Below are 288358 nucleotides of genomic sequence, written 5' to 3' on the forward strand. Positions count from 1 at the left end.
GCGCAAATGCAATACGAGAACTTTGCGAGTGAACTACGAGTTAGTAGAAAAATACGAGATTATTAGTGTTTCGCAATAGTATTCTTCTTTTTATTACTAAGGACATTGTTCAGTAATTATGTAAGTTTATTACAGAACCTTTTCTTTCGAAATTTTACATATAATTCTAATTTCTTCATTCTAAAAAAATGAATTTTGTACTTCATTGATAATGGTATTCAGGGAATATAAATCAAACATTACTGCTGCCACTTTCATGATTATTTAAACAATTTATGAACTAAAACAATATCATGATCTCCTTGTTCGTTTATAAATACAGCAAATTAATATGAAAACAATTTTACTCACAATTGCAAACATTGTCACAATATGTATTTTTTGGTAATCTTAACTCACAAATTTACTTCTACCTGTGCGTGTTTTCATACATCTTTTGTAATCTTTTTGAATATTAATCTGATTACATTCATCTTATGTTTAAAACTTTCCAGGTAAGTATTTAATGCGAAAATGCAATCACTAATTTGTTTAATAATCATTTTATAAATTAACATACCAGATATATAATCGTAAAAACTCGTATTTATTCGTGGTAATATCGTGTGTCAATCGTACAATTTCATACTCATTCGTAAGAGTATCGTATAAAAATCGTCTTCCATCTTACCTGCTCGTAAGAAGATCTCAAAACGTTTGTTACTTAATCGCCGAAATTTGTACATGAATCGCCACAACACGTCCTGCTATCGCTCAAACATCGTACATAGTCGAGCAGACATCGTAGTCGAGTCGTACTAGATTTGAAAAAAGCACCGTCTGTAGAATAATCGCAAGACTGACCTGGCGAATACTGGCGATTTTTAACTTTTAGAAATTCGTAGGCAATCGTAGTATAAATCGTGACAGTGTGACATGGGCTTTATTACTTTCCAATCTATCATATTTCTGTACTTTGTTGAATATTTAATTAAAATTATCAGCTAAACAAAATCCTGTAGATCTATAAGAGAGGTTGTTATTGCTATTGGAATGAGGATTTGTTGATTCTTTCATCTTCTTAAGCCTTGTTGAAGATTTTTTAAATCATTGCTTAATTTTAATTGGGCCAGACTTCAATTTGGTAGACATGAGAGTCTTTTTGTTAAAATTATGCTCAGGCCTTCTTAGAATTCAAAACAGTTTGTTTATCATATGACATTTTCATATATCATAAAATGTGTTAATTAATGAGCATTGACCCTCGCTGATGACATTGGGGATCCACAAATGAATGCACTGTATGAGAGAATGAGACCGGCCAGAAAAATAATAGATAGAAGGGGGGTTGATTCTTCCATCTTTTTTCAAGTGTTTTTTAAGTTTTTAATGATCATTGCTGAGTTAAGGACCAAATTTCAATTTCTTAGACCAGAACATCTTTCAAAATTATGATCCGGTACTCTTACAATTCAAAACATTTTGTTTGATAAATAACATTGTTAAAAACATCTTAATATGATAACAAGTGTTTACTGGAGAATGACTGTGATAATTAATGGGCGTTGACTTTACAATGATGAGAGCATTGATTTAAATGTAAGTACATGTATCTTATCAAACTTCAATGCACTGTAGTAAAATACAACGCAGGTTAGGTGTCGTACTCAACATTGTCAACGCTTCTACTGAATAATGGGATTAGTCAAAGCATTGCCCACCGAGTCATCTCTCTCCATGAGTCAACATTACATCAGCATAAACATTTCATATTTGAACAGCGTCAAATACCTGTTTGTACAAAAAGAGCGAAGGGAGAAAGGTTTTGAAACTAAACAAACACTTTTTTCTGTTTTTCATTTCAAATTTCTAATACATCGTTATACAAGAACCAAGCTATCAAAAGACTAAATCCAAAATTGTATAGTGTTAGGGTGAAAGACTTTTAACATTTTAAATTGGTTGTGCGATTAGCCAAGGGTTAGATGGGCATTATCATGACGTAGGTAATATACCTGAAAAATTTTTGAAAAGGGGTAAAATCAAAGAGTAATGTCATGAAACGAAATTCCGTATGAAGACATTTATTGCCTTAAGTCCTTGGCAATCACAGATTCAATGCGCAAGCAGAAAATAAATCAAAGTACTTAAAGTACTGGAAAGCGCTAAGCCGGGAAGAAAGTGTTAAATCATAGACAGTCTCTTCTGCGGTATATTTTAGGGTATATCATTAAATTTAATGAAGTCTTTAGCTCACATCTTATCATACGTAAAAAGTAGCGTGTTCCAACATAATTTAATTTAATTTAAAGGGTGTTGTCATGGACGCCGAAAAATGATTTCCGATTTTTCCTTCGAATTTGGGCCATTTCCACCTGCGACAAGGGATAATCTTTTATGCAATGAAAAAGCATGTGTAAGGTGTCTGACGATCCAAGTTTTGTAATAATGTAAGATCATTTGAATTTTTTTTGCATGTTTTTTTTTTAAGGGAAAGAAGGTTGAAAAGTTCTTGACTTATGGTCTTGTGCTTTTTAAGCTCACGTGTAACTTCGACGTAACAAACTCTCACGCCTTAATGAGTGCACATGTGTTTTTGCTAAATTATTCCACAATTCACAAATAAATGCATTTTTTCCCCAAAAATTATAATTGGAAAGAAATCATCATCATGAATGTGATATCTTTAGGAGCACCCATATCCGATATATAATAGTAATATTCATTAATTGAATTTATTCCCAATTTAATACTGATAGAACAAATGTATTTGCATGCAGGATAACTTGAAGAAATGTTTTCCGTACTGCATAGTTATGAGTTCTCCCGAGTACGACTTCTCCAGGGTACGACTTCTCTAGCATCCGCCAGTAGGTGGCGGTATTTCGGAAATGCAAAATCGAAAGTGGAAGTAGGATCAGAAATCTGGCGACAAAAAAGCGCTGCAGCTATGCTTAGCGCTTTAAAAAGGCAATGGCCACACGCTCACGAAACTACATTTCTTAGTACTGTAATAAATACAAAATATTTTCCATATACTTTTAAAGGACCTAATTGGAAATTAGTTTTCGAGTTTTCATGGGTTATCCTGGTACCATATTTATTATTAAAATAGTATGTCTTTCAAATTATTACCATTATTGATGCGTTCAATGTACAATATGTATGTTAAATGTCTATATGTCTAAATCTATCTTTAAACTTGTATCAGTATATCATATGTATTTGATACGCAATGAAAAAATAGACTGTATTCTTTCGCACTGTCACTCTCTTACAGATACATAATCATTTTTTTTAGTAGTTTGCAATCATTCAACCAATAAATACAATTCTGGGGTTATTAGATACTAGTTATTCATAATATGACTGTTACTACAATGAAAATAAATCTTAACCAACTTAAATAAGACTGAGTTTCCAAACCTAAATAGCCTTGACCTGAGACCGCGGGGCAAAGGTTGGACTAGTAATTAAACGGATTTTTGTTTTCCTGTATACCTCCAGATTTTGTCAATGGGATTTCAGGCGGACATGAACTTTAACCGTAATTTATGTTGAAGCCAAATTTTTTGCTTCGAGCATACAATAGAAGATTTTGTTATACTTTCATGTTAAATACTGAAATCTGATTGGTTAAGACGCAGTTAATAATATTTACTATTACCCTCAGCGTTAGCAACGCACTTGGCAACGGGTAACATTAAAAAAATGTTACATGCGCGAAAATTATGCGCATACGGTTCGCTGTAGAATTCACGTTATTCCTATATAAAAGCAGTAAAATTTTCTTAAAAATTTTAAAAAAGACATTCAGTATAACAAAATAAATAGTGCCTGTTTGGGAGGATAACAGTTGAAATTGACACCCCTCGAAAACCATTGTCAACCTCCATTTCGCGTTGGTTGACAATGGTTTTCTCGGGGTGTCAATTTCAACTGTTACCCTCCCAAACAGGCACTATTTATATAATAGTCCTCGCTATTCTTTGAAACTCGATAAAGAATATAGAATATAACACTGGTAAATAACATATACATTGTAGATGCTTCTTTTTTTTACAATTCTATTTGAGAGGGCTTGATGGTCGTGGTCATATTTAGACTATATAAATTTCCTTTAAAAGAAGAGCTTTATACAAAGAAATAGAAAAACATTCATATTTCAAAGTTAAAATAAATTGATTTTTTTCTTTACAAAGTAACAGTTAATAGCTAAACACGCCATTATTTTTAAAAAAAATAGGTAGATCTGATATGTAATTTCTTGACCACCTAGCCTCCTTAACGAGATTAAGAGATTAAGAGTAAATGAAATCATATCTTCATCCCTAGGACTGACATCTTTTATCCCTTCCATGAGCTGACATTATATATATATATCTCCAATTAGAATTAGAATTCTTCTTGCATTAAAGCCTTTATTAAAAAAAATCTGAATCCGCTCCTAATAGCATATATATCTCTCATCTGAATTCGTGACATATCTTTACTAAGATTGTGATCACAAATTTAAATAGTCAATGTCTCGGAGTCATGCATATATGTGTGTGTGTATGACTGTTAATATTTAAGGGACCCATTGGTGATTAAATTATTCTGTACCAGGGCCGAATAAACTGACTGATTTATGTGGACTGTTCATTTACTCAAGTCACACTAACAGGAAAAGAACGCAACATTGATTTCGCTAATGTTTGAATTAGACTTCAACTTGTATGCTTACACACTTGATTCGGAAATCATGTATTTGAATCGACACTCGAGTCCTAGATTTCTTGACTTCGATGATTTTGCGATGCAAACCAAGTAGGAAAAACGGTGACAACTGTTTCTGAAATTCATGGCAATTTATGTTGTATAATGTTTTAATTAAATTAAATATTGTTTGTTGTTAATTTTTACAACAAAACGTACTCTAAGAGAGTAAATGGTTTTTAGTTTTATTTTCATATTTGAAACTCAAATTTGCAACCAATTTTGTAACATATATAGGCAATGTCTATAAAAATTGATAATGGAAATAAATGCCTTTTATTACGCAGTACAATAGCATTACATACGTGAATTTATAAACCAGAGAATGGGATGATGTTTTGTATAACGACACCGGGATTGATTTGTCAGGTGCATGCATTATTGATGTGCGGACCGTTTCTCAAGGTATCTGTACATGCATACTTGCGCACACACACACACGCACACACCTGTTAATGCGAAAAGAAGAAAAAAATCAGACATAAACTTGCTGATTCATATAACCGTGAATTTTATTAAATATAGATAAATAAATAAATGTATCTTAGTTCTGTCTGTTCACTGTATCATAGACTCGGCCCTGGATTCCTGGAGGCTGTAGTCGGTCCGGGATTCCCGCCTTGAATCTCTTCGTCCGTCTGCTCGTGTCTCCGCTCGCGTGCTGACGCTCATCCGTGAAGATCGCGGGGCTTGGCGCGAGGACAGCGACGCCGCTTCGCTCTCCTCCAGAATCACGCTGGGAGCCACGGTGTTGACGGCGCGCCTGACGTTCGCTAGAAGCGTCTGCTGGCCGTACAGGAGTTTGTTGAAAGCTTCCTCGTACTCTCTGAGCAGTTCATCACACTCTGTCTGTTGCTTCATCTTTTTACATAAACTCTCGTTCACTCTCGCGAGTTGACCAGTCAGATGAGTAACGTCATACTCCAGTTTATGCTGTTCCTCAGAAAGCGTTAAAATATCCCTGTGAACCTCGTCTCTTTTTAATTTCATATCGTCGATACATTTTAGTAATTCCACATTATATCTCTGAAGAAAAGCATCTTCTTTTCGAGGTTGAACTGCCTTTTCACTTTTCTTTCTTCTGGACGATGTAGCCATCTTCAAAAAAACTGGAATAACGATTTATCCTTCCCAATAAATAAGATCCACGAAATATACGCACTATAAACACCGTTATCGCAGAATGGTCGCCTTAGCATCTGTCTGGAAGTTACCCATTGTGGTTATTGATGCATTGTGCTTTTGAACATCTCTTATCTACACCATGTTTAAGGTTCAGTTCTTATCACCGTATATAACAATTTAAGTTGACAAACTAAACACCCTCAGAGACGGAAAGATACAATCTCCATTCAGCTCCTTAAACCCCCCTTTTCAAGTTGCTTGGGACGGTTAAAAGCTACAGGTCTCAAGCACCAAACAAACAAATCCATTGTGATTGCTTTATTAAGGAACGTTGATTTTTTCAGCACTGGGTTTTAATTGTATCCTCCTCGGCACTCTAGATCAAATATTTGAACAACTTCTGTACAATCGTCAAAATATGAGTATTTGTTCTATATATCCAGGTGTCAACGTAATTGAAATTTTAGAGCTTACTTTTATACGTGTGTGTTCTCTCGGGAAGAGAGAGAGAGAGAGAGAGAGAGAGAGAGAGAGAGAGAGAGAGAGAGAGAGAGAGAGAGAGAGAGAGAGAGAGAGAGAGAGAGAGAGACAGACAGACAGAGAGACAGAGAGAGAGACAGAGAGAGAGAGAGAGGGATTTTTATTATATTACATGTACTAGTGGAGCCTTAAAGTTTTATTCGAATTAAATCTTTTTCTTCTTTACGTTAAAAGATTAAAAATAATATTGACAGATATTTTTAATTTTATCTTGAGATACGTTAGAAGCAGTTATCAAAATTGATTTATAGCTCTGATTAGAATACACTGCTAATCCAGGTGGTACTAAAATAGAAGAAAACGGTGACAGCCGCTTTTATGAGTCTACGTACTTCTAATACTCCAAATGTTTTATCGATTTTAAATGAAATCTTGTGTATAAAAACATCGCAATAAATTGTCATTAGTGGGGACTCGAATTTTGTTAGTTTGTAATAAAAAAAATCACTTTTAAAGCCCAGAATATATACTTCCTTGTACTTTTGGTTAATGACATTCATTCTTTATATGCACAAGAGAAACATCTTTTGGCATAGGTTGTTACACATAATTAAGATACAATATTGCAGTAATGGTATGGTTTATGTACATATATAAAGTACATTGACAATGTAAATTTATATGATAATTTTTTACTAACAGGTGAAAGATAACAACAAAAACCAAAAACAGAGATTTTTTCTTAATTATCATGATTTTTAAAAGCTTAGTGGAGATACTGTCTTAGATTATACAGTTCTTTAAAGTTTTCCGCACTTAAAAATTGTATAGATTTGTATGTTATACAGAAGGGTTTTTTGTCAATAATACTTCTTTATATATTATACTGTCGACATATCAAAACAAAATGGAATTCATCTTCAATAATGGTTGTACTAGTATTAGAAACGGAGATCTAGATCGCTGTTCACCCGTTATGACCATAACGATGATCAATTTTAAGAATTACCTTTAGACTGTATTGGTATGACTTGGCTTAAATTTTCATTTATTATGTATTAAATTATCTTGGCATGAATTTTTTCATCAATATTTATGAGTAAGATTCGTCTGATATCACAAGTTTGTAAATAAACAAAGTAATATTTTGAATACACCACAGATTTTAATATTCGTCAATTATGGCATGACTAGATATCTTTTTTTTTTTACGAAAATTGATTGTAATTCATAAATGCATGACAAAACCGAAATCTAGCTATCCAAAGCACGATCTAGCTGTAGACGTGAGAATTTACGCATTCTTCTAACTTTCCAAAACTGTTATAGACGCATTGTTTAGCTTTTAAAATGTCAACTTTTATTCAAGTAGCTACAATTTTTCCATTGTGCATTGATGTCTTCTTTATACTTTTGATGCTTACTTTCGGAATTATTTCTTGATTGATCGAAAATAATGCTGCAATGAGAACACGAGCTCCTCGAACCTCAGCAAGTAGACTGTAGTAACCATGGCAACCTTCACATGTATGGAAAATTGGTTGTTCCTTCTTTGCAAATTTTAGATCGCCAATAATAATGATTTACGTACTTTTACTAACTTATTATGAATAGCTGATTAAATATTCAAAAGTAGATGTAAATATAAACAATAAATGCTTTTCTATGGAGCTTTATTCTTGATATGAAGGTAGCTAGCATCGTAAAAAAAAATTTATCATAACCCGCTAACGCGATGCTAGCTACCAACATACCAGCATGAAATTAAAAAGAAAGCAAATGCATTTTATTGTTTAAATGACTCTCGAAACTTACAAGATCATATCGATATGATAAAAAGAACAATTTTGTATTTTTTTTTTCGAGCCTTTTGACTGATACAGATCGGAGTTAGTTTTGTAGTTGCGTACAACAAAAATATATCTTCAAGCCACTTGGTGTAGAATTTAAAATGCCAGTATTTTTTTTAAAACATTTACTAAGTAATAATTAATCTTGAAAAATCATAACAATGCAATTAAATGTGATTTAATTAGTAGTAAATGTTGTTTATTTTTGTAAGAAATTAATGAGCAATACAATCTTAATTGCATTCATTTGAAATAACAAGCTACCGTACCCCTTAGATAAAAGATACATGTAATATGGTTAACAATGTTGCCTACAACTTCACGTTATTTTTGGTACTCGTATCTAGTCTTGCATATAGTTATTAAACAAGATTACTTTATGTTTTATATCTGTAACATAAATCTTTGTTATAAAACGAAAATATTTTTATCAACCTATAAAAAGTATGTCATTTTTTTTAATGTCAAATGTCTTCGGTACCTGCGTGTTAATGATGAAGTAAACTTGAACTTCTGCCAATAAACTAGGACTGGTTTGTTGCTTTAGGTAAAATCAGGAAGTCTCTGAACAGTTATCAAACGATGAGGTATACAAATTATATCATAACTGAGGTATACATTATATAAATAGTGCCTGTTTGGGTCGCGTCGGTTGACAATGGTTGTCTCGGGGTGTCAATTTCAACAGTTATCCTCCCAAACAGGCACTATTTATTTTATTATACTGAATGTCTTAATTTTAAAGAAAATTTTACTGCTTTTATATAGAAACGTAGTGAATTATACGGCAAACCCTACGCACATAATTTACGCGCATGTATCAATTCGTTTTGTTATACTTTCATGTTAAATACTGAAATCTGATTGGTTAAGACGCAGTTAATAATATTTTCTATTACCCTCAGCGTTAGTAACGCACTTAGCAACGGGTAACATTAAAAAATGTTACATGCGCGAAAATTATGCGCGTACGGTTCGCTGTAGAATTCACGTTATTCCTATATAAAAGCAGTAAAATTTTCTTAAAAATTAAGACATTCAGTATAACAAAATAAATAGTGCCTGTTTGGGAGGATAACAGTTGGAATTGACACCCCTCGAAAACCATTGTCAACCTCCGCTTCGCGTCGGTTGACAATGGTTTTCGAGGGGTGTCAATTTCAACTGTTACCCTCCCAAACAGGCACTATTTATATAGTGTTACCCGTTGCCAAGTGTGTTGCTAACGCTGAGGGTAATAGTATACAATTATTTAATCCTTGAGCAGTCAATAGACCAGAATATTTTTCCCGATGTGCAGGGAACAGCTCAGTATGATCTATTGCCCAAGGCCAACGGCCGAGGGCAATAGATCATAATGAGCTGTTCCCTGCACCAAGGGAAAAAAATTCTGGTCTATTGACTGTTCAAGCATTAAATAATTGTTTTATTACTTAATTGCTTTTTTAGTTTTCTGGGTTTACAATTTGCTTATTGCAGATGGTTTTCGTGCCATTATGCAATATACTAAGATTTTTTTTCCCATCTTTTACATGCACCAAACCTGTTCCATGCATTACAACATCTCAATTTAGTTTACACAAAAAGGAGAAGTCTTCAACCCAATAGATTTTAGATAGCTTTTTACCTTATATGAGGCTTTATTTGATACTCCATTTTGATAACATTAAATTTGGTTTCACCACGTACTGAAAATAGCGTCTATGTAAAGGAATATACATTCCCTGAGAAAGGATGTAACATTATAACATACACGCGTTCTGATATACGTTGCCGGTCCAATAGATCACAGTCTATTGACCGGCGGTCCAATAGATCGCAGTCTATTGACCGGCAGTTCAAAATAGACGCAAATATATAATTTGTAATAAAACAACAAAATCCCTTAGATTAGGTAATAAAACGGATTACCAACTGCGTCTAAACCAATCAGATTTCAGTATTTAACATGAAAGTATAATAAATCTATTTATACCGTATAAGACAGAAAACTGTATGATGCCATTGGAGGTACGTGTAAATTATTCTACTATTCAATCGATAAGTTTATTTCAAATAAAAATTTCAAATCTGATCCGTGTCTGTTGTTGTCGACAGTGACGATTACTTGTACTTTTGACTTTTCACCTTCTTCTATGTAACCAAGAAGCCAAACATGTAGCATTTGTCAAAGACTTTCGAGTTACTCAGTTGTAAAGTCAGATGGCATGCAAACTACAGCAGATATTTAATTCAAAATAGAAGTAAGATTGGCTGAAATGGTCCTGGGGCCTGGTATTCTAAACCATGATAATCCTAATGTAAGGAGAATAAGCCATATTCATATCCTTTACCTTAGAAAGTTATAATTATTATACGCCTGTATTGTATTTTCTATTGTGACCGATGTCTGCAAACTATAGGCCTACTTGTATCCTTGACCCAATAAGTACACGATTGGAAATAAACTCTATTTCATTCTGCATTTTCATTATACATGTTCAGGTGTATAGTGCGTGCTGTTAATCAATGATGACGTTATTTTGATGACAACAACAGATATAACTTACGAAAACCTTGTAGCTAGCTTATCGCTGCAACGGAACTACATCGATGCTGATAGACTCAACTCAGGACAAAAATGATTTATTAAATTAAAAACAAAAAAAATGAACTTTTCATAAGATGTTGTTTTCAGTTATTTCTGTACGTTTCCGTTTAATGCATCCTATATCTATACCTCTTGGGGAATATAAAATTATGCAACATGCATATGGCGTCCATCACGCTTTAGGAACCACGAACTCGGCATTGTCGTCTAGGTGTTCTAGAGTCATTTGCAGTATTCTTTCCCCATAGTAATTCCGAATAGAGTAATTACACTTTACTAAAATGATTTTGAATAAGGCTCCGTTGTAAACATAAAACAGAATGCGAAGCCTTTTAGATATCAGGCACTTACGGGTGTCATTATGCTGTCCAGGTTCTCATGACTTCTTTCATCTGACATTTCTCTGACCCCCAGTCCTAGAGGACGCCAATTTCATGCGGGAAGCAGTTTTTGTACGTAATAATGATTTTAATCTTTTCGACTTTAAAAACAATGGTCGTAAACACACAGACTTTTTGAGTCGTTTTAGCTCACCTGAGCCGAAGAATTAAGTATTAGTCAGCCTTTCTGATAAAAATTTGACTAGCGACAACTGTACTACTTAACTGGCATCTCGGCAATCACATCTCTTGAAAGCTATAATTTCTGAAATTAGAACCATTTTAACAAGACGTTGGACTGTCAGTAGGACGTAGCTATCTAATTCTTGCGTCAAAACAAGTTGAAAATGACGCGGTTTCAAGCGAAATATGCACCGATAGCGTAGTCTTAGCTCAAAATCCAGACAAACCTTGTTGATTTCAGAGAGCCCTGCTGACAATGAAATAGACAGGCCTACGTCATATTGCTGTTTGACACAGCTACTTAAAGTGCAAGCTCTTTTTAAAATGGTTCTAATAGTCTGAAGACATTGAGTACCATGAATTTTGGACCATATAGAGAGCCTTGCAAACGGGTTCTGTAATGATACACCGACATTTATTATGCTAAAGTTTATCGTAAGGGTAAATTTAGATGTTCCCTTCATATTAAATCTTGGCAATGGAAGAAAAAGACGTACCTTAAATAACAAATGAATTTTAGATAGATAGTTAAAATAGGCGCGAATCTAGAAAAAAATGAAAAGGTTAGGGGGGTTGGCGGGGAGGGTGGAACAACGTATGTACCATGACTGAATAGGAATCATATAAATCTGAATGAATAAAAAAAACTCTCACTTCTTGTATGCAGAAATTGATGCCAGTTAATTTACATAGGAAGAGAATATTATTCATTGGTTTATTATCAGTTAATTTGATAAGTGAATTTAAACAGTTTGAATTCTCCCACTCCTTAAATCCGCGATTGCATGCAACATCCTATTTGGACATTTCTAACAACAATGTTGTTCCTGTTACAACAGGTTTAAGAAGAATATTTATATATCAAACAAATACAAATTTCACAAATTCCAAAACTTCGAATTTAGAATTGAACAAAAGAAACAGAATACTTAATAGATGATTCTGTGTGAGCTTGAAATCGATCTTTATTGTAATCATAATCAAAATGTATTTGCAGCGATTTGCAACAAATTGCAAAGTAATACATGTAATGACACTAGAAAGGCCTTTACATGTAGTATTGACTTCGAATACAACCGCAGTACTTGTTAATGACATTTAAAATTTTGCAATCCGCGGTACTTATAAATAACATTTGAATCTAGCATTTAATACAGGCATATATTCTGACATAACTTTAAACTTTCCTTTGATTTAATAATAATAATTAATAATATATAAATGTAAGTGTCCAAGGGATTCATACTCATTTTTAGCAGTTTCTAAGAGTAGAAAAAACAGCGGTTATTTTATTAATGATCTCTTAACTGATTATTAATAAAGTGTACCATTTATTGAGATATGTTTGTTGATAAAATATGAATTCATCATCAACGTGTTGCATACTGCATACGGAAAGTCGGAAAGGAAAGTCCTTTACAGCATTACATTGTATTTGGCGGTTCGATACAGATCAGATTAATTCTCAAGTTTATTTGAGAGAAATAGATATGCAGAATGTAGAATCTTTAATGATTTAAAGAATATTTTATTATGTAAAATATAACATGTACATAGTCTAATTTAATGTCATTTGTGAATCACTGCAACATTGCATCTTCCAATAACTTAATTCATCGATGCAGTTAACCATTACCTTTTGATTAAAGTAGAGTTTCTTGCATATGTTGTTTGTATATTTAGGAAACAATTTATCTCCTGGGGGGGGGGGGGGGGGACTTTTATATCAGAATTTGAATAAAACAATTAAACCATTTTGCAACCTTTCGTGTTGGTTAGATTAAACAAATTGATCCCTAGGGGGGGGGGGGGGGGGGGGGGGGGGTTCTCGAACAAATATTTGATATAGGTATTGTCTGATCCTGAGAGCAGTTTGAGTTAAGTACATGTACTAGTGCATTGAAAAAAACAATGGCAGCATTACATTCTTAAATTACTTTGTAATCTAAACGCAGACTTGATCAAAATCTATTAGAATCAATCACTTATATCTGTAGTCATAAACTTGGTCAGCAGAACTATCACTAAAAGACTCTTAAAGCCATCTAGCCAAATTTGAGACCAAAAGTCCTCATTCACAAAAAGTGAATGTGTACCTGTAACATAAGTCTGTCTGTATACGATGTTTTGTTTGGTTGTCTAAAAGCGAAGGGGACCATGTTGCAAGCTGACGAGTACTTTAAGTTAAACAAAGACATAGCTGTTTTCAAACTGATGCTATATACAGGGTAAAACTGGACGTCATCAATATCTTATATGCTTTCCCTGCCCCCCCCCCTTCCCCCTCGCCAAACATGAATGCTACACATCTCACCTCTCATTTCAATAATTTCTATGTAGTTTATAAGCAAGGTCAAATTCCATGAGGGTCAGTTTTCAACGTGTGTGTGTGGTGGGGGGGGGGGGGGGGTCGTATAGAATTGTTTTCTACTCTAAGAAAAGGACCCTACTTGATATAGAATACTGACCCTGGGTTAGTTTTCTCCGTAGAAAATTTTGACCCCCGGATCAATATTCTACGTCGTTACACCGCCTTGAACAAGGACAATTTTATTCTCACTCATTAGTCTTGGCTAGATCTATACATCTCTGATTAAAATATTTTGTTTGTTTCAGCATGCGCTCTACGTGTATGTTTTCTGAAAGAAAAACTGCTTGCAAACAAAGCCATTGCAAACAATGGCAGGAAAAGGTTATCTTTACGATGCCATGTTTCTAAATTATAGGCACTTAAATTAAAATGATAATTATGAGGGGAAAAAACCATTACGTATATATCTGTTTAAAGAAAACAAAGAATTACAGTAAAATAATGATGTTCATTTTACGGGGACAATTTTAGGCACACATCATGTATAGTTTGTTGAACGATCTATGACTTGGGTCAAAGAGCAAATGTATATAATTACGTTGATTGTAACCATTTTGGTTTTTTAGCTCACCTGAGCTGAAAGCTCAAGTGAGCTATTCTGATCACATTTTGTCCGTCGTCCGTCTGTCTGTCCGTCCGTCCGTCTGTAAACTTTTTTACATTTTGAACTTCTTCTCTAAAACCGCTTATCCAATTTCAACCAAATTTGGCACAAAGCATCCTTATGGGATGGCGAATATAAATTGCAGAAATAAAAGTACGATCTGTATTCAAAGCGGAGAAAACCTTGAAACTGTAGAAAAAGGGGGATGCATTTTTAAAAATCTTCTTCTCAAGAACTACCGAGGCAAATTCAACGTAGTTTAGCATAAATTATCCTTATGGGAAGGAAAATATAAATTGCAAAAATTAAGGTCTAATTCAGTTTCAAATCTGAGTTATTACGAAAATAATGATAAAGGAAAGGCGTGTTTCAGCTTCGGTTCGGTTCGGCATCCGGTAAAATGGGTAGGCAAGACTTGGCCTGGTCAAAACAAAAGATTGGCAGTTATTAATCTGCCAATCTCATTAAAATTTCAGGATATTTGATGGACCAGTTATATTTGTATTCGCTGTAAATATTGCCGCAAAATAATGCGTATTTGGAATTGACGATTGCCGATCTACCCCGGCTTTTATTTTGCCACGGCCCGGGTTTGCATACCCATTTTACCAAGACTCATATCCTATACTCTTTGTTTAAAGCAGCCATGACATTATACGAAAAAGGGTCGATCTGACTATGATGAATTTGCTTGTTTATGCAACAGTTCGTGTATGAAGGGAAATTTTTGAAACATGCAAAATATATTGGTGCCGATTTTGTGAAGTAAATTGAGGCTAAATATTTCAATGCGTTGACAGATTTCACACATGACGTTGGTGTTAGCTTGTACTGATTTTCGTTTCGTATTCATTATTTATGCTTTGTAATTTAACCTGGGAACTCTCGTATTTCGTGATTTTTACATATCAATTCAAACAGAGACTTCGGTAGATCAAACAGTTAACTCTTTACCTGCGCAAATTAAGCAAAATCTGATGTATCAAAAAAGTACTGAAATACAATTCATTCTATCGGTAATTCGGCATTATCTTTTGCGTAATGGTAGATTAATGCAATAGGTTTTGTTGAGATCGATGCTCGGCATTTTCTCGAGTTTATTCAGTTTGAATAGAGTTTGATATCGCTGAAGGAAATATGTAAGTATATATACATGTATATATATGATTCATTTCGAAAAAATAAATTGTGTTCTTTATTTGTTATAGTGCATGCATGTTTCTTGTGTTTAATTGTTTACAATTTCTATTTACTAACCATATTTGAGTGTTAAGCTTCGAATTATAAGCAATTAAGATACAGAGATTTGCTCACAATTCTATGTTTGTACACAGATCTTAAAAACTAAAGATTAAAAAAGTAAAAAATTTGTCAATATTTATTAAGAAAATTTATCAAAGTCTGTTCTTCCAGAAACCAATTTTAACAACTTATTGTATTGTAAACTTAACCTTTTTTCGTCATTATTACTCCTACTGTACATGTGATCCTTGACTGTGTTTGTGTACATTTGTATAAACTGATTTTGAACCTTAAATACCAATTAATGAACTGGTCTTGAGTGAATAAAAGAATTGAAAATCTTAGGCCATTCTTTTTTTTCCATTTTAAATGCTGAATAGGAAATACCAAGTTAAAAATCTTAAGCTGAATGTAATAAAGTCATGTCAACAAAATATGACTCAAACCTAGGGAAACTGTGAGCTCTGTATCTTGCTTATATTCTACGATTGATGCTGAAATTTTGGTTGAACATTAGAAATTCTATATGAATTAGAGTATGTTAAATACTTGTACAAAAAAAATAAAAGAATGATATTCTGTATATACCTACTCTCTGGGGTCCCCTCATTATACAATAAATAATGTGAAATCTACATCAATTTTGATAGTTTTTCAGACACGAGTAAATAAAACGACATCTTTAAAACAGTTTCCATAGTTTTGACACATTTCTGTTATGGGGATAAAATAATTATCGCTATTCCTAAGAAAATATCACAGTGGAAAATTATCCTGGTTTGTACGCGAGGTAAATAACAGTCATTTAATTATAATGGAAAACAAATTAAATTTTTGAATGTTTTAATTTGAGGAATTGAACACATTGAGGTACAATTTTCTTCTTCACATCTATACATGAAGGATTTTTTAAATAAAATACAATAACTATTATATATTTTTTTTTAAATACAATAACAAGTAAGTAGTTGATGAGACAAATGTACCTATATGCTCTCATATATTTTGATCGCTTTACAAAGTGTGTGTGTGTGGGGGGGGGGGGGCAGAACGAAAATATAGGGAATTGGAAGTTAACAACTTAACAGTGTACCCCTACCAAATGTTTAGTTTTATATCTTGCGTAGGATTTTCTTATTCTGGTAAAAAATAGTATTTCATGAAGGTACAATGTCAAAGATTACGTGTATGCAAAAATAATTGTAAAATTCGAATACTTGACAATATTTATTTTTTGTTATTCTACCGAGGGACCATATGGCACAATATCTTTTGAACGCCAATTGTTGCTCAGGTGAGCGATGTGGCCCCATGGGCCTCTTGTTTTTTACCATATTGCCTTTAGTTGAAAGCTGTAATTATGCTGTGATTTTATTTTTATTTATTTCATTTGTTATTCGGTATATACGTGCCTTTTAACAATGTACTAGTTTAATGCGCAACGAGTCGCTTGGATTTTCTGTTACAACTTATATATACATGTATTTACATATAGTATGGATGCTTAGGTGTGGTTTTAATCAAATGCAGTTTCGTTTAATTTGTCACCCATATACCAGATCAAACTAAGGTTTGATCGGAGTTCTTTAAGTTTATTTATAATAATTATTTCGCATTTTCTTTAGAAATTCAGGTGTACATGTATGTAGTCTTGCGACTAACTTAAGTTTTCTTACAAGAGCTATGCTAAGGTGTATTACCGCGTTTTTTATAAGTTCGTGTTTAGAAGACAAAACCACTGAACCATGATGATTACGTTTCCGCTTGGCGGGTTTGGGACGCTTCCCATTAATATAGATTAGTTTATGTATAATCCGGAAATGATTATCTGAATAATTTACGGAGGACAAAATAATCAGTGTGCCAAAGAGAAGGGGATTTGTAGACTAGCATTTTGAAGGCTGATGTCAGCCATCTGCATTGATACAATAGAAAAGGAAAAACGGGAATTTGTAAATTATAATGACTGCTTACTTATGTTTACATAATATAAGTTCATTCAATAATGCGTTGCGTTTTTCTTTTGTTTTTTGTTTCGTTTTGTTTTATTTTGTTTCTGTTTTGTTTTCTTTTGTTTTGGTTTGTTCGGTATTTTTTTTTCCTTTTGCTACCACTGCCCTTTGTTTAGTTAAATATATATATAGTTAATAAATTGCGTTCATACGGGCCCAATATTATTGAGAAAAAATAATTTTAAAAATTAATTTTCCCATATCAAACATCGAGCTTTCTTTTAAACACTGTGCGTCATCTATTCAAATACAGAACAGGTAATGGTTATTGTATAGTTAAAACAGTATTAATTTGTAATGGGCCTTAAGTTTTGTATAAAATTAAGTTCATTCATAAATGGCAATAAAGTCGTTCTCCGCAGATCGTTCATTGTGGTTTAATGCAACTAGCATTGTGACTCGAGAAAACGTTGTCGAAAAAACATTATTGCAAATACTGTTATAGTTTTAGTTATATGTTTCATTTTAAACGATGAAATGCTTTCTTAGGTGCTTCATGTGAGTATGAAAGTAGCTAACATTGCAGTATTGTGATTTTTTTTCTGCATTATACTGCTTATATTTACATGTAGCTTTTTTTAAAAATCATTTGATTATTTCAATCCGTAAAATTTGGATAAAATGTGTTGCGTAAATTATCATCATTGTTGATAAGAACGTTACACAAAAGGAACAGACAATTTTCCATGAATGTGAATGTTACAATGGTACATGTAACAGCAGCTACTCGGAAGTCTGATGTCATTACGTGCAAGTCTGTCGAGTTAGTGCTCTCATGTAGCTTTAGTTTCGATCGATCAAGACATAATCCTCGCAAAGTCAACAGCAAATTAAAAGTACAAAGAATACATCAATGATTATTGACAATGAATTGTTTTATAAAAGGCTTAACAATGCAAAATTTTACTGAATCGCGTAGAAATTCTGTCTTGTTATGCATGTATGAATTACAATCGATTCTCCTAAAAATATTGGGAAAAATACTAAGTGGGTGTGAATACATTATTTTTAATGGGGTCTTTTTGGATATATATTTTGAAATACCGTCTTATATCTTAGTGACGGGAAATATCCTAGTGATAACAGACAATCTGTGTTCCGCCATCAGTATGAATCCGAGGATTACAGTTACGGTACTGTGCCAGTTACCCAGTGATATCCAGATCATGAGTGTTTGATTAAGTATAATCATCTAATAAATAACTTCTTTGAATTGAAAGTGTATGATTATCAGCAATTAAATTTTATAAAATGTAAGTAAGAGTATGCATGAACTAGTGATATTTTACATTGATAATGACAAAGAAAATTTTGTTTTCAACAGAATTGAAAACCGATACTACATACATGTTGTTATACCTGAAGTTCATTGGCCAAGACATTTTATTTATCTTTCCGTGCATGTCAAGCTACACTGAATGGGGTTGGAGGGCAAGGACCTAACGACACACTCCCACTCCCTATAGAAATACAACTTCCGGATAATCTAAAGCCATTGCTCTCTTTTGTCGATATTTAGTACAGTAGGTGACTGCCCCCATCTTTTTCTGTAAGTATACATTTGTCAGCTTTTATACCTAATATTAGTTTTTAATTATTTACTTTTTCTTTAAAAAATTCTCTATTTGCTTTGTTTTATTCTACGTACAAAATAAAATGTTTTTGAAAGCGACATTGTAACATTATGCTCAGGTGACCGTTACAGCCTATGAACCTCTTGCTTTGATTTGCGGGGCATTGTAATCCTTATGTAAAAATTATCAAAGGGGAGGGGTCCACACCCCTGATGAATTAACAAGAAAACTCATTAAAATACACGAAAATACATGCATTAGATAGATACAAGAATTAATACATAGTCATATAGAATGGTTCAAATGTCAATTTTTATTTTATCGTATATGATAAATATGGATTACTTTGACCGTGATATCATCAAATGTGTGCTGTATTGAAAGTGATATTTCAAATCTGAAGTGGGTCTTCATTCCAGGCTTTTGATAATTGTTTTGTTTTTTCTCTCGGTAAACTTAAATTACACAGGGACAAAAATATGAAGTACAGAACCACTTCTAAGAATTATGGAATTAAAAAAAATTGATACACTACTCCAGCGATATTTTGCTATATAAACACTGATCAATGAGAACGAATATTTGAGGAAATGTAAGATATATATTTTTGGTATTTTTTTTCCCAGTCTCTTATTTGTCCAACATTATGGTACTAGTATCACTGTCATGTTGTAAATTTTGAGAAAAAAAATTACAACATGTGTCATCAATAAGTTTTTCTAATACAAAAGATTGGAGCTTTGTATCTTAATATCTGCATCATATAAACTTATCTATACCGTTATATCATTTGATTCGGAGACCATGGTCGGCACACACTATTGATAAGAGAGCTACAATATTTATGTAAGATACGGTTAGACGCTAAATAGCTCAATTGATAGAGCACCCCACTGGAGATTTAGGGCTAATGGTGGTGTGGCAATAGCAATAAAATTACACCTTCTGAATGTCTACGATAGGAAACTGTAAAAGAAAAAAACAATACATGTAACTTGCGTTAAAAAACTCTCTAAGGTATAAAAGTATACAGTACATACAGTACAAAACCAATATATGGAGTTCCATAACTTTTTTTTTCTAATGGAGAGGGGGATACGAGGAAGAACTTTGTTTGCCAGGGAGGGGGTCAATGGCCTACTTCCGGTAACTTCACTTCTTCAATTCAAAAAAGTTTGAATTTCCTAAAAGAAAGGGGTAACATCCTGACCCCCCCCCCCTTCCGCCTTTAGATCTGAACAAAAGAGTAATAACATGTACATGCATACACATTAGTGTGTGGTTGATGTATGTGAAAACTGCTAAAAGGATTATATGCATGGTAATTCCAACCCTTTTACAAATTCCTGGATCCCTCCCCTTTAAAGCAACATTTGACCTTATTTATTCATGACAGAAATCCTAAATGTCAAAAACTGTGGTTTACAATTTTCTGTTGGTTATGTTAAAAAAGAGATAGTTGGAGCCTTGGATGGACATCAAATCCGTATTACAGAATATTGGTTTCCTATGTGTATTCGCCAGTACAGAAATATTTCTTATGATATTGGAAAAATAACGATTTGATTTAATTTATTAATCATAATAGATTTAGGTTACAAAAAACACCATAATAGCACGTTTTTACAAAAAATTGAATTTTAATGAACTACAACTCGTGTTGCTTCAAATTTAAATTGCATCACGCACAACTTTTGAATTACTGTTTAACTAATCATTGGTAAGTTGTGTCATTAAAACCGACACAGCTAATTTTCAAAATATGCAGTTTTGTAAGAATAACCTTGAATTTTTGTTGTCGGTTGAAAAAGAAATGGGCATCAGGTGCGGCAGTAAACTGGGTTATTTGGGATTTATAATATCCGTGCAGCGCCATGACGAATTATTGGTGATATGCACACAGCATTTAATACGATAAGTGTTGCCTGATTCCTGAATTTTTATAATGCACTATCGAATGCAGAATGGAATTTTTTTTAATTCTATCGTATTTCTTCTCTAAATATTTGCAACACGCTGTCGCTGTAGATTTGCGATATAGTGCCGAGGTGTAGTTTTTGCGTGTGAACGTGCAGTTAGGACAGTAAGCATCTTAGCCCAAAGGTACCCTGGGGAGATGCAAAAAAACACTGATGCATTCATATATCTAAAGTAGTAGATTCCTTATTGAGATAAATCCATATTGTGCAATAACGAGAGTTAATGGTAGTAGACAATCAAATCTAAAAGACATATGCTTAAACTTTGGAAAGATTACTTGTCAGTGATCACATTTAAAAGACGAAGGGGGTCGACGCCGATCCAGCAATGAAAGGGGAGGGGTTGTAATATTTAGTCTGCACTGTATTTTGGAATGAAGAAGACAATGCAAAGAAGCTAAACTCTCTCTCTCTCTCTCTCTCTCTCTCTCTCTCTCTCTCTCTCTCTCTCTCTCTCGTTTCATCGTTCGTTCCTTCGTTCGAAATATAAGAGTATAGTTTTTATGTTTGAGTTTAAGAGAAGAAGAAGGTTACATGGGGCTCTCCAATGTCTAATTCCGCTCTTTTATAACTCCGCTGCTCAAACAAATAAAAGCACCGACCAATCCTTAAACTTGATATCAACAAAATTAATTTACAAGAAACTTGATTCTGACACCTTAATTTTTTTTTTAAAATTCAACGTAAAAGGCAGAAGAAGAAAATTGGCAGGTGTACATGAATGTTTGTGAAGTTTACAGAGGACATTAGATTCCCATGTAATATTAGCTGTCGACATACTGGTTGTACAATGGAATTTGCGTTTCAATTCCAGATATCTTTTTCTTCTCCTTTGGATGATGAGTACAAAAATACGGTATGTTTTAAAGATGCATTCATCTTTTAGTTTCGTGTGCATATAGATAGCGATTATAATGTTAAAGAGAGTAAATACGAAAACAAAAAATTGAATTCAAGTCGTGACTGTGAATAGAAACGGCCCCATGAAATATTCATCTAAGACATGATCCTGAAGGTTACTTAGACCCGTATAAATTTTGTTTTATTTGATGGGAACAAAACTTTTAAAAGCCACCTTTCATGTATATGCACTATTTGACACCCGCACTTTCGCAAAAAATATAACCCTATTCAAATTTTTCGTTTCTTTGTTATTAATTATTTTTTTGAAATTTCTATAATTGTCATTTACTACATTCATACGCTTTGTTTCTTGAACTGCACCTATAATCAATTCCATGCGCGGATCCAGAAAATTTTTCCAGGGGGGGTCCGAAGGATAATTGTGTTTGCCAGGGGGGGGGGGGGGTCCGAGGCATATTTTCGCGATAATTTTACTATGTAAATTTAATAAATTTTCATTTTCCAGGGGGGGTCGGGACCCCCCCGACCCCCCCCCCCCCCCCTCTAGATCCGCGCATGAATTCTTTTAAAGGAGTGGTATAATTCTCTCATCGAGCAATATTCAGGTTTCAAATTTGTCCTTTGAAAACACTAGATACTAAGTATTACTATAACATATGTCTGTTAAATAAAGTAACATGTCGGGTATTACACTATTTGTACGGCCCTTGATTGCGAATTTTTCTCGTTAACTCTAATTTTAAATTATTGAAGAATAAATTATTTTGAAGGTAATTTATCATATTTTTAGAAATCATAAAAAAAAGACGGAAAAGCGTCTTTATTAATGAACACGCGAGTAAACGTTGAGATTTTGCACCTGTCAGAGGATTTTTATTTTATTTTTAAATAGGAAATCGCTCAGTCGCTCAGGTCGGTGATATCCCATCTACGCCATGTTGCAGGCCTGTCAGCAGCAAATTAAGTTATATTTAGATGCAAGGTGAAATTGATAATCTTCACATGTGCAAGATAAAAAACAAGTTTCTCTGAGTCCGATTACTGAAGGTTTTCGGGGAAATTCGTACTTCGCGAACTTGGGGCCAATGTTAGCCAATCAAAATGAGGCTTACATATTTACGTTACCTACTGAGGCTATTAAGTTCGTACATATGAGTTCATTACTTCAGATGCTCCATGTAAAACTAATATGGTTGCTAATTTCAAACCTATAGAGACGGAAAGTAGCTTGCATGGGTTGTGGATTCCGCCAATAACAGGTAAATAGGAGTTTTTTGTAATTAATCAATGATACTGTTACTTTTATTTTAATTATCCCATGCACTGGTCTGTGTGTACGCATATCTGACAGGTAATAACAAACTGCTTGATGTATCATATAAATGATTGCATTACATAAAATTTGTTACAATTAATTTTTTCTATCTTATATACAATTTAAACTTTTTGGTACCATTCTCGCTTGCATTATTCTATTGAAGTATACACAATTTAGTTGATGAAATAACGGGAGCACAACAAAACATTATATGACAGATGACAGTAGAATCATGGGAAGCAGGTTACGGTGTCGCATGGTGAGAATTGCAGTTAAATGCAGGGTAGTATTTTTGAAATTAAATATTAATGCTGAGAATGTCTCAAAAACTCGGCCAAAACAACAACAACAAAAAGCTGTGCGTCAGACAGGCCACATATATAATGCGGCGGGTTGTTTATACAAACTGGACGGCGATCAATGCCATGTTCAGGGGGCATGCAAGGTTTGTGAACTCTGTCCGAAGCCGCTCATACAATTTGAATAACTGGCCGATTAAAAGCAATCTGCCATTGTTGCAAGGAGGAAATGAACGTCTAGGGAAATTAGACGTTTGGAGGGGAAAAGAAAAATGGGCGTTTAAAACAAAAATTTAATTACCAGGCCCGCTTATTGAGAAAGTGACAATGATTTATTGTGTAATTCGCTCCATAATGTCGGCCGTCCCATTTTCTCCATAAATATGTACAAGGGTCGTCGATTTCAATTAAGAGGAAAGTTTTGTAACCTCGGATTATGTAAGCGGGCCTCTATTTATGTACCTGGGATCGTTTTTATCGCCTCCCAGTGTATCCAGTCATGTTGCGACATCCAGACAGATCAGTCAGCGGATCCCGACTGATGATGTTTTAATTCATACTTACATAATTAAGACTCGAGCCGACAACGTAGAAGGGACCGAATGTTACACAAGTGGTGTATGTATGTTATTTATACTTATTTACTGGCTTAATTGGATACAACGAGGCAACGGTACCACTCCACCAATTTTTAAACCTACTTATTTGTTAAAATTCCTATATTCCAACCACGCGTAAAATTTACTTTACACAGAAATCAAAGGAGTCGAGTACAAAAAAAAATTCTCTCTCTCTCTCTCTCTCTCTCTCTCTCTTTGTGTGTTATGGAAATGAAATTACAAAGAATCATTTCAACAGAATGTTTCTGTCTGATTGCCTAAATAAATATTTCATTTGACACCTTATCTATCGGATTTGGCCTATTGACTTCACTTTTCGCCCCATGGCTAAAGCTTTTGTGGTGTAATTTCTCCGACGATTGTGTGTTATGGCATCATTTAAATCAAAGTCGAAAAATTATCAAGGTAATTACGGTTCAAAACAGTGATGGGATATGTTGCCTAAGAATAGTAATTCCATCAATTGATATTGATTGTAGCATTAGTGACTATCCAAATTATTCTGATCAAAGCGTAGGAGGCTGAAATGTATATGTTCTGCACGTTGGCGCTCATTGAGATCTCTGCATTCTGATTTATTTCCGAAGATATTTTTACTTTCAATCTCTCAATAATTACCCACAGATAATGGCAGGTCTTCGGGACAAAAGTCTAGAATGTGATCGCAGGATAGAGATTACACACGAATATAAAAGAGAAACTTCTCGTGGATCTGCATAAATTGGTTTCCGTTGTTCTTATTTAGGATGATAAATGAATTTGACAGAAAGTGGAACGAGAGGCATCAAGTACAGCATACTGCAAACAGATATATCTAGATCGCTTTCTCGTGTACCTTACAGGCATTGTTGTTACACGGAGTTACTCAGTCTTTGCCTGACTTACCAACATGTAAAAATGTCAAACCTCCTCGATAGAGATATAATGGTATGGTGCTTTCGTATAAGTATTTGAACGGAAAACCTTAAATAAGAGCTCTTGACACCATTTCTCTCATGCTATGGAGTTATTGTCCATGCAATACGTTCGCATTTCTAAATTTAGAACATTACTGATGAACAGAAAATCGAAAACCACGGTTGAAAACTCGAAATCACAAACTGAAACGTCATATTCACATTATTGTGCTGTCTTAACGATGCTCAACTAAGAAGGAAGTAATATGAAGATGCGTTAACGATACGTTTACGTAGATGGGTACTTGGATTTGTGAGGTGTTTGGTGGGATCAATTTTTGAATTACTTACATTGCGCCATATTTACATATCAATTTTAAAAAAATAATTCTAATAAACGCATATAGATATACTATTAATAGAGCGATGTGTTTAAAAATGATAAATAATTTAAAAAAAAAAAAAAAGGACATGCAGTACCCAAATTTTGTTGTTAGGATTCAACCGAGGCTTATGGCTAATAGACTGGATGGTAGAATATTTTGGGGGTGCTACTTTACAAATCTCTCTCTCTCTCTCTCTCTCTCTCTCTCTCTCTCTCTCTCTCTCTCTCTCTCTCTCTCTCTCTCTCTTTTTGAAGTGATTTGTAATGTTATCGTTTGTAATTATTCTAACAAAGATAGAGCACGGCTATAAAATCTATTATGGAATATTGTTAGATAGAGGTCACACAAAAATGTGTCTTTGGTGTGTGTGTGGTGGGGGGGGGGGGGGGGTACAGCAGAAACTCGGTTCCGAAAAAAATTGGTTCCGGTTCGTTCAAGATGTTTCGAAAGAAGTGAGGGGAGTATGGGATCTCCGGGTCCTTATGCTACGTCCTTGGCTGAAAGTTTTTAAACTTTGTCGCTATCCTCTACTGTAAAATACAATCAACTTTGTATAAATATTTACAATATCATGGATTGTCCCTTCGCAGACAGATATTTTATTTAAAATCTTTAAAATTTTGCACCATTTTCAATTGAATGATGACTTAGTTTAGTCTTAGTAAGTTGAAAAAATTACCTAGATTTTGAAAAATATCAATTATTAATTTAGATTTAAATGCTAATAGATGTCACAATTTTTCTAAGATTACGCCTGCGTGGTTTTTACACAGTCAGTTTGTGAGAAGTTCCTCTTAAAGATACTTGGTTTAATTCTAGAGTACATCAGGTGTAGAGATCCATGGAATTAATTGTAAGCCCTCTTCGTTGACACAAAAACAAATAAGTAGATCTTAGAGCAGTCTAGTTGTTATCGATTTTTTCTGGTTTCAATGCAAGGTGAACCCAATCAGGGTTTTGTTATTGTCAGCTGCATCCAACAATTTAGTCACCAGACATCTTTTCCTCCGAAAGGTGTCCGCTGCTAACAGCTTATATATAGATCGAATCAGTTGCATCGTATGGATCAACAAGTGTGCTAGGCTAGTTTCTACGCTCCTCGGTTGGATCCCCCCATGTATAGGTTGGATCCCCGATATTCGGACCGTTTGAAGAATATATATCGACAGCATCACCGTAAGTATCCAACGCAGGCTTCACTGGAGCTAGAGAGAAAACATGTCGGGGCGACATGACTTTTTTCTATTGATTTTTTCCCGTTTGAAGCTAGGACTTGTAAAAAGGGATTGTCTTCTGTCAAGTATTTTAGGGATAATGAAATTCATTTCTTGCGAATCTTGCCGATTTATCATAAAAATATTATATTCGTTCGCAATTCATTAACTTTGCGCCAATTTCTCGTTTAATTAGTTAAAATCATTTGTATTCAACTATCTACTAATTTAATGATTTAGTATGGTAACATTTGCATATGTATCATACATGTACTTTTTTCCCATACATAAATTGATTTTCTGTTGATTTGGTTAAAATCATTCATTTAGGTATATTTAATAAAGTCGGCAATTTAAATTAAAGTTCACCGTTTATTTTTGTGTATTATTCCGAAGATTGCCTTAGATTTCAATGAAGAAATATCTACAGCTTACAAGACATAATGTTTAGTGGGGGAATATTAATGTTATATAAGATTATATACTGAGTATAAAACTCTCAAAATAATAACTTATGATTATTGTTTTATTTTTTTTATCTACGTTCTTAAAAAAATCCAAAATGACTTGGTCTAACGCTAAATGTAGACAACAATGCACCTTCCTGTTTTGAAAACAATATAATAACTGCGATGATATAAATAAATATAAATATATATAAATAAATATGATTTATAATATAAAGAATAAATATTATTATAATATAATTAAACTGTGTGTGAATTTGTGTAATTTTGTAGTCATTGTTCTTTATGATCATGATATACATATACATTGTCCGTTCCCAGGATATCCGGAAAGAAAATATTTGCAGAAATGACCAATATTGTTTATATATACATCGCCAACATATTTTTAGCATTTTCTCGTGTAGAAAAGGGGCTGTGGTAACTAAATATTAAGTATTTGTTATTATATGGAGCACGCAAAAGTATGTGTTCCTGTATCGCTCTTTCGTAACTAATGCCGGATTTGACTGCAGTATATGGCCAAATTCCTAAAATAAGATTTGTCGGACTTGACTACATCGTGTCTTGAACTAGGTACCAAAGATATATACATGTTAACGTATAGTTATGATATCTTTATGGCGATTTCAATCTTTAATGGTATAGTTATATAATTCTCAATTTAATTTATATATATTAAGCTTCCTAATTCATATAACTTGTATTATCCTACATTGAAAAAGAGCAAACATTTTTTTCTTTACCCCCCTCCCCAATTTTCCTGCGTGTCTCTAAAAGATATTTTGTAATATGAAAATAGATCTTATGGGAAAAATAACACATTCATTTATTAATATAGTTTATATAAAATTGATGAAATTATTGTGAACATCTTTACATTTTTTATATAAAAACATCAGCTGAGTGTTCACATAAAATGACAATATTTTCATGTTTTTGCAAAATTGCAGGAATTGTGTCAACTAGGTGACGTCATAGATAAACAACGAATGAGTAATGATGACTAAAATCAAAAATAAAAGTGATTGGCATCCTCTGTACACTGATTTATTGAGATTTGATTTTTATACGACACTATTTTAAAATTGGGGCCAGAAATTAAACCATACCAAATATAGTCCTTTCTCTAAAATTAAAAAAAAATTGGATGCTACAAGTTTTTCATCATGATGTCAGTCTTACCATCTGCCTCCATTAATAAGATCAGGGTCATATGCTTCATGTTTATATTTACTATCACTAAGGTAGTTTTATATCATCAATCTAATTAAAACTAGAGCTGTTCGCTCCTCTACGATTCGCTTTACTTGTATAACACAGGGAGGTAGATATATACGTCCTTCTATAGCATATCGTAGGTCTAGGGGCGGACTTAAATGTCCAATTTTAATAAGAGTGTATATCTCTTCTAGTATATTACACAAATAATAATTAATAAGTGTTGTCTAATTTATTATATAATTCTATATATATCAATTCAATTCATTTATTGACAATTACAGTCATGAATATGAGTTAACGTTACATAAAACAAAACATTCAACATAGCATGCAAAAGATATGTGTACATATATCAATATTTACACATCGTTTTGACGTTCTCGGAGTTAAAAATGTGTCCAACAAAATTGCAGTACCTGTATGCACATTTTTTTTAAATTAATTAGAATTACGTGTATGTTACAAATTATTCCACAATACCCACACTTCGCACATTTACATATACGTGCACTGGTCAGAAACAATCGGATCAATATCGCTAAAAAAAAAATGTATGGAATATCATAAAATATGATACTACTTAAATTAATGAATTAGATTAATTGATATGTTTATTTATCATGGTAACTTAAATTACAAAACATGTACGGATCTGAGGGATGATTGTGTCTGTCAGGGTGGTGTGGCGCGAAGCATATTTTTGATAATTTAACTATGTGAATTAGATAAATTTTAGTTTTACAGATCTGCGCAAGCATCAGACACGTAGCATCGATTTTAAAAGTGGGGGGGGGGGTAGACTCTTCAAAAAAAAAAGGGGGGGGGGGGTCGCAAATCATAAAAATCTTACCGGGGGAGGGGGTATACCTAACCTATCCAACTATCCCATAACTTCTCTTTCACTGTTTATTTTCTTATCATAACTTTAAACATGCTCCCAAAAATTTGGGGGTGGGGCAACTCCATGATAATTCATTTTTATTATAAATAAATATAGGAAAACTGATGCCCCCCCCCCCCACCAATTCTCCCTGATGCAGCGTGTAACATGCGCGGATCGGGTCGGGTAAAAAAAAAAGAAGGTATATCCCACCACCCGGGGGTCCTTGATTGCCCCCCTCCCCCCCAACCAAAAAAAAATCGTCCGATTGGATTTTTCGTTTACGAAGTGCGTTAGGCTAATTGCATTGTTTGAGAGTGGCTTGTCCTATGTGAATAAAGTAAATTATTTGCAGCTAATTTGTTGTAAACATGCTAAGTGCTCAGCGGATTTGCCCAGGTAACTGACTTCTCCGAGCAATGGCTCCCAAGTGTTTACGTCACCTCGTATAAACCTTGACCCCGTGTATCGTGGCTGATACCACTTTCAGAAAATGTTATTAATCTGAGCTATGAATTAATAAATGCATAATCTTATTAAAGAGAAATGTTTGCAGCCGAAACTGAATGCTTTTGCCTGTTTAACATAAGCCCTTTTTCTTGGTAACTTACATGAATGAATTTCAGCCCCATTGCATTGTGGGAAATTCCGAATCTCCCATTTTGTGGTAAAGTAGGTCAGATAAATTTCAGTGTAATGAGGTCTACGGATATGTTGCAAAACGATTGATTTATTTCTCTATTCTGGTTATTATCTGAAGCTATAAACAAAGGCATGGACCCATCAGAAATGGGTGAGTATATATTGAGAAAATATTACTTTTCTGATGAATGTCAATTGCATATCGCATGATAACGTAGCTCGTCCACGAAATAAACATTGGCAGAGTCGCCGCCATTTTGTAGCATTTGGGGTTGAGCGTACCTGTAGATGGGTTCACCGGGAACATTTTCATGCCCGATCTCCGGTTGTATATATAGGACGATTGGATGGCTGAAAATTATGTTTCAGTTCGCTTATTTAACTTGGGAAGGGGTAATTCGATTGAAATAAAACTAAGAGAGGGCTAGGTCAATGTGTCTTGCGTGGTCTGCCCTCTGGATGAACCTTTGGGTGCCATACTACATTATAAATAACGAGGTACCATGCCAAATAACGATTTTTGCAACAAGTCTAGATGCGAATTTTTAAAATTTCTTATTCAATTAACATTTTTGGTCAGCTTACAAGAACAGATTTGTAGAAAATATTTTTTAAAGGGATTTGACAATTTTTTAAATCATGTTTTAGGCCTACTCTATGCAATAACTAATTATTTTAAATGAAATGATTCACAAATAAGCTTACGTCAACATATTATAATGCACTATGTCAATTAAGGATATATGATTATGTCAGCTTATGTCTAGTTGTTTGTATACTATATATATGACATTTATTGAGTCATTGAGATTGAGAAGCAGTTTATTTTGATAATTCAACAAGGATACACATGCATGACTATATCAGTATGCTTTAAGATATAAAGTTAGATTCTGTGAAAATGAATAATAGTTGGGATATAAATTATACTTCAACATGTTCAAGTACATGGATACAACTATGAGATATTTTTCAAGTATATTTTCAAGAAATCTAAAATTCCTAAATGTGATCGGAATCTTGAACTACAAAAAAGTCAATTTTTTCATTTTTCCTTGTTTTAGATTCTCTGGATGGGGTAAGCAGCAACTCCAACATGTCAACTACTGCTAATATGGGGATGGGAATGTCTCCATCCATGGGAATCAGCTCAATGGCACAGATGGGATCTCCTCCAGACATTAAACCAGATATCAACTCTCTAGTGTCCCAGTCATTTTATCCTTATGGAATACAGCACCCTATGTCCCAGTCACAGGCGTCCCCTGGGTCTCAACCGATGATGTCACCAGGTCTTCACTCACCCTCCTCCTCAGTAACATCCCCTTCCATGATGTCCATCGGTTCCCCTGGCTCAGCATCCTCACCCCCGGGGTCCAATCCTCACATGCCACACAGTAATCTCAATAGCAAACATATCTGTGCTATTTGTGGTGACAGAGCCTCTGGGAAGCACTATGGAGTTTACAGGTATACCTTTAAAACCATTTATTGCATAAGATGTTATGCAATAATTCTCATTTTCCAGACAACAATTTCGCATTTTGATGAATTGTTTTTGTAACATGTTGAAACCAATTCACCAAATGGAGGGGATAAAGTACTGAAGATAACTAGTGTATGGCTTTATTTGATTCATGAAATTGATACAAATATAAATCTAAACAAAGATGGGAGAAAATAGCACAAGGAAAATTAGCTGATCATTACTAATGACATTAGTCATACTCATATGACATAATATTTAGTATGTTATTAATAACATTTGGCATTTATTCCATGAAACTACCTTGTGACGTCCTAAATGTTAGCTATAGAATTAAAAGTTAGAAGTTCAAGTTAGAATTTATGAGTTTAATAAAAGTAAAGTAATAAACTTTATATTATATGCACATGTTGTATATACCAAATTTTGAGATGTAGTCATTTTCTCTACTCTATATAATCACGTAGGGTTATGGTTTAATATTTAACAGGACATGAATTCTACAGTTTGACATTCCTTTATTTACTCACATTACAGTTGTGAAGGTTGTAAAGGATTTTTCAAAAGAACAGTTCGTAAGGACTTGACGTATGCCTGTCGAGATGACCGCAACTGTATCATTGACAAAAGGCAGAGGAACAGATGTCAGTACTGCCGATACATGAAGTGTCTAAACATGGGGATGAAGAGAGAAGGTACGTTGATTTCTGTGTGGTTCTGTGGAGTGGGGCAGACACGTCGTCTTGTAAAGCTTAGATTTTCACTACGAGCTTGTATTTATATTGTTTCATTTCTGAAGCCACAGGTTCATTAATGCATGCAGTTTATATATATGTTGCTATATTAATATTGTATATTGGTAGTTGAGTCCCAAATCTGAAACGAATGGGAAGTTACACAATGCATTGTATTTTATAGATTATTAGAAGACATTTTATAAATCTGGCTTGATTTAACGACCCTAACATTTTAAAATCATGTCAATGACTTTGCTTTATATAAATAAATGAATTAGAATAGAAAACTGAGATTTACTTGTATAAATCTGAGACGGTGTAACTTATGTAAACAGATGTTCAGCAACACATAAATATAATATCCATTTACAGAAACTTTAACTTGGTTTTAATATTTTCCAATAAATTGAGGAAGTTAAGTAGCATCATATATTTTTTGTTTTGTTAAATGCTTAATGATAAATTCAAGGATCGAGTTTACAGTTTAGAACAAGTCATTGCATGTTTTGTCATTTAAAGTCATCAATTTGAATATCCTAAAAATCATTTTAAAGGGTGGGAATGATGCGTAAAGGAAGAATTATTCCGTGGTTTATATTTTTCTTCATTTGATCATTTTGTAAATGCTGGTTTCCATGTTTTGTTCTGTTTATGGCTTCTGTGCAGTAAGTTGAAGGACGGGGGACAGTTACGCAACTACTAATGACATATGACCACCCCACAGACTGTGTGAGGTCTGTGTTGGGTTTATATGTTATTTCACATGTGCTTCATGTTGATATTACAGATGTTAAATGCAGCACCGATGCAGGGCGCCAAGGATCATGTACGTAGGAGTGGTAAATAGGTTAGAAGGGAGGGGAGAAACAAAGACAAATGATACCAAATGTGTTTGGCATTAAAATATCTCCATTGCTCTGCATTCAATTTTAAAATCCTCTCTTGAGATGTCTTATCACTGAAAGTGAAAACAGTGTTTCTCAAAGACAGCACATTATAGAGCTTTCAAACACTTTGAGAATGCCAGCTTAAGCTTTGCTTTTAGAGCATCTGAAAGATGTCAAATAAAGTATTTGTTCCCTATCTTCTGCCTATTCATCAGTATTTTAATTAAGATATAAACAAACAAAAACAAAACAAAAAATGTTAGGAAAAAAAGTGACTGTAATTAAGGGGGAATAACTTTGAATATGTAATTTAGGGCATGTATTGCCAAGCATATATTTACATGTTCTCGTACTAAACTGTAGTAGTGACAATTCTCTGTGTGGAAGGGTTACTTAATACACTATTATCTGTTAACTTTTTTTCCAGTGACTTTAGAATTGGTGTTCCCTGATTGGTTCATTCAAATCTTTTTCCGGGCTGTGATCGGTCTAATTTTACCTATTTACCACTTCTGCATGCCTGATTGAAAATATGTGTTACATGTCTATAGATTTAATGATAGGAATTTTAAGAAGGATCAGATGGTTATTTACTTGTTTGTAAAATGTCAGTAGGAAAAAAAATCATTTGTCACTGACAGTCACTACTATGGCTGTATTGTAAACATTAAGTTTCCATATTGCTTGCTAGTGCATGATTTCTTATACCTTCTTACGTATGAAACATATAACAGCTAGTTATTACTTCAATCATTAACAAAGGAAACATAATGGTATGAAAACTGCTACCACATTCGGCATGACATTTTGTAGACTAAACATGTTGCTGTAGTTTTAAGTTCTTAACAGCATGTGTCATACTGCAATATAAGGCCTAAACCAAATGTTTGTTTTTGTTGGATGTATTGTGCATAATTGGTATGGATTTTTGAATTGCTATGCACACTACCTGAAGAGTGATTTCTTAGAGAGCTATTAGAAAATCACAAGGTTTGATAAGATGATATCAACTATCTTAACAACTAGGGGGTGGGGGGGGATACACAGAAAATTGTTTTTGAATATTTAATAGTGCCAGGTTTTTTTTGAAGTGACGTATGTAATTAACAAATTTTAAAGGCTTGATGACATGTTCAAATTTTCAGAAATGCATGGCACTGCACTTAGGTTTGAGAAATCTTCATCGAATAATTTTCAGCAGAAGATACTCAACTTAGTTTTAATGTATAGATGTTTATGTGTTTGGTGGGATGCTGTGGCAACTGTTCTTGGTTTATGTGAATTTTTATTTGACAGCTGTACAAGAGGAAAGACAGCGAGTGAAGGAGAAGGGAGAGGGGGAGGTTGAGAGCACCAGCACTGCCAACTCAGACATGCCAGTAGAGAAAATCCTGGAGGCTGAACTAGCTGTGGAACCCAAGACAGACACCTACATAGATGCTCAGGTAAAGCTAGGCTCTTGATAGGAAGATTTATATAAGGCTTAGGTGTATCTGTAGTCATGACTTGATGGACACTTAATTAGATAGTTGGGTATATTATATTCTGAAAGACATATTTACAGATGCACAGCAGTTTGATTTAAATAAACAATTGTTAAAGATACTTAAGTTTATCAGATTCTAATAAACACATGCTTTTAGGTGTTTGGATCAGGGAGAAATAGACTAATGTAAAAAAAATTCTTATCCCCCAGATTGTCCAGTCTAAAAGATTTTTTAAAAAATTTGTTTGAAAATTAGCAATTCACCTTATACCCAGCACCAACATATCGTCCATAGAATATGGTGTAGATCAATTCTTTGACAGTTATCTAGTGATTAACAGGAAGTGTGTCCCATTGTTCATTCTATTCGCCCTAACATCAATAGTAATGCCAGTGTCTCTTTAGAGAAAAGATAACCCTTTATCTGAAATAAAGCCATGTTAAATTGACATGAAGACTCAGAAGAGTGGGGGACAGATTCAGTGGTATGTTTATCGCAAGATAACAATGTCAACATTGCCATCCAAATTTATGCAACAGACATTCATTGGTTACTAGTGAAATATAGACATCACCCATTTTATCCAACTGACCCACATCCTATCATTTAAACATTCCTTTAAAATTTTATTTGTATTTCCTATTAGATATGATTTTATTAAAATCATAAAGCTTTGCAACAGCCTGTACCTGTCTTTATAGATATGACAAATTGAAAAAAACCCGTATTTTGCTTTTTGCAATATTATATTTCATCCAGATATTGATGTATATTTCTAAAAATTACCAATTTTAAAAACTGAAGACCAAATGTTACAGTATTGATAGTTTCATTTAAATTGGAGTACTGGTAAATTTAACAATGCCATGTAGATTTGTTTTCTTTTGTCTTAGATCTATTTTTGGTGTATTTTTCTCGTTCCTTTGTTCATGGACTATTTTTATACAACTACGGTAAATGTTATACAGCTCTGACTTACAAGTACTGGTTAAAGTTATTTACAGAAATCTTGATATGATGAAAAACTCTGTTTTAAGGAAATTACACTTTTTCCCAATACCCAGTCAGAGCTGTGGAAAAATGCAGGCAAGACCGCCTTAATTTAGCAAAGACCGACATAAATTGGTTAAATGTCGGACCGGCTGACCGATGTTGTTTGCCCCGTCAGCATAAGGCAAAATTAAAAAATTGCAAAATGTGATCGCTGTAAATGTGTCGTTTCTTGATGCATCGGTATTCCTCAGACAACGAGTACCCATTATTGCCGAAAAATACATAAGTTTTCTTTTTTACTCTCTTCATGTAAGCTGTCATTTAAAAATTTCTAGGCAAATCACTGCACTGTTCATTTATTTAATTTGAGGAATCATTTTTATTTTATTCTCATCAACATTGACTTACTTCTGGCTAAACTTAAACCCTGTCCATGACCTTCGATTTACAGGAAGTTTGAGTACCCATTATAACCGCTCATATCTTTTCGGTAATTTCCAGTAAATAATCGGTAAAAGGTCAAAATTCTAAAAGAATCTAACAATATAAGATAAAATGTAAGAATGTAACATAAAAAATTATGTCATAAACGCACGTGCAGTATGTGTTTTTAAATTTTATTTTAGTTTTCCAAACATTATTTTAACTGTTGGTATTCATACAGGCATAATTTCATTCGGACAGGCAAAGTTTATTGAGATGTCTGTCCGAATGACTGACTTCCAAGAAAATATTTACACAGCTCTGCCAGTGTTAAAAAATTTGGTTATTTCTGTATCCAGGAATATTAAGGAAATTACACTATTTCCTTATCCCCAATGTAAAAAAGTTTTGGTTATTTCTGTATCCAGGACTTCCTTGTATAAAAGATATTCAAAGGCAAATGAAAGTGTCAAACTGACTTTAGTCTTGGTTTTAAACAAATTCAGAAGTTTGAATCTCCTTAAAATTGTTTTGCAGAAAGATACAGTGACAAACATTTGTCAGGCAGCAGACAAGCAACTGTTCACTTTGGTGGAATGGGCCAAACGCATACCTCACTTCACCGAGTTGCCTCTAGAAGATCAGGTCATTCTACTGCGTGCAGGTAGGCCATAGACCTTCATACTTTGTCTATTTTTCTTGATTTTATATACTGAATAAGTACATGTATCAGCTATAGACCATACAGACTACTGCTGTGCATGATGAAAGGGGGACAACTTCTATGTCCATTGTTTTTCAATGTTTGAATATTTTATGTCAAGGTTGGAATGAGCTGCTGATAGCTGGCTTCTCACATCGATCTATCGTGGTAAAGGATGGTATACTGCTGGCCACCGGCCTCCATGTACACAGGAGCAGCGCTCACCAAGCAGGTGTCGGAACCATATTTGACCGTGTCCTCACAGAACTTGTCGCTAAAATGCGGGAAATGAAAATGGATAAGACAGAGTTGGGATGTTTAAGAGCTATCGTACTGTTTAATCCAGGTAAGATTTTTCTCTCTGCAAGTTACCATGAAATGTTGTTCTTATGAGCCTAACATGTAGGCATGTTCTTGTACCTTTAATCGTCATTCTTATTGTTGGAGGTTTGTTTAAAATAATAAGTATTAATTACTTACTGTTAATTACCTACATTAGTAGTTTTTAATCAATAACCTTTTTTTTCATGAGAATTAATTTTTATTTTAGATGCTAAAGGTGTATCTGCTGTCTCTGAAGTGGAACAGTTGAGAGAGAAAGTGTATGCTTCACTGGAAGAATACTGCAAAATGCACTACCCCGACGAACCAGGCAGGTTTGCCAAATTACTGCTTCGATTGCCAGCGCTCAGAAGTATAGGGCTCAAGTGTTTGGAACACTTATTCTTCTTCAAATTAATTGGTGATACTCCCATAGACACTTTCCTTCTAGAAATGTTGGAAAGTCCATCCCCAAGCAGCACTTGATTATGGAGCTCCATTCCCCCATGTGTCCTCAAGAGGGTGTGGAGATGTTTTTCAAGCAAATATTGTCGAAGCAACTCTTTGTTGTGTTTTAAACCATGTATACTTCTGATGGGCTTATGCACAAACTCCTGATATCTTTATTGGGCAAAAAGCATCCTGTTGATCCGGAACACACAGAAAATCAGTGTTTATTTTATGCTTTGGATTTGAATTTTGATTTGCTTCCTTTGGTGGTGACAGAATATCAATAGTGCTAAATTTTTATAATTACAAACATACTAAATTTCAGGGGTTATTTATTTAGTTTATGCCCTTTTAATCAAAATGTATTCATTCAAATTATAGGTAGGTGTTAGAAAGTACTGTTTTTGTGATATGCAGAACTAAATCAAGAATGATAAAGGAGAAACGTCGTATCAACTAATTTCAATATATGAAGTATTGTATGCATCATTTAACCCTTTGTATTCACATTTTATTTTAAGAATTGACAGAAATAGTTGCAGCTGAACTTCTAAATGTAATGTGTTGATATACATTGTGTAGCATTTTCAAAATCATTGTCTTTCATTATTCAATTATTTTTCATTCAAATGGATTGAAATACTCTGGTTGACTTCTGTTGGGAATGATAAATAGTTTGGGCTGTTTTAATTTGTGTTCTTAATTTTATGGTAAATGGAAATATTTGACTTTTTATATGTCAGAGAAAAATATAACGTTGGAATTGAAAATAATTAACATTGGAAACATCTCAATTGTCTGTTGCATGGAAAAGTAATTTAGATATTGCCATAAAAAATGGTTCCTTTGGCTCTGTAATAAAGCGTACTACATGTATTTTAAAGCAAAGAAAAAATGCCAGCAACTGTTGTTAAAAATGTGATAGACTTATTATTAATTTGTATGCTTGTATATCAAAACAAAAATGCCCAGATAAAAAAGGATGATCAGTGATTTGTACATACCAGTTCACCCTTTCTGTGTCACCAATACATTTTGTAAATTCATAAGGTATTCAATGCTTGTGTGGAGCTATTGTCAAGGCACTTTATCAGTTCTCAGAGGCTACCTTACATGTCTGTCCCACTGTGTTTTTTCCAGACATGTCTTCATCTGGAAATGTTTTTATTTTTCCTAGACATTCTGTTTTGCAGATTGTAGTTCATATTTTAGTAGACTGGTATGGAAATAAAAAATAGTGCTATCTTTGGAGTTGTCTGACCATGTTCCTGTGCAACTGATTGGGTGATGCTGTTTATGCGTGGGTTTTATTTGTAAAGTTTGTATGATTTTTGAATGTTCTGTCAAATATACACATTGACATATACCTGATTTTCAATCATTGTTGTTTAAACTTTCAACGAAAACTATGTAAATCTGACAGTGATTACAGATGAAATAGAATTTATTACAGTATAGACATTTGTATGATGTAAGTTAAAGGACTTATAATAGTGTTTGTAAAAATGCTCAAAATTGTATTTGAAAACTATTATATTATACAAATTTTTACTCTTTGTACAAGTTTGAAAAAAAGTTGGTTAAAACTAATGTAATTTTAGAAAAACTTTGGTCTTTTAGAAAAGGTTTTGTCTGAAGAGCTTTTGTAATAATGTTGGACTATATTGTTTTAGGGGACATCTGATGTCCCGAGTTTTGTTGAAGGTTTTTCCTGTTAAGTGCTATCTTTTATCAGATCCTATGTATATATTGTACATTATTCATTTATGTAGATGAAATTGTTATTTTACATAAAAATACAATATGTCTAATAATTTATTGTTTTATTTTTTGGTTTTAATGAGATTTTCAGTAATGTTCAATAAGAAGTGTTGCCAAGTAGAGCAAAAATTATCTAATATATGATAATAGAACCAAAAATTTAAGGAAATCCTTCCCCTCCAATCTTCAATAAAATACAGTAATGTCTAGTTCACGGATATTTTGGTCATACAGAAACTAATTGTTACCATCATTTGTATCAAAACAACTTGCGTACATGACTGTCATGTAATATTGGTAGATTGTTCGAAAACATCAATCTGTGATGTACAAGATCTGTTGTGGAATAAAGAGAACGACAAGAATTTGAGAAGACTTACATTTCTTCAAGAAATGTTCTGTTCAGACTTTTAGTGTAGAATACGGTAGATCTGTCCATGTATTAGTCTTTTGTCGTTATTTAGAGAAACCCAAAGATTTATTATCTCAATTGCGATGTCGAAACAAATTCTACAAAGGATGTATACAAGGAGGGGAAAAAATGAATTTTTTTTTTAAATCAACTCCTATGAGCAATAAAACTCACCCGAAAAAAATAGAAGATTAGAACTAAAGTCAGTGAAACGCATTTAATTGAATACATTATGTGAGTTTTCCTAAATGTAGCCAATATTTCTGTGTGGGTGTCCGCTATTTATTCCGGCGGACTATTTATTCAATAATAATATATGTCATCTTTGATATTTTTATCATTCTTTTCATTTGCTCAAAGAGCAATAAGCTTAAATTGTGACTAAAATTTATGAGACTTTCCAAGAGACTTCCGCTTTTGATAAAAATGTTACCCGGGTATGTTCAGACAATAAACTCCCGTAGAATCGAAGTTCCAATACTTTGATTTCATTCATGTCTCTATGTGATTGGTTCCTGTCTGTAATAAAACTATAAAGGTCGCTGGCCAGCTCTTAAAACCTCTTCTGTCTTCAAGCAATGCCAACATTCAAACAAGACAATAAATGTCTCGAGTCAAGTGAACGCTAAAAAAGATAAAGACTTTTGATATATACGAGTTTTAATCTTTTTGCATCACACCGATAAAGAACCAATAGCTGTCGAAATCGCCCCTTAAATCTGTCCAAAAACTTCGATTACGTCTCCTTCGGGCAATCCAGAAAATCTTTTACGATAACCTCTTATGTACCTTTTTAAAACCCCTTCCTGGAGTTAGATGTGTCAGCGCACCTCGGCGGTCTTATCTCGATCAAAGTCACATTGGATAATCAAAGTCACACGGCTCGGATTGCGCTTCCCTCGCGGACCGCCCGTCCAATCTGACAGATTATCTCTTGTGTATTGGATCATGCACCGTTAGGTAAGCACGACCCATGATAATCTAGAAGGGAAAATACTTATTAATGAAATCAATCAAATTTCTTTTAACGTATTATTACCGTTTCACATAAACGTTCTTCCAATATTCATTAAAATATTAAGGTGTTCAGCATAAAAATGTAGTAAAATATCTAGTTTATTTCGACTGATTTTATAATATGAATGTAAATTGCGATGATTTTTATATTAAGCGCTTTTCTGTCACTTGTCATAGAATAAAGCAGACCATGTCAACTAAGCAGATGTAACAACCATATTTACATTTTATGAGTGAATAATCAAAGCGACACAAAGAAATGTTTGTAATAAAAACCTGAATATATTTCATAAAGTTGATGGCAATGACTGATTGGACCGCGTTGCTACAGAAGAACAAGATTTGTTTTGAACATACAAACTTCTAAAACAGTGCTGTACAAAAAGCGACAGGCATGCAGTGGAAGATATTTATACAAACGCTCAGAGTTTAAAAACATTTGAATTATCTATTATAGACCACGAAATATTTAAAAGATTTGGTGCATAGATTTTAATCAATGGTCCGATCATTTAAAAGATATCAAAATAAAGGTATCAGTTCTTGCCTCGGCCAAACGTCTGCCCTGAATAACGAATTGCCATCGATATCATATTAATTAAAGTACATTTCATATGATGTCAGTTCAAACTCCCAACAGAAGGAGTCGCGTTAATACTGTATAAACTTGTAGAAACATCGTTCGTATCTTCTCCGTTTATTAAAATGCATCATCGACATGTATGTCCTTTTAAACTTCTTTCACTACATGTTTACTTAATTTAAATCGTTCAGGACTAAATAATTTAAATAAATAAGGCACATGATCTACAGCTTATTTGTGCATTTAGGGTCTTTTAGCGAGGGTGACTTCAATCAATGATTTACAAATCATTGATGCATACCAATCTTTTGATATTAAGGGTGGATCAAGGATTTGAACTGGGGATGGCAGGTGATTAGGTAGTGGGCCTAATTCATAAAATTATATTATAAAATAACACTTAAAATTTATAACAATTAAGATAATATAAAGACATTCTGTAGATCAAATTTAACAAAAAAATGCATTCTTTGGTGGTTCACACGGGATATGAAGGTGGCGACATGGCAGAAAATTACATAACCCGCGTTCTGCAACATATGGTGAGATATCTCTGCCCCTTGTGTGAAAGTTTTTTTCTATCAAATTTGTCGACATGCAAGATAAATATGTTGAAATGCAAGATAATTATGTCAACATGCAACATAATTATGTTGACATGCAAGAAAATTGCAATCAGATAAGAATTATACAAAATCTCAAAAACTCTCAAATATCGCCCACCTGTGACATCCAAGATGCTAGATGCTACCTTTTTATGTCGACATGCAACTTATTAATGTCGACATGCAACTTATTTATGTCAACATGCAACTTACTTATGTTGACATGCGAGATGAATATGTTGAAATGCAATTTATAAGTTGTATCTCAAGATAAATAAGTTGCATGTCGACATAAATATGTTGCATGTCAACATATTTATCTTGCATGTTAACATAACTAAGTTGCATGTCGACATAAATAAGTTGCATGTCGACATAAAGAAGTTGCATGTTAACATAAATAACTTGCATGTTGACATTAATAGGTTGCGAATCTAGCATCTTGAGTGTCACATGTTGGCGATATTTGAGATTTTTTATAACTCTTATTTGATTGCAGTTTCCTTGCATGTCAACATACTAGTAGTTATGTTGCATGTTGACATAACTATCTTGCATGTCAACATATTTATCTTGCATGTCCACATAATTAGTAGAAAAATAACTTGCACACAAGGGGCATAGATATGCCACCATAGCAACATAACCTGCATGGATCATCAAAGAAAGCATTCTGTTGTTCATATTTCATCTTCTTATTAATTTATTTATTGTAAAAGGACGAAAAATTTACTATATTTTTGTTAATGTACATTGGTACGTTAGCTAAAAGAAACAGCCGAATCGTCCAATTTGCACACTTTAAAACAACATTTTAAAACCACTATTTTTTCATGTAGCACTTCGCGCGGCGCAGCCAATACCGTATTTCGGTTAACATGCTTATATTTACATCTACCGAGTATTATTTCCTATGAAGTCAGACTCAAAGTCTCACAGGAGACGACTTGAAAAAATTTACTTCTGCAATGTTGCTGCCTTTATATCCCGAATGAATCACGAAAGAAAGCATTTTATTGTGAAAATAAGACACGCCCATTTTCTGTCACTCAACTTTTCTGATGTTATTGGGCTGTAAGGTTCAAAATTGATTTGTAATGTCATCACAGATAAAGACAGTTGAAAATGTAAATATACATAATTAAAAACAATTTAGCCAGCCAGACGTAATGTTTAACATTGAAATACAATTTGAATAAGTCGTTCCAGGAAGAGATTGAACTTAACATAATCAATCAAACTCAATTACTCACAGGTGGTTGAAAGTCTCACAAGTCGGTACAATCATTCATTTTCTTTAAAAAGAGGAACTATTATGCATCTTAAAACTGACCATTAATAGGGGGAGGGGCATACCGGATGTTCCCCCTTTAAATCCGCAACTGGACATTAATTACAAACTTTTTAATTTATAACGTATATTCAAAATATTCATGCCTGCCAAAGGATTTCACGCTACCTCTGCTTCCTCTTTTGCAGCATTCTAGAAGCTCTGCAGCAGGACAGCTGGGAATTAGACGGAGTGACGTTCCTTTAGGCAGTGTAGGGTGCCCCCAACGAGAACCATGTAAGTGTCCTCTACACCACCTCTTCAATATAAAATGATATCTGTGTTTCGTCGCTTTATATCCGGGACAGGGATTAAGGAAGTGAAAGATAGTTATAAAAACCACATTATTATTGTGTGATATTTGACCATAATCCAACCTCTTTTAACAAGTAAACCTCATTAAATTTTGTATATGACTCTCCAGTCGGCTCCCTTAGTCAATCGACGTAAGACTTAACGTCATGAAGGCATGATGATTGAAAGAATAAATCAATATGAAAAACATGGATATAAATATTTTAGTACTCTTTTGTACCTATCAATCTCTTGTGTATTTAAAAATAATGAGATAACTTTTCCTTCGTAAAAGATATGATATTTCTATAATTATATAATAAAATATGATTTTTTTTCCAATACTAATCCAAATCTCACCCTTTACATGTTTACTCAATAATCATAAAGGAGACTTGTTGTGGGTGCTTATCAAGCTTAATATCAAACTGAGCATATAGCACCACACGTGTACCTGTAATTAATTAATAAACAATTCCAGGGGAAAATCCACCTGAAACGGTATCCTTCTTGCAATACATTCCTCAAATAATCCAAATTATTCGATGTGTGAAGTGGCAAAAGTGTAAAATATTTTTCGAATTCAGAAACTAGAATATAAACATTTTACAGACATGTAGGTTGTATTGTTATACAGGTAAATACTTGAATCAAACTCTATAGTAGATGTGCATATTTCTTCTCCTAAAACCTAGAATCGATTGGTTGGCTAAGATCAGTTTTACAAGCTGGGATTTGAAATCCCTGTTTAGAGAACAAATTGATCCTAGTGATCATTAAATTTTCCCTGCCCTTGAAACTAACCCGTTATATAGAGAAATCCAATACAAACTGGACAAGCACGTCAATGTAAACTCTTCATTAACACATGTACTGAAACAAGGAAGCGTTATCATGATAAAATAAGAAAAAATGGTTCTTGTAATATAGCTTCAAAGTTTCAGTTGTGCTATTTTTTCCTTGCTTTTGGTGTTAATTAACCTACTTTTGAAAAATTCTATGCACATGGATAAATATATGAAATGGGCCCATATTTGGGTTAAAAACAAAAGGTACAAGAGCCTTATCGGTGACCTGTGTATGATAAAACCCTACTAAGGATCTACACGTATATTGGCAATTTAATAGCTACATTATGATGAAATAAACGGATAGAGTACAATGTTTAAATCAAAAACAAGATTCACAGAGTGATGAAGGATGAGGAATATAAATAAATGGACTGGTATTCTGAAATTTTTATATTATTCGATTCCATTCAGTTTCAACAGTTTGCAGAATTATTACCAACATGAATAAATTTTTCGTCGGAAAGCCAAGGCCAACACTTATACTCTCACTGATCATGGGCCAACTCATTTAAATTTTCTCGTTTTCATAAATAATTCATTCCAATTGGCTCCTTTCCACTTTCGTGAAGGAACCTCGCCAATTACGTTTATGAGATATGTATCTACTATCAACAGCGTGTTTTTATAACATGGTCTTTTTCATATTCCAAACAATTAAGTGTTTCCCCCTTTCGTTGGTGGATTGAGATAACGAATACTAGCATTCATGAAAACGAGAAAAGTTCAATTAGTTGGCCCATGGTCAGTAAGCATATTTAAGACTGACCATGGGTTTTCGACGATGAAGTAAGCATGGCTTGAATTATGGAAAACTTATTGCAAGTTCATTGGTAAGATACACAGAAAAGAAACTCTAAATATAAGCTAAATTTATTTGAGTGGGAAAACAAAAAAAATATCAAACACAATAACTTTGTTTAAAAGTACATGTAGCTCTCATTTGGTTATGACCATCTAGCCCCCTTAACAAAGAGTGTGAACAATCACTTTATTCTTTAAAACCTATTTTTGTCATATGACAAAAAAACTATCTTTAATTCTTCTTCAAATACAAAAAAATCAACCAAAAAAATTATGATAAAATAAAATTTAAAATAACCAAAACAACCCCCCCCCCCCCAAAAAAAACCGAAAAACAAACATAACCAAAAAAAAAACCCAAAAAAAAAACCCTCCAAAAAACAAAACAAAACAAAAGACAAAACACCATTTTTCCAACGAAAGTAACATTAAATAAATTTATTTCATAATTTTTCAAAATTAAATATTGAAATAAATTTGTTTGATACATATTTCGTATCTGTTTTAGAAAGATAAAGTAAGATACAAATTGTACACTATATAAATATTATAGCCCTCCCTTCCCTAACACCTTAACCATTGATTCAATAGCCTTTTGATTACACCAAATTTTAATTTTTACAAAACTGTAAAATTTGGCACGGTTTAAAAATTCTTTTTACTTCTATTTTTTACCCAAAATTTATAACCCCTGGGTTGGGGGTTGTGAATTTCATAATTTATGTTCCGCTCCAACTTCAAATGCTATGCACTAAATTAAGATTACCCTACATATAGTAATTTCAGAGAGGAAACTAAAATGTTCAAATGTTAAAGCCCGACAGACAAAAACAAATCTCAATATCTCACCCGAGTTATTCGGGTGACCCTATATATTTTGTTTGTAATAACCAATTGATTTTCATCTGTAAAAGATGGCGAAAAAAGGAAAAATCTTTAAAATACCGGTACTTATCTGAACCGAAAACTCGTTATCTGATTGAAGCTGCATTGAAGCAAAAATGTAACAGTAAATTTGTTTAATTTAAGGTATAACAATAACGCTGAATTTACTTTTACTCTATTTTTTTAGGTCACATTTATGTAAAAACACCAAGCTTGATCTTCATAACAACCTGAAAGAGACATTAACATCGGCGTTTCTAGCCGGAAGTATGAATGGAGGGGAGAACTTCCGGCGATGGAAGAACTATCTCATGCGCCATTGCAGGTTTACTCGCCACGAATACACCACCATTAGACGAGATTTTGTTTACCTGGAAAAGAATGACCTCCTAGCCGTGGGAGACTACAAGTTTCTCATCAAAATGTTTGAACATATAGACAAGAGGGCCATTCCTCTCATCAAAAAGACTGCACTGAAAATCAACGAGGCGCCCATCGTCAGGCATAAAACAGGCTTCGTCTACAACTTTAAGCTTTAACCGATGATTTTTGTTGAGAAAATGATATTTATATAGAGTAGAAGAAAGATTTTTATTGTTGAACACTGTTGATTAAACCATTGATGTTATGTTTACAATATTATCCATCCTAAAAACAAATTCGGCGGGAAAACTTTCTCAGACTGTTTGCTGGGTTTGTAGCTCCACTGTATTAGCAGTATTTGAGAAATGTTGTCTAACTCAATTCATTATTATATGCTAAGAATATAAAAAAGCCCTTGCAATTTGGTAAAATGTACAACATAGTTTACAGAACATGTATTTTGTTTTCCATAAATCGCATAGTAGTATATGGTAGCCAAATATTGACAAAGAAACGAATGTTTCAGATGCCATGCCATGTAGGCTAAGAAATCTTTATTAACTTTTCAATACTAAAGAGTAATAAAAAGAAAATACAGGTTACATGAAAGGGGGACTTTCCATATAATGAATCATAATAATTTATAATTATCTTTTTAAAAAGTCTTAGAAGGTTAATTTTCATTCATACCAGTGCAAACTTCAACCGTGTCCAACAGCTGTATCCTTACCATTTGCACTTGATATCATTTCGACAATCACAAACAAACGGAGACAATTTGCACCTATTTCATGGCAATTTATTGTCATATAATCACTGTTAAAAGCTTCGAACCCAGTGGCAGTAAATTACTGGTCTTATTTATTCAAAAGTTTAATTTTAGCACTGTTGATAATCTGTACATTAAACTATGTGTATAAATTAACGATAACGATGACAGAGTGTAAAATGATCACCCCTCTGCCATTACAAAGTCATACAAACTAGGGACTTGGGGTTCAGTTCGTGCATTATGGTTTTGAGAAGCAGGAAACACCCTATTTGTTGATGCTTTACTGATTCCGGAAACAGTATAATTTCTGTTCTGGTTATTGATTTCCGGATCCGTAGATATATTTTTGCCTTCGTCAAATCCGAGCCCAGAAGACACCGGTGACTTGGTTTCCTGTCTGCTGAACAAACTGTATACAGAAAGTCTAACACTGGACATGCTACGCAAAGACGGGCGTATTTCTGAGTAAAGGCTTCCATTTGTTAAAGTTTGAATAGAACCTCGGGATGCTTTATTGCTACGAGACAAAAGTGATTGCTTGTTAATGATAGATGACGGGTACTGGCTGTGAGGGGTTGTGTTACGACTGTAGACTTGGGACGCATTTAACATTTCTTTAAATTGGTTACTTCTCATCTTGTCAATTTTCTGAGCCCTTTTGATAGTATGATACCGAGGCTTGGGGCGAGCGTCGACGGTGGGTATCATTTGTTTGATCCCTCCCTCCGTCGGCCGTGTATAAGTTAGTTCCGGTACACGTGTACCGTCCCGTCTAATTGCTGCATTTACGTCAGTGGTCGTCTCAGATTCGGCCAACAGCTGATCTCCTCTAGTCGGTAGTTCTTTTGGAACTGAATAAAGCATAACATAAAATTATAAGATACTAGTAATCATTAATGAATGCAAACGAGCGTCTCCGATGTTTTAAAACGGTTGATCAGAAAACAATACAAACGTTACCAATCATACATGTGTCAAGTTTAATTTTTCCAATATGTTTTAAATTTTTTTAACATGTACATGGCCTTGCAAAACCATATAATTATTCTTACGGATCTTTATATTGAAGAATAACAAAAATAAAATAAATAGATAAATAAAAGTATTATTCAGAAGTTCGATCTTTGATAATTTAACTAAACCACCTACTTATGAAAGCTTTACGCTGCTTTCGTCGTTTCCAGTAGATCCGACGATAGACGTAGAGGAGTACAACGACAATCACGTAGATGACAAACAATGGCGCCAGCACAGACAACACAATCACCAAAGTGTTATCTTCTGACGACTCCGGGGAAGTTGTCGGGGCTAAATAATACGAGAGTTATTGCTTCACATATACAGAAGGTAAAAAATCTGCCGGGTAATTATAGATTTTAAAAGATAAAATTAATTATTTTTCTTTTGTGTGTAAAAAAAGAAAGATAAACTTACCACAAGAAACTGAAATAAAAATTAGGACAATTTAGAATATTTCCTTTACTCTTTATACAAGCATAACCGGTATTTGCAATAGATCACGATTAACAAACTCTGATGTATTCATAAGACATAAGAAATCAATTTTCAATCAAACAAGATAAGGAAAAATCATTTACAATTAAGTAAAAAGTACCTGTTTGTGTCAAACTAAGCAAAGCCCCGGAAGTTGGTATCACCTGAGCAGACTGCGAAGTTTGGCAGTGGTCAGGTGACTGAGAAATGTTCACGTAAGTTCCGGAAGACAGAGCCTGAAAACAAATGTCTGAAATCTGTATCTTGGTAAGCAAAATGGGTCAAAAAAACTTTTTAACGAATCTACAACAATTTTTGTAGTGTTTCAAATATGATTTAACGAAACTTTCAAAATAAAGAAATGGGGACCACATATTACCAGCAATTTAATTCAGTTAACTGAATGTGAAAAAGTAACAAGCATCGGTTGAATGTAATATAACTTTTATTATCTGTGCATAAATGCTATACATCATTAATTACCAGACAAGAGTATCGCCGTGTAGCCGCATTATCAACAGTAGAGTCAAAATTGTACAGCCCCACGTAGTACGAACTTCCGGACAGGATGCTAACGACACAGCCAAGCTCCCCTCCCGCTTTAACCAAATGTGAAAACTTGTGATGTTTAATGATGAATAGTGACTATCGAATGATAATGATTTCAGTACTCTTTTGGTTTAGACATTGTCTGTGTCTATCCATCATTCCTAAAATAAAAATCACTCAAAACATATTTTCAAAGCATTCCGGAAAATTTTTACGCCTTTTGCTTTGAAAACGGAGAACGTTTTTTAAAACCAAGAATTTGAAATGCTTAACTTCATTGCAAAAATCACCTCTTATTCTCGCACAGAAACCCAAATTATAACCACGCATTACAAATGTGGCGATATTCAAAACGGATTATACAATTACAAAAGTTGTTAATCGCCAGTTACTATGGCGGCGATGTATCATGTATACCTGAGTAGGCCACCGTCCGGCTACAGAGGGTGTAGTTGACCTTGACCCGCGAGTTGTCGCTACACCCGTCCCACTCCGAACCCGACCCACAGTGAGTGGAGCCATCATAGTACGTGTATCGGAAGGAGCCCAGTAACGGCGGGGGACACGTCGTCATAGCGCTAGTCTCCGATCCTAACAACAGATAAATGTTGTCACAAAAAATATAATGCATGCAGGTATGACTTAGGCTACAATTTTCAGAAATATTACCGGTAATAAACAGTTCTACATCTTTGAAACAGACAGCTAATTAGTTTTCTATCTTAAGGTATACGTTTACTCAGAATGAAAAAAAATTCCACTGATGATAATGAAAAACCATCTATTGTGTGTTAAAGACCTATCATTGTAGTGCTATTTTCCACTTTCAAAAAAGTAGGTCAATGACCTACTTTTTGAGATAATGGCCACTGAATATTTTTTGAAGTCCCTCAAAATTTTATACCATGATTGACATTTTCTTAATTGTGAAAATAATACAAATTGCTTAACTCTTTTAAAAATGAAATACAGTTTATGAATGGCAGTGACACTGAACAGACACAAAGTATTAAGTTTTCATCCACAATTTTTTTGAATATTCCAGTCTGAATTTCCTCTATCAGTTTTTAGATTCCTACACTTTTTTTGATTCAATTTTACAAAAAGTTGAATGATGATAATACTAAAACATTTATAGCTTTAAACTAGGCATATTGACCTTACTCTGCTGGTATAAAAGTTATATGAGGTCAATGATCAAAATTTTGAGATATGGTGTCTTTTATCGTTTTTAAGCATTTTTCAATATTTTTGTAGTGTGTGCCATTCAAATATCTAAATGAAAAAGTGAGATAAAACCAACAGAAAATATGCAAAATTATGTGCATTAACAAATAAAATCTTAACTTTGAATATTACAGTACTACCAAAAATATTTAAGTGAAATACAAAATCTGAAAATGTTAGTTCGAATTTCCTCTGTTTTACTAAAAGTCCAACTTTGTTTGAGCCTAATTCCATGATATAGTAAAAATATCGAATGGTTTGTCAATAATAATTCATTTCATAAATACTTTTAGTGTTTAGAACAAATTTTACTCATGACATTGAACTTTTAAACAATCCGGATTTTGAGAACTCAAACCCTGAGTAAATGACGTCCTTAATGCTTTTTGATATACTAGACTTTGACCCGTGTGTGCACAAGTTGACATTGCATATCGGACATTTACGAAATAGATACATCGACATACCGTATTGTTGACATCTACATAACAAAGTTACAAACCAACAATAATGCCATTGATCTAACTGTGTCTCGGAAAATGCCCTCACCACAGTTGGAATGCCTCCCATATACCCGTAAATGTAACAGAAAATGAAGTTGCATTGAAAATAACAAATTTTTAAACAATAAAATGCTTTCTTTTGTGATTCATTCGGGATATGAAGGTAGCGACATTGCAGAAAAAATAAATAACCCGCGTTAGCGGGTTATGTGATTTTTTTCTGCAATGATCGCTACCTTCATTACCCGAATGAATCATCAAAGAAAGAATTTCATTGTTTATATTAACATCTTTCTTTTAGCCAATTGATAAATTGATTATGAAGAGTAAGTTAAATTCACTAAATTACTGTTAATGTACGTAAGTACGTTAACTAAAAGAAACAGCCAAATCGTCTCCTATGAGACTTTTTGTCTGACGTCGTCATGCTTATTTCGTGCAGTTCGTGATTTTTCCTAGGTAGTTGTAGGTCTCGACCATGCAATCAATAAACTGGGCGTGTCAAGTTTGGTCTTGTTACTTTCTTGTCAGTTTCAGCCGCTGTAGATTTCGACCAATCAATAAACGGGGCGTGTAGATTTCAATCTGGCTGTTTCTATAGAGCTATGAATTAACTATATGTTTCCGTAAGAAAAAGAGGGAATATTACTTGGTAGATGTAAATATATCATAATGAACCTTTTTGACTGTAAATACCTTTCATCTAAAATTTTAATCCATATAATCGAAGAATTCAACACCTTTTCACCAACGTACACGTTCATGTATTTTCTTTGCTACAGACACAACACACGGAACGTAGTCCATAGGACATTTTTCATTTTAACGATAAAAATTTTTATCTTCACTCTCCGAAGAAATACAATGTGAATTTTTTTGGCATGGAATCAAATATTTTTTTGTCATCACGAAGACAAAAGTAAGTACTAAGTTGATATGTAAAATTGTTATTTTATAATTTCTCTCATAAGAAATCATATACTCGTAAATATATATGAACAGAATATAAAGCAAATTTCCAATTAAAATGTACACGAATGTGTATTGTTTCTGAGTTTATTCATGGAAATATGGTATTGTGGAAACATAAACTAAAGATCACGTTAGCGTGAATGTATTGCGCACGCAAAATCCAGATGAATTCCGGGCTCTTTTGAGGAATTTTCGTTGATTATTAATTAGCGAAGCTTGATTGAGAAAAAATAAAAACAAATTGGTAATCTTCAAGTACCAATGATGTTTAAAAAATATAAAACAAAAGACAGTACTCTTCCGATTTATCGGTATTAAAGCCCAAAAATTCGAGTCTATTATTATTACTTATTAGGTTAGTTACTGACTCACTACGGAAATATATTGGGTTGATCAATCTCATAGATGGCGAGGCGAAGCCATCTATGAGATTGATCAACCCAATATATTTCCGTAGTGAGTCAGTAACTAACCTAATAAGTAATATTTAAAGAATTTCAAAGGGCACCTACTCCAAATACTTTAATAAGAACTTACAGCATGCGGTTTATGTATTAAATACTATGAAACGTCGAAATGAGTTTAAGGGAAGCGTCGGCCAATGACGGCCATATTGCCTCATTATTTCTCACCGAACAAATATAGAGATATATGAGGCAATCACGTGCTACGTCTAAACCAATGAAAGTGTGACATTTCAGTCCAAGGGAAAACAATTTAATATAATAGTATAGATAGATAGTATAGATATTAGTTTCCTATAGATCCGACGGTTAATGTTACCCTGTTTGACAAGGACTTGGAATAGCTCCACAGGAATGGTAGTAGTACATACTTCAGACATCGTATATGTGGCAGTCACGCTGCCCTTCATGCGTCCAAAATCAATACTGTCCTCTACGGAATGAATAAAAAGTGGTTTAAACCATGTTTCTTATATACTAATATCCTTGATTTAAATGAAAAATCACCAATGCAAAAGTACCAAATGGCCATTTTCTTGCAACGAAATAGTCATGCATTTGCTTTCTTCTCGTCTCATCGACATGAAGAATTACAAGTCACATCGAGATTTTTACCGGTAATACTATTATACATGTAGTTAATAATGCAATATACTAATTCTAGTCATTTACCTGTTTGTTGGTAATAATAATAAGAATATTGCGTAACCATGGTGATATCCATACAAATGTACAGGTAAACCTGGAGATTTCCGAGGAACCCGGAGGTTACGAGTACTGTAGAAGCTGTTCTGTTAGAATAAAATACCACAAAAATATGAACTATTGCAGTAAAAACCTTTTTTATATATATACGATAACAACAGGACTGGAAAATGGTTAACCTGGCGAGGTATCGGGACCCGCTGGCTGTGTCACACGTCCAGTTTGTGCTTGTGGCCCCCGTGCCGTACCCGGTCTGTAACATAAACATGGTACTCCCAGAGAACTGTATCGTTCCATACTTGCTGTCTGTCCAGCTCCCAGTAGAAGGTGGGAATGAGCAAGCGCTTTCTATCAGTAGAAATAAATTCAAAAAGCTTTACCACAGTACAATTTAGACATCGATGTAAATATGTAGATTATTATAAGTTAACGACACAACCAAAGTTTTCCTTTTAACAAATTGGGAATTTACTGACTCTGACCTAATTATTATAATTTTTTCATGACTTTCAAATAAAAAGAAAATAAATCTTGGTTGTAATTGTAAATCTCTATTAGGAAAGAAATATTGCAAAATCGCAATGATAGGTGTAACAAATTCCTACCTGTGTACGGAATCAAGATCAGTACAAAATAATATATCATCTTCAAGTTATGGTGTCCCCAATATTTAACATGCCAAACTCCATCATATATCGTTCACACGTTTTTCTATTTTACTAAAAAAATTAAATAAATCAAGCTAAGATACGGTGTATTTTGGTATCCAAGTTGTTTAGATCTGGCATTTTAAAAGACATGCAGGGAGTATAGAACTTCACTAGTATAGAAGAGACAATGCGATTCACTGCAGTGTGAAACTCCCATTGTGTTTTATTAAAAGTCTCCATATTGTTAGTGATTTAAACAGTATTTGAATAACGTTTATTAATGATAAAATCGCTGGGTATATTTCACGACTACATTTTCAGAAAGAGTACGAAAGTTAATAAAATCAATTAGTTTTTTAATACTGAATTTATTAAATTTTATATGGACACACTTGAATGACGAAGAAGCTTCTGGAATTATACATTACTTATCAATGATGTTAAGGTCCTAGCCTGTGTGATGACGTCATCAAATGCAGGTAATGTGGTTGAAAACATTATATGACATTTTCGTCGGAAACCCCAAACCCACGACCAGTCTCGCAATAGCGTATTTTCGAGATACTAATAGAAAGAGGGTTTTAAGTAAGCGTATTCGAGATTGACCGTGAGTTTCAGTAAGCGTATTCGGGATCGACCGTGAGTTTTAGTAAGCATATATGAGATTAACTGTGAGTTTCAGTAAGCGTGTGACATTGATTGTGGATTTCAATAAGCAAGTTATTGATTGACTGTGGATTTCACTAAGCGTATGCGAGATTGACCGTGAGTTTCAGATCGACCGTGAGTATCAGTAAGCGTTTGCGAGATTGACCGTGAATTTAAGTAAGCGTATGTGACATTGATTGTAGGTTTCAGTAAGCATGTTATAGATTGACTGTGGGTTTCAGTATGCGTATATGAGATTGATTGTGGGTTTCAGTAAGCATGTTATAGATTGACCTTGAGTTTCGGTAAGCGTATGTCAGATTGACTGTGAGTTTCAGTAAGCGTGTCTGAGATTAATTGTGGGTTCAAGTAAGCGCATACAAGATTGACCGCGAGTTTCAGTAAGTGTATAAGAATTTAAGAGTGAGTTTCAGTAAGCGTATGTGAGATTGATTGTAGGTTTCATTAAGCATGGTCTAGATTTACTGTGGGTTTCAGTAAGCGTATGCGTGATTGACTGTGGGTTTGGGTAAGAGTATGTAAAATTGATTGTGGGTTTCAGTAGGCATATGCCAGATTGAAAGCGAGTTTTAATAAGCGTTTGTAAAAAGTACCAAAAAAGTACCAAATAACCATTTTTTAAAAGGCAACTAAATAACTATATCATGCATTTGCTTTCTTTACGTCTCACTGAGAATTAAAAGTCACATCGAGATTATTGATACGTTCATAGTTATAATGCAATATACAAGGTCGGTAAAATCTAGTCATTTACCCGTTTGTTGGTAATAGTAATAAGAATATTGCAAAACTATGTTGATATCCATACAATTATACAGGTATTAAAGCAGGAGATTTCCGAACTCTTGCAAAAAAAAAACCCCCTTTTTATATACGATAACAACAGGACTGGAAAATGGTTAATCTGGCGAAGTATTGGGATCCACTGGCTGTGTCACACGTCCAGTTGGTGCTCGTGGTCGTTTGTGAGATTGATTGTAGATTTTAGTAAGCGTATTCGAGATTGACCGTTGGTTTCAGTATGTGTATTCAAGATTGACAGAGAGTTTCAGTGAGCGTATTCGAGACTGACCGTGAGTTTCAGTAAGCGTATGCAAGATTGACCGGCGTGGGTTTCAGTATGCATACAAGCAAGATTATTAATGGCTCTCCGGCGATGATATGACATCAACATATTCGCTATATAGAAGTTGAGAATAACAAATCGGACATTTGGCTAGCGAAGATTTGACATTCACAGAATTGTGAATCATCACACGAAGCACGAAACATAACGTTGGTTAGAAATATCTTACAATTAACATTGTGATGCACTTGAAAAAAATCAAGTCTACTGAGAATTTCAAACTATCAAGGCACGTTATTCTTAATATACAACAAGAGCGTTGGCAACTAAGATTAAGCAATTTTTTATTTTAAGAAAATCGATGATAAACCTATGGTCATAATTTCGGTGTAGCTTTTCAAGTTTGCATATCTTGAACGCGTATATAAATGAACCCAGAGTCTAAAGTAACAAAAAAGGAGTGACATCACCATGCAACAAAATCAATGTCAAAACCCACAAGATTGTTTAAGAAAAGAAAAAAACTGGGGTTTCTGGCAACAGGGAACATGCAAACGATAACTCCACCTGAAAACACTGTTACAATAACAAGCTACACCCCAGTGTTAAAAATTAAAACCAGTAATCCCTGTGCAACTAAGAAGATAAAACCAACAGTGAATAATTGACACAACAGATTTAAGTGACATAAATGAAATAAGAAGTTAAAATAATAGATGTTTTTTTAAAAATATTTATTCAGTACAATGTGCAGTCTGTTCTAAATATGCAATCATGTCTTGTGAATTTGATGTTTGGAAAATACACGATTTTTTTATGGCACAGTAATAATGAAGTGTGCATGGTTGCATTAAAATAAATATACATTCTTAGTTTAAGTCTAGCTTGTAAAACTTTGCTGCATTCTCTCGGAAAATCTTTTTCTTGTCTTCAACTGTCATTGAGCTTAGAAGATGTTGCAGCAAATCAAACACTCTTTTATAATCAGCTTTAGCTAGAGTACACACTGGCCAATCTGATCCAAACATACATCTGTCCACTCCAAAACAACCCAACACATGCTGTAATAAATATATATATATAATTTAAGGCAAATGTTTCTACCAGTTCATTTGAATTAAAGACTGTTCATTCTTTTAAAGTATTCAAGGATCAGGATAATTGAGGGGGAAATCAATTTAGTTATACAAGTTTGGTTTTCAATGTCTGCCTCTTCACTTCAAATAGGGAATTCTCATAGTATTTAAATTAAGGATTAATTTCTATTAAAAAACTTGACATATGAATTGGTCGGAGTTAAAGAGTAATAAGAGCCACCCTTTTTTTAAATTATCTAAAAATTAAAGCAGACAAACTTGTAAAAGATACAAAATGTCATTTATGTCTAAAATCTTTCGGTTATAAATGTACTTTGGTTGAAATTGAATTAAAATACATGTAATAAAAAAGAAAACTATTTGAGTTACACCATAAGAAAAGTGCTGACTGACAAACAGTCAAATAGACTTTTGGATTTGCACCAGAGAGCTCCTATACTCCATGATGGGACACAATTACATAGGATATTAAATATATCATAATAAATGTACCACTTACATCAATATAAGGTTGGAAATCCTCATTTCTCCAAGATTCCCAGTCTGCCTCTGTCACAAGGCCAGACCTGAAAAAGCAAAGAACATTAACTCTGCATATCTAAATTGTGTTCATGTAAACTAAAAGGAATCTATTTTTATTTGCAAGCTTAGATGTAACTCAAAAGCAATTTTCAGTTCAATTTTTAAGACAAATGCTTTCTAAAATGCTGCAAACCAACACAAAAACAAATCAATGTGAATCTTATTTGTACCATTTCTTATTTTGATTTTATGTCACAGTCTTGACATTGCTGCAACTTACAGCTTGCAATAGACATTGGGATATTTTGCTATCGCTGCTATTTCTTCTTTCCATCCATCAATTTTCTTGTCCTTGATGTATGGTTTGGCAATGTGGTCAACCACAAACTTTAATCTAGAAAACATTTTCATTCAATGATTCATTTCAATTCTTCACATAGTATTATATTTTCTAGTATATGTCCATATAAATTTAGACATATTATTGAATATTCAATTTACTTCAAGACTAAAATTCCACTAATAAAATTTAACTCACCTTGGAAACTTTGAGACAATGCCTGGTATATATTTTAGCAATGGGGGTCTAAAACATCAAACATTAAATAATCAATACTTTAACATTTCAAGTGTGGTTGTAAATGATATTAAATAAATTTCAATGATTTTCTTTTTTTCTCTTTAAAAATGTAGAAAGTATGTCATAAAAAAATAAACATGAATCAACAGATACATGTATTCAATGCCAGCATGGGTAATAAAAATTTCTCCAATAAACTCATGTATCATGATTTGACAATTTTAAAAATCATACACAAAGTATATCTAATATGTAGCATAATTAAACCTTAGGTGTACCTGAGGAGTAGATCATAGGGAATGCCCCGGTCCTCCAGAACCTTCAGTCCTGTGTGAACGTCCTCCCGAGTTATCCAATCAGGCTGCTCCAAGTCCAAAATATGTCGCACACCTTTAAACAACGGAAGCTTCAGCATTTCATCAAGAACCTCTGGTAGCTGAAACCAAAAAGAAAACATTAAATTTCTTTTTATAAAACTCTTGATACATAAAGGACTTAAATAAAGGCTGACCATATGATTCATAATAAAACTTAAATAAACAGGTAACAATTATTAACTAATGACTAGTTTCTCCCTACCCTTTCTATCACAATACCTTTAATTATCACTTTAAACAATAAACATAAATAAGAGTTATTTTACATTTTTCAGCTTAATTTGGTACCATTTCAGTGAAATTTCATTACAAAGTATATTATTATCTAAAGAATACATTTTCTTTGAGATTCTTGATCTCTATATAGCTATATAGTATACAACTTGCCTGTGGACTGGTAAGGTCTATTCCTGCCACCACTCCTTTGATGAAGGGGTGACTCTCTGCTTGACTGATCACCCATTCTGATATTGTGATTCAATTTCAGTAAGTACATCATAACATGTAAGAAACAAATTTATGATATTCTGAATTATAATATATATTACATTTATGGATAATTAATTAGTTTCTATTTTAATTTTTTAAACTGTTATTTCATGTATTGTGAAAGCATTACTAGCTTCTTCTGGGGTGCCATTCAGACACTGGACAAACACAGCATGTCTAATTGGAGTATTGGCCAGGTTTTGTTGCAAATCATCTGGTGAAAAATTCCTGTATATTGCCTCTTCTTCTGCAGTTGGCCACGGATATTGAAACTTCTTTAAATCCCATATGTCTGTATTTAAATATGAATGCATCAATCTATATGATATAAATTAGTTTATTTTTTTTTTGTAAGTAGGTGGATCCACTTATATATAGGCCTATACTTTTGAATCTGACATGCAATTATTCACCAGCTGAAGCCTATAATCAGCTGGTGCATAATTGTATGTCGGATTGAACAGTCAATATAAACTTACGAAAATGAGAATCCACGCAGTCAAATCCATCTGGTTTCGACATTATCGTATTGTTTACGGATAGGACATTTCGTGGTTTAGATAGATAAGATAAATCAAACGTCTACAAAGTATGTTTACAGCGGAAGTAAAATATAGGTCTGTGGGAGGCGGATCCATGACCTATTTACGTTTTGCCAAGGATAAGTAAATTCCTTTCCTTGGTTCAGATTTAATATGTAAAACGTATGTTACGTTGAACGAACAAATTTTAATTTTGGGTGACGTTAAACTGGTAATGTTTTAAAGTTTAAAAATCCATGGCCATAGAAATATTTCGCGGGAAAAGTTATACAGTTTAACGCATGCGCATTGCCTTAGCTTCATGTTGTCAAGTATGGAGAACTACAAGGTACTCGCTGATTTTACACGAGTGAAATTTATTGTTTTGTCTCCATTTTAATGTTTATTCTGATCTTCTATGTCATTATAAATTGCATTTACAGATTTTGGAGCAAATTGGCAAAGGCGTCCAGTTCACACTTTACAAAGTGGAAAGCAAAATAGATGGCAAAATCTATGTCGTGAAAAAGGTACCTGCATGCATTTTACACACGCCAGAGAATCTCGAATAAAATCAAAATAATAACAGGAATTAGTTAGATTTATATGATTCTCACTCCTTTACACAAGTGTAAAACGGTATATGGTCTAGAGGTTGATGGAATAGATGTGTATATATTCTGTTGTTATTGTGTCCATTGGGACCCCTGATTAGTCATATAAGTATACATGAATAGGAATTTAACACATTATTTTTATTGATAATATGCAAGAAATTGTATATAGAATGCAATATTCAAGAAATAATTTGTCCAGAAAGAATAATCTTAAAGACTTTAGTTACCACATTGACCTGCATGGCTATGCATGCTCAGGTCACAGCGAAGGGGCTTGTGTAGAATAAAAAACATCGTTAAAAAAGTGGGTACCTTGGAGGAAAAATAACATTGAAGTATGCCATCTTGAATACCGCCTCTCTTCATCACCTAATTTCTCATTTAAAAAGGTATATTTGAAACTTGTACCAATTCGTATTCCTTTATAAATGATTCTTCATTAAGATCCGTTCTTCAGTTTAATTCTTTTCAAGTGAAGTCTACATCAACAAATTTAATCTTTTTTTCTCGTGTAAACATCCGAAATCGACAACACATGCACTGGCTTTTCTCATAACTGATCGTGTGACAGTCAGATCTCATATGCCGACTACCTTCGCTTTCTACAGAAGCCTATAGGGAGTTGACGATTTTGAATGTTTACGCCAAAAATCAACAAGTTTGTTTATGTTGGTGTAAAACAGAAACTTCAAGGTGATAGCTCTAAGAAGAATCATTTATAAAGGAATACAAATCAGTGCATATGTCTAGTTTAACAATTTAAGTGAGAAATTAGCAGATGAAGAGAGGCGGTATCCAAGATGGCATCCTCCCTTGTTATTTTTCCCAAGAGGTACCCAATCTTTTGACGAGATTTTTCCCTACGCAAGCCCCTATGGTTACAGTAAGAATCTTTCACATATGCTCGCAATGTAGCATTCCCAAAGTGGATCTGCTTTGCATTGATTTTAAGTCTGTGAGAAATAATCTATAGGGGAGAGATGTGTAGGTATGAAATACAAGCCCTTTTTAATATTTGTATGTTGTTAAGTTTACCAAATGTCTATTTAATGGGTCATAATTAAGCATTTTGAAAATACGCAATTGATTTAGCTCATTTTACTGGAAATTGCACTCAGAAATTTCAGAATTTTTTCACTATCATGGCAACTGTAAATAGAGAATATTTCAAACCTGATGTTAAGTGGTAATGCTTTGTTACAAGTACAATTTTATAAATGTGGTAAATTGGGGCTATAAAATTGCAACAATGTACATGTAAGTATTTGGGACCAAACTTATGAAATTTTAGGTGATATCTAATGTGATATTAATTTCATTTGCTCAATAGCAAGTTTAGGTCTGTAGGACATCCATCATTGTAACAATAGAATATACTATCTAATAGTAGTCTAGCTAATAGGCAATATGTGTGTATATTGACAATGAGTTTCTGCCTTGAAATTACTCCATCAGTGTCAGAGCACCCATACAAAAAAACCCAGTCATCCAGATTTGATTGTCAGCTAGTTCACCCACAAACTTTAATATTCCCATTTCATTGTAATTGCAGATTCTATTATCATTGTACACTATCACTTTAGTTCATATTCTATAAATTTCTCAAAGTAAGAATTATTTTGTAAAAATTTACCTTGTCCTGAAATAAAATCATATTTCATTTTACTTCAGGTTGAATGCCATGATGAAAGTCAAGCAAATTTAGCCTTTAGAGAAGTAAGTGTTTTAGACATATATGTAAATTAATATACATAAACATGTATCAATTATCATCTACAATCAGTTAGTTTGAAAAAACAGTTTTTTCCTTTATATTTCAAAATTGATTTTAAGATATGCTGAACTTAGAAACCATGAACTGAATGTTTTATTTACTGTATTTATACTAATGCAAAGAAATCTTTCACATTTTAGGCAGTTGCTTTACAAGCTTTAGACCATCCTTACATCTCAGGATACAAAGAGTTCTTTGTCACATGGGAGAAAGAGGTATGCACTTGCAATTTTGAACATAGGATATATGTACCTCTCTTTAATTCATATAATGTAAAGGTTTAAATTGTTTTCTATACAGTTGCATTTTGATTTCTCTAAGATGCTATGCTCTTTTTGTGTTATATTTGTTAATGCTCATTCAGTTAAGGTTGGTATTTTTTTCAAGGAATCTTCAATGTACATGGTCATTGTTATGGAGTATTTCCCTAAAGGACACCTGGGTAATGTTGTACAAAATGCCAGAGATAAGAAGCAACCTATTCCTGAAGAGGTGAGTACTGGTACTTTTTCAATTATTTGTGCTATGAAAAGCACAAAAAACTTGCATGTTTTTTATTTAAATATCTCATTGTTGTACATGTATCTAATAGGAAAGAATGAAAATCATGCACACGCAATCCAATTTTTGATTTTTGAAAGCACATTCCAAAAACATTTACATTAGAATCATTAAAATTTATGGCTGGTCAATTTTCCTGATTCCTTTGATACCTTTTGCCTAAGAATTTACACCCTTAACAATATTGAAAACAGTTTTTATTCATTATTCATTCAAGTATATCGACAAAATCACTATATAATCAATGCAAATTGGGCCATACAAATTAAAAAGTTTTCATGAACACACATTGTGTCTTAAAGAGTTGATATCGTTATGTGATATGTTTTGTGAATCTCTACGTTTTCTTTGTTTCAAGCACTTTAATTTTATCAATTTTTATTGAATATTTTTCTTAAACTGTGCTACTTCCAAGGTTCTGGTTGTTCTAATAGTTTGTAATAAAAATGTTTCAGACAATAAAGAAATACATTGGACAGCTTATGGAAGCACTGGTATATTCACACAATAAGAACATACTGCACAGGTATGGTTAATGATTTAAGGTGCATGGCATTATCATTTTAAATTAATAAGATGATGGAGTATTCAATACAAGGAATAAAAATGATTAAGTATCTAATAATCATATTTTTTCCCCCTGAAATCAATATATTTGATAAGTTTGATGTTGATTAGAAACCTTTGTAAAGCAATAAAAAAGTAAATGTTAAATTGGTAACAGTATGTAATTTTTTCATGCCAATGAGATGACACATATTTATATAGAGTCATTATACTGTGGTAACCTTCTAACTGCAGAGATTTGAGAGTGTCCAATGTGTATTTGGTGGAGGAGCCACTGCTACAGGAAGACATCCTGATTCTGGGAGATTTCACAGTGGCGTCAGTCATGTGTGACACTAGGACCTGCACACGCAGAACCAACAGTAAGCAATAGTATAGTTGTCTAAACATGCAGCGAAAGTCATAGAAGAAATGAAAAAAATTGTGTTAGTTTTATTTGTGTCCTTTGTATCATTTAGTAAAAAATACATGTATAAATAGGAACTAAACAATGCATTACATCAGACACTTAAATTTAATTATAGCATAAACAATTTTCTGTCATTTCAGAACTGACAAATTACCTTGCCCCAGAGCTGACTGAAAAAGCTGCAGACTTCAGTGAAGCCACAGATGTGTGGTCCCTGGGCTGTGTTCTCTTTGACCTGACCACTGCCTCCTTCCTGACGGAGGAAGAGGCCGTCGCCAGACTTGGGGAAGTCCGAGAGGACCCCTACAAACTGGAGGAAGTGTTCGAAGATGTTGCCAAGGTATGAGCTGCTATTTGTCACTGAAAAAAGCTATATATCTTAACAATTACCTGGCCATTCATTTCCTGATTTTAGTAAAACATTTTTTATGGGGAGAAGCCCAAAATGAGCTATTTTATTGAGTTATACATGTTAATCTAATTCATTATATCTGACAAGTTAAAAAAGCATTTTGTTATAAAACAGGGAAATGAAACTGACTTTGTTGTAAGTGTGAATTTGTTATTAGCATGTTTGTTGTCACCATGTGTTTTACTGTATCTTATGTTTTTATATAAAAAACTCAGTTAGATGCATCATGCACGTTAAAGTTATGGTCTAGGTTAAGTTAACTCATATAAATGTAGATATTTTACATCTGTTATTGATATCCAATTAATGTGCCATCAATTCAAGATTTGATAATAGAAGGTACTTATAAGACTTCTATTTTTCAGAATTACTCTGGAGACTTGATCAATTTGATTAGAGCCTTGTTAAAGAGAAATAACAGACCCACAGCAAAGTAAGACCAAGCCCAGTGATCAATTCTATACAATTAAAAATTGATAACAACATTCTGTCAAAACATTAAAAAAATATTTGTTTTTATATCATAAAGAATTTTGATTTTAATTCCAGAGATCTTGTTGAAAAAAATTTATATGTGAAAAGCTGCATTGAGAAAAGTGATGCCTCACAGCTAGAAAAAAGAAAAAGGCAGAAGTCAGGAAAAAGAGTGAAAGGTACTAAATCTTTCTAAATAAATAGTTACATCTATCTGCACGTAAATATCTCACCTGCTTTCAACATCTTTCATCTTTCAATTGAAGAATGATGAAAATGAGGCATATACTTGAAGCTGTAGATTTGACTTTCTCAAACTCTTAGGAGCAATTGACATTCATCGAGTCTTGTGTCTGTTTATTTTTAGGTCCTGTTCCAAAAGAGGGCAATGTATTAAAAGTGATGGAATACATTGCAACAATGGTGGACTTTGAGGAGTGTGTGGCAGAGGCTTTAGAGTACTTAGTGGAACTCTCCAAGCAAGACGATAACTTCAACTTAGACATCAATGGAAAAAGAATGATTAAGGCAGCCATGAGGAATAATCTTCCCGTAAAGGAAATCCAGATTGCTGGATGTAACTTGTTCAACTGTCTCATCATATCAGGTAGGTAGTCAAGGGAGTACTCTCTAATGTATATGTGTAAGGATAAATTTGAACATGCATACATGTATGGGTGAGGGAGACCAGCATCACTTCATTTATGATATCAGGGCCAATTTCCAGACTTATATTACATTGTGAGATATTTGATTTATGTCAATTATGCATACTGAGTATTTATCTACATCGATTAAAAGATTCTCTCAATTTCAAAGTTCTGTAATGCATATATCTAACAATAAATTTACGTTTACAGCTAACAAGGATGATGTAATATTCACATCAGAAATTATATCAGTCATCCCCTTGGCAATGGAGGTAAGGAAACTTATAATTGATAATAATTATAACAATATCAGGAACAGCAACTCAATTCTAACTAAATTCAATCAATTTCTGATCATGGTTTCTGTGCATATACATGTATATATATTTATCATTTCATATCTGTTTATATTAATCAGTTGTCTTTTGTGTATTTTATTCAGAAAAAAATTCAATATATACCACTTCACACTTATTTCATTGGTTACCCCCCCCCCCCCCCATATCAAATCTTGGAGACAAAAATGTATGTCCCTGATCTTGGCCAGATTTGTCTTATGTTTAAAGTTACACTTGTTTGTTTCAATAATAATTTTTATTTTTTAGGAACACGAAGATTGTGTTGAATTACAACAGGTGGCTTGTACACTACTCATGGCAATAGCTGCACAAGGTCAGTCACAATTAGCATTGCTCAAATTACTGACATGAAAGGGAGAGGTCAAGTGAGTTAGTCTATACTGTATACCGATACCAATATTTAAATTCAAGACATCTCTCTCTCTCTCTCTCTCTCTCTCTCTCTCTCACCCTTTCATCCCCATATATACCGGTATATAAGAAGTTCTGACATTTTTATGCAGATTCTGCCGCCAGTATAGCTGGTCTATATGGTGCTATAGAGAGAGTCTTGTCGGCCCTAGAGAAACACATCAGTAACCCAGAGCTCTGTTCCACAGCTTGTCACGCCCTCTGGAGCCTGGCTGTCAATGGTGAGATTGGGATCAAGTTCTGTAATTTACAGCTGCCTTTTTATTTATTTTTTTAGCTATAGTTAATTATTATTACTTTTGGTCTGCAACATTTAAAAATTAAAGTATGCTTATTCGCTAATACTTTTTACAACAATCAAAATAAGAGTTTTTAATATCATAATTTGAATGAAAGCAGTATATATTCCCTAATTTAAATATTTTGCAACAAAAACTGTGCACAAAGTGTAAGTGTTGTGTATAAGTCCTAAAAAAGTATTTTTCTCTACAGAGAACAATGTAAAGATTGCCTCAGATGTTGATGCCATGGACAAAGTGTGTAAAGCCCTCAAAATGCACATGAACTCAGCGGAAGTAGCCGAGGCTGCATCAGCTGCACTGCTCTCCCTCACACTCAATGGTAAGCAGAAAGCTTAAACTTCTATTAATTCTAATCCTGAACCCTCAAACTTAATTGTAAGCCACTACTTACAATACTTGCTTTTATGTTAGACCATATTCCTAACCCAAAATGGTAAAATCATCCCTCACATAAAATGGTAAGACCACATTTCCCACTTCATTGCAAGCACACCTCTCACATTTAATGATCAGTCTTTGAAAGTTTTTCATGTCAAATCAAATAAAATACTCTGCAAGATTTCATTTCAAGGAAAAGTTTGAATGCATTTGTTGATTATTTCTCTCTCTGTCCTTCAATTCATCTTTTTGTGATTTCTAATGATGACAATGATTGTATCACAGTTTTAACAATGTATAAGAATTTTTGAGTTTATAATGATACAAGCTTTGTATCATTCTGCTTGACTTTTTTTTTAAAGATTAAGGCAAATTTATCTTTCAGACAAGAATTTTGATTTCATTGGTGATTTGGAATGTGTGGCCCTACTTATCAGTGCCATTGACACTCACTGCAAGAATGCCAAAGTGGTCAAGAATGCCTGCCTGGCTCTGGCCAGTCTGGTGGAGCCTGATGGTAAGGATAGAAATTTATTTGACGCATACGTCCATTGTGCAGTTAACCATAAACAAATTTTAGTTAATGTTTTTCTTTCTGCAACAAAAATTGGTTTGTTGTGTACATGTTTATTGGAAGTTTGTAGATTGGATATGTTCAGAGGTTGAAATTAATTTTATTTGGTAAATATGTGCAATTATTATTAACTATGAAGAGTAATTACTGCGATATTATTAGAATTTGTTGTGGCTCAATTTTTGTGGGTAGCCCTTACCCACAAAGGACAAAATCCATGTTTAGCTATAAATGGCCCTGTGATATGTCAAAAATTAAACTAGGTCAAAATGAAATAAAATTGGTGTTATGTGTTAGTCTAGACCTGATACTATTTTGACATGCCAGAATTTCCCCGCCAAAACGTCTGCTTGCAAAAATATGTAAATGACAAAACTGGTTCCGGATCGGTTTTGGGGTAAAATCACAGCATTTTCGTTCTTTGGTGGTGTTTTTCAACAACAGCACACCCTCTGATCTAAAAACTGTTTTTAAATTATGAAATTGTATCAATAAAAAAAGATATTCAAAGTGAAAGTTTTTGGATCAGAGGGTGTGCTGTTGATGAAAATTAAAATGTAAACAAGAAGAGGAGCAATCCGGATTTACTTATTTTTTGACAGTATTGCACGTTTTTTCACACCTTTTTGTTTTAAAAATATAAAAACCACAAGAATCAAACACATTGTGTAATTGTCATCTAATCTGAAAAATAAAAAGGTACAGTGTGTTGTTAATGAAACGTTATATGTGTTCAATTTTAACACCAAATTTTGCGCATGCACGACATTCCATACATGCTTATTTGCATACGTAAACAAACAGCGACTTTTACTTTGCGTGATTAATCTTGAAAATACACGAACGAAAGATCAACAAAACCTATAGAAAATGAAGAAAGAAGAACTCTGAAGGTATGTATAAGAATTTGATTGAATACGTAGATTTCTGTTGATTTTTTCTTGAATAAATAATATTGTTCGCAACGTTCGTCTGCATGATACTATTTGACAGATGAGAAGATTGTTCAATCCGTGTATACGTTACTCAGCCTTAAAGACTGTTTTTATATAGGCATGTAATTAAAAACATACAAGAATGATTATTAATCTGAAGATTTGGTCTAAAAACAATCAATATTCGATAGCCGATACTAAAATGCATACTGGCGAGCCAGTATAGCAGATATCATGTAGGTATGTAGAGTGAACGTTAGTCGTCTATATTTAGAAATAAAAAATGAAGGACGCAATATAGGCTAATGGAAAATATATATTTAGAAAATAAATCAACCTGTATAAACCATAATTATTTTCTTAATAGAAGGAAAAACGGCCAAGTGTTTTGTTTTAAAGTTTTTTTGAGTGTACTGTACAGCATATCATTCCCACATACACCATAGTCTGAATGGTGTAAAGGTAGCGTTCTCGACTGCAAATCCGACGATCCGGGATCGATCACCGCTCGGCGCGCTTTATTTTTTTCTTTAAATATTGGATAGAAAAATTATTGAGTACACCTTTTTTCAATATACACTTTTTTTCTATAACCCCCCCCCCCTAAAAAAAACATTTTCATCATAATTTGGCAATTATAGTTTATCATCATATTATAGCAATTAATTAAAGTTAATCTAGAAAAATATGTGTAAATGATAATATATTGATCACATGTCAAAAACAACACTTGTAACACAACTGAAGGTCTGCAGCTCCAAAAAATATTAGACTGACAGTTCCATTAAATACATTGGGGGGGGGGGGGGGGGCACTGTAATTCTACAGTTTGTCAATTTGAGTTTTTCTATAAAGTTAATTTATACTTGATACATTGCAAGTATTTGCTTAGTAGTTGTAAACATATATATTCACAATACATATAAAATGATATCTTTATTTTTTAGTGAACATTAAAGTTGTGTATCACTACATTTTTGTTTTGTATTTTCAGAACATAAAAATGAATGAAGATCAAATGAAAACAGAGAGTAAAAAGATTTTCCCATGCATCCTTTGCAAAAAAAGAACAAGGCCAAATGACAGAAAAAAATGTGAGTCAACAGCAATCCGTCGCTTCCTCAGAAAGAACTATCTTGTTGAGGCAAACTCAAATGACATTTTGTGCAACAAGTGCAGACATCGCTACCATGGAAACCAGAAAACATGCCAGCAGAAGTCTAGTTCCCTTCCTGTGTGTCAGCCTCTACAACCAGGAATGTGCAGTCCACCATCTATATCTTTGCCTCTCCAGAGAACACCTTCTTCACATGCTTACTGCTTAATCTGCAAGCGACCGGGTCCTAAACTTGTTGTCGTGTCTTCAGCAGCTAGATTTTCAGCCTTTCTTCACCATGAAATCATCATCCCACCTGGAAGCAGATGTTGTCCATCCCACATTGATGAAGGAGAGTTTAGACCTGGTGTTTTGACCAAAATACAGACATTCGAGTCTTCATTTGTAAACAAGTCGACAGTGCTGGAACTGATCCAAAAAATACGAAATTATGCCCTCCAGACCTCAACAAGCAGATTTTCTTTTGAACTGTCTACCATGAGCAACAGTGATTATATGGCACTGACTGGTATCTCTAAAGAAAACTTTGAAGACCTCCATTCCTTTATTTCCAGTGATATTCGAAACACACAAAACCGAGGCACAAGGATGTCACTTGGAATCTTTCTTCTGAAACTGAGATCAGGAATGTCAAATCAACTTCTGGCCACGATTTTTGGAATTTCAAAGTCTTCCCTCTGTAGAGCAGTAAAATCAGTCCGTACAGCACTCATGAAGTCATTTGTACCACATCATCTTGGACTACAACATACAACAAGAGAAGAAATTATAGAAAATCATACAAGACCTCTGGCACAGGAACTTTTTGGTAATTTTACAAATAAGAAAGCTATTGCTGTTTTGGATGGAACTTATATATATATTCAGAAAAGTAACAACTTCCAGTTTCAACGGAAATCATATAGTTTACATAAAGGCAGGCCCCTTGTTAAACCCATGGTTGTCACATCCACAGACGGATACTTTCTAACAGTTCTTGGACCCTACCTAGCTAGGAATAATGATGCCACTATCCTCAACCATATGCTTCATACCAATGTAGAAGATCTGAAGGGCTGGTTCCATGAAGATGATGTTTTTGTTGTAGACAGAGGCTTCCGAGATTCAGTCGATATGCTCGAGGAGCTGGGAATAAGGGCCGAGATGCCTCGCCTGATGAGCAGAGGGCAGAAGCAGATGACAACCTTAGATGCCAATGCCTCTCGTCTGGTCACCAAGGTTAGTTGTTTTCATATTTTGATTACCAGACCTACAACATAAATTCAATCATCAATCATGATGTCAGAAAAACTTCAATACAATTACATTATACAATTATTCTACATCTGTCTTCATCTGAAATATAAACAAATGCTGTTCCAAATCATTGATTTTATGATTTTCATCATTTAAATTTTTTTTCTTTTAGTAAAGAAATATACCCACTGTTAATTTTAAATAAGGCACTTTTACCTTTTTTATGAGTGGTGCTTGTTCTTAACTTTTCAGATTCGTTGGGTTGTTGAGGCAGCCAATGCAAGGATAAAGCGATGGAAGTACCTTGCTCATGTTCTTCCAACCAATCAAGTGCCATTTATCGGTGACTATGTGCGCATCGTGTGTGCCCTCTCCAACCGTTACTGCAAGCCTCTGTCGACAGGAAGTGAAGATGAAGACATGGCCCTTGCATGCAAAATGAGGTATTTGTCAACAAAAGTTAACTCTTTAAAGACATTTGTTGAAGAAAACTGTCTGGATAAGAAGTCTGTAAAAATGGGAAGTGGCTACTGATTCTTTGGAATTCCCCAACATCAGCGAAGATGACATACGAAATCTGACCTGTGGAGTTTATCAACTGAAGTTGTGTCCAAGTTATATTCAGGAGTATTTGGAGGGGGATGTGGATATCTTGGTTCACAGTGAGTTCCATGGGCTTATCAGGGTCAAGCTACAGAGTCGTCATGTTTCTTCCCGACAGTATCTGCTCTGGATCCAGTTTTCCGAGTCTGATATCACTGCATGGTATTGCAGATGTCGAGCGGGTGCCCGTGTTGTGGGAGTATGTTCCCATGTCGCCGCCGTTATCTGGTTTCTCGCTGTTGGGAGACACAACAGGGAGGCTATTTCGTCTATTCAAGACTGGTCCGAGTTTGTCACTGATGCAGCTGTCATTGACGAATCTGAGGACAGTGATGACAGTGAGGTAGAGGAGTAACTGAGTTCATTTTTCTTCTTCTAGTGATTAATCAGACTCTGTTGGTATCCTGAAAATATGAACATTTTTGATTTATAATATGAAATATTCATTTATCTGATTCATTTAAACACAATACAGATCTGGTTGCATTATTATCACACAAATGTTTTGTAATCAACAATTTGTCAATTGTAACATATTATGACTTAAGCGAGAATTATATCATAATTTTTTTTTACATATATACTAGTAGAAAATTCTAATACAGTGTCAAAAGATATTTTTGTGTATTAATTTAAATACGATGTTTATTGTTGTCGATAAGTATATACAATCTATCTAAATCATGATGGAAGCACACTACCTAGTTTTTATTATGCAACTTTCTTGTCAATTACAAAATCTTCACTGCAGATAAATTGTACCCTGATTACTGGTATATATATATATGTTTGTATAACTTGAAAACATTGTTTGCACTAGATAGGGGTATCTCCTCTGTATAGACTAATGTCAGTGCATTTTGCATGATGTGTTCTGTTATCATGTTCGTTTAATATTGAATCATTTTGTCATCTCATTTTTAAACTAATTGACAATGTGCCATAACAAAGAATCATTTACTTTATGATTACCATATTTGTTACCCATTATTTGCTATTTTAATTTCTGTGTTAAATATGTTACATGTAATTATTCTTTTATATATTTTTGAAATATATGAGTCATTGTTTGGGTTGAAAATGGTAGTTACATATATGCTATGTAGTCACTAGAGCTTAAAATATGTTACAAATAGAGTATAGTTATTGCTGTCGTTGTTTTTTTTAATACATGTAGCTCTTCTTTGTTTTGCATTCAAGTTGGATTTAATGTATATCCTTGTACATTCTTGGAATTGGGTAAATGTGTGAGTGTCTCAGATCAGCTGATGAAAAAATGCATGATATGTGTTAATAAATAATACTTTAAATAGCAATTAAACAATAATAAACCAATCTATAGTGAAGTGAACTTTTTCCCGCAATGAAATGGAAACGCTGCCAACACACCATACCATGCGGCTATGCAGCGTGTTGTACATTACATGTGACTCGATCGTTGATCTAACTCATTTTATAAAAACAATTCAAATATTTCTTATTTTATATTTCCTTACGTTACAGAGAGAATATCGAGATGTTTTATAACACTTACTTTACAAATGCGTCGATGAAATCCTTTGCATTTGTCGCTGTACAATCCTGTTTGTCACCGTGCGAAATCGTGTCACAATGGCCGACTTTACGGAAACTAAGGTGTGCCATTCGGGTAAAAAAAAATTCAATTCCGTTTCTTTCTCGATTAAATTCTGATAATGAACTTATCTTTAACTTCAATTTAATGACAAATACATTCAATTTCATAGATAACAATATAGTTAATATGTAATTTACTTGAAGGCTCTTTTAAAGACGTAACGTCATGCTTGACGCTATAAAAAGCACGCGTTTTTCGCTATTATAGTGTCTTCAAATAAACATCAGAAATATAATTTCTGAATCCTTAAACACAAAAAAAAAGTTACATAACGAATGAAAAAATGTTTTAGAATATTTTTAATACAATTTTAATTGCTTTTGACGTTAGGCCGATTTTGGCTAAACATGGATTTAGTCCTTTACATACTCAACGGAAACTAATTTTGAAAGACAAAGTTTTCTTACTGAAACTGAATACCGATGCATCTACAAAATTACAATCCCACGAATACGCAAATAGGCCATGAAAATTGCCCCACCCCCACCCCCCCCCCCTCCTGACCAAGGAATTTAAACGATTCCACAGTAACAAATAAGCAATGTATTGCTATTTATGGTCAACAAAAATCATTAGGGTTTTGTATTTGAAAGTGCACTGTAAGTTGCATGGACAAAATGATAAAACCTTCAGTATAAAGATACTCCCTCTGTTGAAGAAATTTACTTTTTCACCTGATGTATATTGGGGAAAGTTTTCTAATATTCACTGCTTCATTAAAGCAGTAAATTAATTTCTACAAAAATATGAACACCAAAAAAAAAAAATCTTCACAAGTGTCAAGCATGAAATTATTTACATAAATGAAAATTTATATTTGAAAAGCTTGTTATTTTGTGATTTACTGATCCATCATTACCTTTATACAGAGGAGAGTGCCTACAGAGTTCTGACAGATGAGGCACCGGATGGAGGTCACATTGCTGGAATTCCGAAGATCATCAAAGCTTATGAACTGCATAAGGATAATGCTGAAGTTGTAGCCAGCATTGTTTCACTTGTGATGGAGCTGGCAGAGTATGGTAAGTATTTACTGCGAGATAGAGTAAGATATTGACAAATTTATATGATAAACATAAATGTTTTACTTGTAGTTGAAAAGAAAAATCAAGCAATGGATAATTTAATTCCCATGACATTATTTTTATAGATGAAATATGTGTTGACTTAGAAGGTTACAAGGTTAAAAGTACATTGAGAGAAGTTCAACAAAAATTTGTTAGGAATGAGGTGAGATGACACAGGCCGCTGGGTCTGTAACATCCGTGCTTAGTGAGTCTGTAATATTGTCCTTGTTGTGACGTTTTGGCAAGATATCAAAAGTTCAATATATTTTTTACTAGGAATTTAAGTCTAGAATGTGGTCTACATTGAAATTGAACTCGATGTTAATTGAGGGATGATAAAATTTGTATGTTGAACTTTTGTTTGGTGATGGCTTTACTTGTAGGTGAAAGTTGATGAAAAGTTTGTTTTGTTAATACAAAAAGTATTCATTATGTGTATAAATATGTGTTGCTACATGCATTAACTTTATAAAAAAAACCAAAAAAAACCCCAAAACCATTAATGTTTATTTGGAAATGGATGAGTTAATTTTAGATTGAGTGTTCGTTAATTAACAAGGTTCAAAATGAAGCATTTGAAGGTTGAAACAGATTTTCTTTTTGAAATTTTCATAGAATTCTTATTCCACTTAGCAGGTACAGCTTTTGTGAGAGAAAAAAAGTCATACAGACAAAAATATTTTATATTTTTTAACTCTAAAACTTTGTAATTTTAATGTGCATATGAAATAAAAATGATAAAAAAATTCATCATTAATTAAACTTACATTTTATGTACACCTGAATCCCCCCACCCCTCCAAAAAAAAATTAGAAATTTAAAATATGATTAGTACTTGCAGCTTTGGAATGGCTTGAATAGACACAAGGAATTGGGGCTTTGTTTGTTATTGCTGTGTTCTGCTGTGTGTGTTTAACAGAGCTTACATGTTTTATGTTGCTGTAGATGATGTAAGGGCAGAAATGAGGCATTTGAATGTGGGACCAGATTTGCTTTCTGAAATTTTCAAACGTTTCAGAGACAACAGGGTAAAGTATTTCCTTATACCAGTAAACCATAGGTCCATATTCTAGTATGACATATTCCCATTCCTTTATCAAAGATTATTGTACACTAAGGTACATGTATATTGAATTTTTTTTAAATCGGTGTTTTAGCTGTAAAAGACTGATGTATTGCTTGCTGTGTACAAAATGGTACAAAACAATAATTTTTACTACTCTCTCCATAATTGTGAAGATTTAAAGACAACAAACCCTATTAGAAAATTAAGGAAGTTTTAGAATGACTTTACAACACCTTATACCAGAAATTTATTGGCAACTTCCATGTAATTTTAAAACTTTGTTTTTGATGGTAGTGCTATAAACCTTTACAAGATTATAAACAAATGTTTGTTTGTTTGTTTGTTTCCAGGACATTATGGGTCCTTGTGAGAAGGCTTTGGCAAAGTTACAGCAGTCTTCTTCGCCTCCCAAAATATCAGCATAATAAACTTACTATATGTGTTGTACTACAGACAAACCAAGTCTTGTGTCTGCTGGCACATAGCATTTGTAGAAACACCAGTATTACAGACTGTGATCTAACATTGGAACGACTTCAGCTAGAGACAAAAATGATTCATACTAATGCAACAAAGTAATTTTTATTTTGTCTTGTTCAAGAATATAATTATATATATATTGATCTATTGTGATGTTCACTGAGCTGTGATATGTCTGAAGATTTTACATTTGATATTTTATTTAACAATATTAAGTGTTTTATATTTTGTACATAATATGATTGTTATGGTTTAATAAATAAACTACGTTGTACATTGATAACGCTAAGACTTTTTGCGATTTGAGTTGTTTTGTAAGCTATTCTATTCAATGTGACAACAAACATTAAACAAGTCCCATTTTTTAATGTGAGGGATGTTGGCATTTTAGCTCACCTGCACAAAATGCTAAAATAGCAAGAACGCGATTTGTGAAATTTTCTTCACAGAAGTGTGAAGGAGCCAATTGGATTAGGTGACTGTAATGACGGTATTCACGAGAATAAAAAAAAGTTATGAGTCTGCCCACCCTCAATAATCAAATGCAAATATACCCGTAGGTTTCTGTCGATTTTTGTTAAGATTCAATTTAAGGGAGTCAGTACCTGAAAATACAATCTCCAAGCTCGCTCAAATCACACACTCCCTTCTGGAGTAAAAAAAGGCCCACAGTGGGGGTCCTGGCTGCCTTGTGACTAAGAAAAAAAAAGATTGCTATTAAAATGTATCTCTATATTATGCCATTAAAATATATCTCTATATCATTTTGATAGTTACAAATTTTAACCGTAATTTTATGCTACTTTATAATTTTAAAAATGATTGTTTGGACCTGGGTCTAAATTGCTTCATGATTCCGAAACCAGATTTTTACGTGAAATGGATGGACAATTTTTTTTTTTAAAGTTGAAAAGGAACAAGTTGATTTATACAGTTAGTTTTGAAGCAATAAAGTTACGTTAGTTGATGTTTTTCTATCCTTTTGAGATTAACAGAATGTTTATTTAAATTGTGTATCATGTAGAAAGAATGTTTTTGCATTCTGTAATGAAAGTAAAAAAAATCAACAAGGTACTCGATATAAAGCAACTACCAGTATCCGAGTGTTACGTATTTTCTTTTATTATTCAGCAGTATCAACGATACCAATTTGTTTTAGTAAATCCTTAAATGACAACATATGAGAATCGATAAAAAATATCGGACATTTTATTGGTAATGTGTACATGTCAATGCTAAGAGACCTGCCCGATACTTGACCCACACTTTATCGGTCATGCAAACAGTAAACAGTTTATTACTGGGAAATGTTATCCACCGTTTGACATATTTTGGTTGAAAATTTAATTTCATTTTGACAACGGAGCAAAACTGGGGTTAGGTATTTAACATAGGTCAACCGATTTCTAAGAATTAGATCTATACACATTGTTTGACCGAATTTTCATAATATGGTCGTTTGATAGTTAACTATTTTAAATATTTTTTCACGCAATTTCCATAGCACACTCTTTGGGACTGTCCAATTTCTGATCAACCAAAATTTAAAGTGACCAGGGAATATGTAACATAAGCATCGTTATCAACAGATACATATGTTGTAAACCGCATACCGAGTTTTAGTTTTCGCTGACTGTTAGATTTTAGTTGAAGCTTGTGTATGTGAGTCAGAATAATCTAAGTTGCAAATATGAAAAAAGAAATCATAAATTCTCGACATACTATAAAAAAAATTAATAGTCTAGAACAATATTTTAAAATTTGTAAAAATACGCTGAATGAAAGCGCAAATGATAAAAATTAGTTACGTTACAATGATAAATAAGGTACATGGGATAGCATATACATTGGTAACCTTTTCAGGCCCATCCCCACTCCCACAAGAATGATATTTTTATCTGCATACAAACTGAATTAGACTTATATTTTTGAATTATTGAAGTATAAATTTTCAGATCATATTCCGTAAATGCTAATTATTGCTATGAAAACAAGGTGGCCAGGGGCCACATCGCTTACCTAAGCAACAAAAGTCATAACTTTGATCTAATCACCTTTATCTAATCAAAAACAAACTATTTGGACAAATGTGAAATGTAGAACTTGGTATTGTTTAAAGAGATCTTTCATTTTTTTCACGAATTCTTATGTTTAAAACAAGCCACTTTAATTGTTTCAGTATTTGAGAAGAAGATTTTGAAAGATTTTCTCTATACATGTATTTCTAAGTAAAAATTCACCTCCCCCCATTTTAGCCCCACCCTACACCCAGAGATCATGATTTGATCAAACTTGAATCTGCACACTTGTGGAAGACTCAACACAAGTGTTATCATTTTTTATCAGTTTGTTTGGTTTTTGTTAAAAAACTCAATAGTGGTGACGTTCTAGATCTACCCCTGGATATCATAATTTGAACAAACCTGAGTCAATATAGGTGACCTATTGCAATTGGTCTTCGTCCGTCGTCGTGTGTCATGCATTAACAATTTTACATTTTTAACTTCTAAAAACTACTGGTACATTACCATGTTTGTTTGAAGCATCTGTACGATAAGAACAATCTAAATTGTAAAATTCATGACTTTACCACCCCGCCGGAGTCTCAAGGTCGGGACCAAACATGCAAAAAAGCCAAACTTTCAAAAATCTTCTCTATTACAGAACATGTGAGAGAAAAAACTAAATGCATGGATATAAGATACATGAAGCCCTCCAACAAAGTTGTGAAATTCGTGGCCCCTTGGTCAGGGGTTCAGGTCCTCGGACGGGGCCAATTTGGCTATATAGTATAAAGGTATTAAATCTTTAAAAAATTCGTCTTCTCTACTTCCATATATATATGAGAATAACTAAATGCAAGGTTATGAAGTCCATGAGGGTAGTTAACATGCCCCGGTCAAGGTCAGGGGTTCAGACTCTAGGGCGGGGCAAATGTAGTCATACAGTAAAAATGTATTACATGTATATGGTTTTTATCATAAACAATCTCCCCCCCCCCCATATTCCCATATACATTAAGTAAACGCATGGCCATGAAGCCCTATACCCTAATTGTAAAATTCATGACCTCTGAATCAGGGGTTTAGGCCCCTGGGTGCGGCCTATGTGGCCATAAGTTGAAAATTATTTAAATTTCAAATATTTGATATATAGTGAAAATGAGTTTTTTTCTGTAGTTCATTTGATACACTTGGGTAACTTATTGCCGTTGGTCGTACGTATGTGAACAATTTTACATTATTAACTTGGTTAATAAATTAACGAACAGTTTTTAAAAAGCAGATACTTGTCAGGAATACATACCAGAGGAATTTTGGATGACAGGTTTAGACTAAAAAATGTATTATGTTTTGAGCATTCAACTCAGGTGAGCTAAAACGCACTGTTTACGTTGTAGAAATTTTAAATGCCAGCCAGAATTCTCAGAAACCGTTGAAAATTTACAGGGGGAATTTAAGGACTGCTGTCAGATTTCATTTGCTGTCTTTTATTTTTTCTTCCTCTTTCAGTTTTAGGGAATCTATATAAGAATACCGTTTAAACGTCGTTTGAACACAACTGAGTTTTCACGCTGGAAGAACGCTCGATTGCATAAAACTTTATTTTAATTTAAGAGACATGGCGCTTAACTTTAACAGGGTAAACTTCAATGTCCGTAAAACGACTGTCGATGCCACCGTGCCTAACACACCTGTCGCCCGTCTGATGTATTACCTGAACTGTCTATGTTCTGTCCTCCAGTTGAATACCTCAGACTCTCCAAACCTGCACCGATTGACCCAATACAGCCTCCACTGGGCCCTGACTGCTGCACAGAAACGAGAACTAGCAATTCTCTGCTGGATTCTTTCTCCGGATGAATTACTGAACAAATGCATATTCATTGATAATAATCTGAAGAGGCTGAATGAGTTTTATGAAATCTCTGCCGTCCAGAACCAGTTGTTCGTCTCTAGCAGTATCATTATCAACGGTAAGCGGAAGAGGATTAACAAGATCATGATCTGCCGCACTTTCTGGCTGAGCAAAAACTACATAGAACCGATGAAAACCATGTCGTTTCTTATGAGGATTGGTGCAATTTAGAAAAAAAATCGTTCAATATGACGAACTTCCCTTTTATCAGATTGAAAATCTTTACTGGATGACTGTGATGCACGTACGGGTATGCTCTTGTGATTGATAAATTGTCTTTCAGACTGCTGAACTTTTAAAAATGTTATATAAAATGCTCTTTGTATGAACCATAATTACTGGTATAAATAATATAAAAACAATAGTGATACATCAGGTGTTGCACTGTAAAGATTCACATTTTACATGTGGCTTAACTGTGTTTCAAATGTTCTATTTCGCTGTTAACATTTTTTTTTTGGCTTTTTGTTTTTTTACTAAGAATGTATGCATTGCTAAGCTGTTATCATTAATACAATAAAACAATAATGTTTTGGAGAAAAAGTCTTCTCTATCACTGCTTGTCATTGGCTCCTAATGGTCTTGTCATTTGACAGCTATAATATGATCATGTATTCGACGATGCACACATTGGGTCCTGCGATTTATCGGAAGAAGATCCATTTTTAAATAATTGAAGTCTTGTAAAATCATATTAAAACTATTAATGTCATGCGTATTTCGTAATAAAATAAACCTCGATCGGATCCGTGTGACATTATGCGTTCAATGAATAACGTGTTTTCAGTACATGTATAAACTGGATTGTCCGGGTCGTCAGGGAATTCTATTTTCATCTTGACAATGTGTTTAGGCGACACGAACCTGAAATTAATAGATCTCTACCAAAAGGACCGAGTTCCCTACTGAACGTTAACCTTACATTCCATTTCGAATAATAAAAGTTATAGTTTGGTAAATATCTCTTGTAAAATTATGTATATCTTGCAAGTCTTTGTTTCACTGGGTTGAGGTTCATTCCCGCTTTTAAAATTGGTGGGTTTTTTTTGTTATTGAGAAATGCATTTTGCCACTAAATTCAGACCAAAGATCTCAAAATTCACAAGACTGGACTAAAGATCTAAACAATAGGGTTTTATTTATCGAAAAGACATGAAGTCAAATGTTTATTACTTCTTTGTTTTTCGGTTGGAAAATATTTAATACCATATATGTTCGCTATCTATTTTTTCAAACAAAATTAACCAAAAATTGTTATTTTTCCTGAATTTTAAAAACTATTTTGTAAGTTTTAAAAGCTATGATTCAGATTTTTTTGCGCATACGAGCATCAGTGCGTTGTGCATCTTTTAAATAGACAAACTTCGATTCCATGCACAAGGCCACAAAACAAGACACATCAAGACGCGAGGAAAGACCGTGTAAATGTAACAAACATATTTGAATGATATTACATATGAAAATAATTCAAAATATACATAAAAACTTTCGTTCACATATTATTTATAAATATTCTCGTATTTTGTCTGCTTCTCGCAGAAATAAATTAAAGGTCGTTCTTGCTATTATTCGAGCTTTATTAATTATGATTTTCTACAGTCTAATTGAAATTAGACGTTCTGAATCCGCTACCGCTTCTCAAACAAGCGGTAGCGGATTCTGAACGTCTAATTTTAATTAGATTGGATTTTCTACGACATTCTTCTGCGTTCAGAATCTGCTTAAAAGCATTTGAGTTGAGCTTTTTATCAATAATTTTCCATAAGAAGTCAAACATATCCTAGGATAAGCGTCCTGCATGGTTTCATGGATAAAAATTCGTTTAAAACTTAAACTAGCTTAAACAGAATCAATATAGTGTGCCCCTTTCACAGTTCTAATATTTCATATCTATGAGCTATTCATCTGAATCTTAATTGGTGTTAAAACACTATCCTATTTTTCTAAAAATAAAATCAAATGCGAATACCCCGTTATTGAAAAAATGAATCTTTAGTTCCAATCATATAAAGCAGTTTAATGTCAACAAAATTTACGATCTCGATACCATGTAATGAGTGACCGATATTTTTAATAATTGTTTATCATTCTATACTTCCTTTCTTTGAAAACGTTTAACGCTCCTCCCCGATTCCACTGATAAATTTAATAGACCTCATCGATGTCATCAATAGTTAGGTACATATACTGTTACATACCGGTAGAACTGCATTCCGACTTCTTCATAATGAATAAGGGAATTTTTAGTCGATGTACAATAATTCCCAATGAAATTGGCTTTCATTTACGAAATCGAGAAGCGACCGGTCATACATGGCCGCTGAAATGAAAGCAACAACGCAGGTAACTAATCAACCTTAATGGCAGCCCTCGAAAAAAATATACCCGGTATATTAAAGTTTTCGGAAAATACGCAACCGTAGTACAATTACCTTTATTAACATCTACTAAGTAATTTCTTCTCAATATCATAAAACAAATCCAATTGTGAAGAGCTGGTATGAAAAGAAACAAAGAAAAATAAGAATAGAAATAATGATTGATACGTGTTATTTTCATCTAAAATTAAAAATTTAGATTTTTCCCCCACAGTTAAATGTTAGTCATTGATGCCATGGACTTTGAAGACCCAGTGCGTGTCTTGATGCATAACTCGAAGGCGTCGGAAGGAAATTGGGGAAAGAAAAAACATTTTCGCTACTCCTCCAAATCCTAATTTTGAAATTGAAAGAGTTTGTGGGTTGGTTGGGGAATGGTGGGGGGGGGGGGGGGGGGGGGGGGGGGGCAACTGTGGTTGAAATTTAAATGATTGGTTATGATTATGCGGCCTATTTTTGCAAAAAAAAAAAAAGGGGGGGGGAGTCTAATTTTGTCTCCATTACACTATTTCACTGTTGAAAATGTAAACAAATGCTATCTTTGATTATTCATGTAGGGTATGAAGGTTAGAGATTATTGCAGAAAAAAATTACATCTGACCAGATAAGAGAAAAACGATGGAAGTGGATCGGCCATGTCCTGAGAAATGAAACATAAGAAGTACTTAAAGGGTCGCGATTTTAATCAAAATTAATTTTTCCGATTTAAGTGCTTACAATGCTTCATTAAGGCATTTTTAATCGTTAACCAAATCTGGGTGTCAGTCGTCGAGTTATAAGCGAGATGCAGAGCTCACAAATCTTTGATAACTAAACAAGGATCGTGCCATGTTTTTGTTTACATTTTGAATGTTGAAAAGAAAATTCTAGGTTTAGACCTAAAATGAATGTGACAGTCGCTTAAAACTATTTAATAAATGTTCATAAGGAATTGGCAGATAGAAAAAAAAGGTTGAAAAAAAACCCCCAACATTTACCGATGTCATAACCAATGTAAATAAAAACATGACAGACGCCTTGTTTGCATAACTCTGTATCTTGATTATAACTCTTTACGACTAACACTCACATTTTGGTTGATCATTAGAAATTAATTACCAAAGCATTGTAATAAAAGTAGAAAAATAAAATGTGTCCAAAATCGTGACTATATGCTTCCTTTAATATGAACCCCGCCTGGAAGAAGAAATAGACGGTGGCGAAAAGGAGACGTGGCGGAGGTTGTATAAGAGGTGAAAGATCATGGATGGACTTGGTGCATGGTGCAGCAGATATCAGCAGGCAGAAATGGCGGTTCTCTTTAAACGCCATGCGTGCTCCAGGCACGAAAAGGACAAAGTAAGTTAGTATCTAGACAACAAAGGTTGTGGTGTGATTAAACCGATAACCAATTAAAAAAAATATATAAAAATTATGTAATCTTAATTTGAACCCCCTTTATGGTTCCTTTATCACCTCCTACCTTTTCCTCCATCATATTGGGAGCTGTTCACACAGGAGCAATTGCTGAAATCTTAAGACCTTTTTTATTTGTTTTTTTTAATTCAAATACATTATAACTTAGTAAATAACTCAAGTATAGTTATCGCCATACCCAATATTTATCAAAGTAACATTATTAGTTAACAGATTAACATAGCTCTAGCTATCTTTTTGCAGGTTTTGATCATCCCTTAATTTTCTAGTCTAATTAATTTAAGCAATCTTTGAGGTGATATATTTTTTATCAAATGTACTTATTCTTTAATGATCATCATGTTACAATTTCACATTTTCCAAAATAAATAAATAAATAAATAAATAAATAAATAAATAAATCAAAGTACCGAAGAACTGACAGGAGTTGATTTTATCGATGGTCATTTATTTTAGAGGGGCATGGTCACGATTTTGGTCAAATTCTATTTTTATGTTGTTACTATTTACAATGCTTTAGAAATGCATTTCTAATGATCTAATAAAATTTGAGAGTCACTCGTAGAGTTAAAAGAAAGATACAGGGCTCACAATTCTTTGTAATGTAAACAAGCCTCGTGCCCTGTTTTTGTTTACATAGGTTCAATATACAAGTAAAAAATCCTTTTCCAGCCTATTTGTCTATCTTTTTATTTATTTTAAGCATAGATAAACAGTTCTTAACGTTTAATACATTCGTTTTAGGTTTAAAACTGAAAATTTTACTTCAACCTTCAAAATGTAAACAAACGCTTTGTTTACATAACGAAGAATTTCAAGCTCTGTAACTCGCTTATAACTCTACAAATGACACTCAAATTTCGGTTGCCTATTAAAAATGCCTTTCTGAAGCATTGTAAATATTAAAATCGGAAAATAATTTTTGACCAAAATCGTGACCATGCCACTTTAAAATCAATGATATGTTATTTTGCGTGACAAGTACAGGTAGTTTCTAATCTGTATTTGAATTACGCACATTTTTATAATATGAATTTTCGGACTTTTTCGACACAAGAATGTTGATAAAACCCCATATAAATCATGTTAAAAGATAGAATTAATTCAATCAAACTATGTATCAGTGATAGAAATATTTCTGGAAAATATATGGATTCAAGCAATATTGAACTCTCGTCTTGTTCAAACAAACGCTCGGCTGTCGCCGTTAATCTCCGACAAGCAGAGAGTCTCTCTTGCTTGTCTGAGATTAACGGCGACAGCCGAGCGTCGAGTTGAACGAGACTATATTGAACTCTGGCGTAAGAATAATACAACTACAAAAAATATCTAAATTGTTCGTACCATTTAAATCTGACTATTTTCAAGGTATTTATAAATATGTTTCCTTAAAAAAAACCCCAATGCTTTAGCATACATTATTTCGGATTTATCAATTATTCTCAAGAACTAATTCTTGTCAGCGGCGATGATTTGTGCTTTGGTCCAAACACTGTTTCACTTTCGGTTTGTCAGAGTAACTGCATTAGAGAGTTGATTAAAATCAACTCCCAATAACGTATACGAACGACGACGGACAAAAACACAAACTTTTGAACATTTCAATTAAGCTTCCTTTCTGGAACCACCGAACCAATTACAATCAAATTTGCATAAAGCATCTATGGGTAAAGAGGGGTATAAATGGTGAAAATAATGGTCCCTGCCCCCTGGGGTCTGAGGGATGGGGCTATAAACATCAAAATTAATGCAATCTTTACAAAAGCGTCTTCTTTACTCCGCGACATCAAACAGTCAAACTGCTGGCATGATTGTATAAGCATTGAACTCTCTACCAAAATTGTGAAATTCATGGCCCCTGGGTTAGGAGTTCTGGCGCTATGATGGGGTTCTAATGATTATATAGTGCAAATGCATTTAATTCTTTAAAAATCCTCTTCTCTGCTCCTGGGTATTAAGCCTATGATCAAATTTATGGTCAGGAAGAATGCCTCTTCCAGAATTGTGTATTTCATGGCCCCTCTGTTAGGGGTTCAAGTGTTTGGACGAGACTCTAATGATTATATAGAGAAAATGCATTAATTCTTCAAAAATCTTCTTCTCTTCTTCTGGATACATAGCAGATGAACTAAGTAAAAGTATTGATGAAGAATACCTCTTTCAGAATCGTGAATTTCATGGAAGAGTGTCTCTTCCAAAATTATGAATTCCATGGCCCCTGGGTCAGGGGTTCTGGTGTTAGAGCAGGGCATTCATGATTATATAGAGTAGGGTGGTGTAATTTGGACCGATTACCTTTTTTGTACTAAAGATTTGTTCAATTATGTCACTGTATGTTATGCTACAATTTTTAATTTTTTTTTAAGAATTTAGAAAGCTTATTGGATTAAACAATCCTGGAATATTGAAAATGATTTAATTAGCCCTGTAATTATAATGCACATGAATATACATTGCAAAAGCCACATTGCAGTAACTCGGGTGACCGATAAGGCCCATGGGCCTCCTGTCTTCCTCATGTTATTGATCCAGGAAAAGTTCCTCTTGTGATGCCCCAGTCGTTAGTTCTAAGCACATGTATGAGTGTATTTGATTCCACAACTGATGTCAAACTCAACCATCCACTTTTTCTATGTCCAACCATCCATAAGAGACTGTGTTTCATTTTCTTTTAAATTAGTTTCTTTTAAAATATTACTGGCTAGAGTCAAATTCTAACAGAGCTGTTTTTGAATATACGTACGCATATTCAATAAATGTAATAAACACGCTTATCTGTGTACTTCTGATTTTGATACCAACACACATATAGAGTTGTAAATTACCTAGTATGTTGTAAGAACGTGTGTTCTAACCATTCATTTGCATATGAGATTATATAAATTATGTTCTAACTAAGAAATCAACGAGTTTATAGAGATCTGGCTCCAGGATCATTAAGTAGTTTTAGACTTAAATCATAAAATGTTTGTTATAATTTGGCCATTGAATTTTGTAATTAACAACTTTATATCAAGACTTTTTAACAGCATTTAAGTTTTGTCACTGTTTTCAATCAGTGATTTTAAGATTAAGACAATGTTCAAGATACAAGTAAGATTGCTTCATGACCTTTGAGTCAGGACAACATGGATCTGTACATTGATGCTCCATTTTTCTGGTATCGAGCTAGTATGACTCCCAAGAAAGGCTAAAAGGAGTGATCGCTGTACTTGTAAAGCTAGAGAAGTTATCAGGAGCTTTCAAACTTTTTACAAAAGATATGATTTTAATATTTTGTGTTTTATACTGATAACTGATTATATTTTGGCTTTCATACAATAGATGTTGCAAGTTATTTTAGTGGATTATAAAAATCCAGAAGTATACAAAATCCACTTAATTATGATTCACAAAATTCATATGAAATGTATGAGGCTTGTCTATTTCCAAAGAGAGATAACTCTACATTTTGATTGGTGGCTACATAATAATAATAGTTTATTTCCAATTTTGGGCCCAGAGGGCATACAAGATTACAGATATTAGATAGAAATGCCTTAAAGATAGATTCTACATATAAAAATAGTCCATACACATACATGAACTTGTAACAGTTTAGTGATTATTTAGTGATTATCCTATGAAGATTGTCGTTTTCGAACCTTAATTGTTATTTCACATATTAATAATCAATATGAGAGTTAAGTTGAGATATTTTGTATGATACTGATTAATTGTGTTTTGGTTCCTAACAAGATATTTTGCGTCACACTTTCGCAAAGCACAAGCTAGTGAATAATTGCACTGAATCAATCTGCCGCTTTGAAAATAAAGCTCAGTGCATTGTGTTGAGCACTTGTAGTTAATTTCTTACAAATTATAGGATGTTTAGAAAACCATGGGATCAATAAGGATTTGAAATATAGGTAGCCATGTTACGATGACAATGAATTTCGTTTCCCAACTCGTGCATCAAACAGGCACGTAGCATCAGGGGGGGCCAGGGGGGGCCTGGCCCCCCCACTTTTTCTCGCAGCAACAATTTTTTTTAAAATTTACATAGAAAAAAATGAATTATAAAGGAGTTGGCCCCCCCCACTTTTTTGGAAGGTATTAAAAAATTGATACGAAAATTAGGAAATGAGCAGTCAAATTGAAGGTACCCTCCCCCCCCCCCCCCCCCCCCCCCCCACGGATTAGGAATTTGATGATTTGGAGGGAAAAATTTTTTGGTAGGGAAGAATTTTTTTTTGAAAGTATAGTTGAGTCTACCCCCCCCCCCCCCCCCCCCCCCCCCCACGGATTAGGATTTTGAAGATTTTTGGGAAATTTTAATTTCCTTTTTTTTTTTTTTTTTTTTTTTTTTTTTTTGCTTGTCAAGATTTTTTGGATGGGTCTGGCCCCCCCACTTTCAAAAACGATGCTACGTGCCTGTCAAATGCCAATTGCCTCTTTTACCCATAAATAAAATTTTTGTAGCTCAATGCTTTAAAAACAAAATTTGATATATTTTGGAGCTGTTCATCTTTGTGGGATTTATAAAGTAACGCCACTTCAAATATAAATTGTGTAATTTCAATAACTAAATGATTAGTTTTTATAATCAATTTCGGTTATGTTAAAAATAGAATTTTTAGTTTCCCTTTTAAATAAGCGAGGGAAGGTATCAAACTTTGTTAATTGTTAGTAAACAGAATTCCACGGACCTGGTCCGATCATTGTCGGGCGATCACGTCTGCAAAGTGGGCGCAATTGTTTTAAACTTGATTGACAGGCGGCATCGTTTTGAAGAGTACAGGTTAAAAAAAGGGGGGGGGGGGGGTCGTAAAATGTTCGGCTTTTAACTTTTTTTTTTAATATGAGAATCATCGACAGGTCTGTGTATGGGCTAGGGTTCTCAGGTGACTTATCGGACAGAATTAAACAAGACAGTTCAAAAAATGTTTACATTTTTATCCTGAAAATGTACAATTAAAATGTCTGCAACCTTCTTTAATGTTGTACATGTAGATGTGATGTACTTCCTATCAAAATTAACAGAAAAAAAAATAAATCAAGCATATCATTTATTTCCTCTCCCTGAAATTTGTTATCTGACCGTGTAGCGCAAAAGAATATAAAATTTTAACCTTTCCAAAACTTTTTAACTGTATTTTTGAGGAAAATGTAAAAGTTGAAAATGCTAAACCTGAGAAAGTATTTTAATTATAATGTACTTTAATCAATATCTGACATCTCAGTATATTTTATAGGTGACCGTTTGGTCGCGCATTTAATTATTACCGTCATAATCTTTATCATTAGTTTAAACAAAAAAAACCCATAATTTATCATCTACTGCTTTATTAAAATCTATTAAGCTGAAAAAATTAACATGACTAACAACACGTGTTTGACAATTTGACAGTTCATATTTTCGCGGATTTTTTCATGGACGTTTTCATGATTATGGTGTTCCGAACGGACGGATCGCCATTTTGTTTGTTTATACTCTATCTCGAGGGAAAATTAATCGGAATTTGTTTAATTTTGCAAGTTTGTGACGGATTTTTAACTCCAAAAAGGTAAACTTCACAAGATTAGCATTTAAATCATACTATCAATGCATCGTTTTGTCCATCTTTGGTGTTGATTTGCCATAATTCGTGTGTAAAATACCCCCTCCCGGTGAAAATCTTACTATAATTGGCTTAAGAGACACTTGGATCAGAATATATAGGCTTTTAAAAGAGGAGTAGCTACATCAGATATCAAGAATTGAAGTTATCGTATTGGTTATCTCATAAACATGAAATCTGTTGTGAAACGATGTCTTTTTGAACTAATTATATTTAGGTAAAAGATGAGCATCCGAGGAAATTCGAGTGCGTATTCCTATCCTAAACCTTTAAGAACATATTAAGTGATTTTTACTAGCAATCAAAATGATAATTTCGAAGAAAATAAATCATATATCTGTAGCAAGACTTTGAAAATATATACTTTTTTTACTCAAAGCACTGCATCTATTCTATGAGAAAAAATAGTGTGATAGCACCTGAATCATAAAAAACCAATAACTGTTAATAATAAAATACTTATATATCATATAAAATTTTATTACATGTATGACAACGTATTTGATTCGATATTACATTGTAGGTAATGGATATTTTTAAAACTCACTTATATACATGTATCTATTTGTTACTATATTCTCCCAATATCAGCAACATTTCTCTATCATAAATGCCGCTTGCATGAACAAACAAAATATCAGGAAAAACATTTTTACTTCTTTATAGTTTTGTTATATTATACATGATACATGTAGTATATCATTTATTTATATTACTTGGAGAAATTAAGAAAAAGAGTATGTGTAATCTATATATTTATTAATTTTGATTTCTTAAAAAGTATATTAAGTTTGTTTGTATGTATAATGACATTGTATTATCTCATGTCCCTCTAATTGATAATTTGTTGCAAAACCAGACCTTTAAGAATATATACCTTAAGTTGCTTTTCAATCTAATAAATAATGATATGGACAATTCAAATATTGTAAAATATTTTGTTCAGAGACTTATAATTATCTATGATTGTATGTTTCTTTGTTGAGGGAATTTGATGAAATGTTAAATAAACTTCACCTTTAAACACGGATATGGCACGCCAAATTCACACAAATGAGCTAAACATAGTTTCACAGTCGATAAACTAGGTTTATCAGCTGTTAACTATAGTTTACGGATGATTAACAACTCTAAACTATAGTTCACGAATGCAAATTGTATCTTATAAATATAGTTTCACAATCGTGAAACTATATTTATCAACTCTAAACTATAGTTTACGAATGTAAACTATAGTTTACAGATGTGAATCTATATTTATTAGCAAAATCTATTGTTAACGTGTATTTCCAGACAGAAAAACAGAGATTTGCATTCGTAAACTATAGTTTACAGATGTGAAATATAGATTAATGTTGGTAGGATCCGTAAACTATAGTTAACAGCTGATAAACGTAGTTTATCGACTGTGAAACTATGTTTGGCTAATTTATGTGAATTTGGCGTGCTTTAGATTTGTAAAACGTAGTTTACTGATCATAAAACCCTCTTTATCAGATAAACTATGTTTAACATTCGCAAATGATTGTTTTCAGTGTTAACTATAGTTTACAGATGTGAAACATAGATTATCGCGTTAACTATAGTTTACAGATGTGAAATATAGATTAACGTCGGTAACTATAGTTTACGATCCGTAAACTATAGTTAACAGTCGATAAACCTAGTTTATCGACTGTGAAACTATGTTTATAGCTCATTTTTGTGAATTTGGCATGCCATACACGGAAAGTAAACCATTTTATAAAGTAAATTTATGATGTTTATTTTTAAGGTCCATTTACTGATTTTGAACCATTAAAAAAGTTCTGTCTATATTAGACTGAGTATCATTTTTTACTCTACTATCGAGGCTCTAGAACTATTGTAAATTGGACTGTCAAGTTACTCACCTATTTCTCTGCTTACAGATGACTGCTGACCTGAGTCACTTTAGCTCTGTCTTTCCTTCCTTGATGGAGGCCTTTGCCATTGCTTCTTCCCTAACAGTGATTTTCATAGACTGGAATCACAACTTACGAGAGAGGTCACAGCTGAGGTTTCTTCAGAGTTATCTCCCGCAATGGAGAAGTCAAAGCACCAGACAGGGTTCATACACATGCCTGGTCATTTTAGCTCTAGCAATTATATACAACAACTCTATGAAAAACTTTGCCATCAACTTACAAAACTGCCTCTTTGCTGGAGCTTCTTTAGTAGTATTACTCTCGTTTTGGCTTCAGAGTAAAATAAAAATACTAAACACCTCGAACAAATCAGTAGGAGGGTCTCCAGTCATTCTCAGGGACCAGGGGATCAATGCTTCCACCTGCTGTGGGGCCAGGGTACCTCAGTTCCTCCTGTCCCTGCCTGCCTCCTCAGTACCTCAGTCTGAGGTGAACATAGAGGAGGAGATGAAGGAACCCTATGTTTTGGCCCTCAGGTCTCATTTTGATTTGGAGGAGGTATCTAATGAGAAACTGGCTACTGCAATAAGATACCTCAACACACTCAGGGGAGGTAAGTCTTATCTAGTGCAGGTAGTCATACAGCTTATTTGTCAGATTTTTAGACACATAATATGCTATCTTTCAGAATTGAAAAATTACCAATGTTTACAGAATAAATATTGTTTATCTAAAAAAAGAATTGTGTGAAGAGAATACTGTGACTAATTATATGACTTATATCTATTTTATATGTGTGATTCAAAATATGTACAACCTAACCCAGAAGCCATTGTTAAACACTGCAAATACATTCTTAGGTTTATATCATTAACATGGTATGGACATCATGCAATCAAGATTGCTATTCACAAACCAATAAAGAATTTCATTATATATTTTGAAACATATTAATTTTACTATAGACACTTACATGTAAATCCCAAGACTTTCAATGATATAACACATTCTTTGAAATGTAATCTTTAATCATGTCTTGTTAAAACTGTCAACGTGCTTTTAATGAAAACATATAAATTTACAGTGCCAGTACTTATTATTCAGAATCTGTCACATGACACTGAACAGAATATCTGATGTATTCTATTCCATACTTCTACTGCTGTTTTTTCACATTGATATTCTTTGCTTACCAGGGATAGAGGCTCACAGAGAATCTAACAAGCTTATAAATGCAGTGGACCACATCGACAGTATGAGGTCACGGCTCGATGACTCCGGCTTCCCTCAGGAATATTCTTACGAGGAGCTGCACCACATTGTGGTGGAGGAAAATAAATATTCATTTGAAGATTTTGAGAGAGTGGTGGGAAAATGTCTAGAGAGTAGTGGTGAGTGTCATTTACCTGGTTGATCATAGCTGATTAAGATAATTTCTTTTATGTTACATTGTACTACAGATACTTGTACTTTTACTGCAAGTTACACTAGGTATGTGGAATACATTTTGAATTCAGAGCCATTGTAATTCATTTTAAATGTTGGTTGCAAATAAGAGTTATTTCCCTTCATGAAAAATTTATGACACTAAATGCAATCCAAAACGTGTTATTCAACAGTTATTATAAATTGAAAAATGTAACACATAATGTCTATTATACTTCTGTTAGAAGAGGACCTGAAGAAAAACATATTCATTTTCATGGTCATTTATTTTTTTCTCTTGATTTTACTCATGAAGTAATATTAAATGTCTTTGTTTTCTAGGTTTCTTACCTTCTCCTGAGGAGTTTGCTGAAATTCATCATGACATGAAAGGTATAGGTAAATAACAATTTCATTATCTTTATTGTAATATCAATTTATATATCTTTATTGGGGTAAATGTATCTTTTAATCTTTAGTAAATGACTGCTGAATTATCTAAAATACAGTCAAGTTATATTTTATGCCCTTGTATTTGATATTTCAATGATATACCTAGAATGTGAAGTGAGCTTCTACTGGCAGGCTGATATGAATTATTATATACTCTATTAGATACTATTTCTTGGTAACATCAACTTTATCAGTGATTTGAAAAAAATATGCTAGATAAAAAGTTACTGTAATATGACATTTTAATAAACCATTTATTTAATAGTTCAACTGGAGAGAGAAGTGGCTGAGACTCGACAGGAAATTGAGGAGACCAGTCAGGCCCTGGAGAGGACTCAGAGAGAAGTAGCAAAGACTAGTCAGGCCCTGGAGAGGACTCAGCGGGTGGTGGAGGAGACCACACAAGTGGTGGTGGAGTCTGAACAGAAGGTCATGTCACTCAGACAAAGGCTGCAGCAGAAAGAGAGGGCACTCTTACAGAAGGATCAAACCATACAGCAGAACCAGCAAGCCTTACAGCAGAAGGATCAAACCATACAGCAGAAGGATCGAATCATCCACCAGGAGAGACAACTGCTGCACCAGGAGAAACAGAGGGTAAGAGAGCTTGAGCTGAACCCTGAGGGTGTACTCCAGAGACGTCTTCAAGAGCTTGAGGAAGAGATCCGTCGTCTGTCCGCCCAGTCAAAGCGTGCACTCTGCAAGATCTGTCATGAAGAAGAGGTACAGGTGGTCTTCTATCCCTGTAAACATCTCATATCATGTGAGGGCTGTGTGGACAGTCTCCCTGAGAAAACATGCCCCATGTGTAGGAAACCCATTCAGGACACCATTAAAATGTACTTCGCATGAGTTGAGACTCTAAAACACGAAGCCTTTATTGGATTGAGTGTTGGCAGCAAGCACTTGTGCTGGTAGTCTTATGGTCAAGTTTTTTTTTTTTATCCATGTATATATACATATGTTTAGAGTTATGAAAACAAAAATAATTTTAACTTTTTAAGTGCTATAGATGAATTTTAACTCTGTTAACCATTAACTGGTTAAAGATGCAATTCATGATTAACATGTTCTAATCTTAATTTTTGGTATCTTTGATGCTTTATTGTACCTTATTTGGGCCTTTTCCCCTTTGCTATATGGAAAGTGAAGATAGTTTGATTCAGTATGAATATGTCACTATGATGCAGTTTGAATTACTTAGTTTCTACTTATGAATTATATTATTCATCATGAATTTTTGGTTTTTAAGAGTGACAAAACAAAACCAGATTGTTGAAGTCTTAACAATCTAAGTTTGGGCAGCTTGTGCAATAAATGTTTTGACTTAGTGTTATGTCTCCAAAGAATGAACATGATGAAAGTGCTAATATTTAAAAAAGTAAATTTGTATTGAAAAAAGAATTTAAAAATTATTTTTAAAAATTTCTCTACATTCAATTAATTTTTATTGATGTATTTCTACAATATTTTAGTTCAACTTCAAATTGTGTAAATGTATTAAGCGAGTCTGACGATCTTTTAATAAGAGGAGTAGTAATCTATATTTTAATGAACTTTACATGCATGCTAATGCATAGCAAAAACCTTTTAGATATTTGAATTTAGATTTTGTGCATATGAGTTTTAATAATTGTATTATGTCTTGTCTACATGTTACTGTGTAATTTACCTGTCAGTTTATATGCCTGGGTGTGCATGTTGTTATATGTTATGTGTGTTTTTGTAAGGAAATCCAAGCGGCTGTGATAGCAAGGTATTAGAATGTGAAAAGACTGTGTTTTTGGCTGTGTTATGGTTGTGTTATTACATGTAGTTGAATGATGAGAGAAGAGTACATACAAGTTTTTCATTTCATATATTATCAATTTGGCAGCATGTATACAATGGTTTAGTTACTGGTATTTACCGCTAGTCTGATATTGAACTAATTAAGAAATACCGGTAAATGTATTTTGTAAATTGAGAGCAGCATTTCTTTTCAATCAATCACCTAACTTTAATAATTTAAAAATATTTCAGAATGTAATTGGTAGAACCATGTTTTTTGAAAGGGTTTTGAAAAACATTTGGAAATTCAAGGGTGTAATATACTTCATATATACACATATAAAGTTTTATGGTGTAGTAGACATTTTCAAAAACTTTTATGATTTTATGTAATGTAAGGGTAATTTATGGATGGTTGAGTTTGTCTACAGCTGTCTTTTAGTCTTTACATAATGCTGAGGGTCAGAATGCGGAAGACTATTAATATAAAAATTGACCCAAGCTTTAACTTTAGGACAACCAACAACCCTACCCATTTCTGTGTAGTATATTGTTTACTTTTTATGCATGATAAAAGGGATGACAGTTTCGTCATTGTGTGATTCAAGCAGGGTATGGGAGATAATACTAGTTTGTTGAAAAATTGTTCAAAGTGTGGTAGGGAATATGTTATACATGTAAAATGTATTTAAGTATGAGTACAGACTACACTGCCCTAAGATGCAGCATTGATCGAATCAGTTTTACTGAGAGCAAAGACAACATGCTCAGGGATTTGATATCATTTAGAATCATGCAGTTTTATTTATGTGGAATGAAATCCCATTTACCATGAAATGTATTAGAAAGAAATGTATAAATACTGATAATGTATAAAATTTATAATATTTTGGTACTTTATTTTATGGTTACCATACATGACTATTTCTAGGATACCTGAATGGCCAGTCTTGTTTGAATGGCGTAAAGTAATGATAATTGTTGTAAATGTACATATATTTAAGAATAGTGCTGATTTATTTTGTAAACCAAGTTTTATTTTTTTTTCTTGGTCTCAATAAATTAAGATTGAACCTGGGAGTTTGAATTGTAATCATGACAGGGCTCTCAATAAGGGGAGGCAGGAGGTAATGTTTCACTACTTTAATGATCAGATCTGATTGCTGTGAATTTTATGGTTGACAAATTTAACTAATGGAAATATATGTCTATATAATTCTTTAAAAGAGTATAATTTACCTCTTCACTTTAAATTTGTTATTGAAAGCCCTGAATCATGTTTACCTGTAGATGGTAGTTATCAATTTAGTATCTCATTTAATAAGTGCAAACTCTTGTTGTTTTGAAATCAGTGAAAGATATTTTTGCACCTTAACTCTTCATCCAGTTTTTGGATATTGGCAGCGATGAGTGAATTTTATTTGATCAACTATACACTGTACATTGAATGGCTCATTGTATTATTTGTCAGTTTGAATAGCTTTCAAAGATCTGTCATCTCTCTACTTACTCTATTTTTCTGTCATTCATTATATTCATTACTCTTGTTCAAAATATGTCCAGTCTGATTGATGTAAATAAGAATTACCAGGGTAGACAACACTGTGTATGAGTAAGGATTGGATGGACATTATCATTTACAATAAAAACGGTGCATTTACCGGTACATGAATATGTGTTATTTCTCTCTTTATAAATTATTACCTATGTAGAAGGAAATGTTGTAGATAGAGTTCAGTGCAGAGTATTGGTAAAAAAGATGTGTATGCAAGACCTGAAGTTACACATCAGTTTATGAGTACAGGATCTCAGGAATTTCACATTGTATATTAAATATGAATTATTATTTGATACAATATCAGCTGTAAACAATTTCCTGTTGACTCTTAAACCTGTTTCAAGATCAATAACAAGTACCGGTAATTCAATTAAGAGTCACATAGTTACCAGGTAGCTCAGAAATAATGCCTAATAACCAAGAAATCGGTCAAAATAAAGCACCACAACTCTAAAGAACAATGATAAAAAACATTACAATATTTTATTGTTTAAGTAAGTGTTTAAAGTGATGAAAGATGATTAAGAGTTCCAATTGGACACTACACAGTGATTACATGAAGCCTGAGTGAGTTCTGTTCCTGTAATATTGGCTGATGAGTAGTGCTGGTCCTGCAATCACTTGTAGGCCGACGAGTAGTACTCATCCTCAAGCTCAAACAGGTCCATGGCCATCTCATCTCTGAGCGAAGTGAGCTTGTTGTCCAGGTCCTGCTGCTGAGACTTACAGTTCTTGGTGTTCTTAAGGATGGAGTCGTTCACAGAGGGGAAGTCATTCAGGATCATGAACTGTTTGAGGTCAGAGACAAACTTCATCAGAGATTCTCCTGCTCTCACCTTTGACCCAAAAAACATTCATAATGAAAATTATGAGTTTTTAAAGGATATAATTGTTAAAGTTATACAATTTATACGGGTACACATAAAGTGTATAGAAATTTTATTCCTTAATACCATATACAGACACTTTACTGTGTTTACAATTCAATGCATGTTGAAATATTTATACATACAATATTAGCTGCCCGGACTTGCATTTCATATTGGTCTTCCTCAGTCTGAGTGTACTTGGAAATCTGAGAATCTTCATCCATCTAATAGACAAAGGAAATTTCTTTCAATTTACGAAAGAAGTCCAATAAAACTTCAGTTTCTAAAATATCTGATCAAATCATATGGTGTGTCATCAATAAAATTTGTCCTAAATGTCATGCTACATGGATTGCAAGTGACATTTTTTTTTAAAATAAATGTATTAAATGACTTTGACAAATAAAAATGAAATAAATGTTATATTTACTTTTTAAAAATCAAATTTCAACTTAAGGTTAAAAGAATATGAAACATTACATAATCAATCTCATTAAAATTAGATCCTTCACGCTCTCGTATTTGATAGCCACAGCGACATATGAAATCCGAAAGCGTGAAGGATCTAATTTTAACTGATTGATTACATAATATACATGTACGGTATACATATCCAACTAATAATGTTCCTTCCATACACAATGTAGCATGTATCGTTTTAGAGTGATTGGGGAATACCATATGAAACAAGACATGTTTGTAAAACACTTATTCCCCCCTCCCTTGGAAACATCTGTGAAGAAAATGAACAGAAACTACAAATAATTGAAATTTTTCTAAGTCCATGGCATAGTACTCTGTCAAAAAAATGCTTGACCGTACCAAAAATTAAACTTGTTCTAGATATTATTATGATAAACCTGTATACATTACCGATCAGACCCAACCTAACACCAGAGTAAACCCCAACTAAACCCCGGGTTTATTTTTTGGGTTTACTTTGGGTTTACTTTTTAAAAATTTGGGTCCACTCGGGGTTTACTTTGGGTTTACTCGGGGTTTACTTTGGGTTTACTTGGATATTGCTTTTGAGGTCGACAGTACGCACTGAAGTGTGAAGCAAGCCCATCTTTTATCTTGCCATCCTACTGCCTGTAATTTCTGCCCCTTGTACATTCCGAATACACAGTTAGCGTCTGTTTTAAGGGGCATTCTTCTAACTGGGTTTACTCTCTGTGTCCACTCTGAGTTTACTTTGGGTTTACTCTGGGTCCACTCTAGTAAACCCGAAGTAAACCCAGCAAGTAAACCCAGGGTTTAGTTGGGGTTTACTTTCTGTAAGGTTGGGTCTGATTGGTACTGTACCAAATTTCATTTCAATATGTGCATCCTATGCGAAGAAAATGAACGAAAACTGCAAATGATTGGAATTTTTCTAAGTCCAAGGAGCATAACTCTGTCGAAAATTGAATGATCTTACCCAAAATCAAACTTGACCTAGATATTATTATGATAAATCTGTATACCAAATTTCATTTCAATATGTGCATCCTCTGCTAAGAAAATGAATGGAAACAGCAAATAATTGGAATTTTTCTAAGTCAACAACACATAGCTCTGTCGCAAATTGCTCGATCATACCCAAAATTGAATTTGATCTAGATATTATTATGATAAACCTGTTTATTAAATTTCATTTCAATATGTGCATCCTACGCGAAGAAAATGGACAGAAACTGCCAATTATTGGAATTTATCTATATCCAAGGGGCACAACTCTGTTGAAAATTGCTTGATCATACCCAAAATCAAACTTGACCTAGATATTATTATGATAAACCTGTATACTAAATTCAATATGTGCATCCTACACAAAGAAAATGAACGGAAACTGTTGGTGGACCGACCGACAGACAGCAGCAAAGCAATATGCCCTTCCTTCTATGAAGGGGGGCATAATAAAATAAACATCCCTCCCAATCAATCAAGCTTAGAGTACCAGTAGAGTGTTACAAATTGATTGGCTGACATTCCTACATGTATACCAGTAATACCTTTGTCTTGCACCCATGATAGTTGTTGAATTAACCTAGGTCTTATCATGCACACCACAACAACAAAACATGGATTAAACTAAAAACATGTTACAAAAATTCTGATCTGATTATGATGTTGTCAGGGTGATTGTAAAAAAAAATTTTTTTATATAATTTTGACTTGCTTTGGCAATTGTGAAAGAACTGGAACACATACCCTGGCTAATTTGATTATCTCCTCAAAATTGACCAGCATGGACTGGATATCATCCTTCAGTTTCTTATTGTAGGACTTGAGGAGAGCCTCCTTGCTCTGTGGCAGGCCCCTAGCCTGGGACATTGTGGTTAGTTATCAGAAACCAGCAGGAATAGATTACATTATGAAGTTCTTGACCTAAAAAACACAGACCCTGTGTAAATTAGATTGAATTGAATGTACATAGTACATGATAAAAAGGAAAATGAAAAAATGCACTTTTTATATACCTTAAAACGTACTAGCTTAATAGTAAGAAAAAATATCAAATACCAATGACTACTAGACATTTATATAAGTTTTGGCCCTTATAATAAACGAAAAAGTAATAACCTTGAGAGGAACTTCTCGATAAAAAAAATGAAACAATATTGTACTACCAATTAACTTTTATTTTTTATTTTACAAACAAAATCTAACAACTCGATCCTGGGCAAGCTCATTGCAGTTCAATGCAATGCATTGACTATTTTTTTTTGGCTTGCTCATATTTTTTTAGCCAACAACAGCACTGGTGTTAACAACTGTGGAGGATTGGGCACTAATGTAGGATATTTATATATACTATATACTTGCCCATTCATGTTAGTTGTGAGTATGTATAAAAGCCTAGTAGAAGTTGGTCTGTTGCTTTAATTCTTTAATTACTGTAAACTACATGTATCTTTAATTCATGACTTTATTTCATGATTTATCCCTGGCCATATAAGCTGTTGGTGGCAACTTATTTTCATGATCAAGAAGTAGACTATCTGAAAATTGAAATACCAGTGACATTTCAGGACTGACTCGCTGCAATAATTAAGAATTAATTCACAACAATGAGGCCTTGTGAAAATTTCGCTCATGTGAATAAAAGTTGGTTTACAGTATTGATGCTAAAGTCTGCCATGTTCTCAATAGTTTGAAGCTGCCTTGGAAGCTTAACAAGGTTGTTCTCTTTGTACTAGGGCTTAAAAAGGGAAATCTTTCCTAAAAGATCATTTTTAAAGCCTTAATAAATAACCTTCACAATTAAATTAGGTTGTAAACAGTATGTTCAGTGATTTTAAGATTATGGTAACCCCATTTACTATTCCCTTTTGAGAAGTGGACATGATGAAGGCTATGCCTGTCCACTTCTCAAAAGAGAATACCCCATTTACTATCTATATGTATGCATAAGTTAATATTGAAATCCTTTAAAAATTGTTCATTTCAAATTATATGTCAACTTCTCTCAAGTTAGGCCATATCAATCATTTAATCATGTTAATCAATCAAGAAAATCATCAGAATTTAACATCTGTATTTCTTATATTCTGAAAAAAAAACCCCTAAAAGACTAGATTTATGCATTCAACGTTATCAGTTATACTATACTCTGTCCCAAGATATTTTGGATTCACGTTTGGACGATTTTTAATAAAAATACACTTACCTGTGAAAGAAGTGCAATTGAAATAGTTGAAAGGGATATTTTCCAAGATAATTTCATTGACACATTATCATCTTTCACTCGGAAAAATTCACAGGAACGAAAACAGATTCCTTACGGAGATTTATAATGGGGAATGTTTACATCTTTTCTCCATTCGGAATACACTCGGAATACATCGCGCAATATTTCAACGTTATCATCCGGGCTTGCTGCAATGCAAAATCTCCGTAGACATAACATTTTTTAGCATTGTATTGAAACCTGATAAGCTAACAGGGGCGTTTTGACTGAGAAATCTTGGAAATTTTTCATACTTTTGAATGAACATCGTTTGGATCCTGAGGTATTTATAAATATCAAACAATTAAGCCAAACGTGAATCCAAAATATCTTGGGACAGAGTATAGTAGTAACCTGGCACGTTACTCAATGGCATACATGTACATATCATGACTCATGTACATGAAATTGAAACAATAGAGAGCATTAACTTTTGTAGCTGATTTTTAACACCGACACGTTGCAAAAAATTAAATATCAGTGTTCATGATAAAAAAGCACTTTCTTCCTTCAGAAAATAAAGGATCTATATACACACCTAAAGGTTTAGAATACAAAATGTGTAAATTTGACTCACGTTTAACCGAATGAAACTGAAAGTACGCTGGTTAACTCACACGTAAAATACATGGCACGAATTTAAAGCATGATATGATATCATTTGATGGTAGCAAATTTAAATAAATATAATAAATTGTGTGTTATTTAATTGATTAATGATAAATCTATATTTATAATTCACCGGTGCAGTGAAGAGTTATTGTGTAAATCAAACTTCGTACAACTTAATTCAGAATGTGAAAACGAGATTCGACCTCTTCCGGGTCAGTCAAAATGGTAGGAAAGACGTGATTATACTATATATCAAAGAAATCGACTGTCATCTATGCTACGTGGTTCTAAAATGAACTGTTTAACCGTATCATGAAATAAAATGATTATCATTCTAAAGATTTAAGAATGTTTTGATGTTTGATAAGTGCAGTTTACTTTTGAAAAATGATGTTTAAATAGGACATGTCGATGAAAACAAAATTTGATACTTGAAGCAGTTGGTAGTTGTGAAAAAAATGATATATGCACATAACATCCAGACTCTCTGGATCTTTAAACAGATTGTTTGTTCGTTGAAGATATATGTTTCTCCATTGCACTGTCAGAGTCAACATGGTCTTAAACTGTTTGAGGCAGTAGTGAATTTTTAAACTTCAGTGTTTTCAGATCACGTCCTCAATGTTTACTAATAATATAATATGAATTTGAAATCATGCATGTATAAAGTTACAATGATTTAAAGAGACGTTTTGGTCGAAGAGGCTTGGTGCCAATTAATAATATTCGACATTCTTTGAAATACAATTTGTCGATTGTCTACATTGTAGCCTATGAAAAAAAAGGGGAAGAAGAAGGTAGCAGCAGCCCCTTTGGTGGCCAAAAAAGCTGCAGAACCCAAGAAAGTTGTTAACCCCCTGCTGGAGAAAAGACCACGAAACTTTGGAATTGGTAAACAATTAGATTTGGATATATACGTATGCTTGTCACAAGTGCATAATAAATGTACAGTTAATTTAAATAAAGGCTTCAATGATTGATTTTCATAACTTGCTCAAAGAACAAATTCATTTAATAAAGATCAGGACTCAAAGTAGACTTTTGGACAAAGTCGCCAAATGGCAACCTACTTTGAATTTAACTTGCTATTTTCAATCTCAGGTCGCTAGTATTAAAACTTTATGTAGCATAAAGATATCTGCATATTTTCTCTCTGACATTAGATATAATGTAGAAAATAGTAAAAGAAGTGTATTGTTGAAAAGGTTTTTATTTATTGCACGTTTCACGTCTGGCAAAATAAAATAATTTCTTTCCATCCAGTCATATCGGTAAAATGACACATCATACTCAATTATCCAAATTCTCCAAAATTATACGTTGTTTTGAGTGGATGCATCAAAGGAATATCTCGTACGAAGTTCTTTCACATTGGCGTAACAAAATAAGTTTACCTTCGCGTTATGTTAAAGTCTTACAAACATTACTTAACATATTTGTCTCGTGCAGTTTTTGCATTTAAAACTTCCATTGGACGAAGTCTCTTCTTTGTATATATTGATATAGGACTGAAACATGCCATGTTGTTTAAATAGTCCGCAATTTTGTTTATTTTAAAAGATTTTTGAACCTGGTGTAAAAATTTTGAACCAACCGGGCCAATTTTAGGTCGCCAAATGGCGACTGGCTTTTAATTTTAAGTAGCAAAACCTGAATAAGTCACATATGCGACCTATTTAGTTACAACTGAGAATATTGAAATGTGCACAGTAAGAGCCGTGTATTTTGATGCTCCAACTTGTTAAAGGTCAGGTGCACAGCATTTCTCTTAATTCCTGATTAATTCATACCTCTGAAGATTCTTGTATGAATTTTTACTGCAGGGAACATAGTTACAAACTTTTAACAGTTTTCCCATTTATTAAGGTATTTCAATTGTATTATAGGTCAAGATATTCAGCCTAAGCGTGACTTGAGTCGCTTTGTAAGATGGCCCAAATACATCCGACTCCAGCGTCAACGAGCAGTGTTGATGCAGAGACTGAAGGTTCCCCCTCCCATCAACCAGTTCAGTGGATCACAGACTCTGGACAAACAGACAGGTACCGAAAATCTTATATAATGTTGTGATAAAGAATATGTCACGAAGAACCGGTGTTACTCTGGGATGTCAAAAGATATTTGTGTAAACGGTGTCATTATTACAAGCTGTGATTAAAACTTGCTTTCTGATTATGGTAGAGACCATATATGAAGGATATTCATACTACCAAGATCTCTGAGCTTGAAAGATAATGACATGAAATTGTTCCTGGGTTAAAACTTTTAACAATCAAGTGTTATGATCTTTGAATACTGAAGTGCAGGTGGGTAATGGCATCATCATGATCATTGCCCAGTCTTTAAATTTAGTTCATATAATCTTTAATCAACTATCTTAATTCCATTGAAGTTCTTAATTAAATAAATAACCCAACAAATTTAAGTTCATTGAATTATAATTTTGCACATATCTTGTAAACTGAAAGTGTTGTTTCGAGTGAATCGTTTCTTTTCATGACTGGCTTTGAGAAAAATTGTGATTCAAACATTTCATGAATAGTTTTAGAAAATAATATAGGATGCTTTTAATGATAAAAAAAGAAGAAATTAATTGAAACACATTTAAGGTTTCAGCAACCACAATTTTGTCTTCTATTAGGGTAGCCTAAGGTCAAGATTACATAGCCAATTCATGAAATTACACAAATCTGATATGTTCCATGAGGATTACAAGTTTAATGAGATGTTTAATGAAATTTTTTGGTGAACTTAAAGATTAAGTATATTTTGAAACTCTAAAATATATATTTTTCTTCATAACAATATGAAAACATGCAAAGATAATATCCAAGTGATGATGATAAAAAACTACTGAATATTCTGTGATTTATTAAAAAAAAATCTACACATTGATCGCTGAACTTGGATTGTTATTCCTATTGCATTATAAGATATTTTTGGTATTCATATCTGCTCAGTAAGATATTAAATGAAAAAATGATGTGTGTTAATTATGGATGACTTTGTATTACAGCAACTCAGCTGTTCCGTCTGATGGACAAGTATAAGCCTGAATCCAAACAACAGAAGAAGGCTCGTCTAAAGGCCAGGGCCGAGGAGAGAGCCGCAGGAAAGGAGGACAAGCCTACTAAACGACCCCCAGTGATGAGGTCAGGAGTCAACACAGTGACAGCCCTTGTAGAGCAGAAGAAAGCTCAGCTGGTCGTCATTTCTCACGATGTTGACCCTATTGAGATTGTGATCTTCTTACCAGCCCTGTGCAGAAAGATGGGAGTGCCCTACTGCATAGTCAAAGGAAAAGCCAGACTGGGACGTGTTGTTCACAGGAAAACTGCTACATGTCTGGCCTTCACAAATGTCAATTCGTAAGTTCATATTCCCAGGAAGTACATGTATTGTTGGATTTGCGTGAATATTATTTTTATTTATTAATAATGATATTTACTGATTGGAGATTGTGAAGATTTGTTCATTTTCATTTTGTTGAAATATGAATATAGCTCTGGAGAATTGATTTATTTGGTCTTTAAGCATTGCAAGAGTTATATAAGTGATGGTCCTATTGTTTGGGTCCAGTAATTTTGGTTCTTTAGGCAACTAATCTTCTCCATTTATAATTTGGTCTACTGTGGTGGTAAGATTTTACAATTGTAAATTGAAGAATTTTTAGCCTAAGTTAAAGGAAAGTAAATTATTATTTTAAATAGTTACCAATCGTAATTGATCTTGTATTGGTTGCAAAATTAGACAAAATTTCTGTTTAGTTTTTTAAAAAGGTAATATTGAAAATATTTTAATAAGAGAAATGTTGGATTGGAGATTTCAGTTTTAGTATGTTCAGATAATTTTGTTAGTTTAATAGATTAATTTAAAGCTGCTTGGTCCGATTTTTTCGTAATTACAGTATCAAAATTTTTTTCATACAAATCATTTATCTTAGAAAGTTATGGACTTTCTCCTATTTACACCAGCAGAATCAGTCTCCTTTCAAAGTTAAAAATATTAAAAGTAAATAAAATATTTTCTCTTTGGGCAAACGAAAAAACAAACCAAAATGCATCACGGGAATGTTTAGAAAAGGAAAACCGCTTGGTTTCGTCCCCCGAATGATTGGGGGTTTTCAACCCGCATGCTATGCATCGATTGTAACGAAAGCAAACTTTAGAAATATTAGCGAACAAAACGTACACATGTTTATTTGTAATTTGTCTGTTCATTTCGACCTTTATTTAAAGCGATGTCAAATTCGTAATACAGCCATACCCGTCTCATCGGCAGGGGTGAAATTTAACATGAGGCGAAATAACGCGGTACCTTTTAATGTCGTTTGTTTTGTTAGCAAATTTTGTATGTATTTTTCTTCATTGAAATTTGGCATAATTTATGTGTAAAACTACTGCAATGTCATTTATTATACATATACTAAGCATGGCAATCGTTTAAAAGCGTGCATAAAATTTGATTTAAGATCGGACCAAGCAGCTTTAATTGATCATATAATTTGTTGTTTTAGAGAAGACAAAAATGCCCTAAATAAACTGTGTGAAGCTGTCAAGACCAACTTCAACGACAGATTTGACGAGGTGAGGAAGTTGTTATTTCTGTTACGTCAGAGACACAATGATGTTTGAATTTCTTCACCTGAAATCTCATGTGGATTTCTGTTTACGAGCTTTTTAACTCTGAGTGTCTCTATTGTCTTATTACCTTTATTGTTTAACATGGTTAGATATGTTATTATTTGTTACACTTGATTAGACATTTAAATGTTGCTTAATGAAAATCCCGGGGATGGGGTCGTGTTGTATAGAGTTGAAGATGACATGCAGTTAACAAGGAGGATAACTACCACTAGTTCGATTATAGAAAAGGACGTTTTAAATTTATTTCCTCAACACTATTAAAGTTCTTGCTTAATGAAAATCCCAGAGATGGAGTCACTTGAGTCAGGTTGTATAGAGTTGAAGATGACATGCAGTTAACAAGGAAGTTGACTACCACTATTAATCCAATTATATATACTAAGTAATTTCTTTAAATGTAATGTAATGTTTTCAAATTTTGACCAAAACTATATGCAGGTAAAACAGACCAGCTTGAATAATTGACAACATTTTTATCTTCAAAAATCCTAAACATTTTAAATTTTCATATAACTGTAATAAATTATAATACACTTTACATTTTCCCTTCTATGCGGATCTTCTGATTTCTAAGATTTGCACAAAATCTACTACATGTATTTTCTGAAGTCATGAATTATGATGAAAACTTTTCCCGAAGCTGAAATTTTCGATGAAGAGACAATATTTTTATCTGATGACTTCAGTAAAGAGATGATTTGATTCAGTAAAGAGAGATGTGGTAGATTCAGCCATAGTCTAACTCTTTGTGTTTATCGTGTAATGATGTTCTTCCTTGTCTTGTTTCAGATCCGCCGACACTGGGGAGGTGGACAGATGGGTAACAAGTCTCAAGCCCGCATTAACAAACTTGAAAAAGCTAAAGCTCGTGAACTGGCCCAGAAAATGGGTTAGAAGTGCAAATAAATTATGGCTGAATAGTGGATTGTGTTTCTGATTTATTTTACACAGGATTCATAAGAATGAAGTTGGCTGAATTAATCGGGGATTGACTTGAGAAATTTTGATAAACGGGTAGTTACGTGTTTTTTTTCTTATTTGATTTACAATGTATAGAATATGACAGAATTTAATTGAATGGTAATTTATACAACCGACGACGAAATTCGATAAATACAGAAGTTGGGTTAAAATAGTATTGTGAAGGGGCAAGGTATGCTGCGTTCAGGTGCAATACATCCACTTGATACCGGTAATTATTTAATGATTGAGGAATCTATGTACAGTTTAAAATCCAGTTTTAAAATTGGAATAACGCTCAGAGCTCTCCTGTAATTTTAGTGGAAAAAGGCTTTGGATGACATAAATGATAGGGCCAGATAGAATCAAAGTACTGATAGTACTGAAAAGCGCTAACACAGCTTCTGTTTGTATACTAGTATAAAATATATATGTATATAACATTTCAGCTTCTGTATACGCAATATATTTCCTCATCACTGCGTGGTAGTCCCTGCAATGATATATGTAAGCCCCGTACAATAAATTCACATTAGTCCGTACTAGCCCGTCCAGTTATGTGCACGAGCTCCTGAAACTGGTTCCCTAATCAGTTTAAATGATGTAAACGTCTGCTCATAGGGGGCGGTTATTCGTTGCACCGGAAGTAGAAGTCTAACGACAATAAAGCGCTGAGCTATGCTTAGCGCTTTAAAAAGTACTCGAGAAATGGATGGAAATGAAAATTTCAAACATGGCTATTGAATTCGTTAGTAACGAAACGCAATCGATTGAAAAGGAATTAATAAGACTTCAAATTTACGTGTTCGACAAGTTATTGTGTATTTCATAGTTTGGATGTGTAACTATAGTGGTAAATACAGCCGTGAAACGCCGTTTCTTAAATTTGAGGAGCCAAACTAAAAAGTGGAGGGGCTAATTAGATTGTTCATTACTTTTCAAATTCAGTAAAAAGTAATTGATAAAAAGGTATTTTCAATTAAACAAAGTATTTGTTTGGAACACATGCATTTCCATTTACATTAAAATCTCGGACAACTGAAAAACGTCAGCAGTATACGGTATGACTAGCCAATACATGTATCTTTACCTTCCTGTTTTTCTTACAACTAAGCAAAAAGTTAGAAACTGCTTACATCATTAAAAAGAATAAACTGTCACCATTATCATAACATTTTTAATGACAATGTGATTGAATTAGTTATTTCTGTTGAAAAAAGTGTACAATTAAGTGGGCTCTATGGTGGTGGCCATTTTTAGACCGTATTGATCTCCTTTAGAAGGATAGTTCTACATAAAAATAGTGGAAAATACCCTAATGTAAAGATGAAATGTATGGATTTTTTGTTAACTAAATAATACTTTATATCTAAACAAATCATATCTCAAAAATTAAGGAAGATCTGATGGTTAATTTCTGTTGGTTACAGGACATAAAACGTTTAGCGTATACGTTAAAGCTATACACGCTATAATTTCCGTCAATTTTGAATGACAGTGAAAACGCATGTGTTTGTCTATTTATAAAAGTTATCCTTAATCTGTAAATTACAAGGGTGAATTCCATCTCGTTACATATGGAAGGGAATTGCCGCCAAAATTCTATGTATCTTGCTTTTATTCTTATTATGCTTACTTCTTTATTCTTCATTACATTTTCACTTGCATGTCACTTTATTGTTTTCATATTCATGCTTATCCAATTTCACTTTGATTCTCTTTGATCCTTCATTGTTTGCTTAATTCTATGTTGCAACATTCTCTTCTTATTCGTGTAAATTCTTTCTTCTATCTCTGTTACAAACGTGAATTCAAACAAGCAAACCATAAAGCACTTTCAATAAAGACGGATACAAGTTTGCATGAATTGAATGCTGCATTATGACGCCAGGCGGCAGTGTGTGCGCTACAATCGCTGCTCCCGAAGATTTATTAAAACGAAACTAACAAATGGCATACATTTAATAAATTCGTGAAAACATCTCAAATTAAGGGCTTAGTATAGGAATATGAAATACATGTTAATATAATTAACTTTTAACAAGCCACGATATACGCAGACTTAAAAAGATACGGAGTTTTTTTTGTGTACATGTAAAATGCTCCGCGCGGTTCTAAAAAAAAATCAGAGGGGGGGGGGGGGGGGGGGGGTATCTGAGAGATAATTTTGTATTAATGTTTTTGTTACATTAAAAGTTTATAATTTATCAATCTAAACTTAACTATAACAGTTTATATAACAGTTAAGTTTAAATTGATAAATTTTTAAACTTTTAATGTAACATTTTTATTGGTTGATTAAATAAGGGTGAATTTTCCATTGGGGGTGGATCTGATCTCATTCTAGATTCGCAATGCAATGATGTACCGTATATATATGCAGTAACAAATTATTTGCAGGAACGCTTAATTTTTAGAAGAGGAACATGTCACAAGTACTTGTCGACAGGACTTTATTTTCATTTGAGGTGAAAAGAGGTGGGGTGATGCACGGTTCTGTCCACAGGTACCCGCGGAATATGTAGATGAAATAAAAATAAATTTAAACCAAATTTAAAGATGTTTTTGAAAAACAATAAAAGGACTGGGGTACGAAATAATTAGAAGTAGCTTTTCTTGTACTCCAGTACCTGTGAAAATTATCACTTGCATGAATCACTATGTACCTCTCGTTAGGCTACAGTACTGTGTATCCCTGATAAAATGCGATGAATTAATATCCGCGTGAAATTCCGGGTTAAAAAACATAAAACTGCAGGTTTTAAAATCTCACTTATTTTATTTTCTAAAAGTTTTGAACTTGTGATATGAAAACTAAGTTTGGTGCACGCGATTTTATATTCTTGCGATTCGGCACAGAACGAAGTAAACGCGGTTAAATTAACGAATCTAAATAATCAGTGAATTAATTACACAATGAGTATACGAAAACAAACAAGACAGAGAGATTAAAATACGGTATGTGATATGACTGTTTATGCGTTTTGGTTTAAAATCTAAATCAAATCTAAATAAAAATTCTTATATAAAGTTCTAAATAAAATATTTTTTTTCTTCCAAAATACAAAACATTAATAATGTATGCTTCTCATTTACACAGATTTTTGAAGTGATAAAAATGTGTATGTATCACTCACAACCATGCTTATTGTAGGTTTGTTTATTTTAATAAAAATCATGTACATGTAACTGAATGTCCATGTTTAGATTTGAAGGTGTTTAGGCTATGATATATACATGTAACTTTGAGACATGAACCTCATACATGTCGTCCTGATTAAATGAATAGTTGAATTGACCGACTTCCATATCAAGCTTGCGATGATGATAATTATGATACGGGTGCTAATTATGAGTGTAAGATTATATCGTCTCATAAATATAACTGATGGGCAGACTTAGAATTTTATTTTATTTTAGGAGGGGGGTCCAGTCACCCCACCACCCTTGAATATTCAAACTTTTTTAAATTCACATATGAAGTAAACCTACTGAAAATAGAACTCGACCTACCCCCCCCCCCCTCCCCGGCAAACAAAATTATAAATTATCCCTTAGTACATTAACCTCCCCTCAATTTCTTGATCTGAACATATAAACATTGGAGCGAGATGTCATGGTGCGAAACATCCCACATTTAGCTAGCTACGTTGGTTTTTTTTCGGGGAGCAGCGATTGTAGCGCGCACACTGCCGCCTGGCGTCATAATGCAGCAATAAATTCATGCAACTTGTATTCGTCTTTATTGAAAGTGCTTTATGGTTTGCGTGTTTGAATTCACGTTTGTAACAGAGATAGAAGAAAGAATTTACACAAATAATAAGAGAATGTTGCAACATAGAATTAAGCAAACAATGAAGGATCAAAGAGAATCAAAGTGAAATTGGATAAGCATGAATATGAAAACAATAAAGTGACATGCAAGTGGAAATGTAATGAAGAATAAAGAAGTAAGCATAATAAGAATAAAAGCAGGATACATAGAATTTTGGCGGTAATTCCCTTCCATAGTTACAAAGATATAGATTTTTAATTGTTTATTTTCCTGCCAGGAAAATATACCTTTTCATGAATATTGATGAAGGACGAGCAAACCGACCTCATTGCGCATGTCCGCGGAGAACTAGGTGGTCGTTATTGTTTGCCTAATTAAATATCCAACTTGATTTTTAATATGCTTAACAGTTGTTAATTTGAAATACATACATGTATAATGAGTAAAATACGTTTGTCATTCACGATACCCTTACTTATAGGATCTATAAATAGCACATAGGGGAAAACACAGGTCTACGTCATTATTTTAAAGGAAGTATTCATATCTACTCACAGGCTTGTATTTTTTTCTTTTGTTTGTACTCGTATATCGGACAAATTTATGCTTTACTGAAAATATCCTTTCCTTTGTGAAACTATCGCAGCTATGAAGATGTTGACCCTTCACCAGTTTTGGTATGATAGGCTAAATTTAGCTGTCGATATCACGTGATAGACTGATATTCACGAGGAGGCATTACTTTCCTGGCAGGAAAATAAATATTTTTTATTGTTTAATATTTGATATATTTGTTACGTGATCGAATTCAGCATTATAATTAACAGAATAACGGTAACTTTTATTAGTAATCAAACACATACATTTTCCCCTTTATTCAAAATTGACGCAAATTATAGCGTGTATAGCTTTAACCGTTCAAAAAGTTGAGGAGCGAGACAATTTTATTTGAAATTAAACAGTATTCTTTGTTGGGTGTTTTATTTTCAATTCAATTCAATTCAGTTTATTTCGCTCACACCATGGAATGGTACATGAGGTCAATCATTATATACAGTTCAAAAGTCAGAGGTACATTGTATAAATGAAAAGATAAGTAGTAGATAAATAGTAAATAAGCATAAATATACAATATATACAATGAAGATAGGAAAAAGTATAATAATGGAGGACAGACTATTATATCAAACTGTATATTTTGTTAATAAAATAACAATTTTTTCAGGTTTGTAGCATTAGAACAAGACATAAGTTCACAAATTTAATAGTATTTGGCGCTGACCAGTATTTATCATCAAGATATTTACGTCTAAATGTCAATAGTTCTTTACATTCAAGAATATAATGAAATTCGTCAGCAATTTGACCTGAATTACACAGTTTACACACTCTTTGGTTTAAAGGTGTATTGTACCAACTCCCAGTCTCCACTGGGAGATGGTGATTTGAAGTTCCAAATTTCATAAAAACCTTTCTGAGCCTAAGTGGCAATATATTAATGTAATTTTCATAATTAAAATTTTTCTTAAAAATCTTGTAAATTTGCCCTTTTGACGAGTCATTAATTTCACTTGACAATTTTTTGGATATATTGGTCTTGTAACCTTTGTTTTACAATTGTAGAAATCCACTTTACATGTACATTTACAATATTTGTAGCTACATGTGTCGTTACATAACCGTAAAGGGTTACGTACATGTATTTAATTGGCATTTAATTAGCCAAACGCAATGTCCAGTCTTTATGTAAATGTATATATGTAGACATGTCGTTTTACTGGATTTAAAAAGGAAAGCAGAAGTGCCATTTAGAGAATGATCAAGTACCCTCCCCCAATATGTTTAATTATTCATATTATAAATGTAAAATACATTTAATGTAACAAGTACGTGCATTCGAGATTTAAAAAAACACGCACACAAAGCTTGATTGACATTGAAGAGTTCTACATTAATTTTTCAAAGCAATTGCAGCATTTAAATCTAAACATGCTAAAGACAGCATTTTTTTTTCAAGTTGAACAAATAGAATGAGTCGGCGTTAAAGGTTTGAGTACATGGGATTTTGCTATGGAGACATGAAAAAAATATACAATTAAAATTGATGACATTCAATTTGGAATAATAAAAATCATTACGCAATTCGATCTTGTCAATTATTATACACAAATTCAATATCAGGGGTTATAAGTGCACTAGCGTGATTAAATTCCACATATAATCGGTTTTTACTTCAGTACAATGAATATTTTTAAATTTAATTTTTTACAAATGTTCTAAAATCATTTGTATGACACGGTGTTTATGTTTAGAGAGATTAGCTAAAATAATTGTCATGGAAAACGTTAAAATTTTAATTTCCTTTTGAATAGGAAAAAAATACCCCCTCCAACGGAAGATTTCATTTATTGGAACTAAATTAATTTGGCGTGTGCAGGAAGAATTGGCTTGGGGTAAAATGCTGACGATGGACCCTCCACTTTGGAGGGTCCATAGTGGAGGGGTGGAGCTTGGTGTGTCAATCTTAATTTAGAGTCCGTTTGATCTGTCATTCCAATTTCATCATGCACCTAATAGCTAAAACATATGGGTTGTTTATTAGAAATTGAAAAAAAGGAGACGGAGGTCCTAACATTTAATGAATTTAGCAACTTCAAATGAACTTTATCAGGATACATAAATTACTCTATGTTTGTGTAACAATTTTTCTGAGTCCAGTGAGACTGTGAACAGGAAGTTAACTCACCTCAACGTTGGGAGAGATTTATCTTTTTTCCCCGAGTAACATTAATTGTAAAAAAAATGCTATGGATGTGGACAATTACTTACAGAAAAATTTAGAAAACCACCCAATGATCCTGTTCTCAAACAGTATGATTATCGGAAAAATCTAAGTCCGAATTCCAAGTCACCAAGAGTGTCAGCTTCGTTGCAAAATATGTATTAACAATGCGGATTGTTGTCGGTGACAATGTCCGGTGTTTGAAATGTCTCGCCATGTCATAGTGCATTTAGAAATTTCAGCACAATTATCTTCAGGACATAGGGACATTTAAAGGAAATGTAATATAAAATAAATTAATTATTTTTACAAGACTTACACTTTTGTAGAAAATTTGACATTATCATATTGAATATTTTCATAAGCTGTTATAAATTTTAAAAATTTTGTCCATTTCAGCAATAATGCAACTGTAATATTTTTACTATATATTACGATGGCCGATATGGGCCGGACAAAAAGTAACCACGAGTTGTGTTTGATTTGCCGGCAATTCCTGAAATGCCGGCAAAAAGTAACCACGAGTTATATTTGATTTGCCGGCAATTCTTAGATGCCGGCAAATCTCAAACGTGGGCAAATCTTACTTATTGTTCAATTAAAATACCAGAGGATATAGAGGTCAAAAAGTCTCGTTATCTTAATTGACAAAAGGGTTTGACAAAAACATGGCAGTTTTACTTGCAACGTGCATTATTAATGACATCAAACAGAACACAAGAGTAAATTAAAAAAAAAGTCGGCATCAAAACATCCAGACATGTCTTAAACTCACTGGAACCCGACACTCTTAATGAAGCATTTGGTCAATTGCTTATATATCATAACTAATTAAGAGCGTTTCGGCGGTATTAATAGCACATGTGAAATTTCAAATTTGTAATAAGGCCCACTTCGTCAGGAGCTCACCTTATACATAAATCAATTAATCTCTTTGAACTTCATTTGGTTTTAATTTGGATCTAATGATAAGATCACCTATATTTTTGTGTTAACTGTATGCAACCATAGGAGGTGTTGTGAATAATTTTTGCATACTTCGTCATGTTGTATGTTATCCCAGTATTTCATAAGTCGTTTCCTTAATTCTTTTATACAAATTTGGTCACCAAAACATTAGATACAGCCTTTTTATTGTGTTCTTCTTTTATTTTTTAGAAGATTAATTCTATTTGCTGAAAAAGTTTCTTGCATAATAGGTTCAATATCTGATTGTTTTTAATCTCTTTTTTTTAGATGAGTTTTAAAGTCTTTAAAAATACTTTGTAATACAGCTTGATCACTAGTATTTCTCAGATGTCTGGTACATTCTCCTTTAATTAGGCCCTTAAAAACTGATGAGCTATGAGCACTTTGTCTGTGCAGGTATTGGAAGCTGTTAGTAGGTTTGATATATGAGCGAATGTCTAATCGCTGGCTATCTGAGAATCTTGTTTTCTTGTATATGGTCGAGTCTAAGAAATTGACTGGTGTGAGATAATTCATAAGTAAATCTCAGATATTTATGACAAGAGTTCCCTATGTCAAAAAATTCTTTAAATCATCCGGGCTTCCATTAAATAGAATAAAGCCGTCATCTCTATATTTGCCGTGATAAATAAGTTTCGAAAGGCCCTCAACAACGTCGGCGCGCAATACCCCTCCTTAATTCTCCTCATACTTTGCTTCTTTTCAACCCTTTCGACCAATTAAGATAACTTGACTTTTGTGACCTCAATCTTCTGGTATTTTAATTAAACATTAAATATAAGATTTGCCCACATTTAAGATTTGCCGGCATCTAAGAATTGCCGGCAAATCAAACACAACTCGTGGTTACTTTTTGCCGGCATTTCAGGAATTGCCGGCAAATCAAACACATCTCGTGGTTACTTTTTGTCCGGCCCATATCGGCCATCGTAATATATACATCTTGTGTAGAACTAATAACAATATGTACTTTTAAAAAACCCAGCACCTAAATGAAAGTGCCATCATTCGTCATCGTCAATTAGGGGAGAGAAGTTTTATGTGCTTGTGTTTAAAAACAATGTGCCCCATTTTGTTTCTGATAACATAATTGGAATGACAGATCAAACGGACTCCGAATTAAGACTGACTCACCAAGCTCCATCCCCTCCACTATGGACCCTCCAAAGTGGAGGGTCCATCGTCAGCATTTTACCCCAAGCCGGAAGAATTGCACAACTTTGTGAAAGAACACGGCGGAGATCGACTTCCTGTTCATTCACGATACAACAACGTGTATAGACTGGCTAGATTGTGCAATACCCTAACCTGTATTTAAACCGCAGTCGTTGTTAGGCTCAGGCAGATCGCCATTCAACTCAAGCCTGTCTAGACCGCCTGTTATGGAGGGAACAGATGGGAATTGGGGGTGTTTCTCAGCCGCTTACTTCGTTCCAACAAGCCGAACTGTCTGTCAAAAATAACCCAGGAGCCCGGGTTGGCCTTTTTTCCAAGAGGAACCCGGGCGGCTTTGAAGGATTTTTACATTTTTTGACGACACGTCATCCACACCTACACAGAGACCTGGGAGACACGCGGCTACACGGGCCTGAAGGACGGACCCCCTCCTGTAGCGGCCGCGCAGCCACACCACATGGTGTGCCAGCAGTAGGGAGGGGAGAAGTCCGGACGGCCCACCCAATCGTACAGAGTTTGTGGTGAATGTATTTATGACTCCACCACATCAGTGTATGTTTGGGGCGATATATCGACTGATCATCCTGAGGCGTCGTAGCAATGCAGGGTAAAGTAAGACCTATTGATCTTTTTATTGATTGGTGCGCTATTTAGATGCAAGAAGTAGATAGCAGATGATGAAGACTGGTATACATAACTGCACGATTTGTTTTGGTTCAAATTGTCTCTTTTCTTAAAAGCAATATTTTAATACAACTTTGTTGATAAACTCTTTTTAAACGGGGTATCACTTTCATGTTTGCACCTTGATATAGCAACTCACTATAATCGCATGTAAGCACGTATCAGCAGCGGGAGTAATTTTGGTGCGTGTGTGTGTGTGGCGTGAGGAGGGGGGGGGGGGGGGGCTGACATCCCAATATTTTCAAATTGATCTTTTTAATAATTTGACGTCTTTGAAATTTAATTTTAAGAGGACTCGATGGTCGTGGCCATTTATAGACTGTATTGATCTCCTTTAAATGGAGAGTTCTATATAAGAATATAAGAAAATGCACATATTTAAAATGTAAAATACATGTGGACGTTTTCCTTTAACAAATGATGCTTTTTAGCTAAAGACGTATCTAAAAATTTAAGTAAGTTTTGATGAGTAATCTCTTGACCATCATGTCTCCTGAAGATGGTATGGGACACTTGTCGATATAAATGTAAATAAAAGTACATTATATAATAAGAATACTTTCATCGCTTTACAATTTTCAAAGTAGTGTAGCAATATTTGATTCAAAAATAGGTTTTAACAAATTTCAAAATTGTGAAAACTATAAAAACCCAAGCGAGATTCGAAATCATGACAAACATATTCGTAGATGACGCTCTAACCCATTGCACTTCGCTGTTAGGTAACAACGGAAGAAAAAATATAATAATACTTGATTTTATTGTTAAGTAAGTAAGTACGTCATTATATTTAGGTGTCCCATATACCATCTTAATTATACCGACCAAAGTGCCCCTAACTGGAATTTACGGAGATGCGCTAACTAGAATTAAATTAACATCGGTAAATGATGTCCAGTGCAAGGGGCGCATGATTTTACTCCACAGTACACGTACTGTACAAAAAGATAAACAAATTTGACATATATAATCTTTGTTTATTCAATCAAACCAATGCGCAACACAAATTGATACGATGTGATGTGGTAGTCTAAAAACCCAGACTAGTTCATATCGGTATATTATTCCTTGTTAGTGATTTTGCACATGTTCTGACATCAAATGCACACATCACATGCACATGCACACTTTTCTAGAAATAAAACATTAGATGCTGTATTTGAAGGATAATGTGATTGCATTAAATTGCCATAGGTAAATGATGCCCAGTGCAAGGGAAAATGATTTTTCAGGATAAAATAGGACCTAAAAGTGTTGGCCAAACATAAACCCAAAAACTGATGAACATGCATGTATATGTATTTATATAATGACGGCTAAATTATTACTCCTCTGTTTATTCCGATACATACAATGTACTGGCTTTCAGAAGTTTTTGCGCATTAAATTGAAAACACTGACAGTACAAGTTTTTGTTGAACAAGAAATACGCAATCCATTTATGTAAATACCTACTCCGGACACCAGGATTATACAATTACCTGTGTACCAGATTGGCATTCAAAAAATGAAAAAATAAACTACTTAGCAAAGGTATATATACAATAACTCAATCAATGGTAAAATATAATCTGCACTACTCAAGGGTATTTACAGTACTCCTCAGTACACATACTGTACAAATAGATAAACAAATTTGGCATACATAATCTTTGTTTATTCAGTCAAACCAATGCACAGCACAAAATAATACAATGAGATATGAAAGGGTCTAAAAAAACCACCAGACTAGTTCATATCGGTATATTTTAAAAATAATTATTCCTTGTTTGTGACTTTGCACATGATCTAACCTGAACTTTACTTATTTTACAACGATTGATAAACAAGTTCTACAACTTATATTAATATCTCTCGTTGGCACGTTGCATACATTTTTAACGAACATGTAAAACTGTTTTAGTGTACACATGTAATACATACAGTGGTGTTGCTCATTTATCACATACTTTGTAAACTATTTTGACTTTGTATATCACATATAAAAATAATAAACCCCATCATCCTTCCATATCAAGCCATTATCAGCTGTGGACAGTGTTTGATTATATTTATTTTGACTTGCTGCTAAGTAGTACACGGATGCTGATAAGGATGTTGTGATATTACAGTGTATGATATATACTGATATGATTAAGTATGTACATTTGATATAATAAACAAATAAAAACAAACAACAACGACGACAGCAAACAAACATCAAACAAACAGCTCCTTCTGCAAAAATATCGAGTATCACGTTTGATGTTTTTAAAAATAAAAACGTAATCAAACCAAAAATATCATTCAGAAAAAAATGTTTAGTATTTTGTTACAACAATTGCGATATGGACTATAGAAGATATAAAGTTTGATATCAAAATACTACTTGTTTAAATGCACAGATCGAGAATAAATTATGCTAATGTTGATGCTCCATTGACGGTCTGCCTGTGATGCTATAAATCATTCCTCTAAAATTCTTGGATAGCAACATCAAACTGTATACAACAGGACAAGTTCTTGCGCAGAAAACGAAACTCAAATTCATTTACTGATACCTTATGTGTACACTGTCGCCTTAATCTATAGGCCTTGTTTTTGGTTCCCTGCATCTGTGGACACCGTAAACGACGAAGATGAGGATGAAGAGTATCCCCTGGGTGAGGGGCATTCCAATGGAGTATCCGTAGAAGGGGTTGGAACAGTTCGGGTCCCCTAGCTTCCACATAGCGAAGCCAAAAGCTGGAAACAAGAGGCAACTAATTAATGCTTAACGCTGGTTACTAAATACGACAACATAATAGAAACTTCTCTCTTTATGTGCAGGAATAGTGCAAATAAAGAATATTTGATTTGCAAAGCAAGGAAATAAATCCTTTAATTGAAACCATTGTGTCACTGTGTAATATTATACAGGCAATACATAGATTGGTTTTCAAGTTGCAGAAACATAAAACATATCTATAGTTGGAATTAGAAGTTTAAAAAGAACTCGGCGCTTTTAATATAAAGTTATGAACAGATTACCTAGTGCACAAAATTGATAGATTGACATTTCTGAAACAAAATATACTTGCATACAAACTCCAGAATAAATGTGACAACAACCGAGAACCCGGCCATAAACTTCATGAAGTCCTTAATGTCGTTGTCCCAGAGGAATCCCACGAACACCCAGAGGAAGACCCCCGAGAACATTCCCATCACACTGGTCGGAACCATCACCAGGGGCAGCAAGTAGGAGGCGCCCGAGCACTGGTGCCGGAAAAACCCGACTACAAAAACCGCAAAAGGAAAAATTCATTTCGCTCATTAGAACCGATTTTTTTTAAAATTCATTACACAAAGACAATTCACCATTTCAGAGAATATACATGTAAAACTGCAGAAAAGAAAACTTACTCATCACCAAGGAAACTATTGACAACCAGAATATCAGAGCTCCGGTGCCTGTACAAAAATATTAATGAAATAAAAAAATAAAAACACCTACTTTAAACAGGATTGCAGTTTTCTACACTCTTATATATTCAATTTCAAGAGAGAGAGAGAGAGAGAGAGAGAGAGAAAGAGAGAGAGAAAGAGAGAGGAGAGAGAGAAAGAGAGAGAGAATAAATACCTCCTACAAATGATTTTGGAAATAATCTTTTTTGCTTTCTTAAGCATAACATCAAACGGCCTGCCATTTTGGTCAACTATCTTAAGATTAACGAAATATGACAACATCCGGTTAAAGGACGCACAATACCGCGATTACGGCGAACAATATCTAATCGATATTTCCAAGAATTGAAACTTCCTTATAGGTGTCGCTATATGTATGTTTAAATGTCCTTGTGTGTATTTTTTTTGGCTTAGTATCGATTATCTAAACTTATAAAAATGATCGTTGCGGACATTCAACGTAGCTCGCGGATTTGCTGACGTCACAAGAGGATTCGACGTGATGAGTTGACCGTCATAGTAGACTCATACATTTTTTTTAAAGAGGTTCGTTCCTGTGTTTTTGGGTAGCCATTTTGGGTCACCTCTATTCTAGAAAATATGCATCATAAATTGATTCTATTGATAAATTCAAATTCTATAATGCCAATTAAACTATTTTAAATGAAATAGTAAAGGAAAAATTACATATTTACAGAGTTTAGTATGGGACTATATTTTGTGGCGGAAGGTTTTAAGAAGAAAATGAACATTTTTCATAACTCAGTTGTTTTAGAGTACCGCTACTTTAGCTTCCTTATTTTCAGTTAAAACAAAATATCCAGATAGTTTGTGCATTAGGATATCTTCATTTTGTTACGAAAAACACAATTTTACAATTTTTCAATATTTCTATCGACATATATTGACAAATTTAACTTATAAATTCATAAAAGTCAAAGAAAAATGAATTCCAATTTTAGCCTAAAATCAGTTTATTTCATGCCATATCTCAAATTTTACATAATAGACCTATACTTTTTGTTTTATTTTCTAAAATTTTAAGCTTTTTCTAACAAGTTTATCATAATTTGAGAAAAAGTTTGAGACTTATAAATAATTTCATTACATGTTAAATTGGTATTGGATAAAAATAGCCTTTTATCAGTGCAAAAAGGTCAAAATATCAATTAGGTGAAGAAATAGTAACATTTTTCTTTATGATAATTTTAATTTTATTTATTTTAAATAGTATAAATTTGTGTTTGATGCCATGGTTCATTCCGATTATAAAATATAGAGGGAAAAGCGATTTATGTGCTATCTGCACTTTCAGTGCAGAAAGGTCATTTTAAATACACCGTAGCGCCAAATGAAGCATATAGACCCCAAAATTTTGTTTTAAATTTTGATTAAGCTATGTTTGTAGATTTTTAAAAAATACTTTAGAAAAAAACTTTAAGACTTTTGATTGCAGGATCCAACCTCCTTAAAATAACAAATGATATTTAGAAACATAAAATAAAATATTTGAAAAAGCTTATGCAGTTTATATACAAACATTTATAATTATCAAGTGCTAAAAATTTAAAGACGTGTCTAACATTGTCACATTCAGTTCTATAAGATATGAGTGTGCGTTGGAACTCCTCTATTTAAAATCATGTTAAAATAAGTAAATAAATTAAACCGTATGCATTAACTTCGCTTCTTTTAAAATTCTAATTTCTGTATTTTCAACTGCCGATCAAACTATCATATATCGTATACGATTACAAACTTATTAATACGTCAATAGTTGTATGGTATTTTTTTTTTGCATTTACTGATTCATAGTCTCATGAAAAGAAAAGTACTAAGCCATGATATTTCTTCTCTTCATAGCCTTACATTAATTGCATTTGTGTGTTCAATAACATTCGGAATAATGTTAATTAGATTTGCATGTTCTAATATGTGTTAATCAGCTAGTCTAATCAATCAACGCATTTTCATTTTATGATTCTCGGACGTAAGAAAATGATGACGTTGGGCTAACGTCATAATGAAAATATAAGGTTTTGTGAAATATTTAAAATCTTTAAAGTTGTTTTACAAAAAATTGGCCGAGAACACATATTGATTATTTTTGGGAGTTGATTCTAATCAACTCTCCTATGCAGTTACTCTGGCAAACCGAAAGTGAAACAGTGTTTGGACCTAAGCACAAATCATCACCGCTGACACGATTTAGTTCTTGAAAATAATCGATAAATTCGATGTAATGTATCTTGAAGCATTGGTTTTTAAGAAACTTATTTATGAATACCTTGAAAATAGTCAGATGTTAAATATTAGGAACAATTTAGATATTTTTTGCAGTTGTATGTATTCATACGCCAGAGTTCAATAAAGTCTCGTTCAACTATCATCTGTCTCCGTAAATCTCCGACAAGCAGAGAGGTCGCGTAATCAAGCTATCACGTGACCTGGTGTACACATTCTCTTGTTTGTTGGAGATTAGGTGGCAGGGGATAGTTTCAAAGGAAAGACCCGGTCAAAATTTTGAAACAAAGGGAGAACCTGGGGTTTGGCTGGTTATTTGAGGGGTATAAATTGCTAGAATATTCATTGCATTCATTTTGTGGATAGAGGAGCTCATGTCAATTTCATTGAATACTGGTAGCACTTTTCATCAGATATGGAATGAAAATGCGAAACTGTGGCCAAAATTTTCACTTTCGGTTTTGTGCTTGAAAAGTAGGGTGGGTTCAGAACACGAAATGTCACTCGAAAAGAAGGTGATTGACCCCCCATCAATTGGTGATTATTTGCATGGGTATACATTAAGCTACCAATCCTATGGTAGTTTATGGCAGTTGCTCGGGACTGGAGCGTGGATCTGGACCCGTGAAAACGTGAAAAAAGGGCAATTTTTCTGAAAATTTTGAGACCGTCCCTGGCTATTTTTTATAGTGCTATATGTAAGTTGTACTTGTTTTATTCTGAAATGTTCAAAAATTCTTAAGAGTCGGGACCATGTGTCCCCTGCATGAAAACTAATTTTAGCAAAGGACGAGTGCACTTAAGCTATAGTGAATGGGCCCTTTTTCAGTGCCGTTTTTATGTAGAGCATATCAACAAAATGCTTTTCCCCCATAAAATTTAAGCACTGATGGATACTTCTGATTTAAATGCACGCTTAACTTTACCAAAATTAGTATACATTTTAAACAATTGAGGATTTTTAAATGCCTATATATAGTCTAAATCCGGAAAAATCGTACGGAACCTATTTGAGTTGTGTCTATTTAAATCAGTGGGAGGAGACATTTAAGGACGTTGGATCCTGCGATCAAAAGTCTCTAAGTTTTTTTCTAAAGTATTTTTTAAATATCTACACACATATCTAAACCAAAATTCAAAACAAAATTTTGGAGTCTATATGCTCCTTTCGGTGCTACGGTGTATTTAATATGACCTTTCTGCACTGAAAGTGCAAATTGCACATAAATCGCTTTTCCCTCTATAATTTTTTATCGAAATGAACCATGGTATCAAATACAAATTTACATTATTTAGAATTAATAAAATTAAAATTATCATAATGAAAAAGTTTGCAATCACTTCACCTTATTGATATTTTGACCTTTTTGCACTGAAAAAATACTATTTTTATTCATAAACGATTCAACATGCAATTAAGTAATCTAAAAGTCTCAAACTTTTTCTAAAATTATGACAGACTTGTCAAAAGAAACTTAAATATTCAGAAAATAAAACCAAAAGTATGGGTCTATAATGTAAATTTTGAGATATGGCATGAAATAAGCTAGTTTTAGGGGAAAATTGGAGTTGATTTTTTCTTTACTTTTATGAAATATCACTTAAACATGCCAATATATGTCGATAGAAATATTGAAATATTGTTGAAATATGTTTTTTGAAACAGTACGAAGATATTCCAATGCATAAACTATCTGAAAATTTGGTCTGCACGGAAAATGAGAAAGCTAAAATTAGGGTACTCTAAAACAACTGAGTTATGAAAAATGTTCATTTTCTCCTTAAAAACCTTCCGCCACAAAATATAGTCCCTTACTACACTCTCTAAATATGGAATTTTTTCTTCACTATTTTATTCAATAGAGTTTATTTGGCATTGTAAAAAAGGAATTTACAAGTAGAATTCATATATGACACAGAATTTCCAGACTAGAGGTGACACAAAATGGCTACCCAAAATCAGAGGATCGAACCTCTTTAAATCAACATTATTCTGTTGGTGGATCGATTGGCGCGTTTGCTGAATTATAATTTATGCGTTATTTTATGTCTGGGGAAAAATCTAATAAAGCTTTGAAGGTGCTGTTTACCAGATCTAGAGTGACCAAACAAACATTTCTGGGCTCAGAGAATGCATTTATAAAATATTACATAAAAAGGAACATGTATTTCTCAAATCAAATACATGTACGTGTATGCAATTTTAACTGCGTAATATTATGGCTTAAAATACTGCCGTCTTTCAATGTTGTGAGTTTTATCTACATTTCAAATGTCACTAAACTCTCACTTTGTTCTTTCGTTTATCAGAAAATCAGATACATTCAAATGCTATTTTGCTGACTAAATGTTTTGATATTTCAATTAAATTAATTTCCTAGAGCAAATGTATACGTCATACATGTAATAGTTAATGCCTAAAATATTACCAGTAGAACAACATGAATAAAGCTAGATTTTGGAAGAAATTATACAATTTGGCATATAATTTATTATGTTTTTGCAGCTCTTGCAAACAATATGACTGCATGAGTTATTTATTTTTTTTAAATCATAAAAAATTGCATGGCGAGGACTCTTAGTGAAAAAGAACATTTGATGGTTGATGTATTTGTTTGTGTATTGGGGGGGGGGGGGGTTAAATTTTAATGAACTTTTTTGACACTCTAAGAAATAAAATATAAAAAATAAATGGAGAAAATGGCACATGATTTATTACTTTGATAATGCAAACGCTGGAGAAAGAAAAAAAAGTATACAAAGAGGATGAGAATAACAGTAAGTATGTACCTGTATAAAGATTAACACAAATGCAAACATTTTTACTTTAATTTTAGCGATTGTTGTCATAAAACACATGAATAATGTATTTACTGATTACTCGACCCCCCCCCCCCCCTGACCGCTGAAAAAAAGGTTACTCTGAAGGATGTCTGGCCGATTTATATTTACATATTTATTGCACGTGCTGGTTTTTAATTTTTCACCACAAGAAAAAATCTACCTCTTTTTAACACAAAAGTAATCAAAGGGGAAGTACATGTACAAGGACATTGAATTTATGTTTTGACACCGGAAAATTGGTATTGGTTTGCGATTGTTTTTTTTTCATTGAAAAAATTCAGTGTGTTGATTTGCCACAATCAATAACATTATCGGGAATTATTTTGTTTGTTAAGGGTGATTCGTGTCTTTTTATACCAATGTACCACAACACGGAGGCGACATGCGCACAACATCCGACCAACCGCGCACCCGATCTACACTGACAATACCATAATTTAACTGGGTCTTCTGTATCTGCGGAATCATACTGTATCCAGAGATAATACATGTAAGACTTGGAGGAGACATGCCTAGACTGGATTTTGGCTTGCAAAATATCTGAATTATTTTTTCCAACAAATATTTCATATCCACCATCTTCACTTACATGTTCAGAGGAATATGAAAGAGCCTGTTTTAACTGATAGACACCAAAAGTTAGCGAACGCAGATACCCTTCAGTTAAAACAGGGAAATCTTGCAAAGCCTCGGCAGCATCAATTGTACACATTTTTACGGCAGTTCTTCTTCCATTATCTTTAATGAATAAACATTTTAATGGGTTAACTTCAATTTTTGATTTTTTCCAACATTCTTTTTGCCACAGTGGAATCTGTTGGGGAATTTTTAGATAGCGGTGGTCTAAAAGCGTTTATAAGGGAAGCAACAATTCTAACGTAGTCACCAATGAAGGGAACTTGGGTATTGGTCACTACGTTTGCCAAAAACTTCCACGTTTTCAGTCTACCATTCGCAGACTCGAACGCCCACCTGATTTTAGTAACTAAACGTGACAAGTTGGCTTCCTTTGTTGAATGTTGTTTACTTCCCTTGTGTAAGAAAAAAGGACTCTCTGATTTTAAACCTACAGTTTCGATCATATCTAAGGAGTCCCTAAACCCACGATCTAAAACTAAATGTCATTTTCTTCGGCCCATTTCAACAACCCTTCACCTTCACGCAAATGCTGGTTTAAAATTGCGGCGTCGTTGTTTTTTCCGTCATCTAGGAAGGGACCTAGAATGTCCAATATATAGCCATCGGAAGTGACAATCATCATAGGCTTTACTAAGGGACGGCCTTTATAGATACTGTAGGATTTTCTTTGGAACGTGTACTTAGAACTTTTCTGAATATAAATATATGTTCCATCAATTAACAAGATGGCAGTATTGTTACTTCCGCGTGCTAATAATTCACGTGCAAATGTAGTCGTGTGTTTTGAAATTACATCATCTCTAGAAATGTGGTCAAAACCGATGTATTTTAGCACGAAATGTTGCATTACTGCTTCCCTTGCACGTTTCACGGCATACATACTTACAGCAACTAATATTAAATAAAGTTTTCAAAATACTGCTCGAAAGACCTGTTCTCAGTTTGGTTAACAAAATCCCTATTGCATTTCTATTGGAATGTTTTCTTTTTCTTGAGTTTTTCTCAACCAAAGTGAAAATAGTATTGAATTGATCTCTTGAAATGCCTGTAAGATTAATGTAATCTTCATCGTTTAAAAAATCGGGGTTATCAAAGTCAATTCTTATACACTCTTTCTTAAGTAGCAATTCTCTACATTTTGACAGTTGTTGCAAAAGAGCATTGTTTGACATTGGGAACGACCTACGTGTTAGTCTGAAAGAGTACTTTTGGAATTCTGATTTTTTTATGGAGTTACCCGACAAATGAGAAGGACAGGAACGTGCATTGTCGTAAAACAAGATATTGTGTTTTAAAAAGAAATCGGAGCGGCATTCTTGAGATATTCTGCATCGTTGTTTCCTTTTCATCCCACATATGGCACAATACCGGTTTGATTTTGTTCCGAGGTAGAATGCTGTGGCTTTAACGTTTTCCCCAGAATTCTCTGATTTGGAATTTCTCTCTATCTGACCCTTATAATTCCGTATATAACACTTACCACAGATACAGTCATTTTCGCCTACTCGTCGCCCAAGCAGTACTGAGAGATTCTCCCTTAAAGTTCCATTTTTTCCACCCTTCAAGGGCCTACGCCGTTTAGGGGGCACCTGTTTTTCACAAACAATGCAACAATAATGTTTTGGCATGGGTTTTTTTCTCCGTAGAAAATTCTGTAGAAAATCAGTGTTATTTCCCCTTAATTTATCGACTTACCTTTGTCAATAATGACAAAAACAAAAACCCTAAATATATAAAAGTTTAAATGGTAATTTTCTACGAAATATACAACCTGTACCAAAAAATCAGAAGAGACAATTATTTAAATGCGATACTAATCTACAATACTGAATTAAATAAACACAAAAAATAGACCATACAAAGTCGATGGAAAGCGATTTGAACGTGTCAGTGTTTTGCAGTGAGCACATTTGACAATGGTCTACCTGGATAGAACCCATTTGACTATTCAACATAATTTATTCCATGCGTGGGTTCAACATAGGTCACGCAGGTAATAGCTCTACCTTGCTATAGGAAAAACCTTGAAATTTTCGTACATTTTCGTTTTTTTAAGTACCAGCCTAATCGAGTACAAACTTCCTATTTTCACAAGAGTTTTCTATACGTATAATGCGTATTTTGTCTTTTCCATAAGTTTGTACTCGGTTAGGCTGACAGTAAACAAAGGCTTTGAATTGAATGCCCGTCCTCGATTTACTATACAAAATTACAATGTCGGCTGACCCCTCCTATGTTGTAAGGCTTCGTGCTTTTGATATACAGTAAATTCAGCACTAAAACATGTTGACTCTTATGGATTGGATATCAATAGGTGATGTTAGGTAAACAATTACGCTTAATTTGAATCTTTATTTTTTTCACTTTTTACCGGGGCCCATAAGTGCACTCGTCCTTTAAAAATCCACTGAAAAATTAAATCTCATATATGAGCACTATCTGCCTCACATTTCCTCGACCAAAAAAACTATCCCCTGCAACCTTAACAGAGACAGTCGAGCATCTGGTTGAACGAGACTAGAGATCATTATTGCTTGGATCCATACAATTTTTTTGAATATTTCGATGACTTATACATAGGTTGATGGAATCAATTCTATTTTAATCATTACACAACACGATTCATACGGGGTTTTTCTCAAAATTCTTGTCGGAAAAGTCCGAGAATTCGTATTATATAAAAATGTGCGTAATTCAAAGACAGATTATAAACTACTTGCCAAGCAAAGTAACATACCGTTGATTTTAAAATGAATAATAATCGATGAAATCAACTCCCGTCAGTACTTCAGTACTTTGATTTATGTATTGATTCAAAATTATCTCTTCTATTATTGTGTTGAGTAAAATTAAGTTCGTCTAAATTGTTTAAAAGTTTAGAGCATAGTTTTGATACGCGTTTTCCGACTAAGATATACATTTTACTATATACATATATCATTGCAAATGGCGTTGCTTGATTTTAACAGCGGCACTGTGTTTGAAACACGATAAAATTATTACTACGCAGACGAATCTCAAATAAATTTTAGAAATAAAACTCTGAATCCTATGGGTCACGCGGACAAATTTTCAGGGTAGGTTTTCTCACAAGCAGTAAACCCGCGAGCTACCTTAAACAATAAAATGCTTTCTTTGGTGATTCATGCGGGATATGAAGGTGGCGTCATTGCAGAAAAAATACATAATCAGCGTTAGCAATGATCGCTACCTTCATAACCCGCATGAATCACAAAAAACATTTAATTATTTATATTTAAATCTTTTTTTTAACAATATCAGAAACTGATTGTAAAGAGTAAGTCAAGTCATCTAAATTACTGTTAATGTATATAAGTACATTAAATAAAAGAAACAGCCAAATCGTCTCCCATTGGGAATTTGAGTATGACATCATCATGATTATTTCGTGCATTCCGTGATTTTTTTTTTTAGGTCGCTGTATAGGTTTCGACCAATCGATAAAGAGGGCGTGTCGATATCAGTCTCGTTAGTTTCTATAGAGCTATACAAATTTACTAAAGTTTTCGTACAAAATAGAGGGAATCATACTCGGTAAATGTAAATATTCAAGAATAAAGAATTATTCTTTTAGTCTTATGAAGTGATAATTTCGGTCGGGGCGTGGTCAAATCCAATAAAGCCCGAAGGGCTTTACTATATGAAAGATTTGACCACGCCCCGACCGATATTTTTTTCTCTCTTTCCTGATTTGTTACCAAACAGCGTAGCGCAATGAGTTAGAGCGTCATCTACATGTACGAATATGTTAGTCATGATTTCAAATCTCGCTGGGGTTTTATAATTTTTACCATTTCGAAATTTTTTTAAAACATATTTTTAGATCAAATATTGTTTACAACGTTTGTCTGATGTATTTGTAATACGACCCCACTTACCTTTATATCCTTTATCTACATTATATCATAATTATACATGAACAGGTAAAAGTTTCATTTGAATAACATTTAAAAAAAATTCATTAATTTAATTATACATGTTCATGTATTTGTATTTTGTAATAAAAAAAAATTAGGGACGGATCTCGTTTACATAACAAAGAACTAAGAGCTTTAAATTAGCTAAAATTAAAACAGATATCTTTCAAACATTAACTTAAAAATTGCAATATAAATCATTATAAAACTATAAACATAACAAATGAAATCATATAATAAAATATTTTGTTGTTGTTTTATTTCTGTTTCAACCATGTCCTCTAAGGAAAATGGCACACTTTTATTTAAATTTATTTGACTGGGTGTCGGGTAACTTATGAGATTTTTCTAACTCTTTATCTTCTTTATATTTGTTTGATTTTGTTCCTAAAAATAAAACATACGATGCAGGAAATGAAGGACAAGGTGATTTCATACCACAATAAATCAATCCTTGATTTGTGGGCTTAATATATAATATGCTAAAATCAAAGAAAAAAGTGTTGTTATACATACATTTACGCTTATTTTAAAAAATCGTTATTCATGCTTTTTATTAAATATTCAGGACAGTTACTAAGTTAAAAGGTAAAAACAAGGAACGGAATTTAATCAAGAGTAATTAAAGTAGAGAAAATGACTCGAGATCGTTTCCTTCAAAGAAAATGATAAACAATTAACTTCAACAGGTGCATCCATCAATAACAGGTTAATGAAAATAAAACATAAAATATGCGCTAATTAAAAAAGAATGAGCTCAAAATTAATAACTGCGAATTGGTCATCAAATTTAATTAAAACGGTGATTCGATTTCACAGTCTCGTAAAATTTTGAACCAAATATAAAATGGCATGAGCAGTTCAGGCACCTTCAAAACAACATGTGAACATTATTAAAAATCTACGTACTAAAGATGTTTTTCCTAAAACTGTTTCCTCTGCTGGTATTGTGCAATATCAACAGCATCAGGACCAAGGAGCCAGAGATTACCCTGAGTGTCATTTTGACGAAAGGAACAAGAAGTCCATGGGGCCTGGTTAAAACCGAGAAAGCGATAGAAATGGGGAACCGGAGACTGCGAGAACTGTTGGCAGGCCTCGCTACGATTAAAAGCCATACAGTCACGTCTGAATATATAGGCTGCAGCAGAAAAGACATCGGCGCCTTAGGCGCCGAGCTTTATCACGTTAGAAACACATCGGTGTTCATTGGACCAGGTAAGTCCAGTATTATTAGGTTTGTTGTTAACAAATATTCCTGGCCCAAAGATCACATCATCGAAAACACCACAACCAGTCTAGTTCAGGCCAACAGACTGATATACGCTTACTCGGCGATGCAGCATAACATGAAGCGTATTTGATTTAGATTAGAATTTGAACACAGATTAAATGTTTTATGCCTTCATGCAAACAAAGAAAATTTTGGATTATGTCCCTAGCTTATTTCTACCTACACATTTCAGTGATTTTTAATAATTTTTAATAATCCATGGAAGAGAAACACTTCAAAATTATTAATAAATGTATGTTTTTTCCCCCGTATTTTGCCAAGGTTGCAGTAGCGGGGTTGATGTAGTGGGGAGAATGTCGACCTCCTGGAACATCCCCCTCCTCACCCCCGTCGGGATCGACTCCCTGTTCGACAACAAAACCGTCTTTCCCACCCTGACACGTCTGTCCTTTTCGTTTGATGGGATCGGGCGTTTTTACCTGAAGCTGTTTGAGAAGTTTGGTTGGACGGACATTGCTTTGTTAACTGATTACTACGTCAGCACTGGTGCTGCCATGGTGGGTCTTCAGAGTGATTCTCTGGTGCGAGTTTTCTCAAAGTCGGAGCTTCGGACTACGTTAATAGTAAACCACGACCTCAGTCTTAAAGCCGCCTTAACCAAAGCAACGAAAGTGTCAAGAGGTGACAATTTTGGTCTTTCTTTTCATGTTAATATGATTTTGATATCTCTTATACTTTCATGTCTATAACTTTAAAATCTGCATGTTTTTCAGTGATTGTCTCGGTCGTCGGCATTCGTCGTTTACGAGTCTTGCTGTTAGAAGCTCGTGAAATGGGTATGACAAACGGGGATTACGTTTTTCTTTTTTTCAAATCATACTCCCCTCTTTTGACTGACATATGGTATGTAGAGGGAGACAAAAATAACGATGTAAGTATTCCTTTAGTGTAAAACTCATTTATCGGATAAACCATGGTATTTTGTAAGGTAGCGAATCTTTGAAACATTAAGCAAAGAAATACTTTAATTCTCACTGTAGGCTGCAAAAGAAGCATTTAACGCGCTACTTGTTTCAATGCCGACCGTTCGAAGAAGTCCCGCTTTCCTAGCCTTCGACCAAGAGCTGAAAAACTACTCACTCGCAAAATTTGACTTTGATTTCGACACTGAAGGAGCTGATGTATGTTTTACATTGAATGCAATTATGCTAAAAGAAATCGGAGATAAACGTATCTAATTATTTTGTTAGATAAAAAAGTAATTTACCAACAGTCACGTGTTCCTTAGTGTTTGAATGCTGTTTCAGGTCAATCACTACATAGTTGCTTACCACGACGCTTTTCTTATTTATGGTAAAACAATAAAGGAGATGATAATCGAAGGAATGGATATTTTTGATGGTCGTCAAGTTACGAGGAGGATTAGGAACAAAACATACCATAATCTCATATCTGGAAATCTCAGGATAAACGACAACGGCGATGCAGAGAAAGACCTGTCAATCTACGACTTGGATCCAAATGGCGATATCAGCGTAGAGAAAATTACAATAATTGACAATATATAGAGTACTTCATTTTAAAAAAAAAATTACTTCTGTTAAGTTTTTTTTTTCTATTTCTACAGAGTGTAGGAGTATATGCTGGCGATGAAGCAGTGGTATACATGAACTACAGTCAGGGCATTCATTGGCCCGGAAATAAGGGGCCACCTAAAAACAGACCTAGGTGTGGTTTTACCGGAGACGATCCTATTTGTTTTCCTGAAGGTATCATTGTTGATTGCTGCACACCAAACAGTTTGTTAAGCCATTTATATTGAAATGTCTGTTTTGACGAGATAACAATTACTTTTTTAATATATAAATTCTTTTTTAAAATTTAGAATCAGATTTTCTAGCGGCAGTTGTTACCGCTACATTCTCCGTGGTATTTGTGACCGTTTTCATAGTGGGGACTTTCACCTACAGGTAAATAATTTAATTCTGGTTGTAACGCGCTTTCTGATTGGCTAAAGACTTATTTTATTTTGTATAAAGAATGTTGCCTACGTCATAGTAAGACTAACGTCAAAAATGTATTAATCCGCCTGACGTTACGTTTGAATTTTGTTCAATTTGATGTCATTTTTAAGGTCAAATGACTGTTTTTATCTACAATTAATAGCCAAAAATTAAATTATAAGCAATGAATGCAATAGTTATTAGTTTTATACGATATAAAATGGTTTGGGACAGTTTACGCTTTTTTATAAACCGCTTCGCGGTTTATAAAGCGTAAACTGCCCCAAACCATTTTATATGGTATAAAACTAAAAAATATTGCATTCATTCCTTAAATAAACTATAAATAGCAGTTTAAACATTTACAAAGATTTATATAAAGCCGAGCCATTTTCGAGTAAATAGTCATTCCAAGTTTTGCTGTGAAAATGCACAAAAAGAACATATATTCATCCATTTTACTTACCAAGATGCCAACATTCAAAGATATTAATATTGAGACATACGGTATTTGTATTTTATCTTCGTGATAAGATTTTGCCGGTATACCTTTCGACCATGGATTGAATTTCATGCGCGGATTTAGAATGGGGAAGGGGGTTAGTGGGTCCGGATCCATTTGTAAAATTCAAATTTCTTTAAATTGCATTATAAAATTACCAAAAATATGCCTCGGACACCCCCTCTCCCCCGCCAAACTCAAATAACCGTCCGACACCCCACCCCCGGAAAAATTTTTTGGATTTTGGATCCACGCATGAAAAGTTACTTGTACATTACACTATTCACCTCATTACCGTAAATCAAAACGAAATTGATAGAAACTGTGAACGAATTTGTATTCCTGACCGCAAAATTAAAAAATATAATCAGGAGCTTAACTAGAAATTTTTAGCCGCAAAAATAACGCCCAGCGAAAAACATTAACTATTTATAAATGAAGCCATCGCCAATAAAATTATGTTTACAGGAACAGTTTTTAACTACTTCAGAATTTAATATTCCTAGTGAATCGAATTAATGAAAAAGCAATACCTTTGTTTTTCAGACATCTAAAATTGCAAATGGATTTACAAAACAATTGGTGGAGAATACCCTGGGAGTCTTTGAAATCGGTGTCCGAAAGGGAGTCGTCGTGTATTATGAATTCAAAACTCTCAATGGTAAATAAAGAGATTTATATTAAGTGCTTTCACTTCTAAAATTCTCATTCACCAAAGGGTAAAAAGCGAAATATTTAATGTTATTGCAGTTACATTTTCTCTAATTTTTTTTTTTAGATTCACATGAATAGTTCCGAGCATGATGAACCGAAGGACAAAATGAATAAATATTTCAAGGTCTTGATTTGTTTTTCAAGTATTACCTTCATACCTTAATTTTACTTTTTGACTGAGTGGATAGGGGTACGGGTGTTTCATTTATTTACTTTTTATTATTATTATTAGCGTTTTAGCCGTCTTTAATATCGGACTCTTTTTCACATTTCAAAGGGTTCCATTGTTTCTGTGTCAGTCACTAAAGTAAGACATTTCCACCCTTCGAGAAGCCAGCTAATGGATTTGCTCAATGTATGGTAACATAAGTTCAACCATTTTCTGTATATTTATAAATAATCTTTTGATTTTGATTTCAATGTTATGGTTGACATTTCGTTTAAGGGTTTCCATTTTCTTCACAGCTAAGAAACGTCCACTGTGTGAATCTCACAAAGTTTTATGGTTTGACCCAAAATAACACCAAACTGTACATTGTTAGTGAAGCTTGTAGTCGAGGGACATTAAAGGTAAATCAATCAATCTATCAATCAATCAATATTTAGTTTTGATCGGAAAAAGCCTACAGGATTAGGATACATTTTTATTTGTAGGACATTCTTCATAACAGCAGTTTCAAAATCAACAAGGACTTGCAGACCTCATTAATTTGCGATATGATAAAGGTACGATAGTAACCGGTATATATTTATAAGAATAATAGATTTTTTTTTCATTTCATATACAGTATTAGTTTTGACAAAAATTCAAACTTTACACTGTTTAGATGTATATCACTATTTCTTTTCTAACAATATTGCCTTCTGATCTCAATTTCCTAGGGCTGTAGTTACCTTCACGCCAGCCCTGTGCGGTACCATGGGAGCCTGACCAGTCAGGACTGTTTGATCGACAAGCGATTTGTTCTCAAAATCACCGGGTTTGGACTTCCAGAAATTCGAACCAGCGACCACAAAACGGATAAACAACGTACTTTATATTTTCTTTTTTTGTAGATTTCCGATAACAAAATCAAAATCAACATACAGAATGTTCTCCTGGGACTTAAACATTCAAATTAACTAGAGAAAAAAAAATTAGCAATTAATTATTTTAGCTGTTCGTTTTTTTTGAATTGTCAACGGTGCTGTCAAAAGTGTTTCCATCTGAAGATGCAGTATGTTTCAAGATTCATCCCATCTAAACAATATTAAACGTATATAATCACTTTATTTAAGGAATTAGAAGGTATGCTTTTAGTATTACGAAGTAATCAAATATGGGTAGGGATGATCAAATCCAATAAAGCCCAAAAGGACTCTATGACAAATTTGATTATCTCGGGATGATCAAATCCAATAAAGCTCGAAAGGCATTCTGATAAATTTGATCACACCCGACCGTTAACTAAAGAAGGTAATTAAACTTTCAATAAGTAAATCGAAATAACTCAAATAAACGTCTATTATTTACCCGCATGTAGAAATAATGTTGGACTTTTATTTACAATACAGAACTGTTTTATGTGGCCCCAGAAGTTTTGAGAAATGCCATCAGAGAACCCAACTTCCTGGTATTCCAATCAGCTGATGTCTACAGCTTTGGGGTCATACTATACGAGATACTGACCAGGAAAGAACCATTTGAAGATGATTTGCAGTATTCATCAATTGACGGTTCGTCACAATTAATTGTCCGTTTTGATTTCTATGATCTAGCTATTACTTAATTGTTCAATAATCATACTTGTTATGCGGTCATTTTAACTTAAACTAAACATATTTTCACCAGCATATAAGGCTATAAGGATATTCCATTCAGGTAGACATATTAAGATAAAATTAGTATACGTCATTCAATATCCATAGCTTTCAAAGTTATTTCTCGTCAACCTTACAGAAATTATTGAAAAGATCAAGTCCATCCCAAGCTTTACGTCTCCATTTAAAGCCGATGTTGAGGAATATGTAGAAAATTCACTCCTAAACCTGATGTATTCATGCTTGGAGGGAGAGGCAGAACACAGACCAACGTTTGCAAAGATATCGAAAGAGTCAAAGAGGAATAAATGGCGAGTTTTTATATTCCTTAATTCTGTCATATTTGAAAATCATTCCGTAATATCTTTGATAGTCAATTGCAATTGGTTAGTTATTTTATGAATGCAATTTATAAGAATTTGGTGAGTCTTATTTAAGTAACACTTTTTTTTAATTTTTCACTCAGGGGTATATCAGGAGAAAACTTTCTGGACATCCTACTTTTTCGAATGGAGGAATATGCAAATAACCTGGAACATATCGCCGAGGAAAGGATGCATGCCTTTCTGGATGAAAAACGCAGGTCTGATGAGCTTCTATATCAGGTTCTACCCAGGTAACTAAAATTTAAGTGTGTTTCCTTGAATCAAGATATTTCGCATCTTTTTTTTTCTGAAATTGTTTTTCAGTGTAATTTGAATCCCTCTTTTACTTATAAAGCTCAATTTTTGCCTTTCAAATGTGGAAAACGGCATTGGGGTATCATCACAAGACTATGTTTTTAATTTTTATCACTTTTTTAATTTTGTAATTCCTGAATTAAAAAAAAATATGTGGGACTGCAGTAGTTCCGTATATCTTTACGTTTTCCTCATTAAAAATAGATGCTTGTTACCATTCTCCTCCTTTTCACGTGTAATTTCCTCCCATTAGAAAACTGCCCATCGTGCATGGATTCAAATTTGTTTCATTAATATTGCTTCAATTCTAGGAGCATTGCACGTGACCTTATTCGTGGTCACAAAGTGGAGGCCGAGGCGTACCAGTGCGTGACGATATACTTCAGTGATATTGTCGGATTCACCGCCATATCTGCAATGAGCAATCCTATGCAGGTTGGCCAATCAATTTATACATTTGAACATACAATGATACAATTTTTCATTCCATGTCTACATATCTTTGTTCTAAATATATTTTGAAGATTTTACAGAATATTTTTGCTTTTTGAAAGAAAGAATGACTTAATAATATTACCTTTTGAAATACTTACAGATTGTGGACATGCTGAATGATTTGTACACTTGTTTTGACACAGTGTTAGAAAATTATGATGTCTACAAAGTACGTTTTCTAAATACTCGATTCATATGATAAAGTTCATTTTATTACATTGCTTAAATTCTTCGCCTTTAATAAAATACGAGAAATTTGATCAGTTTTAATATTTCAAAACATTGAAAGAAGAATATCATGATATGATTTTCATATTACATGTAGTAGAAGATATTTGAGGCTACCCAAAAGGTTTATGTTTATCTGTAGGTAGAGACAATTGGTGATGCCTACATGGTTGTTTCCGGTTTACCTCTGCGCAATGGCAATGGACACGTCACAGAGATCGCAAAGATGTCGGTTGCTATATTGGACAGTGTCAATGACTTTCACATTCGACATCTGCCAGACGTGAAATTGCGTGCTAGAATAGGAATTCATTCGGGTAATATGATATTTACTGCAAGCACAAAAGCTTTTGGTATATTCGATTCGTTGACAAAATGTAAATTAAACCGCAAATGATACACATATTATATCGGTACATATGTATAAGTTTAAATTGATAATAACATTAAAAAAGCCTTTCGATAATTTGGTTCAAAAAATGAAATCTAAATGCAGAAAGAATAGTTATAGCAATGTGACTTTTGATGGTTGAAATGTAAAAATGATGTAAGTGAATCTGACTGTCAGGCCCAGTGTGTGCCGGAGTGGTAGGGAAGAAGATGCCCCGGTACTGTCTTTTTGGAGACACCGTTAACACCGCGTCCAGGATGGAGTCAAATGGGGAAGGTAAATATGATTAATTTTCAAACAGGAATAAAAGCATGCAATTTGCATTGAAATTCTACATGTTTTTGATTGAAAAATTTAATATCAAAAGATTCATAGACCTTTGTTATTGTCATATATATGTGTAGGAAAAGCTGTTTAGAAGCTCTAATTGACGTATTACTAAATAAGTTTCTCTGCATTAACAGTTATAGAATGTAAATAATCCTGGATGTACAAAATCTGATGATAAACTTTAACTATTTTTTAAATCTTACTTCATAATGGAGGTATTAAGTTTCATGAAAAGTACACTATGGGCATAATAGCTGATTTTTTTAATTAAAATAATATTTTGAAAACTTCAGCTCATATTGCTTTAATTGTTGATTAACATTGTCGCCAAAAAGGAAGAAACAAAGAGTATTGTGTGTCTCGCCATCACTGCCTTCGTGGAGAAAACTATTTCTATATAATGTGAAATCATGACTACATAAAGTTGCTAGCTTTTTTTGTCGTTCTGAAAGAGTTTTTAGTCAAACTACACATATACTTTTATATCATGATACAAAGGACTGCGAACGATAGCATTGTCTAGCCGCCTAACTAAAAGTCATTTTTTGTAAGTTGTTTAATTAAAGTTATTTTTTATGATAATGTAAACATTAATGTATATTTTCATTTGATATAAATGATTTGGTCAAACAAAGAGAGATAACTTTGTATTTTGGGTTAAAATAGCTCATTTCATAATAGAAAATAACGGAAAACGGAAATGTTTTTTAAAACATCTTTCCCCCCATGAAACAAAATTCCTTTTGAGGGGTTTTAATTATTGTTATTTAGCATATTTTTATTAAAGGGTTTGTTGTTTCACGGGGGGGGGGGGGGGGTACATATGTCTACAGACCGAAATATATTTCAAAGGAAGAGTTTTGCTTTGTATATTTTCGAAATATAATTAACAGATATGAATTAAAATGAAAATTTTCTTTAATATATATCGTAAATATGTTATTATCAAGCTTTATGCACATATTGGCCGCTAAATAACATTTTCCTCAATCATAGAGACCGATTTCAATGAAATAATTTTAAGACCCCGCGTTAGCAAAACTTTTGTTTAAACATAAATAAGTTGATTACAAATTTTATTTTGATATAAATTGATTAGGATTTGATTATACTTTTTAGTAGAAAACTTAGTTTTTGAATATCTGACAAAAATTCCGAAATATTTGGATGTAAAATGTAGGCGGGAAACGGGCGTTAGCGTTCGCAGTTCTTTACTTTTCTTTTTTTCTTTTGAATCGTAATTTAAATTGAAAAAAAACACGATACCTGAAACTTAAGCTAAGGGCAAATTGAGTCTTTGTTGCTCTGAAGATGATTTAAATTGAAGCACATGTATTTGATTTTTTTGGTAGCCATGAAAATTCACGTGAGTTCAACGACCCGAAACCTTCTTCAATCGAGCGACTTGTTTGTTTTGCAGGAACGTGGATCTATAGCAATAAAGGTTTGACCGAAATGCATACAAATTCAAACAATTAACTTAATATTAACTAAATAAATTATTTAGTTTCTTGGAATTTTATGCAATTTGCTATGTAAATTAATTGCTTTAACTCTGTACCAGTGTTGCGTATTGAACACTCATATATAAAAATAACATATTATATTTTATTCATTTTATTGGCTATTGACATTGTGTTATCAATTGCAGGGGAAAGGGGACATGACCACGTACTGGTTGATGGCAAGGGAGGCAACCCTGTAATTTAAAAACCAGCAATTTAGAGTTTACACTAGTACTACTGCAGTTAGTTTGAAAATAACTGTTACTTTTGTGTAAACCATACACAAGAAAAACAAGAAAATGATTTTACGATTTGAATATATTGTTATAATTGTGTTGTCAGTGCTTATTTTAATAAAAATGGGGCGCATGAGGCATTCTAGAGACACATTACGTACTCTTGAACTTTTGTTTGTTTATTTTTTAAAGTTAAAATATGAGTATTAGAAACAGCACAACAGCTCGCAGTATATTTATAGAAAAGCTGTGATGTAACATATTCTGTTATATAGATTCATTCTGAATTTTGCTTCGAATTGTCCTAACTGATACATTGGAGAATATTACATTGAATTCGGTCGAGACGGAAGATTTAGATAAACCCTATAATTAAGGAAGGAGTCTTTTAATTTGATTAAGGAGTATTTTAATTAGGTTAATTTGATTTAATAGTCATTAAATCAAGACGAAATGCAATAAAATATCATATTTTTCTTTCTTTTTTACAATCAAACAACTCGGCATAGAAAAAGTATTCAAAGTTCAGAATCTAACAAGGACTATATTTTTGGCGCAGCATTGGCGTGGAAAAATATCACTTGGTTTTGCAATTCAGAATTGCTGTAGATTCATGAGTCTAGCATTTTTAAAACAATAACATTAATGTCAGATTCTTTAAACACATGTGAACTAATGATAAGGTACTTTGATTTCAGAATATGTTTTTAAAATAAAATTTGCCTATCAATTAACATTTTATTAACTTGTATAAGCGCTCATTCTATAAAAAGATTTGTGTGAAAAAAAATCACAAAAATCGGATTTTCTTTCTAATTAAATGGTCAATATATTAGCTGTCAATTTATATCTTTGTGTAAGGTCTTCATAGTATGTAAAAATTAGAAATATTTTTATATTGGAAGCATAAAAAAATAATCAAAATATCTTCAAAATTTAAGAAAATTAGAGGAAATGCGGGCTAAGCAATATTAATTTTTTTAAATATTAATTCCAATTTAGTCGTTTAAGCTGATAGACATTCTGATATTTTATCATTGCATTGAATAATAGAAACTTAATATGTAACCAGATGTCTACAATACTGCAGATAACTACATTTATTTTTATCCTTTAAGTTAAGAAAAAAGGTAGTGACCTTGACCTTACCTCGACGCGAAAACAAGAAGGTCAAACTTGATTAACCTGATAGAATCATTTGGTTATATGGTCAAAATTTTATGAATTCCTATCAAAGATACGTAACTCCTTCCATTCTTTCAGTCTCTACAAAAGTTTTATCACTTCTATAAATAAAGCCCCGTGCACATGTTTCAAAAACTTGAGTCAGGGACAGATATGCGAATGGAACTTCAGTAGTATTGCATACAATACTAGTATTGTCATTTTACTTACATACTAATGGAGATTTTTGCAATATTATCAATCAGTGATTTTCATTCCTACTGCCAGAGCTTTTGTCACAGTGTGAAATTTAATCTTTAAGACACGTTGTAATTATTCTGTAGATAACGTTTTCGGAGTTTGTGCAAATTGAAACGAAAAAGTAACTTTTCTTATTGTGCAATACTTATTCCTTGTTTGTGACTTTGCACATGTTCTGACATCAAATGCATACATTTCTAACAGAACATGTAAAACCGTTTTACTGTACACATGTAATACTTACAGTGGTGTCACTTAATTATCACATTCTTTGTAAACTATGTAGACTTTGTATATCACATATAAAAATAATAAACCCCATCATCCTTCCATATCAAGCCATTATCAGCTGTGGACAGTGTTTGATTATATTTATTTTGACTTGCCGCTAAGTAGTACACGGATGCTGATAAGGATGTTGAGATATTACAGTGTATGATATATACTGATATGACTAAGTATGTACATTTGATATAATAAACAAATAAAAACAAACAACAACTCCTTCTGCATCCGTTTGATTTTTTTAGACATACAAACGTAATCAAACCAAAAATTTCATTCAAAATAAATCTCCAGTATTTTGTTACAACAATTGAGATATGGAATATAGAAGATATAAGGTTTGATATCAAAATACTACTTGTTTAAATGCACAGACCGAGGATAAATTATGCTAATGTTATTGATGCTCCATTTACCGTCTTTCTGTGATGCTATTAATCATTCCTCTAAAATTCTTGGATAGCAACATTAAATTGTATACAACAGGACAAGTTCTTGCGCAGAAAACGAAACTCAAATCTATCTACTGATATCTTATGTGTACACTGTCGCCCTAATCTATAGGCCTTGTTTTTTGGTTCCCTGCATCTGTAGACACCGTAAACGACGAAGATGAGGATGAAGAGTACCCCCTGGGTGAGGGGCATTCCAAAGGAGTATCCGTAGAAGGGGTTGGAAAAGTCAGGGTCCCCTAACTTCCACATAGCGAAGCCAAAATCTGAAAACAAGAGGCAACTATTGCTTAACGCTGGTTACTAAATACGACAAAATAATAGAAAATTCTCTATGTGCAGAAATAATGGCTTAATGCAAATAAAAAATATTTGATTTGTAAAGCAAGGAGATAAATCCTTTAATTGAAACCATTATGTCACTGTGTAATATGAAACAGGCAATACACTGATTGGTTTTCAAGTTGCAGAAAAATAAAACACACCTTTAGTTGGAATTGGAGGTTTAAAAATAACTCAACTCTTTTAATATAAAGTAATAAACAGATTACCTGGTGCACAAATGTTATTGATTGACATTTTTAAAACAAAATTAATTGCATACAAACTCCAGAATAAATGTGACAACAACCGAGAACCCGGCCATAAACTTCATGAAGTCCTTAAAGGGGCATGGTAACGATTTTGGTGAAAAGGGCTCGCAATTCTTCTTCATGTAAACAATGCCTGACAACAATTATACATGACAAATTTTGGTTTCCTTTTTAAAATGCCTTACTGAGGCATTGTATAAATTAAAATCGAAAAAATAATTTTTGACCAAAATCATGCCCCTATAATGTAGTTGTCCCAGAGGAATCCCACGGACACCCAGAGGAAGACTCCCGAGAACATTCCCATCATCATCACCAGGGGCAGCAAGTAGGAGGTGCCCGAGCACTGGTGCCGGAAAAACCCGACTACAAAAACCGCAAAAGGAAAAATTCATTTCGCCCATTAGAACCGATTTTTTTAAAAAAATCCTCTACACAAAAACATTTCACCATTTCAGAGAATATACATGTAAAACTGCAGAAAAGAAGACTTACTCATCACCATCGTAACTATTGACAACCAGAATATCAGAGCTTCGGTGCCTGTACAAAAATATTAATAAAATTAACAAAACTAAAATCACCAACTTTAAACATTATTGCAGTTTTCTACACTCTAATATATTCAAGAGAGAGAGAGAGAGAGAGAGAGAGAGAGAGAGAGAGAGAGAGAGAGAGAGAGAGAGAGATGGAGAGAAGAAAGAGACATAAAAAGAAAGAAGGATGAGGGATAGAATAAATACCTCCAACAAATGATTTTGGAAATAATCTTTTGTTGCTTTTTTAAACATAACATCAAACGGCCTGCCTTTTTAGTCAACTATCTTAAGATTAACGAAATATGACAACTTCCGGTTCAAGGGCACACAACACTCCGATTATCTAAACTTATAAAATTGGTCATACGGCTGTGATCGTAGCGGACATTTAAACAATAAAATGCTTTCTTTGGTGATTCATGCGGGATATGAAGGTGACGACATTGCAGAAATATACATAATCTGCGTTGGCAATGATCGCTACCTTCATAACCCGCATGAATCACAAAAAACAACGAAACTAATCGATAGACGTGGCCTGTCGATTTAAGTCTCATTAGTTTCTATAGAGCTATACAAATTAACTAAAGTTTTCGTACGAAATAGAGGGAATCATGCTCGGTAGATGTAAATATTTAAAGAATAAAGAATCATTTTTTTAGTCTTATGAAGTGATAATTTCGATCGGGGCGTGGTGAAAAGCAAAAAAGCCCGTAGGGCTTTAATGTATGATAGACATGACCACGCCCCGACCGAAATTATAGTTTAACTTATTTTCTCTTTCCTAAATTAATACCTAACAGCAAAACGCAATGGGTTAGAGCGCAATCTACGAATATGTTAGTCATGATTTCGAATCTCGCTGGGGTTTTATAATTTTTACCATTTCAAAATTTTTTGAAACATATCTTTGGATCAAATATTGTTGTTTACAACGTTTGTCTGATGTATTTGTAACACGACACCACTTACTTTTAAATCCTTTATCTACATTTTATCATATTTATACATGTACAGGTAAAAATTTCATTTGAATAACATTTTTTTTTAGAATTTTCATTAATATTTACATTAACATGTATTTGTATTTTGTAACAAAAAAAAATTTGGGAAGGACCTTGTTTTTATAACAAAGAATTAGGAGCTTTAAATTTGCTGAAAACAGATATCGTATTCAAACAGTAACTTAAAAATTGCAATATAAATCATTACAAAACTATAAACATGAAATCGTAAAATATTTTTTTTTCTGTTTTATTTTTGTTTCAATCACAACCATGTCCTATTAGGAAAATGGCACACTTTTATCTAAATTTATTTGACTGGGTGTCGGGTAACTTTTGAAATTTTTCTAACTCTTTATCTCCTTTATATTTGTTTCGATTTTGTTCCTAAAAATAAAACATACGATGCAGTATATGAAAGATATGAAGGACAATAGACAAAAAAGACAAAAAATGTAAATTCTTTTATGAAAATTTGTTGACTACTAAGTTCCAAAAACCCATTAATAAATCCTATTATAAGAACATGTTTCACGTTCAAAAAAAAATAACTGGAAAAGAATATACATCAATAAAATAAAAAATTATAAATTATTAAATAATATATTAAGTTGCAATTTATTTTTACATCAATGTAAGTTAAGACCAAGAAAATGTTGTGATTATTGTCAAGACACAACAGAGAACGTTGAACATCTTATTTTTGAATGTGACAATGTCAATGAAATATGGTCAAAATTGTGTACGATTTTGCATTTAGATATTATGTGGAAACATGTAATCATAGACTTCTATTATGAAAATAACCTCAAGGTACAATTTTTGAATAATATTATATCTTATGTTGCTTATAGAATTTACAAATTTAAGATGTAATGTAGATTTGAAGAAAAAAATGAAACCTCTCAAAGTCTGAACGAATATGTAAAGAATTATTTAATAAGAGATATGAATTACATTACAATGTACTTAAAATCATCGAAATATTCATCAAAACTTAAAACATTAATAAATATATTGTGATTACTATTGTATACCCTAGACACTTAGGGTCTGCCTATGTGTATACATGTATGTGCTACATCCGGGGACCATGTGATGGACTGTATGTAGATGTGTTTGTCCTCCGGGTTAGCCAGGGTATTACATGTACATTTACTTAATATATTTCTACCGTTTACTAAGATAGCTTACTATGTACCAGTTTTTTCATATTTTTGTACATAATTTTTGTGTGTGTGTGTGTGTGTGTGCACATGTACACTTGACGCAAATATTGTGAGTCATAGTTATGCATATCTATAGATTATCGACGTACATGTATCTCTACATACACATTACATAAACAATTATATACCAAAATTAAACACATCATTTCTATGTATAAATATTTATATATATAAACATGTATTGATATACATGTTTTTAGACAAACAGTTAGATACTTTTAAATGTCTTCTCAATGAAAACTTGTACATTATTTGTAGCATTAATATGAAAAATAAAGAAATTATACAAGATGTCCGTATGTTAATAACTGAAGTTTTTGAAGTTTTTGTATATTTGTTTACTCTTGTGAATAATGATGATAATTAAAAAAAACGTAAAAAAAAAAAGACTAATTAAAGCAGAGAAAATGACGCGAGATCGTCTCCTTCAAAGACAATGATAAACTTGAACAAGGGCATCCTTCAATAACAGGTTAATGAATATAAAACATAAAATATGCGCTTATTAAAAAGAATGAACTCAAAATTAATAACTGCGAATTGGTCGTCAAATTTAATTAAAATGGTGATTAGTTTCCACAGTCTCGTAAAATTTTGAACCAAATATAAAATGGCATGAGCAGTTCAGGCCTTCAAATCAACAAGTGAACATTTTAAAAAAAAAGTACTAAAGATGTTTTTCCTACAACTGTTTCCTCTGCTGGTATTGTGCAATATCAACAGCATCAGGACCAAGGAGCCAGAGATTACCCTGAGTGTCATTTTGACGAAAGGAACAAGAAGTCCATGGGGCCTGGTTAAAACCGAGAAAGCGATAGAAATGGGGAACCGGAGACTGCGAGAACTGTTGGCGGGCCTCGCTACGATTAAAAGCCATACACTCACGTCTGAATATATAGGCTGCAGCAGAAAAGACATCTGCGCCTTAGGCGCCGAGCTTTATCACGTTAGAAACACATCGGTGTTCATTGGACCAGGTAAGTCTAGTATTATAGAGTTTTGTTGTTAACAAATATTCCTGGCCCAAAGATCACATCATCGAAAACCCCACGACCAGTCTCGTTCAGGCCAACAGACTGACATAAGCTTACTCAGCGATGCAGAATAACATAAAACGATGTTTGATTTAGATTAGAATTTGAACACAGATTAAATGTTTTATGCTTTCATGCAAACAAAGACAATTTTGGATTATGTCCCTAGCTTATTGCTACCTACACATTTAAGTGATTTTTATTAATTCTTAATAACTCCTGGAAGAGAAACACTTCAAAATTATTAATAAATGTATGTTTTTTCCGTATTTTGCCAAGGTTGCAGTAGCGGGGTTGATGTAGTGGGGAGAATGTCGACCTCCTGGAACATCCCCCTTCTCACCCCCGTCGGGATTGACTCCCTGTTCGACAACTTTTTACCTGAAGCTGTTTGAGAAGTTTGGTTGGACGGACATTGCTTTGTTAACTGATTACTACGTCAGCAACGGTGCTGCCATGGTGAGTCTTCAGAGTGATTCTCTGGTGCGAGTTTTCTCAAAGTCGGAGCTTCGGACGACGTTAATAGTAAACCATAACCTCAGTCTTAAAGCCGCCTTAACCAAAGCAACTAAAGTGTCAAGAGGTGACAATTTTAGTCTTTCTTTTCTTGTAAATATGATTTGGATATCTCTTATACTTTCATGTCCATAACTTTAAAATCTGCATGTTTTCAGTGATTGTCTCGGTCGTCGGCATTCGTCGTTTACGAGTCTTGCTGTTAGAAGCTCGTGAAATGGGTATGACAAACGGGGATTACGTTTTTCTTTTTTTCAAATCATACTCCCCTCTTTTGACTGACATATGGTATGTAGAGGGAGACACAAATAACGATGTAAGTATTCCTTTAGTGTAAAACTCATTTATCGGTTAACCATGGTATTTTGTAAGGTAGCGAATCTTTGAAACATTAAGCAAAGAAATACTTTAATTCTCACTGTAGGCTGCAAAAGAAGCATTTAACGCGCTACTTGTTTCAATGCCGTCCGTTCGAAGAAGTCCCGCTTTCCTAGCCTTCGACCAAGAGCTGAAAAACTACTCACTCGCAAAATTTGACTTTGATTTCGACACTGAAGGAGCTGATGTATGTTTTACATTGAATGCAATTATGCTAAAAGAAATCGGAGATAAACGTATCTAATTATTTTGTTAGATAAAAAAGTAATTTACCAACAGCCACGTGTTCCTTAGTGTTTGAATGCTGTTTCAGGTCAATCACTACATAGTTGCTTACCACGACGCTTTTCTTATTTATGGTAAAACAATAAAGGAGATGATAATCGAAGGAATGGATATTTTTGATGGTCGACAAGTTACGAGGAGGATTAGGAACAAAACATACCATAATCTCATATCTGGAAATCTCAGGATAAACGACAACGGCGATGCAGAGAAAGACCTGTCAATCTACGACTTGGATCCAAATGGCGATATCAGCGTAGAAAAATTACAATAATTGACAATATATAAAGTACTTCATTTTTAAAAAAAAATTACTTCTGTTAAGTTTTTTTTTCTATTTCTACAGAGTGTAGGAGTATATGCTGGCGATGAAGCAGTGGTATACATGAACTACAGTCAGGGCATTCATTGGCCCGGAAATAAGGGGCCACCTAAAAACAGACCTAGGTGTGGTTTTATTGGAGACGACCCTATTTGTTTTCCTGAAGGTATCATTGTTGATTGCTGCACACCAAACAGTTCGTTATGTCATTTGTATTGAAATATCTGTTTTGACGAGATAACAATTACTTTTTTTAATATATAAATTCTTTTTTAAAATTTAGAATCAGATTTTCTAGCGGCAGTTGTTACCGCTACATTCTCGGTGGTATTTGTGACCGTTTTCATAGCGGGGACTTTCACCTACAGGTAAATAATTTAATTCTGGTTGTAACGCGCTTTCTGATTGCCTAAAGAATTATTTTATTTTGTATAAAGAATGTTGCCTACGTCATAGAAAGAGTAACATCAAAAACGTATTAATCCGCCTGACGTTACGTTTGAATTTTGTACAATTTGATGTCATTTTAAAGGTCAAATGACTGTTTTTATCTACAACTAATAGCAAAAAACTAAATTATAAGCAATGAATGCAATTTTTTTTTTACTTTTATACGATATAAAATGGTTTGGGACAGTTTACGCTTTTTTATAAACCGCTTCGCGGTTTATAAAGCGTAAACTGCCCCAAACCATTTTATATCGTATAAAACTAAAAAAAAATTGCATTCATTCCTTAAATAAAATATAATAGCAGTTTAAACATTTACAAAGCTTTATATAAAGCCGAGCCATTTTCGAGTAAATGGTCATTCCAAGTTTTGCTGTGAAAATGCACAAAAGAACATATATTCATCCATTTTACTCACCAAGATGCCAACATTCAAAGATATTACTTTTGAGACATACGGTATTTGTATTTTATCTTCGTGATAAGATTTTGCCGGTATACCTTTCGATCATGGAATGAATTTCAATATCAACCTCTCGATTTTTTTATCTGAATGTATTTATTAAGCAACGCTGTGTTAATCGATCGAATATATTAGTTGTCTTCTTAAAAACAAGACAGAATTTTGACAGTTTATCCGATTTAATTTGACGAAAAGTCATGCGCGGATTTGGAATGGGGAAGGGGGTTAGGGGGTCCGGATCCCTTTGTAAAATTCAAATTTCTTTAAATTACATTATAAAATTACCAAAAATATGCCTGGGACCCCCCTCCCCCCGCGGCAAACTCAAATAACCGTCGGACACCCCCCCCTGGAAATTTTTTTTGGATCCACGCATGAAAAGTTACTTGTACATTACTCTATTCACCTCATTACCCTAAATCAAAACGAAATTGATAGATGCTGTGAACGAAGTTGTATTCCTGACTGCAAGATTAAAAAATATAATCAGGAGCTTAGCTAGAAATTTTTAGCCGCAAAACTGTCCTTAAAGCATCAGATTTTAATATTTGTTTATTTTACTAAAAAGGTTGATCGCAAAAATAAATCCCAGCGAAAAACATTAACTATTTATAAATAAAACCATCGCTAATAAAATTTTGTTTACAGGAACAATTTTTAACGACTCCAGAATTTAATATTCCTGGTGAATCGAATTAATGAAAAAGCAATACCTTTGTTTTTCAGACATCTAAAATTGCAAATGGATTTACAAAACAATTGGTGGAGAATACCCTGGGAGTCTTTGAAATCAGTGTCCGAAAGGGAGTCGTCGTGTATTATGAATTCAAAACTCTCAATGGTAAATAAAGAGATGTATATTAAGTGCTTTCACTTCTAATATTCTCATTCACCAAAGGGTAAAAAGCGAAATATTTAATGTTATTGCAGTTACATTTTTTCTAATTTTTTTTTTAGATTCACATGAATAGTTCCAAGCATGATGAACCGAAGGACAAAATGAATAAATATTTCAAGGTCTGGATTTGTTTTTCAAGTATTACCTTCATACCTTAATTTTACTTTTTGACTGAGTGGATAGGGGTACGGGTGTTTCATTAATTTTTTTTTTGATTATTATTAGCGTTTTAGCCGTCTTTAATATCGGACTCTTTTTCACATTTCAAAAGGTTCCATTGTTTCTGTGTCAGTTACTAAAGTAAGACATTTCCACCCTTCAAGAAGCCAGCTAATGGATTTGCTCAATGTATGGTAACATAAGTTCAACCATTTTCTGTATATTTATAAATAATCTTTTGATTTTGATTTCAATGTTATGGTTGACACTTCGTTGAAGGGTTTCAATTTTCTTCACAGCTGAGAAACGTCCACTGTGTGAATCTCACAAAGTTTTATGGTTTGACCCAAAATAACACCAAACTGTACATTGTTAGTGAAGCTTGTAGTCGAGGAACATTAAAGGTAAATCAATCAATCAATCAATCAATCAATCAATCAATCAATCAATCAATCGATTAATCAATCAATTAATAAACCAATCAATCAATATTTAGTTTTGATCGGAAAAAGCCTACAGGATTAGGATAAATTTTTATTTGTAGGACATTCTTCATATCAGCAGTTTCAAAATCAACAAGGACTTGCAGACCTCATTAATTTGCGATATGATAAAGGTACGATAGTAACCGGTATATATCTATAAGAATAATAGATTTATTTTCATTTCATATATTTGTTATTTCATATATTCACACTTTACACTGTTTAGATGTATATAACTATTTCTTTTCTAACAATATTGCCTTCTGATCTCAATTTCCTAGGGTTGTAGTTACCTTCACGCCAGCCCTGTGCGGTACCATGGGAGCCTGACCAGTCAGGACTGTTTGATCGACAAGCGATTTGTCCTCAAAATCACCGGGTTTGGACTTCCAGAAATTCGAACCAGCGACCACAAAACGGATAAACAACGTACTTTATATTTTCTTTTTTTGTAGATTTCCGATAACAAAATCAAAATCAACATACAGAATGTTCTCCTGGGACTTAAACATACAAATTAACTAGAGAAAAAATATTAGCTATTTATTATTTTAGCTGTTCGTTTTTTTTTTAAATTGTCAACTGTGCTGTCAAAAGTGTTTCCATCTGAAGATGCAGTATGTTTCAAGATTCATCCCATCTAAACAAGATTAAACGTATATAATCAATTTATTTAAGGAACGAAAAAGTATGCTTTTAGTATTACGAAGTAATCAAGTATGGTCAGGGGTGATCAAATCCAATAAAGCTCGAAAGGCATTATGATAAATTTGATAACACCCGACCGTTAACTAAAGAATGTAATTAAACTTTCAATTAGTAAATCGAAATAACTCAAATAAACGTCTATTATTTACCCGCATGTAGAAATAATGTTGGACGTTTATATACGATACAGAACTGTTTTATGTGGCCCCAGAAGTTTTGAGAAATGCCATCAGAGAACCCAACTTCCTGGTATTCCAATCAGCTGATGTCTACAGCTTTGGGGTCATACTATACGAGATACTGACCAGGAAAGAACCATTTGAAGATGATTTGCAGTATTCATCTATTGACGGTTTGTCACAATTAATTGTCCGTTTTGATTTCTATGATCTAGCTATTACTTAATTGATCAATAATCATACTCGTTATGCGGTCATTTTAACTTAAACAAAACATATTTTCACCAGCATATAAGGTTATAAGGATGTTCTATTGAGGTAGACATATTAAGATAAAATTAATATAAGTCATTTAATATCCATAGCTTTCAAAGTTATTTTTCGTCAACCTTACAGAAATTATTGAAAAGATCAAGTCCATCCCTAGCTTTACGTCTCCATTTAAAGCCGATGTTGAGGAATATGTAGAGAATTCACTCCTAAACCTGATGTATTCATGCTTGGAGGGAGAGGCAGAACACAGACCAACGTTTGCAAAGATATCGAAAGAGTCAAAAAGGAATAAATGGCGAGTTTTTAAAGAAGATGAGTGGATAAGGCGTGTGAAATGCCCATACATGGTCGGACATGCTACTGAAATATCAAAATATCAATAAATCTGATATTTAAAAAAAAAATCAATTAAAACAATATATATTTCACATATTATTGATTTTTAACCTATAAATATGTTCAATACTTGGAATATGTTGACTCAAACAGGCGTGTACGTATCAAAACCTACAAATAGTGTCATTTTTTAAAACTTCAAGGCATTTTCTTTTATAGAGTGGGTCTGTGCTCCGTAATTTTACCATAGTCTATATAAGGTCTAATGGAAAACAAACCGATTTCAATCAACAAAAACATGGAGAGATGACCCACTATACATTAAAAATAGCATTTTGTACCCCAACATTTCAACGTTTTGAAAAAATAATACAACTCCGTAAATTCGTCTCCAAGTCACACATTATATTTAAACAGCTTATTTTGTTGTGTCCGCAATGGCTCAGTGGTTAGAGTACCTGACATGAGCTAACCTTATTTATCTGTGATTTTTATGTTGTGGGTTCGATACCATCAAAATTTCAGGCAATATTTTTTTCTTCTCTTTTAATTTGTTAAATAAATTAAAAACTGAGTATAGTTAGAAATTGTGCTTTTGCAAACTTGTATTATAATGTATTTGAATAAATTTAATTGGGAAAAATAAATTCAAAATTATTTTTCACGACTAAACCAAATGGGCATTTGCGCCATTTTATTCCCCCCATCTTCTTTCTTAATTCTGTCATATTTGAAAATCATATCGTAATATCTTTGATAGTCAATTTGTTAGTTATTTTATGAATGCAATTTATAAGCATTAGGTGAGTCTTTTTTAAGTAACATTTATCTCCATTTTTTTTCACTCAGGGGTATATCAGGAGAAAACTTTCTGGACATCCTACTTTTTCGAATGGAGGAATATGCAAATAACTTAGAACATATCGCCGAGGAAAGGATGCATGCCTTTCTGGATGAAAAACGCAGGTCTGATGAGCTTCTCTATCAGGTTCTACCCAGGTAACTAAGATTTATGTGTGTTTCCTTGAATCAAGATATTTCGCATCTCTTTTTTTCTACAGCTGTTTTCAGTGTAACGTCCTTTTGACATCCCTCTTTTACTAATATACTAGTAGCTCAATTTTTGCCTTTCAAATGTGGAAAACGGCATTGGGGTATCAACACAAGACCATGTTCTTAATTTTTATTCCTATTTATTTTTATTTTGTCTTACTGTAGTTGATCTTTACGAAAACTGCCCTCGTGCACATATTCAGCTTTGTTTCGTTAATATTGCTTCAATTCTAGGAGCATAGCACGTGACCTTCTTCGTGGCCACAAAGTGGAGGCCGAGGCGTACCAGTGCGTGACGATATACTTCAGTGATATTGTTGGATTCACCGCCATATCTGCTATGAGCAATCCTATGCAGGTTGGCCAATCAATTTGCACATTTGAACATAAAATGATACAATATTTCATTTCCAGTATACATATTTTTGTTCTGAATATATTTTGAAGATTTTACATAATATTTTTTGCTTTTTGAAAGAAATAATGACTTAATAATATTACCTTTTGAAATACTTACAGATTGTGGATATGCTGAATGACTTGTACACTTGTTTTGACACAGTGTTAGAAAATTTTGATGTCTACAAAGTACGTTTTTTAAATACTCGATTCATATGATAAAAGTTCATTTTATTACATAAAACACGAGAGATGTTGATGAGTTTTAATATTTCAAAACATTGAAAGAAGAATATCATGATATGATTTTCATATTACATGTCGTAGAAGATACTTGAGGTTACCCAAAAAGGTTTATGTTTATCTGTAGGTAGAGACAATTGGTGATGCCTACATGGTTGTTTCCGGTTTGCCTCTGCGCAATGGCTATGAACACGTCACAGAGATCGCAAAGATGTCGGTTGCTATATTGGACAGTGTCAATGACTTTCACATTCGACATCTGCCAGACGTGAAATTGCGTGCTAGAATAGGAATTCATTCGGGTAATATGATATTTACTGCAAGCACAATAGCTTTTGGTATATTCGATTCGTTGACAAAATGTAAATTAAACCGCAAATGATACACATATTATATCGGTACATATATATGTTTAAATTGATAATAACATTAAAAAAACCTTTCGATAATTTGGTTCAAAAAATGAAATCTTAATGCAGAAAGAATATAGATAGCAATGTGACTTTTGATGGTTGAAATGTAAAAATGATGTAAGTGAATCTGACTGTCAGGCCCAGTGTGTGCCGGAGTGGTAGGGAAGAAGATGCCCCGGTACTGTCTTTTTGGAGACACCGTTAACACCGCGTCCAGGATGGAGTCAAATGGGGAAGGTAAATATGATTAATTTTCAAACAGGAATAAAAGCATGCAATTTGCATTGAAATTCTACATTTTTTTGATTGAAAAATTTCATATCAAAAGATTCATAGACCTTTGTTATTGTCATATATATGTGTAGGAAAAGCTGTTTAGAAGCTCTAATTGACGTATTACTAAATAAGTTTCTCTGCATGAACAGTTAAATAATGTATATATAATCCTGGACGTACAAAATCTGATGATAAACTTTAACTATTTTTTAAATCTTACTTCATCATGGAGGTATTAAGTTTCATGAAAAGTACACTATGGGCATTATAGCTGATTTTTTTTTATCAAAATAATATTTTGAAAACTTCAGCTCATATTGCTTTAATTGTTGATTAACATTGTCGCCAAAAAGGAAGAAACAAAGAGTATTGTGTGTCTCGCCATCACTGCCTTCGTGGGGAAAACTATTTCTATATAATGTGAAATCATGACTTCATAAAGTTGCTAGCTTTTTTTGTCGTTCGGAAAGAGTTTTTAGTCAAACTACAAATATACTTTTATATCATGATACAAAGGACTGCGAACGATAGCATTGTCTAGCCGCCTAACTAAAAGTCATTTTTTGAAAGTTGTTTAATTAAAGTTATTTTTAATGATAATGTAAACATTAACGATATTTTCATTTAATATAAATGCTTTGGTCAAATAAAGAGAGATAACTTTGTATTTTGGGTTAAAATAGCTCATTTCATAATAGAAAATAACGGAAAACGGAAATGTTTTTTAAAACATCTCCCCCCCCCCATGAAACAAAAATTCCTTTTGAGGGGTTTTAATTATTGTTATTTAGCATATTTTTATTAAAGGGTTTGTTGTTTCACGGGGGGGGGGGGGGGGTACATATGTCTACAGACCGAAATATATTTCAAAGAAAGAATTTTGCTTTGTATATTTTCGAAATATTATTAACAGATATGAATTAAAATGAAAATTTACTTTAATATATATCGTAAATATGTTATTATCAAGTTTTATGCACATATTGGCCGCTAAATAACATTTTCCTCAATCATAGAGACCGATTTCAATCAAATATTTTTAAGACCCCGCGTTAGCAAAACTTTTGTTTAAAAATAAATAAGTTGATTACAAATTTTATTTTGATATAAATTGATTAGGATTTGATTATACTTTTTAGTAGAAAACTTAGTTTTTGAATATCTGACAGAAATTCCGAAATATTTGGATGTAAAATGTAGGTGGGAAACGGGCGTTAGCGTTCGCAGTTCTTTACTTTTCTTTTTTTCTTTTGAATCGTAATTTAAATTGAAAAAAAAACACGATACCTGAAACTTAAGCTAAGGGCAAATTGAGTCTTTGTCGCTCTGAAGATGATTTAAATTGAAGCACAGTGTATTTGATTCTTTTGGTAGCCACGAAAATTCAGGTGAGTTCAACGACCCGATACCTTCTTCAATCGAGCGACTTGTTTGTTTTGCAGGAACGTGGATCTATAGCAATAAAGGTTTGACCGAAATGCATACAAATTCAAACAATTAACTTAATATTAACTAAATAAATTATTTAGTTTCTTGGTATTTTATGCATTTTGCAATGGAAATTAATTGCTTTAACATTGTACCAGTGTTGCGTATTGAACACTCATATATAAAAATAACATATTATATTTTATTCATTTTATTGGCTATTGACATTGTGTTATCAATTACTGTGCAGGGGAAAGGGGACATGACCACGTACTGGTTGATGGCAAGGGAGGCAACCCTGTAATTTAAAAACAAACCAGCAATTCAGAGTTTACACTAGTACTACTGCAGTTAGTTTGAAAATAACTGTTACTTTTGTGTAAACCATACACAAGAAAAACAAGAAAATGATTTTACGATTTGATTATATTATAATTGTGTTGACAGTGCTAATTCTAATAAAAATGTGGCCCGTGATGAAATTTTTTAGAGACACATTACGTACTCTTGAACTTTTGTTTGTTTATTTTGTAAAGTTAAAATATGAATTTTAGAAACAGCACAACAGCTCGCAGTATAATTATAGAAAAGCTGTGATGTAACATATCCTGTTATAAAGAGTCATTCTGGATTTTGCTTCGAATTTTCCTAACTGATACATTGGAGAATATTACATTGAATTCGGTCGAGACGGAAGATTTAGATAAGCCCCATAATAAAGGAAGGAGTCTTTTCTGGTTTTTGACTTGTCATAAGTTAATTTGATTTTATGGTAATTTAATCAAGAAACGAATATAATATCATATTTTTCTTTCATTTTTACAACCATACAAATTGGCATCGAAAAAGTAATCAAAGTTTAGAATCTAACAAGGACTATATTTTTAGCGGAACATCGGCGTAGGAAAATATCACATGTTTTTGCAACTCAGAATTGCTGTAGATTCATGTGTCTATTTAGCATTTTTAAAATAATAACATTAATTTAAGATTTTTTCAACTAATGTGAACTAATAATAAGGTACTTGGATTTCAGAATATGTTTTTAAAATATGATTTGCCTATCAATTTACATTTTTTATTAACTTCTATAAGCGTTCATTTTATAAATGAATTTGTGTGAAAAAATCACAAAAATCGGATTTTCTTTCTAATTATATGGTCAATATATAAGCTTTTCTGTCAATTTATATCTTTGTGTAAGGTCTTCATAGTATGTAAAAATCAGAAATATTTTAAAATTGGAAGCATAAAAAAATAATCAAAATATCTTCAAAAGTTAAGAAATGCGGGCTAAGCAATATTAATTATAGTTTAAATATTAATTCCAATTTAGTCATTTAAGCTGATAGACATTCTGATATTCTATCATTGCATTGAATAATATAATCTTCATATCTTAACCAGATGTCTACAATACTACAGATAACTACATTTATTTTTATCCTTTAAGTTAAGGAAAAAGGTAGTGACCTTGACCCGATCTTGACGCGAAAACAAGAAGATCAAACTTGATTAACCTGATAGAATCATTTGGTTATATGATCTGTTTCATTGTGTCAAAATCTTATGATTTCCTTAATATAAGAAGGCTGTCTGATAACGAGAAGACTCCTTCCTAAAAAGGTGATATGAATTTATGTAATTTTGTTTGTAAAATGGCTGAGCAAAATGACTTCACATACATGTATAAAGTATAAATATACCAAACTTAAAGTAACAATATTATTAGTATTTGTTATATTCAGCAGATCCGAACAAAACCTAATATAACAATTGACAGTAATAAAAAAATCACAGGGTTAACAAGGAACTAAAAATCATATTTGATCCTAACAAGCACATAATTTAATTTTGTATAAAAGTTACTTTTGGTTTACGTCCAGTAAAAAAAAATATTTGATAGAGAAATACATGAAAAAACAAAATTATTATTAAAATTACATATTTCCTTTTCATGTTGTTCTTATTAAGTAAATTATTTACAAAAGAAGTAATAAATTAAAATAAAAGAAATTGGTGAATATATTTTCATTAATGTAAAATATAAAGAAATAGAACAGAATGTGATAATAAAAATAAACTATTTTTTAGATATTGATTATGGTCATATATAATTGGTGTAAAAATAGATTGTAACGAAATGGCTTGTAAAAATTTATACGCCAGACGTATACAAATTAGATGTCAAAAGTGTTTGAAGGTGGAAACGGAAGAAAAAAAATGACAAATTGAAAAGTAAGAAACCCCCGCTCCATTAAGATGAAGTTCAAACTTTATTGTATGTTTTGTCTAAATGTGCAGACAGTAAACTCGAGATACTCGACACATATAGCTAGTGTACCAAAAAATTATTTTCCGATCAGTGAGAACTTAGACTTTACATCATGAATGGACTACAGAAAATACCTGTGAATCAAAGAAAAAACAATGAATTTGTTGGAGTAAATGCAGTATATCTTGAAGAAGCGTACGTATTGCTGACAATTGATATTATCTCTTACTAAGATTGCCGAACGGGCGAACGACTTTTTATCTCGTTATTACGACTTATTATCTCGTAAATATACATGCACACACACCACACACGACCTCGTACTTCGTATCGTACGTTCTATCTCAAACGAGAGACTGGCGAACAATTGCAGTAAAGAGATTTTATGGAACGCCATCGCTGCCTTATAGCATAAAACTACAGGTACATTATGTCAAATTATCATTACATTATGTCAAAGTCCATTACGTGGTGTGAATATATCTTTACACTTGGTCAAATCGTTATTACGTGATGTCGAAATCACGCTAGATGAAGTAAACATCCCACATGATGTCAACTTTTTACGTTGGGATGTAAATCCTTACGTTATGCCAACATTGTACAACCGAAGGTCAATACATCATGACATTATTTCGACACTGTGTTACATGGGGCAAATGTATCCTTACATTTTGTCAACATTTTATAACATGCTGTCATTATATCCTCACAATATATCAACACTGTAGTACATATCGCGATTCTATCCTTACATTATTTCAACATTTATTACATGATATCAATATATTTTTACATTTTATGAACACTTTATTACATGGTGTACATATGTCGTTTTATTATGTCAACTTGATGTCATAAGTTTATGACGTTATGTCTAAACTTAATAACGTGATGTAAATAAGCCTTTGCTGTTAGTTAGTTCTCTATTCCATGCTGTACACGGTCCATTTCTTTATGTTGAAAGATCATTTTGTTATGCGAACACGGATACCCTTGGCCTTTCTCTATACATAGAAACGGCGGTAAGCTGTTTACCGAAATGCATCAAAGGGCTATTGGAACTTTGTGGAATGGAACCAGTAAAGGGTCACCCAATGGGAACAAAAGCATTTTTTAAAAATGAGCATTTTTTTAAATTCATTACATTTCAAAATAAGATTGATCTTTAATTTTAATGTTTAAATTCGTTGTTTAAAGAAAAATATACATATATTACTTACTATTCTAATATTAACACATTACAGCATTTTTACAGCAGAACCTACTAACTGGTTTAAGCTAGCAAAAGAATATTCTACATTAGTAAGAGCTTTAAAACAAACCAAACACATTCCCAAGTATAACATCTTTAAAATTACAATGTCAGCAGTACTTCACTTACTTTTAAGATTCTAATTCCGTTCCGCAAAATATTATTGCCCGTGAGGATATCGGTATTCAACGGAATAGAACGGAATAAGCGAAAATTTCATTCTCATCCTATTTTCACGTCAATTCTATACTTACAACGAAATTATATGTAACATGATAATAATTGTTTACAATAAATCAACACTCATGCTGTCTGATTATTTCATTTAATTAAAAATTAGTTACATATTAGATACATGTATGAGACAAGCGCTGGAGACAGTGCCGGTTCTACCAATAGTGTTTGCCTTTCTTGATAATAAATTATAAAATCGGCGAATACAGTTCCCCTCTCTTATTTGTGTGCGTCGTTTTATGACATATTTCTGATTTATACCCTCTGCCCGAAAAATTACATAAAACACACATTTCATAAAATCCAAACCCATCTATATCAAGATGGAGAAAGTCTATAAAGGGGTTAAAGATTTATTGTAATTCATTCATAGATTTTATTTAATATTAAGTTATCAAGTGTCCTGTGAATGAAAGGGACGAACGTAGCGTACCCCCTCCACAAACATTATTCACACCTCCTCTGCAAAAAAAAAAAAATCATTTAAATACAATAATAATTTTGTAGCAGAACGGCCATGCCTAGTTAGGTTCAATGTCCTTAATTTAAGATACCAATAGCAACGTTTAGTTTAACTACTAAATAATTTAAGACTTAATTTTAGAAACTTTTAGAAAATATGTACTGGGTGTCCGCATCACGAAATACAGGCTTTGGAACGATAAAGAAGAACCCTGACTGCTAAATGACTGTGTAGTAACGAACTTAATTTTAATACTCTTGAAGTAAAAAAAAGTATATATCAAAATTAAAATTTTTAAAACAACAATAAAGGGGTTATTCTTAGATTTTATTTCATTCTAAGTATTCAAGGGCCGATGAGCACGAGAAGACTTGCGTTTTAAGTCTTATTCTTATTACTTAGGCCGATATAAACTATAAATTCAATGTTTAAAAACGTAGATTTTTATTCACTCTTGGAAAATTCAATTGTCAGCAACTTAGTCCCTTACAGCTTTCAGAAAAGCACCCGTTTTCATTTCAATATGATTAAATCACTACTTCTTACTAGTATCTACTGTTGGGGTTTTTCTGTGTCCATTTGGGTAAATCGGCGTACCGTTGCTATGGTTATGTCATGTTGTAAATTTTGAATTTAAAACATGACATACATGTTCATATAAAAGCCTAGGATAATCGTGTTTGTATAACGGAATGATGTTTCGACTTGATGTAATGGAGCGTGTATATCATGGAATAGAGAATTGGTCTGATGTAAAGATTTTTCCCCATCACGTAATGAAGTTTAGACAAAACGTCAAGATATTTTCGCATCAAGTAATGCACTTCTGACCTCAGGTGATAAAGTGTTGACATAATGAAAGGATGTGTTAACACCATGTGTTAACGTGTTGATAAAATGTAAGAATATATTGATATCAATGTAATAATAAATGTTGACATAATGTAAGAATAGAATCGCGATATGTACTGCATGTAAAAAATGTTGACATAATGTAAGGATACATTTGCCCCATGTAACACGGTGTCGAAATAATGTCATGATGTATTGACCTTCGGTTCTACAATGTTAGCATAACGTACGAATGATTTTACATCCCAACGTAAAAAGTTGACATCATGTAAAGAGATGTTTAATTCACCTAGCGTATTGACAAACTGTAAAGATATATTCACACCACGTAATGGACTTTGACATAATGTAATGATAATTTGACATAATGTACCTATAGTTTTATTATATAAGGCAGCGATGGCGTTCCATAAGATTTCGTAAATTTTAACCCGGTGCACCGTAAAATATTTATCACTGAAAACACGTTATGGTTTAGAGTAGTTATGGAGTTCATCTGACAGTGTGTTAGCAATACAAATATGGAAAGATAATTGTGCATGTAACTGTCATGACTTTCAAGGGGATAAGGTCACGATAACTGGTTCAATAAAGGTAAGGGAAGCAGACGCAGACCAAATACAATGGCGGAGTTGTTTACCTCAGTGCTCTTATGTTTAGTAGGTGCCATAATCTACATTTGTTACTGGACTTTATCGATCCCTCGCAAGCTTCCTCCAGGACCAAGGATTTTCCCAATCATAGGGAACGTGTATGGTTTGTTTGGTATAAAAGATATTTTGAAATCTTTTGTTGCCCTACGAGGACAATATGGCGACCTTTTCACGTTGACAATCGGCGGGAAATTTTATATTGTTGTAAATGGTTATGAAACGATGAAAGACATTTTTATAAAAAATGCAGATGTCGTATCTATTCGACCGGATAACTTTTTAAGCAAGGAATTAACAAAGGGAAACGGTAGGTTATAAGAAAGAAGAGTACATGAAAATTATCAAATTGTTAATAATGTTTCTTATAGTTTCTTTTTCAAATGGATAAGCCATACTTTTTTAATTCTTCGTACAATCTCTTAAGGCATTGTATTTTCGTCTGGTCATCGATGGAAAATAAACAGAACGTTTACAATGTCCATGTTGAGAGACTTTGGATTCGGTAAAAAATCGTTCGAATCAAATATCATGAAGGAGGTTGAAGTTGTTATAAATGTCTTTGCACAACAAGCAGGAAAGCCTATGTGTGTCACAAGCAGTGATTTCATCACCGTAAGTATAGCAAATATCATGTGTGATGTGACCTTGGGGAGACGTTTTGATAGCAATGATCAGGACTTTCTGGACATCGTGAACGCTGTCAATGCTGCTGCCAGCAATGTCAACACTATAGGGGCTTTGACAGTATTCCCCTTCCTTGCTAAAATACCAGGAGACCCTTTCCGAGGACAAGACACAATAAAACAAAACCTACTTCTTCAAAACAGTTTAAGTAAAATATTGAAGGAACATCTTCAGACGTACGAGGAGAGCCATATTCGTGATTTCATTGACGCTTACATTCGAAAAATGAGACATGACTGTCAAGGCAACAAGCAAGATTTTAATGGTAAGCTAGTTTTATTTTGAAACACGACCTCCCCCTTAAACCCCGACCCCTCAAATTCCATTAAACAAAAACACAAAACAGAATATATGTAGACATGATATAATTTCAAATTGTGGGGTTATCAGAGTGATCCGTAAAGCTACGTCATTCAGAAAACCATTTCAGTCTCTGCAATTAATCAATATTCAATAGAAAATGCATACTTTTGGTAGATACATGTACGTGAAATAAAGTATTTATAAAAAAAACCCGAAGTCATTTAGAAAAATAAATCTTAACTTTTTAGTTCTTTTTACCATATGAAACGAACTTAAAATTTAACAATTATGGTTCCACAAAAACACTTGATTATCAGATTAAACTAAAATTTTAATTAAGCTACGCATAAGAAATGTATATCAACAATGGTTTAAGTCCAGAAACTGATTATACAGAATCATAATTAAGTAAGCGGCTATTTCAGAGCAACAACTGCTGCAGATTGTTATGGATCTCCTGGGCGCGGGCACAGAGACATCGGCTACAACCATGAGATGGTTCATCTTGTTCATGATAACGCACCCAAAAGTCCAAGCACGCATGCGTGAAGAAATACATGACATAATTGGGCATTCAAAATACCCTTCCATGAGTAACAAAGATAGCATGCCATATTCAGAGGCAGTCCTTACCGAGACTTTAAGAATCGGTTGCATTGCCCCGTTATCCATACCTCACGGATTGACCAAGGAACTGAAATATGGTCAGTTTCTGATTCCAGACCACGCTGTTCTTATTCCAAACATCTACTCGGTTTTGTTTGATCCATCTATCTTTGAACGCCCAGAATCGTTTAATCCAGAAAGATTTCTTGATGACAACGGTAAACTCAATGGAAAGGAGAAATACGTGGTTTCCTTTTCTTTGGGTAAGTTTTAATGTCTTTTTTCATAAAATAATGAAGACAAGATATTGAACCAATGGTTAATGCTAAAATCAAGCAGTGCATGCGGCGTTAAATACATGGATTCAAGTTGAAAACTGTCTTGTGTTGATTCACGTGAAGTACTCTTTCAGGTAAGCGAGTCTGTCTTGGAGAGGCCCTAGCACGGATGGAGCTATTTCTCTTGATGACGTCATTGATTCAGCGGTTCCAATTTCTTCCAGAGAGTGACGAATCGGTTTTGGACTTACAGGGAATTCTGGGATTGACCTATCAACCTAAACCGTTTTATTTTATCACAAAAGAAATTTTATCTTGAAGTCCTCGTTGATGATGATCTAGCTCAAGATTATCTCGTCATTTTTTGTTGTTGTAAATATTGACTTTATTCGAAATTGAAAACACACAAAATAATTATAATTTTGTTCAATGCAATAACAATAATTTACTTCTACATGTATCTGAAAAATCCTTCCATTTGTAATAGATATTGCAGACGACAATTTTTAATGCATGTATATATACTCGTACAGTTTAGAAATATGCTCATGAGAAAAGTTTACTACGGAAATTTAATATCCAAAAGACATTTTAATTGTGACCATATCCTTGAAGGAAGGATATTAAAGTCAGATAATTCTTTTGTTTTTCTAATATATTTACATAATTTTTACGATATATTCGTAATAAATATGTTAGTTCTGAAATTGAAAGTAGCAGACATTGCAAAACATTTGAATCATTTTGTTGAATGTACTTGAAACTATTTCTGAAAAGTCAGTAAATGTTTTTGAATGTTCAGAAAGTTTTATTGGTTACATCGGCGACCTATTAATCTTAATTTCATTATTTTCATGAAGAAAATTCTATGCATAGGTCACTGTGATAACTCTCTGTCCATACCGCAATATTCTGTATTTATTTACATATTAAGTCCGAAGGAGATCACCTGAAAAAAAAATCAATGTATATTCCCGACAAAAGTAATCTTTGTTATTTAAAAGTACAAAAACTGTTTGAAGTCACAGTAATTAACAGAAACTTTTTTTTTGTATTAAACCATTTTTAAACGAAAATGTTATTTTCTGCTAAAATAACCAAAAATATCATGGCTTTTAAATTTCTGTAAGTTTTATTTTTGTGGGATTAGCCGTCAAGAAGCCTTAATTGAAGCAAAATTGAATTATTGTCATCCTGTACAAAAATTGATTTGCTATACATTTCTTAGAAGAAAACAGAGAAAAATTTGAAGAGACAAAAATTGATGATTTTTCAAATCTTATTTATCATAAAAGTTTAAGTTACATGCAGATTTATCATTCTAACAGGTTTTTGAACCAAATTAAAATTCTAAAATATACAGCTCATATTGTTTTAAGTTTTCTTTAGTTATTCACAGCAGACTTGATATGTGAAAATTTAAAACCAAAGTCCATTTTCAATAATGTAAAACAGACACCTTAAATATAATATGATGAATTTACAACAACAACAGCAAAAAATTAACATTGTCAAATACCCTTTGCCATGCATTTACAAGTAAATATTAAGTTTAAGGAGATAGAATAGTGAACCTATCAGATCTATTTAAAAACTTTACATACATTACCTTTTTAAAGCCAAAAGCTAATACCGTCGTTTTTAACACGTCCGTTTAACTGTCGACTGCAAGAGATTCTTCAGATCAAAATTGTCTAAATTGAACGCGGATAACTACATGCTTCGAATATATACTTGTTCTCAATGTCAATCTAATCTTGAGAGAAGACGATATCGTCAAGGGTTTAATTCCAAAAAGTTTATAACTATTCCCCCCCCTCCCCCCTTGTGTGCGAACAAGTAATGAAACATATTTATGTTCTAATTCTCCCATTCAAACGATCATAAAATATTTATTTACTAAAACTCAAAACACGAACAATCTGCAACAGCTCGCAAGCGCAACAGACTTCTGAATCAAATCAAAAAGTGTATGCTTTACTACATGTAAAAGCAATCACCCGGAACTATAACTTAGTGTAAGCACGTTCTGTTTGAGAACAAGAATCATTCACTCTGTGTTACTCAAAACAGGTACCACGTAAAAAATCATGCCGGACAAAAACTGTTGCGTTTGCTTTTCCAGAATATCTATAGGATATGGCACAGGGACCAAGCCCGTTTTAACATTAATTTCAATTTAACCATAAATAAAGAAAGGTGTCGAACTCTGATTCAGATAAAAAAACTACCAGCTCGCTTCAAAAGCCTAGTAAATTAATTATTTTTTATAACACTCGCAATATGCATGTATTTTTCAGAAAAGAAAGGCCTGAAATACACTCAATCCGAATTTCAAGTTGATGGGTCGTAAAATTGCGGATATATACGTCAATATTCTCTCGAAGTCGCCAGTTTATTTTTACTCGGACATTTACCGGTCCAGGGCTCACGATGGGATTCTGCCTAAAAAACTAAGGTGAATTACATTACTTGTAGCAAAGAGTCAAAGAGTTTGCAACCTTTGAAATCGCGTCACGCTAATATAGTTGCTAATATGTCCCTGTTTGTAAATAAACGCATATAAAGAACATGTATCGTATTATAGAAAGTAAACTGAAACTAAAATTTAAAGATATTAAAGTAAAAAAGCGACTAAAACTCATACTAGTACTGCTCGGACAACGACTGTGTAACTTTTTTTTCAATCACTATACATTAAGAACTAGAACCTAATAGCTTACTGTGTATGGCCTAAAATCAAGAAGTGGATCGGAAATCGATATGTTTTTGTAAAGACAGAAACCAATACCGGTCCTGTAGGTCAGTTTAATTGTTATTCGCAATAGATCCTTTCCTAAAATTAATCGATAAACCTGTTTTTTCTAAATCATCTAAAAATGTCAATTCCACTATTCCTCCCTCCAATATTTGATAAGAAGTCTTAAAATTTTTGAGTATATGTAACAGAACTTTTTTCTACACAAAGTAAATATTCTATAGCAATGGATTCGTGTGCTTCAAAATATCGAAGGAAGAATATTTTTATACAATTTTTATATTAGGCCTAGTAGAAAATATTTTTAGGTTACCCAAAAAGGTTTATGTTTATCTGTAGGTAGAGACAATTGGTGATGCCTACATGGTTGTTTCCGGTTTGCCTCTGCGCAATGGCAATGAACACGTCACAGAGATCGCAGATATGTAGGTTGCCATTTTGGACAGTGTCAATGACATCTGCCGGACATAAAACTGCGTGCTGGAATGGGAATTCATTCTGTTTATCTGTTTTTTGAAAACTGTAAACATAAAGGGTTGAATTGTAGAAACTGCAAAGCGAAAAATATACTCCTCAGATAAGTACTATGTATATAGCTTCATAAAATGTAACAATTATGAAAGTAAATTTGACCGTCAGGCCTAGTGTGCCGTACTGATAGAGAAGAAATCAAAGTAATCTTAATAGCAGGCCTTTTTCATCAAATTAATAGTTTGAATAATATGGTTCATGCTGTCTTAATTGTCGATTAACATTGTGAAGCTAAACAAAGTTTTTCTATTCGTAAAAATTTTTAATTTCATTTGAAAAGCATAATTCCTTAAACTGAGGCTATGGGAATAATAATAATAATAATAATAATAAACATACTAATAATAATGTCCTTTGCTTATACAGGATAACACAATTAGCTTACAAAAGCTAGTTTTCAGTGTGGTCCTGAAAACGAATTTACAGACAGCAACGATAGAACATACAAAACATGTATTTCTGAGAAATCAATAAATGTACATTATTTGTCATTTAAACTACATGTTATTGCTTAAATAGAGTCAAAAATTATATAAAACTTTGATGAAAATAAAACATAGACTATCACTGCAACGCCATATTGAGTCTTAAGTTTGTCGTTTTGAAAATGACATCAGTTAAGTATTTGATTTTTTTAGTAGCAATGAAAATTCAATGACCTAAAACCTTCAATCAAGCGATTTGATTGTTTTACAGGAACATGAGCCTAAAACAATAAACGATGTACATACAAATGCATACTCTGAATAAAAATTAACTAATGATTTGCGTATTGAACACTCACATATAAAAATAACATGAAACAAATATTATTTTATTTTATAACATTGTGTTATCAATCACTATGCAGTGGAAATGACCACGTACTGGTTGATGGCAAGGGAGGCAACCCTGTGATTTAAATAAAAACAAACCAACAAATCGGAGTTTACACTTCTGCATACAGTTTGCAATAACTGTTTCCTTTATGTAAAGTATACAAAACATTTATTATGTTCTCCAGTGTAATTTGTTCACAAGTTCACTGACGCTGAAGTTTTTTTGCACAATAGGTTAATAATATTCCCTTTCCTACCTAACTTCCTTAATCCAAAAAGTCACCAGGAACATTATTCATACAAAGACGTTTCCAAGTACAAAAGTCAGTTTCAGGAACATTGTGATTGTAAAGAGATTTTGTTTTGATATTGTTGTTTTACAGTTGGGGAGATGGGGTGGAGGTTAACCAATTGCAATACCCATATCATTTAAACGTAAATGTTGAAATCATCATTATCAAAAAAAAATTATTTATTGTTTTTTGGACTGAAAGGCCAAAAAAGTATAGCCTTTGCAAAAAAAAAAAAAGAGAAAAAAATGTTGCAAAAATTACAGCATTAACCCAATCAAATGGTAGCTCGTTCTCTTATAACAGCGCTGTTCAGTAACGTTTAGTTATGATTCTCGGGACAATTGAATAACACGATTTTTCACGATAACTCAATACTTACTTTTTGAAATCTTTAGCCTTCGTAACCCCCTTTAAAGTTCTGCATTTTCGAACATACACAAAAGTCCCCATATCAATATAGCTAGTGATCCACAGCAAGCACATTTTCCGAAATTCGATAAGCACTATCCATACAATGATAAATATACCCAGCTAATTTTAATTCAGTATTTTCGAAGAACAAGTTTTACGTTTTAATTATGGCCAATTGAATATAAATCTCAACATAATCAATATGATTTTACAGCTGTAAATACCTGTTCTAATACCGTACAGTAATATTGAACTGATCCGCGAATTGACAGTTCTAACAAATCTGGGTTGAAACAATGAAGAAAATCGTTTTAATAATCAAAGCAAGCACGCACATTTTGTATATAAGTTACTTCTGGTATACACCCATTGAATGAAAATATCACAGAATAGAGCAAATATTAAAAAGGAAACGTATATTGAAGTTTTATTAATTCTTTTTCATATTTTTTAAATTTGGTGATCTACTAACAGAAGTACGAATGAAATAAATGAAAGTAAACGTAAATTGAAATTTATAGAGAAACAAAAAGAAATGACATGGAAATTGGTGTAAACTGCACTAGGGTTTAGAAGTTAAGTGTCGTTTGGCGTAATTCTCAATGCATGGAGATGAATTTGTGGTCGAAATTATGGGAACTAAATACTTAGTAAAGATTTATTTAAAAAACGATTATGAACGCCTTCTCCAAAGATTACGTAAATGAATCTATTTGTTTGAAAGTGGACACAGTTGAAGAAATATGATAAACTTTGAAATTATTATTAACACTGCACAACTCAGATGGGGTTTTAATTCAAATTCTATTTTTGTCGAAATGTGCAGAAAGTAAATTTGAGATACCCGAAAAAGTATAGTAATGAAAAAAGACAATAACAAACTGTCAATCATCTCAAAAATCTATAAAACGAAATACAAATTCAAAGCAGAGCAACACGGACCTCTAAACAGATAGAGGTAGGATCAGGTGCATTTCATACAAGAACCCTTATGAAGAAAAACGATTGAAAACAAACACATTTTATGTTTTAAATCATAAAAATACTTATTATTCATTTTTCATAATATCCGTATTACGTTGATTTATGAAAAAAAAATTCTTTTTTACATATAGATATTAATAAATCTGATAAAACCTCATAACATTTAGATGTTATATGTTCCAAGTAGATAATAAATTAGAACATCATTTTATCATATGTAGCTCACCTGAGCTGAAAGCTGAAGTGAGCTTTTCTAATCACTTTTTGTCCGGCGTCCGTCTGTACACTTTTTACCTCTTCGACTTCTTCTCCGGAACCACTGGGCCAATTTCAACCAAACTTGCCAGAATGCATCATTGGGTGAAGAGGATTCAAGTTTGTTAAAATACAGGGCCATGCTTTTTTTCAATTGGAGATAATTAGGATTTATTGAAAATTTGTTATTTTTCAAAAATCTTCCTCTCAAAATACATTTGGCCAGAAAAGCTGAAACTTGTGTGGAAGCATCTTCAGATAGTGTAGATTCAAGTTTGAGCAAATCATTGTCCCCGGGGGTAAGGTCGGGTCACAATGGGGTGTCGAAATCTTATATAGAATATATAGAGTAAAAATCTTCTTCTCAGCAACCAATAATTCAGGACAGTCGAAATTTGTGTAGAAGCATCCTCATGTTGTGTAGATTCAAATTTGTTAAAATCATGGTCCCCGGGGGTAGGGCGGGGCCAAAATGGGGGGGGGGGGGGTCATACTTTTACATAGGAATATATAGTGTAAATCTTTTAAAATTTTCTTCTCAAATACCATTTGGTCAGAAAAGCTGAAACTTGTGTGGAAGCATCCTCAGATAGAGTAGATTCAAGTTTAGGCAAATCATGGTCTCCGGGGGTAAGGTGGGGCCACAATGGATGGGGGGTTGAAGTTTTAAATTGGATATATATATAGAGTATATCTTTAAAAATCGTCTTCTCTGAAATAATCAGCCAGGAAAGATGAAATTTGTGTTGAAACATCCGCATGTAGTGTAGATTTAAGTTGTGAAAACAATGACCCCAGAGGAATGGAGGGGGCCCAATGGAGGGTCGTACTTTTACGTAGGAATATATAGTGTATATCTTTTAAAATTTTCTTGACAAAAACCATTTCGACAGAAAAGCTGAAACTTGTGTGGAAGCATCCTTATGTAGTGTACATTCAAGTTTGTTAAAATCGTGGTCCCCGGTGTTAAGGTGGGGCCACAATGGGGGAGGGGTCAAAGCTTACATTGGAATAAATAGAGTAAAAATTTAAAAATCTTCTTTTCAGAAACCAAGCCAGGAAAGCTGAAACCTGTGAGAAAGCATCCTCAGGTGGGATTGTTCAAATCACGGTCCCGGGGGGGGGGGGGGGGGGCAAAAATTTACATAGGGTTATTATAAAAATAGAAATTTTTAAAAATATCTTTTTCTAAAAACCACTTGCTTAGAAAAGCTGTAACTTTACTAAAAGCAACCTCAGATAATGAAGAATTAAATTCTTTCAAATCAAAATATTAAGAAGTAGGGTGGGGCCACATTGGGATTCCAATTTTTTAAAGGTAGATTAACAAAGTATGAAATGTTTAAATGTATGGTTTTACTTATATGCAAGCATTTTGATAAATTGGTGATTCTTTCAAATTGTTAAAACTTTGGCACCTAGAATATTTACATGGGGTTCAGAGTTTGATGTAGTTTAATATATCCATTATATAAACAAATGTTTAGAATGTTTTGGACTGCAATGCTCAGCAGGTGATATTACTATAAATCATCCTTTTAGAAAAGGGACTTGATTATAAACATATCCAGGGAAAAATGGACTTTTATTTATACAGGATCTACACTATAATATACATTGTCCAGATAGTTTGAATTATGACTCTGTTAAGCTGATTTTATTATATGTTGCCCATGGGTCTCTTGTTTTATTTGTTCGGCGACCCCGTGCTCGAACAGGCATTCATTAATTATCTTTTTCTTATAAAATTAATATAAATTCAACCGTCGGAAACCTTTTAAAAATCATTGTACTGAATTTCAAATGACATATGTGATAAATTTAGAGGACAAATTTACGTCATCTAGGTTTGAACAATAGCTAAAAAATTCCAATTCACAGCTTGTCTTATCTTTCTGATATTAAATTAGACGCTAATTTATGTGGCGGCGATATAACATATATTATAACTTTTTGAATAATGATTTCCTTTCAATTCTAAAATAATCCTTAATTAAACTTTTAATTCGAATTAAACTTGTTATAATTAAAATATGTTGAAGCCTCATTTTCCATAATACAGCGACAATTAGAATGTGAGAAGCGCGATGCATTATGTCCTTAAAATCAGAACTAAGATTTTATAAATATCCTACGTTTGAATTTATATCAATTTGTATAAGGTTTAATCTGATTAATTTACATTTTCATATGATAAGATTATTTGTTTTATTTAAAATTAATATGTTTGTTTTCAGTCATTGTTCTTCAAAGTGTATCAAATTTTTCGTGCATTCGCGAAAATAACTCATTTAATCTCAAAAGTCTCGCGTTACTTAGTATATCGCGAAAGTAACGCGTACTATCGCTAAGTTTCACGTTTATTCGCGAAAGTAACGCATTTATTCACAAACGTTTAGCGTTATATCGCGAAAGTTTCGCGTTTATTCGCGAAAGTTTCGCGTTTATTCGCGAAAGTAACCCGTTTAATTGCGAAAGTTACGCGTTTATCGAAAGTTTCGCGTTATATCGCAAAAGTTAATCATTTATTCGCGAAAATGATATTTTTTATCAACGAAAATGAGCTCAATGGGCTTTCGTACGTACTTACAACAAAACTTAGGGTAAATAACTTAGGGTAAGAATAAGTTTCGTTAATATTTTAACTTTTACAAGAAGCCAATTGGCCTTAACGGTCACCTGAGTAGCATATAACCCATACACAAACTTGTCGAGGAGTCTCATATATGCATTTAATTAATTAGATTTCATTCTGGAGTAGAAAAATTATAAATTTGTAGTGACAACCACCTCCCTGCCTGGAATATTTCAAAAAGAACTACAAAACCTATAATTTTGGCAAAAAAATAAAGAATTGGTCTACAAAATCATGAATTCAGTTTTCCTTTCAGGTGTGTGGGAGTAAAGAAGATAATATTTTTAATTTATACACTATGCATTAACACCTATACATCCATTTTGGCCCTGCCCTAGAGTCAAAACCCATACTCCAGGGGACATGAAAATTAAAATTTCAGTACAGGACTTCCTGGTAAACATAGTTATAAGTAAGTTTTTTAATACAGATGTGTGAGAATAGAGAAGAAAACTTTAAAACATTATATGCATTAACACTATATCCCCCCCCCCCCTCCAATGTCCTGAACCCCTGACCCAGGGACAATGAATTTCACAATTTAGGTAGAGGAGTTAGTGGACATCATAACCATGTATTCAGTTTTTTGCCCACATGTGTGGGAGTAGAGAAGATTTTTTTAAGATTTAAAACATTTTTACTACATGGCTATATTGGCCCCACACTAGAGCCTGAAACCCTAATAAAGGGGTCAAGAATTTCACAGTTTTGGTAGAGGAGTTAAAGGACATTATAACCAGGCATTTAGTTTATAACAAATATATATGGAAGTAGAGAAGAAGATTTTCTAAGATTTAATACATTTTAGCTATAGGACCATATTGGCCCCACCCTAGAGCCTTAACCTCTATCCCAGGGGTCATGAATTTCACAATTTTAGTAGAGGGCCCCATGGACATCATAACCAGGCATTTAGTTTTTAACAAATATATATTAGAGTAGAAAAGAGAGTTAATACATTTTAACTATATGGTAATATTGGCCCCTTCCTAGAGCCTGAACCCCTGTCCCAGGGCTCATGAATTTCATAATTTAGGTAGAGGGCTTCATAGACATCATTATCGTGCATTTTGTTTTTAACAAATATATATGGGAGTAGAAAAGAAGATTTTCTAAGATTTAATACATTTTTTACTATTTGGCCATATTGGCCCCACCAAAGAGCCAGAACCCCTGACCCAGGGGTCATGAATTTCACAATTTTGGTAGAGAGCTTCATGGACATCATAACTATGCAACCAGTTTTTTCCCCTCACATGTGTGGGAGTAGAGAAGATTTTTGAAAATTTGGCTATTTTTTCATATTTGGCCCCACATGAGGCGCCCCAGGGGTGGTAGAGCCAGGAATTTCACAATTCCTCTTATGCCTCACACCAAAATGGTCACAATCAGCCTTGTAGTTTTTTTGAAAAAGTTTAAGAAGTTAACGCACGACGCGCGAAGACGGACGAAAACGGATAGCAACAGGTCACCTGGTGTAGTATTTATAGGGTTCATCTGAAAGTGTGTCAAACAAACTGTGCATTTAAGTTTGTGCCATTCAAGGGTTACATTTTCTAGGTCTCCTAGATGTTCGTCAATGTTTTCCTTTACGAGTCGGGAGTCAAACGGCTTCCCTGACTTAGGTTACTGGTTATAGTGTTCATAAGAGAGAGGCAAGGGAAGCAGGCGAAGACAAATACAATGGCGGAATGGCTGACCTCTGTGCTTCTAGGTTTAGTAGTTGCCATTATCTACATTTGCTACTGGGCCTTTACTATACCTCGCAAGCTTCCTCCAGGACCAAGAATTTTCCCCAGCATAGGAAATGTGTATGGTTTGTTTGGCACTAAGAACATACTGAAGTCTTTTGTTGCCCTACGAGGACAGTATGGCGATCTTTTCACGTTGACAATCGGCGGGAAATTTTATATTGTTGTAAATGGTTATGAAACAATGAAAGACATCTTTATTAACTATGCAGATATCGTATCAACTCGATCGGGCAATTTTTTAAGCAACGAGATGATAAAAGGAAACGGTAGGTTTTCGAAATTTGATGATGTTCATGATCTCTTCTTTCTAATTCAAACTGAGAAGCCATGTTTCTATAGCTTTTCGTTCAATCTCTGTAGGCATTGTATTTTCATCTGGCCATCGATGGAAAATAAACAGAACGTTTACAATGTCCATGTTAAGGGAATTTGGATTCGGCAAAAAATCGTTTGAATTAAATATCTTGAAGGAGGTTGAAGTTATTATTAATGTCTTCGAACAACAAGCAGGAAAGCCTATGTGTGTCACAAGCAGTGATTTCATAACCGTAAGTATAGCAAATATTATGTGTGATGTGACCTTGGGGAGACGTTTTGATAGCAATGATCAGGACTTTCTGGACATCGTGAACGCTATCAATGCAACAACCAGCAATGTCAACACTATAGGGGCTCTGACAGCATTTCCCTTTCTTGCGAAAATACCAGGGGATCCATTAGGAGGACAGGAAACAATAAAACAAAACCAATTTTTTCAAGACGGTGTTAGTAAAATGGTGAAGGAACATCTTCAGACGTATGAAGAGAACCATATTCGTGATTTCATTGACGCTTACATTCGAAAAATAAGAAAAGAAAGTCAAGGCAACGAGCAGGATTTCAATGGTAAGTTTAATAGCCTTATAAACCATCACCCCCTCCCCCCCCCCCCAAAGTCTATTTAAAGAAATACTGACAAGAATTCGACAAAAACCAATTCAAACGATGGGATTTTGGAGTGATAAGTATCGCTTTGTGATATAGAAAGCCATTTCAGTCTCTGCAATCAGTGCCAATATTTGTAATTTGTTTTTATACTTTTATAAAGTGTTGTTATCCCTTTTTGTTTTATTTTGAAAGAGAATAACAATTTTTTAAAGACATTTGTTGTATATTTTTGTTAGATACATGTACATAAAATATTGTATTTTATTAACAACCCGCTGTTATTTGAAAAGAATATATGATGACTCAATATATAGTTGAAACTTGACCGCTGGACCACGATTTCAATTTATCTACTCATTAAAATTGTTAAGGTACAGTACCGATCAGACCCAACCTAACACCAGAGTAAACCCCAACTAAACCCCGGGTTTACTTTTTGGGTTTACTATGGGTTTACTTTTTGAAAATTTGGGTCCACTTGGGGTTTACTTTGAAATTGCTTTTGAGGTCAACTGTATGCACTGGAGTGTGAAGCAGACCAGTATTTTGGCTTACCATCCAACTGCCTGTAATTCATACCCTTCGTATATTCCGAATACACAGTTAGCGTCTGCTTTCAGGGGTATATTTCTGACTGGGTTAACTCTCTGCGTCCACTCTAGTAAACCCGAAGTAAACCCAGAAAGTAAACCCAGGGTTTAGTTGGGGTTTACTTTCTGTTAGGTTTGGTCTAATCGGTACTGTAAGATTATCGTCTACAAGATAATTATAAAGAATCACAAATCTATTTTTCAGAGAAACAACTTTTGCAGATTGTTATGGATCTCCTGGGCGCGGGCACAGAGACATCGGCCACAAGCATGAGATGGTTCATCCTTTTCATGATGACGCACCCAAAAGTTCAAGCACGCATTCGTGAAGAGATACATTACGTCATCGGACATTCAAAATATCCTTCCATGAGTCACAAAGATAGCATGCCATATTCAGAGGCAGTCCTTACCGAGACCTTGCGACTCGGTTGTGTCGCCCCGTTAGCCATACCCCACGGATTGACCAAAGAACTGAACTATGGACAGTTTCGGATTCCAGACCACGCTGTTCTTATTCCAAACATCTACTCGGTTCTGTTTGATCCATCTATCTTTGAACACCCAGAGTCGTTCATTCCAGAAAGATTTCTTGATGACAACGGTAAACTCAATGGAAAGGAGAAATACGTGGTGTCCTTTTCTTTGGGTAAGTTTTTATAATCTTTTTTTTTTTTTATAAATTATAATGTAGGCAAGATTTTGAATCAATGGTCAATGCTAAAATTAAGCAGTGCATGCGTTAAACAAATCGAATCAAATTTGAAAACGGTCGTGTTGATTCACATCAAGTACTCTTTCAGGTAAGCGAGTCTGCCTTGGAGAGGCCCTAGCACGGATGGAGCTTTTCCTCTTGATGACGTCATTGATTCAGCGGTTTCAATTTCTACCAGTGAGTGACGAATCGGTTTTTGACTTGGAGGGAATTTTAGGATTGACCTATCAACCCAAACCGTTTTATTTTATCACAAAAGAAATATAATCGTAAAGTCCTCGTTGATGATGATCTAACATGAGTTTATTATAAAAGTAATCACTCGCCTATTTTGTAGATTTTAACTTTATTTGAAATTCACAACACTAAAAAAGTATTCAATGCATGTACAATAATTTACTGAAACTACTATGGACAATAATTTTTTATGTGCATACTTGTATAGTTTGAAAATGTAATTAAGTCCAAGTACTGAGAGACAGGATCTCGAAAGTATCTACATTTTCTTCGAATATGCTTTAAAACATTGTACATTGTAAGTTGGAATTGGATGTTTCAATATATAATAACATTAGACAATTATACATTTAACAAACTCCTATGAAAATAAGAAGTTTGTACAACATTAGGCTGGTACTTAAGAAATGAAAAATGTATGAAAATTTCAAGGTTCTTCCCATAGCAAGCGAGAGATATTACCTGCGTGACCCATGTTGACCCCACGAATATGAAATAAATTATTTTAAATTGCCACATGGGTTCTATCCAAGTAGACGTTTGTCAAATGTGCTCACTGTAATACACTGACATGTTTTTAATCGTTTACCATCGACCTTGTATGGTTAGGATTTTTTGTTTGATCACTATTGTAATATGCAACTTCAAAGTTTTATTCGATTCTTTTCCAGATATAAATAACGCATAAAGTATGATTCAGCAAACGCGCCCGATTCACCTACAAAGTTTTATCAATTTAAATAACTCCTCCTCTTCGTTGATAACGACACATTTTCTTAAATGAAATACACCAACTTTCTTGATTTATACATTACGTTATTTTAAAATCCCTCGTCTAGCTGAAGATGTTTACAATTCAAGTTTATAATGCGAACAGTCAGAAACGTTGAAAAAATATAAGCACATACGTAAAATATCACAATGACAAGCGCTTTGAAACTAATTTATTCCGACATTGATTATTTTCAAAACAATCAGAATTAGGGGTATTACCTTTTTATGCGATCAAAAATTAATTTAAAAGATACCACAGGGTATAAGTCTCGGTAATTATTTGGCCATCCTGCGTAATAACTCGGCTATACTGTAAATGATGAAGTTTGCAGACAATTTAAGATTTAAAACATGGTAACTTAACTTCGGAGTTTTCTTTCCCCCCCCCCCCCCCAAAGTTTACTTTTTAAAAATATGCCTTATTAAAACAAAAATCGGAAATCACATGAAACCAGTCACATTTTCAGTGTAAAAATTTTACAATTCATTTAATGCATGTGCGGATCAAGAGCAGGGTGTTGGGGTCGGGGGAGAACCCCACCCCTAGAAAATTCAAATTTCTAAAATTTACATACATGTAATATCTCCGACCCCGCTCCCTTCTGCAAACTTAATCGGACCCCCCACCCTCGCAAAAACAATTTTCTGAATCCGCGCATAATAGAAATGGTATGAAATTTCAAGGTATAATTTTTAGTTACGCTATACAAAACGCTGCATGAAAAAAAATCCCATTCTCAGTTAAAATTTAATTTTCATCTGCAACAGCTCTAAACGAAAATGGCACAGGTACTGCACAACACCTTTGTAGGATTGAAATACAAAAGTGCGTGCTCAATGAGCCCGAAGCAATATGAGCTGTATTTTTAAGAATATTAATTTTGCAAAAACCTGCTAAGTCTGCATATAATTTTAACTTTTATGTCATGACAAATAAGATTTGAAAAAAAATCATTAATTTTCGTCGGAGGAAAGATTTCTCTTCTAAGGAATATATAGCAAATCATTTTTTGTACAGGGCGACAATAAATCAATTTTGCTCCAACTAAGGCTTCTTAACGGCCTTTTCCACATATATGTCATGAGGCTAAAAGAAATTTAAAAACCATGATATTTTTTGTCTTTTTAGTAGAAATAACATTTTCGTAAAAAAAATAATTCAACGTAAAAAATGCAGCTCATATTGCTTTAAATCAAACAGCCATTAAGAAGAGCAACAAATTTCTTTATTATTTCTTAAAATACAAATAATTTAAGAAAATTAAAAAAGAACATTCATATCCATGAATAAAGAAATCTGTCAATTACTTTTGTGTTGGAGACATTTATCAGCGAGGGGCTATATATCGTGCTAGCACCTGGATGGTACATTGTAACAAGGGTCTTTTGACTTTGATTTTAAAATGCTCTAACTAGAAGGAACGCTTGCTTATTATAAATTATAAAGAAGTTATGCCTGCATATAAAGAAGTTTCCACACCATAAAATGAAATGATGACACAATTAAAAGAACTTGCCACATCAAATAGCTACTCAACATTAGCATATAAAAAATTGTCACATCATATATTTAGGATTTACCATTGCATGTAACGCTTTCACCACAATACATGAAGGTTTTACCACCATACATAATGATTTTAACACACTTTAACATGACATAATGACCTTACGAAATAGCGAAATTATATTATCTCTTCATATAAAGATTTAACCCCTGAATATTATGATGTAATCACAGTGTATAATGATGTATCACTGCATTTAATGATGTTACCATTGCATATAATGTTATTATACTTTCATGTTAAATACTGAAATCTGGTTTATACGCAGTTGACAATCCGTTTTGTTATACTTTCATGTTAAATACTGAAATCTGATTGGTTAAGACGCAGTTCATAATCCGTTCTATTACTCTCATCGTTAGCAACGCACTTAGCAACGGGTAACATTACAAATTGTTACATGCGCGAAAATTATGCGCGTACGGTTCGCTGTAGAATTCATGTTATTCCTATATAAAAGCAGTAAAATTTTCTTAAAAATTAAGACATTCAGTATAACAAAATAAATAGTGCCTGTTTGGGAGGATAACAGTTGAAATTGACACCCCTCGAAAACCATTGTCAACCTCCGCTTCGCGTCAGTTGACAATGGTTTTCTCGGGGTGTCAATTTCAACTGTTACCCTCCCAAACAGGCACTATTTATATACTATTACCCTCAGCGTTAGCAACACACTTGGCAACGGGTAACACAACAAATTGTTACATGCGCGTAAATTATGAGCGTACGGTTCGCCGTAGAATTGAAGTCATTAATTTCTATATAAAAGCTGTAATAATTTCCCTAAAATTAAGACATTCAGTATAATAAAATAAATAGGGCCTGTTTGGGAAAAACATTGCATATGCTTAAATATAGGTTATTACATAAAATGATATTAAGAAGTTTGTGAAGTTTGTGAATTCAGCTATTTTTTATCTTCCGCTAATTTTATATTATTGAAATAAATACATTCCTAGTTTAAATTTGAGCTGATTTGAAAATCGTTACTTAATTTTTGCTGTAAACATGAGATTTGAAATTTTGCATGTTTTAACATGGAAAAAAAGATATTTGGTGTTTTTCTGGAACCAATTTATCAATCACTATATAAATAAAATCTATCTAACAATAACCAAAGTTATTTTCATATTTCCTAAATACTTTTTGAATTATTGTATATCAACAGTCAAATACTTTTGTTTTGCATAACAGTTGAAAGATCATCCAGGGATTTTAGTTTCCCATTTATATGGAAAATGTGCTTCGTAAATAAAATTTCACTTTTTATATCAAACAGTATGCCCTTGTAAGTAAAAGCGCTTTTATACGTAATAGTTTGCTTCAAAAATGAGTCTGTAGTTTTAAATTCAGGCCTTGTTTTGCTTATATTAAAACAGGAAAAAACTTCTTTGTAGAAGTGGGGCATTTTTAAATAATATTAATTTTTTTTATTAGTTGTTTCTGATGTGATTGAGATGTAACGAATGTCTGTATTTAAATCTTTGAAAAAGGTGTTCACAAAGTCGTTTATAATATGTTTAGTTTTAAATAATCTAGGTACCCACGCTGCTTTTAAAGCTTTTGATTCAATATATAATATTTACATTTTCAACTGTTTTTGTCAGTGATAACATTCCAAATCAATTTTGAAGCCAATAGCCCAATAACTTTATAAAAAATGAGTGACACAAAATGAGCGTGTCAAATAGCATAACCGAAAAACGGTATTGGCTTAACCTTGTAGTATATAATACATAGCATGTGCTACATGAAAAAAGGTTTTAAAATGTTGTTTTAAAGTGCACAAATTGGAAATAATATAAATATAAGTAATAAAGAATCATTTTTTGAATATTCTGAGGTGATAATTTCGGTCGGAGCGTTGTCAAATCTATTATAAAGCCCTTTACGGTTTATTAGAGTTGACCACGCTCCGATCGAAATTATAACCTCATTATACTCAAAGAATGATTCCTTTTTCCTCAATTAAACTTATACTCCGTCTTTCATATCCCCTATCACAGTATTTCTCTTTATTCTATCAGGGATGTGCCAAAGAAAGTTAAGAATTAATCTATTCAAATTCAAATAAATATAATTTTCTTCCAGTATTTCTAGGATTGTGGATAAATATGTTAAGGACGTTGTTTATTCAGGGTTTGAGTTCTCATATCCGGATTGTTAAAAAGTTCAATTTCATGAGTAAATTTTTTTAAATACAAAAAGTATTTATGAAATTAATCATTATTGACATAACAATCGATATGTTGACTAAATTACGGAATTAGCTCTGACAAAGTTTGACTTTTAGCAAAACACAGAAAATTCGGACTAAACTTTTAAGATTTTGTTTTCCACTGAAATATTTTTGGCAGTACTATTAATAATATGTAAAGTTAAGATTTTATTTGTTAGTCAACATAATTTTGCATATTTTCTGTTGGTTTTATCTTGCTTTTTCGTTTAAATAATCGTATGGCAAACGCTACAAAAATATTGAAAAATGCTTTAAAATGAAAAAAAGAGACCATATCTCAAAATTTTGATCATTGACCTCATATAAATTTTATGCCAGCAGAGAAAGGTTAATATACTTAGTTTAATACTATAAATGTTTTAGCATTATTATCATTCAGTTTTTTGTTATATGGAATCAAAAATGGGTAGTAAATTGAAAACTGATAGGGGAAATTCGGACTAGAATATCTATAAAAATTGTGAATGAAAACTTAATGCTTTGTATCTATTTAATGTCGCTATCATTCATAAACTGTATTTCATTTGTTAAATAAATAAGCAATTTGAATTATTTTCACAATTAAGAAAATCTCAGTCATAGTGTTAATTTTTTTTTCCTTAAATTTTCAAAAAATATTCAATGGCCATTAACTCAAAAAATAGGTCATTGACCTACTTTCTTGAAAGTGAAGAATAACACTACCATGTAAGGTCTATAACACACAATAGTTGGTTTTACATTATCATCAGTGGAATATTTTTTTCATTCTGAGTAAACGTCATCCTTAATTTAGGGACGGCTAGAGTATTTATTATAGAGCATTTACAAAAGTGTTAATTTTCTTTTGTTCCAAGATTCAAATAGTCTTTCTATGTCATGAAAGACTTTCATCAATTTTTTTTGTGTAACATTTAATTTTGTCGTGGCCAAGGTATATGCCTAACTATTTTACGTCATTCTTTGAGACATTAATTCCGTATATGGTATCGTATTGATCTTTTAAAGTACCCAAAAGTATACATTCCGTTTTGTTTAATTTAATTTTTGACCCATCATGTTAATCGAAGACCTCTATTGTATTAATTTCATGCGTCAAAGATTCAATATCTTCAAGTGTTAGCGTAATGTCATCTAAATGTTGTATAGTTTTAATTTCTTTATCTGAATTTTTGTGTTTGAAACCGTTATTTTTAATTTTTACCGATAAAAATTCTGCTACAAAAAGATACAAAATTGCGGATTTGGACATCTTGTCTGATTCCTCTTTGCATTTGGCATGTTTTTGACATCCATTATTCGTGTTTTTCAATTTAGTGTGCCTCTTGTATATGTCTGTATTTTTGTCTGATATCCAGCTATAAGGTTTTTTTCTTTTGAATTTTATCCTCATGCGTTAACCGAAATTGTTTTACGTGCACATATTTTGAATTAATGATATGGTATTGCATATATATGGTAACAAAAAAAAGACATACTTAGGCAAACAAAAACTAGGTTTTATTGATATTGGTATATAGTGTGTCTTAGTACTACGTCCGATCTATCCGGTATTTGGTGTCTTTTTTACGCTGGGTTTTCGAGAACTAGCATTCTTTACATCTTGAATCAACTGAGCCACATCCATCTGTCCGGACTCTTTATTCCCCTTTGTTGTCGATGCGGATGTGGATCTTCCTGACGGCGAACGAGCGCGTAAGCGAGAGGATATGTCTGCTAGGATTTTTCCGAGGGTGCTCTTGCCGGACCAATACTTAATACTTGTATGGCTTATTCCTATGGCGTCTAATCCCACTGCCCAGAAGTTGTCGTAGGTGGAATCTGCAAAAACCGAAGATTTTTACGGCTCTCAGTGTATCGACAAAAGCGGCTGTGCAGCCATCTATGATCTATATCACCAAGGAGATCTGCTCTGTAACGAATGCTGGTGGTTTGGTGACTAAGTTGCCAATATTTTTGGCTTCAAGGGCGATTAGATGGCGGATGCTCGCGGTACATCACGACTTTTCATTGCTTTCACATATTGGTAAGCGTGTTCGGCTGATATATGGTTGTGACCAAAGATGGTAATGTCGCATGTGAAGAAATTTGATAGATAATTTTTTTCCCCGGAAAAGGGCATAACATTTGCCGCAGGTTCTGTACATGCTGGATCGCCCGTAATGTGTCCTTCTTCCTTGCACACCTTACATCTCGGGCTGTTAGGACATTGTTTTTTGAAATGGAAAAGATGAAAAAAAAGTTTCGACAACCACAGCTTTGCATATGACTAAAGGTACGCTTAGAAAGCGGTTTTGCTGCATACCACTTGTTTCACATGTTCATCTGCGGAATTGAGTATTCTAGTACTGTTAAAAAAAGAACGTGCACTCTTTTCTGTTTTTCAGTAAGAGGTTTAAGAAGTTTGACTGGGCAGAAGGTACTGTCAGTAGAGGAATACATTCTCTTTTCCGTGATCCTTCCGTGGCTCCTGCTGCAAGTGCAGGAACCACTTGGTGGGTTTTCTGTTGAGTTACGTGCTTAAGGGTGTCACTTTTCAGTTTCATCCTCTTTAAACTCTTTAAACTCGAAACTAATCAATTTCAGTTGATGATGAAACTCAATGCCACGTGACAAAATGGACTGAAGTGAGATAACAAATAGCCTACCAAAGTATTACTCGTTATGCAGTGCCTTTTTCATATTTCTTTGGTCATGGGATTCCATAACTTTTCATGGGCCATTGGTGAGGCTATTAAAGCCTTGTTCTCTCTTTGAGTAACCACGGAGTAAGTTACCAAATAACTAAGTAAGTAACCATCTAAATAACCAACAACTCCGTACGCGATTTTAAATTCTTTTGTCGCCGTCTATTTCTCTTTTATTATCTTTGAGAAATCTGTTAATGACACAGCTGATGTTTAAGAGAAAACTTTTGTGATATAACTGTTTCTTGCTATTATTTTCAGCTTTATATTTAGGTCTGACAGCAATATGAAAATGTGACAATCTCTCAGCAAGTATGTTTGTGTCAACAGATTTGACTTCTGCGAATACAAAGGCATTGATATACTATGTGAAGTCTGTGTATTCTTTTCCGAGAAGCTGGAATATAGGCTCCGAGTTAGACTTTTATTAATTTGTTACGCATCGTCCACCAGTCGAAGACCGTTTCCCATAAGCTTTATTTCTGGTCGTTTCTTTTATGACCTTGACCATTACTTATCACTCCACTAATCAATTTAGCACTTTTACAATGATTGGCCGAGCTAGGTTTGCCAACTTTTCAGAGAATTTGGTGTGTAGTGATGACCAAATCCATCTTTTCCGTGTTTCCGTTAGTTTTCAAACTCTGATTTCAACCCATCTTCCTTTTTTGTATTCTGATCAACTTTTCTTTTAAGATAGTAACGACGAGTGATTTCACTTAACGGTTTCCTAACCCTATTTTTAAGTTTTGTTAGATCTCTCGATATCTGCGTAATTATTTACTTACTTCTGTCAAGCAAATGTCGTCTGAGGTTTCTGGCGACGATTGTTTTACGTTTTTCACTTTTTTCCACGTTTGGGGACACTTGGAGTACCAATTTGTCGAGCTTCTGTTTTAAATCTCTTTCTGGGTAATGTTTACCTTATTGATAATTCACAAGTTTTAACATAGTCACGAGCGCTAGCTTATATTATGTGTACCGCGGAGTATTCCTATCGTACAAAATGCTCTAAAATAAAACACAAATCACGACACAACCCCTGTAGATCACCTCTCTCTCTCTCTCTCTCTCTCTCTCTCTCTCAAAATCAATATTTATGAGTGATACATAGACCAGAGCACTATTCGAACACGGGTTCTATACATATCTTACCTGACCGAAGTCCCTTGTACAAGATTTTTTTTGTTTTCCTCTCATGGCCTCACAATTTTCTTACCATGGCAGGTCAGCTCTATTGCTCTAGATACACTCTGAGTTCCCAGTCATTTCCTCTGCCCGGCAATGATGTACGTCTTGCCGCTGTATTTTCATCCTGTCTCACAAACTGTATCTGCATTTGCATCAAGTTACATATAACAGAAAATGGAAGAATAATCGTGTAAAAACTTAATAAAAGGTTTCATCGAAATTCATTAGTTTGCATAATGTGCAAATTAACCCATTTGAATCACGAAGATTATTTCTTTACAGAATAAAACAATGAATTTGGGTTTTCGACAGGTTATATCCTTGGACCTAATTTGTCATGAAATACAGCATGAAGAGAGATGTATCCAAAAGAATAGATGTTCATATTTGCAGATAGTTTTGATATGGATATATTTTGCCAGTTATGCCGAACATCAAGAACCCATAAAATGCAGCATTATATTATTCACATAATTTATATTTATATACCAGTAATAGTCCTAATGGACTATAACTGGGTCAAACCTTCCCTCCGAAGCAGAAGGGGGTATGCTGTTTTACCAATGTGTCTGTCTATCTGTCCGTTACAAAATTTTCTGTCGCATTTTTCTCAACATTTATTTATCGCAGGTGCTTGGAATTTTAACACACTCTTTATTTAAGCATGGCATTTATGGGATCCAATTTTGTACCAATCGGACGTTAACTTCCTGTTAAATGACGACTCTGCATATTTTTATCTTCAATTTTCAAACTTATTTTCTTCAAAGAATTCTCAGCAATTTTTCATTGCAGATGCTTGAAATTTTAAAACACTCTTTGTTAAAGCATTTCATATAGTAGGATTTATTTTTGTAATTATATATGGAACGGTAACTTAATGGTAAATTAAGACTTAATTTATTTTTAGCCTGAATTTTCAAACAAACTTTCGTCAAAGATTTCTCGGCAATTATCAATTACAAGTGTTTTTAGCTCACTCTTGTTTAGGCATTGTATTTTGGCTTTTCGTACCTATTTAATTTCCACTTCCTGTTATATGTTGACTTACCTTTTTTGTATATTCACATCAAAGCGGGGATATTACAAGTGAGCATTGGCTCACAGATATTTTGTTAAACATCTAACAAGCAACCACTCGATTAGATTTCAGACTTAAATGTAGACTTTGCATTAATTATACTTTTGCATGATTTTGTAAATATCGCCAACAAACGGTAGTTTACAGTTCCAAATATTACATAGTGTGTGACCGGTCAGCAGAGGATGCTTACTCCTCTTAGGCAAATGGTCCTACCTTACTTTTTAAGAGATCCGTGTTGCTGCTTTGAATTTGTATTTCGTTTTATGGATTTTTGAGATGGTTGACAGTTTGTTATTGTGAACAATGAAATACTACGGAAGCTCATTGAGGCCAGCTTAGCGAAAAAAAAAGAATTTCTTTTGCGTTTAATCGCAATGTTCTTTGCGTTTAATCGCAATCTTTTACGTTAAATCGCATTAAGTTTTGCGTTTAAACGTAAAAGATTGCAATTAAACGCAAGACCATACAAAGCCACTGGGCCTGATGAAATTCCAGCCTATATACTGAAAGAAGCAGCTGAACACATACAACCATATCTGACCATAATTTACCAGAAATCTTTGGACACTGGAATTATTCCTGACGACTGGCGAGCTGCCAACATTGTCCCAGTCTTCAAAAAGGGAGAAAAACACAAAGCTTCTAATTATCGGCCAGTCTCATTGACTTCAATCTGCTGCAAACTATTGGAACATATTGTTCACAGCACCATCATGGATCACTTTGACCGCCACCAGATCCTTTGTGACCATCAACATGGTTTCAGATCCAAAAGATCTTGTGAAACACAACTCCTGATAACACTAGACAAAATTGGCAAGAATTTAGACCAAGGAGAACAGACAGACATCATCCTGCTTGATTTCTCCAAAGCCTTTGACAAAGTGCCCCACAAGAGACTCCTCCAAAAAATGGACTATTACGGAATACGTGGAGTAACACTCAAATGGATACAAGACTTCCTAAGCAAGAGAACACAATCCGTATTGCTTGAAGGGCATAAGTCTGGCCCCCTAGACGTCATCTCAGGGGTGCCTCAGGGAACAGTCATCGGACCCCTATTATTTCTGGCTTCATTAATGACCTGCCACAATCAACATCTTCTGAGGCAAGGTTATTTGCAGACGATTGCCTAGTTTATAGGAAAATAAAGAATGTGAAGGATAGCGAGACACTGCAAGACGACCTTAAAAAACTCCAAGAGTGGGAATCACGATGGCAGATGAATTTCCATCCTGAGAAGTGCATCGTGATACGGATTACCAACAAAAGAAATCCACTGATAAGGAACTACCAACTACATGGTCACACACTAGATGCAGTCGAGCATGGGAAATACCTGGGAGTCACCATAAACCATGACCTACAGTGGAAGACACATATCAACCAGACAGTAGGCGAAGCATCAAGGACACTAGGATTTCTGAGAAGGAACCTAGGACGGTGTAAACCAGAAGTCAAAGCCAACGCCTATATCACCATGGTCAGACCAACCCTGGAATACGCCTCCACTGTATGGGACCCTTATCAAGATAACCTTGAAAAAGACCTCGAACAAGTACAGAGAAGGGCAGCTAGGTTCGTGTACAATGAATACCAAGACGTATCCCCAGGCTGTGTCAGCTCCTTAATGGATAGACTAAAATGGGAGCCTCTTAAAGATCGCCGCTGCAAAGACCGACTCACCATGGCATACAAGATCCGCAATAGATTGGTGGATATTGACCCCTCTAATTATTACAAACCTGGAGATTCAAAGACCAGAGGAGGCCACCGCATACACCAACAGCGCACTTTAAAAGATCAATACAGGTACTCCTTCTTCCCAAGATCAACCAGGGAATGGAACTTGACTTGACTTATCCCTGTTCGCTCCTTGGGGAGCATAGGGCCGCAACCACTCCTCGCCAGCGGACTCTGTTTTGGGCTACTTTCTTTAACTGGGCCCAGGTGAAGCCTGCCTCTTTTGCCTCTGACTCTACTGATCTTCTCCAGGTTTGCCTAGGTCTCCCCACCTTTCTCTTTCCCTGTGGGTTCCAATCCAGTGCCTGTCTTGTGATGTTTTCTGGGGATTTACGTAGAGTGTGGCCTATCCATCCCCATTTTCTCCTCTTTATTTCAATGTTGATGGGATCTTGTTTGGTCTTTTCCCATAGGCTTGTGTTTGATATGGTGTCTGGCCATCTGATGTTAAGAATATGGCGGAGACATTTGTTGACAAAAGACTGGAGTTTGTTGTTTATCGTTTTTGTTACCTTCCAGGTCTCCGAGCCATACAACAGGACTGATTTTACGTTTGTATTAAAGATTCTTGTTTTGGTGTTGATTGAGTGTGCTTTTGAATTCCAAATTTGACGTAGGGTGTTGAATGCATGTCTTGCCTTGTTGGTACGACTTTTAACGTCGTTGTCAGCGCCCCCGTCCTTACTGACAATGCTCCCAAGATAGCAGATGTAAAGATTCCCATGACAGTTCACATTATGAAACAAGAAGAATGGGAAGCAATGGCAAAAACCCTTGTCTTGTGCTTGAGGCATGAAAAATTCCTTCCAGTACAAATTTCCCGATACTTTCTCGAAAAGTGTATTTTTGATACGACCCCGTCGAATGAAGAGCTTCTCGAGTCATTTTTGGGATTTATACCCGATATGGATAGAGATCTGATAAGATGCTCTCGACAATTTTGATAGTGTAGATGAAAATGAACTCTTCGATGCTTTTTCGAATTTTAATCTTAGAGTGTATACCTGCTTTTTCGAATTTTAATCTTAGAGTGTATACCTCCAAAGACAACTTTAGAAAGCTTATGGTTGAGTTGGCACACCATGAACTTATCCGAAAGCCGTCTTTTGTCACCCTCTGCTGGTTTCCTATTTTAAGTTGTCATTTGAAGCGTCTTATAGATAAATAGGAAGACACGTATGAACAAAGCATAGTCACCACCACCAGAAAAGTTCTGAATTTGCTCGTTTTCCAGAGGAAGAAGGCAACAGCTGTAGCTCTCAAACGATATGTGAAGACGTGTACGACTGAAAAATTGTTCATGCTTTTGCGTTTTGGCACTGGATCGGATATCATCTCAATTCCTAACGAAATCGTATAGTTAATTCATAGCTCTATAGAAACAGCCAGACTGAAATATACACGCCCCATTTATCGATTGTCGAAATCTATAGCGACTGAAACTGACGAGAAATTGACAGGACTGAAATTGACACGTCCTGGATTCGGTTGCACGAACGTTAGTTAAATTAACGGCTAGTAAGTGCCGTAACTTGCCGTTAAATATTTAAAGGCTAGTTAGGTAACTGTCAGTAAAATTTTGTTGTTCGAAAACAAATTAAAAATAAAATAGGTTACTCAGATTTAATAGTTGTTTATTAGTTAACTCTGTGTTAAAATCGTCTGCACGCGCGTGTTACCTTACCTACGGTAATAAAAATGGCTGTCGCAGTCAAACAAGAACGAAGTAGTAACTGGTCCTTGGCCGAAATCAATATTCTAACCGATTTCGTTGAAAAAATGAGGAAATACTCAAAGCAGAGTAAATTAATTACCAATGCAAAAATGAACAGCAGATGGGCAGAGGTTACTGATATAGTGAATGCGGTGGGCGTTCAACGCAGATCGGTAGAGCAGGTTAAGTTCAAGTGGGGGAACCTGCAGCAGGGAGCGAAAAACACCTTCACCTAGGCCCGTAAACATGCGAGAAAAACGGGCGGAGGTCCTCCGCTAAAACCCCCAACTGCCGCTGAGGAGAAGATTATTGTCCTAATGAAGGATAGACCTAATTTCAGCGGAATTACTGGGGGGTTCGAGACATCAATGCCAGCCACATCAGGTACAGTATATTTAATTTTGAAATTTAAAATGGACAGAAAACTTGTTCTTAGTTCAGAATCAACTTGAAATAATAAAATTCTATATGTACTCAAATTCATATAGTGTAGTAATTAAAAATTTCCCGATTAATTAACGCTTGGTTGATTGTTTACATTGTCCGCTGGCAATGCGAACAGATTGATGACGTCATATTATAAACACTCTACAGAGATTCAGGCAGAATTGTTTAAGATCCAATGATGTGATTTTCTCCGTCCTTACATACTGTTTTATCACTTGCAATGCAATGATTCATCACTTACAAATCAAATGTCTGCAGAATGGCAGAGGCACCAAATATTTTGCAGACTTTTGCAGGCTTCATCTTGATTTCGCTTTGCAAGACGCGGAACCTTCTTTTCCACCAACCAAAGACTCTCTATACGGTGTTGCGTGTACGGCAATGAGCCGTATTAAATGCTTCCTCTGACCGGTTTGCAGGATGTAGATACGGTGTGATGAAAAACCTAGAACAAGCATAGCCACTGTCACCAATGAGGTAGACATCTTCGACAACACGGTGGTTTTCTTCCAAGAAGGTGCACACCTCAGATGTCCGAAATACGTGACTATCGTGGGTACTGCCCGGCCACTGAGCATCAATGTTAATGAATTTCCCTGTTGAAGGTGTTATGAAAAATTATAAAAGGTTTTCTATCTGGGTTTAATATACTCTATAATTAAGCAATTTGTAATGAGATAATATATGTTGACTATATTATAGTAAGTACCTTCATGGTCACAAATGGCCTGTACATTGATGGAATGAAACCTGTTCACAAAGAAAGCCTCATATTCCAAATGTGCTTGTATTCGGACATGAGTTCCATCTATACAGCCAATTACTCCAGGAAATCCACCCCGTGAAAAGAAATTTTGCTTGGATTTCAAAATTTCCTCATGATTAGGACATTTTATAAATCTATCTTTCTTTGCAATGAGTGCATTTGTAACATCGTCGATAGCCCTGCTGACTGTACTATTATCAAACCCCATGGTATCTCCGATAACTTCCAAAAAGCTTCCAGAGGCATAAAAACGTAGAGCCAGCAGAAACTGCAAGGTTTGATATAATTTTATGTAACATGTATTTTTTCACGTGTTTTTGAATAGGCTCAGAGGGGGCACATGGTACTATCATCGATGTTAGCAATCCTTGTATTTATAAAGTACTGACGTCATAATCAAAGTATAAAAAATGACGTCATTTTACAGCGTTCATATTTGCTAACGTTTTTATTTTTTCTTTCTAGATGTTTGCATTGATAAAATGTATAATTTAAGATCGACAATTTTCATTTCATAAACAATTTAATTAACAGTTTACCAAGGATAAAAAGAGATATGTATTTCTCGGCCCGATGCGTCAAATTTATAGGTATGTAATAAACAAAACATAAAACCTCACTTTGCATGTAACTTAGCATTTTAATAATTGGTCCAGTATGTGTTTATATATATACATATATGTATTCTGATAACAAGTACCTGCATTTCCACCGATATGGACTGACTTCGTTTTGTTGATCATAACGCACAATGTCCGAAATATACGTAATCGAATCTCGTCGAAATCGGTATCGGATCTGCGTGTCGCTTCAAGCCCGTCATTTCTATTCTCTCTCTGTAGTTTCTTTTTTTCTTCTTCACTAACGTTCGTGCAACCGGATCCTGTTTATCAACTGGTGGAAGCCTACAGCGTCCTATAAAAAAATAATGGACTGCACGAAATAATCATGATTATTGTCAGACTCAAAATCTCACAGGAGACGAATTGGCTGTTTCTTTTAGCTAATTACTTATGTAAGTTAACAGTAATTTAGTGAATTTTACTTACTTTTTCATAATCAATTTATTAACTAGATAAAAGAAAGATGTTATTTAAACAATAAAATGCTTTCTCTGATGACCCATTCCGGTAGAGAAGCTAGCGATCATTGCAGAAAAAAATACATAGCCCGCTAACGCGGGTTATGTATTTTTCTGCAATGTCGCTACTTCTATATCCCAAATGAATCGCCAAGCATTTCATTTTTTTTATTATTTACATCTAGCGAGTATGATTCTTTCCATTTCATACGGAAACTTAGAGTTAATTCATAGCTCTATAGAAACAGCCAGACTGACATCTACACGTCCCGATTATTGATTGCAAAATCTTCAGCGACCTAAGAAAAAACACACACTGCACGAAGTAATCATGACGATGTCAGACTCAAATTTTAATAGGAGACTATTTGGCTGTTTCTTTTAGCTAACGTACTGATGAAAATTAACAGTAATTTAGTGAATTTTACTTACATTTTACAATCAATTTATTAATTTGTTATTAAAAATAAAGATATGAATATAAACAATAAAATATTTTCTTTGATGATTCCTGCGAATTATAAAGGTAGCAATCATTGCTAAAAAAAATATGTATTTTTTTCGGCAATGCACTGACACCTTTATATCTTGCATGAATTACTAAAGAAAGCATTTCATTGTTTATAAAGGTCTTTTTTCTCAATCTGATTACTTATTATCTTTTTACATATTAACCAACCTCAAACATTTATGTACAATGTCAGTAAATACCTTTATATTAGAGATAAAAGACGGTATTTTCAAAGCGTACGATATGGTGAACGGCAGTATATTGGAAACTGATATATGTATGCAAGTGACATATAAGGGAAAATTCAATAACAAGACATACTGTATTTAAAACTTGCAATATTTCTTTTAAAATGGCACAATTTAATCTTTTGATCTTTGGCATTCACATAATCTCTGTCAATGATTATTATTTCGATATAATGAACTGCAGAATCGAAAGGAGAGGAAGCAAACAGTTTCTTTTCATAATGTTGACCATTAAGCAAATTGAAAAGTATATATATATACACGTCTACAAAATATGTACTTGCTCGTTTACAATAAGATGTAGGGTGACATACAGATCATATGCTTCCACAGACTCGGGCCTTCTCTTCCATCAAGAGATTGATAAGCGCATGCTCAAAATCTTTGCGCTTTAACGCAATAGCTATTGCGTTTATTCGCAATCTTTTGCTTTTAAACACAAAACTTATTGCGATTTAACGCAAAAGATTTCGACTAAAGGCAATAGTTATTGCGTTTAAACGCAAAAGAAATTATTTTTTCTGCTAAGCTGGCCTCAATGAGCTTTCGTAAAATACAACACAAGTACATGATTAATGAAGAAATCAATAACTAGTATCATATCAATTAAAGACATGTTAGACGATGTATACATAAAAGGGTTTATAAGAGTAAGATATCGAAAAATATACACCTTTCAGTCAATTAAAAAAAATTCAATCTCTGACTGTACCTCAGATGTTATCAAGGCTGTGCAAAACTATCACTCTCTTAAAACAGTCGTTGCAAAATAAGAAAAGTTTTCGTTTTAATTAGCACAACGTCCAAAACCGTTATTTACAGAATAATTACAAAATGTCTTAAAGATTAAATTTCACACCATAACAAAAGCTCTGGCAGTTGGAATGAAAATCAATGATTGATAATATTGCACAAATCTCCATTAGTATGTAAGTAAAATGACAATACTAGTATTGAATACAATACTACTGAAGTTCCCTTCGCATTTCTGTTCCTGACTTAAGTGTTTGAAACATATGCATGCATGGGGCTGTATCTATAGAAGTGATAAAACTTTTCTAGAGACTGAAAGAATGGAAGGAGTTACGTATCTTTGAAAGTGTATGTAGCTGCTTTTCATATCAGTATTCATATGTATGTTTTCATTCAATATCGAATAGAAAAAGAAAAGAAAAAGAAACGTTCTTTATTTGTTTTTGGTTCTTCGACAATGAAAATATATGCTACAATGTATAAAGGCATTTGTAATCTTTATACTGCCCCACTTCACAGGGTAAAACTAACGATGTTCATATGAAAGACAATAAAAAAAAAATGAAAGTCACTTCATAAGAAACATTGAATAGACACCGTTTGCGAAAAATATGGACAATTTTGTGCTCTGAGGGATTATTTATTTTCTAAATGAAAGCTTTTCTTATTGTATGAGTTCTTTTTATTTTATTTATCCAATTATTTGCTGTATATAGACTTTTCATATCAGTATTACAATGATGGAAACAAACATGCAGTCATAACTTCCAGCGCTTCAACTCATAAATACAGGTTTAACAAAACCCCTGTTTTCATCTAAAATTAGAAATCGACGACCCACTTTTGTACCCACCGAACACATGTCTATCCTGAAAAAACACTCTAAATCTTTCTTTACATTTTTAAAAATTTTCATTCCCAAAGATTCGGGAAGTGGAAAAAATTATACGACATGTAGACATTAATTCCTGGCAAGTTGACAGATATATTGTTAACAACTTTACTTTAAGCATTTATTCGGAAAGAGTATAAAAACCGTAAGATGCAAGTATATACAAATGATTTAGGAGACATTTGGATGAGGCAGCATCACTTAATGTCATGAATCTTCAAGATGTCGAGAAAGCTGGAGTTTAATACTCCACAGAAACTCAACTCAACGACAAGCTGTTCAAACTACTAGTAACTATACCTGCAGCTGACAGTGCATTATCTACCAAAAAAAACCCCCAAATTTTCCAATGAAAACCACATTGACAAAAAGACCACTTATTCGGCATATTCACATTTCAGAGTAATTAACATTAATTTCAGGGGGGGGGGGGGGGGGTTGTTAGGTTTTCGTAAAAAGATTTAGAATTTGTACATTGATGGATAAAAAATATATAAAAATATATACGCTATTGTCACAGTGCCTTTGTTAACACTGAAGAGACATGAACAATTTTCAAAAGGTAAAAAATCTAAGACGTAAATAATTTGTGAATTAGGTTGATAAAATTAAAGATAAGAAAACTGCATATTTCAGTGTATAATTGTTTTTTCTTTTAAAACAATCTTGCATGTGCATACTTCTACCATTACAGTAAAGTGGTATGTAAAATGTGGCGAAAATAGGAGATAACATTGCATCACTTCAAATGCTGCAGTGATGACTACCCTAAATTTCGTGTATGAACACAAATACACACAGCTAGGTTATTTCCCTACAGCAAAATTACTCTTGTTTGCAAAATTAAAAAGAAAAATTGCATATTACGATGAGTTAAATTTTAAAAAAAAACGGCAATTAGAAAGTATAGTCCACAGTAATGTTTAAATTCTTCATACAGGAAATCAAAAGGAATTTAATACGATAAACTTATGTATCACAACTACACAACGCTATGTACCAAAAAAAAATACATTAATAACAAACCTTGATACATTGTGATTAAATGCAATATTCAGACACCAATGTAATGGAAGTCCATTTCTGCTAGTTAAACAACATGATTAGATATAAGGTTAAAGAACAAAGGCGGATAATACCAGTATTATTCCCGCATTCAAAATGTAAGATCAGTAATTTTTTTTACACAAGTTTTTTTTCTACACAAAACAGCATGATTCCGTGCGATCCCGTCGTAGAAATGCAAAAAGGAAATGTTAAGCTAAATAAGATTTGCGAGTGCAAAAATTAAAGGATAAACATCTGGTATGGTTCGAACACCCTTTCATCTTAGATATAGTGTGAACAGTTTTCCAAGACTTAAAACGCCGAGTTCAGAAAGACATCAACAAATATTGGAATAACTTTCATAATTATCGATGAAATTATGAAATTAAACGTTTTTGTGGGAAAATACCGGTACTAATTTGACGCATAATGAGAAGAAACCTCTTTTAAAAACCAATAATACAAATGTTTGAAAAAATGTTCTCCAAGGAAAAATATCTTTAAGATAGAATCAAGACCCATTTAAACCTTTTCCAATTTTGTTAAATAAATTATTAATATGTACGCCCCTTGTGTAGAAAATGCTGTGTTGCATCTGTCAGTATGACAAAAATTGAGGGATATGATTGATATTTACCAGGACATTCATTTATACATAGTGTATATTAGCCAAAAAGGGACATTTACATTGCGTCCTCATTACTTCGTAGTGGATATCAAACGCCATATACGTCCCTGTCCTTTTTAATTCACAGATTAAGAAACAGAAAAAAAAATTGAAATTCTAATCAGTCAAAAGAGATTCTACGTTTGATATTTTCATGTAAAGGATGACCACTTAACGCCGTATTTTGGGTCCTTTTTTGGTAAATATTGTTAAGCTTATTCCTCGCTCAATTTTACTTCAAGCAATTGTTATATAGTTTGGTCTGTTTCCAATAGATTTATTGTCATATTGCTTTTAAACTGCGTTACAACACAATAATTCGTTGTTTTCTTACCCTAACTGCTCTGCAAATATCTTAAATTTAGACTTGTCTGCCCTTGATTAAAGATACGATTCATAAATTTGTATTGAGAGTCAATCTTAAATTGTAAAAAGTGGTCGAAAATTAGAAAAGCAGTTATATACATGTAAATGAACATCTCTCTCTCTCTCTCTCTCTCTCTCTCTCCATGTTGCCATTTTGAAAGGTTTCAAAACAAAATATATAACATATAATATCGGCCAATACAAGTAGCTCTTGATGGTCGTAAGCTCATCTCAAGAATTTACGTGTTCGAAAAGAATTAACAAGTAGATTAACCAGTAACATATAGAACCAATAATCTCTTAAAGGTATCCCAAAGAAATGAAGAAACCATCACTTGATTAAAATGAATTGAAATATGAATGGACAAATAATATGCTTAGGAAAATGCGTGTTACATAACACATCACGTGACGGGAGTGTTGTATTCACAAAGTGACCTGGGGCTAGAATTCTCGTGGTGAATTATAATATTCAACAAGTCATAGTATACCGTTTACAACAAAAAACGCAAGCGCAGGAAGAAAAAGTTCTATGAGCGCATGTTTGTCTGTTGATATTCTTTTAACATAAGCTTATAAATATAGATATACAACTACTATTAAAATGAGAAGAATAGACACACATGTGCTTACTTTGTATTAAATCTGTAAAAAGTAGGCGTCCTCATTATACTATGGAGATTCAAGAAATTATAATGACCCGTACCTATGAAAACGACTTCGTTCTTTGTAAATATGAATACCTATTAGTTTTATTGCATAAAGTTGCAGTTAAGATATTGGCAACTTCTACAATTAAAAGAAATATGCCAATTTAAATGTCCTTAAGTGCAGTCATCCTTTCTAAATGGACACGTAACATTCATACAAAGCATGTTGCTCTAAGATAGAAATTTTCTTCAAAGATATTCGTACTTTGCATGCCCTAACTAGCGAACGGTCATACATGCCACACACAATTTGAGAACAGCGATTTCTTATAGCGTTTATGTTCGTTGGTGTAAGATTTGACGAATGTTTCCTGTTAAACTAATTCCTGGGATTCAGGTAATGATCGAATTTGTAATTATTTAGGTCAGTGGCTTATTTTCTATTGAAACAATTCCAAACTTTATACATGAATCAATGTCATATATTTGTTATGTATAACATACAAAGAATTTCACAGACTTTGCAACCAATTAATCACTTTGATCTTTGACTACTGCTTTGAAATGTTACTGGAGGGGTAAGCAATGTTACCCTTGCATTGATTATATGTTTTTATTAATTGTAGAGTTCTTGCAGAACGTTATATAATAAGTAACAAAACACAAATTGGGATGGTTTCAGCATCATTAGATTTATAGATGCTAACTAAAAAATTTGCTTTAGATCTCATTTATCTTTTAATTTTTGCCAAAGATTCATTTAACCAACTTATGACTTTTACATTATCTATTTAGTAAGAGACTTTTGTGGATGATTTGAAATGCGGAAAAATGAAAAAAGGAAAAGAAATTCAGATAGATAGCTAAAGGTTCAGTTCCGTGTCAAGAATAGATATTTCATATAACAAAGCACACGTTCAGCACGGAATTCCACCATTACCATTCAGACCTTGCTTCACTAGTTTTGACCCAGATATTCCGAAATCAATCAATAGTATTCTGTTTGTCAAATGTATTTTGCGTCGGTAGTAGATTGGGCAAAATTTGCAATCACTGTAATGAAATTCTCTCAGTCTAGTTCTGTTGACTGCTTCCTAATAACTGCTAGAATGTTTTTTTTTATATAGTATTAATTTCATACGCAAAAATCGAAGCGATGCAATCTTGAAAGAAGCGAGACCGATCAAGATTGATAAATCCATGGTGCGTAACACAACCATTGCAATCTGCTCCCATATACTTTTTCAAGGATCTTTATACATAAATGACCAATCAACTATGATTAACATAACTTGCAATTGGTGCAAAATTACTATTAACGACCATACTGAATTCAGATAACCTTTATCAGAATCAAATTACATCATTTTCAGACGCAATATTTGCTTCAATCGACTACAATTTAAAAATATTTTTGATAAAGAATACCTTACGCTTGTCCTTGGTACACAATAGAATATCTTTTTACATCATCTTATTGATACAAAATCATTCGTCAATTATGTTTTCCCAATCTCAATGTACCTATGCTATCGAAAGTGTCTGCAACAGACTGACTAAGTAGAACCATTTTTACAAGACCTTGGACTCTCGGTTGGACGTAGCTATCTATTTCTTGCGTCAAAACAAGTTGAAAATGACGCGGTTTCAAGTGAAATATGCACAGATTGCGTAGTCTTAGCCCAAAAGCCAGACAAATCTTGTTGATTTCAAAGAGCAATGGCTGAGTGGCTGACAATGAAATAGATAGGCTTACGTCACATTGCTGTATGACACATCTACCCAAAGTCCAAGCTCTTGTTAAAATGGTTCTATCTCGGTCCCTGTGGTACTACAAAGTGGCTACTATTCTGTAACGGAATAATAGCGTAAAGGCCATAAAGGCCATCTTGCATACGGCATTCAAGTGAGATTTTATTGTTTTTATCGATGTCTTTTGGTGCCGGGAATTTTTACGTCCCGTGACATCATTCAGGACCTAATTGCAGCGTGTTCATTTGGCTCGGCTTCAATTCCGGTCATAAAAATTGCATCGAACTAAATTATCCCCTTAATATCTTCTACGCCGTTTAATAGTGCGATTGAGTAAAGTAGATACCAGTATGACTATATGCAATTGAGTAGGTCGTGTTATAAGCAATAAACAAGCTATATAACACATTTGATTATGTTGCATGTAAAATAAATGTTGTAGTTAAACGTTATATTCGACACTGCTACTTCTCCAATTTTATTTTATTGAAGCAGACGTTCCCAACAACAGAGCGAGTACAGCACGTGTCATTTCGTAGTAAACAAGTTTTTTCTGTTTCACTTTTTACATCATAAAAAATGTAATCATGTTTTATGACTCAGAGTGCGGGAAATTGATAAGCGATGCATCGTCATGAGTTTTAATTCTCATCAACTATTTTATGGTCTATAACCGGCTGCTGCGTCATAGAAATAATCAAACGATTCTTTTTATAAAGTTCTAAGTTTCCATAAATACGATGAACTCTAAATGATTACAAATTGCTTCCAGAGAAAAGCTGCTCGTAGTCAATAAAAAGTTGATCAGCGTTCGTGTCTCGGACGTCTCCTAGATCAACCAAGAATTTGGTTATCATTTGGCTGTATATTTGTGCTAAATTTAATCTGTATTGAATAACATTTCAAGATGTTAGTTGTATAAGAAGTATAGTCTAACTGTTCATCGGACAAGGGTAAATGCTTTTGGTTTGAAACAGACACGAACTATGTTGCTATATTTCTTGTGAAGAAAATAGAGAGTACAATTGGATATTTTAATGTAAAAATAGACTTGTTAAAAAAATGGAAGTTATTTAAACCAAAACAGAGAAGGGTCACCAAAAACCGATGAAAAAAATGATTGGTAAATTTTGAGAAAGTAAGGCTGGGCCACAATAGGGTTGGGATTGCGTGGGGTAGGGGGTTTAAATCTACATTAAAACATGAAAATTATTTCCTTTGCAAAAATGAAGGGGTGAATTAATGATTTTTATAGATATTTGAATTGAAATTCATTCACGCTATATCCTTTGGGAATCAAAGAAGGGCCTCGAATATATGTCACATGAATATTTTACAGTCCATGACATATATGCAATGGAAGTAAAAAGGGGCGATATTGGGGGTACCCAATTGAACATAAAAACAAGACAGAAAACATAAACCTAACGTATTGTTTCATAGTTCGATATTGTTGCTTTAAAAACACAATAACCCTTTATATATTAATTTTCCATTGGTTCTTTGATCTTATTTTATTAATCTACCCCCCCCCCCCCGAAAGAAACGACCAACCGGTCATCGACCTTTTCACGATAGATAGTCGTTTAATAGCCTTTTGTTTCTCAAAGCTCAAGTCATCCCGACAGCTGTGTATTGAAACCTTGTTCTTGATTCCATCGACCTCTCTACTTTGGTAATTTTTGTTAGGAGTGTTCAACACACATGTCCCATCGCTCTCAATCCCAAAGTCACGAAGATGAGATAATCGAATAAAGGGTTTTTAATTATAATAATTATTAAAACTCTGTTTACGATACTTTTCTGACACTAAAAAGAGGTGCGTTTAGACACAAAACAACGCAAACATATTTCCAAAACCAACCCAAACTGTTTGGGGGTTTTCACTCAATTTTTTATTTGCAAATGCACCAACAAAATATTTAGTGTATGCAGTAAATCAATCAATGGTGAACACAAAACTCGATGTTTTTTTGTTTCAGAAAGACAAGCGGTCACCGTGTGCATGGAAATGAGAGATAATGGTTGCGGAATGTTACAGCAATTTTCTACATTCCAAGATGAAATAATACTTCGTAACCTAAATGTCATCAGTGTTTTTAAGCAGCCTAATGTGTGTATAAGCTATATAATAAAACTCTGAACAGGTTTCCCGCAATTTGGGAGCCGGTCCTTTCCTTAACTGCCTTTAGCTAAAGCAAAACATTGTAAAACATGACCTCAAAAACCTGACATGTGGCAAACAAACTCCATTTGTTTACAGGTCCGACCACATTATTTTGTGTTCTGGTGTCTGAGTAAGGACTAATTGCAGGTACTTACTAGCGGTAGGGTTTACGTCACTTCTTCTTGTAAAATGTTCTTTTAATTATAATCTTCATCATCTGGTGCCCAGAAGGATTGATGCCCGACTTTGTCTACCAGATATAATAAATACAAAAGTACCTTGTGTGTGACTCATTATAAACAGAGGAAGTACAAAGACGGAATCGTCTCAGGCTAATCCCCACCCCCTGGAGCCCGCTCAGAACTGTTCATTTTATTGTTAGAAAAGAGAAATCCTCAAAGGTTCATCAATAAGATTAAAAAAAGACAAAAATAAATAGCCTCGTAAACAGAAGAGCTGCTCTCCAAAAGCGATGATGCGCCTTCTGTTTAAGCCCAGCAGCGCTGAAAGAACTAAGCTGTGTTTTTCAGTGATTCTTTCTTTTTTCCGTTATCATTAAAAAACAGGTGCCAACGAGCGGCGTCATTTATCTCTTTGTTTACATCATTTATTTAAACTTAGCAAGTGTTTACGTCAGGTGATACTATATTGAAAATATTGAGACATTTATTTCTAAATAAATTTAACGAAATGAACTGTATAAGGTTGCTTAGCTCTTTCATCATCGCATTGTTTGTACATTTGATCGAGATGATGGTTTATGCGTTAGAGTGTATTTAGCGTAAATCAAAACGATGTGAATTTTGTTTGTAATGTAGTTTATATAATAAAGAGAGGTTTATAACAAACATCAGGATTCCTGTATAATGTATGTATATGTTGCCCTTTTATTTACATTGATTGATTGTGTCTTTGCCCCCCCCCCCCCCCCCCCGGTCTTTTTTTGCCCTGGGAGGGGGACAGTTAGAATATCACAACCGTTTTTTAAACTAGTTGAGAAATATTGCGTATTAATATATGATAAAAAATCGAAAAATTGGACAATAAAGTAGAGTCTTGAAATGATAATTAATAATTACGTTGACATTTGAATTATTTGATTTACTGATTATAAGTTATATTTCCTAAAAGTGGTTGAATTTAATACGTATATACTTTTATCGCATTGTTCTAATTGATTTTTCAGTTTCTAGGTAGTTTTGATAAAAAAAAACTGTATTCGGTTTAAAATGAAACAATTAAATTTAAAGAGAAGTGAAACTGAAATCTTAAACTGTCACATTTTCATTAACATGTTATTCTAAGATTTCCAAGACAATATATAAGTAGGTTAATGGTCTATCAATATCTAATCCGAAAAAGGCCATAATTGATTTAATACTAAGTAGCTTTAAAACACGAAACGAAATATAACAACGGTATTGAGATAGCCACATATATGTCTTATACTAGGGTTGATTTATGATAATCAAACACATGAGCTTTAGATAAATTGACAACACGTGAACTTTGTTACATGCTACAAGATAACTGCTACCGCAATATGCACCTAAGGTAAATAATGTATTATATAAGAGTAGGTATTTTTGCTTTTCGGCAAACAAAGAGTAATTTTGAGGGAATGCTTTTGTTTTCTCCTCTTTAAATGATTATAATTTAATCAAGTCATAAATTTTTGCACTTTCAAATAACACACACCAATTGAAAGTAAACATATTTCAGCATAGTAATCATAGGGCTCGGTAGAAATCTGTACACAACATTACTACCTCTTAGGAAAAGCCCTGACCTAATTGGAAATAATAATCCAGGAATTTATTCCTACGCCATCAACACGGAATAAGTTCCGGTTCCCCTTGTTCTTAGGGGACCAGATGTAGAGTCATCCAGTGCGGAAAGCTAGTCACACTGCCTGCTTTTGTTTATCATACCAGCTCCGAGTGTTTTGTTGTTTAATGCGCTTAATTGATTCTGCTCAGGGCGTGAAATCCCTAAAACAATAGAAAACAAAGCTCATTAATAATGGATCATTAGTGGCTCTGCATGAAAGCGCTGTCTGCAGGTAATGGTCGAATGAAGACTTCTAAGGCGTGGGTTTTAGGGGAGGATTGAGGTTCAAAAAGATTGTACGATTAATACTGCTTTAGTATGATATGAATATTCACGGCATTGACAATCAGAATAAAACATACAGAAATACAGATGAAATGATGACAGCATTTTATAATCAAAATGTATTCAATGGTGTGAAACGAAGGTTGATTGATACTGAAACATGTTTTTGCACTTAAGATTAAAAAATAAATTCCTTCAGTATTAAATTCTGAAAAGCTGAATTAAAAAAAAAGACAGAAAAAGTGAGCAAGGTCACATACCACACGCTCCTCCAATAAGTAAGGATTCGTTCATAGGATATATATTGCTGACATTGGCTCTGTGTAAACGGTAAACATCATTGCTCACAAAATGAAATTCGTTGGTTTGGTCCTTAAATTAGCTGTTTTTAATTTAATTTTTTCAAACATTTCTATCTTTTTGTAATTTCCAGCAGTTTTTGTCATAATAAACTTCGATACCGTGGCAAGATTTCTTTTATTTTTAATAAATTAAATACTAAAATGTGCATCGCAAACAGGCAACACTTGCGGTATTTGCCAACACTTTAAATTTTAACATAGATACATTGGTTTGAAAACCTTCATGTTTAGCATATTGATGTCAATATATCAAATATGTTGTAAAAGGAATAGTGTAAACATGTTTTTATTTATATTTTACATCTCATGCACTTATCTTATCAGATTAAAACATAGCATTTAATGTTATCAGAAAAAAGATTTATTTACAATAGAGCACCTAATGTACCTAACGTACATTCCAATTTTCATATGAATATGAGTAAGAAAATACAATATTTTTGCCATTGACATATTTTAAGTTAAACTGTAAATTAAAAATTTACATTTAAAAAAATCTAACATTGGAAATGCAGCTTAATTTTAGGTGTGTTTAGTTAGTATAAATACAGTTAAATACAACTTGTATATTAAGTTTTATTTTACTTAATTCAGTTAATTGTATTGCTTCTTAATATTATTTTACAAAAGGTGTTATACATAATTCACAATATTTTACAGGGTTTAAAATTATAAAATAAATTAAAAATATATACTCAAATTACTACAAAATTTGTCGTCTCAATATTCTTCATTACTTTTATATGATTACCATTATTTTTTAATGACTCTGGCATTCTCAGTGTATTCTCAATATTTATATCCTCAAAGCATTCAGCTAAACCAATGTCTAAATTTTCACCTAATAGATACATATACGAAGTCTGATGTGCAGTCTTCCAGGCGTGAGTATTGCAATAATGTATGACGAGATCTTATTACTATTCGAACACGTATGTTTAAAGTTGATTGACTGGTCATTTAACCCATACCTATCCTCTGATCAGATAGAAAACCGATGGAAATTTTCACCGCAATGAGTGTTTTATAAACAACTCCTGTATGTTCGAAACGCTGTCACAAGGCGCTAGGCTAAGCACTGTTTGTTAAGTGCTTAAAAATGGCGGTAACACCAATGTTCAGAAATCTATGTTCATTTGTAGTGCTTGATATCCTATTTTGCGATTAACTTTTATGGAATGGCTTAATACAATGTTATTCCTAAAAAAATATATTAATTCCTTCTCTATGTAGTAGACCAGTTGTATCAATTAAAACTATCATATGAAATGTTATATTTTCAAAATCCTCAGTTTTGTACCATCTATTTGATTATAATAAATAAGTGACGGAATAGGTTGTTCACATTCCTATGAATCATTTACCCTAAGGCGATGACAAAAGTACATGTACATAGTAGTTACATTTAAACAAGAAGTCAATCGCTAATCAGTGAGAAGGGGAGTTTTTAACTTTCACAGTGGGACTGACATCTTTGATCCATAAGAGTCCAACCTTCGACGCCACCACCTTAAACCCAGGTAACAACTTAAGTTTTATTTCTTCGCCAAACTGGCGGCTAGATGAGTTTTAAATGGATGCTAAATATGACAGAGGTTTTAATATAATAATGTACCAATTTTCCTGAACGCGGCGGAAATATTTGAGAAATTCGCAGTAGATAATTAAGCTATAATGTCTTGGTGTGCGTTTGCATTGATATATATGTATAAGAGTACATGGCAGGCAAATGACAGACATTACCATGATTAACACTTGCCAACACTTTTGTTTTTTGAGAAGATTCAGGGGATTATTCTGATATTAGAGAACGCGGTTTTCTCACGACACCCTGTACACAACTGTCGACGATTACCTCCTTGAAATGAAGAGAATTGCTGGAATGAATAAAGCAATAAAACAAAGAGATAATGGCATATCAAAAATGAGCACTCTAAAACTTACTTTTAGATGAAAAGCCTTAATATTGTAGTAATGAAATATCAGAGATACGACTTATTTGTGTGTCTGTAGCATACTTAGTGAAACTTTTATGAGAATATATCAAATAACTTTATGAGATTATATATCAAATACTTTTAAACGACAACGTCGAAAAGAAAAAAAAAATTAAAACAATGAGCTTGATTAAACTATTCTAGTTTCATTATATTTTTGCAGTCGCGACGAAATCATATTACACTAATTTTGAGGCATGCATGCATTCTTTGCTAATTAACATGTAGTGCGGAAAAATCGCTGACTGGTGAAATTAAGAACAGCGTAGAAAAACAAGAGAACCGTGTTCGTTTTTTCTCAATCTGATGTCTGTGGAAATGATTTTACACGGTAACCTGTCTCCCGTTGCCTTCTGATCTCTTCATTACAGGTTGTTGAATGTTGTAGACGTCGTCTCTAGGGAGGTTCTGGGGGTCGCAGTATGGATATAACACGTTGTGAACAGCGACAAGTGAAATACCTTCCGAAAACGTTCACCCTCCTGATGACGCTAGCAGAGTGGCAGTGGAACAATAGAACTGATTGACTCTTGCTTCTCTCTGTAGCATCTACTTTATTCCTCTCTGATTAGGTCGTTTGCTAATTCTGACACATATATCACACAGGGGTTCTTTCTAGGTTCATCGCAGATGAACCAATTCGATAACAGGCTGACGGAATTATTTGCATATATCGCGTAATGGCCATCTCTGTTCGATAAAGGAGGGATTCGATCGAGCTGTGTGAGGTTCCATTGTTTATGTTATATTGATTGTTTATCCTTGTGTGAACCCCTCCGACAACCTAATCGATGCATGAAACGTAATCGTAAGAACACGAGTGCGCGAACATTATAAATATCGTGTAATAGGCATAACAGTGTTACAGCTTCCCAGTTACGGAATGGAGTATGACGAATATGAAGATTTTGAGGTAGGAATGATTTCGGTGCTATACGTTTAACTTTATATGATTTTCAACATTCATCTTTTTAATAATCGTAATGATATGTATGTCTCTTAAAAGACATAATACACTTATTACAATCATTAATTCGCAATTCTAAAGCCAAGAAATAGTAAGATTCCTTTGGGTCTTTTTTTTAAACTTAAACTATTTCATAAGTAAGTGTTACGTTCTCAAAAATAAAATAAACTTTAGACATTTTTAAATTGAATTTTTCCTAAAATAAAAAGGGAATTTTTATTGCTTTTTTTCATTTCATTTTGAATTAAATAAAAAAATTATTTAAATTATTCATCTTCATTTTCTAATATAGCACAAATTGTAGAGACAATTTAAATTTCTTTTACCCACTGGATTTTAATATTATAACTCTGACACACAATAAGTTGTACTGTAAAAGTTCATTTTTTTACTACATGGCAATACAATTCACAGAATTATATTTATTGCAGAACTGTATGACATATGATGGTCCAAAACCAATCATTCGGAGACGATTGGAATGGAGTCCCGAGGCCTTGCTGAGGCTTCTCGCGGACGCTATCACCTTCAAGTCGCCCATAGAGGATATAACATTGATCATCCGATGCGGGGCGGACGTCAACGGTCGAGTCAAGAAAGGACTACGTCCGCTCCATTACGCGGCCTTCGTCAACTACGTCGAGTGTGTCAAACTTTTGGTTGACAATGGCGCTGATGTGAACTTGACAGACGACATTGGGTATACCCCGATGCACATCTGTGCCAGAAAAGGATACCACAATGTGTTGAGCATTTTAATTACGAATGGTGCGAATTTGAATTTTTGCAAACTTGGCGTGATAGAAGAAGACAATTTGAATAAAAAGGACAGTTTTATGACAATGGCACCACTCAATATGGCGATCGAAAACAATCATATTGAATGCGCTAGGCTTCTGTTAGAAAATGGTGCTAGTCCACATCATAAATATTTCATGGGTTATGAAATTAGTCTAGTACCACTTGATAATCTAGAGTGTATGGAGCTTCTGCTTAGTCATGGAGCGGATCCCAACGTTTACAACAGATGTGGCGTTACACCTTTAATGAGGGCTTGTAAAGAACACAAGTTATCGACTGTTAAATTGTTACTGCAGTTTAATGCTGATGTGAATGCCACATGTCCTGCTAGGTTCGAACAACGAAGGCCAATACACTTTGCAATACAAGCAGGGGATGTTGATATTACCGAGTACTTGTTGAAGAACGGTGCTTGTCTGAGCCGTCCAAATAATTACAAATACAGTCCACTTCATGAAGCAATCGTCAAGGACAATATAGCACTATGTGAACTCATGCTCCAGTATCAAGCCAAAGTGGAGGAGAGGACAGAACATGGCGCTACGCCGTTAATGCTTGCTTGCTCCCTGGTAGGTCTCAAAAATCGGCGACAGATCGTAGAGTTATTACTGAACAAGAATGCTAATGTTAATGCCTACTCGGAGCAAGTTAGTTACATAGACCCATATCTTCCTCCTCTGATAGAATACTTGAAAAATAATGGCTGTGATATTCATTATGACGTCATCTCTTTGCTCATCAAATTTGGCGCCAAAGTCAGTTTTCGTGGATATCTTGGAGTAGTTCGCGCCAAGGATCCTTTTGGAATTCTTCATTTTATGCACAACGTGTTCGGAAAGAAGGATGTTTGTCATTTACTTTTTGTAGCTGCCTGTTTGTATGACAACGACAGCATAAAACACGTCAACACTATTAATGTCGAAGCCAAAAAGTGCCTGATGTCTTACGGATGTCGACCAAGAGAACTAAAACATCTTTGCAGGTTATATATCCGGGATCGAATGTGCACCGGACTTCCGGAAAAAGTCAAAACACTTCCGCTTCCTAGTCTTGTCAAATCCTACCTCCTTTTTGATTTATGATATATATTGTTTATTTAGATTTTTGTTTTAGAATTGTTACTATTGTTTCAGAGTTTATTGTTATCGTAGAAAGGTTTGAAGATTAAAATTTGTGAACAAATTCCTTTATTTTGGTCTAGAGCAAAGAAACTTGAATTGTCTACAGCTTGCATGTGACTGCATGATGTAAAGATTGAGACATAATTTATTTACTTACGTTCTTGAACTGTCAAATATATTAACTAAAAAATCGCTGGGAAGCATTCCCGTCATGCACTTGCCTAAAACAATAAGTGCAATTCTGTTACATTCCGCTCATTGTGCCGATGTTTGTGTCTGTTTCCAGAACACCTGAGTGTTGTTTAGAACTTAAACTACATACCTGCTACAACTTATTTCCTAATTTTTATGGGGTAAGACGGCTAAATTTTGTAAAAAATAAATAAACGGTGTTCTAATTTTAAGATGTTAATTAACAGCATATATTGCAAGATAACATACACACCAGAAACAGCCACAGCAACGTGAACCAACGTGCAAGAATAACGATTGAATTGATAAGCCGAAAAAGCTGAATACAATTCTAAGGCAAAACTGTAATGTAGTAATATAAATTTTATTTGTAAAAATTGACCATGATATTCAGCTAAAAAGACCACACGAGTACATCTGTTATCGCTAACGACAACTGGCTTTGATCCTTCCAGACGCTCGGAGAAAATTCAGACTAAATAAACTATGTCAAGGTGCGAGTCTGGTGATCTCCTGCCGTTCCGGATCCAAAAGCAGAGTCGTTACCTGGCGAGCGATGCGCGTTTTCGAGAATTAACATCAGACATAAGTACCCTGGCTCTGCCGCCGACGGTCATTCGCGGTGCATCACATTCCTTACATATCTCTGAGTGTATGCGTGTCAGCCGCACAGTGCTCGATGTCCACTGTGATTCCGTTTGATATGTACTTACCTCTCTGTTTTCTTTGGTCTCTGTTTCTGTACCTCTCGCTGTGACCCCTTTCTAAGTATCCCCCTACTCTCATGTATTTAAATTATCTTCTAAAGAAATCTTATAACAATTTTCAAAGGGGTTTAATTACAATTCATTATAACGTTTTAAAAGAGGAATACTTAGAAAACAAGCATATAATTATTTATATAATTTGAAAATTTCTTAAAGTGCAAATGCAAATAACTTAATAATCACGTTAAAAGAAAATGAACGTACTTCACATTATTTACTTTATTTTTAAAATAGGTTACTAATTATTATCAGCTGGATTTTTTTTTAAAGAAACGTCTCTGGGTTTCAAGTAACATGTAGATGTTTTAAGTGCAGCAGAAGAAAGATGAAGATTCGACTGATAGTTTGTATCAATGGACGCAGACCGCTCTTAGCTGAAACGATTGCTTTGTCCCAGTTACACAGTTAGACATTGTTTGGTATGTTGTTTCAAGTATCCTAAAGAATGCAAATGTCAATACCAGACAATTGGTTATTAGTGTTTGTTTCTAGAGTTTGCCTTCAGTTGAAATGTTTGAAATCCAATCCACGATATCTAAACATCTTATAGCAATGATTGTTGTTTTTTCTTATGATTAGGTCTTCTTGTTTGCATTGAAAATAAAACTAATTAAAATCTCCTGAAAGCTACAGCTTCAGTGCGTTTCATCATCAAAGCGATCACCATCTTTCGATAATGAAAAATAATTTTTGGCAAAAGTTTTGCATCGCTGCTTTAACATATATAATGACTCATGGTAAAAAAAAAAAACTATGTCTAGGATCTGAAAACGATTTTCTCACACCTAGTTTCTAAGTCAAGAATCCCTCATTACATGAGAATCATAATTCGAAATAAGAACCTAATGTGGCTTTCGCGAAAACTCATAAGTTGAATTGATTACTGGGTTTCTTGCAAGTTGAATTTAAGCATGTGTTATGCGGGAAATTCATTGCAGATAGATGAATCAAATTCAAGCACCCTCTTCTTATTTAATTAAAAGTTTGAAGAAGGGATAGTTGATTACTATAAGAGTCATAATTTTGCAGTGCTGACGTCAACAAATGCCTGCTTCCGCTTTGAATCTATTACGTCACCAGCCTGTACAGGTAATAAAAATGCTAAAAGATCTTGCGTTCATTCTATCATAAGATACCCCTTACATGCTTGAGACAGTATGTACTAAACTCTCTATAAATAAAAATAGTAATAAAATTATTATGTACTGGTGACGCATTGAATATTACAGTACATTTTATTATACAACATCGCCCTATACGTATGACTGCTATTATCAGTATTCTCAACAAGTAGTAGTATGTACAATCTATTTTCTCTGTTGCTAATTGCTAGTAAGGTACAGAATTAACACAGAGATAAGGATATGAATATCCAACAATGCTGCTGATTTGATGCACAGCTGGTCTCAGTACACTGTATATAGTATATCGAATCAGAATAAGAAGTTTTGTTTCCCATATCTCCCTCATTCGCTTCAATTATTACAAGTATGCCTAGCTGCAGGGTACATTGTATGCAGCTCCTGGTCTGACAAATTCGGAGGGACGACCTAGAACGGTCATCCGTAATTTTTCATACCGAGAGTTACAGACCCTGCATCTTCAGCATGTCTATATATATATATTGGCAACCTTTTTTTGTCAAAAGCAAGTATGGAAAAAAATCAAATTAAGTTAACTTAACTAAACTCAGTAAAATTGACATATCACCAAGCCAAAGAAAAAAAGATGGATGTGTATGATTACAAGAACCATTGAATTTCTTAAGCGGATTTATTTGGACTACTCGTAATTATTTACAATCATATGATCGAATACTACTAAAGACGTTCTTTTAACTAGTATACATGCAAGATAATTTGACTGCAGTTTTATTTATACATTAGTTGCATTCGATACGATACAAAAACTCGAACAGCACACCGAATTTCGCTATGGGACATGGTGAGGTTCACATTATTTCACATTATATTCGCTCTTGTAGAACTTGTCACGTTTACTTACTAGCATATGGTACCAATGTATGTCAAAACACAAATGGTAAACGTTCACAATGATCGATGCCTGTTCAAAACATCTTTCACTGCGCCTCTACCTTCTGTTCAAACTTTTCTAGGGAGAAAGAAAACGTCTGTCCTCTTGAAAAAAAACAAAACCTAATCGGTAGAGGTTAGACGGCCTTGGCAAAAAATATACAAATGTCTTTTTTCTGTTTGAAGGACACATCCTTAATCTAGCTGTTTGGACTAAAATAAATACTATATACATCTGCAACTTTGGACTTAAAAAGATGCAAATTCACATATAAAATATTTTTTGACCTTACTTGAAATTCACTGGCGTCGGAAACAAATTGAAAGTGGGGGGCTAGACTAATCCTCAGAATTATTGAGAAAAAAGTAATTTCCAAAATCATGGAAATCCTAAACCGGGGGGGGGGGGGTATACCTATACTTCCAAAAAAAAATGGGGGGGGGGGGGTATACCTATACTTCCAAAAGAAAAAAAAACTTACGCAAATTTTTTTCCCCAAAATCATGAAATTCCTAATCCGTGGGGAGGGGGGGGGGGGGGCTAGTATGCTTCTCAATCCAACTTCTCAATCTTTCAAGGTAAATTTAGGAACAATAATCTTTCCTACGAGAAAAAGTGGGGGGGGGGGTGAAGCCCCCCCCCCCCCTAGCCCCCCCGGTTCCGACGCCTATGAATTACATGGTTTCATCAATTTTCGGTTAACACTTATTCTGTTGATTTTCGTTAAATAAATGATCCAAGAATTGAAATGGTCATCTAATTAAATTGTTTGCAACATATTTGAATGCCATGACCTTTGTTCATGAATTTACGAATCTTCAAAACTGTCAGTTTTATGTAAATCACGAAAATTGTTGCCCACGGAAAGTAATAAAACCTTAATGAAAGTTAAGCAATGTCTCCACGTCAACTGATTCTGAAGATTACGTATTGACTGAGTAAACTTTTGGGGGTGACTTAATTCCTCCAAGCGTCAATGCCGCTGATATTCTACATAACTTAGAAGTAATCGCAGACTCGAGTTCTCTGTAACTTTTACGTTTTTCGGCAAATGAGTGTTTTTTATACAATAAAAGTAGATTTCAAACATTTTCTACAGTCTACAATTAAAACACTGTTGAACATCGATTAAAGTTAATCTGATTTCCATTATTATGAAAGCTGAGTGGTGAGCAAAGATCAATATTCATAATGAATATCTAGAGACAAAATATTAGTCAGATAACGGCAACGGAAATTAAGCTGTAATTTATCCGAAATCTTACTATTCTTAAAAATCTTCAAAATCCTAATCGGGGTGGGGGGGGGGGGGGGTCTCCGTAGTTTACATATCTATAACTTCGATTTCTCTCATTTACATTCCAATTTTTTAAAATACTCCCAAAAAAGGGGGGGGGGGGGCAACTCCATGCTTATTCAATTTTTACTGTGTACTATGTAAATTTTTACTATGTTAATTTAAGAAAATTATTTGCTGCGAGAAAAAGTTGTGGGGGGGGGGGGGCAGGCCGTGCCCACAAGAAATCAAGAGGGGGGGGGGGGCAACTCCATGCTTATTCAATTTTTACTATGTAACTTTAAGAAAATTATTTGCTGCGAGAAAAAGTTGGGGGAGGGGGAAGGGCAGGCCGTGCCCACCAGTAATCAAGAGGAAAAAGAGAGGTAACTCGGCCTGTAGATGGATTCCTGTGAATTTACGATTCCCGTTTATTCTTCACCTGCACAAATAAGGCAACAAAATAACACGTTTGACTATTCTGTTTTATCGAAACCGAGGGGAAGGAGGGGGGGGGGGGGGTCTACAGTTGTTATCTGTATCTCTGTCAGTCATTTTCCCCCAACACAGTTGTTCATACTTTTTAGTCGGGATTGATGATGATTTTAATTTTATACGACTCGTTTTTCCTGATAGAGTTAACAGATTAATCCTCGAACGTTTGGATCCAGTCGTAATTTATTGGGTGTTTTCCTACACCTCAATAAAGGTGTAAAAGTTTTGAGCTAATGTTTCAGTCATTCAGTCCCGACTTGGCTTCCTCTAATTTTTTTCTTTGCATAAGTTTAGAAAATTGATTAAAAACTTACTATGTAGCTATATAATGAGAAACAACAGATAAAAATAAAGATAAGCAGGACAGAGAAATTCAGTTTTCTTTCTCAGATCGGGTTCGTCCTACAAAATTCAATTGCTGATACAATCGCAATTCTCGGGTCTTTTCGGCAGGCTCGGAAAAACACATCGAATGTATTTACTAACAAGTTTAGCTTTTTTAAAAAAGCTTACCGTCTTTAAAACAAACCCTAAACAGCACTTAGTTATCAAAGACAGTTTAATTCTTTTTATATATAAATGTCACCTTCCTCTACATAGCATGGCGAGTGAAACATTTTATGTCATGTGTCGTTTAAGCCTGAGAACTGCGTACCCGAGCCTGTAAGTTGTGATCGACTATAAGGTAAAAGAGATCTTAGGTAGGGTCGTAGACTCGTATTATTTTTATAAAATCAAAGTTATCCCACTGCATTTATCTATCTAAGGTGCAAATAACTTTACCGATATTAGACATACCGCATCAATTTTTTTTTAATTTTGTATAAATGTTTGAATAAACAATGCTAAAAGAAAAACAAATAATTTCAATAGATATTATAGAATATTACTTTCAACAAGTTGGACCTGAAACCAAAGGCTGAATTTCCTTCACAGCAATTTTGTACTGCTTTTTCGTTTTCTCACTTTTTAAGATTTGAAATCTACGAAATTTGTTAAGTCGTACATGAAAAAGATCATCAGAAAATTATCTTCCTTGCGTCGAACAGTATTTCAACTAATGAAATAAATGTAAATTTTCACATCATGTATTTTCTACCAATCACAAAGGAAAGGAAGTGCACAACCCCGGAGACTGTAAATTATTTCAACTCTTTATACCGTCTTCCAAGGAAGACTGTAATAATTTACCTAAGCGTCCATGATAACCCTCCTTTTTATTAAATTTGATATAAACTAGACTTTGACCCGTGCATGCACGGGTTGACATTGCATATTGGACATTTACGAAATAGGTACATCGGCACACCTTATTATTGACATTTACATAACAAAGCTATAAGCCTACAATAATGCTATTAATTTCACTACACTTTCCTTAGTTTGAACAAGAAATCATATTGACGCAAGCGTCAAATGGGCCGCAAAAATATAATTGTTGTATGAATCATCACTACAAAGAAAATAACGAGTTGATTGTACTAATTTTAATGGTAGATTTTAATTTTAATTACTATGTTTTCAGCAACTCGTTTTTAACATTTTACTTTTATTAAGAATAGAGTTCGATAATTTTTTTTCCAAAATGGAATTATAAATCTTATCTACACTACAGTTTATAAAGATAATCATTGTTATTTCAAAAGAATTAAAAAATAAATCAGGTTAGCTCAAATTTTCAGGTCCCTACAAATTTTCATTGTTTTTTATATTTTTTCGTAAAAAAAAATGATATGGATGTCATTTCATGATAATTTTCTACCACAAAGCACTTGGCAATATAATAAATTCACACACAAAGTCATTTTATTCGACGCAGCACATAGAAATTCAAATACATCATTTATATAAAAGTTCCTGTCATTCAGGTCTTTAGTATGTCCCGTATACCGATCCCAATACAATGGAAAACTCCGAAATTTTCCGAATAGATAATAGTCTCAATGAAAACACGTCTAACACGACAGTCTATGACCACCTTTTCATTTACGAGCAAAACAAAAAATATGTAATATTTTTAAAAGGCATAAAACATTTCTACAAGCATTTTTACTTTTAATTGATAAAAATGAGCATAATATTAATTCATGAAAAAAAACTATCCCGCAGAAACGCAGTTACAATATTTAAATGTGTATAAAACAAGTAATAATAGCTTTCCAAAAAGCTTGCCTGACTAAACAAAATTATTTAATGGAAGCATGCATGTATCAATTAGGCTTTCTTATCAGTAATGAATTTCTTAATTTTCGATCATTTTATTCATTCATTTATTTAGGAATGTACACATATCATATAAGTGCATGTAAGCTTGAAAGCTGGAGATTAAATAGTCATTTTTTTAAAAATTGTATTTGTTATATTAAGATGCAAAATCAACTAAAAGGCGATTTTAAAAATTTCCAACCATATAAAATATGAAAGGGTATACAAACACGTTTTGTTTTTGAATGTGTGTTGGGCAGCTTCATCAAAATCATCTTGACAAGCAATTAAAAAAGGGTGAATTCTCAAATTTAAGAAAAGTGCTTGCTGCAAAAAAAGTGGAGAGGGGGAAGCAGTCCTCCCGTCATCCAAACCCCCGATGCTACGTGCCTGTGATGTTTACAGAGCACGGTGTGCTCTGTGGTATTCGCATGATCCCAACGGACTCGTCCACTAATCGGCGCGCAAAAACTATGAATGAAACATTTTGGCGCGAAGTCCTGCTTTACCATTCACACAACGGCTGAGGTTTGAATGAACTCATCCATTGGCAGATATCCATGGGGAGGGGGTCAGATGAATTGTTTTGACATTTGTTTTGTAACAGCTACATACTTGTAAATAATCTTTTGGATCGGATGTTTTGGAAGAATTCTATCGAATTCACAAACACACTTGATCAGTAGTTGTTAAATGTATTACTGTAATTTAAGTAAGACACGCAAGTTATGACCCCTTTTCAAGATTAATGAAATCGCCCAACTGAACGAAAATCGGGTCACAACCCGCTTTGGCGATTTAGTTCCTCCAGTAAACATTCCAGCTGTATAAATAAATAATTGTTTTTATCCAAACTGATTACTCTTTTGTAATAATGATAATCCAACACTAATTATTACTTATATTGTATCGTAATAGGCAATATGCGATGACCCCTCCCCCTTTTTCACCGTTCAAATATGGAATGCTGTTCTATTTTTAAATCAGGATTACACAAGTGCACTGTGTGGTGAACATCCCTTTTACTTGAAAACTCTTGCTCTCTGTTGTTATTACATCCCATATAACGTAAGATTTTCATCAATTATTAATGTAAATGCTGACACCTTAAACATGCATTGGTTATAATAATCTTTTTTGTGAAGTATCATGATATTGCTTGATCCTATTGTCTGCACTGTTTCGGGGAATGTAACTTTTGAACCTTAGATATGCCTGACATGACGTCAGGCAATAAGGGACCGCCCCCTGACGGCCCGTAATAATCTAACTGTGTCTCGGGAAAGGCCCTTACCACAGTTATAATGTCTTCTACAGGTGTATGTACCCGTAATGTAGCGGAAAATTGCAAAATCGCTCCAGAACGATTTTGGAGAAAGTGAATGAAGTTGCCTTGAAAATAACAGTCAAATTCGTCACAACAAACCTTTTAGAGACTGCAATTATACCTTTCAACTAAAAAATTGAATCCATAGAATGGAAGAACTCAACACCTTTTCACCAACGTACACGTATTTTCTTTGTAAAACTGGGTCCGTAGGACATTATAATTCATTTTTACGATAAAACATATTCTATCTTCACTCTCCTAACAAATATAATGTATTTTTTTTTTTGCATGTAATCAAATATTTTTTGTCATCACGAAGACAAAAGTAAGTACTTTATTGAAATGTATATTTGTTATTTTATACTTTCTCTCATACGAAATCATTAATATATATGAACAGAATATATAGCAAAAGTCCAATGAAAATTTACCCGAATTTGTAACTCATTTCTGAGTTTACTCATGCAGATGTGATATTGTGGAAACAAAATTCCGTTAGCGTGAATGGATTGCGCAAGCGCAAGATTATAAAATCCAAAAAATCCAGTTGATTTCCGGGATTTTTTGAGGAATTTTCGTTGATTATTAATTAGCGAAGCTTAACTGAGAAAAAATAAAAACAAATTGGTAATCATCAAGTACCAATGATGTTTAAAATATATCAAACAAAAGACAGTATTCTTCCGATTTTTCGGTATTAAAGACCAAACATTTGAGTCTTTTATTTTAATAAGTAGTATAGAAGTATAGATATAGATACATGTACAACACATTTTACGATCTGTTGAGATGTCACCTAGACTTCTTTAAAGTCAATGATATACTGTAACCCTAAAATATACCACAAAAGCGATACATGAGGCTGTCTTGCCGATAATTATTTTAATGGGAAGCGATTTCATTTTGTGTAAAATTCTAACACCCGGTGATGATAATACATTAGAGGCGTTTTTCCGAACCTGTCGGAAAGGCCCGAGAAGCTGCGATTGTTGCCGATAATGATACACTTTCACATCGTAATTTTTGCAAGGTATGTTTTAGCAAGATAAATTAATATAAAATGCAAAATATTAATGATTTGCTTTTAAATTGAATTTTTCAAATGCATTCATATCGTACAGCCTGGTACCATATATGCAAATGGCAGGCACGTAGCATAGTTTTTGAAGATGGAAAGAGGGGCAAGGGGCAGACTTATCCGAAATGCTGAAAAGCGAAGAAAAAAAAACCCCCAAAAAACAAAAAAACAAAAACAAAGAAACAAAACAAGGAAAAAAATTAACATCGAAGATTTTTAGATCAAGTAATTGATCGTGGAGATAGTTGAGAACATAAAAGCATTTTTCTGCATTGCCAACAGAATTGAATTTTCATTCCACATGGTAATATGTCATATAATTAAAAAAAATTGATAGTAAAAAAAATATATGATGGAGTTTACACAATCGCCACTTCTCGAGCCTTTCCGGCAGGCTCGGAAAATCACATTTCCGAGCCTGCCGGAAAGGCCCGAGAAGTTGCGATTGCGGGTTAATATCTGTAATATTCTAAAGGATATAATGGGCAAGTTTCTGAATCAATGTGATCGATTTCTCAGAATGAATATACATGTTTGAAATATTCTGGAAACCTATTTATCAAACAGAATGACATTCTCTGACAATATAAGGTTCGCCGATACAGGACTTGCATTGTAAATATGCAAAAATCCCCAGAATGCTTGCTCATACAGCATTTAAATGTATCTATAATAAGACGCAGGGAAATATTTTACAATCAAGAAACAGTGCAAGTTGTCTGCATGCCGCTTTCATAATAATTATTTAAAGGGGTATGGTCACGATTTTTGTCAAAAATGATTTTTCCGATTACTTGTATAATGTTACAATGCTTCAGTAGGGCATTTTCAATAGGCAACCAAAATTTAAGTCATTCATTGAGGTATTAGCGAGTTACCGAGCTTACAATTCTTTGCTACATGTAGGTAAACAAAGATTTCGTTTACATTTTGAATGTTGAAGTAACATTTCCAGTTTTGGGCCTAAAATGAATGTGTTAAACGTTAGGAACTGTTTACTTATGCTTAAAATGAATAAGTAGATAGACAAATCAGCTTGAAAAAGATTTCTTACTTGTATATTGAACTCATGTAAACGGAAACTGGGCATGAGACTTGTTTACATGACAAAGAATTGTGAGAACTGTATATTGCTTATAATTCTACGACTGACTCTCATATTTCATTTGATCATTAGAAATACATTCATTAAGCATTTTAAATAATAAAAACAGAAAAATAGAGTTTGGCCAAAATCGTGGCCATGCCCCTTTAAAGATTTTTCTATTTAATACGATAAATGGTTTTCATACTGAAAATTTTTAGCAACTCCAGAAAACATAGTATTGTTGGAAAAAAGTGATTTTTGTTGATAATCAGATGGCATCGCTTGAAGATGGCATCGCTTGTTTCAATATACATGTACAGTACATGTATAACTATTTCCTACGTTGAAAATATTGCCTTAGTTAATGTTGTTAATGAATACATTGTAAGAACACAGAGGTTAAGATTTGTGATTATATCCCTGAGTGTCCTAATAGATTTTCTCGATTACTTTAACAATTCAACTGTTTAGCTACATGTGTGTCTGTTTTTCCACACCGATATGTGTCAGGGTGCAAAACACAGTTTTTTATATGACGTTATCGCGACGTCATTACATGAGGGACAAGCAAAACTGACCCCTACAAAGAAATGTTGTTAAAATGTGTTACATATATATCTATATATCAAAGGAAAGATAAAATGATGAATTTTGTAAATATTAAAAGATAACACATTTATCAATAAATAATTAGGTGTATTAGACGATGGAAAAATGGGGTAAATATGGGAGATAATGCCCCAAATTGCTCTACAACCATTCATTTTTAGCACCCCTAACACAAAAATGCAACCAAATCAGCATTTTCAAGTTCTAAGCATTTCACAGAGCAAGTCTTAAGGTCTTGTTTTCATGTCATTTTAGGGTACATTCGCCAGCTTTTCAAAGAGCTATTTTACCTGCTACTCCAGACATGAAATTCTGCAAATGTAAAATCCGGATGTTTATCGAGTTACCTCCCTCTATATCAGAGACTAACAAAATTAATTTTAAAAACATTTCTGCATAATTTTTACATCTATTCTAAAGATAAGACTATATTCTATGCAACTGAAAATAAAAAAAAAATTATATATCATGTATACCGCACAAAAATAGCAGGAAAATCTCTACCCATCATGCTATTGACTAGAGAAAAAACCCTGGATTCTATACGAAACTGTGTTTAGCTACCTCAATGTAGTTATAACGCTTTAATATGTAATTTACAGGGGATTTTTTTACAGTCATTTATTAGATATAAAACCGGTATTAGTTACTAAGTTACACATATTTACATGTATTTTATTGCACTCACCTTGCTCTAACTGAAGATTTAATTTATCTAGATGAAATAGCGAGTTTAATCGTCCAAATCTACATAGAGCAAATACAAACTTCAGTTATAACAATGTAGAATATGATATATATGGGAGTGCTTCCCGTAAAAAGAGAGTCTGAGAATTTAAAGATTTTTTAAGGCGGCTGACAACACCACGAGATAGTTTCTCAAATCTAGGGTAACGCACTTTACCCTAGTCCAAGATGGCGAAAGGGAAGCACGCTTCAGATTTTTTGCCCAGGCAGGGGTGTGCAATTACAAAATTTGGCCACTAGCCCAGGGGCTAGTGGGAGTACCAAAGTTACTAGCCCAAGATTCAAAGTTACTAGCCAGACTATTTCGGACATGTCGACATTTCATTTTATAAAAAACCCTGTATGATACTAGTACATGTATATAATTATTAATATACGAAATATTTATTACTTGCATGTTTTCTGTGGTAGACTAGTTCAAAAATATTCAACTTCATTGATCTCTCACATTTTAGTTACAAAATTGGTTTGGGTACCGTTTATATAATAAAACCCAAACATAACATTGTGAATGTGAACAGACTCTATAAAATCACTGCAACTATCTATGTGTGCATGCATTTTATCCTGTTTAATTTCCATTTACAAAATACACCTATGCAATGAATTAAGTAATGGTAAATTTTAATTTAAAATAATGGAAAATGCACAAATAATGATATGCAAAATATGAATTTTTTTTTAATTCACCAAGCAGGTCACTTTAAAATGTGTTCATGAGAATAGTTAGTGCAGAAATTTATTTCTCTGTAATGCATCTCTCTCTCTCTCTCTTTCTCTCTGTCTCTCTCTGTAAAAAAAAATATATTAAAAAAAGCCAATGAATACATATCAAAGAAAAAGGAATCATTTTACACTGATGTCACTTGAAACAGCTGCACAGGTAACTACGGAAGCCATGAGCAGTGAGGCGTGACTATCTCGTCTAGCCACTGGTCAGGTCAACACTGTCGGTAAAACTTCAAAGTGTGAAACTTACAGCAGATTGTTTTTCTCAGAAGAATGTAGCACGAGAAAAAAATGCTTAAGAAATTTTTAGGCTATCATGACTTAAAAGGAGCAGATATCATGCCTCAGTGATAACAATGACGATACACTTTTCCTACTAGGACACTGCAAATTTACCGGCATATTTTGCCAACTCTGGTTATGATTTACTAGCCCGACGGGCTACCACAGTTAATGTTTTTGCTAGCCCGACCTCTAAAATCGGTAGCCCCGGGCGTCGGGCGATGGTAATTGCACACCCCTGCCAGGTTTTCACCTTTTCCATGATTGATTCTAACAACTAATGCGCATTGTATGTTGGGCGGTGTTAGTTCTCAATGTCCACTCGTACATCTGTCTTAAATTGCTCGTAATTATAGAGATAACGCGTGCCGATGATTTCCCTTAATCTAGGGTAAAGCTGATGAGGCGATATTTTGCGATTAGGGCAAATTATTTTTGTGATTAAGGTAAAGTTACTTGTTTAACATTTAAATATTTACATAGTTTGACTTTGTAACTGCTTTAAACAATTTGTAAAATTAAAATAGACTTTTTTTTTATCCACCACTGCATCTGTCGTTTAAGACTTTACACCGATTGAAGATATTTTTTAAGGTATCGGACACACAATTGAGACTGAGTGTGAGGCCTCAGGATTTTCCGTTATGATCTCGGTAAATTATAAATAAGGAGATTGGATTAAATTTTCAAAATGTCGAAAAAATTTTATTTAACATAATAAACAGTAAGAAATAAACAATTTATGCATAAAGAAAAGCAAGAACGCCATTTGGCGTTGTATGGCGTTATTTTTTACGGTGCATTTGCGATAACGTGAAGGAAAAAACCCACATTATAAAGTAAAGTTTGCGGTGCGTGTGTAACATATTCAAACGTAATATAGGTCGTCTTAATAATTGATTTCGTAGATTTTGTTGCTGTGCATAATTTGAATTTTGATATTCGAGCGATTGCATGACCCAGTTTAACGAGTTAATTTTTTGGGAGTTGATTTTAATCAACTCTCCTAGTATGCAGTTACTCTGGCAAACCGGAAGTGAAACGGTGTTTGGACCTAAGCACAAATCTTCATCGCTGACAAAACTTAGTTCTTGAAAATAATTGATAAATTCGATGTAATGATTTCTGAAGCATTTTTACTCAAGGAAACTTATTTATAAACTAGACTTTGACCCGTGTAGGTTGACATTGCATATTATATCGGACATTTATATGAAATGGAAATATCGACACATCGTATTGTTGACGTTTACAAAACCAAGCTTAAAGACTACAATAATGCTTTTAATTTCACTTCACTCTGCTTAATTAGAATAATCTTACTGTGTCTCGCTTTACCACAGCTAAGATGCCTCCCATATACCCGTAATGTATTACAAAAAATGCAGAATCGCTCCAAAACGATTTTGGAGAAAATTAAGGCTGCATTGAAAATAACAGTCAAATTTTCTACTAAAAATTTAATTGTTTTAATGAAGAATTCAACACTTTTTCACCAACATTGTTTACTCGCTTCGAATTTACACACCATGTTGACATTCGGAACTCTCGGGATATTTCACATTAAATGCACTGAGTTAGAGTTATCTCCCGTATTCCTTTGATGAACAGAATATAAGACAAATTTTCAATGAAAATTTACACGTACTTGTAATATCGTTTCTGAGTTTATTCATGCAAATGTGATATTGTGGAAACATAAACTAAAGAGCCTCCCGTGCTCTAGCGTGAATGTAATGCGCATGTGCAAGATTGTAAAATCCAAACAATCCAGATAATTTCCCGATTTTTTTAAAGGAATTTTCGTTGATTATTAATTGGCGAAGCTTGATTGAGAAAAAATAAAAACAAATTGGTAATCTTCAAGTACCAATGATGTTAAAATATATAAAACAAAAGACAGTACTCTTCCGATTTCTTGGTATTAAAGCCCAAAAATTCGAGTCTATTATTTTAATATAGTAGTATAGATACCTTGAAAATAGGCAGATTTTAAATGGTACAAACAATTAAGATATTTTGTAGTCTTATGTATTCCTACGCCAGAGTTCAATACAGTCTCATTCAACCAGACGCTCGACTATCTCCGTAAATCTCCGACAAGTAGTTATAGCTTTCCAAAAAGCTTGCCTGACAATCGATCTCGATTTTTACACTAATCAAGAAATGAAAATGATACTTAAGAAAACAACAAATCACATTGGGAAAATGGTATTTCTTTTGAAAATTTATTTGCTGAATATCCGTTTGGAGTGTTTGACTTGTTTTATTAGTTTGTACCTGTATCGAGTGATTGACATGTTTTATTAGTTTGTACATGTATCGAGTGTTTGACATGTTTTATTAGTTTGTACATGTATCGAGTGATAGACTTGTTTTATCAGTTTGTACATGTATCGAGTGATTGCCTTGTTTTATTAGTTTGTACATGTATCGCGTGATTGACATGTTTTATTAGTTTGTACATGTATCGAGTAATAGACTTGTTTTATCAGTTTGTACATGTATCGAGTGATTGACATGTTTTATTAGTTTGTACATGTGTCGAGTGATTGACATGTTTTATTAGTTTGTACATGTATCGAGTGATAACTGATGAAAAATACAACATAACGTATTACTTGTAATTACTTGTTCGTTTTCCAGTTTGAATTACCTTCATAGGCTATACTTCTTTTTTCTGTCAAATGGTTTATCTTTTTTCAATTAAGTATCATTAAAAAAATATATAAAATCGATCTCTCGCCGGAAGTTTTTTGTCATATGAACTTTTCGTGAACTGTTTCAAAAACTCTTAAGAGCAGCCATCATAGCCATATAATGGAGGCAGTTTGTCGTTTTCAGACATTAATTAGCAATAATTACCCTGGAATAAAATTGCAGAAATATCTCTTTACTTCCTGGTAACTCCTAGCTCAGCAATTGCATCTCTATTCAATGCTGTTGTGGTTCTGATACCTTGGGTTTATAATTGAGACATCGCGTGACAACTTCCTACAGCGCACCTATAAAAACCATTACAAGTGGTGTCGAAGTCTTCAAGGATGGTGCCCTCAAATTCAATGTTCCAAAGTGCTTCTTAATCTCTTGGCCCAAAGCCCTCTTACAACTAGATTCCTTTTTAATTGAGCGTTGACCAGAAATTGTTCCGATTCAAAATACATTAAATAAATGTTAAACCAATTGTGTTCGCAAGAGACCAACCCAACAGCTTGGGAATGAATACCATATAGCTTGGTTTTTACTAGACAAAGTTATCAATTAAAATTAAAAGACGTGGTAGGTACTTGAAGGTCAAATATAACATGAACATGCATCTAACAAGGATGCTTGAACTGTATTCAAATGTTGTGGATTTGATAAGGAAACCTGCTGTCACAATTATGGATATTTAAATGCAGATTATTTAAAATAATTGGTATTATTTTGAAAAAGAGTTGTTCGTCAATAATAATGAAAATATAATCATTCCTAATGTTTTGTATACTTTTTACAGTAAAAACTGAACATGACCAATTTTATCTCTTAATGTGCTTGATTTAGTAAATGCACTGAAAATGCATTTTCTTTCTAGGCTAGCGTTTCCTGATAGGAATTAATTTGATTAAATGGCTTATTTTTGTAGAAAATTCTCAACTCTACATTGAAGATAAACCTAGTATAACAAGAATACGTATGAGGCATTCAGTGGCGTGGTATGTTTATATAATCTCATTGCATTATCATGACTTTAATTTGACTACCACCCCTACCCAAAGGCATTTAAGCTTAAAACTGCCTTCGTGTAAAGTCCAAAAAATCATTTTTGGACTATGATGGTACAATGATGGTCTTCTAGATGAATTGGCAACAAGTTCATATCTATTGAAAACGTTTTTAGGCTTCAATACTAAAAAATTCAGCACAAAATGTTCCTATCTGCAGGTGCATGATCCATAAATTTGATATTTGTCAACTGTATTTTCTTTTTGATTTGTTAATTTTACAAATAAAAAAAACCTTCCCAATTTCATCATAGCATTGTTTTTGAGATGCCATGTATATGGTCCCAAATGATTTGTAATGATACACAAAAGAGAAGAAATGTTAACGATTTCTTGAATTGAATACGAATGAAATGATATTGTTATCTGCTGTTTGACCCCTTCTTTAATTAATGAGAGGCCCTACAAAGGATTGCTCTCATTCAACAAAATAAATACAAATTTGGATCAGAGTATAAGACTTCAGAAATCTTTGAAGTATTTATAGGAGACTGTGTGACGTGGTAGAACTATTTAATAAACCCGATACACAGAGAGTCATTATGTGGAAATCAGTTATTAAATGATCCGGGGAAATTTATATATATATATATATATATATATATATATATATATATATATATATATATATATATAAATATATATATATATTAAAATGGCTAAAAACACAACAATTGTTATTGTCAAATTATCGGGACAACCAGTCCTTTCTTCAGGTCCTGAAGAAGGGACTAGTTGTCCCGACAATTTGACAATATCAATTGTTCGTGTCGTTAGCGCACTTTAGTGCTTTATGTATTCAGTTCACTAGCTTAGTCTCTATATATAATAGATCCAGCACTTTTTAGATGCCCAGTGTTGTTAATTTTATTCAGTGCTCTCTCTCTCTCTCTCTCTCTCTCTCTCTCTCTCGATAGAAAGCACGGAATAAAATCTCATACTCAATGATACATAAATATTTGCCATTTTTGTGTTTAATATGTAAGCAATAACATAGTTTTAAACCGATCATTAACCAACAGGATCATGATATATAGAATGAATTAGTTTAATACCTATGTTGGGCTATAGAATGAATTTTATGGCCAGAGGCCAGTTTACCGTGTCCAGATATCATGATTACTAACTTCATTAACCTTAATGATTCTACTTTCCTCTTTATTTCTTGTTCCCCTTTTTGAGTTTGATGTCAAAGAGTTTATATGCTGTTTGAACTTCGTTAGAATTTTCAATGAAGCATTCACGATATATTCAATATCAAATAGAATATTTTTCCCGTGATAAAAAAAGAACGAAAAGAAATGACAAACCACGTCAAAAGATAGGTTAATTATTAGAAATCCAATGACAAATGGAAAGGAATTTCCCACATGAGCACAAATGCATTACAAAAAATATCTTAAAAATAAGATGAATGTAATTTATCATTGGTCAAACTAAGCAATTTGATTGATAGTGTTTAATACAAACTGGGCAAGAATAATAACGTCCTGATATTGACTATCTTATTGCTGCCCAAGTAACATGAGAGGTGACTTGGTTTCCCCGTCAATCAAGCAGCTATCTCAATTGCACTCGTTGGGTAAGTGTCATCTAAACTCTGATGACGGAGTTGGATTTGGAATCTCTCGTCTTCGCACTGTCTAATTTGGTTCAATACTATATCGTCTTGGAATCAAGCAAATGGAGGCGAAACTCTAATACGCGATATGGATCTGGATGATAAAGTGATTAATTTAGATATTGTAATCCAGTACCTTCTCTCTTCCCAACTCTCTCTTAAATGTAAATTCCTTCCAGAAGTTATGCAATATAATTTTCAGCACTGTTGTGTATATCAGACGACAAAATACTCAGTTACGTAACAATCAAAATATTCAGTTGCCAAAAATCAATCAAAGAAAGTGAAAGTATCGACCGAAACGTTTTATTTGAGTCACGAGAAAATGTTATATATAACATATTGTGACGGGTCAAACGTTACAAAGGCCTATGACATAACACTGAAATGTGATCACTGTGACTTTGGGAAACATTAATGTAGAATGATGGTCACATGACACAATTTGTTAAGCTGATTTTTTTTATTTTTGTCGTATATTTAGAATTCGACCTCCTCATATTGGTTTTTTGCGCTAGCTTCGAGCAAGCCATTGCTCAGAAAAGTCAATGTATAACAACCATATTTTGTACCTAATAAATGGATGGTCCAATATTTTTTTTTATGGTAGCATTTTGAGGATGTTATTAAATAAAATACTCCAAATAAAGACTTTTTAAAAAGTTGATTAATTTCCAATAAATTGAACCTTGAATTTTACATCTGAGTCTATAGGCAGCGCAATTGTTATTAAGATATTGTAAAAAATAATTAAAAATTCACACAAATCTCTTGGTGAATACCGGTATATGTATAAACTCTTTCTTTATTAAAATATGGAATAATTACCGCAAACATTTTTACATGATTAAATATATTTATAATTTAATATTGTCTTCTTTCTATTAAGGTGCCTCGCTACACTTTAAACTATTTTATCAAATCAGCAGAAAATTATTTGATTATGATAGATATCATAACGGATAAGAAGTATTTCAGTCAAATAGGCAAAAACATGTCCAATTCTTGATGAAAAATTACATTTCGAAAATTTAATTCAGTAAACATGAACGAAAGCTCCAGGCGGATTCGAACTCATCATCTGCGGTTCAGAAGCCCAATACTATAACCACTGAGCTACGACGATTTACAACCGCATCAAACGATATAAACAGTTTCACAAAACATTTAAATCTTAGGGGACGATAACTTTTCAAAAAAAATATTTAAAGTGCGAAATGGTCGGCTCCGTACATGTCAGTTATTTAAATTTGGTTTACTTCAATTAATTGTTATCTGGCGATACAAATGTTAATGGTGAAAAAATATTCAACATACGAGTTCTAAATGTAGAATGGTGCCAATGTTCAATGTGAGTCAGTCTAGATCTTCTTCAAACTCGTTTGCTAGAGTTCCTCCGATCTTGACTATTATAATTTTGACATACAGATGAATTCGAACCCAAGACAAGAGAACCTTGGCCACACTTAATGATTCTATAGATTGAGAATCATTTGATCAACCAAACAGGCAGATACTGTTCATAAATACAAGTTTTTGTATTATTTTAATGTATAAATGTGCGGATTGGTGAAATCATTCTAACTCAGAACTTGTGCCCAATCATCTTGTTTTCTACATCCTGATCGTAAAATATGTTCAAACCAATGTGCGATTTGCTAAATAATCTGTTTTAACCAAGTGTTAAATTTGTTGCTTTCCTATATAATTTAGAGCGTTTAATAGTTTAGACTTCGTAAAATAATTTAAATATACACATATGAAATAAATGGATTCCTGATTATTCAACGCTGGCCTACTATATAAGGGACAAATTGTACATTTTGTAAGAACGAGATACAACGTTTATATCAGGGATAGAAAGTTAAGATTTTTTTCGCCCCCCCCCCCCCCAACAACTATAAGTCTCTGCTATCTAAATGGGAGATTAAATTGTTATGATCAAACGGGTTTTAGTTAAGCATTCATATGATCAATAACTATTTACTACATGTACACTTATTAAAATAACCTTTCTCTCTGAATAGTTTCAATTTTCTAACATTTCCCGGAAACTTTACAATAAAATGAATAATCTAACGTACGAAAATTTAATGTGTCGCATACTTTCTACATGCATATAAAATCATATAATCATATCTTCTGTTATGCTGCAATACAGAAATAGATATAATTTTAGATTCAGATTTAAAGGGGCATGGTCACGATTTTGGTCAAATTCTATATTTCTGTTTAATTAATTAAAATGCTTTTGGAATGCATTTTCAATGACCAAATGAAATTTTAGAGTCATTAATAAAGTTTAAAGCAAGATACATGGTTCTCATTTTTTTGTAATGTAAACAAGACTCGTGTCCTGTTTTTGTTTACATTAGTTCAATTTACCGGCTAAAGTTCTTTTTTTCAGCTGATTTTTCCACCTTTTTATTCGTTTTAAGCATAAATAAACAGATCCTAACGTTCACTACATTCATTTTAGGCCTAAAACTGGAGTTTTCACTTTAACGTTTAAAATGTAAACAAAAGCTTTGTTTACATATAAAAAAAATTGTAAGCTCTGTACCTTGCTTATAACTCAACGAATGACACTCAAATTTTGGTTGCCTATTAAAGATGCCTGACTAAAGCATTGTAAACATTAAAATCGGAAAAGTAATTTTTGACTAAAATCGTAACCATGCCCCTTTGAAGAGGTATGAGTCAATGAAACATCCAGTTTTTAGCGAATGCATGAAACTGTGTCATTTTCATATTACTGAAGTTTGATCTACACTTCAATTTAGTATTTTAATACTTCATAGCGACAATCTTTATCATAATATGTCAGATATTGAAATAAGATTAAATTCAAAGCGGGTTTAACATATACCCTATTCCATATCACAGCCAGTATCAGCCCGATGATATTGGTCGAGGTCTGATACAGGCTGTGATATGGAAAAAAGGTATCTATTATTATATTTATTACACACTTAGTGATAAAATAAAAAATAACATCATCTTGAACAAATTGATTTTAAATATTATTTGAGAGTAGTCTGTATACATGTATCAAATAAAAATATTAGATTTTATTCTTTTTACCTAACATGTAGCTACAGAACCGGAATTTCCTCAGCTTTTAACATTAACTGCTCCAAAACATTTACTAGCATTTTAAGTTTTCAACTGCACTTAAAGATGTCGACTGTAATAAATGTTTTATTTTCCATCTGTACACATGCTCAAATATCGAAACGAAATAAAGGCAGAGGAGTTCCGCAAGGGGTGTGATACGGATCCGTATCAGCCCTAAAGGACTGATAATCTGCATCAGCCCCGAAGGCCGATACGTGTTTTGTGATGTCATCTGTATCACATATACAAAAAACCAGTATTTATTAGAGTTACTAAGTATGTAATAAATAATATAATGATACGAAATGAAAATTACGTCACAATGTTAATAATTCAACATTTAATCATGTTTTTGCTGAAAATTTTGCCATTGTAAGTTATAAGGAATTATTCCAGAATATTATGAAATTATCATTACGGTCGGGGCGTGATCAGTTCTAATCTATCACACAGCCATTCGATCGCGCCCCACCCAAAATTATCAGCCCGTAATGCTCAAAATTGATTTAATAGATGCAGTGCTTTGAAATAAGGCTTCAGTTATAACCACAGACTCCGAAGAACTAGACATAAGTAATATCTATAAAACTAAAAAAATCAACAACAAAAAACCAACAAAACAAAAAAAACCCACCCAAATATCACCACACACATACATGTTATGGTAGTAAAAGCAGGAGTCGGAGACACCTACTCAAGAATTCTGAAGACGTATCCAAGTTATCCATGAATTACTGAAAATAAATGAGAATGTGCTCTATCTTTAAATCTTAAAAATCTTTTTATGTCAATACACCGACAACAAAGGACAAACATGCAAGCTTCACCAAAATGAAGGGAGATATTTTATAGTGTTTATGGCGCAGCTGATGTAAAAACTAATAAATCAAAAGCTTTGCATATGAAAATGAGAGGCACCTGCATTTTCATTTTGTCCTTTTCTACAATTCTGCAGTTTTCATTTCAGTGTTTTCTGTATCAATTGCACATCATTCAATTCAATCAACATGTAGGTATTCTCACCTGCCAAATCTTCTAAAGGTTATATAATTTTTTTTTGTTACCAGGAATAACTCCTATATTTTTCAAGCCTTTGACTTCGAGTAATCCATGCAGATTTATGACAGTAAACAATTAATTTTATGCCTGCCTGCTCACATCTATACTATTACACACAGAACTCAACTCTTTCGTAAAGAATAAAAGAGGTCATTTATTGAAGAATACATAGCATAAAAGTTGCATGAAACATACTGCCATAGTCAAAGTCACAACATTATATAATACGAAATGAAGAATATGTGATGTGATGTGACAAGTAGAAAATAGGCATTACCTCCAATAAATGACATTTAACTCAAAGAACAATATTCATACAATAAACCTTGAAAATATCACATAGTATCCCGAGATTGTGACTAGTAAATTATTATGCAGTAAAGTTTTAGACCCTTGGCAGGAATAGATAATAAAGTACCTGCTATATAAGTAAAGATATGGGGTGTTCATCTGCCACCATAACAAGATAGGCTATATCACTCATCGAGAGATTTAGGTGAACAGAGCTGACGCAACATATAGCTGTTCTAAGTCATCAATACACACAATACACTTCGTGCAATTCAAGAAGAGGCTGACCTTGCTATAATTTAACATGCTAAAATACGCTTTTCAACATTATTTAACATGCACAATTTTCTTTAGGGGATTCCATAGTATTGTAGTGAATTTTATATTCATTTGGCTCAAGTTATTTACTACCATCTACATAGATTAGTTTACAGAGTTTGAGACAGTGAACAAATTAGTTGCAATCCGATCCCCTTCAAATCTCGAATTGTAAATAGAGTAAAACCGCCTTTGTTCTTAATTTTTAAAGTATTTTATCATAAAAATGTTTAGCACACTCTGAAAGTTGTTTTATTTATATAACAAGCTCGAAATGATGTACATAGCCTTTTTGTTAGAGATTGCAAAGCCTTCTCGTGAAAAACTAAAGAAAAATAATGACACACCGCACTTTGGCATGTGCTCCTGAAAACAAAGTTAATGGCGTAGTAATTTTGTAAATGATATTAATTCAAAACCGTTACATAATTTTCATATTTTACATGTAATTTGGTTAGAAAGTCTATTGCAAATTTCTTTTAAATCACGTATTCTCTCACAAGAACGCTTTTCCCATTATGCTGAATTGAGAAGAAATACATTAATTGTATTATTACAAACATTTTTGAAATGGTCCCTACTAAAATTCATTCGATTTTTATGTAGTTTTCTGATTGGTTTGATATATCTATAGTAACTCTAACTCAAATAAAATTTTCATGAAAATCACTATTGTAACTTGAGTTGAGCCCGTCGTCTCGAAATAATTATTGTGTGTCTGCAGAATCCATGAATTAGAAATTAAAGTACTTTTTAAACAAGCATGCTGAATTGTAATATTGTTTTGCTGAAACATAATTTAACCTGCGGAAACGTGTTGCAACAGATGTATCAATGAACTAGAAGGGCAACCATTGTGTCTGCGACAAAGGGCGGAAATCTAGCAGGAATTCAATGCAACTACGAATTATTCAGCAGTTTTCATTGTCCTTTATCCAAAATCAGACAACATCCTACTCATTTTGCTCATGGAAATAGCAAAGTATACCACCCTAAGCTCTTGAATTGAAGCAAGGAATAAAAAACGAAATTGAAGCAGTACATGTATATTACACGATTTCGAAACATTGCACCAATGATAGATGCACACTGTTTTTAATCCTACGTAAATGGAATTAAATACTAATATTGACCGTTTTAATCACCTAAAAAACCATCACATCATATTACGGTAGACGCACCCCACGTTCTGATATTACATGTATGTAGGTTTTGCTTTTGCAACATATTTATTACTGTCAAACGATGTTAAGTGTAAATAACAATTAGATCGAAATTGTAAAATGGCAATAATACTTTACACCATACACATTTTCCAAAGAAGATATTCTAATGTCATTGCTGCGTAAATATATAATGCTGCATGTATTGTTCAACACATACATTCATGGACATGGTTTTTAAACATTGTCTCTCAAGCCTGTGTCATAAATATAGGTCCAGATTTACTCTGTTTTTAGGAACATTTCAATTTTTTCCATAATGCATTGTACGATTTCTTACTACAGTGTATATAAACACTGCTTTTTATTTATAAATCAAACCAGCCAGAAAGTTGCAATATAAAGGCAACTTTTAAAAAATTCTAAAATTGAGACAAAGTATATTTAATATTTTTACATTCATGTATAGTTTTAAAAGGCAAAATTAATAATGCAATTTGTTTTCAATTATTAAGTCTCAGTCGTTTCATCGAATGTTGATTTTATACACTATAGGTCTCTCTTAGACGTTGATTTTGTAAATATACATAGTGTCCTTTCCGATATATTTCATTTTATCAAATAAAATATACAACATGACTACTTTTTGATGGCCAGTGTCCAGAGCGTACGGTCACGGGGGTCAAAGTTCAATTACCAAAATAGTCTTAGAACAAAGAATCTGAATTTTGATTGGCTAAAATATACCAGGGAAGTCCAGGTCTCCGATTAAGGTAGCGTGCCCTCCCTCAGTCATTCTGATCGGATACCTGCAACAACAAAGTCATAGTTATTTTCGGAAGGCTTCCCTGCTTCTCCTTTCAGTGCAATAGTCTCAAACCTTTTTGGACTGGACTGGTCCTCCCACCGCAAGCGAGTAAAACATTTCCCAAGCTCAAATTGACGACAAAACCCGTCATGATAATAGCAAAACATCGAAAATCACAGAAGCAGATCTTTGCAAGAATACACAGCCTTGCTTATGGTATTATATACTAAAACCATGCTCATCGAAATAAAAATACTGAAGATCTTTTAATAAATAACCCTTTTATTCATTAGTTCCACATTTCTGAACATGAAGGTGAAAGATTCAAAATAATAGAGCTACTAATAAGAGTTAAACAGCGGCCTCTGTCGTCGTCTGCAAAGGAAACCCGCTCATGACGAAGTGTGACGTCGGCGTCGGGTTGAACTTCCAGTGTCTGATTCTGTCCATTAAGCCGTCACTGAAGGCGAGGTAGATCCAAGGGTTCGTACAACTGTTCAAGCTGGCAAATAACAGGATGATGACAAATGCTTTACCTACAATGAAAATTAATCAAACAATAAATAACAGCATGATGTATCAAATTAATTGTATGATAAACAACAGGATGGAGACAAGGCTTTATCTACAATGGAAATTAATTGTACAATAATAAGAGGATATGACAAAGCCTTTACCTACAATGAAAGTTGACTGTACAAAATATATTGACACATTAAATATCAACTTTACAATACACAACAGTATGATGACTAATGCTTTATACATGCAATGAAATTAATGTTAATTGATCGATGATTGAGTGTAGAATGATCAACATGATGATTAAAAATCTCTCCCTGAGAAATATAAAACCACTTAAATGTCTCTTATTTTGGTTGATAAAACCTTTAATTGATTTTCTTACATATTGCACATTACCCAATTATAGGTTGGATGAAGAAAGTTATAGATGTAAGTTTTGTCAACCTTTTTTCTAAGCAGATTCATTGGGGAAAAGCCGAAAAGATTAATTGTCAAAAAAATCCAGGATTAATACCAGCATTGAAATAAATCCCTTAGCAACATCAACAGCATAATTTAATTTTTATAGGTTATTATTAGCATATCAGTATATTCCATGGATCTTGAATTTGGTAATTCGGGTGTAAATAGGCTAAGGAAATACAAGTAATAAAAGAAACTGAATAAAGCTTTTAAATCAACAGTCATTGACACAATTATATTAAAAAAATTGAAAGCTATAAACAAATTCAATAAATACAACAAACTATTAATTAGTTTTGACAGAGTGCATGTGAATTCAATGTTAAAATCACTGACAATTTTTAAAAAAGTGACATAACATCATCTTCACATTATTAATACTTTATATTATTTTAACACATAACCATCTTTATCTTTTAAAGGAAAAGGTGAGAAAAAATTTCAATAAATAGATAAATAGTACACGTACCAGAGCAGAAAATCTGTTGACTGTCAGTCAGATAATTTTTTAATCAGAAAAAATGCTTTATAGAGCGACAGTGTCAAGACTATGTGAACGGCATGTTTTGACTAAAATGCTAGAATGCGAGAGGTTTCATTTTCAATGACCAATCCGTAATAAAAGATACGTAAATTTTAGAAAGACTACATCCCATATTTACACATACATTGAATCGGCCGACATCCATCAGAACTTACGGCAATAACCTACGTCATGTTATGGTTTTATGGTCATTAAAACTTGTAGTCTTTGTATATAGGTGTTAGAAAGAAAGCGGTCATGACAGACAGCGAACTCGATTGCAAAACGTTATGACGTCTGTTAAAATTTTGAATACGATTTCTATCCGTGGTGTAGAATTACACTGATATCATATTTTTTTATTTTCAAAATGTTGACACTAGATCTTGAAGAGGACGAGGAGAACAGAACATTTTTTTTATCGCAATGCTACAGAGAGTAGAAAAAATATTACAGAAAAAGAACCGAATTTAATGAAACATTTTTTTTAGGTACAAAAGTAAGAATGTTTCTAAAATGAAGATTTTGAAAATTCAATAAATGCTTGTTAATCCACAACGAATCATAAAATGCGAAAAGAAAAATACATCAGCGTATCCAAGACAAAAGAATTGGAAAGGATACAGTAAAAATCGAGTATGAATGAAGGAAAAAATACTCTTCGAACGGATCTCAATACATCTGAGTTAAGCATGATAAATACAGACATTATTCGATATACGTAATGAATACTTACTTGTGTATGGTGCCGATGAATCATAAGCCCCCCACATTTGAAAAAGAAAGAAAGGCGTCCAGCATATGAAGTAACACAGCACCACCGCTAATGTTAACCGAACGGTTTTAATTTTTGTCCGGGAAATGCCATTCTTACGACAATTTTTGACAAGCTTAACGTTTATCTTGCAGAATGCCTGTGCTTCCCTCCCCTCGACGCACTCGTGGTAGGAATGAACCGGGGACGGGTTTCTGGTTGGGTTAAACTGGTCATTTTTTCTGCTTCTTTTGATGACAACATAACAAATTCGGCCGTAACAAAAAGTTAATATGATGATGGGTAGAAAAAATACCGTCACGGTGTAATACGTGATAGTGAGAGGGAGTGTCCATTCCGGGTTAAAGGTTGCCCAACAGTCGTATTGTCCATCCTCGCGGACTTTGTAGGAAAATATCAAAAGTTGGGGCACAGGAAGAACAAGGGACAAAACCCAAGCTATACACACCATTAGATGAACTTTCCCGGAACGAATCTTATGGCTGAAAAATGGATGACAAATAGCTATGTACCTGTCTATTGCTGACATTAACATCACGTAAGAAGATGCGTACATAGCAACGATTTGTAAGTATTTCACCAGTCGACACAGGAAATCGTTTCCGATGAAAACGTACGTAACATCCCAAATAAGTTGAGGCAACACGTTACAAAAAGCCACAAATAAATCTGCAAGACTCAAGTGCATCATGAATAGATGCATTCGTGTTCGTTTTCTGGGAAACAAAACTCCCAAAACGGTAGCATTACCAAACACGGCGAAGACAAAAATCACCGCCTGTACCGCAATCTCAACCTGGGCCAACGTTTCGTCTCTGTGTAAATAGTCCGACTGGTTTGTTGTCTCCAAAGTGGTTAACTCCGTGAAAAGTAGACACGTATAATTTAAATTGTTTATACAAGATCCGTTCATATTGTTGAAATATATCGGCCGATATCTCAGAAATGGTAGGATTTGAAATAAGAATGAAACTCAACTATTTTGACTTTTCATACACACACAATGAATATCAAAAATTGTTCCATGGCTTATCGAATCAATCATTTCAGTCATTTTCAAACAGATAAGAATACGATTTTCCGTTCAGATTGCTCTCTTCATTACCGCGAGATGTCTAATTCAGCTCTTTCTCTCTCCTGTTCTCTATTTCTTTGGTCTCAATGGCTGTGGATGTTATCGAACGCAGCAGCTCGCTCGATATTCAGATGACTGTATATGGACTGTATTTGAAGCGACACCTTCTAAAATTGTAACACTCATCGTAACTGTTAGACTTGGTAGTTTGTTTCACAAAAAAAAAAAAAAAAAAATGATGATCGTGGTCTATACCGGTTGAGAATATATAAAAAAAATCGCAGGATGAATTAAAATATGAAACTTATTCAATAAAAGTGTTGGATATTTGATCTTATTAACACTTCGTGTCTTTTTTACATGATATGAATTAGTAGGCAATAAGCGCATAGAAACTCTTCATCTATATCACTGTACAGAAAGAATCTGCATCACCACTCTTTATACCATCGTTCCAATTCTCATTTCCTCAATTCACGAATCTACATGCCCTCTGCCCATTTTGGGCAGACGTATTTACATGTTTGTTGTTATAAATGAGCATTTATTTAATTTGAATGCAAAACGACAATTACCATATAAGGACAGAATTTAAGTATTTCCATATTCCTTCTGCATTTTAATGTACTTTCATTAATAAAAAAATTTAATGAAAATTAAATTGCATCCTTTGATTTACAAATACACAGACCAAGCAGATTTGACATATGAGATGAGAACATTATCTTTTATTACTTATTGTATCAACAGATACAGGAACATTATCTTTATTGCATGAATAGATACAGATTATATATATATATATATATATATATATATATATATATATATATATATATATATATATATATATATATATATATAATAACCCAGTTTGAATACATTTCATGGTATAAACACAACGGGATTTGGCTCAAGTTCCAAAACGTATTACCCGAAGTTTTTATTTACACTGTTACTAAGTGTAAAATCATCCCAGAACAACATGTACGTTAACAATACTCAAATTACTCATCTTAAAATTTTTTATTGGAAAACTCTTCTTTGGCGCGGGCATACTTAGTACAAGATAAGAGATACAATGATTAAACGATACTATGCGCTCCTAGCAAGTGTTGCTAAAACGCGGAAGGGAAAACGGAACGGAACAGAAAACTAAAATATACTATGATGTCTATCGCTTAATATTGAATAGATTGGACACAGACTAGTATTTATTTTGTATCATTGATTTATATTTTATAAATGATTATTATCAAAAGGTTGCTCAATTATTTGATGTCATTCTTACAAATGTTTATCAACTAATTTATTGCATTTAATTTGCTTAATAAAGTACGAAACGGAAGAATGAAATGTTCACACATTGTGATTAAATAAGCTATTAAATAACTTTCTAATTATTTTACTTTTGTAATATTGTTGGAATAATAGTGTAAGGCAGTTGATTGACGCGTTTGGTTGTGTTTTTCATGGATTCGAAACGTGCATGGGATTTTAAACTTACTTTTAAAGGGGCATGGTCACGATTTTGGTCAAAAATTATTTTTTCGATTTTAATGTTTATAATGCTTCAGTAAGGCATTTTTAATAGGCAACCCAAATTTGAGTGACATTTGTTGAGTTATAAGCGAGTTACAGAGCTTACAATTCTTCGCTATGTAAACAAAGCTTTTGTTTACATTTTGAATGTTGAAGTGAAAATTTCAGTTTTATACCTAACATGAATGTGTTAATCGTTAGGAACTGTTTATTTATGCTTAAAATGAATAAGAATTTTGACAAATCATCTTGAAAAAGATTTTTCACTGGTATATTGAACATATGTAAACAAAAACAGGGCACGAGCCTTGTTTACATGACGAAGAATTGTGAGCCCTGCATCTCGCTAAAAACTCATCGACGGCCACCCAAATTTCACTTGATTATTAGAAATGTATTCATAAAGCATTGTAAATAATAAAAACAGGAAAATAACATTTGACCAAAATCGTGACCTGGTCCCTTTAAAAAGTCAAACATGATGTACTCTCATCCACATTGAATTTTTAGTGATTCATACTATATTAAAAATTTATTGATAGCATTATTGATATCAAAAACGTCACCGACGAACAACATCCACTATCATTGTTTTGCTGCAACATCTGTTAACTCACCTTTTTGTTTCACTGTTTTAAAGATTATGTAATCGAAAACAAAATCATTTTATTGGATCACTAACGTTCTAGATGTCCTGCAAAGTCTCCTTTCTTTCGTCTTATATGGGCGTTTGTTGTCTTTATCTTCTATCGTTTTAGATTACTTACATGTATTCCTAGTATTTTAGGTATGGCATTTTCTTTACGTTTACATACGAGATTGAACATTCTTGCAACTTAATCTGAAAAGATTTTGAGAAAATCATACATTTTCTAAATAAAATAAACTTGAATATGGATAACGGTTTTAACAATGCTAAAAATTACATTAAGTCTATCGTTTTTAGCTTGTTTAACACATCTATCAAGTGAATAACATTATACAACATTTCACGTATTTCATTTCGTTCCGTTTTCCGTTCTGCGTTTTAGCAACACACTTCCTCAGCTAATTTTGTAATTGAGGAACGGTATCTATGTATATATGTCTACCCTCTATGCTATAAAATCCAAGCCCGCAACTGTCCGCCATTCTTAAATCTTATCTGCAACCTATTTTTAACCTACTTGAGGGGTTTCACGGGTAGGGTGGGCTGGTCAGTATTTGACTTTCAAATTTTGACAAAACATTAAAAATACCAATAACAACCATTCTAAATATTGAAAAGGGAAAAAATAAAATTTTGAATTTTAAGCTCAAATCGTGTCCAAGACCCTTTAAATTGCGCGAAATTTTCAAAACATTTAACATGCATTCGAAAACAGAAGATTATACCAAAATAATCTTTCTGTGATTACACTACCATTAAAGGGGCTTGGTCATGATTTTGGTCAAAAAATATTCTTCCGATTTTAATGATTACAAGGCTTCAGTAAGGCATTTTTAATAGGCAACCAACGTTTGACTGTCATTCGTTGAGTTATAATTGAGTTACAGAGCTTACAATTCTTTGCTTAGTAAACAAATCATTTCTGTACATTTTGAATGTTGGTGTGAAAATTAAAATTTTAGACATACAATTAGTGATAAACGTTAGAAACTGTTTGTTAATGCTTAAAACGTGTAAGGAAATGGACAAATCAGCTTGAAAAAGAATTTTTACTGGTATATTGAACTTATGTGAACAAAAGCAGGTCACGAGCCTTTTTACATAACAAAGAATTATAAGCTCTATACCTTGCTTATAACTCAATAACCGACAGTCAAATTTAGGTTGATCATTTTTAAAGCATTCTAAACAACAATAAAAAATGTAAAAAAATAAATTTTAAACAAAACAGTGACCATGCCCTTTAAACTGCTGTGCGGAATTTTTTACAACGTTGTAGTAATTTAGGACAATGTACATATTGCAAAAAAAAATTCTAATTCCATCATTTTTCTGGAAGTTTCATCCCTTTAAAACTTTGAATGCTTATATTCAAATAAGACAAAGCAAAAGATGTATATATATGCATTAGTGATCTGATAAATTTTTGCGAGTTATGCTCTTTAACATTTCTTTGTGTATTTAAAAATGCATACCCTGGCAATCATCATGTGTCATTTTTTGATTATGATATTCATGTAAGCTTCTAACTAAACTGTGAAATTCAAGCATTCCAAATATGAAGTTCAATGTCTTTTTTCATTGAATATCTGAGAAGCTGTCAATCCAGTTAATTATTAATTCTGCGATTTTTACCGCTTACCATACATTTTCTCATTTAAAATCATCCATTTTAGGAAAAACTCAACGCTCAATTTAACCGAAAAAATATATGTATAAACTTAGTTTTTTGCGGGCATTTGATTTGAAACACGCTTATCTAAAATCAAAATACAGTTTGAAAAAGGGTGGTTTTTTTTACTTTAAATTGTTTATTATTCAAAGCTGTTTCAATGGACGTGCTAATTCTCCAGTGGGTACTTGTTGAACATTAATTGTCTTGCAGCATTCAAATAACACCCGCCCGCCGACCCATGTTCAGTCAAAAATAATTTTCCTTTTATATTATATATTCTGTTATTATATATTCCAGATGTAGAAAATCAACAAATAAGGATGCTCAACAAAAAGAGGAATTAAAAAAGAATATAGCAAAGCCGACAAACAAGTTAAAAAGAGTGCGAGAAAAGACGGGAAACAGTTTGTCCATGACATCACTGAAGAAGCAGATACAACAGCCAGACAATACGACTTGAAGAAGCTGTATGAAATAAGCAGAATACCGTTGGGAAAGTATGTGAAAATCAACACCTTAGTGAGAGACAAGCAGGGGAGGATTGCCAGCAGCGATAAAGGAAAAAGAACTAGATGAGTAGAGCACTCCAAGGAAGTTCTAAATTGGCCACCGTCACTCAGTACTGCAAGCATTCCAACATTAAAGAATGAACTCCACATCTGACATTGCTGGTCCCTATTTAGAGTAGAAATCACCTAGGCAATTAAAACACTAAAAAAACGGAAAAGCAACTGCTCCAGATGGTATTCCTCCAAGACTCTTAAAACTACCCCAACAAATTCTGCAGAGATGTTACAACTTCTACTACAAAAGATATGGGAAGAAGAAAAGTTCCAGGTGCTTGGAAAACAGGATATGTGGTTTAACTGCAAAAAAGTAACCTGTCGCAATGAGGATATTGGCGAGCTGTCATGCTTTTATCCATTGCCAGCATGGTTCTAACAAGGGTAATCGAAAGAAGCATTGTTCAAGGAACTAAGTCCAGAGCAAGCAGGATTTCGCTTCAACAAAGAGCAGTCTATTGAGTGGGAGTCTCCACTATATTCAACAGGCATGGACTTTGAAAAAGTTTATAACAGTGTTGATAGGACAACCATCTGGAAGCTAATGAAACACTATTTAATACCGTCAAAGTACATAAGCATCATTAGAAACCTGTTTGACGATGCCACATGTCACAGAATCCCTAATGGAAAACTCACACATCCGTCTAAAGTAAAAACAGGAGTAATGCATTCTTTCATGAACAGTTTTTTTAATTGTAATTGACTGGATCATGAAGGAAACATCGGAAGACAACAAGACTGGAATCCAGTAGACCCTCATATTTTGTATGTAAATCCACTATGACCTTAACCTTAGACCTAGAAACATGGTTCAAGGCTCTACACACCCTTTACCCAAAGGTACTTTGCTGGTGAAGGGCCAAGGGGAGAGAAGATATGCTCCGGACAAGAGACATCGGATGGACAGACGGACGGAAGAACGACCTGATCACTATAGGGCGCCCGCAACACGGACCATATTCACTGATCGTACTCTTCGAACCTTTAACTTGACGACCCTACTGCTGATCGAATACTATTCATATATTTCAAAAGATATAATTCCTTTATTGAATAGCCATTAGAACTTAAAATATATGCTGGCATGGATTATTAATGCAATGAATTTGATAATGCTTTTGGAAGTTTTGTTAGTGTTTTGAGGCTCGTTTATTCTCATTAGAATGTTTTTTTTTCTTCGTAATTTTATTAAAGTTCACGAAGAGTTTAGCTCGATCTAAACTACTTTACTTATCTCAAATTTTGTGTTTTGTATTTCGTGATATATTTAGCCCTAAAAGCTTTCCTTTTGAAAAGGTTAAGAAGCTAGCGCAGATGGCTGTAAATTATCACAGAAAAAAGGTTGATTAGGAATTGTTTGCTCTTGATTAATTCTTGTCTTTCTCTTAACTTAAGAAGATTATGACATTTGAAAGTAAAGTTAAAAGTATGTTTTCTCTTAAGAAATTTTTTGGATACTGAGAAACCCGATTTTAACATATACGTTTGATTGTTAAAGTTCATTATAAGGTGAGGCAAAATAAGTCTTAAAAATCCGCATTTTTGAAGATACATTATAAATATTAATTATTATTATGTAAAAAAAAAACAATAATTAGAGTAAAGATTATCCAAAGTTTGATCATGACTCGAAGATGTTATCTTCCGCCCTCCCCCTCCCCCTATAAGGCGAAAAGATTGCTTTACTTTCAAATTTTCTTATAAAGACGTTTAAGCCAGATACACCATATACACGTACCTTTAAATTATATGAATATGTCAACGCCATCTTTAATACAAACGTAAGAGATTTTTCTCATTGTCATAGGATTTTTAACAATGATTCATCATATTAATAGTGAAACGATTTTCATGATATTTCATGACAAATTTAGGTCGCAATATAAATCTCATTCATAAGAGACCTTTTTGAAACTTTACAGAGGAATTCTGTATCATTTTTGTTTTCTACCATGGATATTTTTTTTGGGCTAATGAACCTTAAAAGCATTTGTCCCAATTAAGAAAGAAGAAAAACTACTCCATTTCGAAAAGTGAGGTTCGATAAAAACGCTTTAATTTATTTTTGAAGGAGAAAAGCCGCTACAAACCCTCAATCACAATAATTGACGGATTCCGTTAAAAGGGAAGAAGCTTCCAACAATTAGTGTCCAAGTTTGTGATAAATTTCCTGTAAAGTTAATTACATTAATTTACAATAATACACTAATTCTTGGTAAGATGATTTGATACATGTTTCATTATTGCCTCCCTGTTCGATGAAATGAACTCATTACATTTACTTTTGTTTTGAAGCCTTGCAGTTCATCCAGGTCACAAAGACTTAAATATAATAGAATAGTAACAAAAAAATGTATGTCTAGATTATCTTGAATTAACAGTTTAGTGATGACAGAAAAACAATTTGCTCTTGTCCATGACCAAATTCATAAAAATTACGGTGATTCAAGCTTATTTTTATTGTTCACCCGCGCGTATATTTGAGTTCCGATTCGTAATGTAGCTGATTTTTTTTTTTTTTTAAAAAAAGCTTGCATTCCTAGAAACAAAGTCATTTAACTTGTCAATAATTTTAACAAAAAGTTGAATCAAAGACAGCTTCACAATTATAGACAAGAAACCAGATGCAGATCTCCCTTCTCTGAAAAAAAGATGTGACAAATTAACTTTTTATCTCGACTATTATTTAAGCCAGCACTCAAAACGACTTTTTGCTCTTAACTTTGCTGTCTAAAACTTGATTCTAGTGCGAGCATGGTATTACCGTTTAAGTTAACTTTGTTATAGGAATTAGGTAAGAAATAGTAATCGTTATAATATGACGCAATATTAGCAAGGCCATACTGAGCGATAGTTTGAATTTATTTCTTATCAATTATTCTTTCTATTTTATTAATTCCTTGTTCCTTGTTGTTCTTGGGCATTGTATGCTTTTATCTGGGATGTCGTCGGTCTTATAACACACCAAGACTGTGCAGACAAATTAAATACCGAAAATTGGAGTTGAATAATTCTTTCCAGTGTTCCCAAACCATCTCTCATCCGGAAGTAGGTATCGACCACGACCTGGTCTGTGTTTAATTTAATTGGTATAATTAAATATTGTTGGGAATTTTGTTAAAGACATGGATTGCATAATATCATAAATAAAGCACATTATTGTGCTGGTTGAAGAAAATACCTTATATTAATAAACGAATTTTGTGTTAATTGAATTCCCTGTACACAATATGATTACAATCATGCATTGTAAAAACATCGTTTGATGTATTCTACGGTAACGTCTTAATCCTCGAACAAGTTGACACGTTAACAGAAAGTGTATAATTGGTGGATCCAAATTCACCCAGAAGAAAACAAATGAATAGGTTCATTGGTTTATCCAAACAGGGTAGATGTAAAGTTTTTTTTAATCCAAGATCAATAACGGCCAGTTTTGAAAATTAAGGTCAGACGACATGTTCCTCAAAAATAATAATTATTTTTCAAAATTTCAACGCTCTGATAATATTCCTAATCAAATTATTATTATTTATTATCATTTTAAAAATGATTAACATCTTAAATATATATATTTATCCAAATTAAAACGTATTTTCAATAAGATTGTCTTAAAATTTATTTCCCGAATGTTTGCTAAACTGCAGGAGACGTTTAGAGTATATTTATACAAAATATGTTTTCCTTATATCATCATATTAAGCTTTTTAAAATGTGAGTGTAAATGTATATATCCAAAGTCAAAAGACAAACTGATGATCATATTCAAACCACGCATTCTAGATCTGTTGAATGTCCATACTACTGACTACGGCATCAATCGGACAGGGATTGCATATATGACAAAGTAAAAGGCTTCACTTTTATTTAGAAACGATGGCCAATATTGTGAACAAAATATTCTCGCATGATTACCAGTTTAAGATCGGTGTGTCCAGTGTGAGGTTTTTGTCTTACACTGTGTATTACTACGTCGATTTAAAAGGTAAATAATCGTTGTCTGCTGTAGGGAAATGCACAATGAAGGAATGATTTTCCTATAAGTAGGTGTTTTGCCAATTAATCACACTGTATCATATTTTTATGGAAAAAACTGTCATATGCTCTCATTTTGACTCGCACTATTTAAAGCATGCGAAGGGATAAACCGAAAATACTCTCTTGATCGTCATAAAAATGATGTCAGACATCATTTTTATGTAATGTGATGCGAGATAAATAACCTTCATTATATACTCGTCTGTGATGGTAAAATTCCACCTCGAGACCAAGATTCACGGTCTAGGACTCGGCAAAGCCTCGTCTCGTTATAATGAATGACTCTATTAAGCTTTCGTTTCCTTCTTGGAAGACATACTGTGAAATCATTAGAATTCGTTGTGGCTCAATTTTCGTGGTATTCGTGAATAGCACCGGAATAAACATCCTCGACGAAAACAAATTTTGAAAGAGTTACTTCTCACTGAAACTGAAAACCGATGCAGCCACGAATTTTCATCCCCATGAATAAGCAAAAATACAACAATCCACAAAAATTGGCCACCACGAAATCAAATGATTCTACAGTATAAGGTTTGTACTGCAAGAGGTCTCTGATTTAATTACACAAACAATCTATTAATATTTCAGAAAATCTAATTGTAAAACTACTTCAAACGTATAACTTTTAAAGTAAAATCTAAAGAACTGTTTCTTTTTCTTTTCTACATTCAGTAAGTTTATTACGTAGTTTTTTTCTCGAAAATAATTAGAGAAAGACAACACAATCATATGACAACAAAAAAGGCAAAACGAAATCGATTCAAAACGACGAGGAACATGAAATAACACACTTATAGCTAAGATCGATAGCTGCCTCGAATGTCAGATAATATCAAGAGCAATATAAGTCAAAATGGTATCTTGAATACTTTTGTGACTTTATCCCACTAACATGGCTCTTTATATAGAATTGGCAAGAAATCTATGGTGCGTGTATCGAAATCAGGATATGTTTAGTTTCAGGGTGTAGTGGTAAGGTTATTAGTCCCCTTCCGGTTTTCACCGGAGGGGACTATAGCTTTCCTCTGCGTATGTAAGTCCGTCTGTCTGTCCGTCCGTCCGTCTGTCTGTCTGTCCGTCTGTCTGTCCCACTTCAGTTTTCCACACTTTTTTCCTTTATGCGTTTTAGGAATAATATGAAATTTGCTGAACAGTTTCAAAATGTCAAACTACAGATCAAGTTTACTCTTTCGTAGCGTCTGGTTGACATATTTTCGAGAAATTCCAATTTTTCAATGCTCGGGTTCGATATTCTGCATAACAGTGCACTGTTTTCACAATTTCCACAAACCGGTAGGGGACGTGTATTGCTATACTTAATTGATTTAAAATCTAGTAGACCAATTGTTGTGGTAAAATTACGACAGAGGATCTCAAAATAGCGTATGCATGTTTTGATGATAAGAATTTTCACTAAATAGTGAAACTAGTTCACAGTTTTAAACAATAAAAATGCGACATAAGAATATATTTTTGAATATTAATGATAATTGAATAAAATGATACTCATAAAATGAATGATTTTTAAACAACTCACTTTTGATAAAGTTTGTAAAATTTCAATCAATTATGAAAATCAGTGAAACTCTACATGTGTGTCTTACAAGTATCAAGATTTTTGGATTTTTTCTTTATGACATGATAAATAGTAATGATAAAATTCATATTCCTCAGTTTTTTGCCCAACTTTTTCGAACTGAATACTTTTTCTAGCTATCAAAGATGGAAGTAAAGTGCTTTCATGCCATAGAAGGGATTTCTGAAATTAACCGGTTTAGCAGAAAGGTTGACCACACCGTTCAGATATCAATGAATAAGTGAGGCTTTTCGAAAGTTAATTAATGAAAGAATATTGGAATCACGAATTCACACTGATGTTATTACCAGGAGACTTTTGATCAATGAAATCCCTGAATTAATTACAAATTATTTAATTTATAAACTCAAAACTATGAAGAATAAAATCTTCTCTTTATTATACCTGCTGTATTGGATTTTATATACAGATCACAAATGAATAAAACAAATGCGATAACTGAATTTAAATTGAGCAGAAGTATAATTATCTTACTGTCACATAAATCTTTCATTGAATACTTTTTGAGAATCTTAATAGATATTTCGAACAAGTCTAACTTTAGAAAACTTAATTTTAAAAAGAAGATATGGTAACAACTCGCAATGCCATAGTTTGTCCCAAGAGTTAATGTTTTCATCAAATTTTGGCGATTTTGATGAAAAAAATACACATTCTTGTGAAAAGATTACAATTGAAATCGAAAGAAAAATATTCAAAATATTTTTATTTAAACATTAGCATTTTTTCACTCGAAAAAAACTTAAGTCGTATATTACATGATGATAAGCAAGAGGGGGCGTTACAGATGAGAAATCTTCGAATTTTTTCTATACTAAATTAAACAAAATGTGAATCGAGGATATCGTGGACAGAGCGTAATTCATAAATTGTTTTGTTAAAATAATGATTTCAAGTTTACTTGGTTTTATGGACTTTCGATGTAAGACATTTTCTCCAACAACATCTTATAGTACAATAACTTGAAAATTACATAATACTTACATTGGAAATCTAAAATGATATAGTATGTGGTAATAATTTGAAAAATATATGTCGGAAATCTGAAATAACATTTTGTTATACTCCCCGCAAACGAAGTTATTTAGGGGAACATTAGAATCGCCCTGTCCGTTTGTTTGCCTCGCTGTCTGTAGTCGCAATTCTGTCCTCCTATAGATTTTTTTTACTACTCAGTGGAATAGTCTAAATATTTGTACATAATTATGTTGAATCCCATCTGAAAATGTGCACCTGTAATTCCTATTAAGGTCAGATGAAATTTAATGATTTTAAGACAGTTCTCATTTTTCCTAATATCCTATGTAGTGTACAATGATGTTGAAAAGTAAGGGAAATGACAAATTTTATCAATTTTTTTTTACATGTATTAGTAACCACTCTAAAATATAATCATATAAATACATCCAGTATGGAGGATTGTTGTCCATTTTTCATAACTAAATATATGTATTTTAAGTGTTCTATCAATTCACAATGCAGTGTTTCCTTTTGTTCGTCAATGATAAATTCTCAGAAGCTGATAAAACATCAAAGACAATTATGGCTGAGTTCAGTTCTCCCGCTGGGGTCATTATCTGAGCCATGGTTTAGATGGAGCATGTGTTTAAGGAAAATTGATAATTTCTAAAATGGGCAGTGCTTTCTGTGAAGAGTGCACTTCAGCTTGAAAGAATGAGCCCCTTTCCAGATCTTTTTATGTAAAAATTTCAACAAATTGCGTTTTTCCGCAATATTTAAGCACCGATGGATACTTTTGATTTAAATATTTATAGAAGCTTAACTCCACCAAAATTAGAATACATTTTAAAAAATTGAGGATTTCTGAATGCCTAAAGATAATACAATCCGAAGAATTTGTACCAAACAAATTTGAATTGAGTGTATTTAAATCAGAGAAAAGAGCATTTAAATTTCAATAAATGTTGGTGGATCGATTGGCGCGTTTTCTGAATTATACTTTGTGCGCTTTTATTTTCTGTGAAAAAAAAAACCGCTTTAAGCTTTGAAGTTACCATTGTGAACGAACAGACATTCCTGACCACACAAAGAAGGAAAGCGATTTAAAATGGTCAGTGTTTTACAGTGAGCACATTTGACAAACGTCTACCTGGATAGAACCCACGTGTCTACATGTATTTGAAATATTTTTTCCATACATGGGTCAACATGGGTCAAGAAGGTATAAGCTTTCGCTTGTTATAAGAAAACCTTGAAATTTTCATACATTTTTCATTTTTTAAATTCCAGCCTAATGTTGTACAAATTTTTTCATGCATAATGCGTCTTTTGTTTTTCCACAAGTTTGTACACGGTTAGGCTGATAGTAAACAAAGATCAGGAAATGAATGCCCTTCACGAATGTCGGCAGTCCCCATCTATGTTGTAAGGCTTCGTTTTATTTTATACTAAATTCAGCGCAAAAACTTGTTGAATCTTATGATTAAATATCAACAGATGATCTGAAATAAAAAAACAATTATTTGAATCCTCATATTTTCCACTTTTTACCGGGGCCAACTAATGCACTCGTTCTTTTATTTATCCCACTTGAAATTAGTATTGTGGGGCTACTAGTCCTAATAGGACAGTTCTGGTCGTAAAATAACGCAGGATAACATTATACTAAGAGTAAAAATCCAAGATGATAAAGTATGTGTCAAAAAAATAAACGCATAAGCCATATTAACGTTGCATTATTTACCCCTTCCGGATCACGCAACAAATCCATCTTGTTTGTGTCTGCTTGATATATACACCAGACGCGAGCGTTTGAGGGCCATTAAAATAAAGGCCTTTCCCCAACGCTCGTAAGCTGTAAATAAATAACAACGTTAACTAATATGATTAAATTTCCGATTAAAATATGATTAACTTGTGCAAAGTCGGACATTCTTATTTAAATGAACGTTATCAGGAGAGTTGACAGACTGATGCCTACTTCCGGCGGCTCCACATGGATCCCTGGAGATCAAGCAAAACACTTAGACCGCCCATATCTATTTATGTCTGCCCATGGCTCATTTTGCAATAAATGCCAGTCACTGATTATATTATTATACATCGATAAGCTGAGGGGCGCATTCTACATGAGAAAATCAAATAATGAGGAGCAATGACGTTATATTTAGATTGGTTTCTTTTACTTGCATGTATCACACAGGCCGGAAGTGATATATTTTATTTCATAATGACACCGTAGACCTTATTAATAATGATACACAATACAATAATATATCATTAGGCCCATAGATATAGGGTTTTTATTTTTTACGAGAAAAGTATATAACATCAGGTGCTTGTGACTTATCAAGATTAATGGGGCTTTCAACCTGAAAAAAATATTTTGTCATACCTTCTACATAGAGACTTGAAATTGAAATATGTAGAACCATTATAACAGGAGCTTGGACTTCGGGTAGTTGTGTCAAACAGCAATGTGACGTATGCTTGTCTATTTCATTGCTGCCCACTCAGTGAAAGCTCATTGAAATCAACACGATTTGTCTGGCTTTTGAGCTAAGACTACGCAATTGGTGCATATTTCACTTGAATCCAGCGTCATTTTTAACATGTTTTGACGCAAAAAATGATAGCTACGTCAGATAGGTAAAGTTAGCTACTAGTAACTGGCTACGAGAAGTAAAAAAAGCTAGCTACTAGTAACTGGCTACGAGATTAAATAAAAGTTAGCTACTAGTAACTGGCTACTAGTAACTGGCTACGAGAAGTAAGAAAAGCTAGCTACTAGTAACTGGCTACGAGATTAAAGAAACTTGGCTTCTAGATACTTCTTACTGTACATGGGAGAACACATAACAAGGATTTCTATTTTTGTTCTTAAGATGTACATTGCACTATATCACTGTCAATTGTCAATATATCTCAAGTAGCTGTATATATAGACTGAAGATATATGCCTGACTTGCTAATATCAACATTCTTTCAAGTCATCCACATAATATTACCACACAATTACTCAGATATCTCTCTTTATGTAGTCAGCTACTTGTGCATTTCGTTACAAATATCTTTATTTTTTGGCTGTTTTGTCTATATATCTAAAGTAGCTGTATATATAGATTGAAGATATATGCCAGTCTTGCTAATATCAACATTCTTTCAAGTCATCCACATAATATGATCACACAATTACTCAGATATCTCTCTTTATGTAGTCAGCTACTTGTGCATTTCGTTACAAATATCTTTATCCTTTTGCTGTTTTGTCTATATATCTAAAGTAGCTGTATATATAGATTGAAGATATATGCCAGTCTTGCTAATATCAACATTCTTTCAAGTCATCCACATAATATGATCACACAATTACTCAGATATCACTCTTTATGTAGTCAGCTACTTGTGCATTTCGTTACAAATAGCATTCTTTTTTGGCGGTTTTGTCAATATATCTCGGAGCTAAATATATAGATTGAAGATATGTGCCAGACATGCTAATATCAACATTCTGTCAAGTCATCCACATAATATAACGACACAATTACTCAGATATCTCTCTTTATGTAGTCAGGTACTTGTGCATTTTATTACAAATATCTTCATTTCTTGGCGGTTTTGTGAATATATCTCAAGTAGCTGTATATATAGATTGAAGATATATGCCAGACATGCTAATATCAACATTTTGTCAAGTCATCCACATAATATTGCCACATAATTACTCAGATATCTCTCTTTATGTAGTCAGCTACTTGTGCATTTTCCTACAAATATCTTTATTTTTGGCAGTTTTGTCAATATATCTCAAGTAGCTGAATATATAGATTGAAGATATATGCCATTCTTGCTAAAATCAACATTCTGTCAAGTCATCCACATAATATTACGACACAATTACTCAGATATCTCTCTTGATGTAGTCAGCTACTTGTGCATTTCGTTACAAATATCATTCCTTTTTGGCAGTTATGTCAATATATCTCAAGTAGCTGTATATATAGATTGAAGATATATGCCAGACATGCTAATATCAACATTCTGTCAAGTCATCCACATAATATTACGACACAATTACTCAGATATCTCTCTTTATGTAGTCAGTTACTTGCATTTTGTTACAAATATCTTTATTTTTTGCTGTTTTGTCTGTATATCTAAAGTAGCTGTATATATTGATTGAAGATATATGCCAGTCTTGCTAATATCAACATTCTTTCAAGTCATCCACATAATATGATCACACAATTACTCAGATATCACTCTTTATGTAGTCAGCTACTTGTGCATTTCGTTACAAATATTTTCATGTTTGGCGGTTTTGTGAATATATCTCAAGTAGCTGAATATATAGATTGAAGATATATGTCAGACATGCTAATATCAACATTCTGTCAAGTCATCCACATAATATTACCACAAAATTACTCAGATATCTCTCTATATGTAGTCAGCTACTTGTGCATTTCGTTACAAATATCATTCCTTTTTGGCGGTTTTGTGAATATATCTCAAGTAGCTGAATTATAGATTTAAGATATATGCCAGACATGCTAATATCAATATTCTGTCAAGTCATCCACATAATATTACGACACAATTACTCAGATATCTCTCTTTTTGTAGTCAGCTACTTGTGCATTTCGTTACAAATATCTTCATTTTTTTGCGTTTTATCAATATATCTCAAGTAGCTGAATATATAGATTGAAGATATATGTCAGACATGCTAATATCAATATTTTATCAAGTCATCCACATCATATTACGACACAATTACTCAGATATCTCTCTTTTTGTAGTCAGCTACTTGTGCATTTCGTTATAAATATCTTTATTTTTGGCAGTTATGTAAATATATCTCAAGTAGCTGAATATATAGATGTAAGATATATGCCAGTCTTGCTAAAATCAACATTCTGTCAAGTCATCCAAATAATATTACGACACAATTACTCAGATATCACTCTTTATGTAGCCAGCTACTTGTGCGTTTCGTTACAAATATCTTCATTTCTTGGCAGTTTTGTCAATATATCTCAAGTAGCTGAATATATAGATGAAAGATATATGCCAGACAGCTACTTGAGATATATTGACATAACTGCCAAAAATATAGATATTTATAACGAAATGCACAAGTAGCTGACTACAAAAAGAGAGATATCTGAGTAATTGTGTCGTAATATTTTGTGGATGCCTTGACAGAATGTTGATATTAGCATGTCTGGCATATATCTTAAATCTATATATTCAGCTACTTGAGATATATTGACAAAACCGCAAAAAAAATGAAGATATTTTTAACGAAATGCACAAGTAGCTGACTACATAAAGAGAGATATCTGATTAATTGTGTCGTAATATTATGTGGATGACTTGACATATTGTTGATATAAGCATGTCTGACATATATCTTCAATCTATATATTCAGCTACTTGAGATACATTGTATATTAACAAAAGCGCCAAAAATGAAGATATTTGTAACGAAATGCACAAGTAGCTGACTACATAAAGAGAGATATCTAAGTAATTGTGTGGTAATATTATGTGGATGACTTGACAGAATGTTGATTTTAGCAAGACTGGCATATATCTTACATCTATATATTCAGCTACTTGAGATATATTGACATAACTGCCAAAAATAAAGATATTTATAACGAAATGCACAAGTAGCTGACTACAAAAAGAGAGATATCGGAGTAATTGTGTCGTAATATTATGTGGATGACTTGACAGAATGTCGATATTAGCATGTCTGGCATATATCTTCAATCTATATATTCAGCTACTTGAGATATATTCACAAAACCGCCAAAAATGAAGATATTTGTAACGAAATGCACAAGTAGCTGACTACATCAAGAGAGATATCTAAGTAATTGTGTGTTAATATAATTTGGATGACTTGACAGAATGTTGATATTAGCATGTCTGACATATATCTTCAATCTATATATTCAGCTACTTGAGATATATTCACAAAACCGCCAAAATGGAATCATTATGATATTTGTAACGAAATGCACAAGTAGCTGACTACATATAGAGTGATATCTGAGTAATTGTGTGGTAATATTATGTGGATGACTTGACAGAATGTTGATATTAGCATGTCTGACATATATCTTCAATCTATATATTCAGCTACTTGAAATATTTACACAAAACCGCCAAAAATGATGATATTTGTAAAGAAATGCACAAGTAGCTGACTATATTCAAGAGAGATATCTAAGTAATTGTGTGTTAATATAATGTGGATGACTTGACAGAATGTTGATATTAGCATGTCTGACATATATCTTCAATCTATATATACAGCTACTTTAGATATATTGATAAAACCGCCAAAAAATGAAGATATTTGTAACGAAACGCACAAGTAGCTGACTACATAAAGAGAGATATCTGAGTAATTGTGTCGTTATATTATGTGGATGACTTGACAGAATGTTGTTATTAGCATGTCTGGCACATATCTTCAATATATATATTCAGCTACTTGAGATATATTGACAAAACCGCCAAAAAAGAATGCTATTTGTAACGAAATGCACAAGTAGCTGACTACATAAAGAGTGATATCTGAGTAATTGTGTGATCATATTATGTGGATGACTTGACAGAATGTTGATATTAGCAAGACTGGCATATATCTTCAATCTATATATACAGCTACTTTAGATATATAGACAAAACAGCAAAAAGATAAAGATATTTGTAACAAAATGCACAAGTAGATGACTACATAAAGAGAGATATCTGAGTAATTGTGTCGTAATATTATGTGGATGACTTGACAGAATGTTGATATTAGCATGTCTGGCATATATCTTACATCTATATATAAAGCTTCTTGAGATATATTAACAAAACTGCCAAAAAATAAAGATACTTGTAACGAAACGCACAAGTAGCTGACTACATGAAGAGAGATATCTAAGTAATTGTGTGCTAATATTATGTGGATGACTTGACAGAATGTTGATATTAGCATGTCTGACATCTATCTTCAATCTATATATTCAGCTACTTGAGATATATTCACAAAACCGCCAAAAAATGAAGATATTTGTAACGAAATGCACAAGTAGCTGACTACATGAAGAGAGATATCTGAGTAATTGTGTCGTAATATTATGTGGATGACTTGACAGAATGTTGATATTAGCATGTCTGACATATATCTTCAATCTATATATTCAGCTACTTGAGATATATTGACAAAACAGCCAAAAAATGAAGATATTTGTAACGAAACGCACAAGTAGCTGACTACTTAAAGAGAGATATCTGAGTAATTGTGTCGTAATATTATGTGGATGACTTGACAGAATGTTGATATTAGTATGTCTGGCACATATCTTCAATCTATATATTCAGCTACTTGAGATATATTGACAAATCCGCCAAAAAAGAATGATATTTGTATCGAAATGCACAGGTACCTGACTACATAAAGAGAGATATCTGAGTAATTGTGTGATCATATTATGTGGATGACTTGACAGAATGTTGATATTAGCAAGAAAGGCATATATCTTCAATCTATATATTCAGCTACTTGAAATATATCGACAAAACCGCAAAAAAAAGATATTTTAAACAAAATGCACAAGTAGCTGACTACATAAAGAGAGATATCTGAGTAATTGTGTGATTATAATGTGTGGATGACTTGACAGAATGTTGATATTAGCATGTCTGGCATATATCTTCAATCTATATATACAGCTACTTGAGAGATATAGACAAAACAGCAAAAAATAAAGATATTTGTAACAAAATGCACAAGTAGCTGACTACATCAAGAGAGATATCTGAGTAATTGTGTAGTAATATTATGTGGATGACTTGACAAAATGTTGATATTAGCAAGAATGGCATATATCTTCAATCTATATATTCAGCTACTTGAGATATATTGACAAAACCGCCAAAAAATAAATAAATTTGTAACAACATGCCTAAGTAGCTGACTACATAAAGAGAGATATCTGAGTAATTGTGTCGTAATATTATGTGGATGACTTGACAGAATGTTGATTTTAGCAATTTGGCATATATCTCCAATCTATATATTCAGCTACTTGAGATATACTGACAAAACCGCCAAAAACTAAAGATATATGGAACGAAATGCACAAGTAGCTGACTACATTAAGAGAGATATCTGAGTAATTGTGTGATCATATTATGTGGATGACTTGAAAGAATGTCGATATTAGCAAGACTGGCATATATCTTCAATCTATATATACAGCTACTTGAGATATATAGACAAATCAGCAAAAAGATAAAGATATTTGTAACGAAACGCACAAGTAGCTGACTACATAAATTGAGATATCTGAGTAATTGTGTTGTAATATTATGTGGATGACTTGACAGAATGTTGATATTAGCATGTCTGACATATATCTTCAATCTATATATTCAGCTACTTGAGATATACTGATAAAACCGCCAAAAAATGAAGATATTTGTAACAAAATGCACAAGTAGCTGACTACATAAAGAGAGATATCTGAGTAATTGTGTCGTTATATTATGTGGATGACTTGACAGAATGTTGATATTAGCATGTCTGACATATATCTTCAATCAATATATTCAGCTACTTGACATATATTCACAAAACCGCCAAAAATGAAGATATTTGTAACGAAATGCACAAGTAGCTGACTACATCAAGAGAGATATCTGAGTAATTGTGTGATTATATTATGTGTATGACTTGACAGAATGTTTATATTAGCATGTCTGGCATGTATCTACAATCTATATATACAGCTACTTGAGAGATATAGACAAAACAGCAAAAAATGAAGATATTTGTAACAACATGCACAAGTAGCTGACTACATCAAGAGAGATATCTGAGTAATTGTGTCGTAATATTATGTGGATGACTTGACAGAATGTTGATTTTAGCAAGACTGGCATATATCTTACATCTATATATACAGCTACTTGAGATATATTGACAAAACTGCCAAAAATAAAAATATTTATAACGAAATGCACAAGTAGCTGACTACATAAAGAGAGATATCTGAGTAATTGTGTCGTAATATTATGTGGATGACTTAACAGAATGTTGATATTAGCATGTCTGACATATATCTTCAATCTATGTATTCAGCTACTTGAGGTATATTGACAAAACAGCCAAAAAGAAAGATATTTATAACGAAATGCACAAGTAGCTGACTACATAAAGAGAGATATCTGAGTAATTGTGTCGTAATATTATGTGGATGACTTAACAGAATGTTGATATTAGCATGTCTGACATATATCTTCAATCTATATATTCAGCTACTTGAGATATACTGACAAAACTGCCAAAAAGAAAGATATTTTTAACGAAATGCACAAGTAGCTGACTACATAAAGAGAGATATCTGAGTAATTGTGTCGTAATATTATGTAGATGACTTGACAGAATGTTGATATTAGCATGTCTGGCATATATCTTACATCTATATATACAGCTACTTGAGATATATTGAAAAAACAGCCAAAGAATAAAGATATTTGTAACGAAACGCACAAGAAGCTGACTACATAAAGAGAGATATCTGAGTAATTATGTGGTAATATTATGTGGATGACTCGGCAGAATGTTGATATTAGCAAGTCAGGCATATATCTTCAGTCTATATATACAGCTACTTGAGATATATTGACAATTGACAGTGATATATGTGTTCTCCCATGGACGGTAAGAAGTATCTAGAAGCCAAGTTTCTTTAATCTTGTAGCCAGTTACTAGTAGCTAGCTTTTCTTACTTCTCGTAGCCAGTTACTAGTAGCCAATTACTAGTAGCTAACTTTTATTTTATCTCGTAGCCAGTTACTAGTAGCTAGGTTTTTTTTACTTCTAGTAGCCAGTTACTAGTAGCTAACTTTACCTATCTAGCTACGTCCTACAGAAAGTCCGAGGCCTTGTTAAAATGGTTCTAAATAGCACTAAATATGTGCCGCAGCTTAATTCTGATTTCCTTAATAGATAAACGTAACACATATGGAACAGTGTTTAGGTAGAGATCAAAACATCCAGTCTTTATTTTTTTTATATATCAGAATGAGTGTCGAACAAAATTATTGATTTGATACATCGTCTCAGGATTTGGTGTTGATATAGTAAGATGCCATTAAATATTTTTTGAAACATACGTTGCTGAACTGTACACTTTTTTATTGCTGGATAATCAATACAAGTCATTAACAACAATGGCAGTACAATATATTTATTGCTCAGGATTTTTTTCCTTTTCATTTGACGTTCGTGTCCGGAAGATGTAAATTGAAAAATTTTCGAACTCTCAAGCTTTAATATTTTTAAATGCTATTTTTTATAGGCCCGTTACCTAGGTAACTAAATGTATTCCTCAATATATATTCTGAGTTTAAACACAGTATATCATTATCTGTTCACCTCAGAGAGTAGATTTGCGTGAATAGAGATGGTCTATTAAATGATATTTTGTCACCTTAATTCCACTAAAAACGATTTTTTTTCAAATGAAAACGTGTATAATATAAAAGTACGTTCGCCGCCATTGTTAACGTGTAAAAGACCCTATCGAGTTCCATCGTAATTGCTGTCTCTGTTCATTTTCCTAAAACGTTTTCTTGTTAGCGAACACAGAGGAAGGTGTGTTACGGATCACTCAAATATCAACGCCGTCATCGTCACACACTTCTTTCTTCATGATATAACGCTAACATAAGAAGTGGCAGGATAAGATGTTCAAATTCCATCACAGTGTTGTACTGAAGAGTAACAAGGTCAGACGACGGGTAATGGCTGATTAGAAATAGTGCTCGAATTGAAGTCAGTCCACATATATATATATGATTGGAATCTTTATCGATGTCGTTCACATTTACAACAATCACCAATTAGTCTTGTATAGCTGCACTTAAGAGAAATATGTCAAGAATATATATTATACAATATTTTGTATCTCTTTGCTGAAATCCTTGCATGGGTGTTTTTCGTTTAAATATGCACATTAATGCTCAAGAGAGTGTAGGATCAGTGGGACGCTTCGATCGAAGCAATTGAATACAAAATATCAGAGAAAAAATCCAAAGGAAATATTGTAATTAAAGAAGGATAAACATGTGTAGAAGAGCATGAATTGTAGTGAATTGACAGATAATGTGAGTTTTATAATCCTTTGCTCAGTTTGATTGACTTCTTGATGTAAACTATTGAAACATATCGGCAATGTTTGATTGGGCTTTGCGTCATAAGCTTGATGCCCTATATACACATTTATTTAAAGGATTGGCCTCTTTCAAACATGCAATTTGTTTTGACATTGAGTTTATATGAAATATAGATGAACTGCTGAATACACAAGCTGTGTAGACAAAATATACAGGCTCTATATTCAATGAAAATTCAATAAAGATCATTTCATCTTTTTTTCTAACTACAAAAATTGCTACACTGATTAACTCTTAATTTTTTTTTCATTATCACACTGGATGAATATTTCTCAACAAACAAATAAACAAAAAATTTAAGAAATTATGAGAACATGCCTAAAATATGTATTGGGTATGTTGTAAGTAAAAAAAAGAGTCACGTGATCTCACCTGGAGACAATGTGATCTAAAATAACGTTGCTACTTTTGATCGAGAGAAGAGATAATAACCTAGATTAATAAAATGGTTGACGCCAACAATGCAGCTACTTGATTATTTACACATTAAACTTTTTTCCTTAACACTTAACTGGTCATATTTTGGTTTAAAAAAATATTGATCGATGTTTCTTATTCAGTATATGTTGATGGAGCGAATAGATTCAAACATTTGCTGGAGGAAAACTACAAAATGTTTTTCATCATTTATAGTAATCATTTAGTCGCATGAGGCGCATGAATACCAGTATAGAAAAAATATAAGTCAATATAGTTACTTTCAATAAATATTCAAACGAAATACATAAGCGTTATTTCCACAAATATACTTTTTATAATTTGATATTGAAATTTCTATAAAAATTAAAGAAAAATGAAATGAAAAAATATTTTTTTTTAGATCGAAAAAGTTAAATGTTGATAATTTTTGGAACAAAAAAGTGTTGTTATTCTGCTATTTAACGATTAAGTCTTTAACAAATGTAGTATATAATTAAATTCAAAGATAGTAAATGTTTTAATTACAGTCTCTGCCGACTCGTGAACAATGATGACGTTTTCTTTGATATCAGATTAATAATACATGTATGTAGATTCGAAAATTCAGTTTGATAGAATTTTTCCATTATCTGTTGTGCATGTGATAACACATATAGGAATTGTAAATCCTTTTCTCATCTTTCTGATACATTTCTACTTTTTAATTGAATGTACAAATATTAGTCCATATTGTTTTGAAATTATAATCACCCTAAACATATAAGTATTCGACACGAGATAATCACATTTACATTGTGAATTTGTTTAATAAAACATTCTAATATTTAGCCTTGTCGTAATAAGAGCTTCTCCGTTGGCTGTAGTATAAATCATTCTGAAAATAAGAATAAAAGCCCACATGAAAATCTTGACGAGTTTATGCGCCTCCAAATCGGATCAATCAAAAGTGTATGACAAAAATAACTATAATTAAAACAATGAAGATGTAAACTTAAAATGTATTTTTGACAAGGCGACTATTATTAATGTTAGGCAATTTTTAAGTGCAGTTTTAAATTAATGTTAATTGATTATATTGATAATTTTCATACCATATAAATGTTTGTAGATCCGGGTTTTTTACTTGCGGTATTTGGTTTCGAATTCCTATTTTTTCGATAGCAGTAAATGTAGACAAGATATAACAGAAACAATATTAATAGAGCTGCAACTATACCAACGTAGATGAAGATATTGACGTACATGTATTCTGAAAGTAAACATTATTAGAAAGAATCAATTTGATTCCAGTTTGTTCTAAATACACAAGAACTCGTGATTGTATACAATTTTCCCGAAGTCGTTTACCAAGTACTTTTAAGCCCTTGATACAATAAAGAAAAATGAATACAATAAAACCTCGATGATAGCAAAGTGCTAGGGACCAATGGATTTACCTTTTTATATCCGTATTTTGTTAATATATCCGTAAAACGAGTTCGCAATAATAACTATAGCGAATTTACTATATACATGGATTTGTTTCACCAGACTACAACTGTTGCTGATCGAGGCTTAGAATGAAAATACAATCTTGTGATACCTTTGATAATCGGATTGTAAATTGAAGAATCAATTTAGAAATAAACACAGGATGAAGCTGTGGCATTCAGTCAACTGATATGTAACTGAAAGGTAACATTTAGTTGACTGAATGGCATATCTATGCCAATCAGTCACCATTCAAGACATTTCAGTTAACATTTGGTTGACTGAATGGCAGAGCTTCATCCTGTGACAGTCATTCTAACTAATATGATAAATGGTAGTGCAAAATTTTTAAAACTGTTATAACTTTGTTATAAAAGTGTTAAATTGGTATATGATAATATGCTTCATGTTAAAATTTGAGAAAATTCGGTAAATACATGTATGCATACCGACCCTCAAATACATGTGTCTAAATGCCTACAGAGAATGGCTCTTAAATGTAAAGCATGTTTTGGAGTTTTGAAAGATACTTACCATTGGTATTTCCCTTTGGAGATTCCCTTCAAAATATTAGGTTTTAATTTATTTTATTATTCAGAATATATTTTTACAGTGTATATAATCATAACTTTAAGCATTTAAGCATCACCCCTTTTAGCTGCAGGTCTGTAGCTCTCAGTCTGAAAAAAATTAGATGCAAAACCTGGGAGCTACAGTGCACCCCGCACCCTCAGTAAAAAAAACAGCAATTTACGGCGTGCAAAAAATTATGCTCTAGATTTGGTTTGAATAATCTTGTTTCCGAACATTTTCTGTAAAAATATTTCATTCCAAAATATTTCTTGGACAATATTATACGGATATCGTTTCTTAACGTGCCTCTGATATCGCTTTAAACAATATCACCAGCCCCGTTTTGTGAAGCGATGCAGTTTGTTTACATGTAAAAATGGTGAATTGATTCTGAAAAAGTCTGAGGCTAATAAAGAGTCGATATGAGTAGAAACAATGGCAAAATATAAATAACCATATCAAGAATGTTCAAAATATGTAGGTTATTTTGCTTACCTACACACAGGTCCATTCCTTGTTTCTGTACACACGTGACCGGGTAGACAAGGACTCACTTGTTTTTTAAATTCGCATGATGTTGTACCGTTTTCAACAATCACTTGACATAAGAAAATTTACAACATTATTATTTGATTAACATAGTTCTTAAGTTCACGAATCCTTATTTCATATATTTACCATTATTTTTTATTTTTTTTTGAAGTTGTGATAAAATCACGAATACTACATGTATACTTTGTTCCAAGTTTCGGCTTCCCCCACTTTCTGCGTTATACAATGTATCTCGATAATCATAAATCTTAAACTACATCTATTCACTATAAAAAAAAGTTCCGATTATCTTAACTGAAACACCCCTCTACCGCTTTAGGTTTCAATACACAACCCAAAATAGAAAGTCTGACATGATTTTGCCTTGCAAACAACATTAAGAACCCCGATTGATCTGCGAGATAGCCCGAGAACTTCCGAAAGGGAAAAATATGTTAGCATTTCCCATTTTGAATCTCTGTAGGATGTTTGTTTTTGTTCATGTGGAATTCTTCGGAGATAACCAGATAATGTTTTAAAGAAGAAATCTTGGATATTTTCTCTTTTATGTATTTGATTTGTACTTTATTGACAGGTATTTTCTAAAATAAAAAATCATCGGAAAATGACCAGAGCAATTACTTGGGACAGACTATATAGTAACTAAGGTGAAATGAGGTGTAAGGCCTTTAATATATATTTTTTCATTTGAATTCTTGGTTATCCAATATGCAACTTAGTTAACTGAAAAGTGCCGGATTGCTGCAATTTAAGTCAACTTCAAAGATTTTGTAGATTTCTTATAGTTTTGTTTTCAAACAACAAAGCTGTGACACTCATGTATAAACATAAATAAAATTGACAGGTTTTTACTTTTACGGTCAAGCAAATGAAAGGCAATTTACGAGCTTTTCCTGATGTGTCCTCAAGAATTACAGTCGATACAGTCACTTCCTGTCCTTCATACGTCACTTTAGATTTCCCTGTAGCCATGTTTTTAGAGAGGGCTGTCATATTGGTTATTAACTGTGAATCTATTGCTGTGTCAACATGATACTCAACTTTAAAGCTGCCTTTTCTACAACACATTCACAGATAAAACAAGATATCTGTGAGCCAATGCTCACTTGTAATACCCCCGCTCTAATGTGAATATGCAAAATAAGCAAAGTCGGCATTTAACAGGAAGTTTGCATCTGATTAGTATAAAAAGTATCCAACGATAGGGCATGGCCAAAACAGTGTGTTAAAATTTCAAGCATCTGCGATAAATATATAGTTGGTAAGAAATTTTTGACGAAAATTTGTTTTGAATTTTAGGGTAAAATTAGACAAAGTCGTCATTTAACAGGAAATTGACGTCCGATTGGTACAACAAAATATCTCACAATATGGCATGCCTAAACAAAAAAGTGTAAAAATTTCAAGCATCTACAATGAATAGATGCTGAGAAAAATGTGACAGAAATTTTTGTTACGGACAGACAGACGGACAGACGGACAAACAGACGGACAAACAGACAGATAAACAGTATACCCCCTTCTCCTTCGGAGCAGGGGTATTATGATGTGTACGCGAAAAATTGACGAACATATTCTGTTAAGGGGATTAATATGTTACGTGTACATTAAATTGAAGATATTCTTCCACGTAAAAGATTAGTATAATAATGTAGAATGTGAGAAATATAATATGATATACAAACCTTATGTTTCGTACAGTACAGCTTATGAATTTCAAACCGTTAATGCTATAAAATGAAGTAAGCTGAAAAGTACAAATCGAAAATGATTTCAAGTTGTGCAATAATGATGATGATACGCATGCGATACATGAAAGAATTAAATAAATCCAAAATGTTCGTAAAAATTCACGATGTTTGAATGAAATAATTGAAACATACATACTGCTGCTTGGACTTTTGACCTAACACTTTCGTTTGATTCATCATCTGACAAATCATCTGTTATATCAATCAACAAAGTTATTTTTAATCTAAACACAAAAGATGATTTCTGCGTTGTAAGTGTTTTTTGCGTTGTAAGTGTTTTTTGCGTTGTAAGTGGTTTTTGCGTTGTAATTTGTTGGTAATGTCGTTGTTATAACTGTGGTTTTGCAAGGGTTATTGTACTTGATGGTTGGTTTCTGTGGGGGTTTGGTTAGTGTTGGACCACTATAACATGTTCCACAGCAAACGGAAGGATTAGCCGGACAAATAAAAATATAACAACCAGAAGTTCTGTCTCCATACTCACACCCTAATGAGAAAAATTAGATCACACAAATAAACATTGAAGTTATATATCTGCATATAGCATTTTTGGCAAAGTAATATTTTTCAGCTATTATAATGGTTTTTATTTAGTTACTTATCTTTACAAAGTATGAGATTTAGAGTCTTTCCATACCATTGAAATGACAAGCAACGCTTGTCTATACTTTAAAGTAATAGTCTTGGCAAGAACAATTAGCCCATTAATTCTTTATCGCTTCCTAGTTATGGAAAATGTGGGTGGAAGGTCCGAGACAATTTGAAAGTTTCTAAATTTTAGAATAACTAAATTTGACCCAGAATTGTACGTAGAAGTGATTGTTTGGGTTGAAAAAGCAGGTAACTATCAAATCGTTTCAAACCTGCTATTCCGGTGTAGAAGTATCTGCATTGCTGGCAACATTTGTCTTTTACGTGATAACAAACCCATGGATAATCACTTATGTCCTCAAAAGAACAAGTGATTTCTTTACTGCTATAAGTCATGACTACTCCTTTAGCATCTCCTTTAGCTCGCATGCAATCATAAGCGTCAAGTAGTGCAAATGCAAAAGTAGTGCAAATGAATCACAAATAAGTTGTTTATGGGCCACATATTGCTGACCATACTAACTTGCAAACGTAAAGAGGGTGTTTCCAAGGTAAAATGTTTAAACCCCATTGTGTCTCCTATTTATACCTATTGTGGTTTATGATTGAAAATTTCGGACTATTCTTAAAACATTTACTAGTAATTTTTTGATGAACATTTGGAGTTATTTTCTCAGCTCGCTCTGAGATTCTTTGCAAAAACAGATTTAAATCAAACATCTTGTAGAAAAGTTATATAAAGGTTTTGTGAAGAGATTAAATAAAACTGGCTGTTTTAATCTTAAAAAGAATGTTCCACAATGCATGTATCTTAATTGTATTGTTTCAATTAAACGAATAAAGGCAATGCATCTTAATAAACATAATATTTGATTATCCAAAATGCTGTGTGTCAGGTTACGAAAAAAATATCAGCAGTTCTAAAGAACATATACACGTGACTGAAAACTGAAAAATGATTATTTAATGCAGGTACGTTATTTCTTTTTGAAATAACTCAAAAAAGGCATAAATATAAATAAAATGTGTATGCAGAAGGCTTTTTATTCATTAATATAAATCATTTTATACGTACATCGGCAATGTATATCCACGAATACAAAATGGATATTGTGAACCACAATTGAATAGATTTATAACATCGATCTAAAACATACATTGTAATAATTATATTTATAATGGACCTGTATCGTAAATTAAAAATTGAAATTTAAAAATTCAGAAAATATGTTCATACATTTGCTGTAAGGATACAAATTATAACGACCCAATTACCCCATTTACAACGAAGGAGTAGAACTGTATAATGCTGTTTTTGGCCTCCTTGTCTTTGACACTAGCGGTCGTTGCTTGACTACGTATATACCAACTGAAATTTAGGTTTAGTAGCTCTATTGTTATTTTATTTACGCTTCATTGTATTTTTAAAGCAATCCCTTTAGTACAATGTGGTTATTCCCTTAACGCATACTGGTAGTACATACTAGTTATAGATTGAATAGTCTATGATGTGTCTTTCGAGTTGGTTAGAAGAGAACATTTGTTGGCGACTATCTGCATAAGATATGTTGATATGTATTTTTATGTCATAAGCCATTAGTGTATTCATGTGCTTTGCATATTTATTTAGAATTATTTTGGATGGATAAATTCAATATAAAATGTTAGGCAAACGACTTGATAAAAGAATCGATTTGTCTTAACAGTTGAACATATTACATATGTATGATATCATTTTGTTTTCAGGATGTCAGTCAAGTAATTTTGACTTCAGGAATAGCCAATTAGGAATAGGAATGATAGAGAGTAATATGATAGCATAACAATCATTTGTTAAACTACTGAAAAGTTTATTACAAAAATATCCTACACAATAAAGTGCATCTTTAATCACTTTCAAAATGACACAAAAGTAATAAATTAAGAAACAATAATTAATGTTTTGATTTATTTTACCGGTCTTGAGAGGTTGGCTGTGCAATATATGAGTTCTGTTTAGTTTAGCTAATTTGAACTTCATGTCTTTTCCATTATCAGACACGCAGTGCTCTGGTCTCATCATGTACTCGTTGTTTTGATATAAAAATGTTGCAACCTATATACTCAATGTATTATTGTTAATTTCTTATTAAATTAGTGGCATCGAATATCAAGATTACGATTTCATGACCATCGTTTTAGGTCACCTTGTCTTAAGAATAACACATATTATTGCTAATGATTTGACTACCTCTTGATAGCTTAAATCATACCATGCATGACGAAGAGTAGTTTGTTTCTATCATAAAAGAAGCGCTGTGCTTCTGATCTTGATAGTATTTCACATTCTGTAAAAAAAGATAAAGATGCTGAAGAATGAAAAACGTGTTTAAAATGACATTCTTCTATTATCCATTTGTTAAGAAAAAGTAAAATCATAATCTCCATCTGAAACCAAAGTTGCAGTAACTGTTCCAAATTTGAGTATTTGGCTTGTTCACTCTTTAATGTTTAATGCCAATTTGTTCGGTTATGGGCCAAATTGCTTTAAAAACGAGCCTTTGTTGATGAAACTGAATATTTAAAGTTTATCGATGCAGAAACAATCTACAAGATCCTAAGATAATCTGTCAGACAACTAAATTTTAAAATAGCAACTATATGTCATAATGAACAAGACGTCATAAAGACTATTCACAGCCTTCCTCAGTTTGCCTTTCTAGTTTCACAAATAAATAAATACGTGCAAAGACTAATACAACTTATAAATAGCATTGTGCCCCCACTTCTAATGATGCAGTTTGTTGCACCCTTATTTGTCATAACTGTGGTTTTGCAAGGGTTATTGTACTTGGTTGTTGGTTTCTGGGTGGGTTTGGTTAGTGTTGGACCACTATAACATGTACCACAGCAAACGGAAGGATTAACCGGACAAATACGAGTATAACAACCAGAAGCTCTGTCTCCATACTCACACCCTAAAGAGAAAAATCAGATCACACATTGAAGTTATATGTCTGCATATAGCATTCTTGGCAAAGTAATATTTTTCAGCTATTATAATGTTTTTCATTTAGTTACTTATCTTTTCAAAAAATCAGATTTAGAGTCTTTCGATACCATTGAAATGACAAGCAACGCTTGTCTATACTTTAAAGTAATAGTCTTGGCAAGAACAATTGGCCCATTAATTCTTTATCGCTTCCTAGTTATGGAAAATGTGGGTGGAAGGTCCGAGACAATTTGAAAGTTTCTAAATTTTAGAATAACAAAATTTGACCCAGAATTGTACGTAGAAGTGATTGTTTGGGTTGAAAATATATGCAAAGGGCACTGCGACCGTTCACTTTCTACCATCTCTGAAAATTTGAAGGTTCTATCTTAAATACTTTTTGAGAAAAATTGTGAACAAGCAAAAACGTAAAATCTTTAATATCTCGGTACCGGAAGTGACGACCAAAAAAAGCTCGTGTAATTTTCTTACAAATTTTTTCATGAATAAGATCTGAAAGTTTCATAAAAATCGGCTGAAGCGTTTTTGAGAAAACGTGACAGAAAAAAAAAATAATAATAATTATAATAGGGAAAAAGAAACTTTTCCAACGGAAGACCTTAATAAATAACAAACTTGATCCAGAATTTTACGTAGAAGTGATTGTTTGGGATGAAAATGCAGGTAACCATCAAATCGTTTCAAACCTGCTATTCCGGTGTAGAAGTGTCTGCATTGCTGGCAGCATTTGTCTTTTACGTGATAACAAACCGATGGATAATCACTTATGTCCTCAAAAGAACAAGTGATTTCTTTACTGCTATAAGTCGTGACTACTCCTTTAGCATCTCCATATAAGCAAGCATCTACAATATAATGAAAAACCATCTATTTTACTTGAGTCTTGACGTTCGTCGTTTTTTTGTTATCATATGCTAATATTGCTATATAATTTTGATACACGAGTTACTAGTATAATGCATATATGTCTGTTTCTGTGGCATTGTATAATGTCATACCAAATAAATATAAGTACTTTGATTGAATTGCACCTGATAAGAAAGCTAGAGTGTTGCCAAATGTAAAACGTTGGGATAAATGTTTTAGTGTATTTACTAAAATTCTTTCCAGCTTTGTTCCTAGTCAACAAAATCTCTTACGATACCTTTTTCTTTTTCAAAAAGCTGATAACAAAAAACAATTTTCATGATTGTATTGAACAAAATTCTAATTAAAGTCTGGTACTGCGGACCCCTTGACAGTCTACTGAGCCACAAAACTGAACATAAATTCAATGTTTAGCAAAGATTATTGTTGTTTGATCTGTTAAATAAAATACACTTTTAACTATATCTGCAATTTGATCATGAAAAAGATTTGGTAAAGATATTCTCTTGAAATAACTAGTATATACCATCTCCAGGAGGCGCACACTCATCATACTTGCACTTGCCAGAAATACACCACTGAAAAAAAGAAAAGAAATATATATATATATATATATATATATATATATATATATATATATATATATATATATATATATATATATATATATATACATGGAAAAAAAGTAAAGTGAGCAGCGATATCCTTCGTTTTACAAATTAAGAAAAAATCAATCTAAGTAAAATTAGAACCTTTTTATTTCCACACCGAAGGCCATTTCCTGCAACAGCAGAAGTACAACCACCACTTCCGTCTGTTTTCCGACACCAAAGTGTAGTGCAGATACTCGAAAAGTTACCATCATAAAGACCCTGTGATACATAAGCTATGAATATACATATCAGATTATTAACTCGATTTCTTATTAAGTCGTATTCCAATTTATGTTCTCTCTCTCTCTCTCTCTCTCTCTCTCTCTCTGTATTTTAAGATTCATACGACCCTACCCTACAAAACGAAGAACCTGGTCCAACGATGTGTCGACAGTGAGAATCAGCATCATAAATTTCTCCCGGAAGTGACGTATACTGTTTAAGTGTTCCAGGGTCATAACTAGGACTTAATACAGTCATGCAGTTTTTATCTTCTCTGTTTTAACAAAAATAATTGTTGCCAACTTAAAAAAATTATATACAATGATGCATAAAATTACACGATAACTTAAAAAAGTATTTGAGAGCAGTAAATAGTTAGACGAACATATAGATAATTATCATTCTTTAATGTGATGCTTACTGGTTAAGTTTGTTTATAAAGGTTGTAAAATAGTTGACAGAGCATGTTGAGAATTTCCATGGATTTTGGTTTTGCACTGGCCTACTGACTGCTGACATTATGTAAGAATCATCGCTGTCACACGCATTACCACTGCCGTCATGCTGAGCACCTAGTCTGGCAGATGGAATATCATCGAAAAACAAATTAAAAAACTATATCTGAATTTCAAAACGTACAAGAACGAAAATGAAATTGAAAATGAATTTAACATTTTACAGACAACGGTAGTTTTAAGAAAATATTACCTGAATCTTTAAACCTAAATATGTACATTAAAAATAAAATAGGAACGATTGTTAACGTGTTTTTATTGAATACCCATGTCCTAATTCATGTGCAGCTGATGTAAGTACAGAAAAATCAAAGTGGTCTTCCACCACCGATACCGACTGGTCTGAACACATGCCTGATACGTAGGCAAGTCCCACATTGCTAGAAGATCCCTTGTTGGTAAAGTCATACCTTTGTGAAAAGATTGTCATGTTTAAGATATGTTTCTTTGATCTTCCGTCGCATATATGCATATAACAGGACATCAGAACATGCATGTAATCATAAGCGTCAAGATGTGCATCACAAATAAGTTGTTTATGGGCCACATTGCTGGCCATAATAACTTGCAAACGTAGAGAGGGGGTTACCCAGGTAAAATGTTTTAAACCCATTGTGTCTCCTTTTCATACCTATTAATATTTTGGTTTGTGATTGAAAACATCGGACTTTTCTTTAAACATTTACTAGTATTTCTATGAAGAACACCCATTTGAGGTTATTTTCTTACCTCTGAGATTCTGATATTTCACAATACGTGTATCTTAATTGTATTATTTCTATTGAACGAATAAAGGCAATACATCTTAATAAACATAATATTTGTTTATCCAAAATGCTGTGTGTCAGGTTCCGAAAAAAAATATCAGCAGTTCTAAAGAACATATACACATAACTGAAAACTTAACGGCACGGTCAGCAACAACACTTACAAATGCCGGATAAATTTCGATCAGAGAGGCTCACTAAAGCCATGAGCTTAAAACAGTATCCAACCCGAAATATGTACTAAAATTCAAGCTTATTGAGTCTTTTGTGACAAACATGTTCAGTTTTCTCAAATACAATTTCAAAGGTTTTTGTAACCTATTTTAATTACATAAATTTTATACAAAGCTTTATAATAGTTTTAGAAAAAAGTATAGAAAAGACTCAAAATATACGGCATGTTTGCATAACAATTTAAAAAACCGTTTCATAAAAAACGACTTTCGAAAAGGGAGTTTAAATGTAAATAAAATTACTCGAACGTTTATACACTGTACTTATTGTTCATGACCACTCTCCTGGTTTTCAGCTGATACAATAGCAAAATAAAATTGATAGACTCCCCTGTACCCTACCTAATTTATCAGTTTTAATCATGAACCCTGTACCAATTTCAATTTATTTATTTTTTGGTTAAAAAAACGTTAAGATTTAGGAAATGAATAAATATGGATTTTAAAATAATTAACACAAAATCGTTTCCTTTTTGATATTTTAAGTTAACTGGTCGTAAAGACAGAAAAAACATTAACTTAGAAAGATGAAAGTTACGTTCATATGCTTAACACTGGTATTGTATAAAGTAGTAGTCATTCAATCTCTTTTCTTTTATTTAAACTAAACACGAAGATCTCTACTTACCTGGTAAACATCATGGCATGGTCATGTGGCGGTATTCCAGACATACCATTGATCCAAGAAGTGACGGCGTTAAGAACGACGGTTGAGTCAGCCATTGTTTGGGAAGATGACGTATCTTTATTGTTTTCTATGAACTGTGCTTTCTCTGGTGCCTAATACAGTGAAAGTATTGCATTTAAAACTGTAATCTTTTTTCTTAGGACATAGTCAATAGATTTGAATATTCTTTATATAAGTTTAAAAATGTTTATATAATGCAGGTGCGTTATTTCATTTTTTGAAATAACTCAAAAAAGGCATAAGTATAGATAAAATGTGTATGCAGAAGGCATTTTATTCATTAATATAAATCATTTTATACGTACATCGGCAATGTATATCCCAGAATACAAAATGGATATTGTGAACCACGATTGTATAGATTTATAACGAACATCGATCTAAAACATGCAATATAATAACTATATTTATAATAGACTAGTATCGTAAATTAAAAATTGAAAGTTAAAAATTCAGAAAAAATGTTCATACATTTGCTGTAAGGATACAAATTATAACGACCCAATTACCCCATTTACAACGAAGGAGTAGAACTGTATAATGCTGTTTTTGGCCTCCTTGTCTTTGCCACTGGCGGTCGTTGCTTCACTACGTATATACCAACTGAAATTTAGATTTAGGTTTAGAAGCTCTATTGTTATTTTGTTTACCGCTTCATTGTATTTTTAAAGCAATCCCTTAAGTACAATGTGGTTATTTCCTTAACGCATACTGGTAGTACATACTAGTTGTAGATTGAGTAGTCTATGATGAAGAACATTTCTATCTTGTAGTCCGTACTCGCTCGTTTGTGTCTTTCAAGTTGGTTAGAAGAGAACATTTGTTGGCGACTATCTGCATAAGATATGTTGATATGTATTTTTATGTCCTAAGCCATTAGTGTATTCATGTGCTTTGCATTTTTATTTAAAATTATTTTGGATGTCAGTCAAGTAATTTTGACTTCAGGAATAGCCAATTAGGAATAGAAATGAAAGAGACTAATATGATAGCATAACAATTAATTTTTTAAACTACTGAATAGTTTATTACCAAAATATCCTACACAATAAAATGCATCTTTAATTACAATAGTTAATGTTTTGATTTATTTTACCGGTCTTGAGAGGTTGGCTGTGCAATATATGAGTTCTGTTTAGTTTAGCTAATTGGAACTTCATGTCTTTTCCTATATCAGACACGCAGTGCTCTGGTCTCATCATGTACTCGTTGTTTTGATATAAAAATGTTGCAACCTATATATTCAATGTATTAGTGTTAATTTTTTATTAAATTAGTGGCATCGAATATCAAAATTACGATTTCATGACCATCGTTTAAGGTCACCTTGTCTTAAGAATAACACGTATTATTGCTAATGATTTGACTACCTCTTGATAGCTTTAATCATACCATGCATGACGAAGAGTAGTTTGTTTCTATCATAAAAGAAGCGCTGTGCTTCTGATCTTGATAGTATTTCACATTCTGTAAAAAAAATAAAGATGCTGAAGAATGAAAAACGTGTTTGAAATGACATTCTTCTATTATCCATTTGTTAAAAAAAAGTAAATACATAATCTCCACCTGAAACCAAAGTTGCAGTTACTGTACCAAATTTGAGTAGTTGGCTTGTTCACTCTTTAATGTTTAATGCCAATTTGTTCGGTTATGGGCCAAATTGCTTTAAAAACGAGCCTCTGTTAATGAAACTAAATATTTAAAGTTTATCGATGCAGAAACAATCTACAAGATCCTAAGATAATCTGTCGGACAGCTAAATTTTAAAACAGCAACTATACGTCATAATGAACAAGACGTCATAAAGACTATTCACAGCCTTACTCAGTTTGCCTTTCTAGTTTCACAAATAAATAAATACGTGCAAAGACTAATACAACTTATAAATAGCATTGTGCCCCTACTTCTAATGATGCAGGCTGTTGCACCCTTATTTTCCCATCCGTGTCTGTTGTATAAATTGGTATATTCGAGTTGATTTCCCCATTTTCTTTCAGATCAAATGTGATCAGCTGATCAGTGCTCATGTTTAAGCTTACGAGCAATTGTCTGGGCAAGGCAGTGGACCTCAGAATTCTGCCTCTGTTCGTAGATACCTTGATCATGACATCAACTAGAGTAGAAATATCGATACCACACAGAGTGTTATGCATTGCAAAGCTAACCAAAGAATACAGTTAGCAACTGTTCTGAAAGATTAAAAATCTTTAATACAAGTTTGTGTAAGTAACCACGATTGATATCTAAGTTTGTTCAGATCTATTAAAAATATTATAAAGCTGTTATATACCTGTGACGAGAATTCCGTACGTGAACAAATTCTTATTTATATCTTAAAAATGTTATCATTTTTTTAATATTAAGAAATCTACTGAGAAATAATTACCCCAGTTTATGTTTTCCTTGGCTTGAAAATCCGGAAAAAATCCGACAAGTAGGTGCATTTTTACCATTAAAATCAGTCCTTGATTCATCCAAAGTGAAAACATTCTTGCTATAGCAGATAACGTACTGCTTTATTTATAATTCATAAGAAAAACTAACAATGTGCACACACGAAGGAACTGTTGATATATACTAAACTATTATATGAATTGATAAGGAAACATGGAAATGGTAACCGAAGTACAATAATTTATTTACTGGTATCTTAACCTTTATGTCCTTGTCTTTTTTATAATCATATATCTATTATTAACAAACACAAAGCGAGACTATGAACACGGGTAGCTTTCTCATATTTGATGTCTATCTAGATGTCAAAATGATTTCTTTAACTAACAAAAAAGAAGGAAGTAAAACAAAGGAAATAACTACCTGTTTAGATACTGCTTTACAGTAAATGAATATTTAACGGTATACAAATTATCAAGTAAAACCATAAACAATATCACCTATGCAATAAAAATACGGATATCCGATAATGATTTGCATTAATTTTGTCGACTCGATGTACATTAATTATCATATAAACAAATAAATATGGAAACATATACATTTCATTCAAAGGACGTGAACATTTGCCATCAGGATCCCAAAATTACTTTTATACATGTAATATCATCACATAATGATATATTAAATCAAACTTCATGTAAGCTCTCCCAGCTCTACGAATTTTAAGACTTAAATTCAGTTTGATGAAACCATAATCACTTCCTTTGATATGCTGACTCATTTAACGAAATAAAAATAAATCAACACCAGGTTGACACTGAAAGCTGATCACAGTAAGGGTACACTTAATTATATCATACTCCCACTTTTTGAAAATAAGAAGAGTAACAAAATCATAAAAATGAAAAAAGAATAAAGCACTCAACCGTTGAAAGAAACCCTGTATGCATGTAACCTAAATATTTTTGACAAATATGAAAAAGTTTTTTTTGACAAGGAAAAAAATGATGTTTACTCTTGGCCTAGATTGTAAACAAACATACATATACTTTATTTGTAATAAAAAAACAAACCATGCCTGAGTTACAACTGTGCTTTGCTAAGAGACAGAACAGGACGGGGAAGAAAATGAAATTGTTAACGAATAATACAAATAAGGAACAAATACTGATGTAACAAGGGGGTTTCTGTGTTTAAGTAGATATCCATGTATTTTTGTGGAAATTTTAATATCAGTTGTTTTCTTCATTCTTCTTGATATCAAACTGTAATATAAATTGGTTTCAAACTGTACAACATAAATATCTTAGGGCTTGTCTACTTATCAAAATATTTCAAATATATAACAAACAAATTAATCACATTTAAGAAGAAACTACTTTTCGGGATTTCAAAATATATAACAAACAAATTAATCTCATTTAAGAAGAAACTATCAGTAAGAGTGAATATTTTGTAAAAGGTGTATCAAAAATGCAATCATTTTGTAAGAGCTGTCAATATGAATATATGATTGATTCCCAGATTGTGACATACGTATATTTATGGATTTACACCAAAAGATCAACTGATTTCAGACATGGTTATTTTTATATAACATTGTTGCTGGGAATGTGACGGTTCATACGAGGTTACAATAAAGCGACTAAAAATTATCACTTCTAAAACGGCAGACGAAATATTACTTTACTCAAAATATGTTTATGAATCTTTTACGCGTGTATATGTTTTTTTCGGTCAATTGAAATTAACAATCTTTGCTTGAAATTTTTCTATTTTGGAATGCTGAAACCATCATTCTAGCATTTACTGATTTGGAATAGCAAGGTATATAGCCTTATTAATCCGTATATAAGTTGGCCGCGTTGGTTAACAATAAGATGAAATATCATAATATCGCTAATGCACGTGTGTATCACAACCAAGTGTTTTATACGACCATTTATTCAATATCAGCAGTTATTGTTACAATTGAATAGTGGTTTGGATATTGTTGTTGTGTTAACGTATGTACAGTCATTGCAATTGTCGTTTATGTAGTCAAAAGAACGACCGAATTTCAGCGTCAATCGTAGAATTATAAGCACGATACAGAGCTCACAGTTCGCCTAGGTTTGAGTCATATTTTGTTAACATGAGTTTATTACATTCAGCTTAAGATGTTTAACTTGGTATTTCGTATTCAGCATTTAAAAAGGAAAAAAAAAGAATGGCCTAAGATTTTCAATTCTTTTATTCACTCAAGACCAGTTCACTGGTATTTGAGGTTCAAAATCAGTTTATACAAATGTACACAAACACAGTCAAGGATCACATGTACAGTACTAGTCAGTGGGTAGGTACAGTGCTGTCCAGTGGAGTACAGTGGCTCTGTACAGTAGGGTACAGTGGGATACAGTGTGGTACAGTAGCTCTGTACAGTGGGTGTACAGTGGATTTACAGTAGGGTACAGTGGTTATACAGTAGATGTCAGACAATGTCAGTCAGTTTTTGGGAATATCAGTGGATTTTGAATTCAATAGTGAGTAGGAGTAATAATGACGAAAAAGGTTAAGTTTACAATACAATAAGTTGTTAAAGTTGATTTCTGGAAGAACAGAAGACAATTTTCTTAATAAATATTAACAATTTTTTTACTTTTTTAATCTTTAGTTTTTAAGATCTGTGTACAAACATAGAGTAGTGAGCAAATATCTGTATCTTGCTTATAATTTGAAGCTTAACACTCAAATATGGTTAGTAAATAGAAATTGTAAACAATTAAACACAAGAAACATGCCCTATAACAAATAAAGAACACAATTTATTTTTTCGAAATGAATTGTATATATAGATGTATATACCTACACATTTCCGTCAGCGATATTAAACTCTATTTAAACTGAATAAACTCGAGAAAATGCCGAGCATCTCAACAAAACCTATTGCATTAATCAACCATTACGCAAAAGATAATGCCGAATTACCGATAGAATGAATTGTATTTTAGTACTTTTTTGATACATCAGATTTTGCTTAATTTGCGCAGGTTAACTGTTTGATTTACGGAAGTCTCTGTTTGATTTGATACGTAAAAATCACGAAATACAGACGATAGTTCCCAGGTTACAAAGCATAAATAATGAAAACGAAACGAAAATCAGAACAAGCTAACATCAACACCATGTGTGAAAACTGTCAATGCATTGAAATATTTAGCCTCAATTTACTTCACAAAATCGGCACCAATATGTTTCGCATGTTTCAAAAATTTCCCTTTATACGCGAACTGATGCACAACAAGCAAATTCATCATAGTCAGATCGACCCTTTTTCGTATAATGTCATGCATGGCTGCTTTAAACAAAGAACCTCGTTTTAGAAGTATGGAATACGAGTCTTGGTAAAATGGGTATGCAAACCCGGGCCGTGGCAAAATAAAAGCCGGGGCAGATCGGCAATCGTCAATTCCAAATACGCATTATTTTGCAGCAATATTTACAGCGAATACAAATATACTGGTCCATCAAATATCCTGAATTTTTTTTTGAGATTGGCAGATTAATAACTGCTAATCTTTTGTTTTGCTCAGGCCAATTCTTGCCTACCCAATTTACCGGATGCCGAACCCGAAGCTATTAAACTCTCCTTTATTATTATTTTCTTAATAACTCAGATTTGAAACAGAATTAGCCCTTAATTTTTGCAATTTATATTTTCCTTCCCATAAGGATAATTTATGCTAAACTACGTTGAATTGGACTCAGTAGTTCTTGAGAAGAAGATTTTTAAAAATGCACCCCCTTTTTCTACAGTTTCAAGGTTTTCTCCGCTTTGAATACAGATCGGACTTTAATTTCTGCAATTTATATTTGCCCTCCCATACGAATGCTTTGTGCCAAATTTGGTTGAAATTGGATAAGCGGTTTTAGAGAAGAAGTTCAAAATGTAAAAAGTTTACAGACAGACAGACAGACGGACGACGGACACAATGTGATCAGAATAGCTCACTTGAGCTTTCAGCTCAGGTGAGCTAATAAAAGTTTAACGAAAACGAGAAATTATATTGAAATTTAGAACAAATTAAATATCAAAACACAACTTTTTCAGTAAGATGATTCCAAAAGCTTACATGATAGTATACTCGAATGTAACGCAAAAATAATTCCCTTTCAGTTGATTTTTTTTTCATTTTGAAAATGATTGAAATACAGAGAAACACGATGTCATTTATTTCAGCAATACATTTTCCCCATAGTCGGGCTCATTGTGTAAGCAATTGTCTGGCTCCAACTACTGTGCACGGTTTACCAGATGTTGACCGAACAACAGTTGGTATCGTTCCAACTTAAAAGAGCACGTATGTCAATTGGTCATTGTAAGTCTACATCTGATGTATTGATATGGTATTCTTGTTCTATTTTTACATTCTTTAGTTAATACTTCCGAGATTGCATTGTGCAATTGCTGAGTACATTATTTTCACTTATAGCCTAGGTAAGTTTATAATTAGTTATTTTTCTTCGGACTGAAACGTCACACTTTCATTGCTTTAAAGATGGCATGTAACGGCTGGATTTATTTCTATGTCCGACTGTAAGATTTATATTAAGCAATATGACCAACGGTTCACCTACTTATCTCGACATTTCATAACATTAAATGCATAACGAGCAGCGTCAAGATTTGATTATGCCTCATCAAAGAAAAAAGAGAAAGCATTTAAAATTAAATAGCAATTGATTGTAAACAAGGACGAGATGTATAAATGCCTCTTTTACATGGATTTGTTAGAGCATCGATTTAAAAAAAAAACCATAACGTCTAGTTTGATAGTCCTCGGGGGAAACAAATCACTTTTTAGGTTTGTTACTGGCTAACTCCGAAAATATATTGGGTTTGAGCAATTTCATAGGCAACTTGGGTTCGCCAAATATATTTTCGTAGTCACTCAGTGACAAAATCTAATAGTTTAATAATATCTTGTTATCAATTGTTGGTAGAGCGTTATTGTTATAATTCCAGTTTTTATTGGTTTAGTGTCATTTTAATAATGTATGTGTTTGCAATGTCGGATTAAAATAGTTGATGTAACCTGTCGTAGTTCGTATTTTTTAAAAATTGTTTGATCTGTCAAAGTCGTTGTTTGTTCGTTCATTGTTGTAATTGAAACAGATGTCGATAATAACATTTCTTTATTGCATCATGCTTTTAGATGAACTGAATCTGTGATTAACGTCAATATATCAAATCCACCACAACAAATTTAAAGAGATGTAGAGCTGCCATTAAATCTTTAACCTTTTAAATAACTACATTCTGAAATATCCCAAGGCTTATAGATTTCAAACAATAATGAATCCATGAAAATCATTGCAAAGCTTAAAAGTTAAACATTTGAATTAATGTCAAAGATAACATTTTTGATAGTAACATCAATGAATTCTATGCTACAGTTCAATTACTATATGCGCATGTTTCATCATTGTTATAAAAATAAAAGAGACGGAAGGGCATTTGCATCCACCTTATTTTGAGACAACCATGTAAAAATACAAATTCGTGATTCGTTAAAAAATATACAATTATTAAAAGGAAGAAACTAAAAAAGAGGAGTCATATCGTAATCACAGAGCAACGAATTAGATCCAGTCAGCGTTAAGGTAGAAAATACATGCAAGTTATACACAAATACCTAGCCAACAGATAACTTTAATGTTTTGTGTGTAAGTGACAAAGACGGATATCCACTTGTAACAAAGTCTCTTCTCAGTGAGTTAGGTGAAATTATAACGATATATAACTGTAAAACCATATAGCTATGATGATAAAAATGAACACAAATACTGATCTAGGCAAAATGAATCATAATTGATATTTAACGTAGGTTGCTAACACTATTTTAATATTTAGCATAGTTGTTTCTTCTGTGGTTGTTATAGTCATCCTGAAAATAATGACATTTGATGTAAAATCACTTAAACTAATATTTCATATCATTGTTTAAATACATTAAGGAAAACTGCTTTGTTTTGATGATGACGAAATAATTAAACAAATGCAAATGATGGCAACATCTTGATAGAGATCTTTAAGCGAGTATACCATTTTTGAATAATGATTAATGATCAAATTCCAATATTTGAAATATATGCTATAAAGTATAGAAATGGTTTACCATAGCATAGTTAGTAATTTCATGCAAAGGGTTTTTGTTTGTTGATTTTGGTGTTGATCTCCTCTTTTTACGACGACAGCAAACACAAACAATGAATAACAAAGCAAGAAGGATAGCACATGCCCCAGCGTAGATGAAATACTGGTATTCTTAAAAAAATAAAAAAACTAGACTCTTGTTGCAAAAGCAACAAAAAGGTCTTCCGTTTTGATATACATGAATCAATTTAACCGTAGACATTGCTTCTCTTACATAGAGAAAATAGTTGATATGATAATTATTGTGAATGTTATATCCAGACGTTACATATATGTAAAACAACGAGATTGAAAAAGAAATCAATTTTTGAAGTACTCTCTGTGACGATCGGAAGTAATTCCGAACTAAACAAAACAGGTTATACTTATGTACAATCATAAGTCAATCTTTCCTCAAAGTTTGGTTGTTAACGTTTATGCCAAGTCTGAAATCTCTTTGAAGCAATAGTTTTTGTCTGGAGACGAGAAACGGACGAACGGAAGTAATTAATAAAAAAAAAAAGCTGTTATTTTTCGTACATTTGCTTAGCGTACATCACTGTTTATCAGGCTAGATGAAACACCTAAGAAATCCAGTTAAACTTATTAAAAATATTATTTATTTGAATCCTTCCAGTGAAAACCGGAAGTGGCAGTTGACAAAATAAAACCCTCTAAACTTATCATCGATCAAATGTCTATCATTCATGAAAGCTTTGTGTCTCATTCACTTACAGTGACAAAAATCTTGCTGGCATCAAATTTGTAAAAAGGAAAGCTACATAGAGATATTTGAGATATCTCACCGGAAGTAACAGTTATTTGAATATTTAACATTATAAAGATGACACATCTAAGATTGTACACTGATATATTCATTCCATGTAAATAAATAAAGAAAAAACATAATTTTTGTATTGCTTCCGGTGACGACCGGAAGTTACGCCGAACAAAACAAAATAGTGTAAAAACATGTACATTAATAGGTCTATCATTCCACAAAGATTGATTGTTCATGTCGACACCGTTTTTGAGATCTCGTCGAAATAAGGTTTTTTGTCTCAGGACAGGAAACGGACAAACGGAAGTGCTCAATGTAAATTGTATTAAATATTTTTTGTTTACTTGCCTTTTGTACATTATTGTTCATCGAGCTCACTACAAATATCAAAGGAAAACAGTTTAGCTGATAAAAAGTTTGATTTGTTTGAACTCTTCTTGTGTGGACCGGAAGGGGCGAAAGACAAAATAAAACCAGTTAAACATATCTTCAGTCAAATGTCTATCATCCATGAACGTTTTGTGCTTTGATCACTTATAGTTTCTGAGATCTGGTTTGTACAAAGTGTGTTTCTAAAAAGCTTCCTGAGATATTTGAGATATCTCACGGGAAGTAGAATTTTTTTGTTGATATAACATTAATTGCATTGATAACCTATGTATAGATTTATACTTATACATCTATTCTATGGCAAAAGGAAATTTAATGCGTAAAAGTAGTTAATTTTGAAGTACTTCCGGTGACAACCAGAAGTTACGCCGAACAAAACAGAAGAATGTAAACACATGTACATATATAGGTCTGTCATCCCACAAAGTTTTATTGTTCAAGTCGTCACCGTTTTTGAGATCTCATCGAAATAAGGTTTTTTTTCTCAGGACAGGAAACGGTCAAAAAGGAAGTGTTCGATGAAAATGAAAGTTGGTATCTGTTAAACATTACACAACAGGACTTTATTGGCTATCAACTTATCTTATATTGTCAAACAAAAACCGTTAAACTCTTAAACAACTTGAATTTTTTGAACTCTTCCGGTGTGGACCGGAAGTGACGGTTGACAAAATGAGAGCGGTTAAACACATCTTTTATCAAATGTCTATCATCCATGTAAGTTTCGTGTCTTGGTCACCTACAATTTATGAGATATCGCTGTATTAATATTTGTTTTAAAAAGATTACCTGAGATATTTGAGATATCTCACTGGAAGTAATTTTTTGTTTGTTTATTAATCATCGGATAGATGACTAATGAAAGTGTGTATACTTATATTTCAATTCTGTGTTAAACAAATAAAATGCGTAAAAATGTAATTTTTGAAGTGCTTCCGGTGACGACCGGAAGCTACGACAAACAAAACAAAATAGTTTAAACACATCTACAACTATAGGTCTATCATCCCTCAAAGTTTGGAGGTTCAAGTCTTTATAGTTCCTGAGATCTCATTGTCCATAGCTTTATGTCTCGGGACAGGAAACGGACGACGGGAAGTGAATTTTGAAAAAATGAAAAAAAGCCCTAGAGATATTATCGTTCTCTTTCAGTCCTGATGCAGAAAATCTATCGAGCCATCTCTGAGAAATCTTGTGGACAAAAAAAGGGGGAAAAAATAATAATAACTAGACTCTTGTTGCAAAAGCAACAAAAAGGTCTTCCGTTTTGATATACATGTATCAATTTAACTGTAAGACATTGCTTCTCTCAGTATTTCATAACCATTAGACAACAGGACTTAATTGACTATCAATTTGTCTTACTTTGTCAAACAGAAGCAGTAAATCTCTTAAACAACATGAATTGTTTGAACTCTTCCGGTGTGGACCGGAAGTGACGGTTGACAAAATAAAAACGGTTAAACACATCTTTTATCAAATGTCTATCATCCGTGTAAGTTTTGTGTCTTGGTCACTTACAGTTTATGAGACTTCGCTGTCATAATATTTGTTTTAAAAAGACTACCTGAGATATTTGAGATATCTCACCGGAAGTATTTTTTTTTGTTTATTAATCATCGGATAGATGACATATGAAAGCGTTTATACCTTTATATCATTTCAGTGTTAAACAAATAAAATGCGTAAAAACATAATTTTTGAAGTGCTTCCGGTGACGATCGGAAGTTACGACGAACAAAACAAAATAGTTTAACACATCTACAGCTATAGGTCTATCATCTCTCAAAGTTTGGATGTTCAAGTCTTTATCGTTTCTGAGATCTCATTGTCCATAGCTTTTTATCGCGGGACAGGAAACGGATGACAGGAAGGGAATTTTGAAAAAATGAAAAAAATTCTTAGAGATATTTTCGTTCTCTATCAGTCCTATAAATTTCAAGAAAATCCATCCATGCATCTCTGAAAAATCGAGTTAAACTTTTAAAAAACTTGATTTGTTTGAACTCTTCCTGTGTGGACCGGAAGTGACGGTCGACCAAATAAAAATGGTTAAACACATCTTCTATCAAATGTCTATCATCCCTGTAAGTTTCGTGTTTTGATCACTTACAGTTTCTGAGATCTCGGGGTTCAAACATTTACTTTAAAAAAAGGCTTCATGAGATATTTGAGATATCTCACTGGAAGTAGAATTTTTATGTTTATTAATCATCGGATAGATGACATATGTAAGCATTTATATTTATATTTCAATTCTCCGAGAAATATATTAAATGCGTAAAAGCATAATTTTTGAAGAGCTTCCGGTGACGACCGGAAGTTAAGACGAACAAAACAAAATAGTTTAAACACATCTACAACTTCTGTAAATTCCTAATTAAACGCGAGGAATTAATATCCGCGTAAAATCGCGAGAAGTCCGTCTCGCGAATTTTAAAATCTCGCTTTTAATTTTGGGACACATGTAAACAACATGAAAGTAAGATAAAATTTCGGCATTCGCCATTTTATGTTCTCGCGATTTGATTGTAAATCGTTGAATCGCGGAATTAAGTACTCGCGTAAAATAAGGAATCTACAGTATAGGTCTATCATCCCTCAAAGTTTGGATGTTCAAGTCTTTATCGTTTCTGAGATCTCATTGTCCATAGCTTTTTGTCGCGGGACAGGAAACGGACGACAGGAAGTGAATTTTGAAAAAATGGAAAAGAACGCCTAGAGATATTTTCGTTCTCTATCAGTCCTATAAATTTCAAGAAAATCCATCCATGCATCTCTGAAAAATCGAGTTAAACTTTTAAAAAACTTGATTTGTTTGAACTCTTCCTGTGTGGACCGGAAGTGACAGTCGACCAAATAAAAACGGTTAAACACATCTTCTATCAAATGTCTATCATCCCTGTAAGTTTCGTGTCTTGATCACTTACAGTTTCTGAGATCTCGGGGTTCAAACATTTACTTTAAAAAAGGCTTCATGAGATATTTGAGATATCTCACCGGAAGTAGAATTTTTATGTTTATTAATCATCGGATAGATGACATATGTAAGCATTTATACTTATATTTCAATTCTCCGAGAAATATATTAAATGCGTAAAAGCATAATTTTTGAAGAGCTTCCGGTGACGACCAGAAGTTACGACGAACAAAACAAAATAGTTTAAACACATCTACAACTATAGGTCTATCATCCCTCAAAGTTAGGATGTTCAAGTCTTTATCGTTTCTGAGATCTCATTGTCCATAGCTTTTTGTCGCGGGACAGGAAACGGACGACAGGAAGTGAATTTTGAAAAAATGAAAAAAAAAGCCTGGAAATATTATCGTTCTTTATCAGTCCTAAAAATTTCAAGAAAATTCATCCAGCCATCTCTGAGAAATCTGGTTAAACTTTTAAAAAACTTGATTTGTTTAAACTCTTCCTGTGTGGACCGGAAGTGACGGTCGACAAAATAAACGGTGAAACACATCTTCTTTCAAATGTCTATCATCCCTGTAAGTTTCGTGTCTTGATCACTTAAAGTTTCTGAGATCTTGGGGTTCAAACATTTGTTTTAAAAAAGGCTACATGAGATATTTGAGATATCTCACCGGAAGTAAAATTTTTATGTTAAGTTTACATCGGAAAGATGCAATTTTTAAGCATTTATACTTATATTTCAATTCTCCGAGAAATATATTAAATGCGTAAAAGCCTGGAAATATTATCGTTCTTTATCAGTCCTAAAAATTTCAAGAAAATTCATCCGGCCATCTCTGAGAAATCTGGTTAAACTTTTAAAAAACTTGATTTGTTTAAACTCTTCCTGTGTGGACCGGAAGTGACGGTCGACAAAATAAACGGTGAAACACATCTTCTTTCAAATGTCTATCATCCCTGTAAGTTTCGTGTCTTGATCACTTACAGTTTCTGAGATCTTGGGGTTCAAACAATTGTTTTAAAAAAGGCTACATGAGATATTTGAGATATCTCACCGGAAGTAAAATTTTTATGTTAAGTTAACATCGGAAAGACGCAATTTGTAAGCATTTATACTTATATTTCAATTCTCCGAGAAATATATTAAATGCGTAAAAGCATAATTTTTGAAGAGTTTCTGGTGACGACCGGAAGTTAAGACGAACAGAACAAAATAGTTTAAAGACATCTACAACTATAGGTCTATCATCCCTCAAAGTTTGGAGGTTCAAGTCTTTATCGTTTCTGAGATCTCATTGTCCATAGCTTTTTGTCGCAGGACAGGAAACGGACGACAGGAAGTGAATTTTGAAAAAATGAAAAAAAACGCCTGGAGATATTATAATTTTCTATCAGTCCTGAAAATTTCAAGAAAATCTATCCAGCCATCTCTGAGAAATCTTGTGGACAAAAAACGGACAAAAAAAATAAATAATAATAATAACTAGAGCAAAGCTCGTTGCAAAGCAACGAGTGGGTCTTCCGTTAATGTCGGAAGTAAAGCCGGAAGTTCCTGTAAGAAGCAGAGCTCTTAAATCAACAACAAGAGTAACTAAAATAAAAAGATGAAAAAATCGAATTATTCCTGGTACGACTTAACAAAACCCGAATGATTTTAAGTACGAATTAACAAAAACCTTTCTGATTTTTAGAACGACTTGACAAAAAAAAATCCGAATGTGTTTAAGTACTACTTAACAATTATTTTTGGTACAAATTTATTTTACTTTGAAAATTACGCTATTTTTTAAACCAAGGTCGCGGAATCAAAATTTCCGGAAAAATCAATTTTTAAACCCCGATATCTCTGTAATGCATCGTCCGATTTTCAAACGGATTTCAGATTTGAATTCACCATGGCAAGTTTTATAAGACTGTAATATTGTCTTTTTTTGTTCAAAAAAATGAAAATTTCCAAAAATTGGAACTGCTTTCGGTTTGAGCAAAATTGACGGACAAAATTTTAAACCCCCCAGTACATTATAGAATTGATACATCTATCATCAGTGAAAATTTCAAAGCGATATCTTTAAAGTTTACGGAGATTTCTTCCGGACAAAATCACTTTTTTTAAATTTAAAAATGGCGGCCAAATTTGAACGGAAGTGACGTAAATGCTGAAACTTTATTATCTTTTAGGCACGCTAACTTTACAAAAGCTCTGATAATTTCATTGAAATCGGATGAAAACTGTTTGAGATATAAAGCCGAGAAGGAGTCAGAAAAAAAATAAAAAATAAAATAATAATAAAAAGAAACCGAAGAAAAACAAGAGGGTCTTCCGTTGGAAACGGAAGACCCTAATAACTAGACTCTTGTTGCTATAGCAACAAAAAGGTCTTCCGTTCCTCATGTATTAATCTGTACAAAAAGTCAATTTCTCTTGTAAACAGAAAATGGATATAACATATACTGTAAAGGAATTCCAAAGAAATAAAAACAAAAAACAAAAACACAAAATGTCAATTTTTGAGTACTTTCTGTGACGACCGGAAGTTACGCCGGATCATACAGAACATAGTAAACATATCTTCATACATTGTTTTGTCTTTCCTCGAAGTTTTGTTGTTCAAGTTTTTGTAAGTTATAATATCTCTTTGAAAAAAGGTTTTCAGTCTCAGTACCGGAAACGAACAAATGGAAGTGATTTAAGAAATTAAAAGTAGATATTTTAGTACATTTACCTACGGTACGTTTCTGTTCATCAAATTAAGTAAAATATTAAAACAAATCTAAAGTTAAAAAAAAACTTCTATTCCTTGAACGCTTCAAGTGAGAACCGGAAATGACGTACGATCAAATGAAACCAGTTAAACACATGTTCACTCAAATGTTAATTATACATATAAATTTTGTTTCTTGGTCTCTCAAAGTTACTCAGATCTTGTGGGTACTTTGTTTTTTAAAAAACAAGGCTACCTGAGATATTTGAGATGTCTCACCGGAAGTAGAACTTTTTGTTGTTTATTTATAATGTGTATATGACCTTTTGTATTTCTATAGCTTAAATGTTACTTCCATGCTAATTAACCAAATATTTTTAAAAAATCAAAATTGGGTGTACTTCCTGTGACGACCGGAAGTTACGCCGGGTAAAACAAATTAATGTGAACCCATGTACATACATAGATCTATCATCCCACAATGTTTGGTTGTTCAAATAGTTACCGTTTTTAAGATCTTGTGGAAATAAGGTTTTTTGTCTCGGGACAGGAAACGGACAAACGGAAGTGCGCAATGTAAATTGTATTAAAAATTTCTTGTATACTTACCTTTTGTACATAATTGTTAATTAATAAAAAAAACTTAAAATATCAAAAGAAAACAGTTAAACTTATAAACAGCTTGATTTTTTTTTTAACTCTTCCTGTGTGGACCGGAAGTGACGGAAGACAAAATGAAACCGGTTAAACATATCTTCAATCAAATGTCTATCATTCATGCAAGTTTCATGATTTGATCATTTATAGTTTCTGGGATCTCGCAGGTACAAAATGGGTTTTAAAAAAGCTACCTGAGATAATTGAGATATCTCACCGGAAGTAGAATTTTTTTGTTGATATAACATTGCATAGATAACTTATGTATAGAATTATAGTTTTAAGTTTATTCTATGGAAAAGCAATTCAATGCCTTAAAAACAATAATTTTTGAAGTGCTTCCGGTGACAACCGGAAGTTACGACGAACAAAACAAAATAGTTTAAACACATCTACAACTATAGGTCTATCATCCCACAAAGTTTGGGTGTTCAAAACTTTACCGATTTTGAGATCTCGAGGTGACAAGCTTTTTCAATGCGGGACAGGAAGCGGACGATCGGAAATGAATTTTGAAAAAATGAAAGAAACGCCTAGAGATATTATCATTCTCTCTCATTCCAGAAAATTTCAAATAAATCTATCCTGCCATCTCCGAGAAATCTTGTGGACAAAAAAAATGAAAAAAAAAAAAATAATAATAACTAGACTCTTGTTGCAAAAGCAACAAAAAGGTCTTCCGTTTTGATATACATGTATCAATTTAACTGTGGAACATTGCCTGTCTCACATAGAAAAAAAAGTGGATATGATAATTATTGTGAATGATATATCCAGATGTTACTTACATGTAAAACAACGAGAATGCAAAAGAAATCAATTTTTAAAGTACTTTCTGTGACGACCGGAAGCAACGCCGATCTAAACAAAAATGTTAACCATTTGTACAATCATAAGTTAATCCTTCCTCAGAGTTTGGTTGTTCACGTCTTTGCCAAATCTAAGATCTCTTTGAAACAATAGTTGTTGTCTCGGGACAGGAAACAGACAAACGGAAGTGATTAATAAAAACAAAAGCTGGTATTTTTCGTACATTTGCTTAGCGTACATCACTGTTTATCAGGCTAGATGAAACACCCAATAAAATCAGTTAAACTTGTTAAAAACATAATTTGTTTGAACCCTTCCGGTAAGAACCGGTTCTTAAAGTTGACAGAATTAAACCCATTAGACACATCCCCAATCAAATTTCTATTAATCATGAGAGCTTCGTGTCTGAATCACTTACAGTGACAAAAATCTCGCGGACATCAAATTTGCAAAAATGAAAGTTACACAGATATATTTGAGATATCTCACCGGAAGTAAAATTTATTTGCTAATTTAACATTATATAGATGACATATGTAAGATTATATCCTGATATTTTCTTTTTATGTAAAATGAATAATATTTGAAAAAAAAACAAATTTTTTGAAGTGCTTCCGGTGACGACCGGAAGTTACGCCGAACAATACAATATAGTGTAAACACATGTACTAACATACTTCTATCATCCCACAAAGTTTGATTATTCAAGTCGTCACCGTTTTTGATATCTCAAGGAATCAAGGTTTTTTGTTTCGGGACAGGAAACGGCCAAAACAGAAGTGTTTGATGAAAATGAAAGTTAGTATTTCTTAACCATTACACAACAGGACTTTATTGGCTATCAATTTGTCTTACATTGTCAAACAAAAACAGTTAAACTCTTAACCAACTTGAATTGTTTGAACTCTTCGGGTGTGGACCGGAAGTGACGGTTGACAAAATGAGAGCGGTTAAACACATCTTCTATCAAATGTCTACCAGCCATATAAGCTTTGTGTCTTGGTCACTTACAGTTTATGAGATCTCGCTGTAATAATAGTTGTTTTAAAAAGAGTACCTGGGATATTTGAGATATCTCACCGGAAGTATTTTTTTTTTGTTTATTAATCATCGGATAGATGACATACATGTATGAAAGCGCTTATACTTATATTTCAATTTTGTGTTAAAGAAATAAAATGCGTAAAAGCATAATTTTTGAAGTGCTTCCGGTGACGACCAGAAGTTACAACGAACAAAACAAAATAGTTTAAACACATCTACAACTATAGGTCTATCATCCCTCAAAGTTTGGAGGTTCAAGTCTTTATCGTTTCTGAGATCTCATTGTCCATAGCTTTTTGTCGCGAGCCAGGAAACAGACGACAGGAAGGGAATTTTGAAAAAAATGAAAAAAAGCCCTGGAGATATTATCGTTCTTTATCAGTGCTAGAAATTTCAAGAAACTCAATCCATGCATCTTTGAGAAATCGGGTTTACCTTTTAAAAAACTTGATTTGTTTGAACTCTTCCGGTGTGGACCGGAAGTGACGGTCGACAAAAAAAAACGGTTAAACACATCTTCTATCAAATGTCTATCATCCCTGTAAGTTTCGGGTCTTGATCACTTACAGTTTCTGAGATTTCGGGGTTCAAACATTTATTTAAAAAAGCGCTTCATGAGATATTTGAGATATCTCACCGGAAGTAGAATTTTTATGTTTATTAATCATCGGATAGATGACATATGAAAGCATTTATACTTATATTTCAATTCTCCGAGAAATATATTAATTGCTTAAAAGCATAATTTTTGAAGTGCTTCCGGTGACGACCGGAAGCTACGACGAACAAAACAAAATAGTTTAAACACATCTACAACTATAGGTCTATCATCCCTCAAAGTTTGGAGGTTCAAGTCTTTATCGTTTCTGAGATCTCATTGTCCATAGCTTTTTGTCGCGGAACAGGAAACGGACGACAGGAAGTGAATTTTGAAGAAATGAAAAAAACGGCTAGAGATATTATAATTTTCTATCAGTCCTGAAAATTTCAAGAGAATCTATCCAGCCATCTCTGAGAAATCTTGTGGACAAAAAACGGACAAAAAAAATAATAATAATAACTAGACTCTTGTTGCTATAGCAACAAAAAGGTCTTCCGTTCCTTATGTATTAATCTGTACAAAAAGTCAGTTTCTC

General features: G+C 33.2%; 16 protein-coding genes, 3 long non-coding RNA genes, 1 other non-coding gene and 3 pseudogenes across 29 annotated transcripts; 11 read left to right on the plus strand and 12 right to left on the minus strand.

The window, feature by feature from the left end:
* Nucleotides 1–5231: 5231 nt before the first annotated feature.
* On the minus strand, nucleotides 5232–6154 carry LOC128155467 (microtubule nucleation factor SSNA1-like). The gene has a single exon (XM_052817173.1). It carries the CDS (start codon nucleotides 5833–5835, stop codon nucleotides 5296–5298), a length of 540 nt encoding a protein of 179 aa, XP_052673133.1. The 5' UTR covers nucleotides 5836–6154; the 3' UTR covers nucleotides 5232–5295.
* Nucleotides 6155–23103: 16949 nt separating this feature from the next.
* On the plus strand, nucleotides 23104–39238 carry LOC128157138 (retinoic acid receptor RXR-like). Of its 6 annotated transcripts, none has more exons than XM_052819547.1 (8): nucleotides 23104–23250; nucleotides 31002–31407; nucleotides 31961–32118; nucleotides 32948–32986; nucleotides 34344–34492; nucleotides 36488–36614; nucleotides 36775–36999; nucleotides 37204–39238. In XM_052819547.1, the coding sequence occupies exons 1-8, from the start codon at nucleotides 23181–23183 to the stop codon at nucleotides 37458–37460; spliced, it is 1431 nt and encodes a 476-aa protein (XP_052675507.1). In that variant the 5' UTR covers nucleotides 23104–23180; the 3' UTR covers nucleotides 37461–39238. The 6 variants fall into 6 exon arrangements, with proteins under 6 accessions (XP_052675507.1, XP_052675509.1, XP_052675508.1 ...); XM_052819548.1 differs by lacking the exon at nucleotides 23104–23250 and adding an exon at nucleotides 26611–26686; XM_052819551.1 differs by lacking the exon at nucleotides 23104–23250 and adding an exon at nucleotides 29932–30088.
* A 1010-nt stretch (nucleotides 39239–40248) lies between these two features.
* Nucleotides 40249–53705, minus strand: LOC128157084 (uncharacterized; the record flags this gene model as incomplete). Its single annotated transcript, XM_052819450.1, has 11 exons — nucleotides 40249–40578; nucleotides 47017–47949; nucleotides 48248–48406; nucleotides 48533–48541; nucleotides 48714–48828; nucleotides 49076–49191; nucleotides 49559–49732; nucleotides 52627–52740; nucleotides 52980–53098; nucleotides 53192–53360; nucleotides 53618–53705. Coding segments are annotated over 10 exons (1734 nt in total), but the record flags the coding sequence as incomplete, so codon positions are not given.
* Nucleotides 53706–56114: 2409 nt separating this feature from the next.
* LOC128157140 (uncharacterized protein y4mH-like) lies at nucleotides 56115–59132 on the minus strand. The gene is made up of 8 exons (XM_052819555.1): nucleotides 58942–59132; nucleotides 58593–58754; nucleotides 58361–58437; nucleotides 57875–58032; nucleotides 57555–57602; nucleotides 57297–57410; nucleotides 56994–57060; nucleotides 56115–56458 (listed from the first exon to the last, which is right to left on the minus strand). The coding sequence occupies exons 1-8, from the start codon at nucleotides 58982–58984 to the stop codon at nucleotides 56267–56269; spliced, it is 861 nt and encodes a 286-aa protein (XP_052675515.1). The 5' UTR covers nucleotides 58985–59132; the 3' UTR covers nucleotides 56115–56266.
* An 81-nt stretch (nucleotides 59133–59213) lies between these two features.
* On the plus strand, nucleotides 59214–74894 carry LOC128157139 (serine/threonine kinase-like domain-containing protein STKLD1). Its single transcript, XM_052819554.1, has 19 exons — nucleotides 59214–59332; nucleotides 59427–59513; nucleotides 61272–61316; nucleotides 61515–61589; nucleotides 61762–61866; nucleotides 62391–62461; nucleotides 62737–62864; nucleotides 63052–63251; nucleotides 63689–63756; nucleotides 63873–63976; nucleotides 64165–64404; nucleotides 64658–64719; nucleotides 65053–65119; nucleotides 65310–65438; nucleotides 65710–65838; nucleotides 66283–66414; nucleotides 72868–73020; nucleotides 74011–74093; nucleotides 74482–74894. The coding sequence occupies exons 1-19, from the start codon at nucleotides 59306–59308 to the stop codon at nucleotides 74554–74556; spliced, it is 1980 nt and encodes a 659-aa protein (XP_052675514.1). The 5' UTR covers nucleotides 59214–59305; the 3' UTR covers nucleotides 74557–74894.
* Nucleotides 69126–70483, minus strand: LOC128157141 (uncharacterized). Its single transcript, XR_008239800.1, has 4 exons — nucleotides 70342–70483; nucleotides 69976–70152; nucleotides 69511–69772; nucleotides 69126–69264 (listed from the first exon to the last, which is right to left on the minus strand). It is a non-coding gene; the product is annotated as an uncharacterized LOC128157141 (long non-coding RNA).
* Nucleotides 74895–87766: 12872 nt separating the features above from the next.
* On the plus strand, nucleotides 87767–95129 carry LOC128192861 (uncharacterized). Of its 4 annotated transcripts, none has more exons than XM_052865867.1 (6): nucleotides 87767–87869; nucleotides 89834–90422; nucleotides 91006–91200; nucleotides 91577–91633; nucleotides 91953–92008; nucleotides 92051–95129. In XM_052865867.1, exons 2-6 carry the CDS (start codon nucleotides 89834–89836, stop codon nucleotides 92537–92539), a joined length of 1386 nt encoding a protein of 461 aa, XP_052721827.1. In that variant the 5' UTR covers nucleotides 87767–87869; the 3' UTR covers nucleotides 92540–95129. The 4 variants fall into 4 exon arrangements, with proteins under 4 accessions (XP_052721827.1, XP_052721828.1, XP_052721825.1 ...); XM_052865868.1 differs by having other exon boundaries at nucleotides 91577–91627; XM_052865865.1 differs by having other exon boundaries at nucleotides 91953–95129.
* Nucleotides 95130–95484: 355 nt separating this feature from the next.
* On the minus strand, nucleotides 95485–100304 carry LOC128192864 (mediator of RNA polymerase II transcription subunit 22-like). Of its 2 annotated transcripts, none has more exons than XM_052865871.1 (4): nucleotides 100174–100304; nucleotides 98078–98254; nucleotides 96028–96108; nucleotides 95485–95851 (listed from the first exon to the last, which is right to left on the minus strand). In XM_052865871.1, exons 2-4 carry the CDS (start codon nucleotides 98198–98200, stop codon nucleotides 95633–95635), a joined length of 423 nt encoding a protein of 140 aa, XP_052721831.1. In that variant the 5' UTR covers nucleotides 98201–98254; nucleotides 100174–100304; the 3' UTR covers nucleotides 95485–95632. The 2 variants fall into 2 exon arrangements, with proteins under 2 accessions (XP_052721831.1, XP_052721830.1); XM_052865870.1 differs by having other exon boundaries at nucleotides 100135–100238.
* A 105-nt stretch (nucleotides 100305–100409) lies between these two features.
* LOC128192863 (60S ribosomal protein L7a-like) lies at nucleotides 100410–105777 on the plus strand. Its single transcript, XM_052865869.1, has 6 exons — nucleotides 100410–100433; nucleotides 100979–101099; nucleotides 102095–102250; nucleotides 103225–103576; nucleotides 104725–104794; nucleotides 105644–105777. The coding sequence occupies exons 1-6, from the start codon at nucleotides 100431–100433 to the stop codon at nucleotides 105746–105748; spliced, it is 807 nt and encodes a 268-aa protein (XP_052721829.1). The 5' UTR covers nucleotides 100410–100430; the 3' UTR covers nucleotides 105749–105777.
* Nucleotides 104827–104902, plus strand: LOC128157560 (small nucleolar RNA SNORD36). The gene has a single exon (XR_008239833.1). It is a non-coding gene; the product is annotated as a small nucleolar RNA SNORD36 (small nucleolar RNA).
* Nucleotides 105778–116420: 10643 nt separating the features above from the next.
* LOC128155879 (uncharacterized) lies at nucleotides 116421–118942 on the minus strand. The gene is made up of 4 exons (XM_052817762.1): nucleotides 118802–118942; nucleotides 118585–118632; nucleotides 118260–118457; nucleotides 116421–117924 (listed from the first exon to the last, which is right to left on the minus strand). The coding sequence occupies exons 1-4, from the start codon at nucleotides 118866–118868 to the stop codon at nucleotides 117761–117763; spliced, it is 477 nt and encodes a 158-aa protein (XP_052673722.1). The 5' UTR covers nucleotides 118869–118942; the 3' UTR covers nucleotides 116421–117760.
* A 10150-nt stretch (nucleotides 118943–129092) lies between these two features.
* Nucleotides 129093–140056, plus strand: LOC128155877 (atrial natriuretic peptide receptor 1-like). Its single transcript, XM_052817761.1, has 22 exons — nucleotides 129093–129509; nucleotides 129847–130206; nucleotides 130299–130456; nucleotides 130566–130706; nucleotides 130833–131060; nucleotides 131153–131294; nucleotides 131411–131495; nucleotides 132577–132691; nucleotides 132809–132868; nucleotides 133022–133099; nucleotides 133210–133314; nucleotides 133399–133470; nucleotides 133627–133774; nucleotides 134299–134460; nucleotides 134684–134855; nucleotides 135011–135160; nucleotides 135536–135659; nucleotides 135820–135888; nucleotides 136090–136264; nucleotides 136516–136614; nucleotides 138021–138112; nucleotides 138320–140056. The coding sequence occupies exons 1-22, from the start codon at nucleotides 129206–129208 to the stop codon at nucleotides 138371–138373; spliced, it is 3093 nt and encodes a 1030-aa protein (XP_052673721.1). The 5' UTR covers nucleotides 129093–129205; the 3' UTR covers nucleotides 138374–140056.
* A 136-nt stretch (nucleotides 140057–140192) lies between these two features.
* LOC128155880 (uncharacterized) lies at nucleotides 140193–142044 on the minus strand. Its single transcript, XR_008239654.1, has 3 exons — nucleotides 141908–142044; nucleotides 141660–141707; nucleotides 140193–140837 (listed from the first exon to the last, which is right to left on the minus strand). It is a non-coding gene; the product is annotated as an uncharacterized LOC128155880 (long non-coding RNA).
* Nucleotides 142045–144609: 2565 nt separating this feature from the next.
* On the plus strand, nucleotides 144610–154702 carry LOC128157040 (atrial natriuretic peptide receptor 1-like; annotated as a pseudogene).
* Nucleotides 154703–159740: 5038 nt separating this feature from the next.
* On the plus strand, nucleotides 159741–163157 carry LOC128155298 (cytochrome P450 2F2-like). Its single transcript, XM_052816934.1, has 4 exons — nucleotides 159741–160273; nucleotides 160391–160915; nucleotides 161379–161822; nucleotides 161972–163157. The coding sequence occupies exons 1-4, from the start codon at nucleotides 159937–159939 to the stop codon at nucleotides 162154–162156; spliced, it is 1491 nt and encodes a 496-aa protein (XP_052672894.1). The 5' UTR covers nucleotides 159741–159936; the 3' UTR covers nucleotides 162157–163157.
* Nucleotides 163158–172008: 8851 nt separating this feature from the next.
* LOC128156509 (cytochrome P450 2B19-like) lies at nucleotides 172009–175108 on the plus strand. The gene is made up of 4 exons (XM_052818679.1): nucleotides 172009–172542; nucleotides 172637–173161; nucleotides 173999–174442; nucleotides 174597–175108. The coding sequence occupies exons 1-4, from the start codon at nucleotides 172206–172208 to the stop codon at nucleotides 174773–174775; spliced, it is 1485 nt and encodes a 494-aa protein (XP_052674639.1). The 5' UTR covers nucleotides 172009–172205; the 3' UTR covers nucleotides 174776–175108.
* A 9872-nt stretch (nucleotides 175109–184980) lies between these two features.
* Nucleotides 184981–185403, plus strand: LOC128157091 (uncharacterized). Its single transcript, XM_052819457.1, has one exon. It carries the CDS (start codon nucleotides 184981–184983, stop codon nucleotides 185401–185403), a length of 423 nt encoding a protein of 140 aa, XP_052675417.1.
* Nucleotides 185404–188408: 3005 nt separating this feature from the next.
* Nucleotides 188409–189220, minus strand: LOC128157105 (putative nuclease HARBI1; annotated as a pseudogene).
* Nucleotides 189221–203650: 14430 nt separating this feature from the next.
* On the plus strand, nucleotides 203651–206513 carry LOC128155259 (putative ankyrin repeat protein RF_0381). The gene is made up of 2 exons (XM_052816881.1): nucleotides 203651–204458; nucleotides 204944–206513. Exons 1-2 carry the CDS (start codon nucleotides 204429–204431, stop codon nucleotides 206393–206395), a joined length of 1482 nt encoding a protein of 493 aa, XP_052672841.1. The 5' UTR covers nucleotides 203651–204428; the 3' UTR covers nucleotides 206396–206513.
* A 25167-nt stretch (nucleotides 206514–231680) lies between these two features.
* LOC128156415 (cephalotocin receptor 1-like) lies at nucleotides 231681–234976 on the minus strand. The gene is made up of 2 exons (XM_052818566.1): nucleotides 233653–234976; nucleotides 231681–231942 (listed from the first exon to the last, which is right to left on the minus strand). Exons 1-2 carry the CDS (start codon nucleotides 234602–234604, stop codon nucleotides 231758–231760), a joined length of 1137 nt encoding a protein of 378 aa, XP_052674526.1. The 5' UTR covers nucleotides 234605–234976; the 3' UTR covers nucleotides 231681–231757.
* Nucleotides 234977–255938: 20962 nt separating this feature from the next.
* On the minus strand, nucleotides 255939–259501 carry LOC128193188 (uncharacterized). The gene is made up of 3 exons (XR_008244602.1): nucleotides 259474–259501; nucleotides 258561–258718; nucleotides 255939–258343 (listed from the first exon to the last, which is right to left on the minus strand). It is a non-coding gene; the product is annotated as an uncharacterized LOC128193188 (long non-coding RNA).
* A 506-nt stretch (nucleotides 259502–260007) lies between these two features.
* On the minus strand, nucleotides 260008–262835 carry LOC128193199 (uncharacterized; annotated as a pseudogene).
* A 953-nt stretch (nucleotides 262836–263788) lies between these two features.
* LOC128193196 (zinc metalloproteinase/disintegrin-like) lies at nucleotides 263789–271902 on the minus strand. Its single transcript, XM_052866521.1, is given in 17 exon segments — nucleotides 263789–264694; nucleotides 264696–264733; nucleotides 265172–265363; nucleotides 266085–266243; nucleotides 266792–266843; nucleotides 267018–267137; nucleotides 267273–267414; nucleotides 267562–267717; nucleotides 267922–268065; nucleotides 269284–269435; nucleotides 269649–269723; nucleotides 269853–269946; nucleotides 270069–270177; nucleotides 270440–270578; nucleotides 270736–270810; nucleotides 271248–271456; nucleotides 271730–271902. Coding segments are annotated over 17 exon segments (2001 nt in total). The 5' UTR covers nucleotides 271833–271902; the 3' UTR covers nucleotides 263789–264652.
* Nucleotides 271903–288358: the final 16456 nt, after the last annotated feature.

Source organism: Crassostrea angulata, chromosome 7 (assembly GCF_025612915.1).
Source record: "Crassostrea angulata isolate pt1a10 chromosome 7, ASM2561291v2, whole genome shotgun sequence".
Taxonomy (NCBI): Eukaryota; Metazoa; Mollusca; class Bivalvia; order Ostreida; family Ostreidae; genus Magallana; species Magallana angulata.

Bases quoted from the DNA above. Each gene is read 5' to 3' on its own strand.
- LOC128155467 (XM_052817173.1), bottom strand. From the start codon at position 5,835: ATGGCTACATCGTCCAGAAGAAAGAAAAGTGAAAAGGCAGTTCAACCT.
- LOC128157138 (XM_052819547.1), top strand. From the start codon at position 23,181: ATGGTTGCTAATTTCAAACCTATAGAGACGGAAAGTAGCTTGCATGGG. The intron at 31,408-31,960 runs GTATACCTTTAA...CTCACATTACAG, and splicing joins AAGCACTATGGAGTTTACAG to TTGTGAAGGTTGTAAAGGAT. The intron at 36,615-36,774 runs GTAGGCCATAGA...TTTTATGTCAAG, and splicing joins GGTCATTCTACTGCGTGCAG to GTTGGAATGAGCTGCTGATA.
- LOC128157140 (XM_052819555.1), bottom strand. From the start codon at position 58,984: ATGTCGAAACCAGATGGATTTGACTGCGTGGATTCTCATTTTC. The intron at 58,033-58,360 runs GCAAGTTGTATA...TTTTGGTTTCAG, and splicing joins TAGACCTTACCAGTCCACAG to CTACCAGAGGTTCTTGATGA. The intron at 56,459-56,993 runs GTAAGTGGTACA...TATTTATTACAG, and splicing joins ATTTCCAACCTTATATTGAT to CATGTGTTGGGTTGTTTTGG.
- LOC128157139 (XM_052819554.1), top strand. From the start codon at position 59,306: ATGTTGTCAAGTATGGAGAACTACAAG. The intron at 61,867-62,390 runs GTGAGTACTGGT...AAAATGTTTCAG, and splicing joins AGCAACCTATTCCTGAAGAG to ACAATAAAGAAATACATTGG. The intron at 65,839-66,282 runs GTAAGCAGAAAG...TTTATCTTTCAG, and splicing joins GCTCTCCCTCACACTCAATG to ACAAGAATTTTGATTTCATT.
- LOC128192861 (XM_052865865.1), top strand. From the start codon at position 89,834: ATGACTGCTGACCTGAGTCACTTTAGCTCTGTCTTTCCTTCCTTGATG. The intron at 90,423-91,005 runs GTAAGTCTTATC...TTTGCTTACCAG, and splicing joins CCTCAACACACTCAGGGGAG to GGATAGAGGCTCACAGAGAA. The intron at 91,634-91,952 runs GTAAATAACAAT...TTTATTTAATAG, and splicing joins TCATGACATGAAAGGTATAG to TTCAACTGGAGAGAGAAGTG.
- LOC128192864 (XM_052865871.1), bottom strand. From the start codon at position 98,200: ATGTCCCAGGCTAGGGGCCTGCCACAGAGCAAGGAGGCTCTCCTCAAG. The intron at 96,109-98,077 runs GTATGTGTTCCA...TTTGTCTATTAG, and splicing joins AGATAATCAAATTAGCCAGG to ATGGATGAAGATTCTCAGAT. The intron at 95,852-96,027 runs GTATGTATAAAT...TTTGGGTCAAAG, and splicing joins AAGTCCGGGCAGCTAATATT to GTGAGAGCAGGAGAATCTCT.
- LOC128192863 (XM_052865869.1), top strand. The intron at 101,100-102,094 runs GTAAACAATTAG...ATTGTATTATAG, and splicing joins ACCACGAAACTTTGGAATTG to GTCAAGATATTCAGCCTAAG. The intron at 104,795-105,643 runs GTGAGGAAGTTG...GTCTTGTTTCAG, and splicing joins TCAACGACAGATTTGACGAG to ATCCGCCGACACTGGGGAGG.
- LOC128155879 (XM_052817762.1), bottom strand. From the start codon at position 118,868: ATGGCAGGCCGTTTGATGTTATGCTTAAGAAAGCAAAAAAGATTATTT. The intron at 118,633-118,801 runs GTATTTATTCTC...ATTTTTGTACAG, and splicing joins TCCAAAATCATTTGTAGGAG to GCACCGGAGCTCTGATATTC. The intron at 117,925-118,259 runs GCAAGTATATTT...TCTTGTTTCCAG, and splicing joins ATTTATTCTGGAGTTTGTAT to CTTTTGGCTTCGCTATGTGG.
- LOC128155877 (XM_052817761.1), top strand. From the start codon at position 129,206: ATGTTTTTCCTAAAACTGTTTCCTCTGCTGGTATTGTGCAATATCAAC. The intron at 130,207-130,298 runs GTGACAATTTTG...CATGTTTTTCAG, and splicing joins AGCAACGAAAGTGTCAAGAG to TGATTGTCTCGGTCGTCGGC. The intron at 133,471-133,626 runs GTACGATAGTAA...TCAATTTCCTAG, and splicing joins TAATTTGCGATATGATAAAG to GGCTGTAGTTACCTTCACGC.
- LOC128155298 (XM_052816934.1), top strand. From the start codon at position 159,937: ATGGCGGAGTTGTTTACCTCAGTGCTCTTATGTTTAGTAGGTGCCATA. The intron at 160,274-160,390 runs GTAGGTTATAAG...CAATCTCTTAAG, and splicing joins GGAATTAACAAAGGGAAACG to GCATTGTATTTTCGTCTGGT. The intron at 161,823-161,971 runs GTAAGTTTTAAT...GTACTCTTTCAG, and splicing joins CGTGGTTTCCTTTTCTTTGG to GTAAGCGAGTCTGTCTTGGA.
- LOC128156509 (XM_052818679.1), top strand. From the start codon at position 172,206: ATGGCGGAATGGCTGACCTCTGTGCTTCTAGGTTTAGTAGTTGCCATT. The intron at 173,162-173,998 runs GTAAGTTTAATA...TCTATTTTTCAG, and splicing joins CAACGAGCAGGATTTCAATG to AGAAACAACTTTTGCAGATT. The intron at 174,443-174,596 runs GTAAGTTTTTAT...GTACTCTTTCAG, and splicing joins CGTGGTGTCCTTTTCTTTGG to GTAAGCGAGTCTGCCTTGGA.
- LOC128157091 (XM_052819457.1), top strand. From the start codon at position 184,981: ATGGATCACTTTGACCGCCACCAGATCCTTTGTGACCATCAACATGGT.
- LOC128155259 (XM_052816881.1), top strand. From the start codon at position 204,429: ATGGAGTATGACGAATATGAAGATTTTGAG. The intron at 204,459-204,943 runs GTAGGAATGATT...TATTTATTGCAG, and splicing joins ACGAATATGAAGATTTTGAG to AACTGTATGACATATGATGG.
- LOC128156415 (XM_052818566.1), bottom strand. From the start codon at position 234,604: ATGAACGGATCTTGTATAAACAATTTAAATTATACGTGTCTACTTTTC. The intron at 231,943-233,652 runs GTAAGTATTCAT...TTTTCATTGTAG, and splicing joins TTCATCGGCACCATACACAA to GTAAAGCATTTGTCATCATC.